At 37.5% G+C, this 263,970-nt stretch overlaps 2 pseudogenes; both read right to left on the reverse strand.

Moving 5' to 3' along the window:
- Nucleotides 1–18,407: 18,407 nt before the first annotated feature.
- Nucleotides 18,408–118,742, reverse strand: LOC137235355 (transmembrane protein 161B-like; annotated as a pseudogene).
- Nucleotides 118,743–122,914: 4,172 nt separating this feature from the next.
- Nucleotides 122,915–243,459, reverse strand: LOC137235356 (transmembrane protein 161B-like; annotated as a pseudogene).
- Between the last annotated feature and the right edge of the window lie 20,511 nt (nt 243,460–263,970).

The following is a 263,970-nucleotide window of genomic DNA, read 5'->3' on the forward strand; positions in this document are numbered from 1 at the left end:
TAACCCTGAAATGTCTTTGTATGACATGGGTATCAAATGGAAGGTATTAAAGTGTATTTTAAAAGGGAGTGGGCCATAGTTCTTTGGTGGACGCCATTTCGGGATATCACCATAAAGGTGGACCAGGGGTGATTCTAGAATGTGTTTGTAAAATATATAGGTATCAAATGAAAGGTGGTACTGAGTATTTTAAAAGGGAGTGGGCCTTAGTTTTATAGGAGGGCACCTTTTCGAGATATCGCCATAAAGGTGGGCCAGGGGTGACTCTATAATGTGTTTGTACGATATGAGAATCAAATAAAAGGTGTTAATGAGTATTTTAAAAGGGAGTGGGCCTTAGCTCTATAGTGGATGCCTTTTCGAGATATGGCCATAAACGTGGACCAGGATTTACTCTAGAATGTGTTTGTATGATATGGGTATGAAATGAAAGGTGTTAATGAGTATTTTAAAAGTAAAAGCAGTGTGCCTTAGTTCTATAGGTGGACTCCTTTTCGAAATATCGCCATAAAGGTAGACCAGGGGTGACTCTAGAATGTGTTTGCACGATATGGGTATCAAATGAAAGGTGTTAATGAGTATTTTAAAAGGGAGTGGGCCTTAGTTCTATAGGTGGACGCCTTTTCGAGATATGGCCATAAACGTGGACCAGGATTTACTCTAGAATGTGTTTGTACGATATGGGCATCAGATGAAAGGTGTTAATGAGTATTTTAAAAAGGAGTGGGCCTTAGCTCTATAGTGGGCGCCTTTTCGAGATATCGCCATAAAAGTGGACCAGGGGTGACTCTTGAATTTGGTTGTAAGATATGGGTATCAAATGGAAAGTGTTTTTTGTTTTAAGCAACACAAAAATAATAAACAGAAACCAACGAGGAAAGCCTGAGAATATTGCAAAGGAGAGACAAAACGATAAACAAAAAGGAAGATACAGATGACGTTGCTGCCGCATACACCTTCTGTCTCTTACAATAAACAAATTAGTATGACAATAATACCACTATGAAATGGTACCGTAATTAGTTTTAAGGTTTTAACAAAAATTAAAATAGTCCAATTATGTGAGTGCTTTATGTAATGGTTGATGTGTTATAAAATACAATTATTCACGGTTTTTTGCCTCTTGTTTGTGATATTTGTTTGTATGTAATATTGTGATCAATAATGTTTGAATGCCATGTTTCTCACATTAATTTAATGTTTTTTGTTTTTGTTATTAAATACAGAGAGCACCCTTGAAAAAGCTAGATTGACTAGCGAAACGACGGATTGAAAGATGAAATAAGTTGTTTTATTTGCATCAAACGCCAAATGGTCAAAATAGCCTAACAAAAATCCTAGTTAAACAGTTTTTTATTTGGCGTTGCCGTTGCGCTGTGGATTGAGAACATTCCAAAGAGGAATTTGTGTAAGTGTTTTTAAAAGTAACTTAAAGTAAACTTGCTGTGTTACACAACATATAAGCGTTTTCAATATTAAATATATTTTAATGTTTTTCAGAAATCATTTTGTAAGCGTTGAGGGTAAATGTTTATAAATATTTTAACTGGCCTTAGCTCTATAGTGGAGGCCTTTTCGGGATATCGCCATAAAAGTGGACCGGAGTGACTCTAGAATTTGTTTGTAAGATATGGGTGTATAACTTTAATGCACTAGGCCCTTTATTTAAGTATTTGTAGATATGTTTATAACTCACTCACCATTACAAAATTTTTTTAAATATAAACAAAGTTATAAATGGAATGAATCTAACTAAATATATATAAAACTGCGCGACGGCGGTAAGTTAAAACGGGCGATAAAAGAGCGGGCGTTGCGATGCGGACACGATCGATGCGTGGGTGTGGATAGTTTTAGATAAACTAAAAAACTGAAAGTGAGCGCATTAGTGGTTGGCAAGCCACAGCTGAGCTGCACTGCCTGCGCTTGGCCGCACTGGCCGGGTGTTCCCAGACGGTGGGGGCGGACCTAGTCCGAAAACTGGATCATGTCTTCACCATACCCCCCCCCCCCCCCCCCCCACGCGTTTATGGGTTCAGGGCGGCATCAACCCTATCTAAGGCTGCTCGTGCCTCGGCTACTAATTCGCGAAATTTTTCATTCCGAGCCGATCGGCTTTGTATTTCTCTCTGGCGGTTTTGCGCGCGGGCTCGTGGGGTCGCCCTGTCTCGGCGTCGAGTGTTACTTTCGTGTCGTCCCGCGTTTTTGCTTTGTAGTCGAGCTCGGTGTAAGAGTGTGTGATGGCCGAGTGAACATTTTCGGCAGCTGGAGGGGGAGTTACATGCCCCGATGCTGTGCGACACTGCCAGGCAGTTGATACAGTACCGGTGGTTCCTCGCGCACTCGTAACGCTCCTCCAGCTTCATCGTGAGGAACGCCCGGCACTTCCTTAGCACGTGTCGCTTCCCACATAGACGGCATTTATGCATCTCGGTAGATCTACGGGTCCTGTAAAGGCAAGGAAGAAAAATACGTATTTTTCAAAAAAAAAATGGGTTAGAAAAATACGTTGGTGAGGGTAGCTCCGGTGGAAGGTGTTTTTTGTTTTAAGCAACACAAAAATAATAAACAAAAACCAACGAGGAAAAGCCAGGTACACATTGGAAAGCCTGAGAATATTGCAAAGGAGAGACAAAACGATAAACAAAAAGGAAGATACAGATGACGTTGCTGCCGCCTACACCTTCTGTCTCTAACAATAAACAAATTAGTGTGACAATAATACCACTATGAAATGGTACCGGAATTAGTTTTAAGGTTTTAACAAAAATTAAAATAGTCCAATTATGTGAGTGCTTTATGTAATGTTTTATGTGTTATAAAATACAATTATTCACGGTTTTTTTCCTCTTGTTTGTGATATCTGTTTGTATGTAATATTGTTATCAATAATGTTTGAATGCCATGTTTCTCACATTAATGTAATGTTTTTTATTTTTATTATTAAATACAGAGAGCACCCTTGAAAAAGCTAGAATGACTAGCGAAACGACGGATTGAAAGATGAAATAAGTTGTTTTATTTGCATCAAAGGCCAAATGGTCAAAATAGCCTAACAAAAATCCTAGTTAACAGTTTTTTATTTGGCGTTGCCGTTGCGCTATCTGTGGATTGAGAACATTCCAAAGAGTCATTTCTGTAAGTGTTTTTAAAAGTAACTTAAAGTAAACTTGCTGTGTTACACAACATATAATCGTTTTCAATATTAAATATATTTTAATGTTTTTCAGAAAACATTTTGTAAGCGTTGAGGGTAAATATTTATAAATATTTTAACTGTGAAAGTAAATTTTTATTTGTTTTTTTTTTCGGCCTTCAATATTTAAATTATTCAATTTTTCGAGCCCAAGGCCACGCATAAATAAAAACCAAATATTTTATATGTTGCAATAAATATATTTGTTCAATGATTGATCGATATTTCGACCTCAATCTGAGATCATCTTCAGGAACTCTTGGCTGTGCCTGATCGATCTCAGATTGAGGTCGTAATTTCAATCAATCTTTAAACAAATATGTTTATTGAAACATATAAAATATTTGGTTTTTATTTATGCGTGGGTTTGAGCTCGAAAAATTGAATAATGTGAAAGTAAATTGTAAATGTTTAGAAAGAAAAACACGAACAATTTATTTGCCAACTTTTTCAACTTGCAACATTTTTAAATAATTAACATAAACGTTTGTATATGAAAGAGAATGCCTGCATTTAAACCGCTTTTTGAATTATTCAAGAATGCGTTGGAATTGCAGCTAAACCTGATGTAGTGTATGTATGAAACTAGGAAATTATATATGTGTGCACTAGGCCGGGTCGATTTGTGGGGAGGCAAAAAAATCGCCAATTGCTCTGTGAAAATCATATTCTAGGGATCAAAATAAGAAACTTTGCCGAAGGAACCATACCTCTAAAACGAATTCTGATGTCCCCCACTTTGGGTCGTAGGGGCAAATTTTGAAAAATCCCACTTTGAAATGCCTATGTTTTTTCTTTTTGGAGTTTTTTTTTCTGTTTAGAAATTTATTTAGTCAGAACATATGTAAATGGAAAAATTAATTTAACTTAGTAATAGAAAAGAAATTAAAAAAATTATTAGAAATTAGCGTTTTTACAACCCCCTTTTAAAACCAAGGCATCACTGTGATGCATTTGCATGTCGTAAACATAGTTGTGTGGGTTTTTTACTCAACCGTTTTAAAAAAATGAAGGTATCACTGTGACAATTGCAGATCGTAAAATTGCTTGTGTTGTTTTTTTAAGCCACCACAAGACACAGCAGGTAGAATTGAAATTGCCCCTACCCAAAAGTTCGACCCAAAGGGGGGGACATCAGAATTCGTTTTAGAGGTATGATTCCTTCGGCAAAGTTTCTTATATTGATCCCTAGAATACGATTTTCACAGAGCAATGAGCGATTTTTAATCGACCCGCCCTAGTGTATTATACGTATAAATTATTGAAATAATTGATTTTTTAACACTTTTTACTTATATATAAGAAACTTTTGTTAATTGTCTATAAGATTATTGTAAATCATAGACTGAATAAAAAATAAAGAAAGAAATAAAAACTATCGTTTAAAAAAGCATTAGAAAAATATTTATAAAAAGGCTTATTTTAGCAATTTTTTATAAGCTTAAAAGCAAGGAACAGTTTCGATTATTTGACGCTTATTTCTAAACGATTTATAAACAAAAAATCGAGGTTTTGTAAGCTTATTTTTTTTTGAGAAAACTTACTGAAAACATACATTACAATTACTTTGCTTGTTGGGTTGTAATCCAAACGTATGTGTTCAAAGTCAGCTGTTTGCGCATCGCAAACGCCAAAACGAGGTAAAAGCCGAATATGTGTCAAGTTTATGTGTCACTGTACATACATATGTGTTATTGTATATACATTAGGGTGGGTCGATTTGTATGGACGAAAGTTAACCGATATCGCGTCATCGATTTTTCGATAGGATTTTGGCTCAGGAAAAAGAGTTCCACTACGCATACACAAAAAAATAAATTTCGAGCTGCGAAATTTAATTTTTTTTTACTTTTTTCGACATAGATTTTTAAGGTTTTTTTCATGGCCTACTAAAAAAAATGTTCGCTAAAAACGTTGTCGATAACAGTTTTTTGAAAAAAAAATTTCATGAAAATTATACAATTGTTTAGGTCATAGACCTAAATATATCTGCCCCCCTCGTAACATAATCAACTACCACCCACACATGCTTGTGGGCACTAGTACACACAGGTGTGTGTGAGTGGTAGTACGTATGCATATTTATATTTTTACCGCTGTGAGCCCGCGGTATAGCAACTTTGTTGCCGGGAAACCCAACGAAGAAGCTGTATCGTGGGTTCATCGGCTTTTGTTGCAAAGAGGCTCGTCCTCTTTGTATACAGCAGCCAGCAAGCAAACACGAATCATACGTCACGTAAGTGCTAATATTTTTCAAATGCTTAATACTTTATTCCGCAACATCTGCTAAACTTTTTCCTTAACACTTGTTGTATTTCAATATATTCAATAAAAAACCATTGTCATTCCATGTATTAACACGAATCATTTTGGTGTTATTATTCATTTCATTTTCCCGCCTAAAAACATTCTTCTACAATTCCGTGGGTGCGCGCCGTTGCCACCACGAAATTGTAAATGGTTCTTACCGCGCCGTTCAAGAGAACCGCATAGAGAGATTAATACAGTCCACTTTCACTCCAAAAGGAGATAATTAGGAAGCAGTTAATACACTCGTGATAATACACCAGTATCAACATCAGCAATTTGCAGACAACAAGCGATAATATTTCTTGGTGACACAAGCAAAAACTTCGTAATAATACAGCGAGGAAAAGCACAACATCAACATCACAACAACATCTAAAATCACATTTGTTCACCCAGGATCAACAACAATTTGATTAAATGTACGTGGTTTATAAATTTTCCGTGCCAGGTAGGGCTTTCTTTTCATTTTTCAATAAAAAATTTCAAAAATAAAATTATATACCGTAGAAAAGTGTTTGCTTTAATTAAAACCGTACAAGTGATTGTGTGAAGTGAAAAATTAATATTTTGTGCGAAAGTTGAAAAGCATCAGGCAGTTGTTTAAAGTTTGTGCAGTACGCCTTGTGATTATCTGGAACAATCCCCCACACGAGGTAAGATTGTCCGGACGCAGCTCAAAGTAGCACAACACTGCTCTAAAAATTAGCATAACCTCAAACACCGCTTTGCGCCACTTTTCTACTTTCACCTTTGCAGGATTATCTCCAAAAAACCATTTTAATTCACAGCACAAAATTTCGAGTTGTTAAGGTTATTTATTAGAAGCCTGTAATGTTAATTTTCCACACATTCAATTAAATAAAATTTTTATTTCACATACAAATCACTTGCACTTATTTTACACGGGCAACTGCTCTATTTTTTGGGATACAAAAGTTCACAGTCCTTGGTTAAGTTACCAAAAAGTCCATAGCGAGTGTTTCATAACTTTTTTTATTAACACCACTTTCACTAGCCATTAAATATTGGCTTATACAATTTATTAGCACATCTGCATTAGCACATTCCTTTAAATTACTGGCTTTCTTGCAAACTTCGAAGCCACTTCCACGAGAAATCTTTCTTGAACAGTCCCTCATTTCAGTTCGTTTTCACTTAATAATCTCTGCAAAGCCGATTAGTTAATTAATATTTCAATAAATTTTTATTTAATATGATGGATGCCTATATACGCCAAGCATATGCAGTGACAGAGTTTGAAAATGACTATAATGATATGTCCTCTTCAGCCCATACAAAACACGCCCTTTTATTCCAAAAGAAGGAGTTGAAATCGCTATGTGAAAAGGCGAAGCAGACATATGAAGATCTCTTGAGCTCCTCAGAACTCGAGTCAAAAGAGCTGTCGGCCATTAAAAAGAAGCACGAAGTTACATACTTCAACTTTCTCAAGTGCCAGGCAGAAATGGTTGAACTTTCGGAAAAACTGGAGAAAGCTGAGAAGAAAGAAGAAAGCTCAGGGGATAGGGAATATCGGGTGCGCCTGCCAGCATGTGATACGGACGTTTTCAAAGGTGATTACCTTTCTTGGCCATCATTTAGAGACATGGTTACTGCTATATACATACGTAACAAAAACCTCGCAGCAGTAGAAAAAGTTATATTATTTAAACCAAAAGACTCAAGGTGAGGCCAAAGAAATAGTTGGACGATGTCCTTTAACGAAAGACGGTTTCGAAACTGCATAGAAAAATCTATGTGACTAACTGACTGCTAAAAAATTAGGGTCCTATCAGGCAAGTGTAGCCAAACCTACATGTGAGATGTGAAAAAGTCCTGCACATCGAATATCAAGTGTGAAAAGTTCTTACGTTTAACGCCTACTAAACGGTTTTAACAAATTAAGAGTAGCCGTGGATGTATAAACTGCCTTTCTACTGGCCATTCGGTAACAAAGTGCACCAGTCAAATGAACTGTGCCACATGTCATCTAAGACATCATACGCTGCTTCATATTTCGAATCAGCCAAAACCAACAAATAATTCAGATACGATCCGAGCATCTACGTCACGAGAAGCTCAAATACGACGCAATGCTGAAAGAGAAAATACTCCGAATAATAATGTGAACTCATGTTTCGCAAATACAAGTAAAGGGGTATTACTAAGGACATCTCAGGTTAATATTCATTTTAATAGTGTTGACTATTCGGCGCGAGCCCTAATAGACTTGGGATCTGAATGTTCATTCATTACCGAGAAACTCAATCGCAGAATTAATCTGCCATCCAAACACCTGCATGCCCAAGTTTCGGGCATCAATAATACAATGTCTGCACAAGTAAAAGACTACATACAACTTCGCTCACCAACACAACCATTAATGGAGATCAATACTATCATGCTGGTTTTGCCACAACTAACAGGGAATCTTCCTACTTGACATATAAACCCAATGACAAGGCAAGCATTCCCTGACTTACTACTGGCTGACAAAAAATTCTTTGTCAATGAGCCAGTCGATCTTATTCTGGGCGGAGACATATACCCCTAAATTATGTTAGGCGGCATTAGGAAAGATGTGCTAAACACATTATTAGCATAGGAAACGGTGTTCGGCTGGATTCTAACAGGCCGGATAGATGCGGTTGATACAAATAAAATTCTAATATCATATTTCAACAAGGTCACGTTGGACAAAGAGTTCTCAGCATTTTGGGAATTAGAGGAGATTCCAAGGAAAAGAAGCATCAACAACGAGGATATGTACTGCGGAGAGCTATTAAAATCCACAACAGTTCGGAGAGGTGATGGCAAATACGTGGTTTCCTTACCCTTTAGGAAAGAATTTAGCTTAGGTGCCTCTCTAAAATGGGCGTGTTCTCAATTTTATCGCAATGAGAAGCGACTAGCTAAAAATCCCGATCTAAAAACAGAATGCAATAGAGTTGTATTTGAATACAAAACCCTAGGGCATATGAAACCAGCCAGACTCAACCGACTGTTACTTCCTTCCTCCCCATGCTGTAATAAAGGAGGGAAGCACAACAACCAAAGTCAGAGTCGTATTTAATGCATCATGCCCTACCACGAATGGCAAAAGTCTAAATGATGCCTTATATACAGGTCCGATTCTTCTATCTGACCTAACATTCTTAATACTTCGTTGGAGATTGTTCAAATACGTCTTGAACAGCGACATCGAGAAAATATATCGCCAAATATGGGTCAATGAAGACCAAACAAAATACCAGCGAATCATATTTCGCAAATGCCCCAAAAACCCAATTAACCTATACGAATTGAAAACGGTAACCTTTGGGGTCAACTGTGCTCCATACCTTGCGATTCGGACGCTGCACCAACTCGCTGATGACGTGGAGACCTCGCATCCAATGGCAGCAGGTATCCTGCGAAATTGTATGTACGTTGATGACGTACTCGCCCGTGGACACAGCATCGAAACTGCGATAAGCGCAAGGGATCAAATATCATCGGCATTACAAACGGCAGGTTTCCGGTTGTCAAACTGCAAGAAAATTCTACAGGGTATACCGAAGCAACACTTACTAAATGAGGATTTTCTTGAGTTTGAAGACACCAGCACGGTAAAAACACTCGGCATCAGGTGGAACGCCCATTTCGACTTCTTCTATTTTACAGCGAAACCCATTGAAAACAACCATGCCGTAACAAAAAGGCCAATACTTTCTGCGATCGCAAAACTTTTCGACCCTCTTGGCTAGCTGGCACCAGTCGTAATTGTAGCCAAGATGATAATGCAAAACGTTTGATTGGAAGGGACAGGCTGGGACGAAAACGTGTTAGAAACCACTTTACATGGATGGGAATTATTCACGACTGACTACGAAAAAATTAACGACCTACGCATACCGCGATGGGTTCATTATACATTGAAGGACAATATCCAAATACATGGCTTCAGCGACGCCTCGGAAAAGGCATACGCAGCTACGGTTTTCCTAAGGGTACAAACAAAGTATCAAGTCTTCACCAACCTGTTGATAGCCAAGACGAGAGTAGCCCCGGCCAAAACCATATCCTTGCCTCGAATCGAACTCTGCGGTGCAGTTCTACTAGCAGAAATAATCGAATCTGTGATTGAAAATATCAAACTTTCGACCATTAAAGTAACCCTTTGGACAAATTCAACTATAATGCTGACATGGATCCGAAAACCACCATGTTCGTGGTCAACGTTCGTGGCACATCGAATTACAACAAGTAAGGAAGGCTAAGTTCGGGTGTAACCGAACATTATATACTCAGCTGAGAGCTCTTGATACAAAATAAGAGAAAATCACCATGTAGGAAAATTTACATAGGGTAACCCTAGAATGTGTTTGTACGATATGGGAATCAAATAAAAGGTGATAATGAGTATTTTAAAAGGGAGTGGGCCTTAGCCCTATAGTGGACGCCTTTTCGAGATATTGCCATAAAGATGGACCAGGGGTGACTCTAGAATGTGTTTGGACGATATAGGTATCAAATGAAAGGTGTTAATGACTATTTTAAAAGGGAGTGTGCCTTAGTTCTATAGGTAGACGCCTTTTCTAGATATCGCCATAAAGGTCGACCAGGGGTGACCCTAGAATGAGTTTGTATGATATGGGTGTCAAATGAAAGGCGTTAATGAGTATTTTAAAAGGAAGTGGGCCTTAGTTCTATAGGTGGACGCCTTTTCGAGATATCCCCATAAAGGTGGACCAGGAGTGACTCTAGAATGCGTTTGCACGATATGGGTATCAAATGAAAGGCGTTAATGATTATTTAAAAGGGAGTGGGCCTTAGTTCTATAGGTGGACGCTTTTCGAGATATCGCCATAAAGGTGGACCAGGGGTGACTCTATAATGTGTTTGTACGATATGGGTGTCAAATTAAAGGTATTAATGAGGGGTTTAAAAGGGAGTGGCCCTTGGCTGTATATGTGAAGACGTTTTCGAGATATCGACCAAAATGTGGACCAGGGTGACCCAGAACATCATCTGTCGGGTACCGATAACTTATTTATATATATAATACCACGAACAGTATTCTCGCAAAGATTCCGAGGGCTTTTGATTTCACCCTACAGAACTTTTTTTTATTTTCTTCTACTTAATATGTTAGGCATCACACCAATTTTACAAAGTTTTTTCTATATTTTGCGTCAATAAACCAATCCAATTACCATGTTTCATCCCTTTTTTCATATTTGGATAGAATTATGATATTTATGGTCATAGTTGGATTTCAGCTATTTTTTATACCAAGATAAAGTGAGTTCAGATAAGTACGTAAACAAAGTTTAGTAAAGATATATTGATTTTTGGTCAAGTTACCATGTTAACGGCCGAGCGGAAGGAAAGACGGTCGACTGTGTATTAAAACTGGGCGTGCCTTCATCCGATTTCGCCAATTTTCACAGAAAACAGTTATCGTCATAGAATCTTTGCCCCCACCAAATTTCACAAGGATTGGTAAATTTTTTTTTGGCTTATGGCATTAAAAGTATTCTAAACAAATTTGATGAAAAAGGGCACCATATCATTACTGGAGATGAATGTTGACATAATTTAATTATATACTGTAAAAATATTCAATTTTTTGTAAAAATTTAACTTTAAAAATTTTTTGACTTTGCTAATTTTTATTTAGCACACATATAGTAATAGGAGTAAAGTTCCTGCCAAATTTCATCATGATGTTTTCAACTACTGCCAAATTACAGCTTGCAAAACTTTTAAATTACCTTCTTTTAAAAGTGGGCGGTACCACACCCATTGTCCAAAATTTTACTAGTTTTCTATTCTGTGTCATAAGGTCAACCCACCTGCCAAGTTTTATCGTTTTATCCGTCTTTGGTAATGAATTATCGCACTTTTTCTGTTTTTCGAAATTTTGATATCGAAAAAGTGGGCGTGGTTATATTCCGATTTCATTTCTTTTAAATAGCTGTCTGAGATGAGTACCCAGAAACCCACATACCAAGTTTCATCAAGATACTTCAAAATTTACTCAAGTTATCGTGTTTAATGGCAGACGGACGTGGCTAAATGAATTTCTTTTTTCGCCCAGATCATTTTGATATATAGAAGTCTATATCTATCTCGATTAGTTTATACCGTTACGGATTACCGTTATGCGAACGCTTCCCAACGCAGTCGGTTCTATGTACCGGAGCGACTCGGGATTTTTCCCGACCAAGGACTGTCATTTCAGTGTGACCCCATTTAATTTGTTTCGTCCCTCCCACAAATTGTCATCCTCCCAGCAGCTCCTTGCAGCAGGACTGCTACATATTCTCTTACTCCGGGAAGGTATCGAACCCAATCCGGGTCCGTCTCCTGACCCCGGTCCTGAGAAATGGTTTTGCTGCATTTGCCAGAAAAGAATCTTTTTAGTACGGTCATACTCTGTTCAGTGTGTCTCGTGCAAGGGATGGTTGCATCGGACAGGTTGTTCTGGGCTTGATCCCAAAACCCGACGTCCACGTAACTTTTATAAATCTTTTGTGGCTCCTTGCTGCTCACGCCCAAGGGCGTCCCGTAGTCTACGCCTAAGCTTATCCCCACTACCTTCCAGCAGCTTCGCTGCTCAGCAAGCCACAACTAGTACCCGCTGCTGCTCGCGCCCCACGGCGCCAACAACTCAAACAGCTGATACCATTCATAACTACTACCTTCATAGTAGAGCCGGTAGCAATGCTGAGCATCAGCCCCTGCCCCCGTCTTCTTCTCCCCCCCTCTTTTCTGGCAGCAATCGTGCAGGTCAGGGAAACAGACTCTTAGTCCCTGCCTCCGTTTGCACCGTCTGCCAGCACAGAATATATAGGTTTGCGACATCCGCTCAATGCAGCTCCTGCCTTGGGTGGTGCCACTTTCCTAGATGTTCTGGTCTCCGCGACGGCAACCCCTCTACGGGTTTCATCGCGCCATGTTGCCAGGTCGCAAACCCAAATCATCCGGGTACCCCAATGCTTGCCCAAGGGCGCCCAGTCCCAAGGCCACAACAGCAATTGCGTCCTGGCCTTCCACACCCTAGGCGTAGTCACCCCTCACTTACCCCTAGAGTGGCGGCGTCACCCCTCATGCACTTCAGAATTCTGCAGTTCAACTGTAATGGACTAACTGGGAAGATTACGGAGATAGTCGATTTCATGAAGCGGCACAACATCCGCATTGCTGCGATTCAAGAGACTAAACTCACAGCAAGATCTGCATTGCAGACCTGCTCTGGTTATAATGTCCACAGGAAAGACCGCGAGAGCGGAAATGGAGGCGGCTTCGCGTTTATTATACACCACTCTGTGCAATATCATATATTTGATCCTGGCATCGACCGCAGTGACAATGTCTTAGAACGTCAAGGCCTATCTGTCCGGTCAGGCGATGCAAATCTAGAAATCATCAACATCTACATCCCTCCTGTCACCTGTTGCCCCAGTGGATACCGCCCTAATATCGAGGCCTTACTCACTGGCAACAATCGCATTATCTTAGGAGATTTCAATGCCCATCACGACCTATGGCATTCAAACTTGCGGGCGGACAGTAGGGGTGAGATGTTGGCGGATCAAATAGACGAAACGACGTTCTGCACAATAAACGGAGACGCCCCCACACGTATGGTAGGAAGCTGTCATAGCTCGCCAGATATCTCAATCGTGAGCGCAGAACTCGTAAACTGCGTCAACTGGCAGCCGATGGTAACATTGGCATCCGACCACCTGCCCATACTTATTTCGTTCGAGCGTACCGCCGACTTCATCGTCACCGAAAAACGCACTTTCATAAACTTCAAAAAAGGAAAGTGGGAAGAATATAAATCTGCAACAGACAGCAGCTTTGCTGCCCTCCCTATCCCGACTGATGCCCGCCAATGGGAGCGTGCCTTCCGTAAGGTCATTGAATCCGCCTCGGCACATTTCATTCCCGCCGGGAGAATTCCCGAAATCCGGCCCCACTTCCCGGCGGAGGCCGCGAGCTTAGCGAGGGAACGCGACCTTATAAGACAGCTTGATCCAGGCGACCCCCAAATAAGGGATATAAACCAACGCATCAGATTGCTTGTGGACGAACACAAGCGGGCGAAATGGGAAGAGCACCTAAGAGGTTGTAACCTCTCTACCGGTGTAGGTAAACTTTGGTCCACCGTAAAGTCCCTATCGAATCCGACTAAGCACAAAGACAAAGTTTCCATCGCCTTTGGCGATAAGGTGCTGTCGGATGCGAAAAAATGCGCGAGCGCTTTCTGCCGACAATATATAATGCATCCTACGGTCGACAAAGATAGACGGAGAGCCAATAGACACGCACATAAACACAAACTCAGCGCGTCACCAATTACCATCACCGCTAGAGAGGTTGAGGACGCCATTGGTCGCGCTAAACCATCCAAAGCAGTGGGCCCAGACGGCATAGCCATGCCGATGCTTAAAAACCTAGGGAAAGAGGGTTTCAAATATTTAGCGCATGTCTTCAACCTGTCTCTTTCCACCTTTGTCATACCCGAGAAATGGAAAATGGCCAAGGTGGTCCCGCTACTAAAGCCTGGGAAACCAGTTAACGTAGGTGAGTCATATCGTCCGATATCTCTCCTATCGCCATTGGCAAAGACGCTTGAAGCCATTTTGCTCCCTTATTTCCAAGCACATTTGCAGCTAGCCCCTCATCAGCATGGCTTCAGAAAACTCCATAGCACTACCTCCGCGCTAAATGTCATTAGCACCCAGATAAATTGCGGTTTGAATCAATATCCCCACCATAGAACAGTACTCGTAGCGTTAGACCTATCAAAAGCTTTTGATACGGTCAACCATGGCTCGTTACTGCAAGACCTGGAAGGGTCTACCCTTCCCCCATGTCTTAAAAGGTGGACCGCAAATTATCTGGGTGGTCGGCAGGCATCGGTGCAATTCAGAAACGAAACATCAAAACAAAGGAGAATTAAACAAGGGGTGCCACAGGGTGGTGTCCTGTCCCCGCTTTTGTTTAATTTCTTCATATCTAAGCTACCTTCACCACCGGAAGGAGTCACAATCGTTTCCTACGCCGATGACTGCACAATAATTGCCACAGGCCCAGGCCCAAAGATCGATGAGCTATGCAATAAAATAAACGGCTATCTCCCTGATCTCTCCAGTTTTTTCGCCTCGCGAAACCTGGCATTGTCACCGACTAAATCTTCCGCGACCTTATTTACAACATGGACGCCCCAAATGTCGACCATATTGAACATCCACGTCGATGGCACTACGCTACCGACTGTCCTACAACCCAAAATCTTGGCTGTGACGTTTGATCAGGATCTACATTTTGGTGCGCACGCAACCGCAATTGTTCGAAGAATTCAGAGCCGTAATAAAATCCTCAAATCCCTTGCTGGCAGTACCTGGGGAAAAGATAAAGAAACGCTCTTGACCACATACAAAGCAATTAGCCAGCCGATTACGTGCTACGCGTCACCCATATGGTCGCCAAGCCTAAAAACCACCCACTGGAAGAAACTACAGGCCTGCCAAAATACTGCTCTCAGAATCGCCACGGGATGTCTTCTTATGTCCCCAGAACACCATCTGCATAATGAGGCGAGAATACTCCCCATCAGGGAGAGAAATGAGATGCTGACCAAACAGTTTCTGTTGAATACCCAGAAACCTGGGCATCCCAACAGACACCTGATTGACGAACCAGCACCGCCTAGGGGCCTAAGGAGTCATCTCCGTAAGCATTTTGAGGAAATGCGGCACCTGAGAACCCAGCCGTATGAAGCGGAAAAACACAAGCAGGTCCTTGGTGAACTCCATAGACAGGCGTCGGACCTTTATGTCGGGAATTGCCCGGTGAATCCAGTACTTGAAGAAAAATATCCAGAACTCGCAGAAGAGGAACGCATACTCCCCAGGGAAACGCGTGTCACTCTTGCTCAACTTCGTTCTGGATACTGTAACAGGTTAAACTCTTACCTATCCAGAATCAATCCCGACATACAAAATGTATGCCCTGCTTGCAATGTGTCCCCACATGACACCAACCATCTCTTTAATTGTAATGTGGAACCAACGCCTCTAACACCCCTTTCCTTATGGTCCACCCCTGTTGAAACGGCAAGTTTCCTTGGACTCCCGTTAGAGGATATTGATGACAATTTGTGATTGGTCGCGGCTATTAGGTGGGGCGAGCATTGCTACAACAACAACAACAACAACCGTTATGCGAACAAAATTAATATAATCTGTGAGCTCTGCTCAGCTGAGTATAAAAATCATCGACAAAGTATGGGGGCACGTAGACTCCGAGTCAAATCCTGCAGATTTGGCGAGCAGAGGCCTTTTCGCTTCGGATCTAATCACCAAATTTTGTTGTGGCAGGGACCTTCTTGGTTACAAGAAGACAACGAAAATTGGCCAACGCAAGAAGAAGATTATAACACGAATATTGAGGAAAAGAGGGTAAAGGTTCACGCAACGTCTGTTAATAATAATTCTAACATCCTTGATAGGTTCTCTGACTTTTCAAGGGCTTTGCGGGTTGTAGCATACATTTTTCCGTTTTTCCAAAGAATACATCCGAAAACTAAAGCTTCTTTCAAAAGCCCCTCTCATTTATTGCACCTGATGAAATAAAAACAACGACGGAACGATTGATAACAATATGTCAAAAGCGGAACTATCAAGAAGAGTACGCAAGTTTGAAGTCAGGGAAACTAATTCATGGGAAGAGTGAGATTTTACCTGTAAACCCATTCATCGATACGGAACGTATAATCAGAACTGATTGGCGGGTCGACACATCCCAATACAAGTCCTACAATGAGCGTCACCCCATTATCCTTCCATACACTTGTAGGTTAACCAGACTCCTGGTTGAATTTATACATAAGATCTCCCTCCATGGAGAAAACCAACTGATGCTGCGCCTTATTCGCACTCAATACTGGATTCCGCGTATTAAAAACATGATTAAATCTTTCATCCACAACTGTAAAATCTGCACTATTTACAAGAAGCTGGCGCAAACTCAACTTATGGGGATCCTTCGAAAGGAGCGCAATACTTTTCCTAGGGCCTTCACCAACAGAGGGGTAGATTTCGCCGGACCATTTGACATTAAGTTACCGAGGGAGAGGGTGTCGGACCTCAAAGGGGTATGTCTGTCTCTTCGTCTGCTTTTCGACGAAAGCTATTCATCTTGAAGCAACAAACGACCTTAGTACCGGGTTTTTTCTTGCTGCCTTCGCCAGATTTTTATCTAGACGAGGATGCCCAAAAAACGGAGCTTCGCCATATTTACGATCCATTTTCAAGGCCTTTCTACGTGAAGCAAGGGATGACATAATGAACAAGTATATCCACCAAACTCTCGCATGGCATTTCCTACCCCGATAGCTCTCCACATGGGAGGCTTGCGGGAAGCAGGGGTAAAAATTTTAAAACCCATTATAAAAAAACGCGCCCGATCATAAATATACATTCGAAGAGTGTACGACTCTCTTACGCCGAATTGATGCAGGCCTCAACTCAACACCACTCAGTCCCTCATCTAGCGAACCTTCCGACATGGAGCCGCTTACTCCAGGCCACTTTCTCGTGGGTGAGCATCTGCTAGCTCCATCCAAAATCGACTGCAATGAGAATCCTACCTAAATAGTCAATCGATGAAAAAAAACTAAGGCCCTGCACTAGATATTTTGCAAAAGATGGAAATCGGGATATCTCGCCGAGATACAGAAACGGTATAAGTGGAAACATCCATAATCCAACTTAAAACCCGCGGACCTAGTGGTCATAAAGGAGGGCAACCTCCAACCCACCGAGTGAGAATCGTCAACATACACCCAGGCTCTGATAACCGTGTACGTGTTGTTGACGTCAATACAATTAAGGGACGAATTACCAGACGAATCCAGAAACTGGTACTACTTCCGCCTAACGACAAATAAAATGGACTTTAATAGTCCACATTCCTCTATACCAAATAACCTCTCCCTCAGCTCTCGTTCACCCCGAACGAGACCATTAGAACTAACGTTATTCTGAACCATTATCCCACAATTCACTCACTAACCCATGTCGAGGACACCAGAATGATAACCCAGCTCTCATTTACCCCGAACGAGGCCAACAGAATCCTGACGCAGATACACTATCTGCCACATAATACTTTTTCCAACGATTACGTGGGTGCGCCGCTGCCACAACGCAATTGTTCCAAAATAGTTTAATATCGCAAATAATCCCAAAGAAATTTATTGATATCATTATATCAGGACAAGGAAAATGAACTTTAATCGTTTTGGAGGAATATTTGACTGCTTTTCAGCCACTTTCAGATCATATTCGTGAACTCATTTCAATCCTTTTGGTTGAGATTTATGAATGATTTTCTGATACGATTATCATGTATTTATTCTTCATATTTCATGCAAAATAAGATCTTCAATGAGAAGTAAAATTTTAACAAGTAGAATACTGGTTATGCACTCAAGAAATATAATCAGAAAAGATTCAGAAAGCCGAATGAAAAATCATTAAAAATTTTTGGTCACATAACATTTGATTCAAATATGATTCCGAAAGGCGATTGAAAAATTATATTTAGTTTTGATCATCAAAGTATTCATATATTGTTATTCCCTTTGTTCAATTGTATGACCACTCATTATTTAGTCTGAAAGAGTAACCAAATTGTATTGATATGTAGACGAGTTCACAACAAACCGAAGAAAAACCTACTTGCCTATTGCGCGGTCCTAAGTCACTCACTTTTTTGATTATTATTATATTTGGCACATTGCGGCCATAACCTCGTGGGCTTACATGTATTTCCCTTTTTTTATCGGTACAGTAATTTAAAAGGAACTTCAGGAAACGAAAATTCACTTGATGTATATGCTTTAAGGCAAATCACCACAAGCTGAAATAAGTTTCCATTTTTTATTTTTATTTTTGTGTAAATATAAAAGTACCATTTGGAACCTAATTTCTCATTAAAGTTCAAGGCACCGCCACATTTAGGGCCCAAAGAAATTAAGTTATTTATAAACCAACCACGTTCCATCGAGTTTGATAAGGCTGAGTCTATGACTAGCGTGCAAGGTTTGATACTGGAACCCAAGGACCTTGATAATGGGCAACCGGTTAACTTGCGTTACGTTAAATTCCAAAATGTACAGAATATATAAATTTATGTACGTAATGATCAGTCAGGTGGAGAGGTAACACAAATTGATTACCTTGGCTTCATTGGTTCACCATTTATGACGACAAAAATGACTGATTTCAAGCGTGTTGAGGGCAAAGGGTTAAAGTCATTAATAAAGTAGCTAGTACACACACACATTAAGCAACGAGCTACTAGCAAAACCAATATGACAATTTCCAAACATAAAATTTCCAATTTCCAATTGCTTTTCTACTTGGAAAACTAAGTTTAAATGAAAACTAAAAAATTTATATCGTAAGCATACTACGGAAAAAGCGAAACTGACAGTTTAATATTTTAATCGAGTGAAAAACATTTATGAAATACTGAAAGTTGCTTTTTAATTGGTTTGCAGGGGGTGTGTTTTTACTATGCCAGAAAAGAAATTTTAAAACCACAAAGGGAAGTGCACTCTTTCCGTTCTCTACTTGCGGTATATACATGTCGCTTATACTCTAAGGGTTCAAAGATGGGTATCCCAAGCGAATTGAATGAGTGTTAAAAAAAAAGAACAAAAAAATGTTTGAATAGAATACTACTAAACGACGAGGGAAAAGGGTTTAACCCGGCCGCACGAAATAGCAGCTTGCACTGCAAACCAGACCTAATGCATATGTATTAAGATAAAGGACTAGAAGTACGCAAACATACGCATGTACGCGTTTTACTTTTCATATATTTTTGGTTTGCTACCTTCTATTTATGAACACAATAAAAGCTTAATCAATCTGATCAAATAAGTTCGATCAATACGTAGATATAGACACCAAAATACTCCTATTCCAACTGAAAACAAAAAAAAAACACAAATGCCTAACACAAAAACAAAAAAAAAAAATTGTTTGTTAAGCGCTACAAATGAATGAAAGTCCGATCGCGTATTACTGAAATAGGATTGATAAACGATACCAAGTGCTGAATAGGTGAAAAGTGTGAAGTAACTCCGCCAGCTGGTGAATCCGAGAAAACCCTTATAGATATACGCAGTGAAGACGTCTTTCAAACTAACCATTGATCCTGCATCGCATTCGCCGACTCTATAACATGGAGTTCTTTCAAATCATTATCATTATCAAGCAGCAATGGCTTACTTTGGTTGACAATTGTGGCGGTAGCATCCAACGGTGTAGGTTTTGCAGTTAAAAAAAACTAGGTTTGTAGTTATACATAAGCGTAAATATAAGCAGAGTAACAAAGGTACAGCGAATTGCAGAGTAACACGCAGATATAATAGAATATAGGATATTTTTTTAATGTTCTTCATCGGCAATGCGAACAGCCTCTTTACGTAAATCCACGATTTTATCACGCGTTAAGTTTAGATACGATTGCAAGTATATAGGAATTAGTGCAAAACGTAGCAATACGGCGAACACAACGATTAGAAAACGCATCGCTTCAAACGCCTCCACTGAAAGTAATGGCTTACCCATGCCCTCAAAATCACGCTCACACAAATATTCTCTGCTAATAAGCCTTATCCATAGTATTGTGAGGACCCCAAAACCGAGGTTTTGTACCCTCACAACATATAATTACATATACATTTCTAACATACATTTTTGTAACACAATAATTGAACTTATAATCTTGAATTTACCATTTATACATTTTTTATGAAGCACCCGAAATGTACATTTACCCCTAAGAATTATGCGCCAAAATATATATATTATGTTGTATATTGAATTTATCATTACTAAATTGGATGACAAATTATACTTGCGCACTTTTGCACGCAAGCAAAATATTTATATTTTCGCTCACATACATTTTAAATATATGATCACCCTAACCTACACTAAATATTTGGAAGAGAAGTGGATACGCACAAAACATAAAAATGCATGCGTCAACCAACCATTTGCGCATCCAGTGCACTCAACTACAAATACAAAAAACATAATAATTTGAGTGAACGGAGATCAGGAGTAAGTCGTGTTACATACATATATCTTGCATGCATTCTAAACGTTTCTCACGCTGCAGTGCATTTGACACTCTGCTTATGTCGTAAGTATGAATGTGTTTATAAAAAGCAATATCAATATAATTACGTTCCCACAGGCAGGCAAGCAAGCGAAGCGCGTGAGTTATGAGTCCGTGTTGGAAGTTGAAATAAAAATATAAGCAGAAGCTTCTTTCAATCTTCGTTTATTTTCAGAACTGACTACATTTTTGTGTTTACTTCTATTTATACCTACTAATTCTAAATATTGTTTGTTCATTGACAAGGTTTTTATTCGAAAGATGTTTACATGTTAAGTATAATGTTATCAAAATGCTTTGTTATTTATGAGACAAACAAGATTATGTTTCTTTGTTTGTTCTTTGTTTGTCATTCAATAAGTCGAAATTTACTGAATAAAGTCAATTCAATCTTGGTGCCGCTTAAATGGCACTTCCCAAATTTTATTTATTTTAATGTCATCCTACATGGCGATCCTGCCATACAGCCTGAATTAAATTGGCATCCTACAGGGCGATCCTGCCAGCTCTGCTTAATAAAAAACAGACTGCTCTTTAAAAAACGGTCTTCTAAACATATTTAACAGGACTGGTTTAGGAGTCATTTTTATACCAAGCAGGATACGCCTTACCTGAAGGGCGATCCTGCCACACTGCTGAATTAAACCGGCAGTATCCCCCGTCTGCTGCTTGATGTATAGGCAGACTTCAGATACAAAATATTTTTGGAAAAGTTTACTTTCTACAAAGGTGTTCAAGGCGTCATTTTTGCAACGGCGAATGGTATAGTCAATGCAAAGGGGCGGATCACAGCAACAGTGACAACAAGGGTGCAATTCAAATTTTAAAAATTCTTGAATACCACAAAGGAAAGAAGGAAAAATATTTTTGGTCTTTAATACGGATGGCATTCTCGTTAACTGCAACCAAAATGACCACCAATGACGCATAGCGAAGTGGAATAAACGTGGGGTAAAACCATATGCACTATCAGCTTGTTGGAGGTTCTACGTGCGCTATACAACTTGTTGAAGGATGGCCGGGATTATGTATTATTTATATTATTATGTATTTATTATCTAGGTATTTGTAAGATTATAATAGAATTTAACGGCTGCCAGTTTACGGACAAAAAGTAGATTTTTGTCAATAAATTTAAGAATTTTTTCCCCCTCTAATTTTTTTAAATGAATGATATAAGTAGTCAGGAAGAATTTGACGCAATATTCTTGCGTTGTAGCAAATTAATTGAGGAAGAAGAAAACAAATTAGAAAAAGTAGTAGGAAAAGCAATAGAAGTAAAAACAGTAGAAATAATTAAACAGGGCCCTAAGGCAATTACCATAGAAGAATATAGGCGTGTAAATCAACAACAAAAAATAGAGGTACCAAAGATTCCAAAATCAACCAAAATCAAAAGAAAGAGGAGGTAAAAGATTCAACTTAGAAAAGCGGTAGCAATCTTGTATCAGAAAATTAATTTAATTACAAACACGGAGGAAAAAAATCATTTGAAACCCGAAATAAGAAAAATCAAAGGCATATAAAGTAAGTTTATTTCTATGGAGAGTGCATTGCCTTATGACCTTGATTACGAGGCTATCAACCGCGCTGTTGATAATTTAGAATCCGAGAGTAGGAGTTGAAAGAAAGGTATTGTATCATTAAGGAAATTACAAGAAGCAGAGAAGTCATTGGTTTCGCTAAGAAATAATGGAAACTGATTGACATGCCTAGGGAACCCACCTTAGAAAATGTACTAGTACCAATACTAACCACAGGTGAAGAAATGTGGAGGTAGGAAGTTAAATTTATGGGACGAACCGACCATAACATAACCGACCGAAAGCATAAATAAATATATAAAAGAAAATTTTTTCGATTAATATTTGAAATGGGAGGTAAAGAATCCAAAGGAGAAGAGCCCAATTCTAATGTAATTAATTCCATAACAATTATTTTGGCGACCTTTATTTAATAACTCAGAGATGGTTTTGCCGGCTCGAGGTCAAATGTTGATTTTATAATAAAAACAACAAAGTTTTAATTTTGTGTTCCGATATATTTCGATTACAACCTTCGGTAATCATCTTCAAGGGAACTGTAACAAATATAACATTATTTATAATATCAACTTAAACAATTGACAATAAAATAATAACATACATTTTGTTTTACACATCGGTTCTGTTTGACGCGGAGCTTTCTACTGTCGATTTGTTAGTTATTAAATGTCTAAATATGTGGGCGGAGCCGTCAACATCTGTTTTGTAATTTAGTCGTATGTTAGGTGGTGTGTTAATTATATGCAGCATTTCCAATGTGAGGCGCTTGCTATAGTTTGACTCTTGCTGGAGAATAGTTGAATTGTTTAAATTGAGAGAGTGGCCGCTACTCGCACAGTGTGCCACTAAAGCTGTTTTATAAGTATTTGACTGTGGATTTTGTTTAAAGTCTGACTGGTGCTGTGCTAGTCTTGTTTTAATTTTGACTTCGTCGTCCCTACGTAGACGCGATCACATGATTCACCTTCCTTGCCGTTACGTGGTATTTTATACACCACATTGCTCTTTTCCGTGTGAGGTATTTTAGCTTTCGTATTGTTAAAAATAAGTTTTAATGTATTTTTCGGTTTATGAGCTATTTTATATGTATTTTTGTTGTAGCAGTCAGACTTTGCTAAACGCTCTGAAAGATTGGGAACGTAGGCTACAGACTTGAAATTTGTAGGTTTTTTTGTTTCATTTTGTTGATTGCTGTTATTTATATTTCTTATTAATGTCTTTATAAGATTGTCGGGAAAATCATTTTTCTTCAATAACGTTCTTTTTTGGTTCCTTGTGGTAACTTTTATCTGATATATCCAACATTCTTTGTACACAGCCTTTCGCTGTATTAATTATCATAGACTTCGGGTGTTTTGAATTGAAGTTAATGATTCGTCCTGATGATGTTGGTTTTTGATACCACTTTGTTTTTAATTGATTTCCGCGTTTTATCACGATGGCGTATAAATACGGTAATCTTTCATCGTTTTCAAGTTCTATTGTAAATTTAATATTATTGTCAAACAAATTTAATGCATTAAGTGTTCTTTCTACCTCATCTTCCCGAATAATTGCAAAAAAATCATCAACATATTTTGTTAGTAGCCTTGGTACACGTGGAAGTTTTTCCATTGTTCGGTTAAGTAACTCCTCCATAACTATATCCGCGATTACTGGTAATGTAGGGGATCTCATCGGCATTCCTTTAAGCTGAATGTAAATTTTATCATTAAATCTAAAATATCTGTTTTCTTCGACACAAAATCTTAAGATTTCCATAAACAAATTTTTGGGTATTTTTGTGAATTCCTGTATTTTTGTCCATTTTTCTCTTACAACCTCAAGTGTATCGGTATGCTTGGAAATAGTGACACCACGTCAAAAGAAATTAATTTCTCATCATCGCAAATTAAAGTATTGTTCACTCTTTCTTTAAACTCAACTGTGTTCTTTATATTATAAATAGATTTCATCGTTATGTTTTTTAATATTTTCACAATATATTGTCCATATGAGGGCGACCCGATAGCGGAGCATATCGGTCTTAATGGTGTACCTTCTTTGTGCAATTTTGGGAGTCCATAAATCCTTGGTGGTAGTACTGAGGGTATATTTTTCTGCCTTTGAAATAAATCCCATTTTAAAAAGTTTGTCGACTAGCATGTTGTTTTTGTTTTGTAGTCTCGTAGTTGGATCTTGTCTTTGAATCCTGTATGTCGATAAATCATTTAATATTTCTGTCATTTTATTATTGTAATCATCTTCTAACATTGCTACTGTTTTGTTACCTTTGTCACTCGTCAAAATTTTAATGTTTTCATTTTTCCTCTGAAATTTCCGCGTTTTTTTCCACTGTGTCTGTTATTGTACTATCCATTGCACTTAGCCTGTTTCTTGTTGTGTGATCTTTAATCAGTAAAGAGATTTTGGTTCGCGCCTCTTCCTGTTCTTCTTTCTCTTTAAGATTCTGTACGAGACTCTCTCCATCCGCAATGTATTGGAACATTGGAAAATCATTTTTTTATTGGTAATCCAAACTTTGGACCCTTTGCCAAGAGCGCTCTATATCTTGAGGGAAATCAACATTAGTTTTGTTGACAAACCAATCTGCCTGTTGGTTGTTATTGGTAAATATATTGTTTCGCTTGTTTCGAAGTTTCTCGTGTTTAGATAATTGCCGCGCTTTTAATGTTGTTGTTAGTTTGTTTTCTATATTCTTCTCCCGTTCCATAAATTCATGTAAATCCTCAGCGCTCAGCTGTTTCTTTAGGTTTGTTGTTATTTCTTCTGTTCTTTCTTTTAACCTTTTCAATATGTTATTTTTTTGTTTTATAAGTAAGTTTAATATTTTTGTGTGATAATAGTGTGTGTGTCTGTGTAAACATCTATCTATGTCTGGAAAAATGTCACTGTCAAATACAAATAATTTTTCACATTTGCTAGAATTTTTAATAAAGCTAGGAATAAGTTTGGTTTTTCTACACTTTAAAAGGAACTTTATGCTGGACTTCTGTTTAACAATTTTCTTAGATGTATATTGATACTTGTTGATTTTTTTCTTACAGTTGTCATAGTTTTCTTTGATTTTCGCATACCCTATTATTGTTGTTGTATGCATACGGTGTGCCTTCCGTTTTCGTAACATAATAATTATTTTGGCGACCTTTATTTAATAACTCAGAGATGGTTTTGCCGGCTCGAGGTCAAATGTTGATTTTATAATAAAAACAACAAAATTTAATTTTGTGTTCCGATATATTTCGAGTACAACCTTCGGTAATTATCTTCAAGGGAACTATAACAAATATAACAAATATAACATTATTTATAATATAACTTAAACTATTGACAATAAAATAATAACATACATTTTGTTTTACACGTCCGTTCTGTTTGTCGCGGAGCTATCTACTGTCGATTTGTTAGTTAATAAATGTCTAAATATGTGGGCGGAGCCGTCAACATCTGTTTTGTAATTTAGTCGTATGTTAGGTGGTGTGTTAATTATATGCAGCATTTCCAATGTGAGGCGCTTGCTATAGTTTGACTCTTGCTGGAGAATAGTTGCATTGTTTAAATTGGGAGAGTGGCCGCTACTCGCACAATGGGCCATTAACCAAATACTTATAAAACAGCTTTAATGGCCCACTATGCGAGTAGCGGCCACTCTCCCAATTTAAACAATGCAACTATTCTCCAGCAAGAGTCAAACTATAGCAAGCGCCTCACATTGGAAATGCTGCATATAATTAACACACCGCCTAACATACGACTAAATTACAAAACAGATGTTGACGGCTCCGCCCACATATTTAGACTTTTATTAACTAACAAATCGACAGAAGAAAGCTCCGCGTCAAAACGAACGGAAATGTAAAACAAAATGTATGTTATTATTTTATTGTCAATAGTTCAAGTTGATATTATAAATAATGTTATATTTGTTATATTTGTTATTGTTCCCTTGAAGATGATTACCGAAGGTTGTAATCGAAATATATCGGAACACAAAATTAAAACTTTGTTGTTTTTATTATAAAATCAACATTTGACCTCGAGCCGGCAAAACCATCTCTGTGTAATTAATTCCATTCAGGTCGTTGACCATAGTGAGGCATTAGAATTTATCAAAATCTTGTTGATAATATTAACAATTTGCACTTGACTAAATTTGTTTCTCAAATTATACTCAGCTCATAATAAATTTTTAAAGAAAAAATACATGAGCCGAGAAGATGGTCTAGACAAAGTCTAATTCTAAGGGACAAATATATACCTCAATGGACAAATGGGAAACCATTCTGAACACGCTTGTGGAAGAGAAGACCTTGGCGGAAAAATCTTATAAGTGTATTAACAAAAATACAAACATACTAAGATTTACTGTGTTGAAACACCTCACGACAATATTACAGTCGTTGAACAATATAGGAAAAATCATACAAAGGGTATATAGCAATTTAACCGCTAAACATCAGCTAGAAGCACAACAAATTGTTTCCAGTGTCAGGGATATATTGGTATCCCCACCGAGTAGATACAAATTTGAGGCATTGGTCCCAACTTCATTTGAAAAAGAAATAGAAATAAAGTTTGCTGTCCTATTGCCAGAGACTCAACCCAATTTAGGGGAAGCCCTAAAAATTTAAATTACTGATAAAGATTCGCAAACAGAAAGCGAAAAAATGCCACAAAAAATAGTCGAATTTTTAAAGATTGCTTCGGCAGTTCTGCCAGAATTCGATGGTAAAGCTGAGAATTTGAATAGCTTTTTGGATTCTTTGGACATCGTAGAACAAATTAAGGGACCCATGAAGCTGTAGCGGTTTCGATGATAAAAAACCAAGCTGAAAGGAACAGCCAGAAATCTGTTAAGCACTGAAAGCTCAATTGAAGCGATAAAACAAAAATTAAAAACAGCAACTAAAGGTGAATCAGTTGAAGTTTTGACAGCAAAGCTCCTGAACATCCAACAACGCAGTAAAACGGCAAACCAATACACTGCTGAAATTGAAAGGCTCACAAAATCGTTGGAAGGCGCTTACATACGGACGAACACCAGTGTTAGCAACCAATTATGCTACACAATCAGCTGTGAAAGCTATGCGAAAAAACTGCTCCAACGACAAGGTAAAAACAATTATGCATACTGGAACGTTCACAACAATGAACGAAGCCATATCAAAATTTACTAACAGTTGCACAGAAGTAACTGGAAATCCAAATTCAATACTACATATTCGCCAACAAAATCAATTCCGAGTTAACTTCTGCAGGAGTTACCAAAACAATAATTATAGAGGAAATTATAAACGTTCTTCAATTCCTATAACAATAATAATAATAACAGACAAAATAACAAAAGATCTAGTCGAAATTTCGGATCGCGAGGAAATACCCGCAATAACACCAGAAATGTCCGAAATGTTACACAACAGGAAAACGAACAAACTCCACCTCAATTAATAAAAAATTATATATTTTCAATTTACACCTTAATAGCTACATATCTTCCAGAACAACTCTGAATGATTCCATATCAACCCACATAATCGATACGAGAGCGGATATTTCAATAATAAAAAAGGGTTAAATTGACAGTAATGTCACGATAAATCATTCTCAAAAAACAGATGAAAGAAGATTTGGTCAAGGTATAACAAGCACTATTGGCACGGTTAAAGAGGACTTAAAAGATGATTATCTATTAATTAGACACAAATTTCACGTAGTAGAAGACAATTTCCCAATCCCATGCGATGGAATATTAGGATTAGATTTCATTAAAAATATAATTGCAGTTTGGATTATCAAACAGAAGGAGACACTCTAATATTGAGACCATATGACTACCCAGAAAACATGATAATCCAGACGACTAACAAACCAACAATTAATAGTATTTCAATTCCTGCACGATCAGAAGTAGTTAGACAAATTCAAATTAAAAACAAGTAAGGACGGGACTGTCTTCGGCTATGCCGAAGACTTCATACCTTTCATGAATGGGGCTGAACAATAATCTTATCCCGTTCGTAATCTCCGAATAATCGGATGTATAAGATAAGAAATATCTAGTGAACAGATGTACATACCTAAACGATTTTTAAGATAAATATAAAATAAAAAATAGGTAGGTACTTTGTGTGAGGATGTAAAGTTTCAGGTTTTTTGTGGTCTGCGTGTAAAAACTATGACTACGAATCACGTATTTCAACAATATATGACGTAAACGTAACTATTTTATGAAATAATTGTTTTTGCTTTTATCGGCCTGTTGATAAATGATTCAAGGTTCGATTCGAGCTCAAGGCCAGAACAATAATTTTTTTCTAATGATAATTATTGTTATTTTTTAATTTTTCTAAATTTCAAAAATTGTATTTTTTTGTTTTTGGAATAGTAAGTAGAAAATTTTTCAGACAACCTGCCATAGCTGCGCAGATAGATCCATTTCGAAGGGTGCTAAGCGTACTGATGATGAAGGCTTAGCACCCTTCGAAATGGATCTATCTGCGCAGCTATGGCAGGTTGTCTGAAAAATTTTCTACTTACTATTCCAAAAACAAAAAAATACAATTTTTCAAATTTAGAAAAATTAAAAAATAACAATAATTATCATTAGAAAAAAATTATTGTTCTGGCCTTGAGCTCGAATCGAACCTTGAATATTTTATGAAATGTTTTGAATTTTGAAGCTTCTAGCCGTAAAAAAGGGGCAAAAAATACAGTTTATATGGGGTATATAATATATGTACCACCGGTCTCTATGATTTTTTCAGACAACAATATATGCTATATACGTAAGCATTTGGTGAAATTTGAAGCTTCTAGCTGTTAAAACGGGGCAGAAATTGCGCAAAGTTTCTTATCTGAACAATCGGTTGTATGAGATATATACTATATATACCACCGATCTCAATGATTTTTTCAGACAACAATATATACTATACACGTAAGCATTTGGTGAAATTTGAAGCTTCTAGCTGTTAAAATGGGGAAGAAATTGCACAAAGTTTCCTATCTGAACAATCGGTTGTATGAGATTATATATACCACCGGTCTCTATGATTTTTTCAGACAACAATATATGCTATACACGTAAACATTTGGTAAAATTTGAACATATCTAAACGATTTTTAAGATAAATATAAAATAAAAAATAGGTAGGTACTTTGTGTGAGGATTCAAAGCTTCACGTTTTTTGTAGTCTGCATGTAAAAACTACGACTACGAATCACGTATTTCAAAAATATATGAAGTAAACGTAACTATTTTATGAAACTTGATGAATTTTGAAGCTTCTATCCATAAAAAAAGGGCAAAAATGACAGTTTGTATGAAGTATATAATATATATACCACCGATCTCTATGATTTTTTCAGACAACAATATATGCTATATAAGTAAGCATTTGGTGAAATTTGAAGCTTCTATCTGTTAAAACGGGGCAGAAATTGCGCAAAGTTTCTTATCTGAACCATCGGTTGTATGAGATATATACTATGTATACACCCGATCTCAATGATTTTTTCAGACAACAATATATGCTATACACGTAAGCATTTGGTGAAATTTGAAGCTTCTAGCTGTTTTAAATTGGGCCGATATCGCAAAAAAAAAAATATATATACTATATATACCATCATATATATATTATATATATCACCGATCTCTATGATTTTTTGATACAACAATACATACTATATGCGTAAGCAATCGGTGAAATTTGAAGCTTATAGCTGTTAAAATGGGGTAGAAATTGCGAAAAGTTTCTTATCTGAACAATCGGTTGTATGAGATATATAGTATATATACAACTGATCTCTATGATTTTTTCAGACAACAATATATGCCATATACGTAAGCGTTCGGTGAAATTTGAAGCTTCTAGCTGTTAAAATGGGGCAGTAATTACGAAAAGTTTCTTATCTGAACAATCGGTTGTGGGGGATATATACTATATATACAACCGATCTCATCATTTTTTTCAGGCAACAATATGTGCAATATTACAAAAATCCTCTTTTTTCTGAAAAATCGGTTGTATGGAGGATATATGCTATAGTGGTCCGATCCGGCCGGTTCCGTCTAATCGGACACCCAAATACACCTGCTCACCAAATTTTATCAAGATATCTCAAAAATTGAGGGACTAGTTTGCATACAAACAGACAGACGGACAGACAGACAGACGGACATGGCTAAATCAACTCAGCTCTTCATTCTGATTATTTCGGTATACTTAGTGGTGGGTCTATCTATTTTCCTTTAAGGACTTACAATTTTGGGTTTCGTGACGAAATTAATATACCATTTCATTTTCATGAAAGGTATAATAACATTTCAGATTTACTAATTCCACAACAAGAATTGTCTGAAGTTATTTTTATTGCAAACACACTAGCAAATTCACAACAAACATTTGTTCGAATTATAAATACAACAAATAAAAATGCAACACTTCAAGATTTTAATATACGTACAGAAAACTTGAATGATTATACAATAGTGTCTAAGCTTTGGGCAATTGAGGGCGAGCAGTTTAATAAGAGTTATAAATGAGTAATTTTATGTGCTTGTAAGCGTATGAGTCGTGGCACAGTGGCTGACGTACGCGACCAAACGCCCGGGGTTGCGGGTTCAACTCCCACCAAGCATTCCTTTTTTTTTAATTTATAAATTATTATTATTAATGGACTGTATTGAGTTTATGGGGTTTTGCTTTAATGTATTCCATTTATTGAGTTGGGTAGTTTTAGTGTTATTGGTGTATTTAAGTCATGGGAGGATGCATAGCATCAGTACACCTTTATTTATTTATTTGTGTTTATTTTAAGGGATTCAGTTTATTAAGTTGGGTAGTTTTAGTGTTATTGGTGTGTTTAAGTCATGGGAGGATGCATATCATCAGTACACCTTTTATTTATTTAATTTGGGGGCGAGCACTGGGGGCTCTGAGGCTTCGCTCTACTGAGCCACCTCATCCTCTATTTGAAGAACCCTTTAAAATGTGATATGGAGGCGAGCACGGGACGGCTCTGAGGTATTGGCACCCAATTTTCTACAAGAAAACCCTCTATTTATTTAATTTGGGGCGAGCGTTGCGCACTCTGAGGTTTCGCTCTAATGAGCCACCTCATCTTCTATTTAAAGAACCCCTTAAAAGTGTGATATGGAGGCGAGCACTGGGCTCTGATGTATTAGCACACCATCCGAAGAACCTCGCTTTTAATTAAAAAACTCAAACTATGTCTTTAGAATATTTCACTAACCAGTTGAGAATTACAAGCACACTCAATGGCTACTGAAACAAACGAACGAAAAATGTTCATAGTTTAAGTCGCTTAAACAAATAGTTAAAAATAATAAACTCGAAAATGCGACCAGTTAGAAAGTTTAAATAAAAATTTTCCAAACTTTGCAATAAATCACTTAAAGCATTATGTGCAGAATTCATTGACACTTTTACAATGGAAACATTATCAATTACCACTACTAATTTTTACAAACAAAAACTTCATATGAAAAAAAAATAACCCAGTCTACGTAAAAAATTATAGAATATCAGGAGCTCATAAGAGTGAAATTAATAAACAAGTTAATAAATTAATTAAAGATGACATAATAGAAATTTCAATTTCAGAATTTAATAGTCTAATTTTATTAGTACCGAAAAAATCACTCCCGAATAACCAAGAAAAAAATGGAGAATGCTTGTAGATTACAGACAGGTAAATAAAAAATTAACCGCAGATAAATTCCCTTTACCAAGAATTGATGACAATTAGGAAGAGCTTAATATTTTTCATGCCTAGATTTAACGTCTGGACTTCACCAGATTGAACTCAGCGAGGAATCGAGAGATATCACATCCTTTACAGGAGATACACTCTAAAAACAGCATGTAATTTTACCCAAGAAATAATTTGAACTTTCAACAAAAAAGTGCGTACTAAAGCGCAAAAAAATCTTAAAATTTACTCTCAAACTCTTTTTGTGTAGTATTGCGGTTCCTATGATAACAAGTATACATATTAAAGGAATTTCGAACATTTAATTTGTAAATTTCATCGAATTTGCCCATGCAAAATGTAAAGTTCAACAAGTGTGTTTACACGTACACAGCCAATGTTTCAAAGTAAGAATTTATTGCGTACAATTGCTTGCAATGTTTCGTTTAACACACAAAATCGTTCAAACAACGCACGATCATGCACGAAAGACATTCGTAATGAACTTACTTACTTACTTAATTGGCGCTTAACCGTCTAAACGGTTATGGCCGTCCAACAAGGCGCGCCAGTCGCTCCTTCGCTCCGCCAACCGGCGCCAATTGGTCACACCAAGGGAGTTTAAATCGTTTTCCACCTGGTCCTTCCAACGGAGTGGGGGCCGCCCTCTACCTCTCCTTCCATAGGCGGGTTCCGATAGAAACACTTTCTTGGCCGGAACATCATCTTTCATTCGCATAACATGGCCTAGCCAGCGCAGCCGCTGCGTTTTAATTCGCTGGACTATGTTGATGTCTGCGTATAGCTCGTACAGCTCATCATTAAATCTTCTTCGGTACTCGCCATCGCTAACGCGTAGATGTCCATAAATCTTTCGAAGAACTTTTCTCTCGAACACTCCCAAAGCCGCTTCATCTGCTGTTGTCATGGTCCATGCTTCTGCCCCATATAGCAGGACGGGTACGATAAGTGACTTGTAGAGTATGATTTTCGTTCGCCGAGAGAGGACTTTACTTTTCAATTGCCTACCTAGTCCAAAGTAGCATTTATTGGCAAGATTGATTCTTCGCTGGATTTCAGTGCTGATGTTGTTGCTAATGTTGATGCTGGTTCCCAAATAAACGAAGTCTTTTACTATTTCGAAATTATGGCTGCCAACAGTAGCGTGGTTGCCAAGGCGCATATGCGCTGACTCTTTGCTCGATGACAGCAGGTACTTCGTTTTGTCCTCATTCACCATCAAGCCCATCTTTACCGCTTCTTTTTCCAGCTTGGAGTAAGCAGAACTAACAGCGCGGGTGTTTAGGCCGATGATATCAATGTCATCAGCATATGCCAGTAATTGCACGCTTTTATAGTATATTGTTCCAGTGCGGTTAAGTTCTGCAGCTAGTATAATTTTCTCCAGCATCAAATTAAAGAAATCGCACGATAGGGGGTCACCCTGTCTGAAACCTCGTTTAGTTTCGAACGGCTCGGAGAGGTCCTTCCCAATTCTGACTGAGCTGATGGTGTTGCTCAAAGTCATTTTGCACAGCCGGAATATAGGCAGCTCCTTTTCGTGCTGTCGAAGGCGGCTTTAAAGTCGACGAAGAGGTGATGTGTGTCGATTCTCTTTTCACGGGTTTTTTCCAAGATTTGGCGCATTGTGAAAATCTGGTCGATGTTAGATTTACCAGGTCTGAAGCCGCACTGATAAGGTCCAATCAGCCGGTTCACGGTGGGCTTCAATCTTTCGCACAATACACTTGAAAGGACCTTATATGCGATATTAAGAAGGCTGATTCCACGATAGTTGGTGCATTTTGCAGTATCCCCCTTCTTGTGGACTGGGCAAAGGACACTTAGATTCCAACCGTCGGGCATGCTTTCGTCCGCCCATATTTTGCTAAGAAGCTGCTGCATGCGCCTTACCAACTCCTCGCCGCCGAACTTGAATAGCTCCGCAGGCAATCCATCAGCGCCCACGGCCTTGTTGTTTTTCAATCTGGTTATTGCTATACTAACTTCGTCATAATCGGGCGGGGGGACAAATATTCCATCATCATCGATTGCGGGATCGGGTTCTTCATCTCTACGCGGTGAATTGCTGCCTCCATTTAGGAGAGCAGAGAAGTGTTCCCTCCATAATCTAAGCACTCTCTGGACATCAGTTACAAGGTCGCCGTTTTCATTCCTACAGGAGTTTGCCCCGGTCTTAAAACCTTCCGTCTGTCGCCGTATTTTTTGGTAGAATTTTCGGGCGTTATTCCTGGTGGCTAGCAGCTCAAGCTCCTCGCACTCACGCCTTTCTGCTTCTGCTTTTTTCTTCCTGAAAAGGCGTCTCGCTTCCCTTTTCAACTCACGATAGCGTTCACACACTCCTCTTGTTGCGCTCGCTTTTAACGTAGCCCTGTAGGCAGCGTCTTTGCTTTCGGTTGCAACGCGGGATTCTTTATCATACCAATTATTTTTTCGTGGCCGCCGGTAACCAATTTTTTCCTCGGCGGCAGTATGAAGTGCTTTGGAGATATGCTCCCACTGCTCCTGTATTCCTTCAGGATGAGTTGTGCCCTCAGAGAGCAGGTGTGAGAGTTGAGTTGCGAAATCATTGGCAGTCTGTTGTGATTGAAGCTTTTCGACGTCTAGCTTTCCTTGTGTTTTTTGTTCCTTGTTTTTAGCCGCGTTGAGGCGGGTGCGTATTTTGGCTGCAACGAGATAATGGTCCGAATCGATGTTAGGTCCTCGGATCGTTCGCACATCTAAAACACTGGAGGCATGCCGTCCGTCTATCACAACGTGATCGATCTGATTGCGAGTATTTCGATCAGGAGACAGCCATGTAGCTTGATGTAACTTTTTATGCATGAACCTCGTGCTTGATATGACCATGTTTCGAGCACCGGCAAAGTCAATCAGCCTCAGTCCGTTAGGAGAAGTTTCATTGTGTAGGCTGAACTTTCCGACTGTAGGGCCAAAAACACCTTCTTTGCCCACCCTGGCGTTAAAGTCGCCAAGCACGACTTTTATATCATGACGGGGGCAGCGCTCGTATGTGCGTTCTAATTGTTCATAAAAAGTGTCTTTCACCTCATCGTCTTTCTCCTCTGTCGGCGCATGGGCGCAGATGAATGATATATTAAAAAATTTTGCTTTTATTCGAATAGCGGCGAGACGCTCGTCCACAGGCGTGAGCGCCAGCACTTGGCGACAAAGTCTCTCTCCCACCACGAATCCGACGCCGAAGCTGCGCTTATTCGCATGGCCACTCCAATATATGTCACAATTTTTGATCTTCTTTCTTCCTTGCTTCGTCCAACGCATTTCTTGGATGGCGGTGATGTCAGATTTTGCTTTGACGAGGACATCAACCAGCCGGGCATCTGCACCAATCCCATTCAGGGAGCGGATGTTCCAGGTGCATGCCCTCAATTCATTGTCCTTCAAACGTTTGCCATGGTCGTCATCAATAGAGAGTGTATTTATCCGAGGCTTGTTGTTATATTTCATTGGAGTATGGTTTTACGTGGCGGGTCCCAAGCCCAGCGCACAACCCGCTCAGCGGGGGTGAAAATATTACTTGGCACGTTTATATAGCGAGCCGCTTGCTCCAAGACAGACGCCCGCTTGCAGCCGCACCTAGAGGTGTACAGACGCTGCCGATGAAATCTCCCCCGGCTAGCCCTTAAACCGATTATGTCAGAGTGGCCTAGCCAGGTTGTCGCCTTCTCACATTAGCTCACCGCTAAACGGGTGTTTAGCGGCTACCCAGAGGATACTTGGCCGCAAGCGACCGGCAGTAGTGAGCTGCTTGAACCGCATGCAAAAGAATCGCTCTGGCCATTCCCAGGTGAATGGCGGTCAGAAGCTTTCCCCACTTTCGTGGACTTCTACACACGGCCCCACCCTCCCTTCGTAATGAACGCTTGTGGATTAAAAGACGTAAATAGTGGTTGTGCAGTGAGCTAATTAATATTTAATAATATTTGGTGCACAAAAGTGATTATTATTGTTTATTAATAATATTTATAAGCGCAGTGTAGTGTAAACAGCCAACAATTTAAGACCAAATATTTAAATCAGCTACCCTGTAACAAAAATAGTCTTAATGTTCAGCAACACATAAAAAGCATTTTTCATTCTTGCTGACATAGCCATTCACACGATTTAATACAGGTGTGTGTACAGCACACAACCAAACAAAATTTGCACTCAAGTTAATTTGCGAACGTTGCATTTCCTACAGAAGTCACAAGTCAACACAGGTGTGTAGGTACATATTTTGTATCAAGTTGTATGTAGGTATGTAAGTATGTATGCCTAAGGTAAATATATATGTAAGTATGCATGCTTAAATGTAAGTATGTATGTAAGAATATGTTACAATAATTTAGTATAAATAAGCTGACAACATTTTAATAAAAGAGCAATTAAGCATTGAGATTTGATCACTCACAGTCACACGCAATCTATTTCATTTCAAACCTTTTACATGGCGATCCTGCCTATGATTCTTCTGGCTGATTTTTCAGCCTAATTTCATAGCTGGCAAGGACTTTACTGGCTGATTACAGCCTAAGCTTTATAAAACGAACAAAGAGTGAAGCTATAAAACGAGTTTTTTACTCTAAATTTTATCCTGGAAGAAGAAAAGCAAAAAGTAGCGGATCAAACGAAATCTACTGAAAGCTAATTTGAATAAATTTGGAGCACTCAAAAATGACGCCATTTAGCAATTTTTATGATAATCTATTGGCTTTATAATCGAACTCATGCAGTGGATATGACCAATTCGGAGCACTCAAAAATTACGCCATTTAGCAATTTTTATGATAATTTACGGGCTTTATAATCGAAATGATGCAGGAGCAGTGGATATGACCAGTAAAAATATTGATATTACCCTGGAAGGAACAAAATAACCACATTCGGAATAAACAACAAGACTGGCATCATAATAAGTATAAATATAATAAATATAATTACCTTAATTTTGAAATAGTTTTAACATTTTAGACATAATTTCTAAGCAGGAAAAATATTCGGGCAACCTAACGGCAGCTTATTGACAAGCAAAAATTTAAATTTCTGCTGTAAAAACCTTTTTTTTTTTTTGCTAAATTTTAAATATGTTCTATGAAGAGGACATACAAAGTCAAAGCCAATTTGATCAAATTTTTGAAAGATTAGTTAACTAAATCTGAAGTTCCAAGAAAGTGAAAAGAAAACACCTAAAATACCCAAGCAAGGCCCTAAGCCAATAACAATCGAGGAATATAGACAGAGAAATAGGATTCAAAAAATTGAGGAACTTAAAGTTCCAAAACCGATAAAATTGAAAAAAAAAAGAGGAGGAAAGCAATTTGCCATTCGAAAAACAATAGCCAAGATTTATGAACAAATTAATTGAAGCACAAATCAGGCAGAAAAAATTTAACTAAAACAAGAAATCAAGGAATTAATGAAAAATAATTATCAAAATAAAAACCAAACCCAGCAATGTAAACATTAGGGTGTTGAAAAAAAAAATAAATAAAATACAATTTTGTAAAACTATTGATTTTAAAATTATGGAAAAATCAAGAAAAGTTAAAAGTTATGTAAAAGGCCCACTTGAGGACCTTAAAAATGAAATTAAAATTGTAGATGAGGAAAAAACTCTAGTGTGGTTGAAAAAATGGTGGAAAGTTATTGATATGCCCGGGAACCAACAATATGGAATGTAAGAAACTCACCAGCAACAACACCCGAAGAATAGTATAGGTACGAAGTCAAATTTATGGGAAGAACAGATTAATATATTGAAAAAAAAGAAAATTTTTTTTAATAAAAGAAAAAAAACAAAAAAAAAATTTTTTTACGATGGGAAGCCAAGAATCAAAAATAGAAAAACCCATGGCAAACGTTGTAAACTCAGTCCAAGTAGTAGATCATACTGGGGCACTAGATACTACCAAAATCATGCTTCTAATAATCTGCGTAGTCAGTTGCATCACTTTGTTTCTGAATCTCTACTCAATCCATAATAAATTCCTAAAAAAAGCGATATCCAGCCGCGCAGACGGTTTAAATAAGGTTTAACTAAATTTTAACTACCATCCCCAATGGGCAAATGGGAAGATATCGTTAAACTAATTATAGAAGAAAAAACGATAGGAGAAAAATCTTACAAATGTATTAATAACAAGTAAGGAAGGCTAAGTTCGGGTGTAACCGAACATTACGTACTCAGTTGAGAGCTATGGAGAAATAATAAGGGAAAATCACCATGTAGGAAAATGAACATTGGGTAACCCTGGAATGTGTTTGTATGACATGTGTATCAAATGGAAGGTGTTAAAGAGTATTTTAAGAGGGAGTGGGTAATAGTTCTATAGGTGAACGCCATTTAGGGATATCGCCATAAAGGTGGACCAGGGCTGACCCTAGAATTTGTTTGTAGGATATGGGTATCAAATGAAAAGTTTTAATGAGTATTTTAAAAGGGCGTGGGTATCAAATTAAAGGTGTTGATGAGTATTTTAAAAATTTCTATAGGTGGACGCCTTTTCGAGATATCGCCATAAAAGTTGACCAGGGGTGACTCTATAATGTGTTTGTACGATGTGGGTATCAAATTAAAGGTATTAATGAGGGTTTTAAAAGGGAGTGGTGGTAGTTGTATATGTTAAGGTGTTTTCGAGATATCGACCAAATTGTGGACCAGAGTGGCCCAGAACATCATCTGTCGGGTACCGCTAATTTATTTATATATGTAATACCACGAACGGTATTCCTGCCAAGATTCAAAGCCCTTGATTTCGCCCTACAGAACTTTCCATTTACTTCTACTTAATATGGTAGGTGTCGCACCCATTTTACAAAGTTTTTTTCTAAAGTTATATTTTGCGTCAATAAACCAATCAAAACCTGGCTAGGCCACTCTGACATAATCGGTTTAAGGGCTAGCCGGGGGAGATTTCATCTGCAGCGTCTGTACACCTCTAGGTGCGGCTGCAAGCGGGCGTCTGTCTTGGAGCAAGCGGCTCGCTATATAAACGTGCCAAGTAATATTTTCACCCCCGCTGAGCGGGTTGTGCGCTGGGCTTGGGACCCGCCACGTAAAACCATACTCCAATGAAATATAACAACAAGCCTCGGATAAATACACTCTCTATTGATGACGACCATGGCAAACGTTTGAAGGACAATGAATTGAGGGCATGCACCTGGAACGTCCGCTCCCTGAATGGGATTGGTGCAGATGCCCGGCTGGTTGATGCCCTCGTCAAAGCAAAATCTGACATCACCGCCATCCAAGAAATGCGTTGGACGAAGCAAGGAAGAAAGAAGATCAAAAATTGTGACATATATTGGAGTGGCCATGCGAATAAGCGCAGTTTCGGCGTCGGATTCGTGGTGGGAGAGAGACTTTGTCGCCAAGTGCTGGCGTTCACGCCTGTGGACGAGCGTCTCGCCGCTATTCGAATAAAAGCAAAATTTTTTAATATATCATTCATCTGCGCCCATGCGCCGACAGAGGAGAAAGACGATGAGGTGAAAGACACTTTTTATGAACAATTATAACGCACATACGAGCGCTGCCCCCGTCATGATATAAAAGTCGTGCTTGGCGACTTTAACGCCAGGGTGGGCAAAGAAGGTGTTTTTGGCCCTACAGTCGGAAAGTTCAGCCTACACAATGAAACTTCTCCTAACGGACTGAGGCTGATTGACTTTGCCGGTGCTCGAAACATGGTCATATCAAGCACGAGGTTCATGCATAAAAAGATACATCAAGCTACATGGCTGTCTCCTGATCGAAATACTCGCAATCAGATCGATCACGTTGTGATAGACGGACGGCATGCCTCCAGTGTTTTAGATGTGCGAACGATCCGAGGACCTAACATCGATTCGGACCATTATCTCGTTGCAGCCAAAATACGCACCCGCCTCAACGCGGCTAAAAACAAGGAACAAAAAACACAAGGAAAGCTAGACGTCGAAAAGCTTCAATCACAACAGACTGCCAATGATTTCGCAACTCGACTCTCACACCTGCTCTCTGAGGGCACAACTCATCCTGAAGGAATACAGGAGCAGTGGGAGCATATCTCCAAAGCACTTCATACTGCCACCGAGGAAAAAATTGGTTACCGGCGGCCACGAAAAAACAACTGGTATGATGAAGAATGCCGCGTTGCAACCGAAAGAAAAGACGCTGCCTACAGGGCTACGTTAAAAGCGAGCGCGACAAGAGGAGTGTGTGAACGCTATCGTGAGTTGAAAAGGGAAGCGAGACGCCTTTTCAGGAAGAAAAAAGCAGAAGCAGAAAGGCGTGAGTGCGAGGAGCTTGGGCTGCTAGCCACCAGGAATAACGCCCGAAAATTCTACCAAAAAAATACGGCGACAGACGGAAGGTTTTAAGACCGGGGCAAACTCCTGTAGGAATGAAAACGGCGACCTTGTAACTGATGTCCAGAGAGTGCTTAGATTATGGAGGGAACACTTCTCTGCTCTCCTAAATGGAGGCAGCAATTCACCGCGCAGAGATGAAGAACCCGATCCCGCAATCGATGATGATGGAATATATGTCCCCCCGACCGATTATGACGAAGTTAGAATAGCAATAACCAGATTGAAAAACAACAAGGCCGTGGGCGCTGATGGATTGCCTGCGGAGCTATTCAAGTTCGGCGGCGAGGAGTTGGTAAGGCGCATGCAGCAGCTTCTTAGCAAAATATGGGCGGACGAAAGCATGCCCGACGGTTGGAATCTAAGTGTTCTTTGCCCAGTCCACAAGAAGGGGGATACTGCAAAATGCACCAACTATCGTGGAATCAGCCTTCTTAATATCGCATATAAGGTCCTTTCAAGTGTATTGTGCGAAAGATTGAAGCCCACCGTGAACCGGCTGATTGGACCTTATCAGTGCGGCTTCAGACCTGGTAAATCTACCATCGACCAGATTTTCACAATGCGCCAAATCTTGGAAAAAACCCGTGAAAAGAGAATCGACACACATCACCTCTTCGTCGACTTTAAAGCCGCCTTCGACAGCACGAAAAGGAGCTGCCTATATGCCGCTATGTCTGAATTTGGTTTCCCCGCAAAACTTATACGGCTGTGCAAAATGACGTTGAGCAACACCATCAGCTCAGTCAGAATTGGGAAGGACCTCTCCGAGCCGTTCGAAACTAAACGAGGTTTCAGACAGGGTGACCCCCTATCGTGCGATTTCTTTAATTTGATGCTGGAGAAAATTATACTAGCTGCAGAACTTAACCGCACTGGAACAATATACTATAAAAGCGTGTAATTACTGGCATATGCTGATGACATTGATATCATCGGCCTAAACACCCGCGCTGTTAGTTCTGCTTACTCCAAGCTGGAAAAAGAAGCGGTAAAGATGGGTTTGATGGTGAATGAGGACAAAACGAAGTACCTGCTGTCATCGAGCAAAGAGTCAGCGCATATGTGCCTTTGCAACCACGCTACTGTTGGCAGCCATAATTTCGAAATAGTAAAAGACTTCGTTTATTTGGGAACCAGCATCAACATTAGCAACAACATCAGCACTGAAATCCAGCGAAGAATCAATCTTGCCAATAAATGCTACTTTGGACTAGGTAGGCAATTGAAAAGTAAAGTCCTCTCTCGGCGAACGAAAATCATACTCTACAAGTCACTTATCGTACCCGTCCTGCTATATGGGGCAGAAGCATGGACCATGACAACAGCAGATGAAGCGGCTTTGGGAGTGTTCGAGAGAAAAGTTCTTCGAAAGATTTATGGACCTCTACGCGTTGGCGATGGCGAGTACCGAAGAAGATTTAATGATGAGCTGTACGAACTATACGCAGACATCAACATAGTCCAGCGAATTAAAACGCAGCGGCTGCGCTGGCTAGGCCATGTTATGCGAATGAAAGATGATGCTCCGGCCAAGAAAGTGTTTCTATCGGAACCCGCCTATGGAAGCAGAGGTAGAGGGCGGCCCCCACTCCGTTGGAAGGACCAGGTGGAAAACGATTTAAACTCCCTTGGTGTGACCAATTGGCGCCGGTTGGCGGAGCGAAGGAGCGACTGGCGCGCCTTGTTGGACGGCCATAACCGTTTAGACGGTTAAGCGCCAATTAAGTAAGTAAGTAAGTAAGTAAACCAATCAAATTTTTAATTTTTTTTATACCTTTTTTCGTATTTGGTATAGAATTATGGCATTTTTTAATTTTTCGTAACTTTCGATATCGAAAAAGTGGGCGTGGTCATAGTCGGATTTCGTCCATTTTTTACACCAATACAAAGTGAGTTGAGATAAGTATGAGAACTGAGTTTAGTAAAGATATATCGATTTTTGCTCAAGTTATCGTATTAACGGCCGAGCGGAAATTCACAAGGATTTGTAAATTTTTGTTCGACTTATGGCACTAAAAGTATCCTAGACAAATTAAATGAAAAAGGGCGGAGCAACGCCCATTTTGAAATTTTCTTTTATTTTTGTATTTTATTGCACAATATCATTACTTGAGTCGAATGTTGACATAATTTACTTATATACTGTAAAGATATTGAATTTTTTGTTATAATTTGACTTAAAAAAAATTTTTTTTTAAGTGGGCGTGGTCGTTCTCCGATTTTGCTAATTTTTATTAAGTATACATATAGTAATAGGAGTAACGTTCCTGGCAAATTTAATCATGATATCTTCAACGACTGCCAAATTACAGCTTGCAAAACTTTTAATTTACCTTCTTTTAAAAGTGCCACGCCCATTGTCCAAAATTTTACTAATCTTCTATTCATAATTTCAACTCACCTACCAAGTTTCATCGCTTTATCCGTCTTTGGTAATGAATTATCGCACTTTTTCGGTTTTTCGAAATTTTCGATATCGAAAAAGTGGGCGTGGTTATAGTCCGATATCGTTCATTTTAAATAGCAATCTGAGATGAGTGCCCAGGAACCCACATACCAAATTTCATCAAGATACCTCAAAATTTACTCAAGTTATCGTGTTAACGGACAGACGGACGGACGGACGGACGGACATGGATCAATCAAATTTTTTTTCGATACTGATGATTTTGATATATTGAAGTCTATATCTATCTCGATTCCTTTATACCTGTAAAACCAACCGTTATCCAATCAAAGTTAATATACTCTGTGAGCTCTGCTCAACTGAGTATAAAAATACAAAAGTAAAGGCAGAAACAATAGTAAAGCATCTTAAAATAACAGTTGAAGTATTTAACAAAATAGGAAAAACACTTAAACAGTTGAATGGTAAACTAGACGGCAATCGAAAGGACCAAGCATATCAAATTTTTTCCAGCGTTAGAGACAAATTGGTGTCCTCACTGGCAAGATATGATATAGAATTCAAAGTACCAATGAGTTTCAAGAAGGCAATAGAAATAGACTTTAGCACATTCCTTCTGGAGTCAGCCGCCGATTTAGAAGAGGAACCACAAATACAACAAAAAGTAGAAGAAGAAAAACAGGAAATTTTAACAGAGACATCAAACACACAAACTGAAATCAACAAAATGTCACAAACAATAGTCGAATTTTTAAAACTGCTTCAGCAGTTTTGCCAGAATTCGATGGTAAAGCTGAAAACTTGAATAGCTTTCTGGATGCTTTAGATATCTTAGAACAAATTAAGGATACCCATGAAGCTATAGCGGTTTCAATGATAAAAACCAAGCTGAAAGGAACAGCCAAAAACGTCATAAACACTGAAAGCACAATGGAAGCAATAAGACAAAAATTAAAAACAACAATTAAAGGTGAATCGGTTGAAGTTTTGACAGCAAAACCCCTGAATATCCAACAGCGCAGTAAAACTGCAAATCAATACAATGCTGAAATTGAAAAGCTCCCAAAATAGTTGGAAGGAGCATACATATCCGACGGACTAACACCAGAGTTAGCTACACAATCAGCTGAGAAAGCTATGTGTAAAAACTGCTCCAACGATAAAGTAAAAACAATTATGCAAGGTGGAACGTTCACAACAATGAACGAAATCATATCAAACGGGGTTACACTGAAATTATTATTATCATTATGGTCCACCCCTGTTGAAACAGCAAGTTTCCTTGGACTCCCGTTAGAGGATATTGATGACAATTTGTGATCGGTCGCGGCTGTTAGGTGGGGCGAAGCACTGCTATAACAACAACAACAAGCCATATCAAAATTTACTAACAGTTGCACAGAAGTAACTGGAAATACAAATTCACTGCTACATATTCGCCAACAAAATTCCAATTTCCGAGGAAACTTCCGCAGGAGTTACCAGAAACAATAATTATAGAGGAAATTATTGACGTTCTTTCAATACGTATAATAATAATAATAATAATAATAATAATAATAATAATAACAGACAAAATAACCAAAGACCTGGTCGAAATTTCGTATCGCGAGGAAATACCCGCAATAACACCAGAAATGTCCGAAATATTACACAACAGGAAAACCAACAAACTCCACCTCAATAAATAACAAATTATATATTTTCAATTTACATCTTAATAGCTACATATCTTCCAGAACAACTCTGAATGATTCCATATCAACCCTCATAATCGATACGGGAGCGGATATTTCAATAATAACAAGTAAGGAAGGCTAAGTTCGGGTGTAACCGAACATTACATACTCAGTTGAGAGCTATGGAGACAAAATAAGGGAAAATCACCTCGTAGTAAAATGAACCTAGGGTAACCCTGGAATGTGTTTGTATGACATGCGTATCAAATTGAAGGTATTAAAGAGTATTTTAAGAGGGAGTGGGCCATAGTTCTATAGGTGGACGCCATTTAGGGATATCGCCATAACGGTGGACCAGGGCTGACTCTAGAATTTGTTTGTACGACATGGATATCAAATGAAAGTGTTAATGAGTATTTTAAAAGGGATTGGACCTATGTTCTATAGGAGGACGCCTTTTCGAGATATCGCCATAAAGGTGGACCAGGGGTGACTCGAGAATTTGTTTGTACGATATGGGTATCAAATGAAAGGTGTTAATGAGTATTTTAAAAGGGATTGGGCCTTAGTTCTATAGGTGGACGCCTTTTCGAGATATCGCCATAAACGTGGACCTGGGGTGACTCTAGAATGCGTTCAATATGGGTATCAAACGAAAGGTGTTAATGAGTATTTTAAAAGGGAGAGGGCCTAGTTCTATGGGTGGGCGCCTTTTCGAGATATCGCCATAAAGGTGAATCAGGGGTGACTCTAGAATTTGTTTGTACGATATGGGTATCAAATGAAAGGTTTTAAAGAGTATTTTAAAAGGGCGTGGGCCTTATTTCTATAGGTGGACGCCTTTTCGAAATATCGCCATAAAGGTTGACCAGGGGTGACTCTAGAATTTGTTTGTACGATATGGGTATCAATTGAAAGGTGTTAATGAGTATTTTAAAAGGGAGTGGGTCTTAGTTCTATAGGTGGACGCCTTTTCGAGATATCGCCATAAAGGTGGACCAGGGGTGACTCTAGAATTTGTTTGTACGATATGGGTATCAAATGAAAGGTGTTAATGAGTATTTTAAAAGGGAGTAGGTCTTAGTTCTATAGGTGGACGCCTTTTCGAGATATCGCCATAAAGGTGGACCAGGGGTGACTCTAGAATTTGTCTGTACGATATGGATATCAAAAGAAAAGTGTTAATGAGTATTTTAAAAGGGCATGGGCCTTAGTTCTATAGGTGGACGCCTTTTCGAGATATCGCCATAAAGGTGGGCCAGGACTGACTCTAGAAATTGTTTGTACGATATGGGTATCAAATGAATAGTGTTAATGAGTATTTTAAAAGGGATTGGGTCTTAGTTCTATAGGTAGACGCCTTTGCGAGATATCGCCATAAAGGTGGACCAGGGGTGACTCTAGAATTTGTTTGTACAATATGGGTAACAAATGAAAGGTGTTAATGAGTATTTTAAAAGGGCGTGGGCCTTAGTTCTATGGGTGGACGCCTTTTCGATATATCGCCATAAACGTGGACCAGGGGTGACTCTAGAATTTGTTTGTACGATATGGGTATCAAATGAAAAGTGTTAATGAGTATTTTAAAAGGGAGTGGGCCTTGGTTCTATAGGTGGACGCCTTTTCGAGATATCGCCATAAAGGTGGACCGGGGGTGACTCTAGAATTTTTTTGTACGATATAGGTATCAAATGAAAGGTGTTAATGAGTATTTTAAAAGGGAGTGGGCCTTAAATCTATAAGTGGACGCCTTTTCGAGATATCGCCATAAACATGGACCAGGGGTGACTCTAGAATGCGTTTGTACAATATAGATATCAAGCGAAAGGTGTTGATGAGTATTTTAAAACGGAGTGGGCCTTAGTTCTATGGGTGGACGCCTTTTCGAGATATCGCCATAAAGGTGGACCAGGACTTACTCTAGAATTTGTTTGTACGATATGGGTATCAAATGAAAGGCGTTAATAAGTATTTTAAAAGGGAATGGGGCTAAGTTCTATTCGTGGACGCCTTTTCAGGATATCAACATAAACGTGGACCAGGGGTGACTATAGAATGCTTTTGTACAATATGGGTATCAAACGAAAGGTGTTAATAAGTATTTTAAAAGGGAATGTGGCTTAGTTCTATTCGTGGACGCCTTTTCAGGATATCAACATAAACGTGGACCAGGGGTGACCCTAGAATGCGTTTGTACAATATGGATATCAAATGAAAAGTGTTAATGAGTATTTTAAAAGGGAGTGGGCCTTAGTTATATAGGTGGACGCCTTTTCGACATATCGCCATAAAGGTGGACCAGGCGTTACTCTAGAATTTTTTTGTACGATATAGGTGTCAAATGAAAGGTGTTAATGAGTATTTTAAAAGGGAGTGTGCCTTAAATCTATAAGTGGACGCCTTTTCGAGATATCGCCATAAACGTGGACCAGGGTTGACTCTAGAATGCGTTTGTACAATATGGATATCAAACGAAAGGTGTTGATGAGTATTTTAAAACGGAGTGGGCCTTAGTTCTATGGGTGGACGCCTTTTCCAGATATCGCCATAAAGGTTGACCAGGACTGACTCTAGAATTTGTTTGTACGATATGGGTATCAAATGAAAGGTGTTATAAGTATTTTAAAAGGGAGTGGGCTTTAGTTCTATATGTGGGCGCCTTTTCGAGATATGGCCATAAAGGTGGACCAGGGGTGACTCTGGAATTTGTTTGTACGATATGGATATCAAACGAAAGGTGATGAGTATTTTAAAAGGGAGTTGGCCTTAGTTCTATAGGTGGACGCGTTTTCGAGATATCGCCATAAACGTGGACCAGGGGTGACTCTATAATGTGTTTGTAAGATATGGGTATCAAATTAAAGGTATTAATGAGGGTTTTAAAAGGGAGTGGTGGTAGTTGTATATGTGAAGGCGTTTTCGAGATATCGACTAAATTGTGGACCAGGGTGACCCAGAGCATCATCTGTCGGGTACCGCTAATTTTTTTATATATGTAATACCACGAACAGGTATCTTTCCAAGATTCCAAGGGCTTTTGATTTCGCCCTGCAAAACTTTTTCATTTTCTTCTACTTGATATGGTAGGTGTCACACCCATTTTACAAAGTTTTTTTCTAAAAAGTTATATTTTGCGTCAATAGACCAATCCAATTACCATGTTTCGTCCCTTTTTTCGTATTTGGTATATTATTATGGCATTTTTTTCATTTTTAGTAATTTTCGATATCGAAAAAGTGGTCATAGTCGGATTTCGACCATTTTTTACACCAATATAAAGTGAGTTCAGATAAGTACGTGAACTGATTTTAGTAAAGATATATCGATTTTTGCTCAAGTTATCGTGTTAACGGCCGAGCGGAAGGACAGACGGTCGACTGTGTATAAAATCTGGGCGTGGCTTCAACCGATTTCGCCTTTTTCACAGAAAACAGTTATCGTCCTAGAGTCTAAGCCTCTAACAAATTTAACAATGATTGGCAATGTTTTGTTCGACATATGACATTAAAAATATCCTAGACAAATTAAATGAAAAAGGGGGAGCCACGCCCATTTTGAAAATTTCTTTTTTTTTTGTATTTTGTTGCACCATATCATCACTGAAGTTGAATGTTGACATAATTTACTTATATACTGTAAAGATCATAACTTTTCTTTTAAAATTTGACTTTAAAAAAATTTTTTTTTAAAAGTGGGCGTGGCCGTTCTCCGATTTTGCTAATTTTTATGAAGCACACATATAGTAATAAGAGTAACGTTCCTGCCAAATTTCATCATGATATCTTCAACGACTGCCAAATTACAGCTTTAAAAACTTCTAAATTACCTTCTTTTAAAAGTGGGCGGTGCCACGCCCACTGTCCAAAATTTTACTAGTTTTCTATTCTGCGTCATAAGTTCAACACAGCTACCAAGTTTCATCGCTTTATCCGTATTTGGTAATGAATTATCGCACTTTTTTGATTTTTCGAAATTTTCGATATCGAAAAAGTGGGCGTGGTTATAGTCCGATATCGTTCATTTTAAATAGCGTTCTGAGATGAGTGCCCAGGAATCTACATACCAAATTTCATCAAGATACCTCAAAATTTACTCAAGTTATCGTGTTAACGGACGGACGGACGGACGGACATGGCTCAATCGAATTTTTTTCGATACTGATAATTTTGATATATGGAAGTCTATATCTATCTCGATTCCTTTATACTTGTACAACCAACCGTTATCCAATCAAAGTTAATATACTCTGTGAGCTCTTCTCAACTGATTATAAAAATTTACGAGATGTTTTCGCAACTTGTAGAAAATATAATTTAAAATTACATCCGGATAAATGCTTATTTTTCAACCAAGAAGTAACTTACCTTGGTCATAAATGTACAAGCAAAGGAATTTTGCCAGACCCCAATAAATTCGAAATTGTTAAAAATTTTCCAACACCTAAAAATGCGGATGAGGCGAAAAGATTCGTCGCATTTTGCAATTATTACAGAAGATTTATCCCAAATTTTGCAGAATATTCTAGAATAATAACAAGACTTTGCAAGAAAAATGTAGTTTTCGACTGGACAGAGGATTGCAAAAAATCCTTTGACTATTTGAAAGCTGCGTTAATAAGCCCTAATATCCTACAATATCCCGATTTCAATAAACAATTTTGTATAACAACTGACGCAATTGGATATGCTTGCGGAGCAGTATTAAGCCAAGAGTATGAAGGAAAACAATTACCAATTACCTATGCATCAAGATCATTTACTAAAGGAGAAATTAATAAAGCAACAATTGAGACAGAATTAGCAGCCATTCATTGGGCCATAACATATTTTAGACCATACGTTTACGGTAGAAAATTTTTGGTCAAAACAGACCACAGACCCCTAACATTCCTATTTTCGATGAAAAATCCGTCATCAAAATTAACTCGAATCAGATTAGATCTGGAAGAATATGATTTCGAGGTGGAGTATATCGCAGGTAAAGAAAATTATGTAGCCGACGCATTATCACGCATAGATATTAAAGACCTAAAACAAATATCGATAGAAGCGTGTAAAATATTAAAAGTTACGACTAGATCGGAAACTAAGAAAAATTATAACAATAAAGATTCCAGTAGTAAAAATGAAGAAATAAAAAGTCACAAAGAGAACTCAATAATATTTGAAGCGATAAATAAATGTGAAGTAAAGAGACTAGTCAAGCTCGTTTTCGAACCTCCGAAATTACGTTTCAAAAAAGGAAAGAAAATTTGTAGCGAAATTAATATAAAAAATCTAATTGTTGAGGTGAAGATTGATTTAGGTCAATTCTTTGCCAGGCTTATAAAAGAAGCCGGCAATTTAGGTGATAGAAAAATACAGTTGTCCTTAGGAGAGAAATTGTTTAAAGATAATTATGCCCGGGTAGACACATTTAAAGAAGTTGGTACCAAAGTTCTCAAAAATCTAATTATAGCATTAACTCCAGAAGTTATGCACGTGAGAAATAATGGAAAAATTAAAGAAATTCTTCACAAATTTTATGACGATCCTGTTTTTGGTGGCCACCCAGAAATAAATCGCATGACAAATAAAATAAAACAAAAATACTATTGGAAAGGAATGAAAAACGACATCAGAACATATATCAAAAAATGCACTCATTGCAATAAAAATAAAATAATAAAAAACTTGAAAGAACGTATGATTATAACCGAAACGCACACAAAAGCGTTCGACACAGTACAAACAGATACAATAGGCCCTCTTCCCAGGTCGGAAAATGAAAATGAATATGCAGTTACTATAGTATGTGACTTAACTAAGTATTTAGTTGCAATACCAATACCCAGCAAACACGCAAAAACAATATCCAAAGAGATATTCGAAAATTTTATCCTAGTTTATGGTTGCGTGAAGACAATTATAACAGATATGGGAAGCGAATATAAAAATAGCTTATTTGAAGAATTATGCAAACTTCTGAAAATAAATCATAAAACGTCAACACCTTACCACCATCAAACTTTAGGCACAGTTGAACGTAGTCATAGAACATTCAATGAATACGTACGTTCCTACATATCCATTGACAAAAATGATTGGGATGAATATCTTAAATATTTTGCGTATTGTTACAATACTACCCCATCTACGGTTCATAATTATTGTCCATACGAATTAGTATTTGCCAAAAAACCCCAGACTTACGAATTTTTAAGAGAAAACACAGTAAGCCCATTATACAATTATGAGGCTTACGACAAAGAAATTAAGTATAGGTTATAAATAGCGCAAGAAATAGCATATAAATTAGAACAAGTAAGGAAGGTTAAGTTCGGGTGTAACCGAACATCACATACTCAGTTGAGACCTATGGTGGCAACGTAAGGGAAAATAACCATATAGGAAAATGAACCTAGGGTAACCCTGGAAAGTGTTTATATGACATGTGTATCAAATGAAAGGTATTAAAGAGTATTTTTAGAGGGAGTGGGCCATAGTTTTATAGGTGGACGCCATTTAGGGATATCGCCATAAAGGTGGATCAGGGTTGACTCTAGAATTTGTTTGTACGATATGGGTATCAAATGAAAGGTGTTAATGAGTATTTTAAAAGGGGGTGATCCTTAGTTCCATAGATGGACGCCGTTTCGAGATATCGCCATAAAAGTGGACCAGGGGTGACCCTAGAATTTGTTTGTACGATATGGATATCAAATGGAAGGGGTTAATGAACATTTTAAAAGGGAGTGGGCCTTAGTTCTATAGGTGGACGCATTTTCGAGATATCGCCATAAAGGTGGACCAGGGGTGACTCTAGAATGCGTTTGTACAATATGGGTATCAAACGAAAGGTGTTAATGAGTATTTTAAAAGGGAGTGGGCCTTAGTTCTATAGGTGGACGCCTTTTCGAGATATCGCCATAAAGGTGGACCAGGGGTGACTCTAGAATGTGTTTGTACGATACGGGTATCAAATTAAAGGTATTAATGAGGGTTTTAAAAGGGAGTGGTGGTAGTTGTGGACCAGGGGTGACCCTAGAATTTGTTTGTACGATATGGGTATCAAATGAAAGGCTTTAATGAGTATTTTAAAAGGGAGTGGGCCTTAGTTCTATAAGTGGACGCCTTCTCGAGATATCGCCATAAACGTGGACCAGGGTTGATTCTAGAACATGTTTGTACGATATGGGTATCAAATGAAAGGTGTTAATGAGTATTTTAAAATGGCGTGGGGCTTAGTTCTATAGGTGGACGCCTTTTCGAGATATCGCCATAAAGGTGGACCTGGGGTGACCGTAGAATGTGTTTGTACGATATGGGTATCAAGTTAAAGGTATTAATGAGGCTTTTAAAAGGGAGTGGTGGTGTTTGTATATGTGAAGGCGTTTTCCAGATATCGACCAAAATGTCGACCAGGGTGACCCAGAACATCATCTGTTGGATACCGCTAATTTATTTATATATATAATACCACGAACAGTATTTCCGCCAAGATTTCAAGGGTTTTTTATTTCGCCCTGCAGAAGTTTTTCATTTCATTATACTTAATATGGTAGGTGTCACACCCATCTTACATAGTTTTTTTCTAAAGTTATATTTGGCGTCAATAAACTAATCCAAATACCATGTTTCATCTCTTTTTTCGTATTTGGTATAGAATTATGGCATTTTTTTCGTTTTTCGTAATTTTCGATATCGAAAAAGTGGGCGTGGACATATTTCGATTTCGGCCATTTTTTATACCAATACAAAGTGAGTTTAGATAAGTACGTGAGCTGAGTTTAATAAAGATATATCGATTTTTGCTCAAGTTATCGTGTTAACGGCCGAGCGGAAGGACAGACGGTCGACTGCGTATAAAAACTGGGCGGGGCTTCAACCGATATCGCCCTTTTTCACAGAAATAAGTTATTGTCCCAGAATCTAAGCCCCTACCAAATTTCACAAGGATTGGTAATGTTTTGTTCGACATATGGCATTAAAAGTATCCTAGACAAATTAAATGAAAAAGGGCGGAGCCACGCCCATTTTGAAATTTTCTTTTATTTTTCCATTTTGTTGCACCATATCATTACTGGAGTTCAATGTTACCATAATTTACTTATATACTGTAAAGATATTAAATTTTTTGTTAAAATTAGACTTAAAAAAAAATTTTTTTAAAAGTGGGCGTGGTCGTTCTCCGATTTTGCTAATTTTTATTAAGCATACATATAGTAATAGGAGTAACGTTGCTACCAAATTTCATCATGATATCTTCAACGACTGCCAAATTACAGCTTGCAAAATTTTAAATTATCTTATTTTAAAAGTGGGCGGTGCCACGCCCAAAATTTTACTAGTTTTCTATTCTGCGTCATAAGTTCAACTCACCTACCAAGTTTCATCGCTTTATTCGTCTTTGGCAATGAGTTATCGCACTTTTTCTGCTTTTCGAAATTTTCGAAGTCCGAAAAAAAGGGCGTGGTTATAGTCCGATATTATTCATTTTAAATAGCGATCTGAGATGAGTGCTCAGGAACCTACATACCAAATTTCATCAAGATACCTCAAAATTTGCTCAAGATATCGTTTTAACGGACGGACGGAAGGACATGGCTCAATCAAATTTTTTATCGATCCTGATGATTTTGATATATGGAAGTCTATATCTATCTCGATTCCTTTATACCTGTACAACCAACCGTTATCCAATCAAAGTTAATATACTCTGTGAGCTCTGCTCAACTGAGTGTAAAAAAACATAACTTTTTGAAACAAATGCACGGAGCTGCTGGCAGTTGTGAGGAAAAGCTATCAATAACAACGTATATGAAGGACTGCTATGCAATGCAATTTGGAAACTTTACTATCAATTACAGAAATACAAGCAGAATGGCCATATATTTTTGAAAGCGAATACCTTTCGCAACACTTCGAGCAACTGATGGGTATTAAGGCCCATACATTCACAGAAATCTTTTTAAATAATTCAAGTAAAACTAGTTTGCATACAAACAGACAGATGGACAGACGGACATGGCTAAATCAACTCAGCTCTTCATCCTGATTATTTCGGTATACTTAATGGTGGGTCTATCTATTTTCCTTTATGGACTTACAATTTTGGGTTTCGTGACGAAATTAATATACCATTTCATTTTCATGAAAGGTATAAAAACCAGGGTCGAAACATTCAATACTATTGATATATTTAGTATGCGGCATTGCAAAATATTTTGGCGAAGACACAAGTTATATATTTATGCATTTTGATGTAAGTTATAAAAAATTTTCATATTAAAAAGAAAATACAATTCTAAATATTATATTTCAGTTTGGAACCACCAAAGATGATATGATAGCGAAAATTTCAACATGCGCACCTGTCATTGCATTTCTTGGTAAGATATATCGTATATATGTACATAAATTGTAAATGTAATAATGTATGTAATTTTTTCAGAATATGACATGTCAAAGGAAAATATTTTTACTTATATAGTAATCGAAAAAGTTATTGTTACAGCAAGTAATGACTACAATGTTTTAGCGAGCATTCAACAAATTATTTAATTTAATTTACTTTATTATACTTCATTCAAAAGAAGTTTCCAATGGAATTCATGATATGTTTTTTTATAAGCATTACCCCTCTTCTTCGCGAGGTAAAAAAAAAACAATATTAACAATTTACAAAAAGTAAATACCTTAATTTGTAAGCTGGCAAATTTCGAATAGTTCAAAAAGTTTTTCCCTAAAACATATATTTACCGGGAAACAAAATATATATATATATGCACAAAGAGCACAAAGTACGAAACAAAATAATTTTATATACATAGATACATAGCTGTAAAAAGTGAATACCTTAAATTGTAAGCTTACGAATTTTTAATAAATCAAATTTTTTTTTCTGAAACAAATATTCAGCTGGAAACAAAATATCTCTATATAAGCAGTTTATGTAGTATAAAACATTTATAACCAACTCAGATTTTGCATTTTTTAACATTTATGTATATAATTACTATTTAATTTTAATATTTCTCTCATAGAAATCTTACTTCAAATCTATCATTTAAAACTTCAAATATTAGGTGGGCTATATATATGCAATTTATGAAAAGTTTTCAAACCTGCATTGTATGCACAAAAAGCACAAACACAATTTTTAATACTTTAATTTAATACTTTTATGAATTTTAGGGCTATTGGAGGACTTATTTAATTGGCGCTTAACCGTCTAAACGGTTATGGCCGTCCAACAAGGCGCCAGCCCGCGCCAATTGGGCACACCAAGGGAGTTTAAATCGTTTTCCACCTGGTCCTTCCAACGGAGTGGGGGCCGCCCTCTACCTCTGCTTCCATAGGCGGGTTCCGATAGAAACACTTTCTTGGCCGGAGCATCATCTTTTATTCGCATAACATGGCCTAACCAGCGCAGCCGCTGCGTTTTCATTCGCTGAACTATGTTGATGTCTGCGTATAGCTCGTACAGCTCATCATTAAATCTTCTTCGGTACTCGCCATCGCCAACGCGTAGAGGTCCATAAATCTTTCGAAGAACTTTTCTCTCGAACACTCCCAAAGCCGCTTCATCTGCTGATGTCATGGTCCATTGGAGGACATTAACCGTATTAATAAAAATGTGACACCAAAATATATATATTTCTTATTTATTGAAATTCTCATGGGTTAAAAACTGATATTTTATAGATTTTAATTGAATTAAACTTTACAAAAGAAAATGTATAATTTATTGTGCTTATACACTGGTCGAAATATATCTAAGGGCAGGGACTTTTTGCAATTTTCACAGGGTTTTGCTCTAGCTAAATTATTTTCGCTATTTTTTTATAAAAATATATGTCAACACATAATAGGCAATATAAGTTTAAGTTTAAAAATTTATGGACAAAATTTCGTAATTTTCAAGATTTTACTAAGAGTTTTAGAATTCGAGTATACAGTTTTGTAGCTCATTGAATTTTAGTGCAGTGATGTGTTAATACTAAGCCGGTAAAAATATTCCTGATTTTTGACAATTTTGTTTATGACTATAAAAATATTACGTTCAAAAGTTTGTATGAAAGCAAATGTGGCAGTCCGTTAAAAAAGTGGCCACAAATAAAAAAAAAATTTACCGACTTAAGGTTATCACATCATTATACTAGAATTCAATGCTGCATACTCGAAAAAATTCTAAAAAAAACTCTAAGTAAAAACTTGAAATTTTTCGCGAAATTTTCATAAAGTCATAAACATTTACTTTTAATGTTTGTATTATATATTGACATATGTTTTTATAAAAAGATAGCTAAAATAATCTAACTGGAGCAAAACCAGGTGAAAATTGCAGAAAGCCCTTCCCCGTATGTATATTTCGACTAGTGTAGGGTTAAAGTTGAAAATTACACATCGATGGGTAATACTCTGTAAGTTTACAGCTTCGGTGCTTAAGCTATTAAACATATAAAGCGTAAATTTGCGCATGATTACACATTTAATGTTTAAACTTCGTACACATAAAGTGTTTAATTTTACGCGATTTAAAAGATTATCGTATGGCCTTAAAGTAACACCGAACAGAGAATGATGACATTAGCATTTGCAGCCTTAAAACCTTCACCAGCATTTCTATACATGGACGATTTAGTCGTATTAGGATGGTCCGAAAATCATATGATTAAAAATTTACGAGATGTTTTCGCAACTTGTAGAAGATATAATTTAAAATTATATCCGGATAAATGTTTATATTTCAACCAAAAAGTAACTTACAGTCAACAATTTCCCAACTCCTAAAAATGCGGATGAGGCGAAAAGATTCGTCGCATTTTGCAATTATTACAGAAGATTTATTCCAAATTTTGCAGAATATTCTAGAATAATAACAAGACTTTGCAAGAAAAATGTAGTTTTCGACTGGACAGAGGATTGCAAAAAATCCTTTGACTATTTGAAAGCAGCGTTAATAAGCCCTAATATCCCACAATATCCCGATTTCAATATACATTTTTGTATAACAACTGACGCAAGTGGGTATGCTTGCGGAGCAGTGTTAAGCCAAGAGTATGAAGGCAAACAATTACCAATTGCCTATGCATCAAGGTCATTTACTAAAGGAGAAATTAATAACAACAACAACAATTGAGAAAGAATTAGCAGCCATTCATTGGGCCATAACATATTTTATACCATACATTTACTTTAGAAAAGTTTTGGTCAAAACAGACCACAGACCCTTAACATTCCTATTTTCGATGAAATATCCGTCATCAAAGTTAACTAGAATCAGATTAGATTTGGAAGAATATGATTTCGAGGCCGAGTATATCGCAGGAACACGTGGCGTAATATCCCCGAAGCTCAGAATCTCACGGGACTTTGAAGTGTCCATTGTGGACAGTACCCACTGGGAAATAGGGAATCCTAATAACGACCCTGACTCAGAGGTCTGGTACACGGATGGATCGAAAGTCGATGACGGAAGAACGGGAGCTGGCATCTATGGACCAAACTTCAAAAAATCGATACCAATGGGATGCTAACCTACCATATTTCAGACAGAAATTCATGCAATAGAGGTCTGTGGTAGAGAATGTCTGCGGAGAGGCTCAACATCGAAGAGCATCTACATTATTTCGGACAGCCAGGCGTGCCCTGCAATCCTACATAGTTACATCTAAGCTGGTGGATGAATGCACTGAAATCCTTAATGCCCTGGGAGCCAAAAACAAGGTTTTGTTGGGATGGTTTCCCGGACATCAGGGACATGAAGGTAATGAACATGCAGATTATCTAGCAAAGCAGGGTGCTACATCAGCATTCTATGGTCCAGAGCCCTTTTGGGGACTCACAAAAGCACACACCAGGGAAACTATAAGTAACCGGGAAACTAAACAATTCAGACGTCACTGGATTGATTGCCCAGGGCAAAGGCAGGCCAAACTGTTTATACTTCCGGCAACGAAAGTATCAGCCAAACTCATTAACCTAAGCAGGGAGGACCTAAGAACTCTTACTGGGTACTACACGGGACACTGCGGTCTACGATATCACCTAAGTAAATTAAATCTATCTGATACCAAAATTTGTCGTTTCTGTGAGCTGGATGATGAAACGACGGTTCACATTCTCTGCGAATGCGTCACTCTAGCTAGGCAGAGACTATCCCATCTAGGTGGTGGGACTCTTAGTCACTATGTGATATAGAGTAAAAAGCCTGAAGAGGTACTTAGATACATCAAGAGTCTCCAGATACAAAATTAGGCTGAAAGGTCCTGCACACTAAATCTGCACAAAGGTCGCAGTGCTTCCAGACCAATTAATAATAATATCGCAGGTAATGAAAACTATGTAGCCGACGCATTATCACGCATAGATATTAAAGACCTAAAACAAATATCGGTAGAAGCGTGTAAAATATTAAAAGTTACGACTAGATCGGACACTAACAAGAATTATAACAATAAAGATCCCAGTAGTAAAAATGAAGAAATAAAAAGTCACAAAGAAAATCCAATAATATTTGAAGCTCTAAATAAATGTGAACGAGCTATACGCAGACATCAACATAGTCCAGTGAATTAAAACGCAGCGGCTGCGCTGGCTAGGCCATGTTATGCGAATGAAAGATGATGCTCCGGCCAAGAAAGTGTTTCTATCGGAACCCGCCTATGGAAGCAGAGGTAGAGGGCGGCCCCCACTCCGTTGGAAGGACCAGGTGGAAAACGATTTAAACTCCCTTGGTGTGACCAATTGGCGCCGGTTGGCGGAGCGAAGGAGCGACTGGCGCGCCTTGTTGGACGGCCATAACCGTTTAGACGGTTAAGCGCCAATTAAGTAAGTAAGTAAATAAATGTGAAGTAAAGAGACTAGTCCAGCTCGTTTTCGATCCTCCGAAATTATGTTTCAAAAAAGGAAAGAAAATTTGTAGCGAAATTAATATAAAAAACCTAATTGTTTAGGCGAAGATTGACTTAGGTCAATTCTTTGCCAAGCTTATGAAAGAAGCCGGCAATTTAGGAATTAGAAAAATACAGTTGTCCTTAGGAGACAAATTGTTTAAAGATAATTATACCCGGGTAGACACATTTAAAGAAATTGGTACCAAAGTCCTCAAAAATTTAATTATAGCATTAACTCTAGAAGTTATGCATGTGACAAATAGCGAAGAAATAAAAGAAATTCTTCACAAATTTCATGACGATCCTATTTTTGGTGGCCACCCAGAAATAAAATAAAACAAAAATACTACTGGCAAGGAATGAAAAACGATATCAGAAAATATATCAAAAAATGCGTTCATTGTAATAAAAATAAAATAATTAAAAACTTGAAAGTGCCTATGATTATAACCGAAACGCCCACAAAAGCGTTCGACATAGTACAAATGGATAGGATTGGCCCTCTCCCCAGGTGGGAAAATGGAGATAAATATGCAGTTACTATAGTATGTGACTTGACTAAGTATTTAGTTGCAATACCAATACCCAGCAAACATGCAAAAACAATAGCCAAAGCGATATTCGAAAATTTTATCCTAGATTATGGTTGCATGAAGAAAATTATAACGGATATAGGAAGCGAATATAAAAATAGCTTATGTGGGGAATTATGCAAGCTTCTAAAAATACACCATAAAACTTCAACACCTTACCACCATCAAACTTTAGGCACAGTTGAACGTATTCATAGAACATTCAATGAATATGTACGTTCCTACATATCCATTGACAAAAACGATTGGGATGAATACCTTAAATATTTTTCGTATTTAGTTTTATTTTTGCGATCAGTTCGATTATGTACGTGTATTTTTTGAGTAGGCTAGTCTGATCTAATATTTCCTGGTACAAATAAAGATATATTTTAACTTTCGCCCGACGTTTCGCTGAATATTTCAGCCTCTTCAGCGGCTACACTATTTTTATTTACAAATAAATAAAGAAATGAAATGTCACAACACATAGAAGTTAACATGAAAATATTAAATTACACTTACAACAATATAAGACAATATGAACATACATATAAAGGTAAAAATCGGTACCACCCTGCGTGGTAGTCTTGTCATTACTAATTTATTTAATCAGGCATAGCATATATGCAGCGGCGATATTGTCGCTGTCCTCCTTTCTGTTCATCGTCTTTTGTCTGTTGTTTAAAATATTTAAGCTTTCAAGTGTGTATCTCACCATCTCCATCTTTTCTTTATCAATAATTTTAGTGTTCGTGAAATCTGCTGTATGGCCACAGTTGAGTATGTGCTGCGAGAATGCCGTGCTGGGTTTTTGTTTTTTAATATCAGTTGCATGTTCGGCAATGCGAACACCTAGCGCCCGCTTCGTCGTCGCAATATATGTTTTATCACAGTTCTCGTTCTCCTTTCCTTTACATTATATTTTGTGTATCACGTTGTTTTGTTGTTGCTTGTCTATTGGAGCCTTTGTTTTTGTGTATAATTTGGACAATGTATTGTTGGACTTGTAAGCCAGAGTGATGTTTTGTTGTTTAATTATGTTGTGATCGACTATAGGACTTAGCTTAGGAATGTATGTCACACTGTGGTATTTCTTAGTCTCTGTTGTTGCTGCGTCTGGTAATTTTTTGAGGTGGTTACTGGTTTTCACGATCGCCTGGTTGATCAATTCGCGTATTAGGTGGTTGGAGTAATTATTATTTCTTTTCGTATTGTTATAACACAACGCCATATACAGTTCATAATTATTGTCCATACGAATTAGTATTTGCAAAAAACCCCAGACTTACGAATTTCTACGAGAAAATATGGGAAGCCCATTATACAATTATGAGGCTTATGACAAAGAAATTAAATAAAGGCTACAAATAGCTCAATATAGAGCATATAAATTAGTAAAAGAGGCTAAGGAAAAACAAAAAAATTAGTTATGAAAGGAAAACACAATATAAAGAAATAAATTTAGAAGATTTAGTGTTAGTAAAAAATGAAGGAGGTCATAAGTTAGATAGTAGATATAAAGGGCCCTATAAGGTAGAAAAAATCGATAAAAATAATAATTTTACTCTAATACCCTTTAGAGTAATAAATATCGATAAAAACAGTAATTTAACATTAATTCCTTATAATTTAGAAAATAGAAACGTAGAAAACATAAATCAGCATAGTAATTATGCTCTAAGCAATAAAAATAAGAAAATCATAGTACATAAAAATAGGCTTAAACTCATAGAATAAGAACACTTCAATTTTGCAAACACAAAGAAAATTTTTATCGTATGCAAAAGAAAAATACAATAACAGAACAAACAAAAAAATTTCTAAATGACATAAATCATCTAATAGCCCAATTGAAAATTTATTAAACAAAACGAAAAAAAAAAATTTTGTAACATAAGCAATTACCTAAACCAAAGAAAAAAAGTATATAAACTCAAATACGTCACACTGACAAAATACCGCACTAGTAAAACAATTAAAATGAAAAAAAAATCTTTATTTACAAAACCAACACCACTTACCTATTAGTAAACAAACCACTTGAGACTCTGTCATAAATTTAATTGAAATAGAATGACTCTAAACTCAATGTAAAGTCATCCTCTAAAAATTAGTGGTGTTACATACATCTATCTAAGCTCACGCCCATCCCTGATAATAAGCAATATCAACATAATTACGTTCCCACAGCTAGGCAAGCAAGCGAATCGCGTGCAATATATGAGCCACTCTTATGCAACAGCGACCATGCGAACGGTTGCTATGTACAAACGTTTACATCGCTCACGTAATATGTATGTACGTATGATAAGTATATAGGAACTTTAATACATAAGAATTTGTTTAAAATATTTTAGTATAAATAAGCCGAAATTTACTGAATAAAGTCAATTCAATCTTGGTGATGCTTAAATGGCACTTCCCAAATTTTTTTAATGTCATCCTACAGTCGCCAAAATAAGCGCCGCTACTAATTGGAATTTTGATATACATACTTACGTACGAGCATACAACACACCAACGCACGCCGTAAGCAGAAGTCGAAAGCATCAAGCGGGGCCAACGCACCATCAGAACCAAGCGACAGCGAAAATACGCATAAACACAAATGGTTGAATACAATAGGTAAAACGAAGGATGGCATACGGTTAAGCATACAAACGTATGTACGACATTAGGACACAGATTTCTATGTATATTAGGGCTCCCGAAATTAGGGTGAAGCTGAGTGCTGGTGTAACGAAACTTTTCCTTGCCCCGGTGCTTCACAGTAACTGCTGGGGTATACTCGCCGTGTCCAAGGTTCGTTTACAATGAATTTGTATTTCGGGGCGCCTTGCAAATCGTTTTCATATAAATTCACTTTATTGGTAAATTCCCTAAACTATAATATAAAATGTATAAAATGTGTATCTATAATTCACTTAATTTCATTGCTTGCTTTATAATTCGTGATGGGCTAGCGGTCCCTCGTGTCCCGTTAGGAACGTTCTGTTAGGGCGCCGTACTGGTCGCCATCTAGGTATGTGTGAATGTGTCTCGGTGACGCCTTGCGCCGGCGTGTTCCTATTATGGTTAGTGGCAGTTCTAAGCCTGCTGCGGCCAGCGTTGTATGCCTGCGTACCTCTGCTGCGGCCAACGTCGCGTGTACGCGTAGTTCTGCTGCTGCCAACGTCGTGCATATTCGTGGCTCTGCCAGCGTCGTATTTATGGGTGGCTCTGCTGCCAACGTCGTATATTTGCGTAGCTCTGCTGCGGCCAACGTCGTATGTAAGCGTGACTCTGCTGTGGCCAACGTCGTGTGTATGCATAACTCTGCTGGCTTCGTGTGTATGCGTGACTCTGCCGCCGAGGCTTATGGCGATGGCGCGCGGGCTCGTGACGTTGTGGGCCTTCGCTTAGCGGGGAGCGAGCGTAGTTTAAGGCGTTGTAGAGCGGTCAGAACCAGCTTACCCACAATCCTCAACCCACGGCTCTCTCCTATGACGTGAACTGTCTTGCGATGGTCAAAACCGATACGCCTTTCAGATGCCCTTCAATTGCTGCTCAGGTGACAGTCGCAACTTTCCGCCCCGTTAGGTGAGATCCGTTAGCCTCGGTACAGTCACGTTGTTGCGTTTCACCTCGACTCACTCCTACTGCGGTTGCCGACGTACTTCTGCCGCGGACGACGTTTGGCTGAGCGCGGGATCACGATGCTGTGGAGGGCGTTTGCTTGCGAGGGAGCAAGCGTGATCTAAAGCGTTGTAGAGCGGTCAAAACCTGCTTACCCACAATCTTCAGTCCAAGACTTTCTCCTATGAAACGCACTGGCTTGCAATGGTCAAAACCGATATGCCTTCCAGAGCGCTCCAATAGTAGCTCCGATCGCAAAAACAACTGCGTGCTGACCGCCACCTGTCTTCTCGTGTTGCCCTTTTTATAGCCAATGTTCTTGATGTTGCTAGCATAGTTCGTTGCGTTGCCATGGTTACGGTGTTGCCGTGGCGTGTTGCGGCAACTTGTTGCGCTAGTGATGTTTCTGACACTTGTTTGTGTCCCGTGTTGTGTTGGCAATGTTGCTAATCGTGTTTTTATGATGTTTCAGAGACTTGTTTGTGTCACGTGTTGTCTGTAGTACTGCTCCTGTGTTATGGGGTGGTGGTTTTGTGTGGGCCAATTAATGAATTATATTTGGTCCTCACACTGGGTCAACGGATTATCCTACGTGACTGAAGGGATTCATATATGCATACACACAAACCAGAGGCATGACAAAGGAAAAGGGAAATTTATGTTACCATGATAATTAACTGGTAACCTTTCCGTGCGCGGACGTGTTTTTGATCGCTCTTCGAATTGTTATACTTTTTATCCTGTAAACAAGTTTTATCTTTTATAAATATACATTAATATAATAGAAAATAGTTTATAAGTTTAATTTCATATTAAATGTTTACACAGTGCAATATACATAGTGGCTTTTTGTGCTATTTAAACATTCAGCTTGTGTGTTCATAGATCATAGATTTTTACAAAAATTTGTGATAACTGCATACATTTTTGTTGGTAGCTGCATTAGCAAGTCATTGTGTGCCATTTTTGCTTTCTGTTGTGTTCGCTGCTAGCTATACGCTGTCTTGCGATTTACATCCAGTGCTCCAAAATAACTCTCGCTCATCTTTTTTAAACAGCTGTTCAATTTATCCTACACTTTTAGTTTCTTTTGCCTATTTTTTTGGGTTTGTTTAACTTTGAAATTATGTTGGATTACTGTGTCAAGAAGTGCACCAATCAAAAGAAAATTTCCCGTTGTGATACTTATGTTTGTTGTTGGCTCTGTGATAATATGGCTCATGTTATCTGTGCCGGTTTCTCCCACATAGGTGGTCGGGTTGTTGACGTAATATCCAGCAAAATTGGACTGAACTGGACATGTGATGATTGTCGTTCCAAAGAAAATGACATGCGAGCTTTTATGAGGCAAACTCAGAAAGAGTTCAACAACATTTTTATTGGGTTTCGTGACATTAACGAAAGATTCAAAACGATGGAAGCTCACCTTAATAAATTGAAAGCGATATCTGAATCCCCAAAACGTATAAAATGTATGCCCAACAATGATTCCAAATTATCTTCGAGTCAGGGCAAAGCTGTCCTCCTAAGAATGTCCCTTCAACCGCGTTGACTGATACGAACAGGCTTGCCAAAGACGTTATGAACAATGGAGCTCAAGAATCTCCACAAAGCTCTGTCGAGACTTCTAGCGAGACGACCTCTGACAAACTAAATGATGCACCAACTAATAGTGGCACCTTTGCGGCTGTTTGTTCTACGTCACCAATGTTGATTTCGCTGGACTCCCCAATTCATCCTACACCTCCGCCGGTTTCTTTAGCTCCAACAATAACAGTTACCGATACTGGGGTTGTTGCTAGCGATACAAGTGTACTTAAAAAAAATAGTACTTCATTGACGGGCTCGATAACCAACGCTAGGTAAAGCAATGCGTTATCTGTCAACTGTCCTACAACGGCCGCACCTTCCCAGCACTCTGGTGCGCTGTCCGCTACTCCTTTGCAGGTGACTGCAGTGCCGATTACACTCCTCGCTTACCGAAAATGATATGGCTCATCACGATTGCTCTAAACTTGGTGTTGCACCCACTAGTAACATCATTTTGTATAAATTTATTTTTAAATATGAGACAAACATCTCCTCATTTAAAATATCTCTTTCAGATGCATATATAGATAAGTTACTTGATTCCTCTTTTTGGCCTAAGCATACTGTGGTTCACTTGTTCACAAGAAAGGCGAGGGCCGAACCTGTTTTATTACAGACAAACAACGGTATGACGAACACAGTAATAACAACACAAAGGTAATTGCTGATCTGTTCCGTCTTCTCATTAATTACGAAACTGTTCGTGGTTTACGATCTAAACTTGTTCCATTCTTCCTCAATTCTTTCAACTTTTCTGCACAAGTTGTAGCTTTTATGGAGTCCTGGCTAAAGCCTGATAATTACAATTCTGAGGTTTTTTCAAATAAATATGCTGTTTATCGGCGTGATCGCATCTCTAGAGCGGGAGGTGTCCTTATTGCTGTTGAATCTAACCTATCGTCTGAGTTGATTTCGCTGGACAATATCTCCCATATCGAATTCATAGCAGTTAGGCTTTCATTCGGTAGCTATAGCGTAATTGTTTGCTGTTCGTATATACCACCTCGTTCGGATATGGATGTTTATGCTAGTCATAGCTCGGCCATCTGTGATTTGCATTCGCAGTTGGGAGATAACGATCGACTTGTTGTTGTTGGTGACTTTAACTTGCCAACAGTTAGTTGGGTTAATATAAGTGATTCAAACTTTTTAACTCCCACTGCTCAACATGAGTTTCTCAATTGCTTGTTAGACTCATCTCTTTTACAGATTAACAATGTTCCAAATAGTGGAAATAAAATGCTGGATTTAGTATTTGTGGATGGCTCGGTGGGTACTGCCCTTACGCAAATACCACCTTTATCCCTTCCAGAAGACCCTCTTCACCCTACGCTAGAGATATCACTTGATATCAGCCTACCCCGTAGGATTCAAGTACAGTCTCGTCCCCGATCTAGATGCTTCTACAAAGCGAATTTCATTATGCTCAATGATCTGTTGGCTTCCCATGATTGGTCGGATCTCTATGCTTGCACTGATGTCGATTCGGCTATCTCTATATTTTACAGTACGCTTGATAGCTTCTTTGATACCTGCATTCCTACTCGCTATACCCTATGTTCGAATAAGCCCCCTTGGTTTTCAAGGCAACTTATCAGACTTAATAACATCAAATCTAGGCTTTATAAGAGGTTCAAGAAATCTGGAGCATCTGCTGACCTCTCTAAATATCTAATAGCTCGTTCTAAATTTCACCGTCTTAATCAGCTTTGTTATAAAAATTACTTGAGTTGTTGTAAATCCCATTTTTTTAGAAATCCAAAAAAGTTTTACAGTTTCGTAAATTCAAAGCGGAAAACTTCTGGGTATCCTTCCTCATTAACCTTTGGAGGTAAAAAAGCTTGCACTGATGACGACGTTGCTGAACTATTTTCTGAGTTCTTTAAGTCCACGTATTCATCCAGTGGTTTTCATTCTGGTCAATATCCCTATCGCTTAGATAGCTCGAATTACATTAGGAATCCTGCTATTGATGGTAATATTGTTCTTCAGAGTCTTCAATCTTTGAAGCCCACCTTTTCTCCGGGACCGGACGGTGTTCCTAGCTGCGTGCTTAGGTACTGCGCCGAAAACATGTATGAGCCTATTTTAAAATTATTTGAGCTATCTCTGGGATCTGCGTCATTCCCGGCACTTTGAAGCAGTCCTTTATTATACCCCTGCATAAAAAAGGTAGTAGGTCAAAAGTTGAAAACTACAGGGGTATTGCTAAACTTTCAGTCATTCCTAAAGTCTTTGAACAGATTGTCACCAATCAACTGCAATATCAGTGTTCTAGTCTTCTATCTCCATGCCAACACGGTTTTATTCGTCAAAGGTCAACCACTACAAATTTGCTTGTATTCACCTCTATAGTTATGGAAGGATTTTTAGCGAACATGCAAACGGATGTCATCTACACGGACTTCAGCAAAGCATTTGATACCGTCAACCACGAGTTGCTTATTCATAAGCTTGATTTACTGGGCTTTCCGTTTCACCTATTAATGTGGCTGAAAAGCTATCTTTCTAAACGGATCCAAAAAGTCCTGTTCAAGTGCAATCTGTCGGAATCGTTCGGAGTTTCCTCCGGCGTACCCCAGGGAAGTCATCTAGGCCCTTTGCTCTTTGCCCTTTTCATTAATGACTTGCCACAGACAATATTATATTCCCATACTATAATGTATGCGGATGATGTAAAACCTTGCTACACTTACTGTCCTACCGATTTGAGTTCCTTGGATCTTCTTCAGGCCGACTTGGACTCGTTCCAATGTTGGTGCACAACAAATTTATTAGCTTTAAATTGCTCTAAATGTAAGCATATGACATTTCACCGAGTGAAGCCAGCATTGAAATCTTATGTAATAGATGGTACGCCTTTGGAGCGTATATCTATTGCAAATGATCTAGGTGTCCTTTTTGATCCGAAATTGAATTTTAACATGCATATTTCATCTATAGCCAACAAAGCGTTGGGTTTACTTGGATTTGTTAAAAGATGGGCTAAAGAGTTCGATGATCCGTACCTCACTAAGGTTCTTTACACATCGCTGGTTCGTCCAATACTCGAGTATTGCTCATGCGTTTGGTCCCCTGTTTCTCAAAAGCATATAAAGCGTCTTGAGTCAGTTCAAAAGCAATTTTTGATATTTGCATTGCGCGGCCTTAATTGGGACTCAAGTCTCCACCTTCCTCCATACAGCAGTAGACTTCTTCTTATTAACTTACCCACTCTGGAAAATCGGAGAATATTACTGGGGGTATTGTTCATCCATAAGCTCATTATTGGAGAAATTGATTCCGCGGACCTCCTCAGCCGCTTGTTTTTTGCGGTTCCCCCTAGAGTATCCAGACACTACGTTCCTTTCTATTTACCCCTTTGTCGATGAAACTTTGCTAAAAATAATCCTCTTCTTATCTGGTGCGCGCACTACAATGACTTGTATAGCTGCATCAGTCTTGAATGTACTTTTGCCACTATACGTAATGCAATACTTGCCTATCTAATTTAAAAGATACAAGCTAATTTAATTTGCCGGCATTTTATTCCTTCGATAAAAAACAGGAACTATCTCGCTTAAGGATGGAAGAACATTTATCAACATGTCTCATTAAGAAGGAACAAGACAGTACTGTGTTGATTGGAATCTGGTGCATTCCAACAACGTAAAAAACATGCTTTTTCAAGAGTCACTGACCGGAATCGTATGCATTCCGGCAGTATAATCTTATGGGTCAGGCATCGAGCTGATTGGAATCCGGTGCATTCCAACAACACAGGTCATGTTACTTTTTTATGCCTTGTGATGGCGTATTCTCATTACACTACTCTTAGCACTGCCGGATTCCCATGACATGCTGATTGGAATCTTGTTGCATTCCAACAGGGAGATTAGAATCCACTGCATTCCGAAGTCATGCTGAGCGGAATCTGATGCATTCCGCCAGTATAAGATTTCGGCATAAGATCTTATTTCTGCTCATATTTCTTATTATTATTATATTCTGAAATTAAATAGTAATGTTCATTAATATTTCTTTGTTTGTAATATAACATTGTTGAAAGCTCGATATATCTTAAATTTTATCTTTTGAGTTGTATATTTATATATCTTTTATATTATGCAGTCGACCATAGTTTGTCGTCGACTTTAAATAATAAATAAATAAATAAATAAAATATCTCATACAACCGATTGTTCAGATAAGAAACTTTGCGCAATTTCTGCCCCGTTTTAACAGTTAGAAGCTTCAAATTTCACAAAATGCTTTCGTATATAGCATATATTGTTGTCTGAAAAAATCATAGAGATCGGTGGTATATATATTATATACTTCATATAAACTGTCATATTGACCCCTTTTTTACGGCTAGAAGCTTCAAGATTCATCAAATTTTCTTCAAATAGTTACGTTTACGTCATATATTTTTGAAATACGTGATTCGTAGCCATAGTTTTTACATGCAGACCACAAAAAACGTGAAGCTTTGCATCCTCACACAGATTACCTACCTATTTTTATACCTTTCATGAAAATGAAATGGTATATTAATTTCGTCACGAAACCGAAAATTGTAAGTCCTTAAAGGAAAATAGATAGACCCACCATTAAGTACACCGAAATAATCAGGTTGAAGAGCTGAGTTGATTTAGCCATGTCCGTCTGTATATATAGTATATATCTCATACAACCGATTGTTCAGATAAGAAACTTTTCGCAATTTCTACCCCATTTTAACAGCTATAAGCTTCAAATTTCACTGATTGCTTACGTATATAGCATATATTGTTGTCTGAAAAAATCATAGAGATCGGTTGTATATAGTATATATCTCATACAACCGATTGTTCAGATAAGAAACTTTTCGCAATTTCTACCCCATTTTAACAGCTAGAAGCTTCAAATTTCACCAGCTGCTTACGTGTATAGCATATATTGATGTCTGCAAAAATCATTGAGATCGGTGGTATACATAGTATATTTCTCATACAACCGATTGTTCAGATAAGAAACTTTGCGCAATTTCTGCCCCGTTTTAACAGTTAGAAGCTTCAAATTTCACAAAATGCTTTCGTATATAGCATATATTGTTGTGTGAAAAAATCATAGAGATCGGTGGTATATATATTATATACTTCATATAAACTGTCATATTGACCCCTTTTTTACGGCTAGAAGCTGCAAGATTCATCAAATTTCATCAAATAGTTACGTTTACGTCATATATTTTTGAAATACGTGATTCGTAGCCATAGTTTTTACATGCAGACCACAAAAAACGTGAAGCTTTGCATCCTCACACAGATTACCTACCTATTTTTATACCTTTCATGAAAATGAAATGGTATATTAATTTCGTCACGAAACCGAAAATTGTAAGTCCTTAAAGGAAAATAGATAGACCCACCATTAAGTACACCGAAATAATCAGGTTGAAGAGCTGAGTTGATTTAGCCATGTCCGTCTGTCCGTCTGTCCGTCTGTCCGTTTGTCTGTTTGTATGCAAACTAGTCCCTCAATTTTTGAGATATCTTGAAAAAATTTGGTGAGCAGGTGTATTTGGGTGTCCGATTAGACATTTGTCGGAACCGACCGGATCGGACCACTATAGCATATATCCTCCATACAACCGATTTTTCAGAAAAAGAGGATTTTTGTAATATCTTACCCAATTTAACAGATTGAAGCTTCAAACTTCACCATATACTTTCGTATATTGCACATATTGTTGCCTGAAAAAATTTATGAGATCGGTCGTATATATAGTATATATCCCCCACAACCGATTGTTCAGATAAGGAACTTTTCGTAATTACTGCCATATTTTAAGAGCTAGAGGCTTCAAATTTCAGCGAATGCTTACGTATATAGCATATATTATTGTCTGAAAAAATCATAAAGATCGGTGGTATATATAGTATATATATATAGTATATATATATATATTTTCGCAAATTTTAGCCCCATTTTAACAGCTAGAAGCTTCAAATTTCACCGAATATTTACTTATATAGCATATATTGTTGTCTGAAAAAATCATAGAGATCGGTTGTATATATAGTATATATCTCATACAACCGATTGTTCAGATAAGAAACTTTTCGCAATTTCTACCCCATTTTAACAGCTATAAGCTTCAAATTTCACCGATTGGTTACGTATATAGCATATATTGTTGTCTGAAAAAATCATAGAGATCGGTTGTATATATAGTATATATCTCATACAACCGATTGTTCAGATAAGAAACTTTTCGCAATTTCTACCCCATTTTAACAGCTATAAGCTTCAAATTTCACTGATTGCTTACGTATATAGCATATATTGTTGTCTGAAAAAATCATAGAGATCGGTTGTATATAGTATATATCTCATACAACCGATTGTTCAGATAAGAAACTTTTCGCAATTTCTACCCCATTTTAACAGCTAGAAGCTTCAAATTTCACCAACTGCTTACGTGTATAGCATATATTGATGTCTGCAAAAATCATTGAGATCGGTGGTATACATAGTATATTTCTCATACAACCGATTGTTCAGATAAGAAACTTTGCGCAATTTCTGCCCCGTTTTAACAGTTAGAAGCTTCAAATTTCACAAAATGCTTTCGTATATAGCATATATTGTTGTCTGAAAAAATCATAGAGATCGGTGGTATATATATTATATACTTCATATAAACTGTAATATTGACCCCTTTTTTACGGCTAGAAGCTGCAAGATTCATCAAATTTCATCAAATAGTTACGTTTACGTCATATATTTTTGAAATACGTGATTCGTAGCCATAGTTTTTACATGCAGACCACAAAAAACGTGAAGCTTTGCATCCTCACACAGATTACCTACCTATTTTTTATTTTATATTTATCTTAAAAATCGTTTAGATATGTTCAAATTTCACCAAATGCTTACGTGTATAGCATATATTGTTGTCTGAGAAAATCATAGATACCGGTGGTATATATAGTATATATCCCATACAACCGATTGTTCAGATAAGAAACTTTGCGCAATTTCTTCCCCATTTTAACAGTTATAAGCTTCAAATTTCACCGATTGCTTACGTATATAGTATGTATTGTTGTGTCAAAAAATAGAGAGTTGTGTCAAATCATAGAGATCGGTGATATATATAATATATATATGATGGTATATATAGTATATATATATAGTATATATATATAGTATATATATATTTTTTTACGATTTCGGCCCCATTTTAACAGCTAGAAGCTTCAAATTTCACCAACTGCTTACGTATATAGCATATATTGATGTCTGAAAAAATCATTGAGATCGGTGGTACACATAGTATATATCTCATACAACCGATTGTTCAGATAAGAAACTTTGCGCAATTTCTGCCCCGTTTTAACAGTTAGAAGCTTCAAATTTCACAAAATGCTTATATTGTTGTCTGAAAAAATCATAGAGATCGGTCGTATATATATTATATACTTCATATAAACTGTCATTTTGACCCCTTTTTTACGGCTAGAATCTTCAAAATTCATCAAATTTCATCAAATAGTTACGTTTTCGTCATATATTTTTGAAATACGTGATTCGTAGTCATAGTTTTTACACGCAGACCACAAAAAACCTGAAACTTTGCATCCTCACACGAAGTACCTACCTGTTTTTATACCTTTCATGAAAATGAAATGGTATATTAATTTCGTCACGAAACCGAAAATTGTAAGTCCTTAAAGGAAAATAGATAGACCCACCATTAAGTATACCGAAATAATCAGGTTGAAGAGCTGAGTTGATTTAGCCATGTCCGTCTGTCCGTCTGTCCGTCTGTCTGTTTGTATGCAAACTAGTCCCTCAATTTTTGAGATATCTTGATAAAATTTGGTGAGCAGGTGTATTTGGGTGTCCGATTAGACATTTGTCGGAACCGACCGGATCGGACCACTATAGCATATATCCTCCATACAACCGATTTTTCAGAAAAAGAGGATTTTTGTAATATCTTACCCAATTTAACAGATTGAAGCTTCAAACTTCACCATATACTTTCGTATATTGCACATATTGTTGCCTGGAAAAAATTTATGAGATCGGTCGTATATATAGTATATATCCCCCACAACCGATTGTTCAGATAAGGAACTTTTCGTAATTACTGCCCTATTTTAAGAGCTAGAGGCTTCAAATTTCAGCGAATGCTTACGTATATAGCATATATTATTGTCTGAAAAAATCATAAAGATCGGTGGTATATATAGTATATATATGGTGGTATATATAGTATATATATTTAGTATATATATATATATTTTCGCAAATTTTAGCCCCATTTTAACAGCTAGAAGCTTCAAATTTCACCGAATATTTACTTATATAGCATATATTGTTGTCTGAAAAAATCATAGAGATCGGTTGTATATATAGTATATATCTCATACAACCGATTGTTCAGATAAGAAACTTTTCGCAATTTCTACCCCATTTTAACAGCTATAAGCTTCAAATTTCACCGATTGGTTACGTATATAGCATATATTGTTGTCTGAAAAAATCATAGAGATCGGTTGTATATATAGTATATATCTCATACAACCGATTGTTCAGATAAGAAACTTTTCGCAATTTCTACCCCATTTTAACAGCTATAAGCTTCAAATTTCACTGATTGCTTACGTATATAGCATATATTGTTGTCTGAAAAAATCATAGAGATCGGTTGTATATAGTATATATCTCATACAACCGATTGTTCAGATAAGAAACTTTTCGCAATTTCTACCCCATTTTAACAGCTAGAAGCTTCAAATTTCACCAACTGCTTACGTGTATAGCATATATTGATGTCTGCAAAAATCATTGAGATCGGTGGTATACATAGTATATTTCTCATACAACCGATTGTTCAGATAAGAAACTTTGCGCAATTTCTGCCCCGTTTTAACAGTTAGAAGCTTCAAATTTCACAAAATGCTTTCGTATATAGCATATATTGTTGTCTGAAAAAATCATAGAGATCGGTGGTATATATATTATATACTTCATATAAACTGTCATATTGACCCCTTTTTTACGGCTAGAAGCTGCAAGATTCATCAAATTTCATCAAATAGTTACGTTTACGTCATATATTTTTGAAATACGTGATTCGTAGCCATAGTTTTTACATGCAGACCACAAAAAACGTGAAGCTTTGCATCCTCACACAGATTACCTACCTATTTTTATACCTTTCATGAAAATGAAATGGTATATTAATTTCGTCACGAAACCGAAAATTGTAAGTCCTTAAAGGAAAATAGATAGACCCACCATTAAGTATACCGAAATAATCAGGTTGAAGAGCTGAGTTGTTTTAGCCATGTCCGTCTGTCCGTCTGTCCGTCTGTCTGTTTGTATGCAAACTAGTCCCTCAATTTTTGAGATATCTTGATAAAATTTGGTGAGCAGGTGTATTTGGGTGTCCGATTAGACGTTTGTCGGAACCGACCGGATCGGACCACTATAGCATATATCCTCCATACAACCGATTTTTCAGAAAAAGAGGATTTTTGTAATATCTTACCCAATTTAACAGATTGAAGCTTCAAACTTCACCATATACTTTCGTATATTGAACATATTGTTGCCTGAAAAAATTTATGAGATCGGTCGTATATATAGTATATATCCCCCACAACCGATTGTTCAGATAAGGAACTTTTCGTAATTACTGCCCTATTTTAAGAGCTAGAGGCTTCAAATTTCAGCGAATGCTTACGTATATAGCATATATTGTTGTCTGAAAAAATCATAAAGATCGGTGGTATATATAGTATATATATGGTGGTATATATAGTATATATATATAGTATATATATATATATTTTCGCAAATTTTAGCCCCATTTTAACAGCTAGAAGCTTCAAATTTCACCGAATATTTACTTATATAGCATATATTGTTGTCTGAAAAAATCATAGAGATCGGTTGTATATATAGTATATATCTCATACAACCGATTGTTCAGATAAGAAACTTTTCGCAATTTCTACCCCATTTTAACAGCTATAAGCTTCAAATTTCACCGATTGGTTACGTATATAGCATATATTGTTGTCTGAAAAAATCATAGAGATCGGTTGTATATATAGTATATATCTCATACAACCGATTGTTCAGATAAGAAACTTTTCGCAATTTCTACCCCATTTTAAAAGCTATAAGCTTCAAATTTCACTGATTGCTTACGTATATAGCATATATTGTTGTCTGAAAACATCATAGAGATCGGTTGTATATAGTATATATCTCATACAACCGATTGTTCAGATAAGAAACTTTTCGCAATTTCTACCCCATTTTAACAGCTAGAAGCTTCAAATTTCACCAACAGCTTACGTGTATAGCATATATTGATGTCTGCAAAAATCATTGAGATCGGTGGTATACATAGTATATTTCTCATACAACCGATTGTTCAGATAAGAAACTTTGCGCAATTTCTGCCCCGTTTTAACAGTTAGAAGCTTCAAATTTCACAAAATGCTTTCGTATATAGCATATATTGTTGTCTGAAAAAATCATAGAGATCGGTTGTATATATAGCATATATCTCATACAACCGATTGTTCAGATAAGAAACTTTTCGCAATTTCTACTCCATTTTAACAGCTATAAGCTTCAAATTTCACCGATTGCTTACGTATATAGCATATATTGTTGTCTGAAAAAATCATAGAGATCGGTTGTATATATAGTATATATCTCATACAACCGATTGTTCAGATAAGAAACTTTTCGCAATTTCTACCCCATTTTAACAGCTATAAGCTTCAAATTTCACTGATTGCTTACGTATATAGCATATATTGTTGTCTGAAAAAATCATAGAGATCGGTTCTATATATAGTATATATCTCATAAAACCGATTGTTCAGATAAGAAACTTTTCGCAATTTCTACCCCATTTTAACAGCTAGAAGCTTCAAATTTCACCAACTGCTTACGTGTATAGCATATATTGATGTCTGAAAAAATCATTGAGATCGGTGGTACACATAGTATATATCTCATACAACCGATTGTTCAGATAAGAAACTTTGCGCAATTTCTGGCCCGTTTTAACAGTTAGAAGCTTCAAATTTCACAAAATGCTTACGTATATAGCATATATTGTTGTCTGAAAAAATCATAGAGATCGGTCGTATATATATTATATACTTCATATAAACTGTCATTTTGACCCCTTTTTTACGGCTAGAATCTTCAAAATTCATCAAATTTCATCAAATAGTTACGTTTTCGTCATATATTTTTGAAATACGTGATTCGTAGTCATAGTTTTTACACGCAGACCACAAAAAACCTGAAACTTTGCATCCTCAAACAAAGTACCTACCTGTTTTTATACTTTCATGAAAATGAAATGGTATATTAATTTCGTCACGAAACCGAAAATTGTAAGTCCTTAAAGGAAAATAGATAGACCCACCATTAAGTATACCGAAATAATCAGGTTGAAGAGCTGAGTTGTTTTAGCCATGTCCGTCTGTCCGTCTGTCCGTCTGTCTGTTTGTATGCAAACTAGTCCCTCAATTTTTGAGATATCTTGATAAAATTTGGTGAGCAGGTGTATTTGGGTGTCCGATTAGACATTTGTCGGAACCGACCGGATCGGACCACTATAGCATATATCCTCCATACAACCGATTTTTCAGAAAAAGAGGATTTTTGTAATATCTTACCCAATTTAACAGATTGAAGCTTCAAACTTCACCATATACTTTCGTATATTGAACATATTGTTGCCTGAAAAAGTTTATGAGATCGGTCGTATATATAGTATATATATGGTGGTATATATAGTATATATATATAGTATATATTTATAGTATATATATATATATTTTCGCAAATTTTAGCCCCATTTTAACAGCTAGGAGCTTCAAATTTCACCGAATATTTACTTATATAGCATATATTGTTGTCTGAAAAAATCATAGAGATCGGTTGTATATATAGTATATATCTCATACAACCGATTGTTCAGATAAGAAACTTTTCGCAATTTCTACCCCATTTTAACAGCTATAAGCTTCAAATTTCACCGATTGCTTACGTATATAGCATATATTGTTGTCTGAAAAAATCATAGAGATCGGTTGTATATATAGTATATATCTCATACAACCGATTGTTCAGATAAGAAACTTTTCGCAATTTCTACCCCATTTTAACAGCTATAAGCTTCAAATTTCACTGATTGCTTAGGTATATAGCATATATTGTTGTCTGAAAAAATCATAGAGATCGGTTCTATATATAGTATATATCTCATACAATCGACTGTTCAGATAAGAAACTTTTCGCAATTTCTACCCCATTTTAACAGCTAGAAGCTTCAAATTTCACCAACTGCTTACGTGTATAGCATATATTGATGTCTGAAAAAATCATTGAGATCGGTGATATACATAGTATATATCTCATACAACCGATTGTTCAGATAAGAAACTTTGCGCAATTTCTGCCCCGTTTTAACAGTTAGAAGCTTCAAATTTCACAAAATGCTTTCGTATATAGCATATATTGTTGTCTGAAAAAATCATAGAGATCGGTGGTATATATATTATATACTTCATATAAACTGTCATATTGACCCCTTTTTTACGGCTAGAAGCTTCAAGATTCATCAAATTTTCTTCAAATAGTTACGTTTACGTCATATATTTTTGAAATACGTGATTCGTAGCCATAGTTTTTACATGCAGACCACAAAAAACGTGAAGCTTTGCATCCTCACACAGATTACCTACCTATTTTTATACCTTTCATGAAAATGAAATGGTATATTAATTTCGTCACGAAACCGAAAATTGTAAGTCCTTAAAGGAAAATAGATAGACCCACCATTAAGTATACCGAAATAATCAGGTTGAAGAGCTGAGTTGTTTTAGCCATGTCCGTCTGTCCGTCTGTCCGTCTGTCTGTTTGTATGCAAACTAGTCCCTCAATTTTTGAGATATCTTGATAAAATTTGGTGAGCAGGTGTATTTGGGTGTCCGATTAGACATTTGTCGGAACCGACCGGATCGGACCACTATAGCATATATCCTCCATACAACCGATTTTTCAGAAAAAGAGGATTTTTGTAATATCTTACCCAATTTAACAGATTGAAGCTTCAAACTTCACCATATACTTTCGTATATTGAACATATTGTTGCCTGAAAAAATCCAAGTAAACCCAACGCTTTGTTGGCGATGTATGAAATATGTATATTAAAATTCAATTTCGGATCAAATAGGACACCTAGATAATTTGCAATAGATATACGCTCCAAAGGCGTACCACCTATTATATAGGGTTTCAATGCTGGCTTCACTCGGTGAAATGTCATATGCTTACATTTAGAGCAATTTAAAGTTAGTAAATTTGTTGTGCACCAACATTGGAACGAGTCCAAGTCGGCCTGAAAAAGATCCAAGGACCTCAAATCGGTAGGACAGTAAGTGTAGCAAACTTTTACATCATCCGCATAAATTATAGTATGGGAATATAATATTGTCTGTGGCAAGTCATTAATGAATAGGGTAAGGAGCAAAAGGCCTAGATAACTTCCCTGGGGTACACCGGAGGAAACTCCGAACGATTCCAACAGATTGCACTTGAACAGGACTTTTAGGGTCCGGTTAGGAACACAGCTTTACAGCCACATTAATAGTTGAAACGGAAAGCCCAGTAAATCAACCTCATGAATAAGTAACTCATGGTTGACGGTATCGAATGCTTTTCTGAAGTCCGTGTAGATGACATCGGTTTTTTTGTTCGCTAAAAATCCTTCCATAACTATAGAGGCAAATTTGTAGTGGCTGACCCTTGACGAATGAAACCGTGTTGGCATGGAGATAAAAGGTTAGAACTCTAATATTGGATTTGACTGGTAACAATCTGTTCAAAGACTTGAAGAATGGCTGAAAGTTTAGCAATACCCCTGTTGTTTTCAACTTTTTACCTACTACCTTTTTTATGCAGGGGTATAATAAAAGACTGCTTTCAAAGTGGCGCGAATGACGCAGATCCAGAAATAGCTCAAATAATTTTAAAATAGGATCATACATCTTCTCAGGCAGTACTTAAGCACACAACTAGGAACACCGTCTGGTCCCGGAGATAAGGTGGTCTGCAAAGATTCATAATGGAATTCGAGCTATCTAAGCGATACGGGTATTGACCGGAATGAAAACCGCTGGAGGAACAGGTGGACCTAAAAAACTCTGAAAATAACTCTGCAACATCGTCATCAGTGCAAGATTTTTTACATCCAACGGTAAATGAGGAAGGATATCCATAAGTTTTCCGCTTTGAATTTACGAAACTGTAAACATTTTTTGGATTTTTAAAAAATTGGGCTTTACAGCAACTTAAGTAGTTTTTATAACAAAGCTGATTAAAGCGGTGAAAGCTAAAATGAGGTATTAGATATTTAGAGAAGTCTGCGGATGCTCCAGAGTTCTTGAATCTCTTATAAAGCCTAGATTTAATGTTATTAAGTCTGATAAGTTGCCTCCAAAACCAAGGGGGCTTACTCGAACATAGGAATGCAGAAATCAAAGAAGCCATCAAGCGTACTGTAAAAGCTTTTTGTTCCCCCTAGAGTATCCAGACTCTACGCTCCTTTTTATTTACCCCTTTGTCGACGAAACTTTGCTAAAAATAATCCTCTTCTTATCTGGTGCGCGCACTACAATGACTTCTATAGCTGTAACAGTCTTGAATCTACTTTTGCCACTATACGTAATGCAATACTTGCCTATATAATTTAAGAGATACAAGCTAATTTAATTTAATTTTCCGGCATTTATTATTTCCGTAAAAACAGGCACTATCTCGTTTAAGGATGGATGAACATTTATCAACATGTATCATTAAGAAGGAACAAGAGAGTACTGTGTTGATTGGAATCTGGTGCATTCCGCCAGTATAAGATCTCGGTATAAGATCTTATTTCTGCTCATATTTCTTATTATTATTATATTCTGAAATTAAAGTGTAATGTTCAATAATATATCTTTGTTTGTAATATCACATTGCTGAAATATCGATATATCTTAAATATAAAATTTTGAGTTGTATATTTATATATCTTTTATATTATGCAGTCGACCATAGTTTGTCGTCGACTTTAAATAATAAATAAAGAAAAAAATGTAAGCGTATGTAGATATTAATATAATACAATAAATTATTATTCGAGTTCATCACTCTACTTTCTTATAATTGTTATTGCAAAATTACAGACTGCCTGCGCGCAGCTCTACATAATTTTATAACGGAAGGATTGTTACTAAGGAATTGTTTTTTAGAAAATAACCGTCCGCCGACGTACGAAATCGTATATAAAGGCGACAAATTAGCAAGTAAGATCAGAAGCTAGGAGATAAGCATATGAGTCAGTGGGCTTCTACCACTGATCAAAACGCGACCTGAAGGTTTCCACTTCAATTCGTGCTTATTTTATATTCACTAGGAGGTTTCCACTCCAACTGACGGAGAGCTTAGCAGAGGGGTTCTACCTCAGCTGCTCTTATCGAGAGAGTGCCAGAGTATAGGAGTAGCTATTAAGGACATTTTGTTTTTAAATAAAGATTATAACCTTTACAGAATTTCTCTGTTTATTTCTTGCGATGGGAATAGGTTCTCTCATCAATCATGGGAACCCTGGACGGGCTGGGCATACCTCGGTGGAAAATAAGTCCGTCACATATGGCACCCGAGTAGGGACGATAAGTAAACACACATGTGGCGCCCGAGCAGGGTTAAGAAGAATCAAGGAAATCATCAAAGCTTTACATAAATGATATTCAGAGGAAGGTAACAAGGATATAAGGAAACAAAACAACGAAGGCTAAGCACAGAAACTAACAAGGAAAGGTATACAAGAAGACAATGGTAAAGGCATCGTGGGTGTATTACGTCACCCGAGAGGAGCTGGTAAGTCATAACTCGGAGTTCGGGCTGCAGGGTACAGGAACGGTAGACGAAATAAGGAAGCAACGGGCGGCATTTATACAAGCGGAAAAAGAAAACGAGAAATAGCAGGAGCGGATAACAGACATAGCTCTGCGGCACGCACGGACACTAAATATACCACAGGCAAGTAGTCGACCAACATCTCCAAGTGCTACGAAAACGGATGACGAGAATACACGCGGGGCATCCATCCAACACTAGGTCACACAACTACCACTGTATACGATGCAACCGCCAGGCACATACGCAACAACTATGGACCGGGTAACAAAATGGGTCCTAAAATATGACGGGGTAAGGACCCTCTAGGTTTTATCGAACGTGTTGAGGAACTAGCAGAAGGATACGATATCAGCGTCAACTCAATGCCAAGAGCATTGCCGGAGCTACTCAAAGACAAAGCGTTGGTTTGGTACCGAAAAAACAACCGGAAGTGGAAAGAGTGGGACTCGTTTAAGAAGGATTTCTTAAAATTTTTCCTCAGCTCCAGATACTTCGACAAATTGGATGACGAGATACGGGCACGCATTCAAAGACCAGGAGAGAAGTTCAAAGATTACGTGCTAGCACTACAGGGACTGATGCGACATACCGCCTACGCTTCCCAAGGCAGTCGGTTCTATGTACCGGAGCGACTTGGGATTTTTGCCGGCCAAGGACTGTCATTTCAGTGTAACCCCATTTAATTTGTTGCGTCCCTACCACAAATTGTCATCCTCACAGCAGCTCCTTGCAGCGGGACTGCTCCATATTCTCTTGCTCCAGGAAGGTATCGAATCCAATCCGGGTCCGTCTCCTGACCCCGGTCCTGAGAAATGGTTTTGCTGCATTTGCCAGAAAAGAATCTTTTTAGGACGGTCATACTCTGTTCAGTGTGTCTCGTGTAAGGGACGGTTGCATCGGACAGGTTGTTCTGGGCTCGATCCCAAAACCCGACGTCCACGTAACTTTTATAAATCTTTTGTGGCTCCTTGCTGTTCACGTCCAAGGGCGTCCCGTAGTCTACGCCTTAGCGCCCCCCCCCCCCCTACCTTCCAGCAGCCCAGCTGCTCAGCAAGCCACAATTAGTACCCGCTGCTGCTCGCGCCCCGCGGGGCCAACAACCCAAACAGCTGCTACCACTCATAACTACTATCTCCGTAGTAGAGTCGGTAGCAATGCTGAGCATCAGCCCCTGCCCCCGTCTTCTCCCCCCCCCCCCCCCTCTTTTCCGGAAGCAATCGTGTAGGTGAGGGAAACAGACTCTTAGTCCCTAACCCCGTTCGCACCGTTTGCCAGAGCAGAATATATATGTTTGCGACATCCGCCAAATGCAGCTCCTGCCTAGGGCGGTGCCACTTTTCTAGATGTTCTGGTCTCCGCGACGGCAACCCCCCGACGGGTTTCATTGCGCCATGTTGCCAGGTCGCAAACCCCAATCTACCGGGTATCCCAATGCTTGCCCAAGGACACCCAGTCCCAGGGCAACAACATCAGTTGCGTCCTGGCCTTCCTCAACCCAGGCGTAGTCACCCGTCACTTACTGCCAGAGTAGCGATATCTCCCCCTATGCACTTCAGAATTCTGCAGTTAAACTGTAATGGACTAACTGGGAAGATCACGGAGATAGTCGATTTCATGAACCGGCACAACATCCGCATTTCTGCGATTCAAGAGAATAAACTCACAGCAAGATCTGCACTGCAAGCCTGTTCTGGGTATAATGTCCACAGAAAATATCGCATGAGCGTTTATCATACACCACTCTGTGCAATATCATATATTTGATCCTGGCATCGACCGCAGGGACAATGTCTTGGAACGTCAAGGCCTATCTGTCCGATCAGGCGATGCAAACCAAGAAATCATCAACATCTACATTCCTCCTGCCACCTGTTGCCCCAGTGGATAGCGTCCTAATATTAGCGCCTTACACACTGGCAACAATCGCATTATCTTAGCCGACTTTAATGCCCATCACGATCTATGGCATTCAAACTTGCGGGCGGACAGTAGGGGTGAGATGTTGGGGGATCAAATTGAAGAAACGACGTTCTGCACAATAAACGGAGACGCCCCCACACGTATGGTAGGAAGCTGTCACAGTTCGCTGGATATCTCAATCGTGAGCACAGAACTCGTAAACTGCGTCAACTGGCAGCCGATGGTAACATTGGCATCCGACCACCTGCCTATACTTATTTCGTTCAAGCGTACCGCCGACTTCAACCATACAGAAAAACGCGCTTTCATAAACTTTAAAAAAGAAAATTGGGACGGAGGCCGCAAATTTAGCGAGAGAACGTGACCTTATAAACAGCTCGACCGAGGCGACCCCCAAATAAGGGATATAAACCAACGCATCAGATTGCTTGTGAATGGACACAAGTGGGCGAAATGGGAGGAGCACCTAAGAGGTTGTAACCTCTCTGCCGGTGTGGGTAAACTTTGGTCCACCGTAATGTCCCTATCGAATCCGTCTAAGCACAGTGAAAAAGTTTCCATCGCCTTCGGCGATAAAGTGCTGTCGGATTCGAAAAAATGCGCGAGCGCTTTCTGCCGTCAATATGTAATACATTCTACGGTCGACAAAAATAGATGGAGGGCCAACAGACACGCACATAAACATAAATTCAGCGCTTCACCAATTACCATCACCGCCAGAGAGGTTGAAGATGCCATTGGTCACGCTAAAATATTCAAAGTAGTGGGCCCAAACGGCATATCCATGCCGATGTTTAAAAGCCTAGGGAAAGAGGGTTTCAAATACTTGGCACATGTCTTCAACCTGTCTCTTTCCACCTTTGTCATACCCGAAAAATGGAAAATGGCCAAGGTGGTCCCGCTACTAAAGCCTGGAAAACCCGCTAACATAGGAGAATTGTATCGTCCGATATCTCTCCTATCGCCAGTAGCAAAGACGCTTGAAGCCATTTTGCTCCACTACTTCCAAGCAAATTTGCAGCTAGCCTGTCATCAGCATGGCTTAAGAAAACTCCATAGCACCACCACCGCGCTAAATGCCATCAGCCCCAGATAAATTGCGGTTTAAACCAAAACCCCCACCATAGAACAGTATTCGTAGAGCTAGACCTATCAAAAGCTTTTGATACGGTCAACCATGGCTCGTTACTGAAAGACCTGGAAGGGTCTACCCTTCCCCCATGTCTTAAAAGGTGGACCGCAAATTATCTGGGTGGTCGGCAGGCATCGGTGCAATTTAGAAACGAAACATCAAAACCAAGAAGAATTAAACAAGGGGTGCCACAGGGTGGTGTCCTATCTCCACTTCTGTTTAATTTCTACATATATAAGCTAACTTCACCACCAGAAGGAGTAACTATCATTTCATACGCCGATGACTGCACAATAATGGCCACAGGCCCAGGCCCACAGATCGATGAGCTCTGCAAAAGAATAAACGGCTACCTCCTTTATCTCGCCAGTTTTTTCGCCTCGCGAAACCTGGCATTATCACCGACTAAATCTTCCGCGCCCTTATTTACAACATGGACGTCCCAAATGTCGACCGTTTTGAACATCCACGCCGAAGGCACTACGCTACCGACTGTCCTACATCCCAAAATCTTGGGTGTGACGTGAAAATCCAGAGCCGTAATAAAATCCTCAAATCCCTTGCTGGCAGTACCTGGGGAAAAGATAAAGAAACGCTCATTACTACATACAAAGCAATTGGCCAGCCGTTTACGTGCTACGCGTCACCCATAGGCCTGCCAAAATACTACTCTCAGAATCCCCCTGGCTGTTTTTTTATGTCCCCAGAACACCATCTACATAATGAGGCGAGAATACTCCCCATCAGGGAGAGAAATGAGATGCTAACCAAACAGTTCCTGTTGAATACCCAGAAACCTGGGCATCCAAACAGACATGTGGTTGATGAGCCAACACCGCCTAGGGGGCTTAAGGAGTCATTTCCGTAAGCATTTTCAGGACATACGGCACCTGAGAACCCAGCTGCATGAAGCAAAAAAATACAAGCAGGTCCTTGGTGAACTCCACAAACAGGCGTCGGACCTTTATTTCAGGAATTGCCCGGTGAATCCAGTATTCAAAAGAAAAGTACCCAAAACTTGCGGAAGAGGAACGCATACTCCCCAGGGAAACGCGTGTCACCCTTGCTTAACTTCGTTCTGGATACTGTAACCTGTACCTATCCAGAATGAACCCCGACATACAAAATGTATGCCCCGCTTGCAATGTGTCCCCACATGACACCAACCATCTCTTTAATTGTAATGTGGAACCAACGCCTCTAACACCCCTTTCATTATGGTCCACCCCTGTTGAAACAGCAAGTTTCCTTGGACCCGCGTCAGAGGATATTGATGACAATTTGTGTTCGGTCGCGGCTGTCAGGTGGGGCGAACACTGCTACAACAACAACAACAACATACCGCCTACACCAAATACCAAAAGCTAAACCGCATATACAGGAACTCCCGCAGAGAAATCCAGCTGTTAAAAGGGGCGAGATCAGCAGACTGGAAGGATTGGTAAGTTTACTAGAAGATTACGAAAATATCACCCCTGACAGAGATCCGATGCGACCAACGGCAAGGCCATTTGTACCACGGCGCCAAGAAGAACGTTAACAATACATACAGGCGGAAGAGCGAGAACACCAGGCAGAGGTACAACCATCCCAGAAGTCGGACCCAACACCAGATACATCGATACAGGTACGGCGTGCAGACGATGGGGAGGAGACGGCCATGTCGCATACGGTTGCCCTAGTGCTCGCATTGAATTCTGCCGGATATGCGGCAAAGGTAGGCACGCTCACACGAAACTGTTGTAGACGAACGCTGGGAAACGGCTAGAGACCTCATTGGCACCGAGGAGTGGGGCCTTCCCAAATGCAATCACTGGAAAAACTAAACGCATTTTGACAGACAAAGGGCCGGATATTGGCAAGCATCATGGTGAATGGCGGGGAGGTGGTAGCTGCAGTCGACACAGGAGCGACGCGAAGTCTTGTAAGTGGAACGATGGCAAGGAGGCTGCATACAGGTGTATTCAAAACTATAGAAACGCGAGTAATATTGGGAGATGGCAGACCTAAAGCGATCGTAGAAGCGGTAGATGCAGAAGTGAGAATGGGTAACCAAGTGCAGCGAAATGAAATGCTAATCCTACCAGGACTAGTCGACGAAGTTGTCATTGGAACAGATTACCTGGCGAAGGTGAACATGGAGTTGAGATGCGGAGAGCAAACACTAAACTTGAGAACAGATGATCAGGAAGAGGAAGCGGTTACATGTATAACAATGGTCAAAAGTAGTCACGAAGGTAACAGCCCAAGAGTTGCGAATACAGACGAATAGGTGAGTAAATTTCTCAGCAAAGAATTACAGATGTTCGAGGATATGGCAGGGCTATCCAACGTGGTCACGCACAAGATAGTGATGAGAGACAACCGCCCCATAAAACAAAGGTATCACCCGAAGAATCCAAAGGGAAAGTTAAACTTGGTGACAGATGCACTTTCGAGACAGTCGATGGACGAGCAGCTGGGTACGTTGACGGTAGAGCAAGGGAAAGACGAGTGCAATTGGCTAAAAGCGAAGACGGCAGAGGTAAGAAAGGCTCTGGATAAGACTATGTGATCGAGGACGGAAAGCTATACAGGAGAATAGAGAGTCAAGTTGATGGTGAAGACGCAGTACCGTGGAATCCATGTGTACCAACCCCACAGAGACGTAGAGTGCTGGCGGAAATTCATGACACACCAAGCGCAGACACATGGGCGTTCGAGAATCTATTGCACGAGCGACGACGAGATATTACTGGCCCGGAATGTTCAGAGACGTAAGGAAGTACGTACAGCAATGTCATGGATGTCAGCTATACAAAACTAGTCAACAACACGCGGCGGGTAACGTGCTAATTAAAATTCCAGAAGAACCGTGGGCAACAGTGTGCGCAGACTTTCTTTGTCTAATGCCACGCCCGATACATGGTAATACAATGGCATTAGTTTTCGTTGGCAGATTTTCAAAATGGGTGGAGATAATGGCGATTAGAAAGGCAATAACAGAGAGCGTAATACGAGGATTTAAAAAAAGAATTTTGGCACGATTTGGCAAAGTATTAATCACAGACAACGAAGCGCAGTTCGTGGGCAAACGTTTCAAGAAGTATTTGGAGGAGCTTGGCGTAAAACACCAGCTAACAGCATCATACACACCGCAGGAGAACCCGACAGAGGGAGCGAACCGCAACATCAAGAGGGTGATAGCACAGTTTTCAGGGAATGAGCAGAGAACATGGGACGAGCTGATATCAGAGATAACACTCGCATTAAACACAAGCGTATGTGAATCCACCGGGTACAGTCCATAATATGCAGTACAAGGCAGAGAACCCAGGATTCCCAAAAGCCTTTACGAACAGCATACATTCGGTACAGGTGAGAGAGTAGCTAATCCAGGGGAGAAATCGATGAACATGAAGCATATTTTCGAGATGGTACGAGAGAAGCAGGAGCGAGCATCAGGAGACAATGGCGGCCGGATATAGGCGACCTAGTGCTGGTAAAGGAGCATCAGCTGTCAAAAGCAGTGGATAACTTTGCAGCGAAACTAGCGCTCAGGTACAGTGGACCTCACCGGTTAACGAACTTTGTATCACCAGTCATCGTGGAGCTAGACAAAGCTTTCAGAGGAAGGAGGAGGACAGCCCAATTAAGTGAGTTGAAAGCGTACCACGCAACCGACGCCGCCGACAACAACGAATCCAGGAAGTAAAGGCATGAACAGAGCAACAAGAAGAACGCTAGTGGAGATCAAATCCCGTCAACATCGTCCAATTGAATAGCAAACAATATTTCCGAGGTACAACAACAGAGAGAGAATAGCGAGGTAGCCATCTGTGGTACGCTCACACGAGTCAGCGAAGAGACCGAGAGACAACGCGAAGAGGACCAAAGTACAACCCATCAGCTGGTAGCATACAGAGACGGTCAAGTGCAAAGCATTACGGAAAATAACGTATGAACATTTCAAAAAAATCAGGTACAGGTCGCTGGAGGAACCCAGGTACAGATCGCCAGAGGGTCGATACATGGAACAAGGTTACACCTAGGGAGGCAGTTCGCTATAGAGGCCTTGAATGGGCACACACCTAGAGACAACTAACGGACTATTTTGTAAGATTCTGCTTCAAACCCGAATCAAACCGGTAATAACTTACACGCCCAATCGGACCAATGTCAAATCTTACACGAAGAAATTTCATTTCAAGAAGTACCCTGACATCGGATCAACCACTAAAAGCCCGGTAAAACTCTAACCACAATTGCATAATCACCTAAATATACTCTTTAACTAGGCTCATGATATACCACATTTCTTTAAAAATCCACCATCAGGACTGTGAAACAAAACAAAACAAAAACAACCACAAAACAAATATCACTTACACAATTGAGTATGTTATACAGACTAACCATATGTGCGAAAATTAAAAATGTTGGAGACCATCATACAAAAATATAAACAATATTTCAAAGCACCGTAAATGTAAACAAAATGTTTGCAAAAACAAAAGTAGATGGAGTGGCTAAAAGTACGACATACAAGCATTCATATATACATATGTCATCTGATTTTCCTATTGTTGTGGGAGAGATCTTCCTACCGCGCATTGTTGTTGCATTAAAACTAAGTTCCGATACACATGTGCGCAGTGGTCAGTGTCCGCTTTAAAATTCATCCTAGTACTATTAGGGGAGTTCGCTATATGAAGCATTTCCAAAGTAAATCATTTATTATAATTTCTCTCCTCCTGTAAAATAGTTACATTATTGAAGTCTGGATAATGCCCCGTATCTTTACAATGGGTTGACAAGGCCGTCTTATTTTCTGAATAATTGTTTCTTAATTTAATATTAGATCTGTGAGCGGAAATCCTTGTTTTGAGTTTTAATTTTGTTGTCCCCACCTATATCTTGTCGCATACGTGGGACCCGTCACCATTACACAGAATTCTGTAAACAACCTCGGATTTCTCATGCTTTGGTATTTTATCTTCTGTACTGCTGTAGACCTTTCTAAGAGTGTGATTATATGCTGATGCTATTTGGTATTTTTCCCGATTGTAAAGATTTGAGTATTTTATTCGGTTCGTTACGCCCGGCACATGTACTACTGATTTATATATTTTATCCCCGAAGATTGTCTAATTTATCATTGTTCAACCTAACCACGGAATTCCTGAGCAATTTGTTGATTATCTTTATGGGGAATTCATTATTTCTCAGAGTTATATCAGATAAAATTAGACAAATTTCGGGAGATAAAATATATAAATCAGTAGTACATGTGCCGGGCGTAACGAACCGAATAAAATACTCAAATCTTTACAATCGGGAAAAATACCAAATAGCATCAACATATAATCACACTCTTAGAAAGGTCTACAGCAGTACAAAAGATAAAATACCAAAGCATGGGAAATCCGACGATGTTTATAGAATTCCGTGTAATGGTGACGGGTCCCACGTATGCGAGAAGGTATATGTGGGGACAACAAAATTAAAACTCAAGACAAGGATTTCCGCTCACAGGTCTAATATTAAGTTAAGAAACAATTATTCAGAAAATAAGACGGCCTTGTTAGCCCGTTGTAAAGATACGGGGCATTATCCAGACTTCGATAATGTAACTATTTTACAGGAGGAGAGAAATTATAATAAAAGATTTACTTTGGAAAGGATTCATATAGCGAACACCCCTAATAGTACTAGGATGAATTTTAAAGCGGACACTGACCACTGCGCACATGTGCATAGGAACTTAGTTTTAAGGCAACAACAATGCGCGGTAGGAAGATCTCTCTCACAACAATAGGCAAATCAGATGATATATGTACATATGTATGCTTGTATGTCGTACTTTTAGCCACTCCATGTACTTTTGTTTTTGCAAACATTTTGTTTACATTTACGGTGCTTTGAAATATTGTTTATATTTTTGTATGATTATTTGTCTCCAATATTTTTAATTTTCGCACATATAGTTAGTTTGTATAACATACTCAATTGTGTAAGTGGTATTTCTTTTATGGTTGATTTTTGAAAATGTTATAATCTTTGTTTTTGTTTTGTTTTGTTTCACAGTCCTGATGATGACTTCAGACTGAAGTCGAAATATCGGATATAAAATAAAAATACGAATACTGTTTTTTTTTTTTTTTGGATAAGGCCTAGAGCTCATAAAATAGTTTAAAAATTTTTAAAGATTAAAGTCCAATAATAATTTTATAAAAAATGTTGAAACGGAGAGCACACCGTCAGAAAAACAATACATTCAAAGTGTACAAAAACATCAAAGAAATCTATAACGTCACAACCAACAAATACATAAAGCGCTACCAACATACTACAAAGCAAGTTACAAGACTAACAACATCAACAAAATTTTTGGAGAGATGCAGAAAAAGCGGCTTAACTCCGAACTTTATCTGCAACATAACCAAGAACATAATTTACCTTATCACCAATAATACAAGTAACAACAAAATACCCATGAGATTCTGCAGCGTAGTGCCGCATTTGTAGAAAAAGTGCAAAGAAAACTTATAAATTTACTTATAAATATTAAGCGTGAACTCATCAGAGAAATGGAAAGAGAGGTAAATATATTAAGAACCCAAATTACTCAGTCTCTGCAGTTGAATCATTCTACTCAATTTTTTCGAAGTGAGGATATGTTAGTAAACAAACTCGCAGAATGTATCAAAAATACACAAATTAAAAAGTACGAAGAACTGGTACGGAAACAAAGAGAAAAGTGAAATATTAGGGTGATCCCTGAATGGTTTCAAAATAAAACATCTTTAGAAATACCAAATATTATTCAGTGGCTTTTATCCTTAGGAGTTTCCACTTTTCCAACTTATTGCAGACGGGGAGAACATTATACCTACTTTAGAAGATAAGGAGGGACAGGAAATAGGAAGAAGCAATTTTACAAAGCTCATACACGATCAACTTAATAAGAATACCTTGTCAGCGCGAGATAAATTTATACAAAATACCCTTCATTCCACAAGAAAGTTCCTTAAAAGAAATAAAGATATTTTAATACTTACTGCCGATAAGGGTAATGTAACAGTAGCGATGGATAAATCTGAATACCACAGAAAAATGCAAACAATAGTTAATAATATTTCAACCTATAGAGTTTTGAAGCGTGATCCTACTAGCAAACTCCAAGAAAAGAATAACGAGTTAGTCCAAAAAATGTTCAATCTGAATATAATTGATTTAAGGGAAAAGAATCATCTGGTCTGCAAAAGTGCAAACCCTCCACGAATATATAGTTTGCCAAAAATCCATAAAGAAGGGGTACCTCTCCGACCGATTTGCTCGTCCATAAACTCGCCGTCATACAATTTATGCAAATATGTAGTAAACATACTTAAGAATATTACAAACACCTACAAGTTTAACGTTAAGACTCAATTGAGTTTAGGAACAAAATAAAAATACATTTATATGATTGAGTTGGGCCAAATATTTGCTTAGCTATTTAATATGAATTTGGAGCTTTTAGGCCGATTTAATTAAATAAAACAAGTTTATTTTTTTATTTCCGACGCGTTTCGACACATTTTCGTGTCTTCCTCAGGGAATCTATTTATTAAATACGAAAAACATATATGTTACATATACAATAATTGGTATTAATGTTCAATATTAAATCACTTACATTGTTTAAACCAGTGGTTTTTGTCACATTTCTTTAAAAATATAAGTACACATATTAATAACAAACAAATAAGAACAATAATTAAAAATCACACCGACATTTGCTACATTAAAATACCGTCTATTAACATTAAAAACAATATTGCACTTTTCACCTCCAGACATTCTTTGTTATTGACGTCGCATAGGCACAATTAATATTATCAACGTCCTCGCCAAAAAGTAGAAGAAAAGGATTACAAAGCAATTGTAGAAACACAACAACAATTTTTAGAAAATACCAAAATAAAGTCAGAAAGTACCCTCACGACAAAACTACATAACTCAATTAAGAGAAATTTTGAAAAATTTGATTTGAGATATAATGAGGATTGGATTACAAATAATACTAAAATCACCATTCCCCCGGAGTGTAAATGGATACTATCATTAGGTAACAAATTCGCGCTACCAGTTTCCAGGAAAACTTTTTCACCACTACATCTAATTGCTGATATTGAGCAAAATATACAGACAATAACAGACAATAGGGAGAAAGATATGGCTAGATGCAATTTCGCGAAGAAAATAATACCTTTAGGAACAAAATTCAGAACAACGCAAAAGATAAATTCATACTCCAAATCTACGAGAATACACGAAAATTTATTAGTCAACATAAATATAACATAATTATCACAAATGCAGACAAAGGCAACAAAACAGTGGTGATGTATAAAGAAGATTACGAGAAGAAAATGCAAGACCTGTTAAACGATAAAACCACATATAAAACAATTAATTTGTTGCGTCCCTCCCACAAATTGTCATCCTCACAGCAGCTCCTTGCAGCGGGACTGCTCCATATTCTCTTGCTCCAGGAAGGTATCGAATCCAATCCGGGTCCGTCTCCTGACCCCGGTCCTGAGAAATGGTTTTGCTGCATTTGCCAGAAAAGAATCTTTTTAGGACGGTCATACTCTGTTCAGTGTGTCTCGTGTAAGGGACGGTTGCATCGGACAGGTTGTTCTGGGCTCGATCCCAAAACCCGACGTCCACGTAACTTTTATAAATCTTTTGTGGCTCCTTGCTGTTCACGTCCAAGGGCGTCCCGTAGTCTACGCCTTAGCGCCCCCCCCCCCCTACCTTCCAGCAGCCCAGCTGCTCAGCAAGCCACAATTAGTACCCGCTGCTGCTCGCGCCCCGCGGGGCCAACAACCCAAACAGCTGCTACCACTCCTAACTACTATCTCCGTAGTAGAGTCGGTAGCAATGCTGAGCATCAGCCCCTGCCCCCGTCTTCTCCCCCCCCCCCCCCCTCTTTTCCGGAAGCAATCTTGTAGGTCAGGGAAACAGACTCTTAGTCCCTAACCCCGTTTGCACCGTTTGCCAGAGCAGAATATATATGTTTGCGACATCCGCCAAATGCAGCTCCTGCCTAGGGCGGTGCCACTTTTCTAGATGTTCTGGTCTCCGCGACTGCAACCCCCCGACGGGTTTCATTGCGCCATGTTGCCAGGTCGCAAACCCCAATCTACCGGGTATCCCAATGCTTGCCCAAGGACACCCAGTCCCAGGGCAACAACATCAGTTGCGTCCTGGCCTTCCTCAACCCAGGCGTAGTCACCCGTCACTTACTGCCAGAGTAGCGACATCTCCCCCTATGCACTTCAAAATTCTGCAGTTAAACTGTAATGGACTAACTGGGAAGATCACGGAGATAGTCGATTTCATGAACCGGCACAACATCCGCATTTCTGCGATTCAAGAGAATAAACTCACAGCAAGATCTGCACTGCAAGCCTGTTCTGGGTATAATGTCCACAGAAAATATCGCATGAGCGTTTATCATACACCACTCTGTGCAATATCATATATTTGATCCTGGCATCGACCGCAGGGACAATGTCTTGGAACGTCAAGGCCTATCTGTCCGATCAGGCGATGCAAACCAAGAAATCATCAACATCTACATTCCTCCTGCCACCTGTTGCCCCAGTGGATAGCGTCCTAATATTAGCGCCTTACACACTGGCAACAATCGCATTATCTTAGCCGACTTTAATGCCCATCACGATCTATGGCATTCAAACTTGCGGGCGGACAGTAGGGGTGAGATGTTGGGGGATCAAATTGAAGAAACGACGCTCTGCACAATAAACAGAGACGCCCCCACACGTATGGTAGGAAGCTGTCACAGTTCGCTGGATATCTCAATCGTGAGCACAGAACTCGTAAACTGCGTCAACTGGCAGCCGATGGTAACATTGGCATCCGACCACCTGCCTATACTTATTTCGTTCAAGCGTACCGCCGACTTCAACCATACAGAAAAACGCGCTTTCATAAACTTTAAAAAAGAAAATTGGGACGGAGGCCGCAAATTTAGCGAGAGAACGTGACCTTATAAGACAGCTCGACCGAGGCGACCCCCAAATAAGGGATATAAACCAACGCATCAGATTGCTTGTGAATGGACACAAGTGGGCGAAATGGGAGGAGCACCTAAGAGGTTGTAACCTCTCTGCCGGTGTGGTTAAACTTTGGTCCACCGTAATGTCCCTATCGAATCCGTCTAAGCACAGTGAAAGAGTTTCCATCGCCTTCGGCGATAAAGTGCTGTCGGATTCGAAAAAATGCGCGAGCGCTTTCTGCCGTCAATATGTAATACATTCTACGGTCGACAAAAATAGATGGAGGGCCAACAGACACGCACATAAACATAAATTCAGCGCGTCACCAATTACCATCACCGCCAGAGAGGTTGAAGATGCCATTGGTCACGCTAAAATATTCAAAGTAGTGGGCCCAAACGGCATATCCATGCCGATGTTTAAAAGCCTAGGGAAAGAGGGTTTCAAATACTTGGCACATGTCTTCAACCTGTCTCTTACCACCTTTGTCATACCCGAAAAATGGAAAATGGCCAAGGTGGTCCCGCTAATAAAGCCTGGAAAACCCGCTAACATAGGAGAGTCGTATCGTCCGATATCTCTCCTATCGCCAGTAGCAAAGACGCTTGAAGCCATTTTGCTCCACTACTTCCAAGCAAATTTGCAGCTAGCCTGTCATCAGCATGGCTTAAGAAAACTCCATAGCACCACCACCGCGCTAAATGCCATCAGCTCCCAGATAAGTTGCGGTTTAAACCAAAACCCCCACCATAGAACAGTATTCGTAGCGCTAGACCTATCAAAAGCTTTTGATACGGTCAACCATGGCTCGTTACTGAAAGACCTGGAAGGGTCTACCCTTCCCCCATGTCTTAAAAGGTGGACCGCAAATTATCTGGGTGGTCGGCAGGCATCGGTGCAATTTAGAAACGAAACATCAAAACCAAGAAGAATTAAACAAGGGGTGCCACAGGGTGGTGTCCTATCTCCACTTCTGTTTAATTTCTACATATATAAGCTAACTTCACCACCAGAAGGAGTAACTATCATTTCATACGCCGATGACTGCACAATAATGGCCACAGGCCCAGGCCCACAGATCGATGAGCTCTGCAAAAGAATAAACGGCTACCTCCTTTATCTCGCCAGTTTTTTCGCCTCGCGAAACCTGGCATTATCACCGACTAAATCTTCCGCGCCCTTATTTACAACATGGACGTCCCAAATGTCGACCGTTTTGAACATCCACGCCGAAGGCACTACGCTACCGACTGTCCTACATCCCAAAATCTTGGGTGTGACGTGAAAATCCAGAGCCGTAATAAAATCCTCAAATCCCTTGCTGGCAGTACCTGGGGAAAAGATAAAGAAACGCTCATTACTACATACAAAGCAATTGGCCAGCCGTTTACGTGCTACGCGTCACCCATAGGCCTGCCAAAATACTACTCTCAGAATCCCCCTGGCTGTTTTTTTATGTCCCCAGAACACCATCTACATAATGAGGCGAGAATACTCCCCATCAGGGAGAGAAATGAGATGCTAACCAAACAGTTCCTGTTGAATACCCAGAAACCTGGGCATCCAAACAGACATGTGGTTGATGAGCCAACACCGCCTAGGGGGCTTAAGGAGTCATTTCCGTAAGCATTTTCAGGACATACGGCACCTGAGAACCCAGCTGCATGAAGCAAAAAAATACAAGCAGGTCCTTGGTGAACTCCACAAACAGGCGTCGGACCTTTATTTCAGGAATTGCCCGGTGAATCCAGTATTCAAAAGAAAAGTACCCAAAACTTGCGGAAGAGGAACGCATACTCCCCAGGGAAACGCGTGTCACCCTTGCTTAACTTCGTTCTGGATACTGTAACCTGTACCTATCCAGAATGAACCCCGACATACAAAATGTATGCCCCGCTTGCAATGTGTCCCCACATGACACCAACCATCTCTTTAATTGTAATGTGGAACCAACGCCTCTAACACCCCTTTCATTATGGTCCACCCCTGTTGAAACAGCAAGTTTCCTTGGACCCGCGTCAGAGGATATTGATGACAATTTGTGTTCGGTCGCGGCTGTCAGGTGGGGCGAACACTGCTACAACAACAACAACAACATACCGCCTACACCAAATACCAAAAGCTAAACCGCATATACAGGAACTCCCGCAGAGAAATCCAGCTGTTAAAAGGGGCGAGATCAGCAGACTGGAAGGATTGGTAAGTTTACTAGAAGATTACGAAAATATCACCCCTGACAGAGATCCGATGCGACCAACGGCAAGGCCATTTGTACCACGGCGCCAAGAAGAACGTTAACAATACATACAGGCGGAAGAGCGAGAACACCAGGCAGAGGTACAACCATCCCAGAAGTCGGACCCAACACCAGATACATCGATACAGGTACGGCGTGCAGACGATGGGGAGGAGACGGCCATGTCGCATACGGTTGCCCTAGTGCTCGCATTGAATTCTGCCGGATATGCGGCAAAGGTAGGCACGCTCACACGAAACTGTTGTAGACGAACGCTGGGAAACGGCTAGAGACCTCATTGGCACCGAGGAGTGGGGCCTTCCCAAATGCAATCACTGGAAAAACTAAACGCATTTTGACAGACAAAGGGCCGGATATTGGCAAGCATCATGGTGAATGGCGGGGAGGTGGTAGCTGCAGTCGACACAGGAGCGACGCGAAGTCTTGTAAGTGGAACGATGGCAAGGAGGCTGCATACAGGTGTATTCAAAACTATAGAAACGCGAGTAATATTGGGAGATGGCAGACCTAAAGCGATCGTAGAAGCGGTAGATGCAGAAGTGAGAATGGGTAACCAAGTGCAGCGAAATGAAATGCTAATCCTACCAGGACTAGTCGACGAAGTTGTCATTGGAACAGATTACCTGGCGAAGGTGAACATGGAGTTGAGATGCGGAGAGCAAACACTAAACTTGAGAACAGATGATCAGGAAGAGGAAGCGGTTACATGTATAACAATGGTCAAAAGTAGTCACGAAGGTAACAGCCCAAGAGTTGCGAATACAGACGAATAGGTGAGTAAATTTCTCAGCAAAGAATTACAGATGTTCGAGGATATGGCAGGGCTATCCAACGTGGTCACGCACAAGATAGTGATGAGAGACAACCGCCCCATAAAACAAAGGTATCACCCGAAGAATCCAAAGGGAAAGTTAAACTTGGTGACAGATGCACTTTCGAGACAGTCGATGGACGAGCAGCTGGGTACGTTGACGGTAGAGCAAGGGAAAGACGAGTGCAATTGGCTAAAAGCGAAGACGGCAGAGGTAAGAAAGGCTCTGGATAAGACTATGTGATCGAGGACGGAAAGCTATACAGGAGAATAGAGAGTCAAGTTGATGGTGAAGACGCAGTACCGTGGAATCTATGTGTACCAACCCCACAGAGACGTAGAGTGCTGGCGGAAATTCATGACACACCAAGCGCAGACACATGGGCGTTCGAGAATCTATTGCACGAGCGACGACGAGATATTACTGGCCCGGAATGTTCAGAGACGTAAGGAAGTACGTACAGCAATGTCATGGATGTCAGCTATACAAAACTAGTCAACAACACGCGGCGGGTAACGTGCTAATTAAAATTCCAGAAGAACCGTGGGCAACAGTGTGCGCAGACTTTCTTTGTCTAATGCCACGCCCGATACATGGTAATACAATGGCATTAGTTTTCGTTGGCAGATTTTCAAAATGGGTGGAGATAATGGCGATTAGAAAGGCAATAACAGAGAGCGTAATACGAGGATTTAAAAAAAGAATTTTGGCACGATTTGGCAAAGTATTAATCACAGACAACGAAGCGCAGTTCGTGGGCAAACGTTTCAAGAAGTATTTGGAGGAGCTTGGCGTAAAACACCAGCTAACAGCATCATACACACCGCAGGAGAACCCGACAGAGGGAGCGAACCGCAACATCAAGAGGGTGATAGCACAGTTTTCAGGGAATGAGCAGAGAACATGGACGAGCTGATATCAGAGATAACACTCGCATTAAACACAAGCGTATGTGAATCCACCGGGTACAGTCCATAATATGCAGTACAAGGCAGAGAACCCAGGATTCCCAAAAGCCTGTACGAACAGCATACATTCGGTACAGGTGAGAGAGTAGCTAATCCAGGGGAGAAATCGATGAACATGAAGCATATTTTCGAGATGGTACGAGAGAAGCAGGAGCGAGCATCAGGAGACAATGGCGGCCGGATATAGGCGACCTAGTGCTGGTAAAGGAGCATCAGCTGTCAAAAGCAGTGGATAACTTTGCAGCGAAACTAGCGCTCAGGTACAGTGGACCTCACCGGTTAACGAACTTTGTATCACCAGTCATCGTGGAGCTAGACAAAGCTTTCAGAGGAAGGAGGAGGACAGCCCAATTAAGTGAGTTGAAAGCGTACCACGCAACCGACGCCGCCGACAACAACGAATCCAGGAAGTAAAGGCATGAACAGAGCAACAAGAAGAACGCTAGTGGAGATCAAATCCCGTCAACATCGTCCAATTGAATAGCAAACAATATTTCCGAGGTACAACAACAGAGAGAGAATAGCGAGGTAGCCATCTGTGGTACGCTCACACGAGTCAGCGAAGAGACCGAGAGACAACGCGAAGAGGACCAAAGTACAACCCATCAGCTGGTAGCATACAGAGACGGTCAAGTGCAAAGCATTACGGAAAATAACGTATGAACATTTCAAAAAAATCAGGTACAGGTCGCTGGAGGAACCCAGGTACAGATCGCCAGAGGGTCGATACATGGAACAAGGTTACACCTAGGGAGGCAGTTCGCTATAAAGGCCTTGAATGGGCACACACCTAGAGACAACTAACGGACTATTTTGTAAGATTCTACTTCAAACCCGAATCAAACCGGTAATAACTTACACGCCCAATCGGACCAATGTCAAATCTTACACGAAGAAATTTCATTTCAAGAAGTACCCTGACATCGGATCAACCACTAAAAGCCCGGTAAAACTCTAACCACAATTGCATAATCACCTAAATATACTCTTTAACTAGGCTCATGATATACCACATTTCTTTAAAAATCCACCATCAGGACTGTGAAACAAAACAAAACAAAAACAACCACAAAACAAATATCACTTACACAATTGAGTATGTTATACAGACTAACCATATGTGCGAAAATTAAAAATGTTGGAGACAATCATACAAAAATATAAACAATATTTCAAAGCACCGTAAATGTAAACAAAATGTTTGCAAAAACAAAAGTACATGGAGTGGCTAAAAGTACGACATACAAGCATACATATATACATATATCATCTGATTTTCCTATTGTTGTGGGAGAGATATTCCTACCGCGCATTGTTGTTGCATTAAAACTAAGTTCCGATACACATGTGCGCAGTGGTCAGTGTCCGCTTTAAAATTCAGCCTAGTACTATTAGGGGTGTTCGCTATATGAAGCATTTCCAAAGTAAATCTTTTATTATAATTTCTCTCCTCCTGTAAAATAGTTACATTATTGAAGTCTGGATAATGCCCCGTATCTTTACAATGGGTTGACAAGGCCGTCTTATTTTCTGAATAATTGTTTCTTAATTTAATATTAGATCTGTGAGCGGAAATCCTTGTTTTGAGTTTTAATTTTGTTGTCCCCACCTATATCTTGTCGCATACGTGGGACCCGTCACCATTACACAGAATTCTATAAACAACCTCGGATTTCTCATGCTTTGGTATTTTATCTTCTGTACTGCTGTAGACCTTTCTAAGAGTGTGATTATATGCTGATGCTATTTGGTATTTTTCCCGATTGTAAAGATTTGAGTATTTTATTCGGTTCGTTACGCCCGGCACATGTACTACTGATTTATATATTTTATCCCCGAAGATTGTCTAATTTATCATTGTTCAACCTGACCACGGAATTCCTGAGCAATTTGTTGATTATCTTTATGGGGAATTCATTATTTCTCAGAGTTATATCAGATAAAATTAGACAAATTTCGGGAGATAAAATATATAAATCAGTAGTACATGTGCCGGGCGTAACGAACCGAATAAAATACTCAAATCTTTACAATCGGGAAAAATACCAAATAGCATCAACATATAATCACACTCTTAGAAAGGTCTACAGCAGTACAAAAGATAAAATACCAAAGCATGAGAAATCCGACGATGTTTATAGAATTCCGTGTAATGGTGACGGGTCCCACGTATGCGAGAAGGTATATGTGGGGACAACAAAATTAAAACTCAAGACAAGGATTTCCGCTCACAGGTCTAATATTAAGTTAAGAAACAATTATTCAGAAAATAAGACGGCCTTGTTAGCCCGTTGTAAAGATACGGGGCATTATCCAGACTTCGATAATGTAACTATTTTACAGGAGGAGAGAAATTAAAATAAAAGATTTATTTTGGAAAGGATTCATATAGCGAACACCCCTAATAGTACTAGGATGAATTTTAAAGCGGACACTGACCACTGCGCACATGTGCATAGGAACTTAGTTTTAAGGCAACAACAATGCGCGGTAGGAAGATCTCTCTCACAACAATAGGCAAATCAGATGATATATGTACATATGTATGCTTGTATGTCGTACTTTTAGCCACTCCATGTACTTTTGTTTTTGCAAACATTTTGTTTACATTTACGGTGCTTTGAAATATTGTTTATATTTTTGTATGATTATTTGTCTCCAATATTTTTAATTTTCGCACATATGGTTAGTTTGTATTACATACTCAATTGTGTAAGTGGTATTTCTTTTATGGTTGATTTTTGAAAATGTTATAATCTTTGTTTTTGTTTTGTTTTGTTTCACAGTCCTGATGATGACTTCAGACTGAAGTCGAAATATCGGATATAAAATAAAAATACGAATACTGTTTTTTTTTTTTTTGGATAAGGCCTAGAGCTCATAAAATAGTTTAAAAATTTTTAAAGATTAAAGTCCAATAATAATTTTATAAAAAATGTTGAAACGGAGAGCACACCGTCAGAAAAACAATACATTCAAAGTGTACAAAAACATCAAAGAAATCTATAACGTCACAACCAACAAATACATAAAGCGCTACCAATATACTACAAAGCAAGTTACAAGACTAACAACATCAACAACATTTTTGGAGAGACGCAGACGAAGCGGCTTAACTCCGAACTTTATCCGCAACATAACCAAGAACATAATTTACCTTATCACCAATAATACAAGTAACAACAAAATACCCATGAGATTCTGCAGCGTAGTGCCGCATTTGTAGAAAAAGTGCAAAGAAAACTTATAAATTTAGTTATAAATATTAAGCGTGAACTCATCAGAGAAATGGAAAGAGAGGTAAATATATTAAGAACCCAAATTACTCAGTCTCTGCAGTTGAATCATTCTACTCAATTTTTTCGAAGTGAGGATATGTTAGTAAACAAACTCGCAGAATGTATCAAAAATACACAAATTAAAAAGTACGAAGAACTGGTACGGAAACAAAGAGAAAAGTGAAATATTAGGGTGATCCCTGAATGGTTTCAAAATAAAACATCTTTAGAAATACCAAATATTATTCAGTGGCTTTTATCCTTAGGAGTTTCCACTTTTCCAACTTATTGCAGACGGGGAGAACATTATACCTACTTTAGAAGATAAGGAGGGACAGGAAATAGGAAGAAGCAATTTTACAAAGCTCATACACGATCAACTTAATAAGAATACCTTGTCAGCGCGAGATAAATTTATACAAAATACCCTTCATTCCACAAGAAAGTTCCTTAAAAGAAATAAAGATATTTTAATACTTACTGCCGATAAGGGTAATGTAACAGTAGCGATGGATAAATCTGAATACCACAGAAAAATGCAAACAATAGTTAATAATATTTAAACCTATAGAGTTTTGAAGCGTGATCCTACTAGCAAACTACAAGAAAAGAATAACGAGTTAGTCCAAAAAATGTTCAATCTGAATATAATTGATTTAAGGGAAAAGAATCATCTGGTCTGCAAAAGTGCAAACCCTCCACGAATATATAGTTTGCCAAAAATCCATAAAGAAGGGGTACCTCTCCGACCGATTTGCTCGTCCATAAACTCGCCGTCATACAATTTATGCAAATATGTAGTAAACATACTTAAGAATATTACAAACACCTCCAAGTTTAACGTTAAGACTCAATTGAGTTTAAGAACAAAATAAAAATACATTTATATGATTGAGTTGGGCCAAATATTTGCTTAGCTATTTAATATGAATTTGGAGCTTTTAGGCCGATTTAATTAAATAAAACAAGTTTATTTTTTTATTTCCGACGCGTTTCGACACATTTTCGTGTCTTCCTCAGGGAATCTATTTATTAAATACGAAAAACATATATGTTACATATACAATAATTGGTATTAATGTTCAATATTAAATCACTTACATTGTTTAAACCAGTGGTTTTTGTCACATTTCTTTAAAAATATAAGTACACATATTAATAACAAACAAATAAGAACAATAATTAAAAATCACACCGACATTTGCTACATTAAAATACCGTCTATTAACATTAAAAACAATATTGCACTTGTCACCTCCAGACATTCTTTGTTATTGACGTCGCATAGGCACAATTAATATTATCAACGTCCTCGCCAAAAAGTAGAAGAAAAGGATTACAAAGCAATTGTAGAAACACAACAACAATTTTTAGAAAATACAAAAATAAAGTCAGAAAGTACCCTCACGAGAAAACTACAAAACTCAATTAAGAGAAATTTTGAAAAATTTGATTTGAGATATAATGAGGATTGGATTACAAATAATACTAAAATCACCATTCCCCCGGAGTGTAAATGGATACTATCATTAGGTAACAAATTCGCGCTACCAGTTTCCAGGAAAACTTTTTCACCACTACATCTAATTGCTGATATTGAGCAAAATATACAGACAATAACAGACAATAGGGAGAAAGATATGGCTAGATGCAATTTCGCGAAGAAAATTAATACCTTTAGGAACAAAATTCAGAACAACGCAAAAGATAAATTCATACTCCAAATCTACGAGAATACACGAAAATTTATTAGTCAACATAAATATAACATAATTATCACAAATGCAGACAAAGGCAACAAAACAGTGGTGATGTATAAAGAAGATTACGAGAAGAAAATGCAAGACCTGTTAAACGATAAAACCACATATAAAACAATTAGGAATGATCCCACCCAATATCTAGTGCGCAAAAGCAACAACATTGTAAACTGTCTCTACAAAAACAACAACATAACCTTGAAAGAAAAAAGCTAGCTGATGTGCACAGCAGCTACGGCTCCCAGACTTTATGGCTTGCCAAAAGTTCACAAAATTAACACACCACTTAGACCTATCTCATCATCAATCAATGTACCTTGCTCCAAACTATCCAAATTTGTTGGGAAAGTTCTAAAAAACGTAGTGTCTGAAACGCTGAATATTAAAAATTCCGTAAGCTTAAAAGAAAAAATAAAAAATTTAAATATTGAAGAGGATGAAATTCTCATATCTTTGGACGTCGTCTCCCTCTCCACGAACATACCGATCCAATTCGCCATAAGCACAATAATGAAGAAGTGGTCAAGCTTGAAGACTTTTACAAACATCAACAAAATAAACTTTTTAACACTACTTGAATTTTGTCTGAGAGAGAATAACTACTTCCTTTACAATGAAACCTATTATCAGCAAACTTACGGAATGCAAATGGGAAATCCTTTATCCCCAACCATTGCAGACATTGTCCGTGACAAAATTATTGACGACAGCATCGCTGAGCTAAAATCTTCCGACATATATATCAAATACATAACGAAATATGTAGATGATATATTCGCAGTAGTTAAGGTCAAAGACGTGGACGAAATTCTAAGAACATTCAATAGACAACACACAAAGATACAATTTACAATAGAAAAAGAAATGGGCAGCAAAGTGGCATTCCTGGACATAGAAATATACAAATCCAATAACAAACTAACAACTAACTGGTACACAAAATCCATAGCATCATCAAGACTAATTAACTATCATTCAAACCACCCATGGACGCAAAAGAAGAACACCATTATCAATTTTATATCGAAAATTTACACCTTGAGCGACCAGGAGTTCATAAATCACAACAGAGAGAAAGTGATAAACATATTACACAAAAATTGTTATCCAGTCAATACAATAGAAAATTTAATACAAACAGCAATAAACAAAAACAAACACAAGAATTTGAATACAGAAAATAGCGAAAATACCAAAAAAACATACATTAGCGTTACATACATACCACACCTAACAGACAAAACATTACACAAAATCATACCAAGCAGTAACACAAGCTATGCGCACAAACCTAATCATACATTAAAAAGCATATATACAAAAACAAAGGACAAAATTGAAAAGGAACAACTACATAACGTAGTTTACGAAATTCGATGTCATGGTAAAGAAGGAGAGAAATGTAACAAAGTTTATATCGGCACAACAAAAAGATCACTAGGAACGAGAATAAAGGAACATAAACTAGATGCAAAAAACAACAAAAGCAACACAGCACTGGCCCAACACCTTACGGAAAAGAAACACACAGCTGATTTCGACAACGCAACAATACTGGATGTGGAAAGCAGAACACGTAGAAGGATGACACTAGAGGGACTGCGCATACAACAAAAACTACCAACAACGATTAACTTCAAAGAGGACGTTGATAATATTAATTGTGCCTATGCGACGTCAATAACAAAGAATGTCTGGAGGTGACAAGTGCAATATTGTTTTTAATGTTAATAGACGGTATTTTAATGTAGCAAATGTCGGTGTGATTTTTAGTTATTGTTCTTATTTGTTTGTTATTAATATGTGTACTTATATTTTTAAAGAAATGTGACAAAAACCACTGGTTTAAACAATGTAAGTGATTTAATATTGAACATTAATACCAATTATTGTATATGTAACATATATGTTTTTCGTATCTAATAAATAGATTCCCTGAGGAAGACACGAAAATGTGTCGAAACACGTCGGAAATAAAAAAATAAACTTGTTTTATTTAATTAAATCGGCCTAAAAGCTCCAAATTCATAAAAAATACATTTATTCATTATGATGAGACTTTAGGTTAATTTGATGCGGTTTCTTTATTTCCGAGCATTCCAGTAGAGTTGGCCTTGGAGATAATTTCCTCTAAGTGGAATGATATAAAAGAAGATACACGTATACCAAAGGAACTATTTATAACAATTATCAAGTTTTGAATTAAAGAGAACCAATATTGCAAATACAATGATAAAATATATGAACAGCGTTCAGGGATTCCCATGGGATCGCCAGCAGCACCTGTCGTAGCGGATATAGTAATGGAGGAACTATTATCCAAATTCGTAATGGAATCCACCAGCAAACCCCGCTTACTAACTAAGTACGTGGATGACTTGTTTGCGGTTGTTAAAACAGAGGAGGTGGAAAAAATGCTTAAGAATCTTAATAGCTACAACAAATCAATAAAATTCACAATAGAATTAGAAAAGGATGGAAAATATCATTATTGGAAACACTTGTTATAAGGAAGAATAACAAGCTGCTTATTGACTGGTATAAAAAGCCGACCGCATCAGGTAGACTCATAAAATTTAACTCAAAACACGAAAATAGAACTATTATAAATACGGCGAGTAACTTCATAAGAAGAGTTCTCTCAATAAGTGAAAAGATTTTTCACAAGAAGAATATCGAAATTGTCAAAGAAACTCTGAGAAATAATGAATTCCCCATAAAGATAATCAACAAATTGCTCAGAAATTCCGTGATCAGGTTGAACAATGATAAAATTAGACAAACTTCGGGAGATAAAATATATGAATCAGTAGTACATGTGCCGGGCGTAACGAACCGAATAAAATACTCAAACCTTTACAATGGGGAAAAATACCAAATAGCATCAACATATAATAACACTCTTAGAAAGGTCTACAGCAGTACAAATGATAAAATACCAAAGCATGAGAAATCCGACGTTGTTTATAGAATTCCGTGTTATGGTGACGGGTCCCACGTATGCGACAAGGTATATGTGGGAACAACAAAATTAAAACTCAAGACAAGGATTTCCGCTCACAGGTCTAATATTAAGTTAAGAAACAATTATTCAGAAAATAAGATGGCCTTGTTAGCCCATTGTAAAGATACGGGGCAATATCCAGACTTCGATAATGTAACTATTCTACAGGAGGAGAGAAATTATAATAAAAGATTTACTTTGGAAAGGATTCATATAGCGAACACCCCTAATAGTACTAGGATGAATTTTAAAGCGGACACTGACCACTGCGCACATGTGCATCGGAACTTAGTTTTAAGGCAACAAAAATGCGCGGTAGGAAGATCTCTCTCACAACAATAGGAAAATCAGATGATATATGTACATATGTATGCTTCTATGTCGTACTTTTAGCCACTCCATGTACTTTTGTTTTTGCAAACATTTTGTTTACATTTACGGTGCTTTGAAATATTGTTTATATTTTTGTATGATTATTTGTCTCCAATATTTTTAATTTTCGCACATATGGTTAGTTTGTATAACATACTCAATTGTGTAGGTGGTATTTGTTTTATGGTTGATTTTTGAAAATGTTATAATTTTTGTTTTTGTTTTGTTTTGTTTCACAGTCCTGATGATGACTTCAGACTGAAGTCGAAATATCGGATATAAAATAAAAATACGAATACTGCGTTTTTTATTTGGATAAGGCCTCGAGCTCATAAAATAGTTTAATAAATTTTAAAGATTAAAGGCCAATAATAATTTTATAAAAAATGTTGAAACGGAGAGCACACCGTCAGAAAAACAATACATTCAAAGTGTACAAAAACATCAAAGAAATCTATAACGTCACAACCAACAAATACATAAAGCGCTACCAATATACTACAAAGCAAGTTACAAGACTAACAACATCAACAACATTTTTGGAGAGACGCAGACGAAGCGGCTTAACTCCGAACTTTATCCGCAACATAACCAAGAACATAATTTACCTTATCACCAATAATACAAGTAACAACAAAATACCCATGAGATTCTGCAGCGTAGTGCCGCATTTGTAGAAAAAGTGCAAAGAAAACTTATAAATTTAGTTATAAATATTAAGCGTGAACTCATCAGAGAAATGGAAAGAGAGGTAAATATATTAAGAACCCAAATTACTCAGTCTCTGCAGTTGAATCATTCTACTCAATTTTTTCGAAGTGAGGATATGTTAGTAAACAAACTCGCAGAATGTATCAAAAATACACAAATTAAAAAGTACGAAGAACTGGTACGGAAACAAAGAGAAAAGTGAAATATTAGGGTGATCCCTGAATGGTTTCAAAATAAAACATCTTTAGAAATACCAAATATTATTCAGTGGCTTTTATCCTTAGGAGTTTCCACTTTTCCAACTTATTGCAGACGGGGAGAACATTATACCTACTTTAGAAGATAAGGAGGGACAGGAAATAGGAAGAAGCAATTTTACAAAGCTCATACACGATCAACTTAATAAGAATACCTTGTCAGCGCGAGATAAATTTATACAAAATACCCTTCATTCCACAAGAAAGTTCCTTAAAAGAAATAAAGATATTTTAATACTTACTGCCGATAAGGGTAATGTAACAGTAGCGATGGATAAATCTGAATACCACAGAAAAATGCAAACAATAGTTAATAATATTTAAACCTATAGAGTTTTGAAGCGTGATCCTACTAGCAAACTACAAGAAAAGAATAACGAGTTAGTCCAAAAAATGTTCAATCTGAATATAATTGATTTAAGGGAAAAGAATCATCTGGTCTGCAAAAGTGCAAACCCTCCACGAATATATAGTTTGCCAAAAATCCATAAAGAAGGGGTACCTCTCCGACCGATTTGCTCGTCCATAAACTCGCCGTCATACAATTTATGCAAATATGTAGTAAACATACTTAAGAATATTACAAACACCTCCAAGTTTAACGTTAAGACTCAATTGAGTTTAGGAACAAAATAAAAATACATTTATATGATTGAGTTGGGCCAAATATTTGCTTAGCTATTTAATATGAATTTGGAGCTTTTAGGCCGATTTAATTAAATAAAACAAGTTTATTTTTTTATTTCCGACGCGTTTCGACACATTTTCGTGTCTTCCTCAGGGAATCTATTTATTAAATACGAAAAACATATATGTTACATATACAATAATTGGTATTAATGTTCAATATTAAATCACTTACATTGTTTAAACCAGTGGTTTTTGTCACATTTCTTTAAAAATATAAGTACACATATTAATAACAAACAAATAAGAACAATAATTAAAAATCACACCGACATTTGCTACATTAAAATACCGTCTATTAACATTAAAAACAATATTGCACTTGTCACCTCCAGACATTCTTTGTTATTGACGTCGCATAGGCACAATTAATATTATCAACGTCCTCGCCAAAAAGTAGAAGAAAAGGATTACAAAGCAATTGTAGAAACACAACAACAATTTTTAGAAAATACAAAAATAAAGTCAGAAAGTACCCTCACGACAAAACTACATAACTCAATTAAGAGAAATTTTGAAAAATTTGATTTGAGATATAATGAGGATTGGATTACAAATAATACTAAAATCACCATTCCCCCGGAGTGTAAATGGATACTATCATTAGGTAACAAATTCGCGCTACCAGTTTCCAGGAAAACTTTTTCACCACTACATCTAATTGCTGATATTGAGCAAAATATACAGACAATAACAGACAATAGGGAGAAAGATATGGCTAGATGCAATTTCGCGAAGAAAATTAATACCTTTAGGAACAAAATTCAGAACAACGCAAAAGATAAATTCATACTCCAAATCTACGAGAATACACAAAAATTTATTAGTCAACATAAATATAACATAATTATCACAAATGCAGACAAAGGCAACAAAACAGTGGTGATGTATAAAGAAGATTACGAGAAGAAAATGCAAGACCTGTTAAACGATAAAACCACATATAAAACAATTAGGAATGATCCCACCCAATATCTAGTGCGCAAAAACAACAACATTGTAAACTGTCTCTACAAAAACAACAACATAACCTTGAAAGAAAAAAGCTATCTGATGTGCACAGCAGCTACGGCTCCCAGACTTTATGGCTTGCCAAAAGTTCACAAAATTAACACACCACTTAGACCTATCTCATCATCAATCAATGTACCTTGCTCCAAACTATCCAAATTTGTTGGGAAAGTTCTAAAAAACGTAGTGTCTGAAACGCTGAATATTAAAAATTCCGTAAGCCTAAAAGAAAAAATAAAAAATTTAAATATTGAAGAGGATGAAATTCTCATATCTTTGGACGTCGTCTCCCTCTCCACGAACATACCGATCCAATTCGCCATAAGCACAATAATGAAGAAGTGGTCAAGCTTGAAGACTTTTACAAACATCAACAAAATAAACTTTTTAACACTACTTGAATTTTGTCTGAGAGAGAATAACTACTTCCTTTACAATGAAACCTATTATCAGCAAACTTACGGAATGCCAATGGGAAATCCTTTATCCCCAACCATTGCAGACATTGTCCGTGACAAAATTATTGACGACAGCATCGCTGAGCTAAAATCTTCCGACATATATATCAAATACATAACGAAATATGTAGATGATATATTCGCCGTAGTTAAGGTCAAAGACGTGGACGAAATTCTAAGAACATTCAATAGACAACACACAAAGATACAATTTACAATAGAAAAAGAAATGGGCAGCAAACTGGCATTCCTGGACATAGAAATATACAAATCCAATAACAAACTAACAACTAACTGGTACACAAAATCCATAGCATCATCAAGACTAATTAACTATCATTCAAACCACCCATGGACGCAAAAGAAGAACACCATTATCAATTTTATATCGAAAATTTACACCTTGAGCGACCAGGAGTTCATAAATCACAACAGAGAGAAAGTGATAAACATATTACGCAAAAATTGTTATCCAGTCAATACAATAGAAAATTTAATACAAACAGCAATAAACAAAAACAAACACAAGAATCTGAATACAGCAAATAGCGAAAATACCAAAAAAACATACATTAGCGTTACATACATACCACACCTAACAGACAAAACATTACACAAAATCATACCAAGCAGTAACACAAGCTATGCGCACAAACCTAATCATACATTAAAAAGCATATATACAAAAACAAAGGACAAAATTGAAAAGGAACAACTACATAACATAGTTTACGAAATTCGATGTCATGGTAAAGAAGGAGAGAAATGTAACAAAGTTTATATCGGCACAACAAAAAGATCACTAGGAACGAGAATAAAGGAACATAAACTAGATGCAAAAAACAACAAAAGCAACACAGCACTGGCCCAACACCTTACGGAAAAGAAACACACAGCTGATTTCGACAACGCAACAATACTGGATGTGGAAAGCAGAACACGTAGAAGGATGACACTAGAGGGACTGCGCATACAACAAAAACTACCAACAACGATTAACTTCAAAGAGGACGTTGATAATATTAATTGTGCCTATGCGACGTCAATAACAAAGAATGTCTGGAGGTGACAAGTGCAATATTGTTTTTAATGTTAATAGACGGTATTTTAATGTAGCAAATGTCGGTGTGATTTTTAGTTATTGTTCTTATTTGTTTGTTATTAATATGTGTACTTATATTTTTAAAGAAATGTGACAAAAACCACTGGTTTAAACAATGTAAGTGATTTAATATTGAACATTAATACCAATTATTGTATATGTAACATATATGTTTTTCGTATCTAATAAATAGATTCCCTGAGGAAGACACGAAAATGTGTTGAAACACGTCGGAAATAAAAAAATAAACTTGTTTTATTTAATTAAATCGGCCTAAAAGCTCCAAATTCATAAAAAATACATTTAATCATGATGATGAGACTTTAGGTTAATTTGATGCGGTTTCTTTATTTCCGAGCATTCCAGTAGAGTTGGCCTTGGAGATAATTTCCTCTAAGTGGAATGATATAAAAGAAGATACACGTATACCAAAGGAACTATTTATAACAATTATCAAGTTTTGAATTAAAGAGAACCAATATTGCAAATACAATGATAAAATATATGAACAGCGTTCAGGGATTCCCATGGGATCGCCAGCAGCACCTGTCGTAGCGGATATAGTAATGGAGGAACTATTATCCAAATTCGTAATGGAATCCACCAGCAAACCCCGCTTTCTAACTAAGTACGTGGATGACTTGTTTGCGGTTGTTAAAACAGAGGAGGTGGAAAAAATGCTTAAGAATCTTAATAGCTGCAACAAATCAATAAAATTCACAATAGAATTAGAAAAGGATGGAAAATATCATTATTGGAAACACTTGTTATAAGGAAGAATAACAAGCTGCTTATTGACTGGTATAAAAAGCCGACCGCATCAGGTAGACTCATAAAATTTAACTCAAAACACGAAAATAGAACTATTATAAATACGGCGAGTAACTTCATAAGAAGAGTTCTCTCAATAAGTGAAAAGATTTTTCACAAGAAGAATATCGAAATTGTCAAAGAAACTCTGAGAAATAATGAATTCCCCATAAAGATAATCAACAAATTGCTCAGAAATTCCGTGGTCAGGTTGAACAATGATAAATTAGACAATCTTCGGGGATAAAATATATAAATCAGTAGTACATGTGCCGGGCGTAACGAACCGAATAAAATACTCAAATCTTTACAATCGGGAAAAATACCAAATAGCATCAACATATAATAACACTCTTAGAAAGGTCTACAGCAGTACAAATGATAAAATACCAAAGCATGAGAAATCCGAGGTTGTTTATAGAATTCCGTGTTATGGTGACGGGTCCCACGTATGCGACAAGGTATATGTGGGGACAACAAAATTAAAACTCAAAACAAGGATTTCCGCTCACAGATCTAATATTAAGTTAAGAAACAATTATTCAGAAAATAAGACGGCCTTGTCAACCCATTGTAAAGATACGGGGCAATATCCAGACTTCGATAATGTAACTATTCTACAGGAGGAGAGAAATTATAATAAAAGATTTACTTTGGAAAGGATTCATATAGCGAACACCCCTAATAGTACTAGGATGAATTTTAAAGCGGACACTGACCACTGCGCACATGTGCATCGGAACTTAGTTTTAAGGCAACAAAAATGCGCGGTAGGAAGATCTCTCTCACAACAATAGGAAAATCAGATGATATATGTACATATGTATGCTTCTATGTCGTACTTTTAGCCACTCCATGTACTTTTGTTTTTGCAAACATTTTGTTTACATTTACGGTGCTTTGAAATATTGTTTATATTTTTGTATGATTATTTGTCTCCAATATTTTTAATTTTCGCACATATGGTTAGTTTGTATAACATACTCAATTGTGTAAGTGGTATTTGTTTTATGGTTGATTTTTGAAAATGTTATAATTTTTGTTTTTGTTTTGTTTTGTTTCACAGTCCTGATGATGACTTCAGACTGAAGTCGAAATATCGGATATAAAATAAAAATACGAATACTGCGTTTTTTATTTGGATAAGGCCTCGAGCTCATAAAATAGTTTAATAAATTTTAAAGATTAAAGGCCAATAATAATTTTATAAAAAATGTTGAAACGGAGAGCACACCGTCAGAAAAACAATACATTCAAAGTGTACAAAAACATCAAAGAAATCTATAACGTCACAACCAACAAATACATAAAGCGCTACCAATATACTACAAAGCAAGTTACAAGACTAACAACATCAACAACATTTTTGGAGAGACGCAGACGAAGCGGCTTAACTCCGAACTTTATCCGCAACATAACCAAGAACATAATTTACCTTATCACCAATAATACAAGTAACAACAAAATACCCATGAGATTCTGCAACGTAGTGTCCGCATTTGTAGAAAAAGTGCAAAGAAAACTTATAAATTTACTTATAAATATTAAGCGTGAACTCATCAGAGAAATGGAAAGAGAGGTAAATATATTAAGAACCCAAATTCCTCAATCTCTACAGTTGAATCATTCTACTCAATTTTTTCGATGAGAGGATATGTTAGTAAACAAACTCGCAGAATGTATCAAAAATACACAAATTAAAAAGTACGAAGAACTGGTAAGGAAACAAAGAGAAAAGTGAAATATTAGGGTGATCCCTGAATGGTTTCAAAATAAAACATCTTTAGAAATACCAAATGATATTCAGTGGCTTTTATCCTTAGGAGTTTCCACTTTTCCAACTTATTGCAGATGGGGAGAATATTATACATACTTTAGAAGATAAGGAGGGACAGGAAATAGGAAGAAGTAATTTTACAAATTTCATACACGATCATCTTAATAAGAATACCTTGTCAGCGCGAGATAAATTTATACAAAATACCCTTTATTCCACAAGAAAGTTCCTTGAAAGAAATAAAGATATTTTAATACTTACTGCCGATAAGGGTAATGAAACAGTAGCGATGGATAAATCTGAATACCACAGAAATATGCAAACAATAGTTAATAATATTTCAACCTATAGAGTTTTGAAGCGTGATACTACTAGCAAACTCCAAAAAAATAATAACGAGTTAGTCCAAAAAATGTTCAATCTGAATATAATTGATTTAAGGGAAAAGAATCATCTGGTCTGCAAAAGTGCAAACCCTCCACGAATATATGGTTTGCCAAAAATCCATCAAGAAGGGGTACATCTCCGACCGATTTGCTCGTCCATAAACTCACCGTCCTACAATTTATGCAAATATGTAGTAAACATACTTAAGAATATTCCAAACACCTCCAAGTTTAACGTTAAAGACTCAATTGAGTTTAGGAACAAAATAAAAGATACATTTATTCATGATGATGAGACTTTAGTGTAATTTGATGCGGTTTCTTTATTTCCGAGCATTCCAGTAGAGTTGGCCTTGGAGATAATTTCCTCTAAGTGGAATGATATAAAGGAACATACACGTATACCAAAGGAACTATTTATAACAATTATCAAGTTTTGAATTAAAGAGAACCAATATTGCAAATACAATGATAAAATATATGAACAGCGTTCAGGGATGCCCATGGGATCGCCAGCAGCACCTGTCGTAGCGGATATAGTAATGGAGGAACTATTATCCAAATTCGTAATGGAATCCACCAGCAAACCCCGCTTACTAACTAAGTACGTTGATGACTTGTTTGCGGTTGTTAAAACAGAGGAGGTGGAAAATATGCTTAAGAATCTTAATAGCTGCAACAAATCAATAAAATTCACAATAGAATTAGAAAAGGATGGAAAATACCATTATTGGAAACACTTGTTATAAGGAAGAATAACAAGCTGCTTATTGACTGGTATAAAAAGCCGACCGCATCAGGTAGACTCATAAACTTTAACTCAAAACACGAAAATAGAACTATTATAAATACGTTACTCCCCGTGAATTGCGTGATCAGGTTGAACAATGATAAAATTAGACAAACTTCGGGAGATAAAATATATAAATCAGTAGTACATGTGCCGGGCGTAACGAACCGAATAAAATACTCAAATCTTTACAATCGGGGAAAATACCAAATAGCATCAACATATAATCACACTCTTAGAAAGGTATACAGCAGTACAAAAGATAAAATACCAAAGCATGAGAAATCCGACGTTGTTTATAGAATTCTGTGTAATGGTGACGGGTCCCACGTATGCGACAAGGTATATGTGGGGACAACAAAATTAAAACTCAAAACAAGGATTTCCGCTCACAAATCTAATATTAAATTAGAAACAATTATTCAGAAAATAAGACGGCATTATCAGCCCATTGTAAAGATACGGTACATTATCCAGACTTCGATAATGTAACTATTTTACAGGAGGAGAGAAATTATAATAAAAGATTTACTTTGGAAATGGCGAACACCCCTAATAGTACTAGGATGAATTTTAAAGCGAACACTGACCACTGCGCACATGTGTATCGGAACTTAGTTTTAAGGCAACAACAATGCGCGGTAGGCAGATCTCTCCCACAACAATAGGAAAATCAGATGATATATGCATATATGTATGCTTGTATGTCGTACTTTTAGCCACTCCATGTACTTTTGTTTTTGCAAACATTTTGTTCACATTTACGGTGCTATGAAATATTGTTGATATTTTTGTATGATTATTTGTCTCCAACATTTTTAATTTTCACACATATGGTTAGTCTGTATAACATACTCAATTGTGTAAGTGATATTTGTTTTATGGGTGATTTTTGAAAATGTTATGATTTTTGTTTTTGTTTTGTTTTGTTTCACAGTCCTGATGATGACTTCAGACTGAAGTCGGAATAGCGAATATAAAATAAAAATACGAATATAAAATATTTATACTGCGTGGTTTATTTGGATAAGGCATCGAACTCATAAAATAGTTTAATAAATTTTAAAGATTAAAAGCCAATAATAATTTTTTAAAAAATGTTTAAAAATCCACTATATACGGTGGGAACACCCTAAAGAAAATCCACCAGTTTTTAATTTACAGTATATACTGGCATCACATACACCACCGACTGGAAGGGCAACAACGAGCAACAACATAGCAGCATCCTGATGAAAGGCACAAAAACTAAATTGGTGAGAATGATCGCATGATACCCGCTGCCAGGAAAAGTACCGTCGAACGCGTCGGAAGAAAATTATATATAAATCGGGCCGCGGACGGCCAAACCTCAAAGTATCTTGACGCGATTAAAAATGAATCCGCCAAATTACTCCGAGGCATCCGACGACCAAAGTGAAGGGTATGAGTGGGCCCCACTGAGAAAGCGGCTAAGGCGGATGACACCATCCTCGTACAAGGACAGGAGTGGCGATGAGAGCGCTAGCATCGAAGAATATGGTTCCCAACCTGAGGAGTGGGCCGTTGTTCGGGAACCTACCCCGATCCCCATTTCCTCAGAGAGCGAGGACGAAGACGACGACGAACCACCACCAAAACAGCAGGGCGAACTATCGATATGCCAAGACGACGAAGAGGTACAGGGCCGGGGGTTCATCGAATACAGGTGGCACGTCGCCCTCTGAATGCGGATATACGACCCCAACACGAGGACGGAACTCCCGAACAAGGTGAAGATTGTGGAGGCGATAGGCGAAATGCCTACCACGACTCAAGTCGACAACAGCGAAATATTAAGCCGTAAGGCCAGCAAGGTCAACGGCAGCCTCAACCACAACGACGAAAGCAGAATATTATGCCGTAAGGCCAGCGAGGTCAACGTCAGCCTCGAAAACAACGACGAAAATGTAACATTAAGCCGTATGGCCAGCGGGGTAAACGGCAGCCTCAAAGACAGCAACGTAAACGACGAAAGCTAGTGTCATGAAATAGATATTCCGCTGGCTGAACGAAGCCCAAACTACCACACCGGCCTGCTGGAATAACCGATCCGTCGTTACCTACTACCCCTGGAGCTGGTGGAAGATATACGAAAACACCGTGACGAACCAGAGCGCCGCAACCGAAAATCTTTCCGGCGCAGTGTGGGCGAGCACTACTTCCGCGTACGGATCACGCGCAACGGCATGGTGACCGTAAGCCAAGCTGCGGTAGGTGAGGGGGGAGTGTGAGGACCCCAAAATAGAGGGTTTTGTACCCCCACAACATATATTTACATATACGTTTTGAACATACATTTTTGTAACACAATAATTGAACTTATAGCCTTGAATTTACCATTTATACATTTTTTATGAAGTACCCGAAATGTACATTTACCCTTAAGAATAATGCGCCAAAATATATATATTTTGTCGTATATTAATTTATCATTGCTAAATTGAATGACAAATTAGACTTGCGCACTTTTGCACGCAAACAAAATATTTACATTTTCGCCCACATACATTTTAAATATAGGATCACACTAACATACACTAATATTTGGAAGAGAAGTGGATACGCACAAAACATAAAAATGCATCGGCCAACCAACGCACTCAACTATAAATACAACATAAATAATAATTTGAGTGAACGGAGATCAGCAGTAAGTCGCCAAAATAAGCGGCGCTACTAATTGGAATTTTGATATACATACTTACGTACGAGCATACAACACACCAACACACGCCGTAAGCAGAAGTCGAAAGCACCAAGCGGGGCCAACGCACCATCAGAACAAAGCGACAGCGAAGAGTAGCCAGAGAATAGGAGTAGCTATTAATGACATTTTGTTTTTAAATAAAGATCATAACCTGTACAGAACGTCTCTGTTTATTTCTTGCGATATGAATAGGTTCTCCCATCAATCATAGAAACCCTGGTCGTACTGGGCATACCTCACCGGAAAATAAGTCCGTCACAGAACTATCAGCATAAAAGGTACAATAAAACTTAAATTTAGTAGCAATTGTAGTATCTTACGTACACTACAATAATTTAGTGAATCCCAATGCATTTGCGCCATGCGTAGACCTGGAAATGTAAATAGGGCGCCCAGTAAGCCCAAACTGCAATGCGCGGTTAGGAACTTTGAGGTACTTTCATTAAAACTATTGTACGCAGGCTCGAAGTCTATTTCTAAATGACGTTTTTCTATGATCAGCACAATCATAGCTATTAACAGATAAACAAGCAAGCTACAATAACCAGGGAACGTTTACCAATAGATTCTTCACCATGAAAATACAACCAAGTAAGTGAGCAGAGTGGTAAAGGTGGACCAGGGGTGACTCTAGAATGTGTTTGTACGATATGAGTATCAAATGAAAGGTGTTAATGAGTATTTTAAAAGGGAGGGTGCCTTAGTTCTATATGTGGACGTCTTTTCGAGATATCGCCACAAAGGTAGACCAGGGGTGAATCTAGAATGTGTTTGCACGATATGGGTATCAAATGAAAGCTGTTAATGAGTATTTTAAAAAGGAGTGATCCTTAATTCTATAGGTGGACGCTTTTTCGAGATATTGCCATAAAGGTGGACCAGGGTGACTCTAGAATACGTTTGTACGATATTGGTATCAAATAAAATGTGTATTGAAAGGTGTTAATGAGTATTTTAAAAGGGAGTGTGCCTTAGTTCTATAGGTGGACGCCTTTTGGAAATATCGCCATAAAGGTAGACCAGGGGTGACTCTAGAATGTGTTTGCACGATATGGGTATCAAATGAAAGGTGTTAATGAGTATTTTAAAAGGGAGTGTGCCTTAGTTCTATAGGTATACGCCTTTTCTAGATATCGCCCTAAAGGTCGACCAGGGGTGACTCTAGAATATGTTTGTACGGTACGGGTGTCAAATGAAAGGTGTTAATGAGTATTTTAAAAGGGAGTGGGCCTTAGTTCTATAGGTGGACGCCTTTTCGACATATCCCCAAAAAGATGGACCAGGAGTGACTTTAGAATGCGTTTGTACGATATGGGTATCAAATGAAAGGTGTTAATGATTATTTAAAAGGGAGTGGGCCTTAGTTCTATAGACGCGTTTCGAGATATCGCCATAAAGGTGGACCAGGTATTAATGAGGGTTTTAAAAGGGAGTGCCCATTAGCTGTATATGTGGAGGCGTCTTCGAGATATCGACCAAAATGTGGACCAGGGTGACCCAGAACATCATCTGTCGGGTACCGATAATTAATTTATATATGTAGTACCACGAACAGTATTCCTTCCAAGATTCCAAGGGCTTTTGATTTCGCACTACAGAACTTTTTTATTTTCTTCTACTAATATGGTAGGCATCACACCCATTTTACAAAGTTTTTTCTATATTTTGCGTCAATAAACCAATTCAATTGCCATGTTTCATCCCTTTTTTCATATTTGCTATAGAATTATGTAATTTTTTAATTTTTCGTAATATTCGATATTGAAAAAGTGGGCGTGGTCATAGTCGGATTTCAGCTCTTTTTTATACCAAGATAAAGTGAGTTCAGATAAGTACGTGAACTAAGTTTAGTAAAGATATATCGATTTTTGGTCAAGTTACCGTGTTAACGGCCGAGCGGAAGGAAAGACGGTCGACTGTGTATAAAATCTGGGCGTTCCTTCTTCCGATTTCGCCAATTTTCAAAGAAAACAGTTATCGTCATAGAATCTATGCCCCTACCAAATTTCACAAGAGATGGTAAATTTTTTTTCTGCTTATGGCATTAAAAGTATTCTAGACAAATTAAATGAAAAAGGGCGGAGCTAAGCCCATTTTAAAATTTTCTTTTATTTTTGTAATTTGTTGCACCATATAATTACTGGAGTTGAATGTTGACATAATTTAATTATATACTGTAAACATATTAAATTTTTTGTTAAAATATGACTTAAAAAATTTTTTTTTTAAAAAGTGGGCGTGTTCGTCATCCGATTTTGCAAATTTTTATTTAGCAGGCTTACAGTAATAGGAGTAAAGTTCCTGCCACACTTCATCATGATGTCATCAATTACTGCCAAATTGCAGCTTGCAAAACTTTTAAATTACCTTCTTTTAAAAGTTGACGGTGCCACACCCATTGTCCAAAATTTTAAAAATTTTCTATTCTGCGTCATAATGTCAACCCACCTACCAAGTTTTATCGTTTTATCCGTCTTTAGTAATGAATTATTGGACTTTTTCTGTTTTTCGTAACTTTCGGTAGCGTGGTTATAGTCCGATTTCGTTCATTTTAAATAGCTATCTGAGATGAGTACCCTGGAACCCACATACCAAATTTCATCAAGATACTTCAAAATTTACTCAGGTTATCTTGTTTACTGGCTGACGGACGGACGGACGGACGGACGGACATGGCTAAATGAATTTCTTTTTTCGCCCAGATCATTTTGATATATAGAAGTCTATATCTATTTCGATTAGTTTATGCCGTTACGGATTACCGTTATGCGAACAAAATTAATATAATCTGTGAGCTCTGCTCAGCTCAGTATAAAAATCATCGACAAAGTAGGAGACAAAGTATGGCGGCACGTAGACTCCGCGTCAAATCCTGCAGATTTGGCGAGCAGGGGCCTTTTCGCTTCGGATCTAATCACCAAATTTTGTGGTGGCAGGGACCTTCTTGGTTACAAGAAGACAACGAAAATTGGCCAACACAAGAAGAAGATTATAACACGAATATTGAGGAAAAGAGAGTAAAGGTTCACGCAACGTCTGTTAATAATAATTCTAACATCCTTGATAGGTTCTCTGACTTTTCAAGGGCTTTGCGGGTTGTAGCATACATTTTCCGGTTTTTCCAAAGAACAGATCCGAAAACTAAAGCTTCTTTCAAAAGGTCCTCTCATTTATTGCACCTGATGAAACAAAAACAACGACAGAACGATTGATAACAATATGTCAAAGGCAGTCAAGAAGAGTACGCAAATTTGAAGTCAGGGAAACTAATTCATGGGAAGAGTGAGATTTTACCCGTAAACCAATTCATCGATACGGAACGTATAATCAGAACTGGTGGGGGTGTCGACGCATCCCAAGACATGTCCTACAATGAGCGTCACCCCATTATCCTTCCATACACTTGTAGATTAACCAGACTCCTGGTTGAATTTATACATAAGATCTCCCTCCATGGAGAAAACCAACTGATGATGCGCCTTATTCGCACTCAATACTGGATTCCGCGAGTTAAAAACGTATTTAAATCTGTCATCCACAACTGTAAAGTCTGCACTATTTACAAGAAGCTGGCGCAAACTCAACTCATGGGGATACTTCCAAAGGAGCGCAATACTATTCCTAGGGCCTTCACCAACACAGGGGTAGATTTCGCCGGACCATTTGACATTAAGTTACCGAGGGAGAGGGTGTCGGACCTCAAAGGGGTATGTCTATCTGTTCGTCTGCTTTTAAACGAAAGCTATTCATCTTGAAGCAACAAACGACCTTAGTACCGGGTCTTTTCCCGCTGCCTTCGCCAGATTTGTATCCAGACGGGGATGCCCAAAAAACGTCTACTCCGACAATGGTGCTAACTTTGTCGGAGCTTCGCGATATTTACGATCCGAGTTCAAGGCCTTTCTGCGTGAAGCAAGGGATGACACAATGAACAAGTATAGCCACCAAACCCTCGCATGGCATTTCTTACCCCGATTGCTCTTCACATGGGAGGCTTGTGGGAAGCAGGGGTAAAAATTTTAAAACCCATTAAAAAAAAACGCGTCCGATCATAAATATACATTCGAAGAGTTTTCGACTCTCTTACGCCCAATTGAGGCATGCCTCAACTCAAGGCCACTCAGTCCCTCATCTAACGAACCTTCCGACATGGGGCCGCTTACTCCAGTCCACTTTCTCGTGGGTGGGCATCTGCTATCTCCACCCAAAATCGACTGTAATGAGAATCCTACCTCAATAGTCAATCAATGGCAAAAAATTAAGGCCCTGCACCAGACATTTTGCAAAAGATGGAAATCTGGATATCTCACCGAGATCTAGAAACGGTATAAGTGGAAACATCCACAATCCAACTTAAAACCCGGGGACCTAGTGGTCATAAAGGAGGGCAACCTCAAACCCAAGGAGTGGAGAATGGTGAGAATCGTCAACATACACCCAGGCTCTGATGACCGTATACGTGTTGTTGACGTCAATACAATTAAGGGACAAATTACCAGACCAATCGCGAAACTGGTACTACTTCCGCCCAACGACAAGGAAAATGAACTTTAATAGTCCACATTCCTCTATACCAAATAACCCCTCCCCCAGCTCTCGTGCACCCCGAACGAGGCCAAAAGAACGAACGTTATTCTGAACCATTATCCCACAATTAACTCACTAACCCATATCGAGGACACCAGAATGAAAACCCAGCTCTCGTTCACCCCGAATGAGGCCAACAGAAGCCTAACGCAGATACACTATCTGCCACATAATACTTTTTCCAACGATTACGTGGGTACACCGCTGCCACCACGCAATTGTTCAAAAATAGTTTAATATCGCAAATAATCCCAAAGAAATTTATTCATATCATTATATCAGGACAAGGAAAATGAACTTTAATCGTTTTGGAGGAATATTTGACTGCTTTTCACAGTCAGTTTCAGATCATATTCGTGAACATATTTCAATCGTTTTGGTTGACATTTATGAATGATTTTCGGATACGATTATCATGTATTTATTCTTCATATCTCATACAAAATAAGATCTTCAATGAGAAGTAAAATTTTAACAAGTAGAATACTCGTTATGCACTCAACAAAGATAATCAGAAAAGATTCAGAAAGCCGAATGAAAAATTATTAAAAATTGTTGTTCACCTAAAGTAAGCACATTTGATTCAAATATGATTCCGAAAGGCGATTGAAAAACTATATACAGTTTTGATCATCAAAGTATTCATATTTTGTTATTCCCTTTGTTTAATTGTATGATCACTCATAATTTAGTCAGAGAGAGTAACCAAATTGTATTTATATGTATACGAGTTCAACAAACCGAAGAAAAACCTACTTGCTTATTGCGCGTTCCTAAACCCCTTACTTTTTTGATTATTATTATATTTGGCACATTGCGGCCATAACCGCGTGGGCTTGCATGCATTTCCCTTTTGTTTTATCGGTACAGTAATTTAAAAGGAACTTGAGGAAACGAAAATTCACTTGATGTATATGCTTTAAGGCAAATCGCCACAAGCTGAAATAAGTTTCCATTTTTTATTTTTTTTTTTTTTTTGTGTAAATATAAAAGTTCCCTTTCGAACCTAATTTTTCATTAAAGTTCAAGGCACCACCACATTTAGGGCCCAAAGAAATTAAGTTATTTATAAACCAACCACGTTCCATCGTGGTTGATATGGCTGAGTGTATGACTAGCGTGCAAAATTTGACACTGGAACCCATGGACCTTGATAATGGGCAACCGGTTAACTTGTGTTACGTTAAATTCCAAAATGTACAGAATATATAAATTTATGTACGTAATAATCAGTCAGCTGGAGAGGTAACACAAATTCATTACCTTGGCTTCATTGATTCACAATTTATGACGACAAAAATGACTGATTTCAAGCGTGTTGTGGGCAAAGGGTGAAAGTCATTAATAAAGTAGCTAGTACACACACATTAAGCAACGAGCTACTAGCAAAATCAATTTGACAATTTCCAAACATAAAATTTCCAATTTCCAATTTCTTTTCTACTTGGAAGACTAAGTTTAGACGAAAACTAAAAAATTTATATCGTAAGCATACTACGGAAAAAGCGAAACTGACAGTTTAATATTTTAATGGAGTGAAAAACATTTATGAAATAGTGAAAGTTGCTTATTAATTGGTTTGCAGGGGGGTGTGTTTTTACTATGCCAGAAAAGAAATTTTAAAACCACAAAGGGAAGTGCACTCTTTCCGTTCTCTTCTTGCGGTATATACATGTCGCTTATACTCTAAGGGTCCAAAGATGGGTATCCCAAGCGACTTGAATGAGTTTTAAAAAAAAAAGAACAAAAAAAGGTTTGAATAGAATACTACGACGAGGGAAAAGGGTTTAACCCGGCCGCACAAAATAGGAGCTTGCACTGCAAACCAGACCTAAGGACTAGAAGTACGCAAACATACGCATGTACGCGCTTTACTTTTCAAATATCCTTGGTTTGCTACCTTCTATTTATGAACACAATAAAAGCTTAATTAATCTGATCAAATAAGTTCGTTCAATACCTAGATATAGATAACAAAATACTCCTATTCAAACTGAAAAAAAAAACAAATGCCTAACACAAAAAAAAAAAATTGATTTGTTAAGCGCTACAAATGAATGAATGTCCGATCGCGTATTACTGAAATAGGATTGATAAACGATACCAAGTGCTGACTAGGTGAAAAGTGTGAAGTAACTCCGCCAGCAGGCGAATCCGAGAAAACCTTTATAGACATCCACAGTGAAGACGTCTTTCAAACTAACCATTGATCCTGCATCGCATTCGCCGAATCTATAACATGGAATTCTTTCAAATCATTATCACTATCAAGCAGCAATGGCTTACTTTGGCTCACAATTGTGGCGGTAGCATTCAACATCACTATCGTTCCAAGTTGCCTCAATCAAAGGGGCACGTATCGGTACAAAAGCTGTCGACCACACTATTACTATTACTACTCTTAAGTATACCAGGCCAAGTGTATTCACCAAGACTCTTATGCATAAGCGTAAATATAAGCAGAGTAACAAAGGTACAGCGAATTGCAGAGTAACACGCAGAGATAATAGAATATAGAATATTTTTTTGATGTTCTTCATCGGAAATGCGACCAGCCTCTTTAAGTAAATCCACGATTTTATCACGCGCTAAATTTAGATACGATTGCAAGTATATAGGAATTAGTGCAAAACGTAGCAATACGGCGAACACAACGATTAGAAAACGCATCGCTTCAAACGCCTCCACTGAAAGTAATGGCTTATCCATGCTATCAAAATCACGCTCACACAAATATTCTCTGCTAATAAGCCTTATCCATAGTATTGTGAGGACCCCAAAACCGATGTTTTTGTACCCTCATAACATATAATTACATATACATTTCTAACATACATTTTTGTAACACAATAATTGAACTTATAATCTTGAATTTACCATTTATACATTTTTATGAAGTACCCGAAATGTACATTTACCCTTAAGAATTATGCGCCAAAATATATATATTATGTTGTATATTGAATTTATCATTACTAAATTGGAGAACAAATTAGACTTGCGCACTTTTGCACACAAGCAAAATATTTACATTTTCGCCCACATACATTTTAAATACATGATCACCCTAACCTACACTAAATATTTGGAAGAGGATTGGATACGCACAAAACATAAAAATGCATGCGTCAACCAACCCTTTGCGCATCCAGTGCACTAAACTACAAATACAAAAAACATAATAATTTGAGTGAACGGAGATCAGGAGTAAGTCGTGTTACATACATATATCTTGCATGCATTGTAAACGTTTCTCACGCTGCAGTGCATTTGACACTCTGCTTATGTCGTAAGTATGAATGTGTTTATAATAAGCAATATCAACATAATTACGTTCTCACAGGCAAGCTACCGAAGCGCGTGCGATATATGAGCCACGCTTATGCACCAGCGACCGTGCGAATGGTTGCTATGTACAAACGTTTACATCGCTCATGCAATATGTATGTACGTATGATTAGTATATAGGAACTTTAATACATAAGAATTTGGTTATAATATTTTAGTATAAATAAGCCGAAATTTACTGAATAAAGTCAATTCAAGCATGGTGCCGCTTAAATTGCACTTCCCAAATTTAATTTCTTTTAATCTCATCCTAAATGGCGATCCTGCCATACTGCCTGAATTAAATTGGCATCCTGCAGAGCGATCCTGTCAGCTCTGCTTAATAATAAACAGACTGCTGTCTAAAAAGCGGTCTGCTAAACATATTTAGCAGGACTGGTTTAGGAGTCATTTTTATACCAAGAAGGATACGCCTTACCTACAGGGCGATCCTGCCACACTGCTGAATTAAACCGGCAGTCTCCCTCGTATTGAAGTATAGGCAGACTTCAGATACAAAATATTTTTGGAAAAAGTTTACTTTCTGCAAAGGAGTTAAGCCGTCATCTTTGCAACGGCGAATGGTATAGTCAATGCAAAGGGGCGGATCACAGCAACAGTGACAACAAGGGTGAAATTCAAATTTTAAAAATTCTTGAATACTACAAAGGAAAGAAGGAAAAATATTTTTGGTGTTTAATACGGATGGCATTATCGTTAACTGCAACCAAAACGACCACCAACGACGCATAGCGAAGTGGAATAAACGTGGGGTAAAACCATATGCACTATCAGCTTGTTGGAGGTTCTACGTGCGCTATACAACTTGTTGAAGGATGGCCGGGATTATGTATTATTTATATTATTATGTATTTATTATCTAGGTATTTGTAAGATTATAATAGAATTTAACGGCTGCCAGTTTACGGACAAAAAGTAGATTTTTGTCAATAAATTTAAGAATTTTTTCCCCCTCTAATTTTTTTAAATGATATAAGTAGTCAGGAAGAATTTGACGCAATATTCTTGCGTTGTAGCAAATTAATTGAGGAAGAAGAAAACAAATTAGAAAAAGTAATAGGAAAACCAGTAGAAGTAATAACAGTAGAAATAATTAAACAGGGCCCTAAGGCAATTACCATAGAAGAATATAGGCGTGTAAATCAGCAACAAAAAATAGAGGTACCAAAGCTTCCAAAATCAACCAAAATCAAAAGAAAGAGAGGAGGTAAAAGATTCAACCTTAGAAAAGCGGTAGCAATCTTGTATCAGAAAATTAATTTAATTACAAACACGGAGGAAAAAAATCATTTGAAACCCGAAATAAGAAAAATCAAAGGCATATAAAGTAAGTTTATTTCTATGGAGAGTGCATTGCCTAATGACCTTGATTACGAGGCTATCAACCGCGCTGTTGATAATTTAGAATCCGAGAGTAGGAGTTGAAAGAAAGGTATTGTATCATTAAGGAAAAATCAAGAAGCAGAGAAGTCATTGGTTTCGCTAAGAAATGATGGAAACTGATTGACATGCCTAGGGAACCCACCTTAGAAAATGTACTAGTACCAATACTAACCACAGGTGAAGAAATGTGGAGGTAGGAAGTTAAATTTATGGGACGAACGGACCCATATCAATATAAAGCATAAATAAATAAATATATATATAAAAGAAAATTTTTGCAATTAATATTTTGAAATGGGAGGTAAAGAATCCAAAGTAGAAGAGTTCAATTCAAATGTAATTAATTCCATTCAGGTCGTTGACCATAGTGAGGCATTAGAATTTAACAAAATCTTGTTGATAATATTAACAATTTGCACTTGACTCAATTTGTTTCTCAAATTATACTCAGCTCATAATAAATTCTTAAAGAAAAAATACATGAGCCGAACAGATGGTCTAGACAAAGTCTAATTCCTAGGGACAAAGATATACCTCAATGGACAAATGGGAAACCATTCTGAACACGCTTGTGGAAGAGAAGACCTTGGCGGAAAAATCTTATAAGTGAATTAACAAAAATACAACCATACTAAGATTTACTGTGTTGAAACACCTCACGACAATATTACAGTCGTTGAACAATATAGGAAAAATCATACAAAGGTTATATAACAATTTAACAGCTAAACATCAGCTGGAAGCACAACAAATTTTTTCCAGTGTCAGGGATAAATTGGTATCCTCACTGAGTAGATACAAAGTTGAGGCATTGGTTCCAACGTCATTTGAAAAAGAAATAGAAATAAATTTTGCTGTCCTATTGCCAGAGGCTCAACCCAATTTAGGGGAAGCCCTAAAAATTGAAATTACTGATAAAGTTTCGCAAACAGAAAGCATAAAATTGCCACAAACAATAGTCGAATTTTTAAAGATTGTTTCGTCAGTTCTGCCAGAATTCGATGGTAAAGCTGAGAATTTGAATAGCTTTTTGGGTGCTTTGGACATCCTAGAACAAATTAAGGATACCCATGAAGCTGCAGCGGTTTTGATGATCAAACCCAAGCTAAAAGGAACAGCCAGAAACCTGTTAAGCACTGAAAGCTCAATTGAAGTGATAAAACAAAAATTAAAAACAGCAATTAAAGGTGAATCAGTTGAAGTTTTTACAGCAAAGCTCCTGAACATCCAACAACGCAGTAAACCGGCAAACCAATACACTGCTGAAATTGAAAGGCTCACAAAATCGTTGGAAGGCGCTTACATATCTGACGGACGAACACCAGTGTTAGCAACCAAGTATGCTACACAATCAGCTGTGAAAGCTATGCGTAAAAACTGCTCCAACGACAAGGTAAAAACAATATGCATTCTGGAACGTTCACAACAATGAACGAAGCCATATCAAAATTTACTAACAGTTGCACAGAAGTTACTGGAAATCCAAATTCAATACTACATATTCGCCAACAAAATCAGTTCCGAGGTAACTTCCGCAGGAGTTACCAAAAAAAAATTATTGGGGAAATTATAAACGTTCTTCAATACCTATAACAATAATAACAATAATAATAATAACAGACAAAATAACAAAAGATCTGGTCGAAATTTCGGATCGCGAGGAAATACCCGCAATAACACCAGATATGTCCGAAATATTACACAGCAGGAAAACCAACAAACTCCATCTCAATAAATAAAAAATTATATATTTTCAATTTACACCTTAATAGCTACATATCTTCCAGAACAACTCTGAATGATTCCATATCAACCCTCCTAATCGATACGAGAGCGGATATTTCAATAATAAAAAGGGTTAAATTAACAGTAATGTCACGATAAACAATTGGTCAAGGTATAACAAGCACTATTGGCACGGTTAAAGCGGATTTAAAAGATGATTATCTATTAACTAGGCACAAATTTCACGTAGTAGAAGACAATTTCCCAATCCTATGCGATGGAGTATTGGGATTAGATCTCATTAAAAAATATAATTGCATTTTGGTTTATCAAGCAGAAGGACTTTAATTTGAGACCATATGACTACCCAGAAAACATAATAATCCAGATGACCAACAAACCAACAATCAATAGTATTTCAATTCCCACACGATCAGAAGTAGTTAGACAAATTCACATAGAAAATAAAAATGCAGATTTACTAATTCCACAACAAGAATTGTCTGAAGGTATTTTTATTGCAAACACACTAGCAAATTCACAACAAACATTTCTTCGAATTATAAATACAACAAATAAAAATGCAACACTTCAAGATTTTAATATACGTACAGAAAACTTACATGATTATACAATAGTTAAATGAGGCCAACATTAAGGAAAAATTAGAAAGGTTAAATAAACATTTTCCAAACTTTGCAAATAAATCACTTAATGCATTATGTGCAGAATTCATTGGCACTTTTTCATTGGAAACAGAATCAGTTACCACTAATAATTTTTACAAACAAAAACTTCATATGAAAGACAATAACCCAGTCTACGTAAAAGATTATAGAATACCAGAAGCTCATAAGAGTGAAATTAATAAACAAGTAAATAAATTAATTAAAGATGACATAATAGATCTTTCAATTTCAGAATTTAATAGTCCAATTTTATTAGTACAGAAAAAATCACTCCCGAATAACCAAGAAAAAATATGGAGAATGGTTGTAGATTACAGACAGGTAAATAAAAAAGAATTGATGACACACTAGATCAATTAGGAAGAGCTAAATATTTTTCATGCCTAGATTTAATGTCTGGATTTCACCAGATTGAACTCAGTGAGGAATCGAGAGATATCACATCCTTTACAGGAGATTCACTCTAAAAACAGCATGTAATTTTACCCAAGAAATAAGTTGACCTTTCAACAAAAAAGTGCGAACTAAAGCGCAAAAAATGCTTAAAATTTACTCTCAAACATTTTTTGTGTAGTATGGCGGTTCCTATGATAACAAGTATACATATTAAAGGAATTTCGAACATTTAATTTGTAAATTTCATCGAATTTGCGCATGCAAAATGTAAAGTTCAACAAGTGTGTTTACACGTACACAGCCAATGTTTCAAAGTAAGAATTTATTGCGTACAATTGCTTGCAATGTATAGTTTAACACACAAAATCGTTCAAACAACGCACGATCATGCACGAAAGACATTCTTAATGAACGCTTGTGGATTAAAAGGCGTAAATCGTGGTTGTCGCGACTGCGACTAAGGCTAAGCGAAAGGGTTTGCGTTAAACATTCAACACTTTATTGTAGCTGTGTGATTGGTTTATTCTGAAAGAATTCATTAATTACATATGTACAAATGTATTTCATAAAAACGACTATAATTATCTTACCGCAGTTTTGCACCCTTTCTTTGGCGATCAAAGTTCAATAATAAAATGGATGTTTCGAGCTTTGACAAATGTCAACGTGAATAGAGAGAACGAATAAATAGCGATGAAAGAATGAGTGCAAAACATTGGCTTATAACTCAAGGTTGTACCAAAGGGTACTTAGATTAAATAAAACAAAACTTTAGGTAACATTTTCCAACACCCCACCCCCGTGGAGCGATCAGCTTCACTACTTTCCACATCCAAAACCGCCAGTTTAGATACCGCGCGCTGCAAAAGTCCGCCTTTTGTTCGCACGTCAGCACGCCGGGCCACACCATCCTTACCAGTGTACAAACGGTCAACAATTCCGCGTCGCCACTGATTTCTTGGCATGTTTGGGTTACAAATAAATACTGCATCCCCTTCCCTAAGGATAGCCGTTCGTTGGCACCATTTGAGTCTTCGCGTTAAAGTTGGCAGATACTCCAGTATCCATCGTTTCCAGAAAGCGTCCCTTAGACTGCGTGCAACTCGCCACTGCTTGCGTAGGCTATGTACATTAATATCAGGAGTATTGAGCGCTGGAGTGTTAGGAGCATTTCCTTGGCCAATCAGGAAATGGTTAGGTGAGAGTGGCTCTTCTTCGTTGGCGGAGACGGGCAAGTGCGTCAATAGGCTTTGTAAAACGTGTTCCCTTGGTGCTACTTCTTTAAACGTATATCGAAGGACCCTTTTTACGCTTTGCACCATCCTTTCCCAGGCTCCACCTTCGGATGGATTGGCGGGGTAGTTGAAGAACCACTCAACACCTTTAGTTGACAATTCGTTTTGAACGCCCTCCGTGTCGAACACTTCAGAGAAACGTTTAGCCTCTTCGTTAGCGCCTATAAAGTTTTTACCATTGATCGAAGGCGCGCTGGAACCCCTCTCCTGTTCATGAAGTTGCGCATTGCAATTATGCACGAGTCCGTCGACAAATCATGGGCTATTTCTAAGTGGATCGCTCGGACGGTGAGACACGTAAATAGAGCAACCCAACGTTTTTCAGTTCGCCGTCCGATCGTGGCACAAATTGGTCCGAAATGATCGAGCCCTGTATATGTGAAGGGCCTTACATGAGGCTGGAGACGGTCTTCTGGTAGGAGGCCCATTTTTGGCGTTCAAGGTTGCACTCTGTTTATAGAACATTTTTTGCATTCGTATACTATACTCCGTAGTAACTGCCTTATTCTGGGAATCCTGTATTTCTGACGAATATTGGCTATAGTTGTCTCATGGTTTTGTTGTTTCATCTGGCAGTTTTGATAACGGATGGCCAATCGCGTAAAAATATGTCCATTCGGTAGTATAATTGGCCTTCTGGTATTATACGGCAAGTAGCTAGCTGCATCTATACGCCCTTGCACCCTTAAAAGTCCGTCCTCGTCAATGTATGGCGAAAGCTGTCTTATTGGACTGTCGCTGAGTAAATCTTGACCATTTTCGATGCGATTGCGTTCTAAAGGGAAGGCTTCCTTTTGGACAAATAGACATAAAATGCGTTCGGCGGCTTCAATCTCTGATGCAGTGAGTCCATATTCTTTATACTGCAGCTCTCGTTTACGGCAACAGTTAATGAAGCGAATAATCCAAGCCACAGTTCTCTTTAGCCTAATGAGGCTTGAAAATCGACTATAGTTAATCAAGGTGTTATTGCTAGCAACCAAAACAAATTTGGATCGAAGTTCTTCATCTACGTCAACAGCGTTTCTGGTATCAGTATCTTCAGTAGGCCAGGTGTCTTCGGAACGTCGCAAGAAATTCGGTCCGTGTAGCCAACGAGATTTATGTGAAAGATCAATGCTTCCGTTACTTCTCGTCGCATCGTCAGCAACATTATCCTGGGTAGGCACCCATCGCCATTCGTGAACTTCACTCCCACTCAGAATCTCCGCGACGCGGTGTGCCACGTTTGGTTTGTAGCGTCGGTGTTCACTCCCGATCCATTTCAAAACAGTTCTGGAGTCGCTCCATAGGAAACATCGCTGGGGTTTAATTTGGTGATTATCCAATACTAACTTACGCAGACGTACACCAAGCACGGCGGCTTGCAACTCTAATCGTGGAATGGTTACAGGTTTTAGCGGAGCACATTTCGTTTTCCCGGCAATTAATGACACTTCGATACCACCGTTCGACTGCATTGTCCTCCAGTAAGCAACAGCAGTAAATGTCTCCTCGCTTTCATCAACAAACACGTGGAGCTCCAAGTTTTGAGGCTTACCACGATCGAAGTAGAATCGCGGCACACGAAATTCCGCTACCTTTTGAAACTGTCGCCTCCATTTCTCCCACGATACGTTCACGTCATTGGGAATGGGCTCGTCCCAACGAACTTCACGACGCCAAACTTCTCGCATGAGGGCCTTGGCGGCAACGGTGTAATGGCTTAAGAATCCAAGCGGATCAAAGGTTGACATAATAATGCTGAGGAGTTCCCTTTTCGTAGGGCACCTTTCACCTTTAATTACTGCATGGTCAATACGATGATTTTTCAAACTAAACTTAAAGTTATCGCTTCCTGGCTCCCAAAATAGTCCAAGAACTTTCTCTGTACTCTCATCTGCTGCGATTTGTTTCGGGTTCGTAGTGCCATCTAATTCTCTAACCACTTCCTCAGAATTGGAAACGAACCCGCGTAATTGGAGTCCGCCATCGCTGTGAATGCTCCTTACCATCTTTGTTACGTCTACCGCTTCTTGGATCGTCTCAAAACTGCCAACGAAATCGTCCACGTAATGGTGCTCAACAATAGCCTCAACAGCGCGAGGATTACTTTCATAATGCTCTCTGGCATTCTGTCTCATGACATACTTTGCCGAGCAAGGCGAGCATGCGGCACCGAAAATCATAACTCGCATTTCATATTCCTTGGGCTGCGTATTACACCTCCCATTACGCCAAAAAAAACGTTGTGCACACCTGTCAGATGGTTGAATAACCACTTAGTGAAACATTTCTTTTATGTCTCCACAGACAGCAACTGCTCGTGTTCGAAAATTAAATAAAATGGAAGGAAGAGACGTGTACAGCTGTGGCCCTTTTAATAAATTAGAGTTTAAAGACGACCCTTCAAATTGGGAGGCAGCGTCAAAAACAAGACGTAATTTTTGCGGTTTATTCGGGTTCACGACGCCAAAGTGTGGTAAGTACCACTTCCTAGGTGAAACGACACAATCTTCCTCCTGATTAATTTCTCGCGCATAGCCCTTTTCTAGATACCCTGCGATGACATCTTTGTACGCGGTTGCAAACGCTGAATCACGTTGCATTTTTCTTTCTATGCCCTCTAACCTATGCAAAGCGGAAATGTAATTATTGGGTAGTTGTATGTTGTTGGCTTTCCATAACAGACCCGTTTGATAACGGCCTTCCACTCGCTTAGTTGTACTTTCTATAGGCCTCGAAGTTCGGACACCAAGATTCTCGATGTTGAAATAGTTGGTCTCTAGACGATGTATATCTTCCTCCTCGTTTCGGGCGCGTAAAAATAAGCAGGATTGAGTTGTAAGGGATGATCGGCTGCTTGGTCCGAAAACTACCCATCCCAGTTCAGTATTGCAAGCGTACGGACCTTTATCACTGATCCTTTTTATGTCAGTCGGCAAGCCTAGGTGCGCATGATCGATTCCAATTAGCAGTTGGGGTACAGCATCGCTATATGGATGCAGGGGAAGGCACGAAGCAAATTGGTTGGCACCCTTTAAGTCATCGCGGCATAGGGTCTGCATCGGTAAATCAAGATTGGCTACTGCATACACGTTGCGCAGAAGATGACGTTTATTTTTACCAGCTCACCTTATTTCAATATTAAATACCTCTGCAGGCTCTTGCACTGCTCTTCCCCCGAACCATTGTATATCTAGGCAATGTTGCCGACCGCGTATTCCTAACTGTTTGGCAAGTTTGCTATCAAGCATCGTAATTGAGGAACCCTCGTCAAGTAAAGCATATTTGTCGATGCGTTTGTTTTCACCATATAACGTGACAGGCAGAACACGAAATAGCAGTTTCGGCTTAGAAGCGTCAGTGGCCGCGCAGCTCAATACGCTTCCTCGTACCTCTCCTCCTTCCTCCCTTAAGACACTGGAGTTCGGAGCTTTCACGATGGCTTCGTGCAGTAGGCTATGGTGTCTGCGTTGGCAACCTTCTGCAGAGCAAAATTTCTTACGGCGACAGTTACGTGTATTATGGCCCACGTTTAGGCAGGAAAAACAGACGCGATATTTCTTCTCTATATCCCACCTATCAGAGACCATGGCATTAAGGAAACGACGACAATCTTGGAGTTTATGTTGCCCTTGGCAGAGGGGGCACTTAAAGGGACTCATAGCCGAGGGGTTTGGGGACGGTTTTTCGGATGTGTGTAGCACCACACGTCGCTTACCCTCTTTATTGTCAACACCTTGTATGGTACATATTAAATTAGCAAGTTCACTTACCCAGTCGCTAAAGTGTAGGATCGTAGGATATGGCAGTATTGACGCGGCGGTCCTAGCCCATTCCAGCCGCTTGCTCATTGGGAGCTTTGATAACAACTGCTCTAATAGCGTTGGATTTGCTAAGTGTTGTTGGCCATTCACTGATTGCAGAAACGTTGCTAAATTTTTCACTTTAGTAACAAATGGCACTAACTTCGACAAGGCATTCTCCGCCAAATATTGGGCAAATCCCTCGCTTGCCGTAGCTGGCTCTGAATTAATTGTTCAGGGCGACCGAAACGAAAGCGCTGGTTGTTTTCTAAATTGGTGTAGTTATACACCGATGTGGACTGGACATAATTTGCATAAGAAATTGGCCAGTCTTCTGGCTCACCACTAAAATCGGGCAAATCTTGTAATTTTCGCATTGGTTTCTGCGGAATTGGTCAAAAGAGAGAGGTTGTTCAAGTCATTCAGTGGCATAGACGTTTGCATATACTGATTAATATTATTAGATAGCGTGGGTGTATATATCGACGACGATGTACATGGCATGCTAAAGTGACTCTGTGTACAGTGCAATTGACTTGTAGTTAAATATGTTGGCGCAGCGGCAGCAGTCATAGTGTACGTCGGCAGCGATGAAATTATGCCAGCGTTCTCGGCTGGCAGAGTAGCAGCGCCGCTCGCGATTGGCGATGTAGCGGAGTGCACATAACTGTTTGCAGTAAATGGTCCGATATTATTTGAGGTTGTAGCAGCTGACAAATACTGCCCATGGGACGTAGTTTGCAAATTTGTGAGGTTAAGTTCTGAAGCACCGGCTGATGGTGCGAAATTCGTAGCAACGGCAGGCACTGTAGTTGGGGCAACTGTAAAGAGTACAGTATTTGCCATATCTACTGTATTTCGCAGCGCTGTTTCCTGCCTTTGGCAAATACGACTTTGTTCATTAAACCTTACCTTTGATTCATCTAATTGTTTTTGAAGAGTGGCGATTTGCTTTTGCATTTCCAAAGTTGAGGTGACTGCTAAACTGGCTGTAGTTGCGACGTTTGTACTGGCAGTGGTGGTGGCGGTGACGGCGGTCGTATCATCGTTCGCTTTGGTGGTGGGCGGTGCAGGCGGCATTTATTTTGATTCCACCTCTACTTTGTGGAGCCGAGGACTGCGTCGTTTCTCAAGATTTTCTTCAGGTTCTTTCATAAGTAAATTCTCACTGCACGGCCGTGGAAGTAATCATTAAATTCAATGGAAACTGCGAATAAATATGTCGCGACTGCGAATAAGGCTAAGCGAAAGGGTTTGCGTTAAACATTCAACACTTTATTGTAACTGTATGATTGGTTTATTCTGAAAGAATTCATTAATTATGTACAAATGTATTTCATAAAAAAGACTATAATTATCTTACCGCAGTTTTGCACCCTTTCTTTGGCGATCAAAGTTCAATAATAAAATGGATGTTTCGAGCTTTGACAAATGTCAACGTGAATAGAGAGAACGAATAAATAGCGGTGAAAGAATGAGTGCAAAACATTGGCTTATAACTCAAGGTTGTACCAAAGGGTACTTAAATAAAACAAAACTTTAGGTGACAGTGGTATTGCAGTGAGTTAATTAATATTAAATAATATTTGGTGCACAAAAGTGATTATTATTGTTTACTAATAATATTTATAAGCGCAGTGTAGTGTAAACAGCCAACAATTTAAGACCAAATATTTAAATCACTTACCCTGCAACAAAAATAGTCTAAATGTTCATCAACACATAAAAAGCAATAAAGAGTTAAAATTGAAACACCTTATAGTCGTTTTTATATATATATATGTTTGCTTTATTTGGTAAAACAATTGTTTCGACACTCGCGACGTGTCATCATCAGTTGCTAGTTATCAACCATTGTTTTGCCAAATAAAGCAAACATATATATATATATAAACGAATATAAGGTGTTTCAATTTTAATTCTTTATTGTGTGAGTCGTTTACCGCTCTATATTAATTATTTAGACATAAAAAGCATTTTTCATTCTTGCTGACATAGCCATTCACACGATTTAATACAGGTGTGTGTACAACACACAACCAAACAAATTTGCACTCAAGCAAATTTGTGAACGCTGCATTTCCCACAGAAGTCACAACTCAACCCAGGTGTGTAGGTACATATTTTGTATCAAGTTGTATGTAGGTATGTAAGTAAGTATGCTTAGGGTAAATATGTATGTAAGTATGTATGCTTAAATGTAAATATGTATGTAAGAATATGTTAGAATAATTTAGTATAAATAAGCTGACAACATTTGAATAAAAGAGCAATTAAGCATTGAGATTTGAACACTCACAACGCAGTCTATTTTATTCCAAACCTTTTACATGGCGATCCTGCCTGTGATTCTTCTGGCTGATTTTTAAGCCTGATTTCATAGCTGGCAAGGACTTTACTGGCTGATTACAGCCTTGGAAGGAACAAAAGAACCACATTCGGAATAAACAACAAGACGAGCGGCATAATAAGTATAAATATAATAAATATAATTACCTTAATTTTGAAATAGTTTTAACAATTTAGACATAATTTCTAAGCAGGAAAAATATTCGTGCAATCTAACGGCTGCCTATTGACAAGCAAAAATTCAAATGTCTGCTGTAAAAACCTTTTTTGTTGCTAAATTTTGAGATATGTTCCAAGAAGAGGACATACAAAGTCAAAGCCAATTTGATAAAATTTTTGAAAGATTAGTTAAACTAAATCTGAAGTTCCAAGTAGGTGAAAACAAAACACTTGAAATACCCAAGCAAGGCCCTAAGCCAATAGCAATGGAGGAATATAGACAGAGAAATAAGATTCAAAAAATTGAGGAACCTAAAGTTCCAAAACCGATAAAATTGAAAAGAAAAAGAGGAGGAAAGCAATTTGCCATTCGAAAAACAATAGCCAAGATTTGTGAAAAAAATTAATTTAAGCACAAATCAGGCAGAAAAATTTAACTAAAACAAGAAATCAAGGAATTAAGGAAAAATAATTATCAAAATAAAAACCAAACCCAGCAATGTAAACATTAGGGTGTTGAAAAAAAAAATAAAACTAAAATACAATTTTGTAAAACTATTGATTTTAAAATTATGGAAAGATCAAGAAAAATTAAAAGTTATGTAAAAGGCCCACTTGAGGACCTTAAAAATGAAATTAAAATTGTAGATGAGGAAAAAACTCTAATATGGTTGAAAAAATAGTGGAAACTTATTGATATGCCCGGGAACCAACAATATGGAATGTAAGAAACCCACCATCAACAACACCCGAAGAATTATATAGGTACGAAGTCAAATTTATGGGAAGAACAGATTAATATATTGAAAAAAAAAAGAAAAATTTTTTTAATAAAAGAAAAAAAAACAAAAATTTTTTTTTTACGATGGGAAGCCAAGAATCAAAAATAGAAAAACCAATGGCAAACGTTGTAAACTCAGTCCAAGTAGTAGATCATACTGAGGCACTAGATACTATCAAAATCATGCTTCTAATAATCTGCGTAGTCAGCTGCACCACTTTGTTTCTGAAACTCTACTCAACCCATAATAAATTCCTATAAAAGCGATATACCAGCCGCGCAGACGGTTTAAATAAGGTTTAACTAAATTTTAACTACCATCCCCAATGGGCAAATGGGAAGATATCGTTAAACTACTTATCGAAGAAAAAACGATAGGAGAAAAATTTTAAAAATGTATTATAAATGCTATGGAGACATAAGAAGGGAAAATCACCATGTAGGAAAATGAACTTAGGGTAACCCTGGAATGTGTTTGTATGACATGTGTATCAAATGGAAGGTATTAAAGAGTATTTTAAGAGGGAGTCGGTAATAGTTCTATAGGTGAACGCCATTTAGGGATATCGCCATAAAGGTGGACCAGGGCTGACCCTAGAATTTGTTTCTACGATATGGGTATCAAATGAAAGGTTTTAATGAGTATTTTAAAAGGGAGTGGGCCTTAGTTCTATTGTTGGACACCTTTTCGAGATATTGCCATTAAGGTGGGCCAGGGGTGACTCTAGAATGTGTTTGTACGATATGGGAATCAAATAAAAGGTGTTAATGAGTATTTTAAAAGGGAGTGGGCCTTAGCTATATAGTGAACGCCTTTTCGAGATATCGCCATAAAGGTGGACCAGGGGTGACTCTAGATTGTGTTTGTACGATATGGGTATCAAATGAAAGGTGTTAATGAGTTTTTTAAAAGGGAGTGTGCCTTAATTCTATAGATGGACACTTTTTCGAGATATCGCCATAAAGGTGGACCAAGTTGACTCTAGAATATGTTTGTACGATATTGGTATCAAATAAAAGGTGTGTTGAAAGGTGCTAATGAGTATTTTAAAAGGGAGTGTGCCTTAGTTCTATAGGTGGACGCCTTTTCGAAATATTGCCATAAAGGTAGACCAGGGGTGACTCTAGAATGTGTTTGCACGATATGGGTATCAAATGAAAGGTGATAATGGGTATTTTAAAAGGGAGTGGGCCTTAGTTCTATAGGTGGACGCCTTTTCGAGATTAGGCCATAAACGTGGACCAGGGGTGACTCTAGAATGTGTTTGTACGATATGGGTATCAGATGAAAGGTGTTAATGAGTATTTTAAAAGGGAGTGGGCCTTAGTTTTATAGGACGCGCCTTTTCGAGATATCGCCATAAAGGTGGGCCAGGGGTGACTCTAGAATGTGTTTGTACGATATGGGAATCAAGTAAAAGGTGTTAATGAGTATTTTAAAAGGGAGTGGGTCTTAGCTCTATAGTGGACGCCTTTTCGAGATATCGCCATAAAGGTGGACCAGGGGTGACTCTAGAATGTGTTTGTACGATATGGGAATCAAATAAAAGGTGTTAATGAGTATTTTAAAAGGGAGTGGGCCTTAGCTCTATAGTGGACGCCTTTTCGAGATATCGCCATAAAGGTGGACCAGGGGTGACTCTAGAATGTGTTTGTACGATATGGGTGTCAAATGAAAGTTGTTAATGAGTATTTTAAAAGGGAGTGGGCCTTAGTTCTATAGGTGGACGCCTTTTCGAGATATCGCCATAAAGGTGGACCAGGGGTGACTCTATAATGTGTTTGTTCGATATGGGTGTCAAATTAAAGGCATTAATGAGGGTTTTAAGAGGGAGTGGCCCTTAGTTGTATATGTTAAGGCGTTTTCGAGATATCGACCAAAATGTGGACCAGGGTCACCCAGAACATCATCTGTCGGGTACCGATAATTTATTTATATATGTAATACTACGAACAGTATTCCTGCTAAGATTCCAAGGGCTTTTGATTTAGCCCTACAGAACTTTTTTATCTTCTCTACTTAATATGGTAGGCGTCACACCCATTTTACAAAGTTTTTTCTATATTTTGCGTCAATAAAACAATCCAATTTACATGTTTCATCCCTTTTTTATACTCAGTTGAGCAGAGCTCACAGAGTATAATAACTTTGATTGGATAACGGTTGGTTGTACAGGTATAAAGGAATCGAGATAGATATAGACTTCCATATATCAAAATCATAAGTATCGAAAAACAATTTGATTGAGCCATGTCCGTCCGTCCGTCCGCGCTTTAACACGATAACTTGAGTAAATTTTGAGGTATCTTGATGAAATTTGGTACGTAGGTTCCTGGGCACTCATCTCAGATCGCTATTTAAAATGAACGATATCGGACTATAACTACGGCCACTTTTTCGATATCGAAAATTTCGAAAAACAGTAAAAGTGCGATAATTCATTAACAAAGACGGATAAAGCGATGAAACTTGGTACGTGAGTTGAGCTTATGACGCAAAATAAAAAATTAGTAAAAGTTTGGACAATGGGCGTGGCACCGCCCACTTTTAAAAGAAGGTAATTTAAAATTTTGCAAGCTGTAATTTGGCAGTCGTTGAAGATATCGTGATGAAATTTGGCAGGAACGTTACTCCTATTACTGTATGTATGCTTAGTAAAAATTATCAAAATCGGACAGCGACCATGCCATCTTAAAAAAAAAAAAATTGAAACTTGAGCAAAAATCGATATATCTTTACCAAACTCAGTTCATGTATTTATCGGAACTCACTTTGTATTGGTATAAAAATTGACCGAAATCCGACTATGACCACGCCCACTTTCTCATAATTATTTCCCATAATTATTTACCAAATACGAAAAAAAGGATGAAACATGGTAATTGGATTGGTTTATTGCCGCAAAATATAACTTTAGAACAAAATTTTGGGTGTGACACCTACCATATTAAGTAGAAGAAAATGAAAAAGTTCTGTGGGGCGAAATCAAAATCCGTTGGAATCTTGGCAGGAATACTATTCGTGGTATTACATATATAAAAAATTAGCGGTATCCGACAGATGATGTTTTGGGTCACCCTGGTCCACATTTTGGTCGATATCTCGAAAACGCCTTCACATATACAACTAAGGGCCACTCCCTTTTAAACCCCTCATTAATACCTTTAATTTGATACCCATATCGTACAAACACATTCTAGAGTAACCCCTGGTCCACCTTTATGGCGGTACCTCGAAAAGGCGTCCACCTATAGAACTAAGGCCCACTCCTTTTTAAAATACTCATTAACACCTTTCATTTTATACCCATATCGTACATACAAATTCTAGAGTCAACCCAGGTCCACCTTTATGGAGATATCTCGAAAAGGCGTCCACCTATAGAACTAAGGCCCACGCCCGTTTAAAATACTCATTAACACCTTTCATATTATACCCATATCGTACACACAAATTCTAGAGTCACCCCTGGTCCACCTTTATGGAGATATCTCGAAAAGGCGTCCACCTATAGAACTAAGGCCCACTCCCTTTTAAAATACTCATTAACACCTTTCATTTGATACCCATATCGTACAAACAAATTCTAGAGTCACCCTTGGTACACCTTTATGGCGATATCTGGAAAAGGCGTCCACCTATAGAACTAAGCCCACGCCCTTTTAAAATACCTCATTAACGCCTTTCAGTTGATACCCATATCATACAAACAAATTCTAGAGTCACCCCTGGTCCACCTTTATGGAGATATCTCGAAAAGGCGTCCACCTATAGAACTAAGGCCCACTCCCTTATAAAATACTCATTAACACCTTTCATTTGATAGCCATATCGTACAAACAAATTCTAGAGTCACCCTTGGTCCACCTTTATGGCGATATCTGGAAAAGGCGCCAACCTATAGAACCAAGCCCACGCCCTTTTAAAATACTCACTGACACCTTTCATTTGATACCCATATCGTTCAAACAAATTCTAGAATCACCCCTGGTCCACCTTTATGGATATATCTCGAAAAGGCGTCCACCTATAGAACTGAGCCCACGCCCTTTTAAAATACTCATTAACACCTTTCATTTTATACCCATATCGTACAAACAGATTCTAGAGTCAGCCCTGGTCCACCTTTATGGCGATATCCCTAAATGGCGTCCACCTATAGAACTATGGCCCAATCCCTCTTAAAATATTCTTTAATACCTTTTATTTGATTCCCATATCGTACAAACACATTCTAGAGTCACCCCTGGTCCACCTTTTTGGCGATATCCCTAAATGGCGTCCACCTATAGAACTATGGCCCACTCCCTCTTAAAATACTCTTTAATACCTTCAATTTGATACGCATGTCATACAAACACATTCCAGAGTTACCCTAGCGTCATTTTCCTACGTGGTTATTTTCCCTTATTTTGTCACCATAGCTCTCAATTGAACAAAATCGGTTACACCCGAACTTAGCCTTCCTTACTTGTTCATATTTGGTATAGAATTATGGCATTCTTTTAATTTTTCGTAATATTCTATATCGAAAAAGTGGGCGTGGTCATAGTCGGATTTCAGCTATTTTTTATACCAAGATAAAGTGAGTTCAGATAAGTACGTGAACTAAGTTAAGTAAAGATATATCAATTTTTGGTCAAGTTACCGTGTCAACGGCCGAGCGGAAGGAAAGACGGTCGACTGTGTATAAAAACTGGGCGTGCCTTCATCCGATTTCGCCAATTTTCACAGAAAACAGTTATCGTCATAGAATCTATGCCCCTACCAAATTTTACAAGGATTGGTAAATTTTTTTTCGGCTTATGGCATTAAAAGTAGACAAATTAAATGAAAAAGGGCGGAACTACGCCCATTTTAAAATTTTCTTTTATTTTTGTATTTTGCTGCACCATATCATTACTGGAGTTGAATGTTCACATAATTTAATTATATACTGTAAAAATATTAAATTTTTTGTTAAAATTTGACTTAAAAATGTTTTTTTAAAAAGTGGGCGTGTTCGTCATCCGATTTTGTTAATTTTTATTTAGCACATATATAGTAATAGGAGTAATGTTCCTGCCAAATTTCATGATGATATCTTCAACTACTGCCAAATTTCAGCTTGCAAAACTTTTAAATTACCTTCTTTAAAAGTGGGCGGTGCCAATCCCATTGTCCAAAATTTTACTAATTTTCTATTCTGCGTCATAAGGTCAACCCACCTACCAAGTTTTGTCGCTTTATTCGTCTTTGGTAATGAATTATCGCACTTTTTCTGTTTTTCGAAATTTTCGATATTGAAAAAGTGGGCGTGGTTATAGTCCGATATTGTTCAGATTTGGCGAGCAGAGGCCTTTTCGCTTCGGATCTAATCAACAATTTTTGTGGTGGCAGGGACTTTCTTGGTTACAGGAAGACAACGAAAATTGGCCAACACAAGAAGAAGATTATAACACGAATATTGAGGAAAAGAGGGTAAAGGTTCACGCAACGTCTGTTATTTTTAATTCTAACATCCTTGATAAGTTCTCTGACTTTTCAAGGGCTTTGCGGGTTGTAGCATACATTTTTCGGTTTTTCCAAAGAACACATACGAAAACTAAAGCTTCTTTCAAAAGGTCCTCTCATTTATTGCACCTGATGAAACAAAAACAACGACAGAACGATTGATAACAATATGTCAAAGGCAGTCAAGAAGAGTACGCAAATTTGAAGTCAGGGAAACTAATTCATGGGAAGAGTGAGATTTTACCCGTAAACCAATTCATCGATACGGAAGGTATAATCAGAACTGGTGGGCGTGTCGACGCATCCCAAGACATGTCCTACAATGAGTGTCACCCCATTATCCTTCCATACACTTGTAGGTTAACCAGAATCCTGGTTGAATTTATACATAAGATCTCCCTCCATGGAGAAAACCAACTGATGCTGCGCCTTATTCGCACTCAATACTGGATTCCGCGTGTTAAAAACTTGACTAAATCTGTCATCCACAACTTTAAAGTCTGCACTATTTACAAGAAGCTGGCGCAAACTCAACTTATGGGGATCCTTCGAAAGGAGCGCAATACTTTTCCTAGGGCCTTCACCAACACAGGGGTAGATTTCGCCGGACCATTTGACATTAAGTTACCGAGGGAGAGGGTGTCGGAACTCAAAGGGGTATGTCTGTCTCTTCGTCTGCTTTTCGACGAAAGCTATTCATCTTGAAGCAACAAACGACCTTAGTACCAGGTCTTGCTGCCTTCGCCAGATTTGTATCCAGACGAGGATGCCCAAAAAACGTCTACTCCGACAATGGTACTAACTTTGTAGGAGCTTCGCGATATTTACGATCCGAGTTCAAGGCCTTTCTGCGTGAAGCAAGGGATGACATAATGAACAAGTATAGCATTTCCTACCACGATTGCTCTTCACATGGGAGGCTTGTGGGAAGCAGGGGTAAAAATTTTAAAACCCATTATAAAAAAACGCGTCCGATCATAAATATACATTCGAAGATTTTACGACTGTCTTACGCCGAATTGAGGCATGCCTCAACTCAACACCACTCAGTCCCCCTTCTAACGAACCTTTCGACATGGAGCCGCTTACTCCAGGCCACTTTTTCGTGGGTGGGCATCTGCTAGCTCCACCCAAAATCGACTGTAATGAGAATCCTACCTCAATAGTCAATCAGTGGAAAAAAATTAAGGCCCTGCACCAGACATTTTTCAAAAGATGGAAATCGGGTTATCTCACCGAGATCCAGAAACGGTATAAGTGGAAACATCCACAATCCAACTTAAAACCCGGGGACCTAGTTCTCATAAAGGAGGGCAACCTCCAACCCAACGAGTGAAGAATGGTGAGAATCGTCAACATACACCCAGGCTCTGATAACAGCGTACGTGTTGTTGACGTCAATACAATTAAGGAACAAATTACCAGACCAATCGCGAAATTGGTACTACTTCCGCCCAACGAAAAGGAAAATGTTCTTCAATAGTCCACATTCCTCTATACCAAATAACTCCTCCCCCAGCTCTCGTTCACCCCGAACGAGACCAACAGAGCGAACATTATTCTGAACCATTATCCCACAATTCACTCACTAACCCATATCGAGGGCATCAGAATGATAACCCAGCTCTCATTCACCCCGAACGAGGCCAACAGAACCCTAACGCAGATACACTATCTGCCACATAATACTTTTTCCAACGATTACGTGGGTGCACCTCTGCTACCACTAAATTGTTCAAAAATAGTTTAATATCGCAAATAATCCCAAAGAAATTTATTCATATCATTACATCAGGACAAGGAAAATGAACTTTAATCGTTTTGGAGGAATATTTGACTGCTTTTCACAGTCAGTTTCAGATCATATTCGTGAACATATTTCAATCATTTTGGTTGACATTTATGAATGATTTTCGGATACGATTATCATGTATTTATTCTTCATATCTCATACAAAATAAGATCTTCAATGAGAAGTAAAATTTTAACAAGTAGAATACTCGTTATGCACTCAACAAAGATAATCAGAAAAGATTCAGAAAGCCGAATGAAAAATTATTAAAAATTGTTGTTCACCTAACGTAAGCGCATTTGATTCAAATATGATTCCGAAAGGCAATTGAAAAACTATATTCAGTTTTGATCATCAAAGAATTCATATTTTGTTATTCCCTTTGTTTAATTGTATGATCACTCATTATTTAGTCAGAAAGAGTAACCAAATTGTATTGATATGTATACGAGTTCAACAAACCGAAGAAAAACCTGCTTGCCTATTGCGTTCCTAAACCCCCCACTTTTTTGATTATTATTATATTTGGCACATTTAGACCTAAACCGCGTGGGCTTACATGCATTTCCCTTTTTTATCGGTACAGTAATTTAAAAGGAACTTGAGGAAACGAAAATTCACTTGATGTATATGCTTTAAGGCAAATCGCCACAAGCTGAAATAAGTTTCAATTTTAAGCTATTGCATAGACTTTATCGCGGGCTTGGCGACTAAATCAAAAACACCGTAACAGATATTTGTCAAAAAAGATCCGAAAAGGCTCGAAAATTTTCGAAAAGTTCGAAAAGGTTCGGTGTTAGCAACAGGCCAAATACATAAAATTGGATCTCTATCATAAACAGCGGTGGGCACCACTACATTTACACGGTTAGCAAATTGAGAATGTGTTAGTAAACACGAACGCATAGCGAGCACGAAAGCAAAATCAATTATTTATTTAGTTTGATTTCAATGCTTGAACGGTGAGCACGTGTCAAACGCAATCTTTGGTACTCTGTTTTAAGCGCGCGTGCGACACTTCCTCACCGTACTACCATCGAAATCAAACTAAAAGAGCTGTCGTTGATTTTCACAAAGTAGCCATTGTGCTATCGCTTATCGTATAGATATATGGTCGCTTACAAGCCAACCTAATAAAACCGCACTGCGTTTTTTTAGCGCACGCAAACAACCGGCGTTTTTTGCCCTAACCCAAATAAGCATGCGTTCCGACAATTTAAAGCATGTGTGCAAACGTCAAATCTAAATGTCACGCAGAACAAAAATTGGAAATCGAGTTAGGTTTTCGCGCAGCAAATTCAATTTGAATTGCTCTCACACAAGTTGTATGTGCATGAGACATTTTTGACAGAAACTGACTTGCGTGCGTTTATATTAGGTTGGCTTGTTAGCAGGTGCTAAGCTCACGCCCACCCCGGTACATAAAGTTAAAGTTAAAGTTAAAGTGAATGTTAAAGTTAAAGCGAAAGTTAAAGTTAAAAATAAAGTTAAAGTTAAAGTGAAAGTTAAAGTTTAAAGTTAAAGTTAAAATTAAAGTTAAAGTGAATGTTAAAGTTAAAGCGAAAGTTAAAGTTAAAAATAAAGTTAAAGTCAAAGTTAAAGTGAAAGTTAAAGTTAGAGTTAAAGTAAAAGTTAAAGCTAAAGTTAAAGTTAAAGTAAAAGTTGAGGTTAAAGTTAAAGTTAAAGTTAAAGTCAAAGTCAAAGTTAAAGTTAAGGTTAAAGCTAAAGTTAAAGTTAAAGTTAAAGTAAAAGTGAATGTTAAAGTTAAAGCGAAATTAAAGTTAAAGTTAAAAAAAACTTAAAGTTAAAGATAAAATGAAAGTTAAAGTTAAAAATAAACTTAAAGTTAAAGATAAAATGAAAGTTAAAGTTAAAGTTAAAGTCAAAGTTAAAGTTAAAGTTAAGGTTAAAGTTAAAGTTAAAGTTAAAGTTAAAGTTAAAGTTAAAGTTAAAGTTAAAGTTAAAGTTAAAGTTAAAGTTAAAGTTAAAGTCAAAGTTAAAGTTAAATTTAAAGTTAAAGTTACAGTTAAAGTTAAAGTTAAAATTAAAGTGAATGCTAAAGTTAAATTTAAAGTTAAAATTAAAAATAAAGTTAAAGTTAAAGTTAAAGTGAACGTTAAAGTTGAAGTGAAAGTTAAAGTGAAAGTGAAAGTTAAATATTAACTTCTCATTTATTCAATAAAAGTAAAATACTTGTTTTCTTATCCGTCACCACGCTTAAAAAGGTTTAAAAAAAAACAAAAAGGTTAACTTGAATTAATATCAAAGACCAAACTTGAATTAATATCAAAGAAAACAAAATGTTGCATAAATATTATAGTTGCATAAGTTGATAATATGCAATAGCTTTACCGCGGCAGTCCCCGAGTGCCACACGTCCTTTTTTTAGTTTTTTGTGTGTAAATATAAAAGTACCATTTGGAACCTAATTTCTCATTAAAGTTCAAAGCACCGCCACATTTAGGGCCCAAAGAAATTAAGTTATTTATAAACCAACCACGTTCCATCGAGTTTGATATGGCTGAGTCTATGACTAGCGTGCAATGTTTGACACTGGAACCCAAGGACCTTGATAATGGGCAACCGGTTAACTTGCGTTACGTTAAATTCCAAAATGTACAGAATATATAAACTTATGTACGTAATGATCAGTCAGGTGGAGAGGTAACACAAATTGATTACCTTGGCTTCATTGGTTCACCATTTATGACGACAAAAATGACTGATTTCAAGCGTGTTGAGGGCATTTAAGCAACGAGCTACTAGCAAAACCAATATGAAAATTTCCAAACATAAAATTTCCAATTTCCAATTGCTTTTCTACTTGGAAAACTAAGTTTAAATGAAAACTAAAAAATTTATATCGTAAGCATACTACGGAAAAAGCGAAACTGACAGTTTAATATTTTAATCGAGTGAAAAACATCAATGAAATACTGAAAGTTGCTTTTTAATTGGTTTGCAGGGGGTGTGTTTTTACTATGCCAGAAAAGAAATTTTAAAACCACAAAGGGAAGTGCACTCTTTCCGTTCTCTACTTGCGGTATATACATGTCGCTTATACTCTTAGGGTATGGCAAAGGGTATCCCAAGCGAATTGAATGAGTGTTAAAACAAAAGAACAAAAAAATGTTTGAATAGAATACTACTAAACGACGAGGGAAAACGGTTTAACCCGGCCGCACAAAATAGCAGCTTGCACTGCAAACCAGACCTAATGCATATGTATTAAGATAAAGGACTAGAAGTACGCAAACATACGCATGTACGCGTTTTACTTTTCAAATATATTTGGTTTGCTATCTTCTATTTATGAACGCAATAAAAGCTTAATCAATCTGATCAAATAAGTTCGTTCAATACGTAGATATAGATAACAAAATACTCATATTCAAACTGAAAAAAAAAAAAAAACAAATGCCTAACAAAAAAAAAAAAAAAATTGCTGTGTTAAGCGCTACAAATGAATGAATGTCCGATCGCGTATTACTGAAATAGAATTGATAAAAGATACCAAGTGCTGAATAGGTTAAAAGTGTGAAGTAATTCCGCCAGCTGGTGAATCCGAGAAAACCCTTATAGACATCCGCAGTGAAGACGTCTTTCAAACTAACCATTGATCCTGCATCGCGTTCGGCATGGAATTCTTTCAAATCATTATCACTATCAAGCAGCAATGGCTTACTTTGGCTCACAATTGTGGCGGTAGCATCCAACGGTGTAGGTGTTGTAGTTAAAAATTCAACATCACTATCGTTCCAAAAGGGCACGTATCGGTACAAAAGCTGTCGACCACACTACTACTATTACTACCCTTAAGTATACCAGGCCAAGTGTATTCACCAAGACTCTTATACATAAGAGTAAATATAAGCAGAATAACAAAGGTACAGCGAATTGCAGAGTAACACGCAAAGATAATAGTGTGGAGATGGAAACCACGTTTTTAAACTTTAAACTATATTTTATTAATACGCCTAAATGTATGCGTCTATTTTATTTTTTTATTTTTCACAATAATCCAAAATTTTTGAAAATTGAAAAATCAATATTGAAACTTAAAATATTGATAATACATTTAAAAATTACCAAGTCCAAAGTAAGTAAAATACAAAGTTAAATAAAAATAATAAGAACCCTACATTACTCCCCCGCTTCTTGACGAATCTGACTTTCTGCATTAGATATTGGTTCTATATGAGGTAAACGTTCGGTGAACGATATACGAAATTCGTTTCGTATTGATTGTAATATTTTCTTGGATGCTATGGCTATATCGCGTATTTTTTTATGTACCTTGTAAATATATTTTCAATAGTTTGGCCAGCTGCGGCTAGCAAAACTGTGATGCAATGGCAGATAATGGCGTAATTGTTCAGTTGTACGTGTCCGAGTGTTTCACCAAAATATTCATATTTTGTTGATTAAATATTGTTTTTGGTTTTGCTTTTGTTTAAGCTATTTCCAATTCGGCGTGTATGCTTTTTGACCGATGTAAACTGGAATGAATGTCTGTTGTTTTGTTAATTAATTCTTTGTTTGAGAGATTCTTCTCATTTGGCACAATTTACTTTTTTTGCTCGTTATCTGTTATGATTTTATTACAATTCGCACATATTTGTCTTTTTTTTTTTGTCTGCTCTTATTTTTTAAATTTTCACAAAAGTTCACTTTATCACTAAAGCAGGATCGCCAGTGTGAAGATTGAAACCACGTTTTTAAACTTTAAACTATATTTTATTAATACGCCTAAATGTATGCGTCTATTTTATTTTTTATTTTTCACAATAATTCAAAATTTTTGAAAATTGAAAAATCAATATCGAAACTTAAAATATTGATAATACATTTAAAACATACCAAGTCCAAAGTAACTAAAATACAAAGTTAAATAAAAATAATAAGAACCCTACAAATAGAATATAGAATATTCTTTTAATGTCCTTCATCGGCAATGCGACAAGCCTCTTTACGTAAATCCACGATTTTATCACGCGCTAAATTTAGATACAATTGCAAGTATATAGGAATTAATGTAAAACGTAGCAATACGGCGATCACAACAATTAGAAAACGCATCGCTTCAAACGCCTCCACTGAAAGTAATGGCTTATCCATGCCCTCAAAATCACGCTCACACAAATATTCTCTGCTAATCGGCCTTATCCATAGTACTGTGAGGACCCCAAAACCGAGGTTTTTGTACCCTCATAACATATAATTACATATACATTTCTAACATACATTTTTGTAATACAATAATTGAACTTATAATCTTGAATTTACCATTTATACATTTTTTATGCAGTACCCGAAATGTACATTTACCCTTAAGAATTATGCGCCAAAATATATATATTATGTTGTATATTGAATTTATCATTACTAAATTGGAGGACAAATTATACTTGCGCACTTTTGCACGCAAGCAAAATATTTACATTTTCGCCCACATATATTTTAAATACATGATCACCCTAACCTACACTAAATATTTGGAAGAGAATTGGATACGCACAAAACATAAAAATGCATGCGTCAACCAACCCTTTGCAACAAAAATACAAAAAAACATAATAATTTGAGTGAACGGAGATCAGGAGTAAGTCGTGTTACATACATATATCTTGCATGCATTGTAAACGTTTCTCACGCTGCAGTGCATTTGACACTCTGCTTATGTCGTAAGTATGAATGTGTTTATAATAAGCAATATCAACATAATTACGTTCTCACAGGCAAGCTAGCGAAGCGCGTGCGATATATTAGCCACGCTTATGCACCAGCGACCGTGCGAATGGTTGCTATGTACAAACGTTTACATCGCTCATGCAATATGTATGTACGTATGATTAGTATATAGGAACTTTAATACATAAGAATTTGGTTATAATATTTAGGTATAAATAAGCCGAAATTTACTGAATAAAGTCAATTCAAGCTTGGTGCCGCTTAAATTGCACTTCCCAAATTTAATTTCATTTAATCTCATCCTACATGGCGATCCTGCCATACTGCCTGAATTAAATTGGCATCCTGCAGAGCGATCCTGTCAGCTCTGCTTAATAATAAACAGACTGCTGTCTAAAAAGCGGTCTGCTAAACATATTTAGCAGGACTGGTTTAGGAGTCATTTTTATACCAAGCAGGATACGCCTTACCTACAGGGCGATCCTGCCACACTGCTGAATTAAACCGGCAGTCTCCCTCGTATTGAAGTATAGGCAGACTTCAGATACAAAATATTTTTGGAAAAAGTTTACTTTCTGCAAAGGAGTTAAGCCGTCATCTTTGCAACGGCGAATGGTATAGTCAATGCAAAGGGGCGGATCACAGCAACAGTGACAACAAGGGTGCAATTCAAATTTTAAAAATTCTTGAATACCACAAAGGAAAGAAGGAAAAATATTTTTGGTGTTTAATACGGATGGCATTATCGTTAACTGCAACCAAAACGACCACCAACGACGCATAGCGAAGTGGAATAAACGTGGGGTAAAACCATATGCACTATCAGCTTGTTGGAGGTTCTACGTGCGCTATACAACTTGTTGAAGGATGGCCGGGATTATGTATTATTTATATTATTATGTATTTATTATCTAGGTATTTGTAAGATTATAATATAATTTAACGGCTGCCAGTTTACGGACAAAAAGTAGATTTTTGTCAATAAATTTAAGAATTTTTCCCCCTCTAATTTTTTTAAATGATATAAGTAGTCAGGAAGAATTTGACGCAATATTCTTGCGTTGTAGCAAATTAATTGAGGAAGAAGAAAACAAATTAGAAAAAGTAGTAGGAAAAGCAGTAGAAGTAATAACAGTAGAAATAATTAAACAGGGCCCTAAGGCAATTACCATAGAAGAATATAGGCGTGTAAATCAGCAACAAAAAATAGAGGTACCAAAGATTCCAAAATCAACCAAAATCAAAAGAAAGAGAGGAGGTAAAAGATTCAACCTTAGAAAAGCGGTAGCAATCTTGTATCAGAAAATGAATTTAATTACAAACACGGAGGAAAAAAATCATTTGAAACCCGAAATAAGAAAAATCAAAGGCATATAAAATAAGTTTATTTCTATGGAGAGTGCATTGCCTAATGACCTTGATTACGAGGCTATCAACCGCGCTGTTGATAATTTAGAATCCGAGAGTAGGAGTTGGAAGAAAGGTATGGTATCATTAAGAAAATTACAAGAAGCAGAGAAGTCATTAGTTTCGCTTAAGAAATGGTGGAAACTGATTGACATGCCTAGGGAACCCACCTTAGAAAATGTACTAGTACCAATACTAAAGGTGAAGAAATGTGGAGGTACGAAGTTAAATTTATGGGACGAACCGACCCATATCAATATAAAGCATAAATAAATAAATAAAAGAAAATTTTTGCGATTGTTATTTTGAAATGGGAGGTAAAGAATCCAAAGTAGAAGAGCCCAATGCAAATTTAATTAATTCCATTCAGGTCGTTGACCATAGTGAGGCATTAGAATTTATCAAAATCTTGTTGATAATAATAACAATTTACACTTGACTCAATTTGTTTCTCAAATTATACTCAGCTCATAATAAATTTTTTAAAGAAAAAATACATGAGCCGAGCAGATGGTCTAGACAAAGTCTAATTCTAAGGGACAAATATATACCTCAATGGACAAATGGGAAACCATTCTGAACACGCTTGTGGAAGAGAAGACCTTGGCGGAAAAATGATATAAGTGTATTAACAAAAATACATTTTGCTGTCCTATTGCCAGAGACTCAACCCAATTTAGGGGAAGCCCTAAAAATTGAAATTACTGATAAAGATTCGCAAACAGAAAGCGGAAAAATGCCACAAACAATAGTCGAATTTTTAAAGATTGCTTCGTCAGTTCTGCCAGAATTCGATGGTAAAGCTGAGAATTTGAATAGCTTCTTGGATGCTTTTGACATCCTAGAACAAATTAAGGATACCCATGAAGCTGTAGCGGTTTCGATGATAAAAAACAAGCTGAAAGGAACAGCCAGAAACCTGTTAAGCACTGAAAGCTCAATTGAAGCGATAAAACAAAAATTAAAAACAGCAATTAAAGGTGAATCAGTTGAAGTTTTGACAGCAAAGCTCCTGAACATCCAACAACGCAGTAAAACGGCAAACCAATACACTGCTGAAATTGAAAGGCTCACAAAATCGCACAATCACAAATGGATGGCGCTTAGATATGGACGAACACCAGTGTTAGCAACCAATTATGCTACACAATCAGCTGTGAAAGCTATGCGTAAAAACTGCCCCAACGACAAGGTAAAAACAATTATGCATGCTGGAACGTTCACAACAATGAACGAAGCCATATCAAAATTTACTAACAGTTGCACAGAAGTAACTGGAAATCCAAATTCAATACTACATATTCGCCAAAAAAATCAGTTTCGAGGTAACTTCCGCAGGAGTTACCAAAACAATAATTATAGATGAAATTATAAACGTTCTTCAATACCTATAACAATAATAATAATAACTATACGAAAAACAAGATATTTATATTAATCGAATTACATCATACATTGAATCAAATAAAATTTTTTCCCTATTGCACTTACTAAGTTAACAATTATTTAAATATCACATCTGTGTATAATCAATGGAAAATTATATATATATAAAAAACACCGCACATCTTCTCTTGTCCAGGCTCAAACATTTTGTGTGATCGCAGTAGCTTATGCGCAATTTATGTTGTCAACGTCTTCTTTAAAATTCATTGCTTTGTTAAATTGTTGTTGTATTGTAACCCTTCTAGCGTCATCCTTCTTCTTGTTCTGTTCTCCACATCCAATATTTGTGTGTTGTTAAAATCAGCTGTGTGGTTATTTTCTATCAGGTGTTGCGCTAATGCTGTAGTGTATTTGTTGTTTTTGGCATCGGATTTATGTTCGTTTACCCTTGTTTCAAGCGATCTTTTTGTTGTACCAATGTAAACCTTATTGCAGCTTTCTCCTTGTTTGCCTTTGCACTGTATTTCATACACTACGTTGTGTAGTTGTTCTTTATTAATTTTGTCCTTTGTTTTTGTGTATATGCTGCGAATTGTGTGATGCGGTTTGTGTGCGTAGCTTAAATTGTTGCTTTTGATAATTTTACCTAAAGTGTTGTTGTCCGTTAGTTGAGGTACATATGTGACGCCAATGTATATTTTGTTGTTGTTATCTTCACTTTCTGTATTGATATTGCAGTTTCTCGTTTTGTTTTTCGCTGCAGTTATAAATGCTTCTATTACTGCATTAGGGTAGCCATTTTTTTGGAGAATGTTTTTTATATTCCTCTTGTTTTCCTCCATGAACTCCTGGTCGCTCAGGGAGTAGACTTTCTTAATAAAACCTATGACGGTCATAGGTTTTATTAAGAAAGTCTACTCCCTGAGCGACCAGGAGTTCATGGAGGAAAACAAGAGGAATATAAACAAGTAAGAACGGGACTGTCTTCGGCTGTGCCGAAGACTTCATACCTTTCATGAATGGGGCTGAACAATAATCTTATCCCGTTCGTAATCTCCGAATAATCGGATGTATAAGATAAGAAATATATAGTGAACAGATCTACATACCTTAACGATTTTTAAGATAAATATAAAATAAACAAGTAAGAACGGGACTGTCTTCGGCTGTGCCGAAGACTTCATACCTTTCATGAATGGGGCTGAACAATAATCTTATCCCGTTCGTAATCTCCGAATAATCGGATGTATAAGATAAGAAATATATAGTGAACAGATCTACATACCTTAACGATTTTTAAGATAAATATAAAATAAAAAACGGGTAGGTACTTTGTGTGAGGATGCAAAGTTTCAGGTTTTTTGTGGTCTGCGTGTAAAAACTATGACTACGAATCACGTATTTCAAAAATATATGACGAAAACGTAACTATTTGATGAAATTTGATGAATTTTGAAGATTCTAGCCGTAAAAAAGGGGTCAAAATGACAGTTTATATGAAGTATATAATATATATACGACCGATCTCTATGATTTTTTCAGACAACAATATATGCTATATACGTAAGCATTTTGTGAAATTTGAAGCTTCTAACTGTTAAAACGGGGCAGAAATTGCGCAAAGTTTCTTATCTGAACAATCGGTTGTATGAGATATATATTATGTGTACCACCGATCTCAATGATTTTTTAAACATCAATATATGCTGTACACGTAAGCAGTTGGTGAAATTTGAAGCTTCTAGCTGTTAAAATGGGGCCGAAATCGTAAAAAAAATATATATATACTATATATATATACTATATATACCATCATATATATATTATATATATCACCGATCTCTATGATTTTTTGACACAACAATACATACTATATACGTAAGCAATCGGTGAAATTTGAAGCTTATAACTGTTAAAATGGGGAAGAAATTGCGCAAAGTTTCTTATCTGAACAATCGGTTGTATGGGATATATACTATATATACCACCGGTATCTATGATTTTCTCAGACAACAATATATGCTATACACGTAAGCATTTGGTGAAATTTGAACATATCTAAACGATTTTTAAGATAAATATAAAATAAAAAATAGGTAGGTAATCTGTGTGAGGATGCAAAGCTTCACGTTTTTTGTGGTCTGCATGTAAAAACTATGGCTACGAATCACGTATTTCAAAAATATATGCGTAAACGTAACTTTTTGATGAAATTTGATGAATCTTGAAGCTTCTAGCCGTAAAAAAGGGGTCAATATGACAGTTTATATGAAGTATATAATATATATACCACCGATCTCTATGATTTTTTCAGACAACAATATATGCTATATACGAAAGCATTTTGTGAAATTTGAAGCTTTTAACTGTTAAAACGGGGCAGAAATTGCGCAAAGTTTCTTATCTGAACAATCGGTTGTATGAGATATATACTATGTATATCACCGATCTCAATGATTTTTTCAGACATCAATATATGCTATACACGTAAGCAGTTGGTGAAATTTGAAGCTTCTAGCTGTTGAAATGGGGTAGAAATTGCGAAAAGTTTCTTATCTGAACAATCGGTTGTATGAGATATATACTATATATAGAACCGATCTCTATGATTTTTTCAGACAACAATATATGCTATATACGTAAGCAATCAGTGAAATTTGAAGCTTATAGCTGTTAAAATGGGGTAGAAATTGCGAAAAGTTTCTTATCTGAACAATCGGTTGTATGAGATATATACTATATATACAACCGATCTCTATGATTTTTTCAGACAACAATATATGCTATATACGTAAGCAATCGGTGAAATTTGAAGCTTATAGCTGTTAAAATGGGGTAGAAATTGCGAAAAGTTTCTTATCTGAACAATCGGTTGTATGAGATATATACTATATATACAACCGATCTCTATGATTTTTTCAGACAACAATATATGCTATATAAGTAAATATTCGGTGAAATTTGAAGCTTCTAGCTGTTAAAATGGGGCTAAAATTTGCGAAAATATATATATATATACTATATATATATACTATATATACCACCATATATATACTATATATACCACCGATCTTTATGATTTTTTCAGACAACAATATATGCTATATACGTAAGCATTCGCTGAAATTTGAAGCCTCTAGCTCTTAAAATAGGGCAGTAATTACGAAAAGTTCCTTATCTGAACAATCGGTTGTGGGGGATATATACTATATATACGACCGATCTCATAAATTTTTTCAGGCAACAATATGTTCAATATACGAAAGTATATGGTGAAGTTTGAAGCTTCAATCTGTTAAATTGGGTAAGATATTACAAAAATCCTCTTTTTCTGAAAAATCGGTTGTATGGAGGATATATGCTATAGTGGTCCGATCCGGTCGGTTCCGACAAATGTCTAATCGGACACCCAAATACACCTGCTCACCAAATTTTATCAAGATATCTCAAAAATTGAGGGACTAGTTTGCATACAAACAGACAGACGGACAGACGGACAGACGGACATGGCTAAAACAACTCAGCTCTTCAACCTGATTATTTCGGTATACTTAATGGTGGGTCTATCTATTTTCCTTTAAGGACTTACAATTTTCGGTTTCGTGACGAAATTAATATACCATTTCATTTTCATGAAAGGTATAAAAACGGGTAGGTACTTTGTGTGAGGATGCAAAGTTTCAGGTTTTTTGTGGTCTGCGTGTAAAAACTATGACTACGAATCACGTATTTCAAAAATATATGACGAAAACGTTACTATTTGATGAAATTTGATGAATTTTGAAGATTCTAGCCGTAAAAAAGGGGTCAAAATGACAGTTTATATGAAGTATATAATATATATACGACCGATCTCTATGATTTTTTCAGACAACAATATATGCTATATACGTAAGCATTTTGTGAAATTTGAAGCTTCTAACTGTTAAAACGGGGCAGAAATTGCGCAAAGTTTCTTATCTGAACAATCGGTTGTATGAGATATATATTATGTGTACCACCGATCTCAATGATTTTTTAAACATCAATATATGCTGTACACGTAAGCAGTTGGTGAAATTTGAAGCTTCTAGCTGTTAAAATGGGGCCGAAATCGTAAAAAAAATATATATATACTATATATATATACTATATATACCATCATATATATATTATATATATCACCGATCTCTATGATTTTTTGACACAACAATACATACTATATACGTAAGCAATCGGTGAAATTTGAAGCTTATAACTGTTAAAATGGGGAAGAAATTGCGCAAAGTTTCTTATCTGAACAATCGGTTGTATGGGATATATACTATATATACCACCGGTATCTATGATTTTCTCAGACAACAATATATGCTATACACGTAAGCATTTGGTGAAATTTGAACATATCTAAACGATTTTTAAGATAAATATAAAATAAAAAATAGGTAGGTAATCTGTGTGAGGATGCAAAGCTTCACGTTTTTTGTGGTCTGCATGTAAAAACTATGGCTACGAATCACGTATTTCAAAAATATATGCGTAAACGTAACTTTTTGATGAAATTTGATGAATCTTGAAGCTTCTAGCCGTAAAAAAGGGGTCAATATGACAGTTTATATGAAGTATATAATATATATACCACCGATCTCTATGATTTTTTCAGACAACAATATATGCTATATACGAAAGCATTTTGTGAAATTTGAAGCTTTTAACTGTTAAAACGGGGCAGAAATTGCGCAAAGTTTCTTATCTGAACAATCGGTTGTATGAGATATATACTATGTATATCACCGATCTCAATGATTTTTTCAGACATCAATATATGCTATACACGTAAGCAGTTGGTGAAATTTGAAGCTTCTAGCTGTTGAAATGGGGTAGAAATTGCGAAAAGTTTCTTATCTGAACAATCGGTTGTATGAGATATATACTATATATAGAACCGATCTCTATGATTTTTTCAGACAACAATATATGCTATATACGTAAGCAATCAGTGAAATTTGAAGCTTATAGCTGTTAAAATGGGGTAGAAATTGCGAAAAGTTTCTTATCTGAACAATCGGTTGTATGAGATATATACTATATATACAACCGATCTCTATGATTTTTTCAGACAACAATATATGCTATATACGTAAGCAATCGGTGAAATTTGAAGCTTATAGCTGTTAAAATGGGGTAGAAATTGCGAAAAGTTTCTTATCTGAACAATCGGTTGTATGAGATATATACTATATATACAACCGATCTCTATGATTTTTTCAGACAACAATATATGCTATATAAGTAAATATTCGGTGAAATTTGAAGCTTCTAGCTGTTAAAATGGGGCTAAAATTTGCGAAAATATATATATATATACTATATATATATACTATATATACCACCATATATATACTATATATACCACCGATCTTTATGATTTTTTCAGACAACAATATATGCTATATACGTAAGCATTCGCTGAAATTTGAAGCCTCTAGCTCTTAAAATAGGGCAGTAATTACGAAAAGTTCCTTATCTGAACAATCGGTTGTGGGGGATATATACTATATATACGACCGATCTCATAAATTTTTTCAGGCAACAATATGTTCAATATACGAAAGTATATGGTGAAGTTTGAAGCTTCAATCTGTTAAATTGGGTAAGATATTACAAAAATCCTCTTTTTCTGAAAAATCGGTTGTATGGAGGATATATGCTATAGTGGTCCGATCCGGTCGGTTCCGACAAATGTCTAATCGGACACCCAAATACACCTGCTCACCAAATTTTATCAAGATATCTCAAAAATTGAGGGACTAGTTTGCATACAAACAGACAGACGGACAGACGGACAGACGGACAGACGGACATGGCTAAAACAACTCAGCTCTTCAACCTGATTATTTCGGTATACTTAATGGTGGGTCTATCTATTTTCCTTTAAGGACTTACAATTTTCGGTTTCGTGACGAAATTAATATACCATTTCATTTTCATGAAAGGTATAAAAAGGGTAGGTACTTTGTGTGAGGATGCAAAGTTTCAGGTTTTTTGTGGTCTGCGTGTAAAAACTATGACTACGAATCACGTATTTCAAAAATATATGACGAAAACGTAACTATTTGATGAAATTTGATGAATTTTGAAGATTCTAGCCGTAAAAAAGGGGTCAAAATGACAGTTTATATGAAGTATATAATATATATACGACCGATCTCTATGATTTTTTCAGACAACAATATATGCTATATACGTAAGCATTTTGTGAAATTTGAAGCTTCTAACTGTTAAAACGGGGCAGAAATTGCGCAAAGTTTCTTATCTGAACAATCGGTTGTATGAGATATATATTATGTGTACCACCGATCTCAATGATTTTTTAAACATCAATATATGCTGTACACGTAAGCAGTTGGTGAAATTTGAAGCTTCTAGCTGTTAAAATGGGGCCGAAATCGTAAAAAAAATATATATATACTATATATATATACTATATATACCATCATATATATATTATATATATCACCGATCTCTATGATTTTTTGACACAACAATACATACTATATACGTAAGCAATCGGTGAAATTTGAAGCTTATAACTGTTAAAATGGGGAAGAAATTGCGCAAAGTTTCTTATCTGAACAATCGGTTGTATGGGATATATACTATATATACCACCGGTATCTATGATTTTCTCAGACAACAATATATGCTATACACGTAAGCATTTGGTGAAATTTGAACATATCTAAACGATTTTTAAGATAAATATAAAATAAAAAATAGGTAGGTAATCTGTGTGAGGATGCAAAGCTTCACGTTTTTTGTGGTCTGCATGTAAAAACTATGGCTACGAATCACGTATTTCAAAAATATATGCGTAAACGTAACTTTTTGATGAAATTTGATGAATCTTGAAGCTTCTAGCCGTAAAAAAGGGGTCAATATGACAGTTTATATGAAGTATATAATATATATACCACCGATCTCTATGATTTTTTCAGACAACAATATATGCTATATACGAAAGCATTTTGTGAAATTTGAAGCTTTTAACTGTTAAAACGGGGCAGAAATTGCGCAAAGTTTCTTATCTGAACAATCGGTTGCATGAGATATATACTATGTATATCACCGATCTCAATGATTTTTTCAGACATCAATATATGCTATACACGTAAGCAGTTGGTGAAATTTGAAGCTTCTAGCTGTTGAAATGGGGTAGAAATTGCGAAAAGTTTCTTATCTGAACAATCGGTTGTATGAGATATATACTATATATAGAACCGATCTCTATGATTTTTTCAGACAACAATATATGCTATATACGTAAGCAATCAGTGAAATTTGAAGCTTATAGCTGTTAAAATGGGGTAGAAATTGCGAAAAGTTTCTTATCTGAACAATCGGTTGTATGAGATATATACTATATATACAACCGATCTCTATGATTTTTTCAGACAACAATATATGCTATATACGTAAGCAATCGGTGAAATTTGAAGCTTATAGCTGTTAAAATGGGGTAGAAATTGCGAAAAGTTTCTTATCTGAACAATCGGTTGTATGAGATATATACTATATATACAACCGATCTCTATGATTTTTTCAGACAACAATATATGCTATATAAGTAAATATTCGGTGAAATTTGAAGCTTTTAGCTGTTAAAATGGGGCTAAAATTTGCGAAAATATATATATATATACTATATATATATACTATATATACCACCATATATATACTATATATACCACCGATCTTTATGATTTTTTCAGACAACAATATATGCTATATACGTAAGCATTCGCTGAAATTTGAAGCCTCTAGCTCTTAAAATAGGGCAGTAATTACGAAAAGTTCCTTATCTGAACAATCGGTTGTGGGGGATATATACTATATATACGACCGATCTCATAAATTTTTTCAGGCAACAATATGTTCAATATACGAAAGTATATGGTGAAGTTTGAAGCTTCAATCTGTTAAATTGGGTAAGATATTACAAAAATCCTCTTTTTCTGAAAAATCGGTTGTATGGAGGATATATGCTATAGTGGTCCGATCCGGTCGGTTCCGACAAATGTCTAATCGGACACCCAAATACACCTGCTCACCAAATTTTATCAAGATATCTCAAAAATTGAGGGACTAGTTTGCATACAAACAGACAGACGGACAGACGGACAGACGGACAGACGGACAGACGGACAGACGGACATGGCTAAAACAACTCAGCTCTTCAACCTGATTATTTCGGTATACTTAATGGTGGGTCTATCTATTTTCCTTTAAGGACTTACAATTTTCGGTTTCGTGACGAAATTAATATACCATTTCATTTTCATGAAAGGTATAAAAAGGGTAGGTACTTTGTGTGAGGATGCAAAGTTTCAGGTTTTTTGTGGTCTGCGTGTAAAAACTATGACTACGAATCACGTATTTCAAAAATATATGACGAAAACGTAACTATTTGATGAAATTTGATGAATTTTGAAGATTCTAGCCGTAAAAAAGGGGTCAAAATGACAGTTTATATGAAGTATATAATATATATACGACCGATCTCTATGATTTTTTCAGACAACAATATATGCTATATACGTAAGCATTTTGTGAAATTTGAAGCTTCTAACTGTTAAAACGGGGCAGAAATTGCGCAAAGTTTCTTATCTGAACAATCGGTTGTATGAGATATATATTATGTGTACCACCGATCTCAATGATTTTTTAAACATCAATATATGCTGTACACGTAAGCAGTTGGTGAAATTTGAAGCTTCTAGCTGTTAAAATGGGGCCGAAATCGTAAAAAAAATATATATATACTATATATATATACTATATATACCATCATATATATATTATATATATCACCGATCTCTATGATTTTTTGACACAACAATACATACTATATACGTAAGCAATCGGTGAAATTTGAAGCTTATAACTGTTAAAATGGGGAAGAAATTGCGCAAAGTTTCTTATCTGAACAATCGGTTGTATGGGATATATACTATATATACCACCGGTATCTATGATTTTCTCAGACAACAATATATGCTATACACGTAAGCATTTGGTGAAATTTGAACATATCTAAACGATTTTTAAGATAAATATAAAATAAACAAGTAAGAACGGGACTGTCTTCGGCTGTGCCGAAGACTTCATACCTTTCATGAATGGGGCTGAACAATAATCTTATCCCGTTCGTAATCTCCGAATAATCGGATGTATAAGATAAGAAATATATAGTGAACAGATCTACATACCTTAACGATTTTTAAGATAAATATAAAATAAAAAACGGGTAGGTACTTTGTGTGAGGATGCAAAGTTTCAGGTTTTTTGTGGTCTGCGTGTAAAAACTATGACTACGAATCACGTATTTCAAAAATATATGACGAAAACGTAACTATTTGATGAAATTTGATGAATTTTGAAGATTCTAGCCGTAAAAAAGGGGTCAAAATGACAGTTTATATGAAGTATATAATATATATACGACCGATCTCTATGATTTTTTCAGACAACAATATATGCTATATACGTAAGCATTTTGTGAAATTTGAAGCTTCTAACTGTTAAAACGGGGCAGAAATTGCGCAAAGTTTCTTATCTGAACAATCGGTTGTATGAGATATATATTATGTGTACCACCGATCTCAATGATTTTTTAAACATCAATATATGCTGTACACGTAAGCAGTTGGTGAAATTTGAAGCTTCTAGCTGTTAAAATGGGGCCGAAATCGTAAAAAAAATATATATATTCTATATATATATACTATATATACCATCATATATATATTATATATATCACCGATCTCTATGATTTTTTGACACAACAATACATACTATATACGTAAGCAATCGGTGAAATTTGAAGCTTATAACTGTTAAAATGGGGAAGAAATTGCGCAAAGTTTCTTATCTGAACAATCGGTTGTATGGGATATATACTATATATACCACCGGTATCTATGATTTTCTCAGACAACAATATATGCTATACACGTAAGCATTTGGTGAAATTTGAACATATCTAAACGATTTTTAAGATAAATATAAAATAAAAAATAGGTAGGTAATCTGTGTGAGGATGCAAAGCTTCACGTTTTTTGTGGTCTGCATGTAAAAACTATGGCTACGAATCACGTATTTCAAAAATATATGCGTAAACGTAACTTTTTGATGAAATTTGATGAATCTTGAAGCTTCTAGCCGTAAAAAAGGGGTCAATATGACAGTTTATATGAAGTATATAATATATATACCACCGATCTCTATGATTTTTTCAGACAACAATATATGCTATATACGAAAGCATTTTGTGAAATTTGAAGCTTTTAACTGTTAAAACGGGGCAGAAATTGCGCAAAGTTTCTTATCTGAACAATCGGTTGTATGAGATATATACTATGTATATCACCGATCTCAATGATTTTTTCAGACATCAATATATGCTATACACGTAAGCAGTTGGTGAAATTTGAAGCTTCTAGCTGTTGAAATGGGGTAGAAATTGCGAAAAGTTTCTTATCTGAACAATCGGTTGTATGAGATATATACTATATATAGAACCGATCTCTATGATTTTTTCAGACAACAATATATGCTATATACGTAAGCAATCAGTGAAATTTGAAGCTTATAGCTGTTAAAATGGGGTAGAAATTGCGAAAAGTTTCTTATCTGAACAATCGGTTGTATGAGATATATAATATATATACAACCGATCTCTATGATTTTTTCAGACAACAATATATGCTATATACGTAAGCAATCGGTGAAATTTGAAGCTTATAGCTGTTAAAATGGGGTAGAAATTGCGAAAAGTTTCTTATCTGAACAATCGGTTGTATGAGATATATACTATATATACAACCGATCTCTATGATTTTTTCAGACAACAATATATGCTATATAAGTAAATATTCGGTGAAATTTGAAGCTTCTAGCTGTTAAAATGGGGCTAAAATTTGCGAAAATATATATATATATACTATATATATATACTATATATACCACCATATATATACTATATATACCACCGATCTTTATGATTTTTTCAGACAACAATATATGCTATATACGTAAGCATTCGCTGAAATTTGAAGCCTCTAGCTCTTAAAATAGGGCAGTAATTACGAAAAGTTCCTTATCTGAACAATCGGTTGTGGGGGATATATACTATATATACGACCGATCACATAAATTTTTTCAGGCAACAATATGTTCAATATACGAAAGTATATGGTGAAGTTTGAAGCTTCAATCTGTTAAATTGGGTAAGATATTACAAAAATCCTCTTTTTCTGAAAAATCGGTTGTATGGAGGATATATGCTATAGTGGTCCGATCCGGTCGGTTCCGACAAATGTCTAATCGGACACCCAAATACACCTGCTCACCAAATTTTATCAAGATATCTCAAAAATTGAGGGACTAGTTTGCATACAAACAGACAGACGGACAGACGGACAGACGGACAGACGGACAGACGGACATGGCTAAAACAACTCAGCTCTTTAACCTGATTATTTCGGTATACTTAATGGTGGGTCTATCTATTTTCCTTTAAGGACTTACAATTTTCGGTTTCGTGACGAAATTAATATACCATTTCATTTTCATGAAAGGTATAAAAATAGGTAGGTAATCTGTGTGAGGATGCAAAGCTTCACGTTTTTTGTGATCTGCATGTAAAAACTATGGCTACGAATCACGTATTTCAAAAATATATGCGTAAACGTAACTTTTTGATGAAATTTGATGAATCTTGAAGCTTCTAGCCGTAAAAAAGGGGTCAATATGACAGTTTATATGAAGTATATAATATATATACCACCGATCTCTATGATTTTTTCAGACAACAATATATGCTATATACGAAAGCATTTTGTGAAATTTGAAGCTTTTAACTGTTAAAACGGGGCAGAAATTGCGCAAAGTTTCTTATCTGAACAATCGGTTGTATGAGATATATACTATGTATATCACCGATCTCAATGATTTTTTCAGACATCAATATATGCTATACACGTAAGCAGTTGGTGAAATTTGAAGCTTCTAGCTGTTGAAATGGGGTAGAAATTGCGAAAAGTTTCTTATCTGAACAATCGGTTGTATGAGATATATACTATATATAGAACCGATCTCTATGATTTTTTCAGACAACAATATATGCTATATACGTAAGCAATCAGTGAAATTTGAAGCTTATAGCTGTTAAAATGGGGTAGAAATTGCGAAAAGTTTCTTATCTGAACAATCGGTTGTATGAGATATATACTATATATACAACCGATCTCTATGATTTTTTCAGACAACAATATATGCTATATACGTAAGCAATCGGTGAAATTTGAAGCTTATAGCTGTTAAAATGGGGTAGAAATTGCGAAAAGTTTCTTATCTGAACAATCGGTTGTATGAGATATATACTATATATACAACCGATCTCTATGATTTTTTCAGACAACAATATATGCTATATAAGTAAATATTCGGTGAAATTTGAAGCTTCTAGCTGTTAAAATGGGGCTAAAATTTGCGAAAATATATATATATATACTATATATATATACTATATATACCACCATATATATACTATATATACCACCGATCTTTATGATTTTTTCAGACAACAATATATGCTATATACGTAAGCATTCGCTGAAATTTGAAGCCTGTAGCTCTTAAAATAGGGCAGTAATTACGAAAAGTTCCTTATCTGAACAATCGGTTGTGGGGGATATATACTATATATACGACCGATCTCATAAATTTTTTCAGGCAACAATATGTTCAATATACGAAAGTATATGGTGAAGTTTGAAGCTTCAATCTGTTAAATTGGGTAAGATATTACAAAAATCCTCTTTTTCTGAAAAATCGGTTGTATGGAGGATATATGCTATAGTGGTCCGATCCGGTCGGTTCCGACAAATGTCTAATCGGACACCCAAATACACCTGCTCACCAAATTTTATCAAGATATCTCAAAAATTGAGGGACTAGTTTGCATACAAACAGACAGACGGACAGACGGACAGACGGACAGACGGACAGACGGACATGGCTAAAACAACTCAGCTCTTCAACCTGATTATTTCGGTATACTTAATGGTGGGTCTATCTATTTTCCTTTAAGGACTTACAATTTTCGGTTTCGTGACGAAATTAATATACCATTTCATTTTCATGAAAGGTATAAAAAGGGTAGGTACTTTGTGTGAGGATGCAAAGTTTCAGGTTTTTTGTGGTCTGCGTGTAAAAACTATGACTACGAATCACGTATTTCAAAAATATATGACGAAAACGTAACTATTTGATGAAATTTGATGAATTTTGAAGATTCTAGCCGTAAAAAAGGGGTCAAAATGACAGTTTATATGAAGTATATAATATATATACGACCGATCTCTATGATTTTTTCAGACAACAATATATGCTATATACGTAAGCATTTTGTGAAATTTGAAGCTTCTAACTGTTAAAACGGGGCAGAAATTGCGCAAAGTTTCTTATCTGAACAATCGGTTGTATGAGATATATATTATGTGTACCACCGATCTCAATGATTTTTTAAACATCAATATATGCTGTACACGTAAGCAGTTGGTGAAATTTGAAGCTTCTAGCTGTTAAAATGGGGCCGAAATCGTAAAAAAAATATATATATACTATATATATATACTATATATACCATCATATATATATTATATATATCACCGATCTCTATGATTTTTTGACACAACAATACATACTATATACGTAAGCAATCGGTGAAATTTGAAGCTTATAACTGTTAAAATGGGGAAGAAATTGCGCAAAGTTTCTTATCTGAACAATCGGTTGTATGGGATATATACTATATATACCACCGGTATCTATGATTTTCTCAGACAACAATATATGCTATACACGTAAGCATTTGGTGAAATTTGAACATATCTAAACGATTTTTAAGATAAATATAAAATAAACAAGTAAGAACGGGACTGTCTTCGGCTGTGCCGAAGACTTCATACCTTTCATGAATGGGGCTGAACAATAATCTTATCCCGTTCGTAATCTCCGAATAATCGGATGTATAAGATAAGAAATATATAGTGAACAGATCTACATACCTTAACGATTTTTAAGATAAATATAAAATAAAAAACGGGTAGGTACTTTGTGTGAGGATGCAAAGTTTCAGGTTTTTTGTGGTCTGCGTGTAAAAACTATGACTACGAATCACGTATTTCAAAAATATATGACGAAAACGTAACTATTTGATGAAATTTGATGAATTTTGAAGATTCTAGCCGTAAAAAAGGGGTCAAAATGACAGTTTATATGAAGTATATAATATATATACGACCGATCTCTATGATTTTTTCAGACAACAATATATGCTATATACGTAAGCATTTTGTGAAATTTGAAGCTTCTAACTGTTAAAACGGGGCAGAAATTGCGCAAAGTTTCTTATCTGAACAATCGGTTGTATGAGATATATATTATGTGTACCACCGATCTCAATGATTTTTTAAACATCAATATATGCTGTACACGTAAGCAGTTGGTGAAATTTGAAGCTTCTAGCTGTTAAAATGGGGCCGAAATCGTAAAAAAAATATATATATACTATATATATATACTATATATACCATCATATATATATTATATATATCACCGATCTCTATGATTTTTTGACACAACAATACATACTATATACGTAAGCAATCGGTGAAATTTGAAGCTTATAACTGTTAAAATGGGGAAGAAATTGCGCAAAGTTTCTTATCTGAACAATCGGTTGTATGGGATATATACTATATATACCACCGGTATCTATGATTTTCTCAGACAACAATATATGCTATACACGTAAGCATTTGGTGAAATTTGAACATATCTAAACGATTTTTAAGATAAATATAAAATAAAAAATAGGTAGGTAATCTGTGTGAGGATGCAAAGCTTCACGTTTTTTGTGGTCTGCATGTAAAAACTATGGCTACGAATCACGTATTTCAAAAATATATGCGTAAACGTAACTTTTTAATGAAATTTGATGAATCTTGAAGCTTCTAGCCGTAAAAAAGGGGTCAATATGACAGTTTATATGAAGTATATAATATATATACCACCGATCTCTATGATTTTTTCAGACAACAATATATGCTATATACGAAAGCATTTTGTGAAATTTGAAGCTTTTAACTGTTAAAACGGGGCAGAAATTGCGCAAAGTTTCTTATCTGAACAATCGGTTGTATGAGATATATACTATGTATATCACCGATCTCAATGATTTTTTCAGACATCAATATATGCTATACACGTAAGCAGTTGGTGAAATTTGAAGCTTCTAGCTGTTGAAATGGGGTAGAAATTGCGAAAAGTTTCTTATCTGAACAATCGGTTGTATGAGATATATACTATATATAGAACCGATCTCTATGATTTTTTCAGACAACAATATATGCTATATACGTAAGCAATCAGTGAAATTTGAAGCTTATAGCTGTTAAAATGGGGTAGAAATTGCGAAAAGTTTCTTATCTGAACAATCGGTTGTATGAGATATATAATATATATACAACCGATCTCTATGATTTTTTCAGACAACAATATATGCTATATACGTAAGCAATCGGTGAAATTTGAAGCTTATAGCTGTTAAAATGGGGTAGAAATTGCGAAAAGTTTCTTATCTGAACAATCGGTTGTATGAGATATATACTATATATACAACCGATCTCTATGATTTTTTCAGACAACAATATATGCTATATAAGTAAATATTCGGTGAAATTTGAAGCTTCTAGCTGTTAAAATGGGGCTAAAATTTGCGAAAATATATATATATATACTATATATATATACTATATATACCACCATATATATACTATATATACCACCGATCTTTATGATTTTTTCAGACAACAATATACGCTATATACGTAAGCATTCGCTGAAATTTGAAGCCTCTAGCTCTTAAAATAGGGCAGTAATTACGAAAAGTTCCTTATCTGAACAATCGGTTGTGGGGGATATATACTATATATACGACCGATCTCATAAATTTTTTCAGGCAACAATATGTTCAATATACGAAAGTATATGGTGAAGTTTGAAGCTTCAATCTGTTAAATTGGGTAAGATATTACAAAAATCCTCTTTTTCTGAAAAATCGGTTGTATGGAGGATATATGCTATAGTGGTCCGATCCGGTCGGTTCCGACAAATGTCTAATCGGACACCCAAATACACCTGCTCACCAAATTTTATCAAGATATCTCAAAAATTGAGGGACTAGTTTGCATACAAACAGACAGACGGACAGACGGACAGACGGACAGACGGACAGACGGACAGACGGACATGGCTAAAACAACTCAGCTCTTTAACCTGATTATTTCGGTATACTTAATGGTGGGTCTATCTATTTTCCTTTAAGGACTTACAATTTTCGGTTTCGTGACGAAATTAATATACCATTTCATTTTCATGAAAGGTATAAAAATAGGTAGGTAATCTGTGTGAGGATGCAAAGCTTCACGTTTTTTGTGGTCTGCATGTAAAAACTATGGCTACGAATCACGTATTTCAAAAATATATGCGTAAACGTAACTTTTTGATGAAATTTGATGAATCTTGAAGCTTCTAGCCGTAAAAAAGGGGTCAATATGACAGTTTATATGAAGTATATAATATATATACCACCGATCTCTATGATTTTTTCAGACAACAATATATGCTATATACGAAAGCATTTTGTGAAATTTGAAGCTTTTAACTGTTAAAACGGGGCAGAAATTGCGCAAAGTTTCTTATCTGAACAATCGGTTGTATGAGATATATACTATGTATATCACCGATCTCAATGATTTTTTCAGACATCAATATATGCTATACACGTAAGCAGTTGGTGAAATTTGAAGCTTCTAGCTGTTGAAATGGGGTAGAAATTGCGAAAAGTTTCTTATCTGAACAATCGGTTGTATGAGATATATACTATATATAGAACCGATCTCTATGATTTTTTCAGACAACAATATATGCTATATACGTAAGCAATCAGTGAAATTTGAAGCTTATAGCTGTTAAAATGGGGTAGAAATTGCGAAAAGTTTCTTATCTGAACAATCGGTTGTATGAGATATATAATATATATACAACCGATCTCTATGATTTTTTCAGACAACAATATATGCTATATACGTAAGCAATCGGTGAAATTTGAAGCTTATAGCTGTTAAAATGGGGTAGAAATTGCGAAAAGTTTCTTATCTGAACAATCGGTTGTATGAGATATATACTATATATACAACCGATCTCTATGATTTTTTCAGACAACAATATATGCTATATAAGTAAATATTCGGTGAAATTTGAAGCTTCTAGCTGTTAAAATGGGGCTAAAATTTGCGAAAATATATATATATATACTATATATATATACTATATATACCACCATATATATACTATATATACCACCGATCTTTATGATTTTTTCAGACAACAATATATGCTATATACGTAAGCATTCGCTGAAATTTGAAGCCTCTAGCTCTTAAAATAGGGCAGTAATTACGAAAAGTTCCTTATCTGAACAATCGGTTGTGGGGGATATATACTATATATACGACCGATCTCATAAATTTTTTCAGGCAACAATATGTTCAATATACGAAAGTATATGGTGAAGTTTGAAGCTTCAATCTGTTAAATTGGGTAAGATATTACAAAAATCCTCTTTTTCTGAAAAATCGGTTGTATGGAGGATATATGCTATAGTGGTCCGATCCGGTCGGTTCCGACAAATGTCTAATCGGACACCCAAATACACCTGCTCACCAAATTTTATCAAGATATCTCAAAAATTGAGGGACTAGTTTGCATACAAACAGACAGACGGACAGACGGACAGACGGACAGACGGACAGACGGACATGGCTAAAACAACTCAGCTCTTTAACCTGATTATTTCGGTATACTTAATGGTGGGTCTATCTATTTTCCTTTAAGGACTTACAATTTTCGGTTTCGTGACGAAATTAATATACCATTTCATTTTCATGAAAGGTATAAAAATAGGTAGGTAATCTGTGTGAGGATGCAAAGCTTCACGTTTTTTGTGGTCTGCATGTAAAAACTATGGCTACGAATCACGTATTTCAAAAATATATGCGTAAACGTAACTTTTTGATGAAATTTGATGAATCTTGAAGCTTCTAGCCGTAAAAAAGGGGTCAATATGACAGTTTATATGAAGTATATAATATATATACCACCGATCTCTATGATTTTTTCAGACAACAATATATGCTATATACGAAAGCATTTTGTGAAATTTGAAGCTTTTAACTGTTAAAACGGGGCAGAAATTGCGCAAAGTTTCTTATCTGAACAATCGGTTGTATGAGATATATACTATGTATATCACCGATCTCAATGATTTTTTCAGACATCAATATATGCTATACACGTAAGCAGTTGGTGAAATTTGAAGCTTCTAGCTGTTGAAATGGGGTAGAAATTGCGAAAAGTTTCTTATCTGAACAATCGGTTGTATGAGATATATACTATATATAGAACCGATCTCTATGATTTTTTCAGACAACAATATATGCTATATACGTAAGCAATCAGTGAAATTTGAAGCTTATAGCTGTTAAAATGGGGTAGAAATTGCGAAAAGTTTCTTATCTGAACAATCGGTTGTATGAGATATATACTATATATACAACCGATCTCTATGATTTTTTCAGACAACAATATATGCTATATACGTAAGCAATCGGTGAAATTTGAAGCTTATAGCTGTTAAAATGGGGTAGAAATTGCGAAAAGTTTCTTATCTGAACAATCGGTTGTATGAGATATATACTATATATACAACCGATCTCTATGATTTTTTCAGACAACAATATATGCTATATAAGTAAATATTCGGTGAAATTTGAAGCTTCTAGCTGTTAAAATGGGGCTAAAATTTGCGAAAATATATATATATATACTATATATATATACTATATATACCACCATATATATACTATATATACCACCGATCTTTATGATTTTTTCAGACAACAATATATGCTATATACGTAAGCATTCGCTGAAATTTGAAGCCTCTAGCTCTTAAAATAGGGCAGTAATTACGAAAAGTTCCTTATCTGAACAATCGGTTGTGGGGGATATATACTATATATACGACCGATCTCATAAATTTTTTCAGGCAACAATATGTTCAATATACGAAAGTATATGGTGAAGTTTGAAGCTTCAATCTGTTAAATTGGGTAAGATATTACAAAAATCCTCTTTTTCTGGAAAATCGGTTGTATGGAGGATATATGCTATAGTGGTCCGATCCGGTCGGTTCCGACAAATGTCTAATCGGACACCCAAATACACCTGCTCACCAAATTTTATCAAGATATCTCAAAAATTGAGGGACTAGTTTGCATACAAACAGACAGACGGACAGACGGACAGACGGACATGGCTAAAACAACTCAGCTCTTCAACCTGATTATTTCGGTATACTTAATGGTGGGTCTATCTATTTTCCTTTAAGGACTTACAATTTTCGGTTTCGTGACGAAATTAATATACCATTTCATTTTCATGAAAGGTATAAAAACATTCTCCAAAAAAATGGCGGTCATAGGTTTTATTAAGAAAGTCTACTCCCTGAGCGACCAGGAGTTCATGGAGGAAAACAAGAGGAATATAAAAAACATACTCCAAAAAAATGGCTACCCTTATGCAGTAATAGAAGCATTTATAACTGCAGCGAAAAAAAAACGAGAAACTGCAATATCAATACAGAAAGTGAAGATAACAACAACAAAATATACATTGGCGTCACATATGTACCTCAACTAACGGACAACAACACTTTAGGTAAAATTATCAAAAGCAACAATTTAAGCTACGCACATAAACCGCATCACACAATTCGCAGCATATACACAAAAACAAAGGACAAAATTAATAAAGAACAACTACACAACGTAGTGTATGAAATACAGTGCAAAGGCAAACAAGGAGAAAGCTGCAATAAGGTTTACATTGGCATAACAAAAAGATCGCTTGAAACAAGGGTAAACGAACATAAATCCGATGCCAAAAACAACAAATACACTACAGCATTAGCGCAACACCTGATAGAAAATAACCACACAGCTGATTTTAACAACACAAAAATATTGGATGTGGAGAACAGAACAAGAAGAAGGATGACGCTAGAAGGGTTACGGATACAACAACAATTTAACAAAGCAATGAATTTTAAAGAAGACGTTGACAACATAAATTGCGCATATGCTACTGCGATCACACAAAATGTTTGAGCCTGGACAAGAGAAGATGTGCGGTGTTTTTTATATATATATAATTTTCCATTGATTATACCCAGATGTGATATTTAAATAATTGTTAACTTAGTAAGTGGAATAGGGAAAAAATGTTATTTGATTCAATGTATGATGTAATTCGATTAATATAAATATCTTGTTTTTCGTATATTTATTAAAGCCTTCCTGAGGAAGACGCGAATATGCGTCGAAACGCGTAGAAGATAAAATAAACGATGGTTTTATTTCAAAAAAATCGGCCGAAAAGCTCCACAATTTAATAATTAAACTTTACGACCTGGCCCAATATAAAATAATAATAATAACAGACAAAATAACAAAAGATCTGGTCGAAATTTCGGATCGCGAGGAAATACCCGCAATAACACCAGAAATGTCCGAAATGTTACACAACAGGAAAACCAACAAACTCCACCTCAATTAATAAAAAATAATATATTTTCAATTTACACCTTAATAGCTACATATCTTCCAGAACAACTCTGAATGATTCCATATCAACCCTCATAATCGATACGAGAACGGATATTTCAATAATAAAAAAGGGTTAAATTGACAGTAATGTCACGATAAATAATTCTCAAAAAACAGATGTAAGAGGAATTGGTCAAGGTATAACAAGCACTATTGGCACGGTTAAAGCGGACTTAAAAGATGATTATCTATTAACTAGAAACAAATTTCACGTAGTAAAAGACAATTTCCCAATCCCATGCGATGGAATATTAGGATTAGATTTCATTAAAAAATATAATTGCAGTTTGGATTATCAAACAGAATGAGACACTCTAATATTGAGACCATTTGACTACCCAGAAAACATAATAATCCAGATGACTAACAAACCAACAATCAATAGTATTTCAATTCCCGCACGATCAGAAGTAGTTAGACAAATTCAAATTAAAAACAAGTAAGGAAGGCTAAGTTCGGGTGTAACCGAACATTACATACTCAGTTGAGAGCTATGGAGACAAAATAAGGAAAATCACCATGTAGGCAAATGAACCTAGGGTAACCCTGGAATGTGGTTGTATGACATGTGTATGAAATGAAAGGCATTAAAGAGTATTTTATGAGGAAGTGGGCCATAGTTCTATGGATGGACGCCATTTAGGGATATCGTCATAAAGGTGGACCAGGGCTGACTCTAGAATTTGTTTGTACGATATGGGTATCAAATGAAAGCTGTTAATGAGTATTTTGAAAAGGAGTGATCCTTAGTTCCATAGGTGGACGCCGTTTCGAGATATCGCCATAAAGGTGGACCAGGGGTGTCTCTAGAATGTGTTTATACGATATGGGAATCAAATGAAAGGTGTTACTGAGCATTTTAAGAGGGAGTGGGCAGTAGGTCTATAGGTGGACGCCTTTTCGAGATATCGCCATTAGGGTGGGCCAGGGGTGACTCTAGAATGTGTTTGTACGATATGGGAATCAAATGAAAGGTGTTACTGAGCATTTTAAGAGGGTGTGGGCCTTAGGTCTATCGGTGGACGCCTTTTCGAGATATCGCTTTTAAGGTTGGCCAAGGGTGACTCTAGAATGAGTTTGTACGATATGGGTATCAAATGAAAGGTGGTAATGAGTATTTTAAAAGGGAATGGGCTTTAGTTCTATAGGTGAACGCCTTTTCGAGAAATCGCCATAAAGGTGGACCAGGGGTGACTCTAGAATATGTTTGTACGATATGGGTATCAAATGAAAGCTGTTTATGAGTATTTTGAAAAGGAGTGATCCTTAGTTCCATAGGTGGACGCCGTTTCGAGATATCGCCATAAAGATGGACCAGGGGTGTCTCTAGAATATGTTTGTACGATATGGGAATCAAATGAAAGGTGTTACTGAGCATTTTAAGAGGGAGTGGGCGTTAGGTCTATAGGTGGACGCCTTTTTGAGATATCGCTATTAGGGTGGGCCAGGGGTGACTCTAGATGTTTGTATGATATGGGTATCAAACGAAAAGTGTTACTGAGCATTTTAAGAGGGAGTGGGCATTAGGTCTATAGGTGGACGCCTTTTCGAAATGTCGCCATTAGGGTGGGCCAGGGGTGACTCTAGAATGTGTTTGTATGATATGGGTATCAAATGAAATATGGTAATGAGTATTTTAAAAGGGAGTAATCCTTAGTTCTATAGGTGGACGCCTTTTCGAGATATCGCCATAAAGGTGGACCAAGGGTGACTCTAGAATGTTTGTACGATATGTGTATCAAACGAAAGGTGTTACTGAGCATTATAAGAGGGAGTGGGCATGAGGTCTATAGGTGGACGCCTTTTCGAGATATCGTCATTAGGGTGGGCCAGGGGTGACTCTAGAATGTGTTTGTACGATATGGGTATCAAACGAAAGGTGTTACTGAGCATTTTAAGAGGGAGTGGCATTAGGTCTATAGGTGGACGCCTTTTCGAGATATCGCCATTAGGGTGGGCCAGGGGTGACTCTAGAATGTTTGTACGATATGGGTATCAAACGAAAGGTGTTACTGAGCATTTTAAGAGGGAGTGGGCATTAGGTCTATAGGTGGACGCCTTTTCGAGATATCGCCATTAGGGTGGGCCAGGGCTGACTCTAGAATGTGTTTGTACGATATGGGTATCAAATGAAAGGTGGTAATGAGTATTTTAAAAGGGAGTAATCCTTAGTTCTATAGGTGGACGCCTTTTCGAGATATCGCCATAAAGGTGGACCAAGGGTGAATCTAGAATGTTTATACGATATGGGTATCAAACGAAAGGTTTTGCTGAGCACTTTAAGAGGGAGTGGGCATTAGGTCTATAGGTGGACGCCTTTTCGAGATATCGCCATTAGGGTGGGCCAGGGTGACTCTAGAATGTGTTTTTACGATATGGGTATCAAATGAAAGGTGGTAATGAGTATTTTAAAAGGGACTAATCCCTAGTTCTATAGGTGGACGCCTTTTCGAGATATCGCCATTAGGGTGGGCCAGGGGTGACACTAGAATGTTTGTACGATATGGGTATCAAACGAAAGGTGTTATTGGGCATTTTAAGAGGGAGTAGGCATTAGGTCTATAGGTGGACGCCTTTTCGAGATATCGCCATTAGGGTGGGCCAGGGGTGACTCTAGAATGTGTTTGTACGATATGGATATCAAATTAAAGGTATTAATGAGGGTTTTAAAAGCGAGTGGCCCTTAGATGTATATGTGAAGGCGTTCTCGCGATATCGACCAAAATGTGGACCAGGTGATCCAGAAAATCATCTGTCGGGTACTGCTAATTTATTTATATATGCAATACCACTAACAGTATTCCTGCCAAGATTCCAAGGTCTGTTGATTTCGCCTTGTAGAACTTTTTCATTTTCTTCTACTTAATATGGTAGGTGTCACACCCATTTTACAAAGTTTTTTCCAAAGTTATATTTTGCGTCAATAAACCAATCCAGTTACCATGTTTCATCCCTTTTTTCGTATTTGGTATAGAATTATAGCATTTTTTTCATTTTTCGTAATTTTCGATATCGATAAAGTGGGCGTGGTTATGGTCGGATTTCGGCCATTTCTTATACCAAGATAAAGTGAGTTGAGGTAAGTACGTGGGCTAAGTTTAGTAAAGATATATCGGTTTTTGCTCAAGTTATTGTGTTAACGGCCGAGCGGAAGGACAGACGGTGGACTGTGTATAAAAACTGGGCGTGGCTTCCACCGATTTCGCCCATTTTCACAGAGAACAGTTACCGTCATAGAATCTATGCTCCTACCAAATTTGAGAAGGATTGGTAAATTTGTGTTCGACTTATGGCATTAAAAGTATTCTAGACAAACTAAATGAAAATGAGCGGAGCCACGCCCATTTTGAAATTTTCTTTTATTTTTGTATTTTGTTGCATCATATCATTACTGGAGTTCAATTTTGACTTAATTTACTTATATACAGTAAAGATATTAAATTTTTTGTTAAAATTTGAATTTAAACAATTTTTTTTTAAAAAGTGGGCGTGTTCTTCATCCAATTTTGCTAATTTTTATTTAGCACATATATAGTAATAGTAGTAACGTTCCTGCCAAATTTCATCATGATATCTTCAACGACTACCCAATTACAGCTTGCAAAACTTTTAAATTACCTTCTTGTAAAAGTGGGCGGTGCCACGACCATTGTCCAAAATCTTACTAATTTTCTACTCAGCGTCATAACGTCAACCCATCTACCAAATTTCATCGCTTTAACCGCCTTTGGCAATGAATTATCGCATTTTTTCGGTTTTTCGGTATTTTTGATATCGAAAAAGTGGGCGTGGTTATAGTCCGATATTGTTCATTTTAAATAGCGATCTGAGATGAGTGCCCTGGAATCTACATACCAAATTTCATCAAGATACCTAAAAATTTACTCAAGTTATCGTGTTAACGGACAGACGGACGGACGGACGGACGGGCATGGCTCAATCAAAATTTTTTTCGATACTGATGATTTTGATATATGGAAGTCTATATCTATCTCGATTCCTTTATACCTCTACAACCAACCGTTATCCAATCAAAGTTAATATACTCTGTGAGCTCTGCTCAACTGAGTATAATAACTATTCAGATTTACTAATTCCACAACAAAAATTGTCTGAAGGTATTTTTATTGCAAACACACTAGCAAATTCACAACAAACATTTGTTCAAATTATAAATACAACAAATAAAAATGCAATACTTCAAGATTTTAATATACGTACAGAAAACTTGAATGATTATACAATAGTTAAAAATAATAAACTCGAAAATGAGGCCAACAATAAGGAAAAATTAGAAAGGTTGAATAAAAATTATCCAAACTTTGCAAATAAATCACTGAATGCATTATGTGCAGAATTCATTGACACTTTTTCATTGGAAACAGAATCAATTACCACTAATAATGTTTACAAACAAAAACTTCATATGAAAGACAATAACCCAGTCTACGTAAAAAATTATAGAATACCAGAAGCTCATAAGAGTGAAATTAATAAACAAGTAAATAAATTAATTAAAGATGACATAATAGAACTTTCAATTTCAGAATTTAATAGTCAAATTTTATTAGTACCGAAAAAATCACTACCGAATAACCAAGAAAAAAGATGGAGAATGGTTGTAGATTACAGACAGGTAAATAAAAAATTAACCGCAGATAAATTCCCTTTACCAAGAATTGATGACATACTACATCAGTTAGGAAGAGCTAAATATTTTTCATGCCTAGACTTAATGTCTGGATTTCACCAGATTGAACTCAGCGAGGAATCGAGAGATATCACATCCTTTACAGAAGATACACTCTAAAAACAGCATGTAATTTTACCCAAGAAATAAGTTGACCTTTCAACAAAATAGTGCGTACTAAAGCGCAAAAAATGCTTAAAATTTACTCTCAAACATTTTTTGTGTAGTATTGCGGTTCTTATGATAACAAGTATACATATTAAAGGAATTTCGAACATTTAATTTGTAAATTTCATCGAATTTGCGCATGCAAAATGTAAAGTTCAACAAGCGTGTTTACACGTACACAGCCAATGTTTCAAAGTAAGAATTTATTGCGTACAATTGCTTGCAATGTTTCGTTTAACACACAAAATCGTTCAAACAACGCACGATCATGCACGAAAGACATTCGTAATGAACGCTTGTGGATTAAAAGACTTAAATCGTGGTATTGCAATGAGTTAATTAATATTAAATAATATTTGGTGCACAAAAGTGATTATTATTGTTTACTAATAATATTTATAAGCGCAGGTAAATCAATTTATATATATTAAAGATATACGAGTATAATATTTGTGAAATGAAACAAAAAAAAAAAAAAATTTGTTCGTAAGCAAAGAAGACGCTCAAATCTGCTGCAACAAACATGCAATAATTGGCAGCCCAATAACTTATCGGAATGCAAAAACAAGCGAAAACAAGTAAGAACGGGACTGTCTTCGGCTGTGCCGAAGACTTCATACCTTTCATGAATGGGGCTGAACAATAATCTTATCCCGTTCGTAATCTCCGAATAATCGGATGTATAAGATAAGAAATATATAGTGAACAGATCTACATACCTTAACGATTTTTAAGATAAATATAAAATAAAAAACGGGTAGGTACTTTGTGTGAGGATGCAAAGTTTCAGGTTTTTTGTGGTCTGCGTGTAAAAACTATGACTACGAATCACGTATTTCAAAAATATATGACGAAAACGTAACTATTTGATGAAATTTGATGAATTTTGAAGATTCTAGCCGTAAAAAAGGGGTCAAAATGACAGTTTATATGAAGTATATAATATATATACGACCGATCTCTATGATTTTTTCAGACAACAATATATGCTATATACGTAAGCATTTTGTGAAATTTGAAGCTTCTAACTGTTAAAACGGGGCAGAAATTGCGCAAAGTTTCTTATCTGAACAATCGGTTGTATGAGATATATATTATGTGTACCACCGATCTCAATGATTTTTTAAACATCAATATATGCTGTACACGTAAGCAGTTGGTGAAATTTGAAGCTTCTAGCTGTTAAAATGGGGCCGAAATCGTAAAAAAAATATATATATTCTATATATATATACTATATATACCATCATATATATATTATATATATCACCGATCTCTATGATTTTTTGACACAACAATACATACTATATACGTAAGCAATCGGTGAAATTTGAAGCTTATAACTGTTAAAATGGGGAAGAAATTGCGCAAAGTTTCTTATCTGAACAATCGGTTGTATGGGATATATACTATATATACCACCGGTATCTATGATTTTCTCAGACAACAATATATGCTATACACGTAAGCATTTGGTGAAATTTGAACATATCTAAACGATTTTTAAGATAAATATAAAATAAACAAGTAAGAACGGGACTGTCTTCGGCTGTGCCGAAGACTTCATACCTTTCATGAATGGGGCTGAACAATAATCTTATCCCGTTCGTAATCTCCGAATAATCGGATGTATAAGATAAGAAATATATAGTGAACAGATCTACATACCTTAACGATTTTTAAGATAAATATAAAATAAACAAGTAAGAACGGGACTGTCTTCGGCTGTGCCGAAGACTTCATACCTTTCATGAATGGGGCTGAACAATAATCTTATCCCGTTCGTAATCTCCGAATAATCGGATGTATAAGATAAGAAATATATAGTGAACAGATCTACATACCTTAACGATTTTTAAGATAAATATAAAATAAAAAACGGGTAGGTACTTTGTGTGAGGATGCAAAGTTTCAGGTTTTTTGTGGTCTGCGTGTAAAAACTATGACTACGAATCACGTATTTCAAAAATATATGACGAAAACGTAACTATTTGATGAAATTTGATGAATTTTGAAGATTCTAGCCGTAAAAAAGGGGTCAAAATGACAGTTTATATGAAGTATATAATATATATACGACCGATCTCTATGATTTTTTCAGACAACAATATATGCTATATACGTAAGCATTTTGTGAAATTTGAAGCTTCTAACTGTTAAAACGGGGCAGAAATTGCGCAAAGTTTCTTATCTGAACAATCGGTTGTATGAGATATATATTATGTGTACCACCGATCTCAATGATTTTTTAAACATCAATATATGCTGTACACGTAAGCAGTTGGTGAAATTTGAAGCTTCTAGCTGTTAAAATGGGGCCGAAATCGTAAAAAAAATATATATATACTATATATATATACTATATATACCATCATATATATATTATATATATCACCGATCTCTATGATTTTTTGACACAACAATACATACTATATACGTAAGCAATCGGTGAAATTTGAAGCTTATAACTGTTAAAATGGGGAAGAAATTGCGCAAAGTTTCTTATCTGAACAATCGGTTGTATGGGATATATACTATATATACCACCGGTATCTATGATTTTCTCAGACAACAATATATGCTATACACGTAAGCATTTGGTGAAATTTGAACATATCTAAACGATTTTTAAGATAAATATAAAATAAAAAATAGGTAGGTAATCTGTGTGAGGATGCAAAGCTTCACGTTTTTTGTGGTCTGCATGTAAAAACTATGGCTACGAATCACGTATTTCAAAAATATATGCGTAAACGTAACTTTTTGATGAAATTTGATGAATCTTGAAGCTTCTAGCCGTAAAAAAGGGGTCAATATGACAGTTTATATGAAGTATATAATATATATACCACCGATCTCTATGATTTTTTCAGACAACAATATATGCTATATACGAAAGCATTTTGTGAAATTTGAAGCTTTTAACTGTTAAAACGGGGCAGAAATTGCGCAAAGTTTCTTATCTGAACAATCGGTTGTATGAGATATATACTATGTATATCACCGATCTCAATGATTTTTTCAGACATCAATATATGCTATACACGTAAGCAGTTGGTGAAATTTGAAGCTTCTAGCTGTTGAAATGGGGTAGAAATTGCGAAAAGTTTCTTATCTGAACAATCGGTTGTATGAGATATATACTATATATAGAACCGATCTCTATGATTTTTTCAGACAACAATATATGCTATATACGTAAGCAATCAGTGAAATTTGAAGCTTATAGCTGTTAAAATGGGGTAGAAATTGCGAAAAGTTTCTTATCTGAACAATCGGTTGTATGAGATATATACTATATATACAACCGATCTCTATGATTTTTTCAGACAACAATATATGCTATATACGTAAGCAATCGGTGAAATTTGAAGCTTATAGCTGTTAAAATGGGGTAGAAATTGCGAAAAGTTTCTTATCTGAACAATCGGTTGTATGAGATATATACTATATATACAACCGATCTCTATGATTTTTTCAGACAACAATATATGCTATATAAGTAAATATTCGGTGAAATTTGAAGCTTCTAGCTGTTAAAATGGGGCTAAAATTTGCGAAAATATATATATATATACTATATATATATACTATATATACCACCATATATATACTATATATACCACCGATCTTTATGATTTTTTCAGACAACAATATATGCTATATACGTAAGCATTCGCTGAAATTTGAAGCCTCTAGCTCTTAAAATAGGGCAGTAATTACGAAAAGTTCCTTATCTGAACAATCGGTTGTGGGGGATATATACTATATATACGACCGATCTCATAAATTTTTTCAGGCAACAATATGTTCAATATACGAAAGTATATGGTGAAGTTTGAAGCTTCAATCTGTTAAATTGGGTAAGATATTACAAAAATCCTCTTTTTCTGAAAAATCGGTTGTATGGAGGATATATGCTATAGTGGTCCGATCCGGTCGGTTCCGACAAATGTCTAATCGGACACCCAAATACACCTGCTCACCAAATTTTATCAAGATATCTCAAAAATTGAGGGACTAGTTTGCATACAAACAGACAGACGGACAGACGGACAGACGGACAGACGGACAGACGGACATGGCTAAAACAACTCAGCTCTTTAACCTGATTATTTCGGTATACTTAATGGTGGGTCTATCTATTTTCCTTTAAGGACTTACAATTTTCGGTTTCGTGACGAAATTAATATACCATTTCATTTTCATGAAAGGTATAAAAACGGGTAGGTACTTTGTGTGAGGATGCAAAGTTTCAGGTTTTTTGTGGTCTGCGTGTAAAAACTATGACTACGAATCACGTATTTCAAAAATATATGACGAAAACGTAACTATTTGATGAAATTTGATGAATTTTGAAGATTCTAGCCGTAAAAAAGGGGTCAAAATGACAGTTTATATGAAGTATATAATATATATACGACCGATCTCTATGATTTTTTCAGACAACAATATATGCTATATACGTAAGCATTTTGTGAAATTTGAAGCTTCTAACTGTTAAAACGGGGCAGAAATTGCGCAAAGTTTCTTATCTGAACAATCGGTTGTATGAGATATATATTATGTGTACCACCGATCTCAATGATTTTTTAAACATCAATATATGCTGTACACGTAAGCAGTTGGTGAAATTTGAAGCTTCTAGCTGTTAAAATGGGGCCGAAATCGTAAAAAAAATATATATATACTATATATATATACTATATATACCATCATATATATATTATATATATCACCGATCTCTATGATTTTTTGACACAACAATACATACTATATACGTAAGCAATCGGTGAAATTTGAAGCTTATAACTGTTAAAATGGGGAAGAAATTGCGCAAAGTTTCTTATCTGAACAATCGGTTGTATGGGATATATACTATATATACCACCGGTATCTATGATTTTCTCAGACAACAATATATGCTATACACGTAAGCATTTGGTGAAATTTGAACATATCTAAACGATTTTTAAGATAAATATAAAATAAAAAATAGGTAGGTAATCTGTGTGAGGATGCAAAGCTTCACGTTTTTTGTGGTCTGCATGTAAAAACTATGGCTACGAATCACGTATTTCAAAAATATATGCGTAAACGTAACTTTTTGATGAAATTTGATGAATCTTGAAGCTTCTAGCCGTAAAAAAGGGGTCAATATGACAGTTTATATGAAGTATATAATATATATACCACCGATCTCTATGATTTTTTCAGACAACAATATATGCTATATACGAAAGCATTTTGTGAAATTTGAAGCTTTTAACTGTTAAAACGGGGCAGAAATTGCGCAAAGTTTCTTATCTGAACAATCGGTTGTATGAGATATATACTATGTATATCACCGATCTCAATGATTTTTTCAGACATCAATATATGCTATACACGTAAGCAGTTGGTGAAATTTGAAGCTTCTAGCTGTTGAAATGGGGTAGAAATTGCGAAAAGTTTCTTATCTGAACAATCGGTTGTATGAGATATATACTATATATAGAACCGATCTCTATGATTTTTCAGACAACAATATATGCTATATACGTAAGCAATCAGTGAAATTTGAAGCTTATAGCTGTTAAAATGGGGTAGAAATTGCGAAAAGTTTCTTATCTGAACAATCGGTTGTATGAGATATATACTATATATACAACCGATCTCTATGATTTTTTCAGACAACAATATATGCTATATACGTAAGCAATCGGTGAAATTTGAAGCTTATAGCTGTTAAAATGGGGTAGAAATTGCGAAAAGTTTCTTATCTGAACAATCTGTTGTATGAGATATATACTATATATACAACCGATCTCTATGATTTTTTCAGACAACAATATATGCTATATAAGTAAATATTCGGTGAAATTTGAAGCTTCTAGCTGTTAAAATGGGGCTAAAATTTGCGAAAATATATATATATATACTATATATATATACTATATATACCACCATATATATACTATATATACCACCGATCTTTATGATTTTTTCAGACAACAATATATGCTATATACGTAAGCATTCGCTGAAATTTGAAGCCTCTAGCTCTTAAAATAGGGCAGTAATTACGAAAAGTTCCTTATCTGAACAATCGGTTGTGGGGGATATATACTATATATACGACCGATCTCATAAATTTTTTCAGGCAACAATATGTTCAATATACGAAAGTATATGGTGAAGTTTGAAGCTTCAATCTGTTAAATTGGGTAAGATATTACAAAAATCCTCTTTTTCTGAAAAATCGGTTGTATGGAGGATATATGCTATAGTGGTCCGATCCGGTCGGTTCCAACAAATGTCTAATCGGACACCCAAATACACCTGCTCACCAAATTTTATCAAGATATCTCAAAAATTGAGGGACTAGTTTGCATACAAACAGACAGACGGACAGACGGACAGACGGACATGGCTAAAACAACTCAGCTCTTCAACCTGATTATTTCGGTATACTTAATGGTGGGTCTATCTATTTTCCTTTAAGGACTTACAATTTTCGGTTTCGTGACGAAATTAATATACCATTTCATTTTCATGAAAGGTATAAAAATAGGTAGGTAATCTGTGTGAGGATGCAAAGCTTCACGTTTTTTGTGGTCTGCATGTAAAAACTATGGCTACGAATCACGTATTTCAAAAATATATGCGTAAACGTAACTTTTTGATGAAATTTGATGAATCTTGAAGCTTCTAGCCGTAAAAAAGGGGTCAATATGACAGTTTATATGAAGTATATAATATATATACCACCGATCTCTATGATTTTTTCAGACAACAATATATGCTATATACGAAAGCATTTTGTGAAATTTGAAGCTTTTAACTGTTAAAACGGGGCAGAAATTGCGCAAAGTTTCTTATCTGAACAATCGGTTGTATGAGATATATACTATGTATATCACCGATCTCAATGATTTTTTCAGACATCAATATATGCTATACACGTAAGCAGTTGGTGAAATTTGAAGCTTCTAGCTGTTGAAATGGGGTAGAAATTGCGAAAAGTTTCTTATCTGAACAATCGGTTGTATGAGATATATACTATATATAGAACTGATCTCTATGATTTTTTCAGACAACAATATATGCTATATACGTAAGCAATCAGTGAAATTTGAAGCTTATAGCTGTTAAAATGGGGTAGAAATTGCGAAAAGTTTCTTATCTGAACAATCGGTTGTATGAGATATATACTATATATACAACCGATCTCTATGATTTTTTCAGACAACAATATATGCTATATACGTAAGCAATCGGTGAAATTTGAAGCTTATAGCTGTTAAAATGGGGTAGAAATTGCGAAAAGTTTCTTATCTGAACAATCGGTTGTATGAGATATATACTATATATACAACCGATCTCTATGATTTTTTCAGACAACAATATATGCTATATAAGTAAATATTCGGTGAAATTTGAAGCTTCTAGCTGTTAAAATGGGGCTAAAATTTGCGAAAATATATATATATATACTATATATATATACTATATATACCACCATATATATACTATATATACCACCGATCTTTATGATTTTTTCAGACAACAATATATGCTATATACGTAAGCATTCGCTGAAATTTGAAGCCTCTAGCTCTTAAAATAGGGCAGTAATTACGAAAAGTTCCTTATCTGAACAATCGGTTGTGGGGGATATATACTATATATACGACCGATCTCACAAATTTTTTCAGGCAACAATATGTTCAATATACGAAAGTATATGGTGAAGTTTGAAGCTTCAATCTGTTAAATTGGGTAAGATATTACAAAAATCCTCTTTTTCTGAAAAATCGGTTGTATGGAGGATATATGCTATAGTGGTCCGATCCGGTCGGTTCCGACAAATGTCTAATCGGACACCCAAATACACCTGCTCACCAAATTTTATCAAGATATCTCAAAAATTGAGGGACTAGTTTGCATACAAACAGACAGACGGACAGACGGACAGACGGACAGACGGACATGGCTAAAACAACTCAGCTCTTCAACCTGATTATTTCGGTATACTTAATGGTGGGTCTATCTATTTTCCTTTAAGGACTTACAATTTTCGGTTTCGTGACGAAATTAATATACCATTTCATTTTCATGAAAGGTATAAAAATAGGTAGGTAATCTGTGTGAGGATGCAAAGCTTCACGTTTTTTGTGGTCTGCATGTAAAAACTATGGCTACGAATCACGTATTTCAAAAATATATGACGTAAACGTAACTTTTTGATGAAATTTGATGAATCTTGAAGCTTCTAGCCGTAAAAAAGGGGTCAATATGACAGTTTATATGAAGTATATAATATATATACCACCGATCTCTATGATTTTTTCAGACAACAATATATGCTATATACGAAAGCATTTTGTGAAATTTGAAGCTTCTAACTGTTAAAACGGGGCAGAAATTGCGCAAAGTTTCTTATCTGAACAATCGGTTGTATGAGATATATACTATGTATATCACCGATCTCTATGATTTTTTCAGACATCAATATATACTATACACGTAAGCAGTTGGTGAAATTTGAAGCTTCTAGCTGTTGAAATGGGGTAGAAATTGCGAAAAGTTTCTTATCTGAACAATCGGTTGTATGAGATATATACTATATATAGAACCGATCTCTATGATTTTTTCAGACAACAATATATGCTATATACGTAAGCAATCAGTGAAATTTGAAGCTTATAGCTGTTAAAATGGGGTAGAAATTGCGAAAAGTTTCTTATCTGAACAATCGGTTGTATGAGATATATACTATATATACAACCGATCTCTATGATTTTTTCAGACAACAATATATGCTATATACGTAAGCAATCGGTGAAATTTGAAGCTTATAGCTGTTAAAATGGGGTAGAAATTGCGAAAAGTTTCTTATCTGAACAATCGGTTGTATGAGATATATACTATATATACAACCGATCTCTATGATTTTTTCAGACAACAATATATGCTATATAAGTAAATATTCGGTGAAATTTGAAGCTTCTAGCTGTTAAAATGGGGCTAAAATTTGCGAAAATATATATATATATACTATATATATATACTATATATACCACCATATATATACTATATATACCACCGATCTTTATGATTTTTTCAGACAACAATATATGCTATATACGTAAGCATTCGCTGAAATTTGAAGCCTCTAGCTCTTAAAATAGGGCAGTAATTACGAAAAGTTCCTTATCTGAACAATCGGTTGTGGGGGATATATACTATATATACGACCGATCTCATAAATTTTTTCAGGCAACAATATGTTCAATATACGAAAGTATATGGTGAAGTTTGAAGCTTCAATCTGTTAAATTGGGTAAGATATTACAAAAATCCTCTTTTTCTGAAAAATCGGTTGTATGGAGGATATATGCTATAGTGGTCCGATCCGGTCGGTTCCGACAAATGTCTAATCGGACACCCAAATACACCTGCTCACCAAATTTTATCAAGATATCTCAAAAATTGAGGGACTAGTTTGCATACAAACAGACAGACGGACAGACGGACAGACGGACAGACGGACAGACGGACAGACGGACATGGCTAAAACAACTCAGCTCTTCAACCTGATTATTTCGGTATACTTAATGGTGGGTCTATCTATTTTCCTTTAAGGACTTACAATTTTCGGTTTCGTGACGAAATTAATATACCATTTCATTTTCATGAAAGGTATAAAAACATAACTTTTTGAAACAAATGCACGGAGCTGCTGGCAGTTGTGAGGAAAAGCTATCAATAACAACGTACATGAAGGACTGCTATGCAATGCAATTTGGAAAATATACCGTCAATTACAGAAATACAAGCAGAATGGCCATATATTTTTGAAAGCGAATACATTTCGCAACACTTCGAGCAACTGGTGGGTATTAAGGCCCATACATTCACAGAAAGTTTTTTAAATAATTCAAGTAAAAAAACCAGGGTCGAAACATTCAATACTATTGATATATATAGTATGCGGCATTGCAAAATATTTTGGCGAAGACACAAGTTATATATTTATGCATTTTGATGTAAGTTATAAAAAATTTTCATATTAAAAAGAAAATACAATTCTAAAAGTATATATATATATTATAAAAATGTGACACCAAAATATATATATTTCTTATTTATTGAAATTCTCATGGGTTAAAAACTGATATTTAGTAGATTTTAATTAAATTAAACTTTAGAAAAGAAAATTGATAATTTATTGTGCTTATACACTGGTCGAAATAAATGTAAGGGCAGGGACTTTTTGCAATTTTCACAGGGTTTTGCTCTAGCTAAATTATTTTCGCTATTTTTTTATAAAAATATATGTCAACACATAATAGGCAATATAAGTTTAAGTTTAAAACTTTATGGACAAGATTTTACTAAGAGTTTTAGAATTCGAGTATGCAGTTTTGTAGCTCATTGAATTTTAGTGCAGTGATGTGTTAATATTAAGTCGGTAAAAATTTTCTTGATTTTTGACATTTTTTTATGAATATAAAAATATTTCATTCAAAAGTTTGTATGAAAGCAAATGTGGCAGTCCGTTAACAAAGTGGCCACAAATAAAAAAAAATTTTGCGTCTTAAGGTTATCACATCATTATACTAGAATTCAATGCTGCATACTCAAAAAAATTCTAAAAAACTCTAAGTAAAAACTTGAAATTTTTCGCGAAATTTTCATAGTCATAAACATTTACTTCTAATGTTTATATTATATATTGGCATACGTTTTTATAAAAAGATAGCTAAACTAATCTAACTGGAACAAAACCAAGCGAAAATTACAAAAAGCCCATGCCCGTATGTATATTTCGACTAGTGTAGGGTTAAAGTTGAAAATTACACATCGATGGGTAATACTGTGTAAGTTTACAACTTCGGTGCTTAAGCTATTAAACATATAAAGCGTAAATTTGCGCATGACTACACATTTAATGTTTAAACTTCGTACACATAAAGTGTTTAATTTTACGCGATTTAAAAGATTATCGTATGGCCTTAAAGTAGCACCGAACTCATTCCAGAGAATGATGACATTAGCATTTGCAGGCTTAAAACCTTCACAAGCATTTCTAACATGGTCGATTTAGTCGTATTAGGATGCTCCGAAAATCATATGATTAAAAATTTACGAGATATTTTCGCAACTTGTAGAAGATATAATTTAAAATTACATCCGGATAAATGTTTATTTTTCAACCAAGAAGTAACTTACCTTGGTCATAAATGCACAAGCAAAGGAATTTTGCCAGACCCCAGTAAACTGTTAAAAATTTCCCAACCACTAAAAATGCGGATGAGGCGAAAAGATTCGTCGCATTTTGCAATTATTACAGAAGATTTATTCCAAATTTTGCAGAATATTCTATCGGTGGACGCCTTTTCGAGATATCGCTTTTAAGGTGGACCAAGGGTGACTCTAGAATGAGTTTGTACGATATGGGTATCAAATGAAAGGTGGTAATGAGTATTTTAAAAGGGAATGGGCTTTAGTTCTATAGGTGAACGCCTTTTCGAGAAATCGCGATACAGGTGGACCAGGGGTGACTCTAGAATATGTTTGTACGATATGGGTATCAAATGAAAGCTGTTTATGAGTATTTTGAAAAGGAGTGATCCTTAGTTCCATAGGTGGACGCCGTTTCGAGATATCGCCATAAAGGTGGACCAGGGGTGTCTCTAGAATATGTTTGTACGATATGGGAATCAAATGAAAGGTGTTACTGAGCATTTTAAGAGGGAGTGGGCGTTAGGTCTATAGGTGGACGCCTTTTTGAGATATCGCTATTAGGGTGGGCCAGGGGTGACTCTAGATGTTTGTATGATATGGGTATCAAACGAAAAGTGTTACTGAGCATTTTAAGAGGGAGTGGGCATTAGGTCTATATGTGGACGCCTTTTCGAAATGTCGCCATTAGGGTGGGCCAGGGGTGACTCTAGAATGTGTTTGTATGATATGGGTATCAAATGAAATATGGTAATGAGTATTTTAAAAGGGAGTAATCCTTAGTTCTTTAGGTGGACGCCTTTTCGAGATATCGCCATAAAGGTGGACCAAGGGTGACTCTAGAATGTTTGTACGATATGGGTATCAAACGAAAGGTGTTACTGAGCATTATAAGAGGGAGTGGGCATGAGGTCTATAGGTGGACGCCTTTTCGAGATATCGTCATTAGGGTGGGCCAGGGGTGACTCTAGAATGTGTTTGTACGATATGGGTATCAAACGAAAGGTGTTACTGAGCATTTTAAGAGGGAGTGGCATTAGGTCTATAGGTGGACGCCTTTTCGAGATATCGCCATTAGGGTGGGCCAGGGGTGACTCTAGAATGTTTGTACGATATGGGTATCAAACGAAAGGTGTTACTGAGCATTTTAAGAGGGAGTGGGCATTAGGTCTATAGGTGGACGCCTTTTCGAGATATCGCCATTAGGGTGGGCCAGGGCTGACTCTAGAATGTGTTTGTACGATATGGGTATCAAATGAAAGGTGGTAATGAGTATTTTAAAAGGGAGTAATCCTTAGTTCTATAGGTGGACGCCTTTTCGAGATATCGCCATTAGGGTGGGCCAGGGGTGACACTAGAATGTTTGTACGATATGGGTATCAAACGAAAGGTGTTATTGGGCATTTTAAGAGGGAGTAGGCATTAGGTCTATAGGTGGACGCCTTTTCGAGATATCGTCATTAGGGTGGGCCAGGGGTGACTCTAGAATGTGTTTGTACGATATGGATATCAAATTAAAGGTATTAATGAGGGTTTTAAAAGCGAGTGGCCCTTAGATGTATATGTGAAGGCGTTCTCGCGATATCGACCAAAATGTGGACCAGGTGATCCAGAAAATCATCTGTCGGGTACTGCTAATTTATTTATATATGCAATACCACTAACAGTATTCCTGCCAAGATTCCAAGGTCTGTTGATTTCGCCTTGTAGAACTTTTTCATTTTCTTCTACTTAATATGGTAGGTGTCACACCCATTTTACAAAGTTTTTTCCAAAGTTATATTTTGCGTCAATAAACCAATCCAGTTACCATGTTTCATCCCTTTTTTCGTATTTGGTATAGAATTATGGCATTTTTTTCATTTTTCGTAATTTTCGATATCGATAAAGTGGGCGTGGTTATGGTCGGATTTCGGCCATTTCTTATACCAAGATAAAGTGAGTTCAGGTAAGTACGTGGGCTAAGTTTAGTAAAGATATATCGGTTTTTGCTCAAGTTATTGTGTTAACGGCCGAGCGGAAGGACAGACGGTGGACTGTGTATAAAAACTGGGCGTGGCTTCCACCGATTTCGCCCATTTTCACAGAGAACAGTTACCGTCATAGAATCTATGCTCCTACCAAATTTGAGAAGGATTGGTAAATTTGTGTTCGACTTATGGCATTAAAAGTATTCTAGACAAACTAAATGAAAATGAGCGGAGCCACGCCCATTTTGAAATTTTCTTTTATTTTTGTATTTTGTTGCATCATATCATTACTGGAGTTCAATTTTGACTTAATTTACTTATATACAGTAAAGATATTAAATTTTTTGTTAAAATTTGAATTTAAACAATTTTTTTTTAAAAAGTGGGCGTGTTCTTCATCCAATTTTGCTAATTTTTATTTAGCACATATATAGTAATAGTAGTAACGTTCCTGCCAAATTTCATCATGATATCTTCAACGACTACCCAATTACAGCTTGCAAAACTTTTAAATTACCTTCTTGTAAAAGTGGGCGGTGCCCCGACCATTGTCTAAAATCTTACTAATTTTCTACTCAGCGTCATAACGTCAACCCATCTACCAAATTTCATCGCTTTAACCGCCTTTGGCAATGAATTATCGCATTTTTTCGGTTTTTCGGTATTTTTGATATCGAAAAAGTGGGCGTGGTTATAGTCCGATATTGTTCATTTTAAATAGCGATCTGAGATGAGTGCCCTGGAATCTACATACCAAATTTCATCAAGATACCTAAAAATTTACTCAAGTTATCGTGTTAACGGACAGACGGACGGACGGACGGACGGGCATGGCTCAATCAAAATTTTTTTCGATACTGATGATTTTGATATATGGAAGTCTATATCTATCTCGATTCCTTTATACCTCTACAACCAACCGTTATCCAATCAAAGTTAATATACTCTGTGAGCTCTGCTCAACTGAGTATAATAACTATTCAGATTTACTAATTCCACAACAAAAATTGTCTGAAGGTATTTTTATTGCAAACACACTAGCAAATTCACAACAAACATTTGTTCAAATTATAAATACAACAAATAAAAATGCAATACTTCAAGATTTTAATATACGTACAGAAAACTTGAATGATTATACAATAGTTAAAAATAATAAACTCGAAAATGAGGCCAACAATAAGGAAAAATTAGAAAGGTTAAATAAAAATTATCCAAACTTTGCAAATAAATCACTGAATGCATTATGTGCAGAATTCATTGACACTTTTTCATTGGAAACAGAATCAATTACCACTAATAATGTTTACAAACAAAAACTTCATATGAAAGACAATAACCCAGTCTACGTAAAAAATTATAGAATACCAGAAGCTCATAAGAGTGAAATTAATAAACAAGTAAATAAATTAATTAAAGATGACATAATAGAACTTTCAATTTCAGAATTTAATAGTCAAATTTTATTAGTACCGAAAAAATCACTACCGAATAACCAAGAAAAAAGATGGAGAATGGTTGTAGATTACAGACAGGTAAATAAAAAATTAACCGCAGATAAATTCCCTTTACCAAGAATTGATGACATACTACATCAGTTAGGAAGAGCTAAATATTTTTCATGCCTAGACTTAATGTCTGGATTTCACCAGATTGAACTCAGCGAGGAATCGAGAGATATCACATCCTTTACAGAAGATACACTCTAAAAACAGCATGTAATTTTACCCAAGAAATAAGTTGACCTTTCAACAAAATAGTGCGTACTAAAGCGCAAAAAATGCTTAAAATTTACTCTCAAACATTTTTTGTGTAGTATTGCGGTTCTTATGATAACAAGTATACATATTAAAGGAATTTCGAACATTTAATTTGTAAATTTCATCGAATTTGCGCATGCAAAATGTAAAGTTCAACAAGCGTGTTTACACGTACACAGCCAATGTTTCAAAGTAAGAATTTATTGCGTACAATTGCATGCAATGTTTCGTTTAACACACAAAATCGTTCAAACAACGCACGATCATGCACGAAAGACATTCGTAATGAACGCTTGTGGATTAAAAGACTTAAATCGTGGTATTGCAATGAGTTAATTAATATTAAATAATATTTGGTGCACAAAAGTGATTATTATTGTTTACTAATAATATTTATAAGCGCAGGTAAATCAATTTATATATATTAAAGATATACGAGTATAATATTTGTGAAATGAAACAAAAAAAAAAAAAATTTGTTCGTAAGCAAAGAAGACGCTCAAATCTGCTGCAACAAACATGCAATAATTGGCAGCCCAATAACTTATCGGAATGCAAAGACAAGCGAAAAAAAACATAACTTTTTGAAACAAATGCACGGAGCTGCTGGCAGTTGTGAGGAAAAGCTATCAATAACAACGTACATGAAGGACTGCTATGCAATGCAATTTGGAAAATATACCGTCAATTACAGAAATACAAGCAGAATGGCCATATATTTTTGAAAGCGAATACATTTCGCAACACTTCGAGCAACTGGTGGGTATTAAGGCCCATACATTCACAGAAAGTTTTTTAAATAATTCAAGTAAAAAAACCAGGGTCGAAACATTCAATACTATTGATATATATAGTATGCGGCATTGCAAAATATTTTGGCGAAGACACAAGTTATATATTTATGCATTTTGATGTAAGTTATAAAAAATTTTCATATTAAAAAGAAAATACAATTCTAAAAATTATAATTATAAATTATAAAAATGTGACACCAAAATATATATATTTCTTATTTATTGAAATTCTCATGGGTTAAAAACTGATATTTAGTAGATTTTAATTAAATTAAACTTTAGAAAAGAAAATTGATAATTTATTGTGCTTATACACTGGTCGAAATATATGTAAGGGCAGGGACTTTTTGCAATTTTCACAGGGTTTTGCTCTAGCTAAATTATTTTCGCTATTTTTTTATAAAAATATATGTCAACACATAATAGGCAATATAAGTTTAAGTTTAAAACTTTATGGACAAGATTTTACTAAGAGTTTTAGAATTCGAGTATGCAGTTTTGTAGCTCATTGAATTTTAGTGCAGTGATGTGTTAATATTAAGTCGGTAAAAATTTTCTTGATTTTTGACATTTTTTTATGAATATAAAAATATTTCATTCAAAAGTTTGTATGAAAGCAAATGTGGCAGTCCGTTAACAAAGTGGCCACAAATAAAAAAAAATTTTGCGTCTTAAGGTTATCACATCATTATACTAGAATTCAATGCTGCATACTCAAAAAAATTCTAAAAAACTCTAAGTAAAAACTTGAAATTTTTCGCGAAATTTTCATAGTCATAAACATTTACTTCTAATGTTTATATTATATATTGGCATACGTTTTTATAAAAAGATAGCTAAACTAATCTAACTGGAACAAAACCAAGCGAAAATTACAAAAAGCCCATGCCCGTATGTATATTTCGACTAGTGTAGGGTTAAAGTTGAAAATTACACATCGATGGGTAATACTGTGTAAGTTTACAACTTCGGTGCTTAAGCTATTAAACATATAAAGCGTAAATTTGCGCATGACTACACATTTAATGTTTAAACTTCGTACACATAAAGTGTTTAATTTTACGCGATTTAAAAGATTATCGTATGGCCTTAAAGTAGCACCGAACTCATTCCAGAGAATGATGACATTAGCATTTGCAGGCTTAAAACCTTCACAAGCATTTCTAACATGGTCGATTTAGTCGTATTAGGATGCTCCGAAAATCATATGATTAAAAATTTACGAGATATTTTCGCAACTTGTAGAAGATATAATTTAAAATTACATCCGGATAAATGTTTATTTTTCAACCAAGAAGTAACTTACCTTGGTCATAAATGCACAAGCAAAGGAATTTTGCCAGACCCCAGTAAACTGTTAAAAATTTCCCAACCACTAAAAATGCGGATGAGGCGAAAAGATTCGTCGCATTTTGCAATTATTACAGAAGATTTATTCCAAATTTTGCAGAATATTCTAGAATAATAACAAGACTTTGCAAGAAAAATGTAGTTTTCGACTGGACAGAGGATTGCAAAAATCCATTGACTATTTGAAAGCTGCGTTAATAAGCCCTAATATCCTACAATATCCCGATTTCAATATACATTTTTGTATAACAACTGACGCAAGTGGGTATGCTTGCGGAGCAGTGTTAAGCCAAGAGTATGAAGGAAAACAATTGCAAATTGCCTATGCATCAAGATCATTTACTAAAGGAGAAATTAATAAAGCAACAATTGAGAAATAATTAGCGGCCATTCATTGGGCCATAACATATTTTAGACCATACATTTACAGTAGACAATTTTTGGTCAAAACAGACCACAGGCCCTTAACATTCCTATTTTCGATGAAAAATCCGTCATCAAAGTTAACTAGAATCAGATTAGATTTGGAAGAATATGATTTCGAGGTGGAGTATATCGCAAGTACGCGTGACGTAATGTCTCCTAAGCTCAGAATCTCACGGAACTTTGAAGTGCCCATTTTGGACAGGACCCACTGGGAAATAGGGAATCCTTATAACGACCCTGACACAGAGGTCTGGTACACGGATGGATTGAAATTAGATGACGGAAGAACGGGAGCTGGCATCTATGGGCCAAACTTCAAAAAATCGATACCAATGGGATGTTACCCTACGATATTTCAGGCAGAAATTCATGCAATAGAGGTATGTGGTAGAGAATGTCTGCGGAGAGGCTCAACATCGAAGAGCATCTACATTATTTCGGACAGCCAGGCGTGCCCTGCAATCCTACATAGTTACATCTAAGCTGGTGGATGAATGCACTGAAATCCCTAATGCCCTGGGAGCCAAAAACAAGGTTTTGTTGGGATAGGTTCCCGGATATCAGGGACATGAAGGTAATGAACATGCAGATTACCTAGCAAAGCAGAGTGATACGTCAGCATTTTATAGTCCAGAGCCCTTTTGTGGACTCACAAAAGCACACACCAGGGAAACTATAAGTAACTGGGAAACTAAACAATTCAGACGTCACTGGGTTGATTGCCCAGGGCAAAGGCAGGCCAAACTGTTTATACTTCCGGCAACGAAAGTATAAGCCAAACTCATTAACCTAAGCAGGGAGGACCTAAGAACTCTTACTAGCTACTACACGGGACACTGCGGTCTACGATATCACCTAAGTAAATTAAATCTATCTGATACCCAAATTTGTCGTTTCTGTGAGCTGGATGATGAAACGCCGGTTCACATTCTCTGCGAATGCATCGCTCTAGCTAGGCAGAGACTATCCCGTCTAGGTGGTGGGACTCTTAGTCCCTATGTGATATATAGTGAAAGGCCTGAAGAGGTACATAGACACATCAAGAGCCTCCAGATACAAAATTGGGCTGAAAGGTCTTGCACAATAGATATGCAAAAAGGTCGCAGTGCTTCCAGACCAATTAATAATAATATCGCAGGTAAAGAAAACTATGTAGCCGACGCATTATCACGCATAGATATTAAAGACCTAAAACAAATATCGGTAGAAGCGTGCAAAATATTAAAAGTTACTACTAGATCGGAAACTAACAAAAATTATAACAATAAAGATCCCAGTAGTAAAAATGAAGAAATGACAAGTAAGGACGGGACTTCATACCTTTCATGAATGGGGCTGAACAATAATTTTATCCCGTTCGTAATCTCCGAATAATCGGATGTATAATATAAGAAATATCTAGTGAACAGATCTACATACCTAAACGATTTTTAAGATAAATATAAAATAAACAAGTAAGGACGGGACTGTCTTCGGCTGTGCTGAAGACTTCATACCTTTCATGAATGGGGCTTAACAATAATCTTATGCCGTTCGTAATCTCCGAATAATCGGATATATAAAATAAGAAATATATAATGAACAGATCTACATACCTAAACGATTTTTAAGATAAATATAAAATAAAAAATAGGTAGGTACTTTGTGTGAGGATGCAAAATTTCAAGTTTTTTGTGGTCTGCGTGTAAAAACTATGACTACGAATCACGTATTTCAACCATATATGACGTAAACGTAACTATTTGATGAAATGTTATGAATTTTGAAGCTTCTAGCCGTAAAAAAGGGGGAAAAAACACAGTTTATATGGGGTATATAAAGTATGTACCACCGATCTCTATGATTTTTTCAGACAACAATATATGCTATATACGTAAGCATTTGGTGAAATCTGAAGCTTCTAGCTGTTAAAACGGGGCAGAAATTGCGCAAAGTTTCTTATCTGAACAATCGGTTGTATGAGATATATACTATATATACAACCGATCTCTATGATTTTTCCAGACAACAATATATGCCATATACGTAAGCATTCGGTGAAATTTGAAGCTTCTAGCTGTTAAAATAGGGCTAAAATTGCCAAAATATTTATATATATATACTATATATATATAATATATATACCACCATATATATACTATATATACCACCGATCTTTATGATTTTTTCAGACAACAATATATGCTATATACGTAAGCATTCGTTGAAATTTGAAGCCTCTAGCTCTTAAAATAGGGCAGTAATTACGAAAAGTTTCTTATCCGAACAATCGATTGTGGGGGATATATACTATATATACGACCGATCTCATCAATTTTTTCAGGCAACAATATGTGCAATATACGAAATTATATGGTGAAGTTTGAAGCTTCAATCTATTAAATTAAGTAAGATATGGTGGTTCGATCCGGCCGGTTCCGACAAATGTCTAATCGGACACCCAAATACACCCGCTCAACAAATTTTATCAAGATATCTCAAAAATTGAGGGACTAGTTTGCATACGAACAGACAGATGGACAGACGGACATGGCTAAATCAACTCAGCTCTTCGACCTGATTATTTCGGTATACTTAATGTTGGGTCTATCTATTTTCCTTTAAGGACTTACAATTTTGGGTTTCGTGACGAAATTAATATACCATTTCATTTTCATGAAACGTATAAAAATAGGTAGGTACTTTGTGTGAGGATGCAAAGCTTCACGTTTTTTGTGGTCTGCATGTAAAACTATGACCACGAATCACGTACTTCAAAAATATATGACCTAAACGTAACTATTTGATGAAATTTGATGAATTTTGAAGCTTCTATCCGTAAAAAAGGGCCAAAAATGACAGTTTATATGAAGTATATAATATATATACCACCGATCTCTATGATTTGTTCAGACAACAATATATGCTATATGCGTAAGCATTTGGTGAAATTTGAAGCTTCTAGCTGTTAAAACGGGGCAGAAATTGCGCAAAGTTTCTTATCTGAACAATTGGTTGTATGAGATATATACTATGTATACCACCGATCTCAATGATTTTTTTAGACATCAATATATGCTATAAACGTAAGCATTTGGTGAAATTTGAAGCTTCTAGCTGTTAAAATGGGGCCGATATCGCAACAAAAAAAAAATATATATACTATATATACCATCATATATATATTATACATATCACCGATCTCTATGATTTTTTGACACAACAATATATACTATATACGTAAGCAATCGGTGAAATATGAAGCTTATAGCTGTTAAAACGGGGTAGAAATTGCGAAAAGTTTTAGTATGATTTTTTGACACAACAATATATACTATATACGTAAGCAATCGGTGAAATTTGAAGCTTCTAGCTGTTAAAATGGGGCTAAATTGCGAAAATATATATATATATACTATATATATATACTATATATACCACCATATATATACTATATATACCACCGATCTTTATGATTTTTTCAGACAACAATATATGCCATATACGCAAGCATTCGGTGAAATTTGAAGCTTCTAGCTGTTAAAATGGGGATAAGATTGCGAATATATATATATATATATATATATACTATATATATACTATATATACCACCATATATATACTATATATACACCGACCTTATGATTTTTTCAGACAACAATATATGCTATATACGGAGGCATTCGTTGAAATTTGAAGCCTCTAAGCTCTTAAAATAGGGCAGTAATTACGAAAAGTTTCTTATCTGAACAATCGGTTGTGGGGATATATACTATATATACGACCGATCTCATCAATTTTTTCAGGCAACAATATGTGCAATATACGAAATTATGTGGTGAAGTTTGAAGCTTCAATCTGTTAAATGAGTAAGATATGACAAAAATCCTCTTTTTCTGAAAAATCGGTTGTATGTCTAATCGGACACCCAAATATACCCGCTCACCAAATTTTATCCAGATATCTCAAAAATTGAGGGACTAGTTTGCATACGAACAGACAGACGGACATAGCTAAATCAACCTGATTATTTCGGTATACTTAATGTTGGGTCTATCTATTTTCCTTTAAGAACTTACAATTTTGGGTTTCGTGACGAAATTAATATACCATTTCATTTTCATGAAAGGTATAAAAATAGGTAGGTACTTTGTGTGAGGATGCAAAGCTTCACGTTTTTTGTTCTGCATTTAAAAACTATGACTACGAATCACGTATTTCAAAAGTATATGACCTAAGCGTAACTATTTGATAAAATTTGATGAATTTTGAAGCTTCTAGCCGTAAAAAAGGGCCAAAAATGACAGTTTATATGAAGTATATAATATATTACCACCGATCTCTATGATTTTTTCAGACAACAATGTATGCTATATACGTAAGCATTTGGTGAAATTTGAAGCTTCTAGCTGTTAAAACGGGGCAGAAATTGCGCAAAGTTTCTTATCTGAACAATCGGTTGTATGAGATATATACTATGTATACCACCGATCTCAATGATTTTTTCAGACATCAATATATGCTATTCACGTAAGAATTTGGTGAAATTTGAAGCTTCTAGCTGTTAAAATGGGGCCGAAATCGCAAAAAAAATAATATATATACTATATATATATACTATTTATACCATGATATATATATTATATATATGACCGATCTCTATGATTTTTTGACACAACAATATATACTATATACGTAAGCAATCGGTGAAATTTGAAGCTTCTAGCTGTTAAAATGGGGCTAAAATTGCGAAAATATATATATATATACTATATATATATACTATATATACCACCATATATATACTATATATACCACCGATCTTTATGATTTTCAGACAACAATATATGCTATATACGTAAGCATTCGTTGAAATTTGAAGCCTCTAGCTCTTAAAATAGGGCAGTAATTACGAAAAGTTTCTATCTGAACAATCGGTTGTGGGGGATATATACTATATATAAGACCGATCTCATCAATTTTTTCAGGCAACAATATGTGCAATATACGAAATTATATGGTGAAGGTTGAAGCTTCAATCTGTTAAATTGAGTAAGATATTACAAAAATCCTCTTTTTCTGAAAAATCGGTTGTATGGAGGATATATGCTATAGTGGTCCGATCCGGCCGGTTCCGACAAATGTCTAATCGGACACCCAAATACACCCGCTCACCAAATTTTATCAAGATATCTCAAAAATTGAGGGACTAGTTTGCACACAAACAGACAGACCGACAGACGGACTTGGTTAAATCAACTCGGCTCTTCAACCTGATTATTTCGGTATACTTAATGTTGGGTCTATCTATTTTCCTTTAAGGACTTACAATTTTGGGTTTCGTGACGAAATTAATATAACATTTCATTTTCATGAAAGGTGTAAAAATAGGTAGGTACTTTGTGTGAGGATGCAAAGTTTCAGGTTTTTTGTGGTATGCGTGTAAAAACTATGACTACGAATCACGTATTTCAAGAACATATGACGTAAACGTAACTATTTGATGAAATTTGATGAATTTTGAAGCTTCTAGCCGTAAAAAAGGGCAAAAAAATACAATTTATATGGGGTATATAATATATATACAACCGATCTCAATGATTTTTTCAGACAACAATATATACTATATACGTAAGCATTTGGTGAAATTTGAAGCTTCTAGCTGCTAACATGGGCAGAAATTGCGCAAAGTTGCTTATCTGAACAATCGGTTGTATGAGATATATACTATATATACCACCGATCTCAATGATTTTTTCAGACAACAGTATATGCTATACACGTAAACATTTGGTGAAATTTGAAAATATCTAAACGATTTTTAAGATAAATATAAAATAAACAAGTAAGAACGGGACTGTCTTCGGCTGTGCTGAAGACTTCATACCTTTCATGAATGGGGCTGAACAATAATCTTATCCCGTTCGTAATCTCCGAATAATCGGATGTATAAGATAAGAAATATATAGTGAACAGATCTACATACCTTAACGATTTTAAGATAAATATAAAATAAAAAACGGGTAGGTACTTTGTGTGAGGATGCAAAGTTTCAGGTTTTTTGTGGTCTGCGTGTAAAACTATGACTACGAATCACGTATTTCAAAAATATATGACGAAAACGTAACTATTTGATGAAATTTGATGAATTTTGAAGCTTCTAGCCGTAAAAAAGGGCAAAAAAATACAATTTATATGGGGTATATAATATATACAACCGATCTCAATGATTTTTTCAGACAACAATATATACTATATACGTAAGCATTTGGTGAAATTTGAAGCTTCTAGCTGCTAACATGGGGCAGAAATTGCGCAAAGTTGCTTATCTGAACAATCGGTTGTATGAGATATATACTATATATACCACCGATCTCAATGATTTTTTCAGACAACAGTATATGCTATACACGTAAACATTTGGTGAAATTTGAACATATCTAAACAATTTTTAAGATAAATATAAAATTAACAAGTAGGGAAGGCTAAGTTCGGGTGCAACCGAACATTACATACTCAGTTGAGAGCTATGGAGACAAAATAGGTCTATAGGTGGACGCCTTTTCGAAATGTCGCCATTAGGGTGGGCCAGGGGTGACTCTAGAATGTGTTTGTATGATATGGGTATCAAATGAAAGATGGTAATGAGTATTTTAAAAGGGAGTAATCCTTAGTTCTATAGGTGGACGCCTTTTCGAGATATCGCCATAAAGGTGGACCAAGGGTGATTCTAGAATGTTTGTACGATATTGGTATCAAACGAAAGGTGTTACTGAGCATTTTAAGAGGGAGTGGGCATTAGGTCTATAAGTGGACGCCTTTTCGAGATATCGTCATTAGGGTGGGCCAGGGGTGACTCTAGAATGTGTTTGTACGATATGGGTATCAAACGAAAGGTGTTACTGAGCATTTTAAGAGGGAGTGGGCATTAGGTCTATTGGTGGACGTCTTTTCGAGATATCGCCATTAGTGTGGGCCAGGGGTGACTCTATAATGTTTGTACTATATGGGTATCAAACGAAAGGTGTTACTGAGCATTTTAAGAGTGAGTGGGCATTAGGTCTATAGGTGGACGCCTTTTTGAGATATCGCCATTAGGGTGGGCCAGGGTGACTCTAGAATGTGTTTGTACGATATGGGTATTAAATGAAAGGTGGTAATGAGTATTTTAAAAGGGAGTAATCCTTAGTTCTATAGGTGGACGCCTTTTCGAGATATCGCCATAAAGGTGGACCAAGGATGACTCTAGAATGTTTGTACGATATGGGTATCAAACGAAAGGTGTTACTGAGCATTTTAAGAGGGAGTGGGCATTAGGTATATAGGTGGACGCCTGTTCGAGATATCGCCATTAGGGTGGGCCAGGGGTGACTCTAGAATGTTTGTACGATATGGGTATCAAACGAAATGTGTTACTGAGCATTTTAAGAGGGAGTGGGCATTAGGTCTATAGGTGGAGGCCTTTTCGAGACATCGCCAATAGGGTGGGCCAGGGGTGACTCTAGAATGTTTGTACGATATGGGTATCAAACGAAAGGTGTTACTGAGCATTTTAAGAGGGAGTGGACATTAGGTCTATAGGTGGACGCCTTTTCGAGATATCGCCATTAGGGTGGGCCAGAGGTGACTCTAGAATGTTTGTACGATATGGGTATCAAACGAAAGGTGTTACTGAGCATTTTAAGAGGGAGTGGGCATTAGGTCTATAGGTGGACGCCTTTTCGAGATATCGCCATTAGGGTGGGCCAGGGGTGACTCTAGAATGTGTTTGTACGATATGGATATCAAATTAAAGGTATTAATGAGGGTTTTAAAAGCGAGTGGCCCTTAGATGTATATGTGAAGGTGTTCTCGCGATATCGACCAAAATGTGGACCAGGTGATCCAGAAAATCATCTGTCGGGTACTGCTAATTTATTTATATATGCAATACCACTAACAGTATTCCTGCCAAGATTCCAAGGGCTGTTGATTTCGCCTTGTAGAACTTTTTCATTTTCTTCTACTTAATATGGTAGGTGTCACACCCATTTTACAAAGTTTTTTCCAAAGTTATATTTTGCGTCAATAAACCAATCCAGTTACCATGTTTCATCCCTTTTTTCGTATTTTGTATAGAATTATGGCATTTTTTTCATTTTTCTAGTATTTTTTTTAGAAAACAATATATGCTATATGCGTAAACATTTGGTGAAATTTGAAGATTCTAGCTGTTAAAACGGGGCAGATTTTGCGCAAAGTTTCTTATCTGAACAATCGGTTGTATGAGATATATACTATGTATACCACCGATCTCAATGATTTTTTCAGACATCAATATATGCTATACACGTAAGCATTTGGTGAAATTTGAAGCTTCTAGCTGTTAAAATGGGGCCGAAATCGCAAAAAATAATATATATATACTAATTATACCATCATATATACATATATTATATATATCACCGATCTCTATGATTTTTTGACACAACAATATATACTATATACGTAAGCAATCGGTGAAGTTTGAAGCTTATAGCTGTTAAAATGGGGTAGAAATTGCGAAAAGTGTCTTATTTGAACAATCGGTTAATGAGATATATACTATATATACAACCGATCTCTATGATTTTTTCAGACAACAATATATGCCATATACGCAAGCATTCGGTGAAATTTGAAGCTTCTAGCTGTTAAAATGGGGATAAGATTGCGAATATATATATATATATATATACTATATATATACTATATATACCACCATATATATACTATATATACCACAATATATATACTATATATACAACCGACCTTATGATTTTTTCAGACAACAATATATGCTATATACGGAGGCATTCGTTGAAATTTGAAGCCTCTAGCTCTTAAAATAGGGCAGTAATTACGAAAAGTTTCTTATCTGAACAATCGGTTGTGGGGGATATATACTATATATACGACCGATCTCATCAATTTTTTCAGGCAACAATATGTGCAATATACGAAATTATGTGGTGAAGTTTGAAGCTTCAATCTGTTAAATTGAGTAAGATATGACAAAAATCCTCTTTTTCTGAAAAATCGGTTGTATGTCTAATCGGACACCCAAATATACCCGCTCACCAAATTTTATCCAGATATCTCAAAAATTGAGGGACTAGTTTGCATACGAACAGACAGACGGACATAGCTAAATCAACCTGATTATTTCGGTATACTTAATGTTGGGTCTATCTATTTTCCTTTAAGAACTTACAATTTTGGGTTTCGTGACGAAATTAATATACCATTTCATTTTCATGAAAGGTATAAAAATAGGTAGGTACTTTGTGTGAGGATGCAAAGCTTCACGTTTTTTGTGGTCTGCATGTAAAAACTATGACTACGAATCACGTATTTCACAAATATATGACCTAAACGTAACTATTTGATGAAATTTGATGAATTTTGAAGCTTCTAGCCGTAAAAAAGGGCCAAAAATGACAGTTTATATGAAGTATATAATATATATACCACCGATCTCTATGATTTTTTTCAGACAAGAATATATGCTATATGCGTAAGCATTTGGTGAAATTTTAAGCTTCTAGCTGTTAAAACGGGGCAGAAGCTGCGCAAAGTTTCTTATCTGAACAATCGGTTGTATGAGATATATACTATGTATACCACCGATCTCAATGATTTTTTCAGACATCAATATATGCTATACACGTAAGCATTTGGTGAAATTTGAAGCTTCTAGCTGTTAAAATGGGGCCGAAATCGCAAAAAAAAAAATATATATATACTATATATATACTATATATACCATGATATATATATTATATATATCGCCGATCTCTATGATTTTTTGACACAACAATATATACTATATACGTAAGCAATCGGTGAAATTTGAAGCTTATAGCTGTTAAAATGGGGTAGAAATTGCGAAAAGTTTCTTATCTGAACAATCGGTTGTATGAGATATATACTATATATACAACCGATCTCTATGATTCTTTCAGACAACAATATATGCCATATACGTAAGCGTTCGGCGAAATTTGAAGCTTCTAGCTGTTAAAACGGGGCTAAAATTGCGAAAAAATATATATATACTATATATATATACTATATATATATACTATATATACCACCATATATATACTATATATACCACCGATCTGTATGATTTTTTCAGACAACAATATATGCTATATACGTAAGCATTCGTTGAAATTTGAAGCCTCTAGCTCTTAAAATAGGGCAGTAAATACGAAAAGTTTCTTATCTGAACAATCGGTTGTGGGGGATATATACTATATATACGACCGATCTCATCAATTTTTTCAGGCAACATTATGTGCAATATACGAAAGTATATGGTGAAGTTGGAAGCTTCAATCTGTTAAATTGAGTAAGATATTACAAAAATCCTCTTTTTCTGAAAAATCGGTTGTATGGAGGATATATGCTATAGTGGTCCGATCCGGCCGGTTCCGACAAATGTCTAATCGGACACCCAAATACACCCGCTCACCAAATTTTATCAAGATATCTCAAAAATTGAGGAACTAGTTTGCATACGAACAGACAGACGGACATAGCTAAATCAACCTGATTATTTCGGTATACTTAATGTTGGGTCTATCTATTTTCCTTTAAGAACTTACAATTTTGGGTTTCGTGACGAAATTATTATACCATTTCATTTTCATGAAATGTATAAAAATAGGTAGGTTCTTTGTGTGAGGATGCAAAGCTTCACGTTTTTTGTGTCTGCATGTAAAAACTATGACTACGAATCACATATTTCAAAAATATATGAAGTAAACGTAACTATTTGATGAATTTTGAAGCTTCTATCCGTAAAAAAGCGGCAAAAAAGACAGTTTTTATGAAGTATATAATATATATACCACCGATCTCTATGATTTTTTCAGACAACAATAGAAGCTATACACGTAAGCATTTGGTGAAATTTAAAGCTTCTAGCTGTTAAAACGGGGCAGAAATTGCGCAAAGTTTCTTATCTGAACAATCGGTTGTATGAGATATATACTATGTATACCACCGATCTCAATGATTTTTTCAGACATCAATATATGCTATACACGTAAGCATTTGGTGAAATTTGAAGCTTCTAGCTGTTAAAATGGGGCCGAAATCGCAAAAAAAAATATATATATACAATATATATATATGGTACTATCAGCGAGACACAAGTGAAGAAGTAATGACAATTAATTATTTACAATAAAAAAGGTTTGTTTGTTCTTATTTGTAGGGTTGTATTTTGGCAGCCGCTTCTAAAGCTGCGAGCAGCTTGAATGTTTTGTGGGTGCGTTAACGCATAGTATTAAGTCATAACGTTGTCGACGCACCACAGTATTCCCCTCCTAGAAAGCTGTAGATTGAGCGATGAAGGCGGGTTTTAGACGATCGATTGAAATTTTCGATTTATTCCCATTGACATCGATCACATAAAATTTCGGATTTGGGCTGAGAACTTTGTACGGCCCCTTGTAAGGTGCTGACAGGGATGGACGAATTGAGTCATACCTGATGAAAACGTTGTCTGTCGAATCTAATTTTGCATTTACAAAAGGCTTTTTCGGCGAATGCCAACTCGTGTCCACCGGTCGTAGCTCATTCATTATCTTACGCAGTTCCCTAACCAAATCTGCTTCGTTGACGTGGTTTGAACCTGATACGAACAAATCTGATGGTAGACGAAGAGTAGTTCCGTACGTTAATTCAGCTGGAGTGCAACCTATATCGGCTTTAAAGGCCGAACGCAGGCCTAATAATATGAATGGCAAGTACGTTGTCCACTGATCCACTTGGTGGCATAAAAGGGAGGCCTTGGGCGTCCGATGCCAGCGTTCTATCAATCCATTTGCCTGCGGATGATATGGAGTGGTGCGTAAATTAGAAATTCCCAAGCAGCGCATCAGTTCGCCAAACAAGGCGCTTTCGAACTGATGTCCGAGGTCGGAATTGATATCAATGGGTACGCCGAATCGAGCAATCCAGCCACTGAGAAGTGCTTTAGCAACAATTGGTGCAGTCATCGACGATGTCGATGTGCAAATGTGCAAAGCGATGTCTCGCACACTCTGGACGTTGTAGTACGCTCTGATTGTGACGAAAAATTTTGTTTTTTTGACATTGAACGCATGTTTTGGCAAACATTTTGCTGTCGCGCTGAATACCAGGCCACACAAACTGTTGAGTCATCAATTTAGCTGTGGTGCGCATACCAGGGTGCGATAGGTTGTGTTTTGCGTGTAGGGCCTGGTTACGGAACTTCTTTGTAATGAAAGGGCGAATGTTAGCGGTCCAAACATCGCAAACTACTCTCTCACTTGCCGATCTGAAGCTTTGTGTAGTACCTGTGAAAACGCAAAGGTAAGAGGCTTATGATCAGTATAAACATGGCAACTGCGACCCTCCACCATATAACGAAAGTGGCGCATAGCAAAGTAAATCGCAGAAAAAAATCCAAGCGGCTGGAGATTCCCATCAACAACTTGATTTAAAACCGCTCCGGCTGCGTAGTCGGATGCATCAACCCAGAGTGAGAGCTCCGCATCCGGCAGAGGGTGAGCTAGCATGGCACAATTAGCGAGCTGTGCCTTACATGCCTCAAAATAATTTTTTGCGTTCTCCGTCCACACAAGGCGAGTGGTGTCGTTTCTCTTGTTGCCAGGAATCATAGCAAATAATGGCGATTGATGAAACAGAGCATTAGGCAAAAACCTTCGATACAAATTCAGCATCGCCAAGAAGCGTTTAAGCTCTTTTGAGACGACAGGCAGGTTAAAACTAATCAGCGCGTCTACACGAGTAGGTAAGGGTCGAATACCATCTTTCGTGATGGAGTGGCCCAAAAATTCAAGTTCTGATACGCCGAAGCGGGACTTAGCTACATTGATCGTTAGATTGTTAGTACTCAAACGACTGTATACCAAACGGAGATGTTCTTTGTGTTCCTCAATGGATTTCGAAGCGATACAAATATCGTCTAGATAAGTAAACGTAAAATCCAATCCGCGAAACACTTCGTTAATAAGACGCTGGAAGGTTTGTGCAGCATTCCTTAAGCCGAATGTCATGTGGGTAAACTCATATAACCCAAATGTGGTTGTAATCGCAGTTTTGCAAATATCGTCTGGGTGTATAGGCACTTGATGAAATGCCTTTTGTAGATCAATTTTATAAAAAATAGTTTTACCTGATAATATCGTTGAAAAATCCTGGAGAAAAGGGAGCGGATAACGGTCCGGAGTGGTAATAGCTTTCAGGGCTCTATAATCGCCGCAGGGCCTCCACGAACCGTCGGCTTTTCGAACTAAATGCAAGGGGCTCGCCCAGTTACTTGACGATGGACGACAAATCCCAAGCTTCATTAGAGATTCCAATTCCGTACGAGCAGCTGCTAATTTTTCCGGCGATAAGCGCCGAGGTCGTGCGTAAGTGGGTTCTCCATTCGTAGTAATTCGATGGAAGATCGATGACGTTGTTTGGCTACCGATCGGCTTCGGGCGTGTAATTTCAGTGAACTCTCTAAGTAGTTCAGCAAACTTTTGAGTGTAGTTTATAGTAGAGATGCTTGAAGATTCTAGCTCCTGTGTCGAACATGGGGCCTTGAGTAGCGTAACTCGGTCAACAAGCCATTGGCCTTGTAAATCGACAACAAGTCCGTGGAAGCCAAGAAAATCTGCGCCCAAATTAGCTTGCGATACATCCGCAATAACGAAATTCCACAAAAACTCTCGTCGAAGCTTTAAATTTAGATTTAAAATAACTTCGCCATAAGTAGAAACGGCTGTGCCGTTCGCAGCAAACAATTGCATAGTTGTAGGACTTGCTCGAGCTAATTTTGTTGACTTCGGAATAACAGAAACATCAGCACCTGAGTCAATCAAAAACTTGATGTTGGATGAAGGGTCAATAATGCAAAGTCTATAACTTTTCGTAGAACCAGAGTGTTTGCCGATCTCTGATATTAAATTAGCTGAGAATTGTTACTGTGTAGATTGTTTTTGATCAGTTGATGCGAATGAACATGGCTGCCGGCATTTAGTTGCTTTATTGCCAAATTTGGCGTGATACCAACAACTTTGTTGACTTTGATTTGACCTTGAGCGGGATAAAGATCTAGAACGTGGGCGAACTTTTACACTTTGGTTATCTAAAAGCTTTCCGACTTGCTTAGTCAAAGCAGCAATCTCGGCTCGTAGGTTAGAAATCTCACGTGATTGTTGAGGTTCGACACTAACCTCACATAACTGCCCTTCTTTGAGAGCGACACAGTCAGTTATAGAATCGGCGATTTTAATCTTTTCGCTAATAGGTACGCTTGTTGCAATTATTGCTGCCTGTGTGTAGGCAGGTAAACGACTTACCAAAGATCGTGCAAAATGCTTTCACTAAGTGTTGGGCCGGCGGTGCGACGCATCTCGTTGTACAAATCACTTGGTCGTCGATTCCCTAAGGTGAGCTCTTTCAAAACTCTTTGGAAGCGGCGTTGCTGGCTTTCGGTGAAATGCTCAATTAACTTTTTCTGAATGTAAACGTAACGTCCAGTTGCAGGTACACTCTCCACAAACGTTCGAAGCTCCATAAGTTTAGTCGGAGGTACACTTGCAAGTACGATGCTGAATTTTGCTGCGTCAGTTGTAATTCGCGAAGCTTCGAACCAGAAGTCTAATGAATAAAAGTAGGCTTCAATATTTTCCTCAGACATCGTGGGAAGCGGCAATCGTGGTGTATGCAATTGTGACAGTGTGGCATCAGGAATGGAGGATCCACTTGTTACCATTGTACTATCGTTTAAAGACATTCTTCTTACTTAGAAATTTTAAGAATTGTTCAGAAACGTGCGGGTCACAAATATGGTACTATCAGCGAATTTAATGATGATTTTATTAAACGGAAACACAAGTGAAGAAGTAATGATAATTCAATTATTTACAATATAAAAGGTTTGTTTGTTCTTATTTGCAGGGTTGTATTTTGGCAGCCGCTTCTAAAGGTGCGAGCAGCTTAAACGTTTTGTGGGTGCGTTAACGCATAGTATTATGTCATAACGTTGTCGACGCACCACATATATACTATATATACCAATATATATATATTATATATATCACCGATCTCTATGATTTTTTGACACAACAATATATGCTATATACGTAAGCATTCGCTGAAATTTGAAGCCTCTAGCTCTTAAAATAGGGCAGTAATTACGAAGAGTTTCTTATCTGAACAATCGCTTGTGGGGGATATATACTGTATATACAACCGATCTCATCAATTTTTTCAGGCAACAATATGTGCAATATACGAAAGTATATGGTGAAGTTTGAAGCTTCAATCTGTTAAATTGAGTAAGATATTACAAAAATCCTCTTTTTCTGAAAAATCGGTTGTATGGAGGATATATGCTATAGCGGTCCGATCAGGCCGGTTCCGACAAATGTCTAATCGGACACCGAAATACACCCGCTCACCAAATTTTATCAAGATATCTCAAAAATTGAGGGACTAGTTTGCATACAAACAGACAGACGGACATGGCTAAATCAACTCAGATCTTCAACCTGATTATTTCGGTATACTTAATGGTGGGTCTATCTATTTTCCTTTAAGGACTTACAATATTGGGTTTCGTGACGAAATTAATATACCATTTCATTTTTATGAAAGGTATAAAAATAGGTAGATACTTTGTGCGAGGATGCAAAGCTTCGCGTTTTTTGTGGTCTGCATGTAAAAACTATGACTACGAATCACGTATTTCAAAAATATATGAAGTATGCGTAACTATTTGATGAAATTTGATGAGTTTTGAAGCTTCTATTCGTAAAAAAGGGGCAAAAATGACAGTTTATATGAAGTATATAATATATATACCACCGATCTCTATGATTTTTTCAGACAACAATATACGCTATATACGTAAGCATTTGGCAAAATTTGAAGCCTCTAGCTGTTAAAACGGGGCAGAAATTGCGCAAAGTTTCTTATCTGAACAATCGGTTGTATGAGATATATACTATGTATACCACCGATCTCAATGATTTTTTCAGACATCAATATATGCTATATACGTAAGCATTCGTTGAAATTTGAAGCCTCTAGCTCTTAAAATAGGGCAGTAATTACGAAAAGTTTCTTATCTGAACAATCGGTTGTGGGGGATATATACTATATATACAACCGATCTCATCAATTTTTTCAGGCAACAATATGTGCAATATACGAAAGTATATGGTGAAGTTTGAAGCTTCAATCTGTTAAATCAGGCCCAACGTCAGTTTGCCACGGCAAATAATCAACCAAAAAACTTCAATTCCTGTTTCGCGAATACAAGCAAGGGGGTTCTATTAGGTACTGCGCAAGTCAATATCTTTTATAACAACGAAAACTTTACGGCCCGCGCCCTAATAGACTCCGGATCAGAGTGCTCGTTTATTTCGGAGCGACTTAAAAGAAGAATAAATCTGCCCAGTCGGAAGCTAAATGCACAAGTGTCAGGGATAAACAACACGGTGTCAGCCCAAGTTAAAGAGGCATGCTTCATTCAGTTGCGGTCATCAATAAACCCGAATGTACGCATACACACCACAGCATTGGTTTTAGCCCAGCTCACTGGCAATCTGCCAACCTGTCAAATTAACCCCATGACATTTCCCGGGCTTGGTGCTAGCAGATCGGAGGTTCTTTTTGAATGAACAAGTAGATCTTTTTCTGGGTGGGGATATTTACGCACAGATAATGCTAGGCGGTATACGAAAAAATGTTCTAGGCACCCTCCTTGCGCAGGAAACAGTATTTGGCTGGATATTAACTGGTCAAACGGAAACGGCCAGCCCAGCCGGCAGGTGTGTGTCATTTTTTTAACAGGTATCGCCGGACAAACAAATAGCGTCATTTTGGGAGCTGGAAGACATTCCCAAAAACCATATTTATACCAAAGACGAAAATTACTGCGAGGAGTTGTATCAAAAAACCACCAAAAGAAATGAGGATAGCAAATATATCGTATCTTTGCTTTTGTTTAAGGGGATAGGCGATATAAATTTTACCTTCCTTTTGGTGTATGTGGCTGCTGCGGATGCGGAGGTGATGGCGATGATGTGGTGCTTTGATGATGGCAATCGGGTTAGTCACGGTGGCGGTAGCTATGTGTGGTCCTTAATTGGACAGAAATTCCGGCACACAAGGGTGAAGCAAACGCGCGATATATCGCGAAACGCGCAACTAAATAGCAATGCCGCACTGGGAAACGTATGATATTCCGAACGAAACTTTCGATATAGAAAAGACACTAGCAAATTTCTTATATTTTCTCTTTGATACAAGAGTTTATTTTAATTTAAATTCACAAATTTGTTGAGTCACACTCGGGATAGTTAAAAGATTTCGAATGAATAATAAAATATAAAAAGAAATGTCAAAACAAAAATTATATATATATGTACATATGGCACCTGTCAACACATCAGTTGGGGTTGCCAGAGGGGCGAAATATGTTCAAGCATTCATTTACAAGTCCATAAGGGCTAATCCTAGTTTAAAACAAGTAAGAACGGGACTGTCTTCGGCTGTGCCGAAGACTTCATACCTTTCATGAATGGGGCTGAACAATAATCTTATCCCGTTTGTAATCTCCGAATAATCGGATGTATAAGATAAGAAATATATAGTGAACAGATCTACATACCTTAACGATTTTTAAGATAAATATAAAATAAACAAGTAAGAACGGGACTGTCTTCGGCTGTGCCGAAGACTTCATACCTTTCATGAATGGGGCTGAACAATAATCTTATCCCGTTCGTAATCTCCGAATAATCGGATGTATAAGATAAGAAATATATAGTGAACAGATCTACATACCTTAACGATTTTTAAGATAAATATAAAATAAAAAACGGGTAGGTACTTTGTGTGAGGATGCAAAGTTTCAGGTTTTTTGTGGTCTGCGTGTAAAAACTATGACTACGAATCACGTATTTCAAAAATATATGACGAAAACGTAACTATTTGATGAAATTTGATGAATTTTGAAGATTCTAGCCGTAAAAAAGGGGTCAAAATGACAGTTTATATGAAGTATATAATATATATACGACCGATCTCTATGATTTTTTCAGACAACAATATATGCTATATACGTAAGCATTTTGTGAAATTTGAAGCTTCTAACTGTTAAAACGGGGCAGAAATTGCGCAAAGTTTCTTATCTGAACAATCGGTTGTATGAGATATATATTATGTGTACCACCGATCTCAATGATTTTTTAAACATCAATATATGCTGTACACGTAAGCAGTTGGTGAAATTTGAAGCTTCTAGCTGTTAAAATGGGGCCGAAATCGTAAAAAAAATATATATATACTATATATATATACTATATATACCATCATATATATATTATATATATCACCGATCTCTATGATTTTTTGACACAACAATACATACTATATACGTAAGCAATCGGTGAAATTTGAAGCTTATAACTGTTAAAATGGGGAAGAAATTGCGCAAAGTTTCTTATCTGAACAATCGGTTGTATGGGATATATACTATATATACCACCGGTATCTATGATTTTCTCAGACAACAATATATGCTATACACGTAAGCATTTGGTGAAATTTGAACATATCTAAACGATTTTTAAGATAAATATAAAATAAAAAATAGGTAGGTAATCTGTGTGAGGATGCAAAGCTTCACGTTTTTTGTGGTCTGCATGTAAAAACTATGGCTACGAATCACGTATTTCAAAAATATATGCGTAAACGTAACTTTTTGATGAAATTTGATGAATCTTGAAGCTTCTAGCCGTAAAAAAGGGGTCAATATGACAGTTTATATGAAGTATATAATATATATACCACCGATCTCTATGATTTTTTCAGACAACAATATATGCTATATACGAAAGCATTTTGTGAAATTTGAAGCTTTTAACTGTTAAAACGGGGCAGAAATTGCGCAAAGTTTCTTATCTGAACAATCGGTTGTATGAGATATATACTATGTATATCACCGATCTCAATGATTTTTTCAGACATCAATATATGCTATACACGTAAGCAGTTGGTGAAATTTGAAGCTTCTAGCTGTTGAAATGGGGTAGAAATTGCGAAAAGTTTCTTATCTGAACAATCGGTTGTATGAGATATATACTATATATAGAACCGATCTCTATGATTTTTTCAGACAACAATATATGCTATATACGTAAGCAATCAGTGAAATTTGAAGCTTATAGCTGTTAAAATGGGGTAGAAATTGCGAAAAGTTTCTTATCTGAACAATCGGTTGTATGAGATATATACTATATATACAACCGATCTCTATGATTTTTTCAGACAACAATATATGCTATATACGTAAGCAATCGGTGAAATTTGAAGCTTATAGCTGTTAAAATGGGGTAGAAATTGCGAAAAGTTTCTTATCTGAACAATCGGTTGTATGAGATATATACTATATATACAACCGATCTCTATGATTTTTTCAGACAACAATATATGCTATATAAGTAAATATTCGGTGAAATTTGAAGCTTCTAGCTGTTAAAATGGGGCTAAAATTTGCGAAAATATATATATATATACTATATATATATACTATATATTTCATATTTCATATTTCATATCTTTATTAAGTCAAATGGTAACAACCTTACTGACTAGATTACAGGTTAACTTAGTACTATTTTAACAATTTTAAAGTAAGATTTACTGAGATAAGTAATAGGACTCAATGCGTGCCTTAAACAGAGACCTTGGCATGGCAAAGTCCAGGTCAAGGCTTCTGGATAGGCGATTAAATTCTACAAGACCTCTTATAAGAGGTGCGAAACTGAAGTAATTCGAACGCAGCACTTCAACGCGGAATGTACTGTGAAAGCGGAGAGCTCTGTTAGGGACATTGAAATTCAACTGCCCAAGTAGTTCTGAGCAGTCAATGGCACCGGATATTATGTCAAAAATAAACATTACGTTTTGAACAAGACGTCTAACTTCAAGTGGCAAGACATTGATAAGCATGCATCTTGCATTGTAGGGTGGCAGGGGATTAACAAAGTGCAGAGGTTGAAGAGCAAATCGTATGAACTTGCGCTGAATTCTTTCAATTCTTAAAGAGTGTGAGGAGTATATGGGATTCCAGATGACTGATGCATACTCTAACTTGGAACGCACTAAGGCATTGTATAAGATTTTCCTGGTATATGGGTCCTTGAAATCCTTGGCATATCGTCGCAAGAAAGCTAAGTTGGTATAAGCCTTTGGTATGAGAAAGTTTACATGATTACAAAAAGTAAAAGATGAGTCAAAAATTACGCCAAGATCGCGAAACTCATTAATTGACGCAAGAGTTACATTTGAAATCGAGTACGCGAATGAAACCACATTCGTAGACTTAGTATACGTCATGTGGCAGCATTTACTAATATTGAGTCGCAGATTATTTTGACAGGCCCAATTATTTATAGCATTCAGATCTTCTTGCAGACGCAATGCATCAGAAGTACAGGAGATTTTCCTAAAGAGTTTTAAGTCGTCAGCATAAAGCAAATAATTCGAATTGTTTATGCATGAGCCAACATCATTAATAAACATTAAGAACAAAATAGGACCAAGGATGCTACCTTGTGGTACACCCGAAGTTGCTGAGAATTCATAAGACTTAGTTCTCTCGATTTCAACAAAAGATATTCTATTTTCCAAATAGGACTTCACCCACGACAGAAAGCTTGAGTGAAAGCCCATGTTTTCAAGTTTCCACAGAAGTAATTTGTGCGAAACTGTGTCAAAAGCCTTGGAAAAATCCGTATATATGGTTTCAACTTGACATCCATCCTTAAACGCAGAGACACAAAACTGAGAGAAAACAGCCAGATTTGTAGTAGTCGAACGTCCCGCAATGAAACCATGCTGACATGGATCGACTATTTTATTTATAGCGAATGATACTTTGTTTTTAACTACCTTTTCAAAAAGTTTTGAACATGTTGACAGTTTGGATATTGGCCTATAATTCTTTACTTCATTTTTATTGCCTGACTTGAAGATAGGAGTGATAGACACCAGCTTCCAGCGATCAACAAAAACTCCAGACGATAGCGAAATATTGAAAATGTGGCACAGTGGCACACAAAGAGAAATACTACATTTCTTAAAAAAAAAAGAGGACAATCCATCAATATCATTTTTGATTGAGGTCTGTAAGGAGGATACACCCAAGATAATATCGGTCTCAGACAAGGACAGAGACCCAAAGTCTAAAGGTTTGGGGCTATCAGTAAGATACCTGTTATCAAAGTTATCGGCCTCAACAACAAACGTAGATTTGAAAAAATCAGCAAAAAGATTTGCCGAATCGACCAAACTGTTGGAGCAAATGTCATTAAATTTGACACAGGTAGGTATATTAGAACAACCTTTCTTTGAACGAACATAGTTCCAAAAAGATTTAGGATTAACTTTCAACTCATCTTCAACTCTAGAAACGTATTTGTTGTACAAAAACTTATCAAGAACATTGAACTGCGTCATATAGGAAGTATACCGATCTTTAAAAACAGTATCGCTGGTATCCTTGTATAATTTAAAGTACTTATTTCTTTGATTTTTCAACTTTTTCAACCTAGTATTGTACCAGGGTAGTTTGTGAACTTTAACTGGTAGGAGAGAAAGATTCCTACTGAATATGTCAGCCATCTTTACCAGAAAAATGTCGAAACATTCAGTTGCATTTTTAGCAAAGAAAATAGATGTCCAGTCTATTTCAGATATGAGAGAGTTTAAGGATTCATAATTTGCATCCTTAAAGTTATAGGCGCGCTCATTATTATTTATATTGTTTTTCGGCACTAGGTCGAAGAATTCAGGGCTACATGATGCATATCTGATTTATGTATAGGAAACACACATTCAGTCAAGTGAGTTATGAGGTTCTCATCGACAAAAATTAGGTCCAAAATATTGTTTAACTGGTTCACGAAACTGTTAATCTGAATTAAATTGGCACTAAAAAGGGTGTCTAAAAAATTAATCTCATGGGGATGATGAACATTAGTAGGTGTTAAGATATCATCTTCTAGTAATTTCGACCAAACAACCTTGCTGAGATTAAAATCTCCCAGGACGCAAAAATTACTATCAACATTATATTCATATAGGTCAAATATATTATTAACATGAGCAAAGTAGAGCAAATCTGTGCTGCAAGGCGGAATGTAAGAAACGCAGATAAATAAATTACCAGAAGGCCCAGTAATACAGACACAAAGCTGGTCCAAGAGAGAGTCATCGTTAGAAAGCGGCACAAAAGAAGAGAGAAGAGAACGCCTTACAGCAATTAACACCCCACCGCCTCTGAGACGCCCTGATTTAATAGGGTCTCTATCCTTTCGATAAGTTTGAAACAGACTATGATCAAAAAATTCTGAGTCAGAGAAGTCATTATTAAGCCAAGTCTCAACAATGACGTAGACATCATAGTCGCACCGTGAAGTGGCTAAAAATATATCTTTAGATTTCGTTCTCAACCCAGATATATTCTGATAATAGATATTTATACTTTTTTTTAATATTACCGCATATAGCTAAGGTTTTGCAGTTGAGCCCTGTGCTTTTTGAAAAAAACGGAATGGTTTAATTTTGACGTCCGATGGCCATAGCGAAGACTCAAGAAGCTTATTATATATTGAAGGCGAGACTCCAAGTTTAAAATTACATCTTGATAACAAACTCGAGTCTGCATCTTTCTTTATTAATTTAAAACAATGAATTAATGAAGGCGAGATGTTTGCATTATGTGAGACATAGTCGACAATATCGCTAGCGCTTACCGTCGGCTTAAAAGACGACAAATGCAACCATTTCAATCGAACAGCTAAGCTAAGATTTGCGTTTGAATTGCTACCTACGACAATGGTGGGTGCTTTTATGAACTTATTTGAAGTATTATTATTATTGTTAGATGCTAAGCTAGAATTATTAATAGATGTTAGGTTAGTAGCGACTGATCCCTGACGGCCAAAGGCTACAACCCTGGAATACCCAGTTTTATTATTGGCAGGTGCAGCAGAACTGATATTTGCATCACTAGAAGAACAAGCGGCAGCGCCACTAAAAGAACTGGATGAGGAAGACAAATCAACAATAGCACAATGAACATTTGGCACAGCTGAGTTGTTGTTAGTGCTATCATCTGTTGGTTGTTTTGTATTTTCTGTCGTATCATCTTCGCAAGTTGATTTGCTTGTTACGCCTGACTGAATTGCTTTTGCATTTTCGAGAGAGGCTGCCTGTATTGTTTTCGCAGCCTTAACAGCTTTCGAGTTAATTTTGCTTGTAGAGCCAGCCAACTCATTGCCTTTGCCTTTGCCCTTTTTTTTTGTTGTAGGCTGTTTTGTTGCAGATTTTGTTTGCTTATTGCTGTCCGCAGCACTAGTGAGAATGGATTTGATATCACTAGCAACTATAGCAACAATACTGCCAAGATTTTTCATTTCAGAACTCATCGTAGAGATTATACCATTTTTATCTTCTATGACTGAGTATAATGAGCGAATTTCAGCTGATAAAGAAACACACTTTAGTGATAATTGAGAGTTTTCACATTTTAGAGCATCCATGGTCGATAGTATACGAGCGTTATCACAACGTAGGTCGGCAATGCTTTTAACAATACCACTTAAATAATCATTGCGCTCAACATTGTTAACGATAGTGGGGAGAGCAGTAGGTGGCGGCGTACGAATAGACGCGCGTCGCTCAACCGAACACACTTTGCAGAAATAAAGTTTGTTTGACGAAATGAGAAAATCAAGATCATCCGTCGACATGTTGACACACTTCAAATGAAAGAGGTCATTGCACTTAGCACACAACACTTTCAGTCGGCCTCTTTCAACCTTTTGTCCACATTCGCACGGCATAATGATATTTAATGATAACACTTTGCCACTATTAATTTAATTTTATTATATCATGTTCCTTTGTAACATTTAAATAATACTTTCAGGATTGAAATCCAAAACAAGAGTCACTATCTCAATGTGGCAGTAGGCACAAATTATTAACATATATACTATATATACCACCGATCTTTATGATTTTTTCAGACAACAATATATGCTATATACGTAAGCATTCGCTGAAATTTGAAGCCTCTAGCTCTTAAAATAGGGCAGTAATTACGAAAAGTTCCTTATCTGAACAATCGGTTGTGGGGGATATATACTATATATACGACCGATCTCATAAATTTTTTCAGGCAACAATATGTTCAATATACGAAAGTATATGGTGAAGTTTGAAGCTTCAATCTGTTAAATTGGGTAAGATATTACAAAAATCCTCTTTTTCTGAAAAATCGGTTGTATGGAGGATATATGCTATAGTGGTCCGATCCGGTCGGTTCCGACAAATGTCTAATCGGACACCCAAATACACCTGCTCACCAAATTTTATCAAGATATCTCAAAAATTGAGGGACTAGTTTGCATACAAACAGACAGACGGACAGACGGACAGACGTACAGACGGACAGACGGACATGGCTAAAACAACTCAGCTCTTTAACCTGATTATTTCGGTATACTTAATGGTGGGTCTATCTATTTTCCTTTAAGGACTTACAATTTTCGGTTTCGTGACGAAATTAATATACCATTTCATTTTCATGAAAGGTATAAAAACGGGTAGGTACTTTGTGTGAGGATGCAAAGTTTCAGGTTTTTTGTGGTCTGCGTGTAAAAACTATGACTACGAATCACGTATTTCAAAAATATATGACGAAAACGTAACTATTTGATGAAATTTGATGAATTTTGAAGATTCTAGCCGTAAAAAAGGGGTCAAAATGACAGTTTATATGAAGTATATAATATATATACGACCGATCTCTATGATTTTTTCAGACAACAATATATGCTATATACGTAAGCATTTTGTGAAATTTGAAGCTTCTAACTGTTAAAACGGGGCAGAAATTGCGCAAAGTTTCTTATCTGAACAATCGGTTGTATGAGATATATATTATGTGTACCACCGATCTCAATGATTTTTTAAACATCAATATATGCTGTACACGTAAGCAGTTGGTGAAATTTGAAGCTTCTAGCTGTTAAAATGGGGCCGAAATCGTAAAAAAAATATATATATACTATATATATATACTATATATACCATCATATATATATTATATATATCACCGATCTCTATGATTTTTTGACACAACAATACATACTATATACGTAAGCAATCGGTGAAATTTGAAGCTTATAACTGTTAAAATGGGGAAGAAATTGCGCAAAGTTTCTTATCTGAACAATCGGTTGTATGGGATATATACTATATATACCACCGGTATCTATGATTTTCTCAGACAACAATATATGCTATACACGTAAGCATTTGGTGAAATTTGAACATATCTAAACGATTTTTAAGATAAATATAAAATAAAAAATAGGTAGGTAATCTGTGTGAGGATGCAAAGCTTCACGTTTTTTGTGGTCTGCATGTAAAAACTATGGCTACGAATCACGTATTTCAAAAATATATGCGTAAACGTAACTTTTTGATGAAATTTGATGAATCTTGAAGCTTCTAGCCGTAAAAAAGGGGTCAATATGACAGTTTATATGAAGTATATAATATATATACCACCGATCTCTATGATTTTTTCAGACAACAATATATGCTATATACGAAAGCATTTTGTGAAATTTGAAGCTTTTAACTGTTAAAACGGGGCAGAAATTGCGCAAAGTTTCTTATCTGAACAATCGGTTGTATGAGATATATACTATGTATATCACCGATCTCAATGATTTTTTCAGACATCAATATATGCTATACACGTAAGCAGTTGGTGAAATTTGAAGCTTCTAGCTGTTGAAATGGGGTAGAAATTGCGAAAAGTTTCTTATCTGAACAATCGGTTGTATGAGATATATACTATATATAGAACCGATCTCTATGATTTTTTCAGACAACAATATATGCTATATACGTAAGCAATCAGTGAAATTTGAAGCTTATAGCTGTTAAAATGGGGTAGAAATTGCGAAAAGTTTCTTATCTGAACAATCGGTTGTATGAGATATATACTATATATACAACCGATCTCTATGATTTTTTCAGACAACAATATATGCTATATACGTAAGCAATCGGTGAAATTTGAAGCTTATAGCTGTTAAAATGGGGTAGAAATTGCGAAAAGTTTCTTATCTGAACAATCGGTTGTATGAGATATATACTATATATACAACCGATCTCTATGATTTTTTCAGACAACAATATATGCTATATAAGTAAATATTCGGTGAAATTTGAAGCTTCTAGCTGTTAAAATGGGGCTAAAATTTGCGAAAATATATATATATATACTATATATATATACTATATATACCACCATATATATATTATATATACCACCGATCTTTATGATTTTTTCAGACAACAATATATGCTATATACGTAAGCATTCGCTGAAATTTGAAGCCTCTAGCTCTTAAAATAGGGCAGTAATTACGAAAAGTTCCTTATCTGAACAATCGGTTGTGGGGGATATATACTATATATACGACCGATCTCATAAATTTTTTCAGGCAACAATATGTTCAATATACGAAAGTATATGGTGAAGTTTGAAGCTTCAATCTGTTAAATTGGGTAAGATATTACAAAAATCCTCTTTTTCTGAAAAATCGGTTGTATGGAGGATATATGCTATAGTGGTCCGATCCGGTCGGTTCCGACAAATGTCTAATCGGACACCCAAATACACCTGCTCACCAAATTTTATCAAGATATCTCAAAAATTGAGGGACTAGTTTGCATACAAACAGACAGACGGACAGACGGACAGACGGACAGACGGACAGACGGACATGGCTAAAACAACTCAGCTCTTTAACCTGATTATTTCGGTATACTTAATGGTGGGTCTATCTATTTTCCTTTAAGGACTTACAATTTTCGGTTTCGTGACGAAATTAATATACCATTTCATTTTCATGAAAGGTATAATGAGTGTTACGTATAATGGTTATACGTATTTTAATTAATTTATGAATAGCTCAAATATAATATAAAGGTATAAAATATGTAATGAAGTACATATTTCCACGTATAATAATTCATAAATATACGTTTAAATACAAATAGGTTTAAATTCAATAGAACATATGCAATAAAACATATGGAAGCGTATAATAATTAAAAATTGTTTATAAATTCAGTTCTTAAAATAAAAGGGTTGGTTGTTGACGACCACGACAGTCGCTCAAACATCGTCCCCGCCCTAGGCGCGTTCAGCGGCTAGAGCCTCTTGCAGCTCTTGAAGGGTCCGCAATGCATCTCGCACGAGGATTTGGGACACTTTTCCTCTAGCGTTGGCGGTCTGCAGCCCTTGTGCGGTGCATCGAATGGTGCGTCGTGCGATGCTGGGTGCTGCTGAGGGAATGTTGTTTCCCGGGCGAGAACGGGGTTGCCCGGTGGCGGCAAGGGGTGCCGGTACGGCGGATCTGCCAGGCCGGGGTGCCTGGATGGCGCGGTGGGCGCTTGGGGTAGCGTCCCGCCGATGGAGTAGGGAGTGATGTCGCGCTCCACAGATCCGGCATCTGTCGTACGAGCTGCACTCGCTGGTGATGTGAGATAATGCCAAGCAATTCAGGCAAAACTTATGGGCTCGTGCAAGCATCCATCTCTGGGGTGGTTTCTTTATTTTGAATATGACGCAGTTCCGAAGAGCGTGCTGACGGGTGCATATGCGGCACCGTCGGTAATCCGTTATTAGTGTCGAGCCGCGTGATTCATTGGCGCGGTTGGGAGCTACGATCTCCGACCGCACTGGTCTTCGTGACGACGACTGATTTGCACGATCCATAGCGATCTGTAATTACAGTTGTAAAAGTATTTTAGTGGAGAGAAATACTGATACAAGGGATTTCAGCTGGCATTATGTTGCAAAATACGACATATTAGTGACGGTGATGTGGTAAGAGTGGAGAGAGGTAGTTTGAGAGTAGCTACGAATTCTCCGGGGTTGCCCGAGAGGGTGGGCTTTCAGTCTGAGGGAGGAAACAGAGCTTGACAAGTGGTCGTGTGAGGGTGCCGGTTTGAGTACGAACGGCAACAACACGTATATGGCCGTCAGGACCTGGATGTATTTTTTCAATACGTCCAAGGCGCCATTCAGTCGGGGGAAGTGAGTCGTCGTGAATGCAGACACACTCACCGACCTTGGGTTCGGGTTGTGGATTTTTCCACTTCTGCCTTTTTTGGAGATCCTTTAGGTAGTCTTCCTTCCACCTTTTGCTGAACTGATGATGTAAACTTTTTACCCTGTCCCATCGGTTTATAAGAGATAAATCCGCGTGATCCACTTCAGGGATAGCGAGGAGGGGGCTACCTCGGAGAAAGTGGCCGGGGGTCAGCGCGGTAAACTCTGTGGGATCTTGGGATAAAGGTGAGATAGGACGAGAGTTTAATACGGCTTCAATTCTTACCAAGAGGGTGGTAAATTCTTCAAATGTGAACTTGTGGGCTCCTGCAGTCCTCTTGAAGTGCAGTTTGAAACCCTTCACTGCAGACTCCCACAAGCCGCCCATGTGGGGAGCTCCGGGTGGAATGAATTTCCAATTAATGCCCTGGGGAGAGTATTTTGCGATTACTTCTTGAGAGGCAATTTTCATGAAGTCAACGAACTCTTTTTCCGTCGCTCTATTAGCTCCAATAAACGTTTTGCCGTTGTCACTCATCATTGTGGCAGGATATCCACGACGTCCGACGAAGCGAGCGAATGCTGCGAGAAAGGCATTTGTTGTTAGGTCCGAGCACAGCTCAAGGTGGACAGCTTTTGTCACGAAACAGACAAAAACGGCCACGTAGCCTTTCAGTAAGGTGTGAGACCTTAGCAAGGAGGCTTTTATTTGAAAAGGCCCCGCAAAGTCGACACCGGTAGTGGTGAAAGGCGGAGCGTACGTACAACGTTCCGGGGGTAAAGCCGCCATGATTTGCGATCGCATTTACTGCTTGTGGAGGGTACAAGTTTTGCACTGATGGATGCATCTCTTTATGAGGGGTTTTAGGCGTGGAATATAGAGATCCTGTCTGAGGCATTGCTGCATTAGACGTATTTCGGCGTGGAGGAGAAGTTCGTGGAGGTACTTTATATAGAGGACAGCGAATATAGATTTTTCTGGGATAATAACGGGATGTTTTTCATTGTAAGTCAACGTCGAATGAACTAGTCTACCATGAACCCTGAGGAGCCCGTTTTCATCGAGGTATGGGTTGAGGGTTAGTAGAGAGCTTCTTTTATCAATGGGTTTTGCATTTCCTAAGCATGCTCTTTCGCGAGGAAAATATCGGGTTTGCGTTAACGTCACAAGTTTATTTTTCGCTTTGCGGAGATCTTCATGAGACACAGAGGAAGCGTAAGCGGGTTTAATGCCTCGAATTCGGTCCTTGAGATTATTAATGAACCTCAAGGCATATGCCATGACCCTGAGGGCGCGAGGAAAAGAGGAAAATCGATCCAATACATCGGGGTCATCTTCAGCTGAGTGTAGTACTTCGACTCGGCGCATTTCAGGCGGGTTGATGCTGCGGGTAGATGGGTTTGGCCAAGCTTCGGGGGGCTGGGTCAGCCACGCAGGGCCATTCCACCACAGCGAAGAATTCTCCAAGTCCATGGGTTTGCATCATCTAGTGCCCATGTCTGCTGGATTGTCGCGACTGCCTACATGCTTCCAGGAGGCGCTTCCGACGAGATCCATAATTTCAGCTGTTCGATTGGATACGAAAGTTTTCCAAGCGTGGGGAGGCTTTTCGAGCCATGCTAACACAATTTCCGAGTCAGACCACATGTAAAGATTTTTAAGAGAGAGCTCGAGATGGGATTGTACGACGGCGATTAGTCGGGCAAGGAGTAGAGCTGCATATAGTTCTAGTCTTGGAAGACTGGTAGTGCGAAGAGGGGCAACCTTGCCTTTAGCGACCAGAAGGTGGGACGGCGTGGTGGCACCGTGGGTTGTTCGCAGATATATAGTGGCGCAATATGCCTTTTCTGACGCATCGCAGAAACCATGCAGTTCAACCTGCTGGTTCGGGATGTAGTCAACCCATCGAGGTATCTTTATATCTGAGATGTTGGGTAAATTTTTTGCGAACTCCGTCCATTTAATGAAGCGGAGGGGCTTCACTGGTTCGTCCCAGCCAGTTCCGTCTATCCATAGCTCTTGGAGTAATATCTTGGCCTGAATCATAATCGGCGTAAGCCACCCTGCGGGGTCAAAAAGTTTTGCGACCGAGGAGAGAATTTGTCGTTTCGTACTAGAGGACGAGAGGGGTATTGAGTCCACTGTATACGAAAACGTGTCGGTCAGAGCGTTCCACTGTATGCCGAGAGTTTTGGTGTTGCTTGCTTTCTCGAATTCCAAAAGAGTGGTATCTAGCAAGTCCTCTTCTTTGATGTTTTTTATTATACTGGGGTGATTGGCCGTTATTTTCCGTAATGGAAATCCTGCTGATGCTAACACTTGGATGACTTGGGAGAGAGATGTTTCAGCAGAGAGAATTTCATGGCTGCCAGAGAGAATGTCATCTACATATGTTTCTTTCGTCAAAACAGGGACGGCTTTGGGGAAAGTTTCCTCTACATCTTTGGCCAGTTGGTGAAGAGTACGTATGGCGAGGTAGGGGGCACAGTTCACACCAAATGTGACTGTTTTCAGACGATAGTCTTTTATGGGGTCGCTCGGAGATGAGCGAAAGACGATCCTCTGATAGTCTCTGTCGTCTTCATGCATTATGATTTGACGATACATTTTTCTATGTCCCGTTAAAAACAAATTGGTAGGTACGCCACTTGAGAATCAGAAGCATCAGATCGGGCTGGAGGGTAGGGCCGGTATACAGAACGTCGTTGAGCGCATGTCCAGATGCCGACTTCTTTGAGGCGTTAAACACGACCCGCACCTTTGATGTCTTTTTCTCGGGTTTGACAACTGCGTGATGAGGAAGATAAAATGAGAGGCATTTTCTTCCGTCAAATTTTTCATAGGAGCCGGTTTCCTCCATATGATCGAGGGTGAGGTATTCTTCTAGAACACTATCATATTGAGTCTTTAAATCCCCTTTCTTCTGCAGACTTCTCTCCGTTCCAAGAAACTGGCTTAGGGCTGAAGACCGAGAGTGGGATAATGAGATTGACTCTGGGAAGTTGGGTTTAAACGGCAGCCTTACGATATAACGACCGTTATCATCGCGTGAGGTTGTGGCTGCATAGAAATTTTCGCAAAACTCGTCTTCTGTGATTATTTGGGGTTTGGTGGGAACTTCCTCCAATTCCCAGAATTTACGCAATAGAGAGTTAAGATCGTCGTTCGACACTTCTGACACTTGCATGCAGAAAGCGTTTACCATCACAGGGGCTCTACCGCTCAGAATCCATCCAAAAATGGTTTTCTGCGCTAGAAGATGGGGGGAAAGTTTCTCAACGCCATTTTGGATGATTTGCGGTATTACATCACTGCCTAGGACGAGATCTATTTGCGAGGGGGAGTGACAGTTCGAGTCTGCGAGGTTGAGGTGTGCCCATTTTGCTTGAAGCTCGCTAGTGAGCTTAAGCGAGGGGAGCATTTTTGTTAGCCGGGGTAATACTATTGCCTCTGCACTTATTCTGGTTTTAAAATCGGGTGATACCAAAGTCAGAGAGCACAATATATTTGAGGTCTGAACTACCTTGCCGCCCATCCCTGATATTTCAAATCTAGAGGGTTTGAATGGGAGCTTGAGTCTATCGTGGGCTGTGGTAGAGATAAAGGTTCGTTCAGATCCCTGATCCACAAGAGCTCGTAGTTTAAAAATTTCTCCTTTATGCTCTACGGGAACGATAGCCGTGGGTAAAATTATTTCACAATCGTTTTCGGAATAAAACGATTGCACTTGGCTTTTCTGCGAGCATGAAGGGCTTTCATCCAGAGCATTGGCTTGATCGGGAGTATTACCGGGTGAGACTGTGGAATTCGTGGTGGTGGCTTGTGAGGCTGTCCTTTGCAATCGTGAGGGTTGTCTCTTCGGCACTTGAGATGTGTCTTCGTGAAGAACTGAGTTGTGCCGATCTTGAAATTGATTGCAAGTTTGAGTACTGGAACAGTCTTTCAATATGTGTGACTGAGAGAGACAATTGAAACACATATTGTTTTCTCTCACAAACCTTCTGCGATCAGAGGTCGACAGCTTCTTAAATTTGAAGCAACCTATAAGGGGGTGAGATGAGGTTTTACACATAGCACACTTGTACATTGTCCCGCTGCTCTGTCACATGGGACTGGGTGTGGGAGGTCGGTTTATTTGGAAACACATGTGACTGTTGGGGTTTAAATGGCGGCCTAGTTTGAGAAGGAGTGAATTTACTTTTACTTGGGCGCCATTGATCAACTCTTTCTACCACTTCGTATCGCGTTGTGAGGAACTGGTCCATTTGGGACTAGTTGGGAAGTTCTCTTCTTGAAGTTAGAGATTGCTCCCACAACGTGACTGTATTTTCTGGGAGTTTAGAGGTCACGAGATAAATAAGTATGGGGTCCCAGTTATCTGTGGAGACTTGTTGCGTGGCGAGAATTTGAAGGCAATTATTTACCGACGATTGCAACCTTTGAATGTCTTCACTGTTTTCGGTAGTGATAGTTTTTAAGTTCATCAGGGCCCGTATTTGGTTACCTACGAGAACTCGTCTGTTCTCGTATCGGGCCTTTAGGGCTTCCCACGCTAAGGCAAAGTTGTCGTCAGTCAAGGGAAATTGGTTGACTATTTGAGCTGCCTTTCCTTGGGTTTTGTATCTGAGGTGATACATTTTTTGCGCTTGGGAGAGTTTGGGATGGTTAATATAAACGGCTGTGAACATGTCACGAAATGAGGGCCATTTTTCATAACCACCATAAAATATTTCGGTATCGCAGGGAGGGATTTTTAGCGAAATACCGGAGTTGTCAGATGGAGCTGGTGTGACGGTGGGGGGAGCGGGGGCATTTGCTTGTTTAAGCAAGTGAAGCTGGTCTTCGATCTGGGCTTTTGTGTCTTCGTATGCTATGAGACAGGACCTGTATATGCTATTAGCAGATGTTGGAAAATCTTTGGGCAGGTCCTGATCTGGGGTTTCGACAATCTTATCGAAGACGGTTTGGACTCTATTCCAAAATTTGTCTATGTTTGAGTTTTTTACTTTGAGTGAGGACTCCGTGTTGTCTTGGAGCGACGTCGACCTAAACCGAGCACAATATTCCAAAAAATTGTCCGTTTCGGATGTAAATTTTTTGGGGGCAGACGAGATTTTAAATTTTTTAATTCCTTGAGTTTTGGAGCCACCTTTTTTGGTTTCATCGTCACTCATTTTTGAGCTTTGTTTTATGTCGCTTAGAGTTGAGAATTGATAAAATTTAACTAAGAGAGAAAACACTTTTTTTTTTGAATAGAGAGTATGTATTTGCTTTTAACTTTGTGTGAGGGAGTTACGTTTATATTCACGTTAAATAGCAAGAGAGAATAATTTTCAAAACCAAAAAAAGTTTTTTAGTTAAATTTATTTGAGGGGTTTGAGTATGTGTAAAACCTAATAGAGAGAGGAGGACAAATTTCCGAAGTAAAGAGGTTTTAATTAATTTGAAATTTGAGGATATGACGAGACAAAGTTGACCACTGTGCCGCGGTGCACTGTATTTAATATGTATATATGCGTGAGGGTTAAATATACGTGGGAAAAATACAAATATATATATATGTAAATATGAGTAATAATTTTTTAAGATTTTCACTATCGATATTTTTGTGGACTGTATAAATGGGGATACAGAGTGAAATACTAAATTACTCGGGAAAATTTTTTAGCTTTACACAAGAGAGATATATTTTTTAAACGCTAGTGTACGCACTGAACCACTCTTGTACCACTGTATGAGATTTTGTTTCACCGCTTATGTCGCTTCCTTTCTTTTGTTTATCCGTATGTATGTATACGCAAGTATGGAGATTTACAAATGTTTTTTGCGTTTTATATTAATTTAAATTGGAAAAAATCAGAAGTTAGCAGAGGTTGTGCAATATATTTAATTAACGACAAGAGATATTTTAATTTAAAATGAGGAAATTTTAAATTATTAAGAGATTTGTCGCATTAAAATATAAGGGGTGCTTTTAGCAAGTGTGCCCACTCTAGCTAACTACTGAGTTTTTCTTATTTTGCTTTGCACATATACCGTACTGAGTTTTGCAATATGGGGTTATTGCTATATGTATATATATAGTATATATATATATACGAAATGGTATGTGCAAATTTAGTGGGAACTTGAGAAAATTTGGCGGGAAATGAGGATTATTGGCGGGAGATTGTAATCCTCGAAAATGAAAATTGCCTCGATTTTTCTCGTTTATGTGTATTTTTTCCGTGATTGGGTTGTATTATATCTCATTTAATACTCACGGTTTACGAAAAGGGCGAAGGTACTTGCGTTTTTATTTCGCTGGTTTCCTTAGTGGCGTCGAAGGACCACTGTATAAGGGGATAGGCGATATAAATTTTACCTTCCTTTTGGTGTATGTGGCTGCTGCGGATGCGGAGGTGATGGCGATGATGTGGTGCTTTGATGATGGCAATCGGGTTAGTCACGGTGGCGGTAGCTATGTGTGGTCCTTAATTGGACAGAAATTCCGGCACACAAGGGTGAAGCAAACGCGCGATATATCGTGAAACGCGCAACTAAATAGCAATGCCGCACTGGGAAACGTATGATATTCCGAACGAAACTTTCGATATAGAAAAGACACTAGCAAATTGCTTATATTTTCTCTTTGATACAAGAGTTTATTTTAATTTAAATTCACAAATTTGTTGAGTCACACTCGGTATAGTTAAAAGATTTCGAATGAATAATAAAATATAAAAAGAAATGTCAAAACAAATATTATATATATATGTACATATGGCACCTGTCAACACATCAGTTGGGTTGCCAGAGGGGCGAAATATGTTCAAGCATTCATTTACAAGTCCATAAGGGCTAATCCTAGTTTAACATGAGTGTTACGTATAATGGTTATACGTATTTTAATTAATTCATGAATAGCTCAAATATAATATAAAGGTATAAAATATGTAATGAAGTACATATTTCCACGTATAATAATTCATAAATATACGTTTAAATACAAATAGGTTTAAATTCAATAGAACATATGCAATAAAACATTTGGAAGCGTATAATAATTAAAAATTGTTTATAAATTCAGTTCTTAAAATAAAAGGGTTGGTTGTTGACGACTACGACAGTCGCTCAAACAAGCAGGATTTTAAAAAGGGTATCTCATTAGGACCGTCGCTTAGGAGCGCGTGCTCACAATTTTTCAGAAATGAAACCCGGTTAGCGAAAAATCCCGAATTGCAGACGCAATGTGGGTTGTGGTTTGTCTTGCACTCGTGCCCGCATTTTGTTGAATATGCAGGAGTGTATGATGCCTTAGATGGCAAATGCTGCAATTAAAGGTGCACGTACATTTGGAAACTGTGTGTTTTGCCGAGAGGCAATTCAGACACCCCCGACTGTCTTTTATAAACGCAACTCTGTCTACGACAGAGAGCCGTTGGAATCTTTGGCATTGTGACAGCTTGTGGTTGTTTTTCTTACAGCATCTGCAAGTGTTTCTAGCTACACTTGCTTGGTAGGCGCCTACTTTCTTTTGAGACGAATCATTATTATGTTTGGGTGGTGGTTGTTTCGGAGCTTTGGTATTTTTGCTACCTGTTAATTCCGAGACTGTTTCCAAGGTCTGTAACCTATTCGATAAAAATTAATCCATATCTTCCCATTTCGATATTTCAGTCTTATTCTCTATGGTCTGTTCCCATAAAGCTAGCGTACTTTCGGGTAGTTTGGTGGAGCATAGATATGTGAATATCGCATCCCAATTGCCTATTTCAATTTGATGAGCTTTTAGAGCTGAGATGCAGTTATTTATTTCCCGCTGAAGTGTTTTAATCGCGGTGCCACACTCACTTTCTACGCTTTCAAGATTGAATAATATTTTTAATTGTGTATTGACGAGAATTTGTTTATTCTCATATCTTTCCCCTAAATTCTTGCACGCTGTGTCAAACCCACCGTTTGTAAGTGGCCATTTTTAACTATATCCCGTGGGTCTATCTATTTTCCTTTAAGGACTTACAATTTTGGGTTTCGTGACGAAATTAATATACCATTTCATTTTCATGAAAGGTATAAAAATAGGTAGATACTTTGTGTGAGGATGCAAAGCTTCGCGTTTTTTGTGGTCTGCATGTAAAAACTATGACTACGAATCACGTATTTCAAAAATATATGAAGTAAACGTAACTATTTGATGAAATTTGATGAATTTTGAAGCTTCTATCCGTAAAAAAGGGGCAAAAATGACAGTTTATATGAAGTATATAATATATATATACCACCGATCTCTATGATTTTTTCAGACAACAATATATGCTATATACGTAAGCATTTGGTGAAATTTGAAGCTTCTAGCTGTTAAATGGGGGCAGAAATTGCGCAAAGTTTCTTATCTGAACAATCGGTTGTATGAGATATATACTATGTATACCACCGATCTCAATGATTTTTTCAGACATCAATATATACTACACACGTAAGCATTTGGTGAAATTTGAATCTTCTAGCTGTTAAAATTGGGCACAACTCGCAAAACAAATATATATATACTATATATACCATGATATATACATTATATATCACCGATATCTACGATTTTTTGACACAACAATATATACTACATACGTAAGCAATCGGTGAAATTTGAAGCTGATAGCTGTTAAAATGGGGTAGAAATTGCGAAAAGTTTCTTATCTGAACAATCCGTTGTATGAGATATATACTATATATACAACCGATCTCTATGCTTTTTTCAGACAACAATATATGCCATATACGTAAGCGTTCGGTGAAATTTGAAGCTTCTAGCTGTTAAAATGGGGCCAAAATTGCGAAAATATATATATATATACTATATATACCACCATATATATACTATATATACCACCGATCTGTATGATTTTTTCAGACAACAATATATGCTATATACGTAAGCATTCGTTGAAATTTGAAGCCTATAGCTCTTAAAATAGGGCAGTAATTACGAAAAGTTTCTTATCTGAACAATCGGTTGTGGGGGATATATACTATATATACAACCGATCTCATCAATTTTTTCAGGCAACAATATGTGCAATATACGAAAGTATATGGTGAAGTTTGAAGCTTCAATCTGTTAAATCAGGCCCAACGTCAGTTTGCCACGGCAAATAATCAACCAACCAACTTCAATTCCTGTTTCGCGAATACAAGCAAGGGGTTCTATTAGGTACTGCGCAAGTCAATATCTTTTATAACAACGAAAACTTTACGGCCCGCGCCCTAATAGACTCCGGATCAGAGTGCTCGTTTATTTCGGAGCGACTTAAAAGAAGAATAAATCTGCCCAGTCGGAAGCTAAATGCACAAGTGTCAGGGATAAACAACACGGTGTCAGCCCAAGTGAAAGAGGCATGCTTCATTCAGTTGCGGTCATCAATAAACCCGAATGTACGCATACACACCACAGCATTGGTTTTAGCCCAGCTCACTGGCAATCTGCCAACCTGTCAAATTATCCCCATGACATTTCCCGGACTTGGTGCTAGCAGATCGGAGGTTCTTTGTGAATGAACAAGTAGATCTTTTTCTGGGTGGGGATATTTACGCACAGATAATTCTAGGCGGTATACGAAAAAATGTTCTAGGCACCCTCCTTGCGCAGGAAACAGTATTTGGCTGGATATTAACTGGTCAAACGGAAACGGCCAGCCCAGCCGGCAGGTGTGTGTCATTTTTTAATGAGGTATCGCTGGACAAACAAATAGCGTCATTTTGGGAGCTGGAAGACATTCCCAAAAACCATATTTATACCAAAGACGAAAATTACTGCGAGGAATTGTATCAAAAAACCACCAAAAGAAATGAGGATGGCAAATATATCGTGTCTTTGCCTTTTAAGCAGGATTTTAAAAAGGGTATCTCATTAGGACCGTCGCTTAAGAGCGCGTGCTCACAATTTTTCAGAAATGAAACCCGGTTAGCGAAAAATCCCGAATTGCAGACGCAATGTGGGTTGTGGTTGGTCTTGTACTCGTGCCCGCATTTTGTTGAATATGCAGGAGTGTATGATGCCTTAGATGGCAAATGCTGCAATTAAAGGAGCACGTACATTTGGAAACTGTGTGTTTTGCCGAGAGGCAATTCAGACACCCCCGACTGTCTTTTATAAACGCAACTCTGTCTACGACAGAGAGCCGTTGGAAGCTTTGGCATTGTGACAGCTTGTGGTTGTTTTTCTTACAGCATCTGCAAGTGTTTCTAGCTACACTTGCTTGGTAAGCGCCTACTTTCTTCTGAGACGAATCATTATTATGTTTGGGTGGTGGTTGTTTCGAAGCTTTGGTATTTTTGCTACCTGTTAATCCCGAGACTGTTTCCAAGGTCTGGAACCTATTCGATAAAAATTAATACATATCTTCCCATTTCGATATTTCAGTTTTATTCTCTATGGTCTGTTCCCATAAACTATCGTACTTTCGGGTAGTTTGGTGGAGCATAGATATGTGAATATCGCATCACAATTGCTTATTTCAATTTGATGAGCTTTTAGAGCTGAGATGCAACTATTAATTTCCCGCTGAAGTGTTTTAATCACGGTGCCACACTCACATTCTACGCTTTCAAGATTGAATAATATTTTTAATTGTGTATTGACGAGAATTTGTTTATTCTCATATCTTTCCCCTAAATTCTTCCACGTTGTGTCAAACCCATCGTTTGTAAGTGGGCATTTTTTAACTATATTCCTTGCCTCACCCTGCGTTTTTTGTTTGAGATGAAATAACTTCTCAACTGGGGTGAGGCGCTTATTCCGTATGTATATTGCCGTGAACATGTCACGGAACGTTGGCCAGGAGAGGTAGTCACCTTTGAATACATCCGTATCACACGGAGGTAGTCGCATGCTGTGTTCTGGATCCGGCGTCCCTTCTCCCTCCTTATCGCGTTTAGTTAGTCTTGCTATTAATTCAGTCATGGTTGAACTGCCGCGTACATATGCGGATTACGTCGCCTGGTATTTCGGTTTGGCCTGCGCTAACACCTTTTTCTCTGCCGTTTCAGAGTACAAGAGTTCCTCATAAACTAGCTTTGCCTTTCTCCAATTATTCTTTAACTCTTCTTGGTGAATGGCTAGAGTATATTTTGTGTGTTCAGCTTGAGGTCTATTGTTGAACTCAACCTCAAACTGCGCCACCTCATCAGCTGCTTTAATGAATTTCTCCATATCGTTTGATATTTAACAGAGAATAACTATTATGCAGGGCCATCAAAACGCGACCTGAAGGTTTCCACTTCATTTCGTGCTTAGTTTATATTCACTAGGAGGTTTCCACTCCAACTTACGGAGAGCTTGGCAGTGGGGTTCTACCTCGAGAGAGTGCCAGAGTATAGGAGTAGCTATTAAGGACATTTCGTTTTTAAATAAAGATTATAACCTTTACAGAACTTCTCCGTTTTTTCGTGCGATGGGAATAGGTTCTCCCATCAATCATAGGAACCCTGGACGGACTGGGCGTACCTCGGCGGAAAATAAGTCCGTCGCATATGGCACCCGAGCAGGGACGATAAATAAACACACATGTTGCGCCCGGGCAGGGTTAGGAAGAATCAAGGAAATCGTCAAAGCTTTACATAAAGGATATTCAAAGGAAGGTAACAAGGATATACGGAAAGCAAAACAACGATGGCTAAGCACAGAAACTAACAAGGAAAGATACACAAGTAAGACAATGGTAAAGGTGTAATGGTGTATTACGTCACCCGAGAGGAGCTGATAAATTATAACTAAGAGTTCGGCCTGGAAGATACAGGAACCGTAAACGAACTACGGAATCGACGGGCGGCCTAGCTCTGCGACACGCACGGACACTAAACATACCACAGGCAAGTAGTCGGCCAACATCTCCAAGTGCTACGAAAACGGATGACGAGAATACACGCGGGCATCCATCCAACACTAGGTCACACAACTAACACTGTATAAGATGCAACCGCCAGGCACATTCGCAACAACTATGGACCGGGTAAGAAAATGGGTCCTAAAATACGACGGGGTAGGCACCCTCTACTGCCGAAGCTACTCAAAGAAAAGCGTTGGTTTGGTACCGAAATAACAACCGGAACTGGAAATAGTGGGACTCATTAAAGAAGAATTTCCTAGAATTTTTCCTCAGCTCCAGATACTTCAAACAATTGGATGACGAGATACGGGCACGCATGCAAAGACCAGGAGAGAAGTTCAAAGATTACGTGCTAGCACTACAGAGACTGATGCGACATACCGCATACACCGAAGACCAAAAGCTAAACCGCATATACAGGAACTCCCGCAGAGAAATGGAGCTATACGTTAAAAGAGGCGAGATCAGCTGCCTGGAAAATTTGGTAAGTTTAGTAGAAGATTACGAAAATATCACCCTTGACAGAGATTCTGCTGGATATGCGGAAAGGTAGGCACGCTCACACTAAACTCTTGTATACGAACGCAGGGAAACGGCCAGAGACCTCATTGGCACCGAGGAGTGGGGCCTTCCCAAACGCAACCACGGGGAAAACTAAACGCATTACGACAGACAAAGGGTCGGATCTTGGGAAGCATCACGGTGAATGGCGAGGAGGTGGTAGCTGCAATCGACCTAGGAGCGACGCGAAGTTTTGTAAGTGGAACGATGGCAAGGAGGCTGAATACAGGTGTATTCAAAACTATAGAAACGCGAGTAATATTGGGAGATGACAGACCTCAGACGATCGTAGAAACGGTAGATGCAGAAGTGAAAATGGGTAACCAATGCAGCGAAATGAAATGCTAATCCTACCAGGACTAGTCGACGAAGTTGTCATTGGAACATATTACCTGGCGAAGGTGAACATGGAGTTGAGATGCGGAGAGCAAACAGTAACTTTGAGAACAGATGATCAGGAAGAGGAAGCGGTTACATGTATAACAATGGTCAAAAGTAGTCACGAAGATAACAGCCCAAGAGTTGCGAATGCAGACGAGTAGGTGAGTAAATTTCACAGCAAAGAATTACAGATGTTCGGGGGTATGGCAGGGCTATCCAACGTGGTCACGCACAAAATAGCAATGAGAGACAACCGCCTCATAAAACAAAGGTATTACCCGAAGAATCCAAAGGGAAAGTTAAACGTGGTGACAGATGTACTTTCGAGACAGTCGATGGACGAGCAGCTGGGTACGTTGACGGTAGAGCAAGGGAAAGACGAGTGCAATTGGCTAAAAGCGAAGACGGCAGAAGTAAGGAAGGCTGTGGAGAAGTTCCCAGACTATGTGATCGAGGACGGAAAGCTATACAGGAGAATAGAGAGTCAAGTTGATGGTGAAGACGCAGTATCGTTGAATCTATGTGTACCAACCCCACAGAGACGTAGAATGCTGGCGGAAATTCATGACACACGTAGCGCAGGACACATGGGCGTTCGAGAATCTATTGCACGAGCGACGACGCGATATTACTGGCCCCGAATGTTCAGAGACGTAAAGAAGTACGTACAGCAATGTCATGGATATCAGGTATACAAAACTAGTCAACAAGAGGCCGCGGGTAAGATGCTAACTAAAATTCCAGAAGAACCGTGGGCAACAGTGTGCGCAAACTTTGTTGGTCCAATGCCACGCTCGAAACATGGTAATAAAATGGCATTAGTTTTCGTTTACAGATATTCAAAATGGGTGGAGATAATGGCGATTAGAAAGGCAACAACAGAGAGTGTAATACGAGGATTTAGAAAAAGAATTTTGGCACGATTTGGTAAAGTATTAATCACAGACAAGGAAGCGCAGTTCGTGAGCAAACGTTTCAAGAAGTATTTGGAAGAGCTTGGCGTAAAACACCAGCTAACAGCACCATACACACCGCAGGAGGACCCGACAGAGAGAGCGAACCGCAACATCGAGAGGGTGATAGCACAGTTTTCAGGGAATGAGCAGAGAACATGTGACGAGCTGATATCAGAGATAACACTCGCATTAAACACATGCGTTTGTGAATCCACCGGGTACAGTCCAGAATATGTAGTACAAGGCGGAGAACCAAGGATTGCCAACAGCCTTTATGGCCAGCATACATTCGGTACAGGTGAGAGAGTAGCTAATCCAGGGGAGAAATCGATGAACATGAAGCAGATATTCGAGATGGTACGACGGAAGCAAGAGCGAGCATCAGCAGAGGAGACAAAGCATTATAATTTAAGAAGGAGGCAATGGCGAAATGATATAGGCGACCTAGTCCTGGTAAAGGAGCATCAGCTGTTAAAAGCAGTGGATAACTTTGCAGCGAAACTAGCGCCCAGGTACAGTGGACCTCACCGGTAAACGAACTTTGTATCACCAGTGATCGTAGAGCTAGGCAAAGTTTTCAGAGGAAGGAGGAGGACAGCCCACTTAAGTGAGCTGAAAGCGTACCACGCAAACGACGCCGACGACAACAACGAATCCAGGAAGTAAAGGCATGAACAGAGCAACAAGAAGAACGCTAGTGAAGATCAAATATCGTCAACATCATCCAATCGAACAGCAAACAATATTTCCGAGGTACAACAGAGAGAGAACAGCGAGGTAGCCATCTAGCTCACACGAGTCAGCGAAGAGACCGAAAGGCAACGAGAAGAGAACCAAAGTACAATAAATTATAAACATAGGATCACCCTAACATACACTAAATATTTGAAAGAGAAGTGGATACGCACAAAACATAAAAATGCATCGGCCAACCAACCCTTTGCGCATCCCATGCACTCAACTAAAAATACAACATACATAATAATTTGAGTGAACGGAGATCAGCAGTAAGTCGCCAAAATAAGCGCACGCAAACTAATTGGAATTTTGATATACATACTTACGTACGAGCATACAACACACCAACGCACGCCGTAAGCAAAAGTCGAAAGCATCAAGCGGGGCCAACGCACCATCAGAACCAAGCGACAGCCAACACACGCATAAACACAAATGGTGATTACAATAGGTAAAGCGAAGATTGGAAAATACGGCAGGCATATGGATAAGCATACAAACGTTTTTACGACATCAGGACACTATTTTATATGTATATTAGGGCTCCCGAAATTAGGGTGAAGCTGAGTGCCGAGACAACGGATTATCCTACGTGACTGAAGGCATGCATATATACATACATACAAACCAGAGGCATGACAAAGGAAAAGGGAAATGTATGTTAGCATATAAGCATATGTAGATATTAACAGAATACAATGAATTATTATTCGAGTTCATCATTCTACTTTCTTATAATTGTTATTGCAAAATTACGGACTGCCTGCGCGCAGCTATACATAATTTTATAACGGAAGGATTGTTACTAAGGAATTGTTTTTAGAAAATAACCGTCCACCGACGAACGAAATCGTATATAAGGGCGAAAAATTAGCATGTAATATCAGAAGCTAGGAGACAGGCATATGAGTCAGTGGGCTTCTAATACTGATCAGAACGCCACCTGAAGGTTTGCACTTCTTTTCGTGCTAACCTTATCGAGATAGGGCCAGAGAATAGGAATAGCTTTTAAGGACATTTTGTTTTTAAATAAAGATCATAACCTTTACAGAACGTCTCTGTTTATTTCTTGCGATATGAATAGGTTCTCCCATCAATCATAGAAACCCTGGACGGACTGGGCATACCTCAGCGGAAAATAAGTCCGTCACAGAACTATCAGCATTAAATGTACAATATAACTTAAATTGAGTAGCAGTTGTAGTATCTTACGTCCACTACAATAAGGCATTTCGCCATGCGTAGTCCTGGAAATGTAAATAGGGCGCCCAGTAAGCCGCAACAAACTTCAATGCGCGGTTAGGAACTTTGAGGCGCTTTCATTAAATCTATTGTACGCAGGCTCGAAGTCTATTTCTAAATGACGTTTTTCCACGATCAGCACAATCATAGCTATTAATAGATAAACAAGGCAAACTACAATAACCATGGAACGTTTACCAATAGATTCTTCAGAGCAGAGTAGCTTGATTGCAAAAAAAAAAAAAAAACACAACCAGCAAGCACCAAATCATGCTTAAGTTCATCTCATTTTCAATGGGAAGGAGTCGTTGTACACCTCCGACAAAATACAAACAACTGCTGCATACGCACTAAAATCCACTAGCCATTGATATTCAGTAAAATATCTCAGATGTATTATATCGCGCGCCACAAGTGGTGTTGTTTCCAAATCCGCTTCCAAACTTCGTAGTATATGAAACTGCCCGCTTCAATTACGGCTTTCCTAGCCTTTATTGCACTTATTGCCTTCGCCCTTTCCATGCTTATTTTGTGAACGCCAGCTAGTGTACGTAGCTCATGGTCAGTTGGAGGTAAATATCTACCTAGTCCGTTAGCGCATAACCACCATCAAATATTTATTAGTGCAACTATTGTGGTATTTTAGCTATGAAATTATAAATGTCAAGGAAATTCTTAGTAGTTTAGATGATAGTGAAGAATATAGCTACAGAGAAGAGAAATCACTTTCCATGTATTCAATTATTTCCGACGGTGGTGTTGTATGTACTCCGCCCTACACAAAATTTAGTTTAGACGATAGCGTTAAATATTCACCAAGGGTAGTGACAGCATCAGTTCACTCTCTTATTTACTCTCTCAGAAACTTACCTCCAATAATCCGGCAGTAAGCTGGAGATGGGCCGACATTTTGTAGGTGAGCAAATAGGATCATTTGCCATTACACCCGACTCAGCTTCTGGTGCGGAAAATAATGTTACATCAGCGGGCTTAAGCAAATCAGATGTAAGAAACTCTGTGGGACGTATCCTAGAGGATAGTATTAGAAGTGTATTTAAATTTAAACAAATAAACGTGGAACAGCTCATGAGAACAAATGCGACTTTAAAAAATTAGTACGGAGGAAAAAGCTGGTATCTGAAGGTGTATTTAAAGACAGTATCGAATACTTACGATACGCATATACGTGTATTATCAATGAAAGCTTTAAAAAAAGGTGTCTTTCCGACAAGTTGGAAAATCTCAGTACCAGTTGAAAAAGTCAAAAGGACGGAAAAACCGGAGGAAATACGGCCCATTAATACGTTGCCCAGTGATGAAAAAATTATAAAGAAAATCGTGAAGAACCAGCTTCTAGGGTACCTGAACAATCATAAAATTATAATACATGAGCAATCGGGCTTCAGGTCTAAACACTCTTGGGAAACTGCCCTAAACTTGGAATAACGGAATCGAAAGAAGCCATGTCAAAAAAACAAATAATAGTTTCGGTCCTCATAGACCTAAAAAGAGCTTTCGAAACAATTGACAGGGGTATCCTGTTGAGAAAGCTAAAAGGAATAGTAGTACGAAATACGGCTCTTGATTGGTTTAAAAGCTACCTTACTGGAAGAAAACAAAAAACAGTAATCAGAAATGCACAGCCGCCCGAATTAGACGTTGAAATAGGTCTACCGGAGGGATCTATACTTGCAGCAATTTTGTTTATTATTTACATAAACGATATTAAAAACTGTCTTAGCCATTGCAACACACGACTTTTCGCTAATGATGCATTATTGACAATAAGCTGTCCAACGGAGATAGAAACTGTGTCCAAAATGCAGACGGATTTGGAATCTTTATATAAGTGGTTATGCCAAAATAAGTTAAAACTAAATATTGAAAAAACAAAATGGATGATCATGAGGAGAAAAATAACAGAAGGCAATATTACCCTAAAAATGGCAAATAGTACTATACAAAGGGTTGATGAAATGAAATACCCAGGAGTAATAATTAATGAGAAACTCAAGTTCGATGGGCACCTGAAATATATAGAGGCAAAAATATCAAAAAAAATTGGATTTATGTTCCGAACGTACAAGTACGTGAGCAAATATTACAAACCAATGGTCTATAGGTTTATTGTAGAACCGCACTTCATATATTGCCCTACAATTTTATTTACGTTAGCTGATTCGAGCATTACAAAACTACAGGTGAAGCAAAATAAAGCTATGCGGTTCATTCTCAAAAAACGATATGACACTCCAACACACGAAATGCTTAATATCCTAAATTGGCTGAGTGTAAAACAACTCAATGTTTACTACACTTTAAAATTTATACATAATATCAAACTAGGTAACCTGCCGACATATTTGAACGACCGCGTGTTATATAATAATGAGGTCCATGCTTATCAAACGAGAAATAGAAACAATTTTCATTTGCCAGCTGTAAGATCGGAATTCGACAAAAAAAAAATATATTACGATGGAATAAGAGACTACAACGAGCTACCAAATGATATAAAACAATGTCGAAATAGCAATCAATTTAAGAAATTATTGTTCAACTGCTGCAAAACAAGGCGTTTTAGATAATTTAATGATGTAAACACATAAATCAATTGCAATATGTACTTTTATACCATTTTTGAGTCGGCTTCCGTTGATTTACAATAAAAGTTCTTATAACTAAGCTAAGTATACTAAATATATGTTTGTACGCATGTGTGTTCGCTATCGTTTGACAATTCCATTTCTCCTTGTGATTTGTTTGGGGGATTAGATGGAGTAGATAAGCGTTGTTTTGGCGTGTACCAAATTAGGGTTGCCCAAAAATTTTGTTACCGGTTTTATAATATAAATGTGATGGTTACTATTATTGTGATGATCATCAATAGTGCTATTATGATTATTAGAGCATTATTATTAAAACTAATAATATTATTATAGAAAATAAAATTAATGTAATTGTAATAATAGGGCGGCCCCCACTCCGTTGGAAGGACCAGGTGGAAGACGATTTAAACTCCATTGGTGTGACCAATTGGCGCCGGTTTGCGGAGGGAAGGAGAGACTGGCGCGCCTTGTTGGACGGCCATAACCATTTAGACGGTTAAGCGCCAATTAAGTAAATAAGTAGTTGTAATAATTATTAGGGCAATGATTGAAATTTATGAAACTTGTTCATATTGTGATTTACCGTCAGGTTTCTTCGTGCTACGCCTTCCTTTTTAGTTTTTGGTGATTTTACTCTTCGGTTGTGTTTGCCAAGATGTAGTGTGGAGCGTTTTGTTGCGCTTTCGCTTCCTCCGTTGATTAACTTGTTTTCATAAAATGGTTTAAGCTCGCTTAGATGCGCTGTTCTCTTCTTGCCTTGAAACGTTTTGTCCAGTTCGACGATGACTGGCGAAATAAAATTCGTGATTCTATGGGGCCCGCTGAATTTTGGTGCTAGTTTGGCCGCAAAGTTGTCGGTTGCCTTAGACGGAATGTATTCTTTTACTAAAGCTCTATCTCCTGTCGCCGGATTCCACTTCCTTCTCCGCAAATTATAATGTCTGTCTGTTCTGCCGACGCACGTTGCTGGTTTCTTCGTACCATTTGAAATATCTCCTTCATTTCGATACTTTTTCATTTGCTGTTGTTGTGGCCTTGCCTGTGCCAAATTTGCGCTCGTCATATAGGGCGTTAGGGATCCGTGGCTCTCGTCTTTGTTCCAGGAATGCCGGGTTGTACCCTGTTGCCTCGCACAGACTCGAATTTAGTGCCAACATTATCTCTGGTAATAACTCGTCCCAGTTGCGTTGTTCTTTTCCCGTGAATTGTGCTAACATCCCTTTGATGTTTCTCCGTTGGGTTCCCTTGTGGTGTATAGGGTGCTGTTAATTGGTGCTTTACTCCAAAGTCCTGAAGGAGTCTCTTGAATTGTCTGCAGGTGAACTGGGCGCCGTTGTCTGTGCTACGTGAGATGTACATCAGCCTTTAGGTAAATCAGACAAGAAAATCTTTCAAAGCTGGTACAACCATGCGTGACAGATAAATTTACAAAAATTTGCGAACACACTATGCCTGCAAATGGCTGTCACAGCTAACTCTGCGTTCGTCGATTTCCGGCCTTTCTCAAACAAGCAGCCAAACGAACAACCAGCAAAAACGAGCCCGAAGGTAAGACTTAACCATTCTCATTTGAAAATGATCAATACAAGAAAATAAATCTCCCTTGTGCAGAAATATATGCATGCGCGCAGCAAGTCCGCATCTAGAACGCACAATCAGGAGAGCAGGTAGCAGATTCACCAACAAAGAGGGCAGAAAAATCAGATCACACCGCCGCTCGCAAATTGCGTCATAGTATCCACATAGCGGCACGGCGAGAAAAAACCCTGAGGTATGCAGCAGCGTACACCACAACATTCGAAAATATAACCACAACAAGCAATGGCATATTCAGCAGCGTACCTCTCAACACACAAGTACACAACAAACGACAACAAATTCGGCGGCCACCCAGTAGCACTGGCCCAGAAAATCTAACCATAAGGCCACATTTAGGATACTGACATTTGAGCAGAATATTAAGTGAGATACGTGTATAAGCCTGGTTAATAAAACAGGTAAGTGTTGTGTTTCTCAGCTTAGGGACAGCCCGCAAAGGCCGCAAGTGAAATAATCGCCAGCAAGCCAATCCTCAGCATCTGGCGATTGTATGCTCAGTCGCAGTAGGCGTTTGCATAGCGTGTGGCGTGCTAGCCATTAGATCTTCATGTACATTCCAGGCACGCGCATGCACTAACATATTTCAATGAGAGTGAAGGACAGACGCTTGGTTAGACATTTCCACCACCATTTACGTGGCACTCCAACATAAGCGAGCGACAGCAGGCGCTTAGCAGGCAATTAGCAATAAGTACGAGATATGTATAGATTCGTGCCAGTGAATTGCATGAGCTATGAGCATGCGTTCATAGGATAACAGCGGCTGTGTTTATACACGCATATATCATGCGATAGTAAATAGCTCCTGCAATTCTCTGCTCGTTGTAAATTCTAAATATATATAGCTAGATATGTGATTGGCTTGCAAAACATGATAAATACTTGTCAAGGCTGCAAGCGCGCAGTGGTGTGGGGATGATCCTTGGGCTAAAGTAAAAACATAGTGTGGCGAATAAAGCGCACATCCCGCTAGCTTCACATCTAGGCGCCTAGGGTACTAGCTAATAGGGTTGAATAGTTTGGATTTTTATTGAGAGAATGGGGACAAGACATCCCGTCAAGTAGCTGGCCATTCCCTTACGTACTGGGTTCACGGTATGCGAATCAATGCACATACAAGTGGATAAAAAAAAAAGAGAAAGAAAAAGAAAAGACTCAATTTTATTCCCATGTAAACGGTGGTATCAAACGAATAGATGTAGCGACATGCATACCTAAAGTAAAGTCAGGGATCAATAGAAGGATCTCGCTTCATTTTCTTTTTGTCGTTTTCGAACAAATTCATTAACAATGTGTGCACATGCACATTCATATATATATATGTGTACTGGCCGCCGATCGATGCATGTTGAATGAAGCAAGCTGCCTGTTTGTACAGCGATTAGCTCGCGGTAGTAGGCACTTTTGAGTCTGTACACATGAACACATTCATTCAGCATGGATTAGTGCCGCCTAAAATAATAATGTACGTTGGGTCTACCTGATGCATACGCATAGAGACTAATGAAAGGACATTGTTTTTTTTCTTTGAAGAGTTACTTGATATTAGATACACTCGCTTGCACTTGTATGTGCATTCGATTGACATTACAACCAATAATTCGAAATACCAGGCAAGGGCCGCAGTTGGCATGCGTTACTGAGCATAATCACATCCCTGTGTACAAACATGTCTATTTAATACGAACATAATACAGCCAATACGAAAATTTTTATTAACCTAGCTTTAAGCCAAACTCATATAATTGTAGCGTGGACTGCAGAGTCCCATGTTGAAGTTTCTTTGCATTCACTCTTTGTGAATAATTACCTGATAATGCATGCACATATGTACCTACATATATGCGTATGCCTGACTTATATTTAACGAGAGGCTAGTATGCATTAGCAGGCATAGTCATACATGCATACACGAGGACAATTATTTAAATGGGAATTCATTTCCACTCAAAATATTAATTGATAGTTCACCTAGGTTAAGGTAGTCCGCTATGGACGCGAGTTACGAAAGTTCGCATTGAAGTTTTTAGAGTTAAGTTTTTTTCAACAACTAGCCAATGAGAAATGCACCTACCTGTACTTGCGAATGAGCGTAATATTGTATCCAAGGTATGGATAGCACGCATCGATAGACACGCTTAGGTGCGTATATGCAAAAATGGTTTTTTTTATATACGAATATAACACAAACCAAAATAATAATTAATAACGGGCCTGATTCAAGGCAACCTAGCATGGAGTAAACTAAAGAAATGCGAATTGAAAGATTTCTTTTAGAGAATTAGTAATAAGCCTGCAGAAAGGCAACTTATAATAGAGGAAATCTATTACAGCGGTAGTTTGATAAGGTGAAGAAGTAAGTCTGTATACTAGATAATAAGGGATACACAATAAATGAAATGAGCTTATAGATAGTAACCAAGTGGTGTGTGATGATTGGGGGTGAGATGGTTGGTCGCCTCGGCTAGACAGACGGACGCATGGACGGAGGTCTGGCATTAGGGTCGACCCATACTGGCCACGGTCGACAATGGTAGGGAGGGTTATTGAAAGCAGAAGGGCCAATCTCGATTTTATGGAGATGAACTGCATTGACGATGAAGGCGCGTCATGAGAGTGGACACTCGAGTTAAAGGGTAGGTATCGTCACACACGCGACACCGAATATATTTTTTTTGTTTTTTATTATATTGATCATCAATTAGGAAGAAAAGGTAGGAAGTTAGAAAAGTTTATTTTTTTCAATTCAGCATACAAAGGTGTATGTGTAAACACATATTAAACTTTACATATGCAAATTTTTATAAACATTCAATACCAAACCAACCTCAGCCATGACTAGGAAAGGGAAAAGGAAGACAAGTTTGAGTGAAAGTAAGAATGCGTTGACGGGAAGGAAGCATAGTGCTTCGAAGTCAACGGAAGAATGCGAGGGTGAAGAGGAGGAGGAGCAATTATCCTCGGGGAAGCCTGCGCCTCAGGCATCGGTTTCTCAAACTAGGCAAAGGGTAGTCCCGGCAGGGGAAATCGCTACTCCAGAAACAAACATAGTGGATAAAGTAGGGGGGTGAACTGCTGCAAAAGTTCGAAGCAATGTTTTTTGAATATCAGCTGGATGTTAATCGCACGACGGCGGACGCGATACGCGAAGCCATGAACGGGGTGCGAAGGGACGTCAGATCCTTGGGGGAACGATTCTCGAAAGTGGAGAAGATTCGCGAAGGCGCACAAGCAACCGCGGCAATGCCCCTGGAGAATGCTGACGCTTCTTCCGCGCTAGGTCAAAGCGAGAGTGCTGGAAAAGAGGGAGAGCATGCTGCTACGGAACGACCAGGATTCACGGGCCGAAGGTTGTTCACACCATCTCCACAGAAGGAACGTAATTACTCGGACATTAACAAAAATAAATTTAAAAAAATTAGGGACTGGGGGTTGAAATATGATGGCGGCATCAAGTCAATTCCCATTGAATGATTTCTGTTCAGGGTAGAGACTCTGCAAAGACGTCATGGCATATCACCAAGCGACCTGTACGCGAGCTTCCATCTACTGCTGACCGGAGCCGCGCAGGAATGGTTCTGGCTATATATGGAGGAACGCACGGGTGAGGAGGAAGACGGATTCACTCATCTCAGAGAGGCACTTCTGGATCATTTCCGCAAGGCGGACTGTGACGAGGAAATTCGGCAAGCAATGAACGAGAGGAAGCAAGAACACCGAGAATCGTTCGATGAATTTTATGCGTGCGTGAGAGGCATGGCACTTACCATGAAATCTCCGATGGCGGAGGGGAGCTTGGTCAACCTCATGCGTAGGAACCTGAAATCAAGAATCAAAAATCTCATATTCGTTTGCCAGATAACAACACTCGCGGAGTTGAAAACACCGGGCAGGCGAACGGAGAAGCATTTGGACGAATACGAGCGGAAGTTTACAAAGAGGACCACCATTGAGGAGATCGGTCTGCCACATAGCGAGGAACCTGAAAACGGAGACCGCGGACCATTGCTGGAAGCTTTCGAAATGAAGGAGCGTGGGAGCAGAAGGAATGAGGATTTTAGGAAGAAGGTGGACCTAACGGTGACCGAGAAGTCAGGCGAACAAGGATGCGACTCACATTTTCACAATTTGAAGTGCTACATGTGTAACCAGGAGGGTGCCAGGTTTGTGATGTGTGGAAAATGCGGGCAGGAAAACTACTTCCCTGGCGGGAGTACCGGGAAATCCGGCCAGGAGAAGAAGCTCCCGGAGAACAATCAGCAGACAAGGTCATCCTAAGACGAGAAACATCGGAACCGACCTCAATACCGATACCAACTGGAGCTACATTCAACACATTACAGGACAGGGTGAGACGGTATCAAGAAGTGAGGAGAAGGATATTCAGGACATCGAAAAACGTCGCCAGCATCTGTGCCTTGGGAAGAAAACGAAGGCGCGCTAAGAAGATTAAAAAGCTGCGACAAAAGACTCGGGAACATAAAATAATGAAACGAACAATAGCGGCGACAATAATCCGAAGTAATGTAGATCGCCGACCGTATGCGGAAGTCATCATCGAAGGAGAGCCGATGACGGGGTTGTTGGATAGCGGGGCTTCTGTAAGCTGTTTTGGGAGGAACAGCAATGGGACGATTCAGCGGAAGGAGAACATATTTGCTGAACGAGGAGCTGAAAACAGCTGATGGGAAAGGACAAGCAGTAGTGGGAAAAATAGAGGCAAACGTGACTTGGCGAGGGAAGTCGGAAGTACTAAGTTTATATCTGGTGCCGAGCCTTAAGCAAGTACTCTATTTAGGCATTGAATTTTGGGAAGCATTCGATCTACTTCCAACAGAGGTCTCGGAGATAAGTGTAGAGCAGTCGGGTATAGTCGAGCTGACGCCAAGGGAGCTGCGAGAGTTAGAGAATGTGAAAAGCTTTTTCCATCATCCGCGAAGCTTGGACATCAGGAACATCGGATCGAGGTCTACGATGAGACGGTGCCTGTGAAGCAGCGGTATTATCCGATGTCACCCGTTAAGCAAAGGTGTGCATACGAGGAAATAGACCACATGCTTAGCCTCGGCGTTATAGAAGAGAGCAATAGCGCGTGGAGTTCCCCAATTGTGTTAGTACAAAAACCTGGAAAAAACCGGCTTTGCGTGCACATGCGGAAGCTCAATGAGCGTACGAAGAAAGATGCATATCCAACTCAGCATGTGGAGGGGATTCTCAGTCGGCTGCGCAATACATTTTTCATAACGAGCATTGACTTGAAAGATGCCTTTTGGCAGATCCCTTTGGAGTAGCAGTCGCGGGAGAAGACGGCCTTCACCGTCCCAGGTCGGCCCCTCTATCACTTTAAAGTGATGCCCTTCGGGATTTGCAATGCCAGTTAGAGGCTGTGCCGACTAATGGATCGTGTTATTCCATCACGATTGAGGGACAATGCCTTCGTGTATATTGACGACCTACTAGTTTTCTCACCAGATTTTGAGACTCACATGCAGCATTTCTCGGAAGAGGCCGAATGTCTGTCAAAAGCAGGGTTAACCATAAATCTGCAGAAATCCAAATTTTGTCAGAAAGAAATCAGGGTATCTGGGATTCATTACAGTGCAAGGCGAATTGAAAACTGATCCTTGCAAGGTACAGGCCATGCTCGACTTCCCATTACCTAAGACCTTGAAGCAAGTAAGGCGATTCCTTGGGCTGACAGGGTGGTATAGAAGGTTCATCCCAAACTTTGCCAACGTGTCAGCACCTCTTACGGACTGTTTAAGAAAAAAGAAGGAATTTAGCATGACACCGGAAGCCATTGCTGCATTCGAGCAGCTCAAAAACGACTTGGCTTCACCAAAAGTCCTGGTAAACCCGAACTTTTCGAAACATTTTTATATTCAATGCGACGCGTCCACTAGTGGAATTGGAGCCGTACTTTTCCATCTGGACGACGAAGGGAATGAGCGTCCAATTTGGTCCATATCCCAGAAGCTGAATTCAGCGCAAAGAAATTATACGATAACCGAACTCGAGTGCCTGGCCGCCGTAATGAGTGTGAAGAAGTTTCGTTCTTACGTCGACGGTACCCCATTCACGATCATCACGGATCACATGAGCCTCAAATGGCTCATAAGCCAACAAGATCTTTCCGGACGACTAGCACGGTGGAGCCTCAAACTATAGGGCTTTAAATAGAGTACACATGGACGAGATAGATGCAACGGGACTCGAGACGAATATATCGCTGGATGATTAGGAATTTCAATCGGAGAGCTATCAGCAGCTGGTGAAGGCGGGTGGAGGAGCACACTGAGCGACTACCGGATGTGAAAGTCGTGGACAAGGTAATCTTTAAGCGGACAGGATTTAGGAGAGGCGAAGGGGGGGGGGGGGGGGGGGGGGGGGGGGGGGGAAACAGCCTCTGGAAGAGTTGGGTGCCAGAAGGTCTAAGGAATGAACTGCTTAGGCGTTTGCACAGCAGCCTTCGCACACACGAGGCTATACAGATGGAACCATATAGAGCGGTCTTTGGCCAGAGCATGGTCCAGCATGGAGAAGCCTACGCATTGCTTTGCAAAATCGATCAGGTCGCCGATTAAGATACGGAGCTGGTGCCCAAAGATCTCCGACTCAAACTACTAAGGGATAGGATATCTCGAAGTCTGAGGTTGGCGCATGAGAAGGGCCGCAAGGCCTACAACCTGCGAGCCAGAGCGATAACCTACGCAGTAGGACAGATAGTGTATCCGAGAAGCTTTCGGCAAAGTAACGCGGTGCAGGGTTTCAATGCGAAATTGTCTTCGAAGTTTACTAGGGCAGTGGTGGTGCGACGTGTTGGTCAATGTTTGTACGAGCTGACGGATGTGAAGGGCAGTTTTCCATGCCAAAGACATCAGGGTTTGACGTAGGGACGCGGGTTCCAGCCCCACATGAATTAACATCTCCCCTCTTTCGAGCTCATCGACTCACCAAAAGCCTCCTCGATTAACTCGCTCTGTTACGTGAGATGTGCATCAGCCTTTAGGTAAATCAGAAAAAAAATCTTTCAAAGCCGGTACAACCATGCGTGACAGATAAATTCACACAAATTTGAGAACACACTATGCCTGCAAATGGCAGTCACAGCTAACTCTGCGTTCGTCGATTTCCGGCCTTTCTCAAACAAGCAGCCAAACGAACAACCAGCAAAAAGGAGCCCGAAGGTAAGACTTAACCATTCTCATTTGAAAATGATCAATAAAAGAAAATAAATCTCCCTTGTGCAGAAATATATGCATGAGTGCAGCAAGTCCGCATCCAGAACCCAATCAGGAGAGCAGGTAGCAGATTCACCAACAAAGAGGGCAGGAAAAGCAGATCACATCGCCGCTCGCAAATTGCGTCATAGTATCCACATAGCGGCACGGCAAGCAAACACCCTGAGGTATTCAGCAGCTTACACCACAACACTCGAAAATAAAACCACAACAAGCAATGGCATATTCAGCAGCGTACCTCTCAACACACAAGTACGCAACAAACGACAACAGATTCGGCGGCCACCCAGTAGCACTGGCCCAGCAAATCTAACCGTAAGGCCACATTTAGGATACTGACATTTTAGCAGAATATTAAGTGAGATACGTGTATAAGCTTGGTTAATAAAACAGGTAAGTGTTGTGTTTCGCAGCTTAGGGACAGCTCGCAAAGGCCGCATGTGAAAAAATCGCCAGCAAGCCAATCCTCAGCATCTGGCGATTGTATGCTCAGTCGCAGTAGGCGTTTGCATAGCGTGTGGCGTGCTGGCCATTAGATCTTCATGTACATTCCAGGCATGCGCATGCACTAACATATTTCAATGAGGGTGAAGGACAGACGCTTGGTTAGACATTTCCTCCACCATTTACGCAGCACTCAACATAAGCGAGCGACAGCAGGCGCAGATAGCAATTAGCAATAAGTACGAGATATGTATAGATTCGTGCCAGTGAATTGCATGAGCTATGAGCATGCGTTCATAGGATAACAGAGGGTGTGTTTATACACGCATATATCATGCGATAGTAAATAGCTCCTGCAATTCTCTGATCGTTGTAAATTCTAAATATATATAGCTACATATGTGATTGACTTGGAAAACATGATAAATACTTGTCAAGGCTGCAAGCGCGCAGTGGTGTGGGGATGAGCCTTGGGCTAAAGTAAAAACATAATGTGGCGAATAAAGCGCACATCCCGCTAGCTTCACATCTAGGCGCCTAGGGTACTAGCTAATAGGGTTGAATAGTTTGGATTTTTATTGAGAGGATGGGGACAAGACATCCCGTCAAGTAGCTGGCCATTCCCTTACGTACTGGATGCAGGGTATGTGAATCAATGCACATACAAGTGGATAAAAAAAAGAGAAAGAAAAAGAAAGGACTCAATTTTATTCCCATGTAAATGGTGGTATCAAACGAATAGATGTAGCGACATGCATACCTAAAGTAAAGTCAGGGATCAATAGAAGGATCTCGCTTCATTTTCTTTTTGTCGTTTTCGAAAAAATTCATTATCAATGTGTGCACAGGCACATTCATATATATATATGTGTACTGGCCGGCGATCGATGCATGTTGAATGAAGCAAGCTGCCTGTTTGTACAGCGATTAGCTCGCGGTAGTAGGCACATTTGAGTCTGTACACATGAACACATTCATTCAGCATGGATTAGTGCCGCCTAAAATAATAATGTACGTTGGGTCTACCTGATGCATACACATAGAGACTAATGAAAGGACATTGTCTTCTTTCTTTGAAGAGTTACTTGATATTAGATACACTCGCTTGCACTTGTATGTGCATTCGATTGACATTACAACCAATAATTCGAAATACCAGGCAAGGGCCGTAGTTGGCATGCGTTAATGAACATAATCACATCCCTGTATACAAACATGTATATTTAATACGAACATAATACAACCAATATGAAAATTTTCAATTATCCTAGCTTTAAGCCACACTCATAAAATTGTAGCGTGGACTGCAGAGTCCCATGTTGAAGTTTCTTTGTATTCACCCTTTGTGAATAATTACCTGATAATGCATGCACATATGTACCTACATATATGCGTATGACTGACTTATATTTAACGAGAGGCTAGTATGCATTAGCAGGCATAGTCATACATGCATACACGAGGACAATTATATAAATGGGAATTCATTTCCACTCAAAATATTAATTGATAGTTCACCTAGGTTAAGGTAGTCCGCTATGGACGCGAGTTACGAAAGTTCGCATTGAAGTTTTTAGAGTTTAGTTTTTTTGAACAACTAGCCAATGACAAATGTACCTATCTGTACTTGCGAATGAGCGTAATATTGTATCCAAGGTATAGATAGCACGCATCGATAGACACGCTTAGGTGCATATATGCAAAAATGTTTTTTTTTTTATTTACGAATATAACACAAACCAACATAATAATTAATAACGGGCCTGATTCAAGGCAACCTAGCACGGAGTAAACTAAAGAAATGCGAATTGAAAGATTTCTTTTAGAGAATTAGTAATAAGCCTGCAGAAAGGCAACTTATAATAGAGGAAATCTATAACAGCGGTAGTTCGATAAGGTGAAGAAGTAAGTCTGTATACTAGATAATAAGGGATACACAATAAATGAAATGAGATTATAGATAGTAACCAAGTGGTGTGTGATGATTGGGGGTGAGATGGGTGGTCGCCTCGGCTAGGCAGACGGACGCATGGACGGAGGTTTGGCATTAGGGTCGACCAATACTGTCGACAATGGTAGGGAGGGTTATTGAAAGCAGAAGGGCCAATCTCAATTTTATGGAGATGAACTTCATTGAAGATGAAGGCGCGTCATGAGAGTGGACACTCGAGTTAAAAGGTAGGTATTCTTCCATCAGCAGCAGCGCAAGGGTACGAATTTTTCTTTTGTTATCAACCTGCGGTTAATCCATCATCAACATCGATCTATACAGACCCACCCCAATCCGGCGAGCTCAGTCGATAAAGCAAGCGTACTCAGTGGATCGGCAGACCATGGCTTCTCTTTACGGAGACGCCCTTAGCCATAACCCAGGTAACAGTAGTAGGTAGTATGAGTCATAATAAAAATAAACGTAACATATTTAATTATGACCTTCGGAGCTCCAATCGTGATAATATGCGGTATCTAAATGCTTTGATGAGGCTATCCGCTGTTGCCTTGCGTAATGGTACGATCTCTACCCGTTTGGTGAAACGATCTAGGAATACTAGAACCATGGTGTTGCCGTGCTTTGAACGTGGTAATGATCCAACGAAATCTGCACACACCGTTGCCCACAGTTCTTCTGGAATTTGGGTTAACATTTTCCCCACTGCTTGCTGTTGATTAGGCTTGTAAATTTGACAGGTTGGACATTGTTGTACATATCGTTTTATATCGCGAAACATTCCTGGCCAGTAGTACCTTGTGGCTGCTCGAGCTAATGTCTCCCGGATACCCATGTGTACGGCGCTTGGACTGTCGTGCACTTCCTCTAATACTTTACCGCGTTGTGGTTTCGCTACACATAGCTTCTACGGGATCGCGTCTTGATCTGAACAGCTATGTGCCGATATAACTCACCGTTTTCAATTATGTAGTCTGGAAACTTCTCCGAGTTTCGTTTGACTTCCTTCTTCCTTTTCGGCGTTGACTCTTAAATTTGCTTTTCGTAGGCGTTTAAACACTTCCGTTATATGTTTAATATGCTGCTCTAGCGTTGAGCGATTACTTGATCTAATGCCCGTTGAAATGTTGCGGATGCTGAATGAAGACCAAATGGCATCATGCGCCACTGAAACAGCCCACGTCCAGGTACAGTAAATGCCGTATATTGCTTACTCCCTTCCTCCATAGGGATCTGCCAGTAGCCGTTTTTCAGATCCAGGCTACTTATGTACTTCGCGTTTCTTAGCTGGTCTAGTATGTGTTGGAACCGCAGTAGTGGGTATGCATCGGGGACTGAGCGTGCGTTGAGCTGGCGATAGTCTACACATAACCTCCACTTACCATTCTTCTTTTTTACGAGTACGATCGGTGCACTATGCAGGCTTCGCGATGGCTCGATGTACCCCTTCTCCAATAGCTCGTTTATCTCCGTATTAATGGTTTCCTGCATCTTCGGATTCCGTGGAAAGTATATTTGTTTTATCGGCCGATCATCACGCATGATTATTTTATGCGCCGCGATATTTGAGGTACCAGTCATATTTTCGAAGCGAAGAATCTGTTCGTCTAGGAAATCCTTAACTCTTGTAGTGTTTTCAGGCGGGCTTTGTTGGTCCGTGGTTAGTCCTTCCGTATCGTATACATCGGGCTCGCCTGCCTCAATTATTGGCCTGCACATAACCGTGTCTTTGATTGCCTCTTCTGCTTGTAGAGTTACCGTGTGACCGCCGAAACTTAATGATGTGTTTACCCTGGCAAGTATGTCTATGCCGATTACAACTTCTTCTATTAGCCCTGGGAGAACGAGTATTTCGCTGCTGTACTTCTCTTTCTCAATCTCTACATCTGCCACCATTGCTACCTTTATCGTGTTAACTCTACCATCGCCCAATACCACTCGGCTTCGTACTGCTGTTACTTTGCAGCCAATTATCTTTACGTCGGCCAAAATATGCCCTCCTCTTTTCTTCAAAATAGTTATACCTCCCAAATTTGTATTGCTGGAGACCCCACCCCTCGGATATGAACGAGTCTCCGGTCGTTTCCCGATGATGCGCGGCAGCAATTTTTTGTGAGAATGTTGAACCGACCACATTCCCAACAAAATTCTCGACGTTCATTGCGGCACGCATAGGCACGATGTCCGTTTTCACCACGTCATCTGCACGTGATCCTGGGATTCGTATACGGTTGTCTTGTTGGTGGGTTACTTCGCTGTGTATTGCCATTGCCAATCCTGCTACTTGGCTCTACATCTGGTAATTCTTGTATGGGAACATGCCGGTCATATTGACGCCTTGCTGGAAGTGCTCTTGTCACTACTCTCTGTGCATCTCTGCCATTCGTGATATTTTCGAAGTCCTCTGCCAGACTCACCAAGCCTTCGAGCGTCTGAAATTCAGTTCGCTTTATATATAATTGATACTCAATGCGGAAGTTTCGGTATATTTTTTGCAGTCTTTGTTCCTCGGTGAGGTTCGCGTGTCTCGTGAGGTTCTGTTGTTCCAAAACGTAATCCTTGAACGACTCTAGTGTTCGTTGTGTTCGCTGACGTATCTCGTCTTCCAGCCTTTCTAAGTATGATGCGCTCAAGAAGAAGCGTAAAAAGTCGTGTTTAAAACTATTCCATTCGCTGCAGTGACGATTATTTTTCCGCAGCCATACCAGGGCTCGGCCCTTGAATAATTCTGGTAGCGCTGGTGGGAGTGAATTAAGGTCCACTTCATATCCCTCCGCCAGCTCTTCTACTCTCTCGACAAAACTCAGTTGGTCACCTTTGCCGACGTATTTAATTCCCCATTTTCGTCCTCGGCTAATTACGCCGACGGTAGACGGAGGTTGGGTAAGTTGTCCAGCACATTGATATGACATATTAGGTATCGTAGGTATGCTTATGCTTTCAATGTTGTTGACCGGGGTCACTGGTCGACTTTCGCAAGCGGTTCCACTGTTACCTTGGCCTTGTTGATTAGTAGTTAATGTTGTTTTGGAATACTTTGTTTCCAACTCTGCGAAACATGTTTCGTAGCTCGGATTTTGGCTAACAAATTGAGCGAATTACTTCCTCAACTCGTCGACGGTTCCGCTGCTTTTGAATCCAAACTCGGCCGCGTATGTCAAAAGATCTTCCTTCTTCAGGTAATAAATCCAAGTTACCTTGACCATGTTGTTTTGTTATATGCTCCGGTGAAATAAAATATGTGTCCCCCTTATATGTATAAGGGTCCCTGCTCGGGCGCCAATTGTAAAGAACTCTCTTAGTCGGGTTTATAGCTGGGGTATAACTCAGCGAATGGGTTCGCCTATATAATAAAAGATGTTATTTAAACGTTATAAAAAAGATGATTTATTTCAATCCTTCGGAAAATCTATATACATATATATATATACGTATGTGATTATAATATGTTTAATCACCTAGAGTTTTACACGCCTCGATGGTATGCCTGTTGAATATACGTAATCGGTGAGCATTTTACACAACTCGCCGGATCCCTAGTAAAATACGTAATCGGTGAGCGTTTTACACAACTCACCGGATCCCTAGTAAAATACGTAGTCGTCGAACGCTCTAACGACTCGCCGGTATACCTATCATAAACAGCTGAAGTTTGAAACCACCAGCTGCTCCGTAGTGGATGTTTAACACAGCCCACTATATAGCTCACTCTACCACTTCTAAGCCAAGAGTGCCTTGTTCTTGAATTTACTGCTCCCTTTATACCATTTTTTCTTATAAAGAAAGTATACTAAATATATATTTGTACGCATGTGTGTTCGCTTTCGTTTGAAAATTCCATTTCTCCTTGTTCGCTTATACGTAAGTATATATGTTTGTGCATAATTATGTGAGTTCTTACACTCTGGATAAAAGTTTTCATATCCTATACATAATTTAATATGTACTATAATTATATATGTTTTAAAATGTATGTATGATTGTACAAAGTATATTTAATTCAAAATGTATGTACATATATATATAAGTAAATTCATTTCATGCCGTATATATATATAAATTATTATAATTCAGTTTATAATTTTAATATGAAATTGTATTATCTACAATGAAAAATCAAAATTTTTGGAGGCCCCGAAAGCCTGTAATTTTGGGGTCTTCACAAATCATACTCTACAAGTCACTTATCGTACCCGTCCTGCTATATGGGGCAGAAGCATGGACCATGACAACAGCAGATGAAGCGGCTTTGGGAGTGTTCGAGAGAATAGTTCTTCGAAAGACTTATGGACCTCTACGCGTTGGCGATGGCGAGTACCGAAGAATATTTAATGATGAGCTATATGCAGACATCCACATAGCCCAGCGAAGTAAAATGCAGCGGCTGCGCTGGCTAGGCCATGTTTTGCCAATGAAAGATGATGCTCCGGCCAAGAAGTTGTTTCTATCGGAACCCGCCTATGAAAGCAGAGGTAGAGTGCGGCCCCCACTCCGTTGGAAGGACCACGCGGTGAAAGGGCGATAGACAGTTCGGACAGTACTTATGCAAAAGCACGGCCCGCAACCTCTCCTCTCGGGATTTTTTCCGGTATTCTGCGCAGATTCTAAGGCTATGATCCCTGCCGCAGAGCTGGAAAGTGACGTCGAAGCGCTTTGCGCCTCCTTCTGACTTGGCCAATAAGGTTTGGTAACGTGTCATGATCTGAAAGAATATTGGTATCATTTATCATGACCAAATGGAGGTTGGCGGAATATTGTTTGGGTGGCGTAAAAAAAAAATTAAAAAAGAACTATGTCCACTGTATTTTCGCAAAAAAAAGAAAGGAAAGCTAATAGAGATAAAAGTTAAAGGCACTAAGAAAATACTTATATGGGCAAAGAAATGAAAAAAAAACTGATTTAGCATACACGCATTCAATGTGGATGGTGCTGTAGCACATTTAGTACATTTATAATTCGATTTTTGTCGGTTGGTGTCGCTAAATCTTGTGCTACATAATTTGTGGTGTGTTTTGTTTTACCACAAGTGGCCTGCCACCACACGGAACTGTTCGCAACTTGGCTTAAAAGGTATAAAAAACTGTATGTGCGGTTGCATTTCCACCATTAAACATTAATTTCGACGTGTACTGTCGTTAATGTTGAGATTCGTGGAATTAAGTATTCTCGACCAAATTAATGATTGATCGAGTAATGCAATGCGCGACATGTAGAGCGGGCGTGTAGTAGCGCATAAGGCCTAACGACGGTAAGGCAGTGCATTGACAGTTAGAAATGAATTGTAGAAATTTGACATTTGCTACACTTTTTCATTTCCTGAATGGAAAACAAATGTCATTCATTTAACAGGCGGTGGTGAGTATATTCGTTACAGATTAGGTTATCTTTTATTAATTAATTTTTCTTTTTCTTTTGAGGTATGCAGTTACAAATATACCCAATAAAGGAGAATCATCTCAGTAAATATTTAGTAATATGCGAAAATAGAAAAAAAAAAAAATGAAAACTTGTTTAATTGACGAAATGCTGACGGAGTTAGCAAGTAAAAATATTAGCAAAAATGATTGAAAATGCTCCCCTACTTTTCAGCGCCAATATGCAAACACTTGCGTATGAGATTCCACACGGCTTTCAATAATGTTGCTAAATGGGCGATTGTGAATGGTCTTAATTACATTAAAGTACATCCCGCCTTAATCAGATGGATCGGCTGCATGTTAAATTGCAAGAAGACTACATCACAATGGGGATTGTACGAGGCCACGAAATCAGTGGACAGGGGCACGCCGCAGGGAGGGGTGCTATCATCTCTGCTGTGGACGCTGGTCATCAATCAACTGCTCAGGCGATTCGATGACGCAGATGACGTTGCAATTGTCATAAGTGGAAAGTGCCTTCCAACGATTAGCTCTTTGATGGATCGGGCGCTTCTGGATATTCATACCCGGGCATCAAATGTCGGGTTGGAAGTCAACGCGGAGAAGACGGATATGGTCTTGTTTACAAAGAGGTACAAGGTCCCAAATTAGACCAGGCCTAAGTTAGGAGGGGTGATCTTACAGGAGCAACCTTGCACAAAATATCCAGGAATCATCCTAGACAGTAAGCTGTCATGGAAGCTCATCGCGGAGGAGAGGGTGAAGAAGGCCTCAACGGTACTTTGTGCATGTAAAAGTATGCTGGGGTGTACATGGGGCTTATCGCCCTCTCTTTCTCATTGAGTTTTTACAGCGATTGTAGGCCCTATTCTATACTATGGAGTTCTTGTTTGGTGGAAAGCCACACAAATAAAATAATAAAAAAAAACTGTTAAGTTAAACGGTTTTATTGAAAGCAATACTTACATGGAGTAAAAATAATACTAAAAGCAAGAAAATAATTAGGTAGGTCCTAGGTACTAATCATCACAATCCTCATCAATATAGGGCGTTGATCAGACAATTAAATAAAAGCGTTGGGCGCGTGAAATTTCTAAAAATGTGAGGCGTAGCATAACCTGATTAAAGTTCAGTTGGTCTTATATATGACTATCAATAGAAATTTGACGCGTCCAACGCTTTTATTTAATTGTATGATCAACGCCCTAGATTGATGAGGAGTGTGTTGACTGATACCAAGGTAATTATTTTCCAGCTTTTAGTATTATTATTACTTCATGTAAGTATTGTTTTCAATAAAACCGTTTAACTAAAATTTTTTTTTTAATTTTTTTTTTGAAGTTTTTAGTCTTTATTTAATCGCCTATTATTTCTTATTCTGTTTAGTTCATTTAGTGACTCATTATTACAAGGACTCTTTCCTGACAATTTGTTACAATATAAGTCCTCAATACATAATCCTTCCAAAGACTTTATTCGACTCTGCGCCACGTATGCTTGTCCCTCCTCCAACTCCAAAATATTTTGATGTCACTTCTACCGGACTGTATGTAATATTTGTTCGAAATATGAGCCAAATCGGACATCATAGGTCGCTTTCTATTCATGTATATATTATGTGTTCCACATATGGACCAGATTTGACCACAAATACGATTTTTTTGAATATCTCGATCTTTGCGCCACCTAGCGGCGATTTTTTTTGATAGACCGCTTTCTATTATGTAATATGTGGTGCAAATAAGAGCCTAATCAGACCACAAATACGATTTTTGTGAATATCTCGATCCTTGCGCCACCTAGCGGCGATTTTTTTCATAGGTCGCTTTCTATTCTTGTATGTATTATGTGTTCCAAATATGAGCCAAATCAGACCACAAATAAGATTATTTTGAATATTTCGATCCTTGCGCCACCTAGCGTCGATTTTTCTTCATATGTCGCTATCTATTCATGTATGTATTATTTGTTCCAAATATGAGCCAAATCGGACCACAAACACGATTTTTGTGAATATCTCTATCCTTGCGCCACTTAGCGGCGATTTTTTCACAGGTGGCTTTTTTTTCTTGTATGTATTATGTGTTACAAATATGAGCCAAATCGGACCACAAATACGATTTTTGTGAATATATCGACCCTTGCGCCACCTAGCGGCGATTTTGTCATAGGTCGCTTTATATTCTTTTATGTATTATGTGTTCCAAATATGAGCCAGATCGGATCACAAATACGATTTTTGTGAATATCTTGATCCTTGAACCACCTAGCGGCGATAACAAAGCTCTCCCTCTAAGAAGATTCAGAGGAAAAGCAAAGCCGCCATGGTGGAGCAATGAGCTGAGTCTTCTAAAAACCCAGGTAAAAGAAATTTTTAAGCTCGCAAAGACCGCGGAAATCTAAGCATGTCGGGACGAATACAGGGATCTACTGAGGATCTAGAAGCATGAAATTTCCAGGGCGAAGAGAATCTCATGAAAAAGTTTCTGTACACACATAGAGTGCTCCAGCGAAACAGCACAGTTGAAAAAAGTCCTAGCAAGGGGAAACGTAGTCCAGGGACTAATAAAGAAAGAGAACGGGGAATGGCCACGGAATAGTAAGGAATCCCTTTAGGTGCTTCTCGACACACATTTCCCATTGGGAGTCGGTTTAGAAGAGCCAGCAGACATCACTCACACTTCGATCACGGAGCGGGTAGTGCCGGGCTTGGTGACCGATACCAAGATCGAATGGGCAGTGAAGACGTTTTCTAAGTTTAAATCGCCGGGCCCAGATGGTATATTCCCGGCCATGTTACAAGTTTCAAGTATGGCGGTCGTGGAATGGCTTAAAATAATATTCGATAGGTGCATAAGGCTGAACCATGTACCACACTCTTGGAGAACGGCTCTTGTAGCTTTCCTACCAAAGGCGGGGAAGATCGGTCACGTGTATCCCAAAGACTATAGACCCATTAGCTTAACATTATTTCTGCTCAAAACCTTTGATAGGCTGATAGTTGTGAACATGTTACGTGGCTGACTGTTTGGGTGGTGAGGAGCGGCGGCAAGCAGGTATGCTTGCGGGCCCAGGCTAGCTCGTCGTCTTGGGCGGGGCATTTCACCACCGTCCTCACCCACAGCCACATGAACAAAAAGGGTTCATACCTGCATGTATATATAAAGGAGAGAAAAGCTGAAACAAATAGAAATACACGTGAGGGACAAAGTTAGAAGGGGAAAGCATAAGGGGTAGAAACAGATGAAGGCGTCCTGTCAGGTGGAGTCTACCCTCCCTCTGCAGTGCAACTTGCACTGGACCGTGGGCACTGTGCTGACTCCTGGTTTACCTTACAGTGCCCCCAAACCTGACACTGGTTTGTCCCCTGTCACTCAGTCATTTTCCCTAAACACTCACCTTCACCTAACCTTTCCGCGCACAAGCGCAGCACCAACACCGACTTAAAACTTTAGCCCTGCATTATGAAAACATCTAAAATCTTTCATTCAAACATAATTCTTATAATTTATTTACAAAGTTTAGGCTTACAAATTACCAATTAACACCCTGCTAATGGTTCAGTAATTCAAAAAAAACTCTTAAACTCCGAGTTTAATATACAATCCTTTGACAAGGATTTCCAACAATTTACTAGAAGTAACAATAAAAAAATTGTTCAACCTTAATGCTAATTTTTATTACTAATGAATATTAAAAATTCATGAGAGTGCAAGAGGAACTAGATACATTTCAAATTCAATTCAATAAGAAAAATACCTACGACTAATAGACAAAGTTTCTGGCCTAAAATAAAAAAATTTAAACTTTTAGGGCCACCCTAATGCGATATTATTAATAGGAGCTAATCCTAAATTCTAAAGATACAAATTCAAATAAAATAAAATAAGAGGGCGAACAAAAAAAATGCAAATACCATAGTCCCTGACCTACCGCAACCGCTCAAATAAACATAAGATCAATTATGTACACAGCAAAAGTAGGTCAACAAGGAAAAGAATTTATGTGTATATGAAAACAAATGGTATGTATGTAAGTGCAAATGTACGTTTGTGACGTTTTTCATCCATGCACATATGTTCGTTGCAATCTGTTTTTATTTTTCTGCTTTGCTAATTCCTGTTCTATTTTTGCAAGAGCAGGAATCCTAACTAACACATGTACATACAACTAAACAGGTGTATATTGATAAATTTTTATATTTCTTTCAAACCACTCACCAAGTTACTCTCCTTATCCAACGGCGCCGCTGCAATTGAGTAGCTTTGCAGAAAACGCTGAAAAGAGATACTCCTTTCATGCATACAATTCTACAGGCCACTCCCACGTTGGCCACCCGTACTCACTCAGCCAAGATCACTCGCTAGCAATCTTTTAGTAATGAGTGCTTAGTAGTATCAAATCTACCAGCGTGAACATCAAGTGCGAGATAAAAAAAAATGTGTCCTCTACCCAAAAAAAATGCCTTTGGTGCGGAAGGCACGCTAAAATTACTAATCGCGGGTTTCTGAGGCTAAAAGAAGTTATATTGGGAATGATATTGCCAATACCCCTAAAGAGTAAGTGTAAAACAAAAATATCTAAAAAAAAATATATATATAAAATGGCAAAAATTTTAAAGTTCCAATTTGGTGCTACCAGAGGTAACAAAAACCATGTGTAAAAGAAAAATGTGTATATGATAGAAGACGGAGACATGAAAATACACGAAAAATTTAAATGTCAAACTGAAGTGGAAAAATTAAAGAAATGACGAGACGAAACGAAAAAAAATTATCGAGGCAAAAGTGCCACCATTAACTCCTGAAATATGGAGTTAAAGTAACACTCAGACGTTATATGCGCGAAAAGGAAATGCTTGACCCCGGAGATATGATGCCCCTTTTGCCCGTTCCCTGTAAAAATTATGACCCTTATACCAATATTTAAATGAATTTAATAATATATCCAAAATATACGAATTT

Source organism: Eurosta solidaginis, chromosome X (genome assembly GCF_040869045.1).
Source record: "Eurosta solidaginis isolate ZX-2024a chromosome X, ASM4086904v1, whole genome shotgun sequence".
Classification (NCBI taxonomy): Eukaryota; Metazoa; Arthropoda; class Insecta; order Diptera; family Tephritidae; genus Eurosta; species Eurosta solidaginis.